The sequence below is a fragment of the Pimephales promelas genome, chromosome 10 (genome assembly GCF_988280905.1).
Source record: "Pimephales promelas chromosome 10, fPimPro1.hap1.1, whole genome shotgun sequence".
NCBI lineage: Eukaryota > Metazoa > Chordata > Actinopteri > Cypriniformes > Leuciscidae > Pimephales > Pimephales promelas.
The window spans coordinates 6,001,161-6,289,518 of NC_142778.1; the positions used below are offsets into that span (position 1 = coordinate 6,001,161).

The following is a 288,358-nucleotide window of genomic DNA, read 5'->3' on the forward strand; positions in this document are numbered from 1 at the left end:
CTTAAAATAAGTTTGTTTCATCATTTTGTTCAATAATTTTTTGTCCTAAAATAACTTTGATTATTTGTTTTGAACATTTGCCTGATAATTTGTTAGATTATTTTTACAATAACTTTTTCTTATAATATCTTTTTAGTTGATGATTTGTTTGATAACTTACATTTACATTTATTCATTTGGCTGACGCTTTTATCCAAAGCGACTTACAATTGCTATATATGTAAGAGGTCGCACACCTCTGGAGCAACTAGGGGTTATAGGGGTGTCTTGCTCAGGGACACATTGGTGTCTCACAGTGGATTCGAAAAAATAAAAAAATGAAAAATTGTTCTAAAAATAACTGTGTATGATCCTTAACTTTGTATGAAGACAGTGAGGTGGATATGTGTGTACATAAACAAATAAAAAGCTTTACAAATTTCATGGATCTCCAAAGTGGCATTGGAATCAAGTGACTCCGAATACATAAATAAATTATTGTATTACTATATTGACTAAATTATAACTTTTATAAACGTATAACTTTATTGTTTGCTCTGTTGTATTCGTTTATCATTAATACATACAGTACGCACCTGAAAACGGTTTTATCATAAACTGTCAGCTAAACAAACAGTAGAGAGCACAGAGTATGTGTTCACTGTGTACATATTGTAAACCCGGTTAAACTGAAATCATAAAAGTAAAACACATGCATGCTATTTGGATAATCATGAAAATTCAAGCTCTAATTTACACTGCAAAAAATAATCCAGTAAAAAAAAAAATGGTAAACTACTGGCAGCTGTGGTTGCCAGCATCATACCGTAAAAATACGGTGTGTTACTGTTTTTAAAATTAACAGCTAAAAACCGTATTGTCAGCTACAGTATAAAACTTTAATTTAACAGCTATATGCTCTAACACAAAAACAGTAACACACCGTATACACTGTAAAAAATAACCGTGATTTTAACGGTAAAATACTGTAAAAATGCTACAGTGCAAAACTGTTAATTGGTAAACAGAAAGTTTCCGTACTATACACGGTAAATAACTGTGATATAATTTTACAGTAAAATACCGTTAAATTTACAGTTTTTGAAAGTGAAAAAGAACAAATCATTGTATAATTTACAGTGAAAAAAGTAAATTTTAACTTTAATTTACAGTAAATTTAAATTTAAATTAATTTAACTTTAATTTACAGTAAAAAAGTAAATGTCAACATTCCCACAATTCCCTGTGTGACACTTCACATTTTATGTATTTTTGTTGAAATAACTGGTTCCTGGTTAACTATGGTTCCTCATAGTTTTATTTTTTATTTTTTCTAATCAGTTATGTACATTAGGGTTATATGTTACATTTAATGTTGTTAAATTAATGTTTATTGCATTTTTTTAATTTCATGTGTGTTAGATGGTGCTTAATGTTTGTGTGAATGACATTGTGCAGCTTCTTTAATTAAGTATTGCTTTATACAAGTATTCACTTGTGTTGAGCTGTGATTGCTCATGTAACTCTCATCACTGCTGTGATGATTCTTGGTTGTCAGTGTATTAAAATGGTCTAAAACAGATATCAATACATCAATAAGTTGGTAAATCCACATTTTATCAGATTTTTACTGTAACTGTTTTACTGTAAATTTTAAGTTAAATCTGTAAAACCATTAACGTTCCTACCGTATTTTTAAAGGTAAAGTTCTGGCAACCACAGCTGCCGTTTTTTTACCGTAAAATTTACGGTTTATTTTTTTTACAGTGTGGCAACCACAACTGGCAGTAATTTACCTTTTTTTTTTTACAGGATTTATTTTTATTTTTTTTATTATTACATTATTATATTTAGTATGCTAACTATGATGTGCAGAGAATAACAGCTTACATTTTGGTCTGAAAAAAAAAAAAAAAACAACAACTTTGAAATGACATGAGGGTGGGTAAATTTTTTCTGGATGACCTGTTCCAAATTCCCAGTCTTACTATGACCCTGGCTGTGCCGTTCATGGGAGAGTTTTCATGTAGCCAAATTCTCTTTCCCTGCACTGCTGAGTGACAACATGGACGCTCGCTCTGGAGGGAATGAGGCTGATTCCGTATCATTTAGGCTTATCACGAGTGAATATGCTTTCAAAGGCCCGTGGGGCTACAAAGAGAGCTTTGAGGAGACGGACAGGGACAGCTGCTCTCCAGGAACCCTGGCAAGCAAGTCTGCACTCTCCCGTTCCCATCTGCGAATGCTCTTTCAGGGGTGGCTCAACTGATCAAGGGCTGAATTTAAAAGCACTAGATGATGGAAAAGTAATCGCCCTCGCTGTGAAAATAGACCATGCATGTTGTATCACTTATTCACAGTGAATATGTTTCTTTTTTTTCCTTTTTTTTCTGTGATTTCTAAGTGAAAAAAAGTGAATAATTTGCTTTGCTCAATAGAACTATCGTTTTGCGCGGTAGGGAGTCCTCGTCCAACTGTTTGCTACTATTGGGTTTTGGAGCTTACAGCTGCATTTCTATTGAACCCAGATCATTTTTTTTTTGTATTTATATTATACATTTTACAGACAAAAGCTTTTAAAAGCTGTGTCAAATGCAAGATGCCATTTATGAAAGATAATGCGAGACTAATTTAACTCTCTGTGATCTAATGCACACTCATCAGTATTCATAAGGTAGACAAGAAAATCTAAAAAAAAAAAAAAAAACAAATAACTGAATCATTTCAGCAGGGATTTTTAATCACAATCGTATTTGCAATAAACAAATAATTCTTTATTCTGCTTATTATTCACTGTTTATTTAGAATGTTTGTATTTTTAAAGGTACACTATGTAACTTTTGTCCCTCTAGCGATTAAAAAACAAAAATGCATTTTGCGGCAGAACATTGTTTTGGTTGTGCTTAAAGGGACACTATGAATTTTTTAGCTTAACTGAACAGCTTCAGAGTTATTGAAATGGCTATATGAATTCTTTCGTGTTGAATGGTGGGTGATTCGCTCAGACGCATCACGTGGTGTACTCTGCCAATGTTAATTCATTGAGTTACTGCAGCTGTAGGCCTGTTATGCCTGCCGCGTTATTAAATAATCAGTGAAATCATGAGCTTGAAATATTAAATATTATTATTATTACTAAGGGCCTGAGCATTTATTCTGTTTTTGAGCATTTTTGTTTCCAATAGAAATGTATTAAATTCCCTACTTTTTTCTCAAAATTTGATTTTTGTCATTCTCCAGTACAAACATCTCAGCCTTTGTAGCACTTAGACCAAACTTACGCTTAGCAGTATTCTGAAGATGTTTTCAGAGGGATTTGTTAATAAATCATTCCTGGCGTGATTTATGTGTCATTTTATTTAAAAAAAAAATTATGGCGAAAATCAATTTTTTAAGGGTATGGACAGTATATTTTAATGAACGCATAAATCCTGAAATCCCTCTGAACTTTTTTTTTCATCTTCTGTGTAAACAAAATGAAAAAAAAAATGATAATAATTTTGCACCTGGCTTTATCATAGATCTATCTACCAAAAATATATGCAAAATCCTGAATATTTAATATTTTCGTTTAAAACGGGTGATTCCCTGGAGGTTGGAGATTTAGCTGCTTCATATTAATCATTTTTACACGTTGTGATAACTAACCCATGCCACTCCAACACCATGTACAGTACGTGTGGAAGTAGCAAGAGCAACGTTTCTCTATTTACTACGACGAGACACGCACAGGTGAGTGACGTATGGACGCAATGTTCCACGTAAAACATCCAGCTAGGTTTAAAATATAAACACTAATAGGCTTACCATTGTAAATCAGGGAAAGGATTGATGATGTTGATTCATTATGTACATTTTGTTCATTCTGAACAAGAAAAAGTTACATAGTGTACCTTTAACACGCAGCATCTCAGGGCTTTATAATCAATATTTTACATGAGTAGATTATCTCATGTACAGTTATTATTGTTGCAGTTTTAGTAGCCTACATATATTGTTATTTTTCACATGCCACTTTGTAATTAAGCCAATTAAACTAGCCCTGATCCATAATCCCTATTGTTTCAGTATTCACTCTTTGTTTATTCTCTATATGCGTAATGTTTACAGTGCTCACATACTGTGAGTTACATTGCAGACGTATATCGACTGGAATGACAATAAACCTCGCTTTGTTTTGACTTGTCTAAAAATACTGATGAGTTCATGTTAGATTATGAATTAAGTTAACAGAGAAAAAATGTTTATATAAAGTCCACACACACACACACACACACACACATATATATATATATATATACATATATATATATACTGTATGTAGGTATAAACAAAATAATATTATTGTAAAAATACAACACATGAAGTAAAACATTAAAAAAAACAATTAAGTAAGTTAAAATGACACAATTAAAGTGTTTACAATTACAACAATATTTTGAGCATGCTCTGTAGGCCTTTGTTGTAACATTATTAAATATGACAATATATTAAAAAAATGATTTAAATGAATTAAAATGACATTTCTAGATTCAATATAATGACTATATCTATATAATGTGACAATAAAACACAGTTGCATACTGTAATTGTGAAGTGAAAAGAGAAGATAACAAATAAAAGCATCTTTGAACATTGAAATCATTTAATGTTTTAAAGCAAATACAGTTTACTTCACTGGGTCAACACATGTGAACAATATATATATTTTTTTCATATCATTACCGACCTCAGCAGACATACATTCACACGGCTGCATGAAGACAAGATCTTTCTTTATGCTTTTTTTTTTGTTTGTTTGTATGTTTGTTTGTTGCAGTTATGTACAAATTCATTGTAATGCATCAGCCCCACATCTCTATACACACCCCATTAACATATCAAAACCTATCTACCCAAGTCAATGTCAAAGTAGATTTATGGCAATAAGCTATACATCTCCAGCCGCCAGAGCGGTTTAATTTGTTTTCTAGTTCAGTTTCCGCTCAACGTCCAGACTTGAAACTCCGCCATTTCTGTTCCCCCTACACACAGTAAACCCAGCTATAGTTCCCAAGGTACATTATTTACAGTGGAATGTCAGGCTTTGAAGTGGGCAGTTAGAAAGACATGAGAATCTGGAATGAAAAATCTAAAATCCGTATATCTAAAGAAAACGAGGAACATAAAAAAGCAGTATTTTTTTTAAAAAAGTGTGTTTTTCTTTGTGCGCCCACGCAATTTAATGTTGCCAGAAGCCTCAACATCAACTGATACTCCAGATAAAAGAAAAGTAAACAATAAAGCAAAATGCAGGTAAAATGAAAATGAATTGTAGTCAATTGAAATGTCTTATTTTAGATTTAAAGCCTAAATAGCCATTTGGTGGATGGGTAAATTGTGCTTCGCTTTAGAAATAAAAAAGACAAAACCCTGGGAGCATGTTATCAATGAAAGAATGAAAGACAAATGAAAGTGATATGAACATAACTAAATCTTGTGCTTTAGCTAAAGTGATGCCAGTCTCTTTAACGACGGCCATGATTACGCAGCAGGTTTCCAGTTGTGAGCTGGTTAACAAAGTGCTGACGCACCAGCGATGTGCTGCTTTTTGTATTTTGTCATGTCACATGAAGCAGAGAGAATATTTCTATTCATGAGGGTTTAAAAAACCTGGTAAAAATACATCTTCTATAATAATACTCGAAGTCCAGGCGTTGCGCTTTCCACCACGCTGGCCGACTTGTGTAGATTCATATCTTTATCGTGTCAATGTCGTAAAAAATGTACAGTGAGGGGAGACGAGACACAATAACTCTAAAAAATAAAACAATATGTACAGGATTCAGATCTAAATAAAGACAAAACCTTACATCTCACACGTCATAGGCACTGCAATTTGTATAACGCTGCACATTGAACTTACTAAGCTAAAACACAAGGTTTGTACAGTTATTCATCATGTGGTCCGTTTTAGGTCAAATTAAGATGTGCACGGGTCTTTATCTATGATGTAAGCATTTTTCGGCTTTCCTCACGGTTTGGACCATAACTAGTCCATTCTTTTGATAATGGCTTCATCCACCAAACGGAGTGTGGTGCTCTGAGCTTTAATGCAGAAAAACAAAAAGCCCATCAGATTCTGTGCCGACCTGCTCATGGACAATAATTCTTAAGTAAGTGGCGTTCATCTGGAGTTTCCACCATTTACAGGTCCTCCTGGATTGTCTATGTGATTACAACGGTTCAGCATCCTAATCTCTCATCTTGTACAGCGTCCCGTTTAAGGCAGGCAAGAGAATTAAATATTTCATGGGGAAGCCATGATAAATTCCACTAACTGGTTTTTATCTGTTGGGTGATATGGATGCAGTTCTCTAGGAAATACAATCCTTTAGTGGAAAACTACCACTGAACACCAAACCCTGATTTAAAAAAGTGAGACAAAAGGCTGGACCAAACAAAGAGAGACAAAAAAACACACATGCATTAAAAATGCTTGTACATTTTGCAGCCAAAACAAGGTCAGTATCCTGATGAACAGCCATGTTATTCATTTAAATCCATACTAATTTGTAGCCAACAGGTCTGCTCCTTATAGAGGCTTTCAAAGATCCAGTGGTACATACATTTTTTGATTTCACTTTGGCTTGAGACATTTCCGCAATGTCATTCCCATGACCCATGCCTTTACCGTTACCTGCTCTCGAAAAAAAAAAAAAAAAGTTCTTCCATCAAGAGGTTCTAAATGGTGGTTGACACAAAAATCCCCTGTGGAGCTAAACATTACCGTTGAACCTGTTCATATTTACAAGATCTTGAATTCTTGAATTGGACATTTTGACCACTCCACATCACCAACTCTATATACTGTAACAAACACCCTGTCTTTATAACAACACCACATTCTACAGGATTATCCTTTTGCGTCTTAAGAGTTTCAGAGGAAATGGATTTTGGAAAGCGTCACTATGGGATGGCACATCCGAGGTGGATCTATGGATGGAGACTGACTAAGACTGGCATGGAGATTGGGTGGGTGTAGTATACAGTATCTGTCTAGGCCCCGTTCTGCATGAGCATATGACTAACGCTGCAGATGTGTTCCTCAGCTCTCAGCATAGCCAGGTCTTAAAATAAATACTGTTTTTGGAGAGCAGTCAGAACCCACATGCTTTTTTTCCCCCCCATTGGATTGTACGGACCTTTTCAGACCTCGTTCGTTAGTTCTGGACCTACATTAAGGGTCCTTTAAGATCTGATGTTTCCATTGAACACAATGGCGTTGATGTGAGCTTTGACCTTGTATTGACAAGTTTGGGCAAGAATAATTCTTCTACTGTTTAGTTCCACATTTTTAGGTAACCAACATTCCATATAAAAAGCAAGACGATATATAAAAATGAACAAAACTATTCGTGTAAAAGCAATGGTAATATGATAATGAGATTTGAAAAAAGACAAACAGATAAAAAAATAATCGTACATCCAGTGTAAGACTTTCACAACATGATCAGCAATATACCCCTTTCCAAAACAGTTACAGTCTCTTTTTATACATTTAATACATTTATAATAACAACAAAATGAGACAAAAAAAGGATAATACACTGTAATATTTTCAAGCGACCTGCCTGTCCAGCCATACTGGATGTCGACTGGTATCGGTCAGTGAGAAAACTTCTTGTTGTCGTAGCAGGTTCATCTAAAAGCATGTGGATGTGCAATGGATGATGGCGTGTTGCTATTTTTCTACAGCTGTTTCCGATGGACTCTGATGGGGGCGGAGGTTACTGGGTCAGGGGTGGGATGTGCAGATAAGGATAAACACATTGAGGGAGGGTTCTAGTGATGGAGGTGGGTGGGTGTGGTCGGATGCAGGAGAGGGCAAAAGGTCGTTGACCTTTTTTTTTTTCCGTCGCATGCCGCTCTACACGTACCACTCTTTCTTTGAAATAACAGAGCCGTCGGTTTGGGACACCATGTCGTCGGCGATCTCGGGCTCGGGGTCGTACTGGAAGGCGAGGGTCCGTTCGTCGTAATCACGACTTTCGCCTTCGTCTACGGTGAAATAGGGTCTCTTCAAATCCTCAGAGTTGCCGTCGAAATCCCGATCGCCGCCCTCGAAACCGCCGGGCCCGCTGATTTGAGCCGGCTTCTTTTCATCGTCCGAGTCGTCGGGGTACTGCAGGTTCTTGGGCATCGGGGGATGGGCAGGCACGCCACCGGCTTTGCTGTATCCATTCCCGAACACGTGTTTTTTGGTGCTGTAGTCACCCTTAAAGGTGCGCTGGCGACGCCGCAGGAAGAAGACGAGCAGCGCGATGGCGGCCGCCAGCAGGGCCACCCCACCAACCGCGCCGCCAATGGCAATGCCGGAACTGTGCTGCTCCAATGGGATCTCACGGCCATCGTGAGTCGGGAAGATAGGGAATTCTGGGTAGGAAAACACAGATGGAAGGGGAGAGTGTGTCAGTGCTCAGGTGGGAAGGAAGTGCATTTGTGCAGGTGCTCATTTTTGATGAGGAAAGGAATAAAGGGGAGGAGAAACAAAAGGGAAGACAGGAAGGAGCCCCCGCCCCATAACCCCCAACCCACCCACTCCTACAAAACCATCGCATTAGGATGGCTTCAGATAGAAAAGCAAGAACTGAATGTTCACTAAAAGCATGCATTTTATGGAAAGGACACAAGAACAAACACCCAAACCATTTCGAGTCTTGAATCTTTGGAGAACTAGAGCAGGGGTTTCCATTTAGCATGATTTTAAGACTAGTTTCTGTTCTTGTTTATTGGTTTCACCACATGACACACTCAATTAGATTGGCTACATTTAAATATCTTACAACCAATTCTATCTCCCAAGGTGACAAAAACTGAAGCATACTCTAAAGGTACCCATTGGCATCATTTAATCAATTGCTTTCATTTAATTTCTTTGCATGAATTTATAAAAATAGAAATCATAATTGTGTTTAAATTGAAAATAAAATTCATATATAATTATAAAATATATAATTTCATGACAATAAATGTTCCATGCCTTTCACGTATGTGTATTAATATCAACGGTTTCTAATTGAAAGCAATGGAGTTCCAGATTTGTCAATATAGCAACCACTTGGGTTACCTTTAACATATTAATAATGACGCTAAAGGCACATAACCATGATTTGATTCCTTGGGAGTGAGAATGAATTGGAAATGGACCCGCCATTCAAGTCTCAATGATGTTACAGTAAATGTTAAGCTTTTCCTCAACTTTAGGTTGCTTTAGACTAGCAAAATCTTGTTCCCCCCTCTATCTCTGACATAGCGTAAAGTTTAGTACATAGGTGTCCTTGATCTTTTAGGTTATTCACTGTACCACTTTAATCCATCTGGAAGTAAAACTTGCGTTAAAAGTAACAATCAGCACCAATTACAATAGAATAGAAAGCTCTTTAAAATCTGATTGACCCTCAAAAATTATGATTCAACATAAGCAGAATGTTGCGAGCATTTGAAGCTCTTGACCTTGCTGGCTTACATTGAATAAATGTTTTATAGCATACTTCGTTATTCTCTTAAACCATTCCATTGAAATACATTTATTTCCTTTTTGCTAAATGATTTAAAGCACAGATGAGAAGTCCTAATGCTGCAGGTGAAAGGCAAACCAAGCACTACTGCTCTCAAATGTCCATAGCGTCATTTTAATCAGTGATGTGGTTTTTATAGTCATGCTGGAACATAAATCCCCTGCAAGGCTACTGTACATAGTTACAGCTGACATACTGCTTGTGGTTTTGTTTTCAAAGCACATAAAAGACATGCATCCAACAGAAAGCAAGTGACACAGCATGTAATAAGCCCATGCAAAAAGTCAGTAAGCCATTTCTTAAAAGTTCCCAAAGCACTGCGATTTGCAAACAGCAATTAGAGTTGGAGAAGAAATTCAAACACGCTCACACACATACACGAAACTGAGACGCACAACTTTTTCAGCATCGGATCATTCACAATTGCTGGATTAACAGCTTATACGCTTACATGCGGTTTGTGAAGACTTTTCTTTGTGCGGGACTCCTTGTAAACATAACCAAACCGCTCCAAGTGTTACAACAGGTCAGTGCAAAAATCTACCAAACCTCAAATATACCATTACATAACCAAACCGCTCCAAGTGTTACAACAGGTCAGTGCAATAATCTACCAACACTCAAATATACCAAAACATAACCAAACCGCTCCAAGTGTTACAACAGGTCAGTGGAAAAATCTACAGTACCAACCCTCAAATATACCATTACATAACCAAACCGCTCCAAGTGTTACAACTTGCGACAAAACAAGAAGCTAGTTATATATCTCCCATGCTAAGCTTATTGAAACTACAGTATCAATACATTATGTTTAGCCATTTCATTTCTATTTGCGTCACATGCAAAAAACCAAATTGGAAATCAGTAGGGCTGGGTATTGAGAGAAATTTCACAATTCGATTCGATTTCAATTACGTTTCGATTCGATTCAATATCGATTATTTTGGATATCAGTTACAATAAATGGCAATTTTTCTCAAGGGAATCGAATCTCTTAAATGCTGTAAACTATGGGAGTCTAGTTGTAGCCTACTAGGCTTCATTAGCCTAATATGAAGGTAATAATGAACTGTTTTGTAGCTATACAAACACTTAAATTACACTTTTATTTATTTTTATAATAAGAAGATTATATGAAATATAAACATTTAAATGGTGGCTGTCATAAAAACTTGCCAGATTTATTCAAATATGCATTAAATATTGAAGAACATTAAGATTATAATGCATATAGCAAAATGGTCCTCTGGAGTTATTTTTTTTCTAGCTGACTAACGAGTTTGTGAGTTTTCTGAGGTAAATATGACGATACATTGATTACAAGCTGTTTAACTGACGTCTTTCCACGGTTGAAACGCTGATTGAGCGAATCAATGTGACATGATACGGATTTCGATAAGTTGTACTCTATCTTTTAACACACATTCAGATGTTCATTCATGTTTATTTCGCGCTGTAACTGGTATTATTAACCCGGAAGAGAGATAGCACTGCTGTTTCTCTTGAGCTGCGTCTCACGCCACAGCGCCAAAACGTTATTTATGTTTTTGAATTTCTAAAGAAAATGGACGTAATTTGAAAATTGAGACTTTGTTTCATATCAATAGTAACAAAGGACAAAGATTATTGCGATTTTTTTGGATGCGCGCAGCCGTGATACAATGTCCCATTCATTCAAACGAAACAGGATGACTAATCGATTCTTGAGATTTAAGAATCGATATCGGTTCGTAAAAATGAGAATTGATTAACATCGAGAAATCGATATTTATTACCCAGCCCTAGAAATCAGTATATTTGATTGGCAGTGATTGTCAATCTAACTAACAATGTAAGAAACTAAAACATCCAACAACATCGTATCAGCCTCACAAAACGACCTTCAAATGCCCTTCACAGGTTGTTAACACAACAGTTGTGCATAGTTAGCAGCGGAATACAACATCTGACAACAACAAAACAGTAGAAGCTAGACAGTCTGCGTCATATTTTCAGTTTGAAGTCTATGCCATTTACATGCGCTAATAGAATATGCCGGTTAAAAAGGTCAGCGGTTGCATTGTGATAGTTTCCGACTGCCTTATGCGACAGTGACTTATTGAATATAGGCAGTAATAAGGCGGTCAGGGTGAGCTGCATTTGACATATTCCAGCTCCTTAATGAGCTTCCATTCGAGACCTGGCAGAGCACCGTCTGGTACCCACCACACATGCGGTGATGGTCAGATATTTCTCATTGACACACTCAGACAGCTTGTGAAGGATTACGGTCATAAAAGGCAAAAAACCTCTAGGGATTCAATCCATCTCGTGCTTTAATCTGAGAATATAAAGTTAAATGCTAATAGGGAGAGGAAAAGGCATAGCACACTTTCAGAAGATACAAAAAGTGCACAAACGCAAACTTTTCGAGCTCAATTGAATGAATTGTTGCACTTTGAAATATGTGCAATTCATAACACAATGATATGCTCATATTTGATTCAAATGACACTATAGCTTTAGCATTCATTCTCTACTTCTTTGGTAAGTTGTCTTTTTCAAGTTATGACAGCAACAGTTTGAAGATAACCCTCGTAAGCAAGCTAGTCAAAGTTATTGAAATTGTAAACTTGTAAATTGTAAACTGTTGACGTTTATAGCAAGCTGTATAATGTCCGACTCCGAAACCATAGTGGATGTTATCTAGTGCACTCATTTAATCCCACAATGCACCGTAATTAAGGCTAGCAAATACCCATAATGTACTGTGAGAGTCGCGCGAGAGTGAACAGAAGATGGCGCCCACAGCAGAATCATCCATTCGTTTCCCAAACTGCTGGTCCAATGTGGCTACAGTGTAATATCATGCAGGTATACATTCATTTTTAATTGATTATTAAATAGTTTGATTAATGTTTATACATAATTGCCAATTGCCATGACAGCGCAGTCTCATCCCAAGACGTCATATAACTGACGTCTTTAGACGTATTTTGACTATACGTCAACATCCGCCTTTTTAGGGTATCCTTAAACGTCGGTTAGATGATGTTATCGGATCCTATCCCTACCCCAGACCTAAACCTACCCCGTCACCTAACCGACGTTAAAGGTAAAGCGTCAGTTGTACGACGGCCCGGGATTGTCATATAACCGACGTTTAAGGGTACCCTAAAAAGGCGGATGTTGACGTATGGTCGAAAGATGGTCAATAACTGACGTCTTGGGATGAGACTGTGTTAGCCATGACAGAGTTCAAGATAAATCTTTTCAATACCACTAGACCGGCAAAGTTTCGAACAATCGTTAAATAGCAAGCAAAAGCGGCAGCCCATTCGACACACTCAGTGTCCGAATTCGCTTTCTCGTTTTCGTTCACTCACTCAAGTTAGCTATATTGGTGGACAATTGTAGGGAATAGTGAATGAGGGTTTAGGAGGCAATTTAGGACACAGCCACAGTCCTTTTTTAGCTAACTATGTCGCCCCCTAGACTGTGGAGGATTGTTACCACTGCAATATGTTCCTGGCCATACAATGACTTTACTACTTTTTTAATTCACTATTAGAACACAAACTATTAGGACACCCTTGCTGAAACAAACCCCTGGTATAAGCTGGTATAAACTGGTTTTGCTGGTTTCCCATCTTAATCAATCTAGCATTCACATCGTTTAACTGGCCAGGCCAAGACGGCAGCTGGCAGGTTCCCCCAAACCCCTTTAAAACCAGCAAACAGACCAGTCTATCCAGACTAGGAGACCAGTTAACCGCCATAGGCAGGTTTAAACTGTTTCAGCATGGTCTTCAAGTATTTATTGCTGTTATTTTACTTTTTAACTTTTGCGTGTAGCATAATTAGCTGCCTATCTTGGCCAGGCCACTCCAGCAATAAAAACAAAACAGTTTTAATCTCAAGGTTTCCTGGTTAAATAAAGGTCTAATAATATAATGGGCTTACAAATGATTCCATTTCCTGCTTTAACAATATTAAACCATTATTTTAAATTCTCAAACACCCCTCATTAATGTTAATGACAAATGCTAACGCTAACAGGCTGCTGTTTCTAATATTGTGGGGTCACAGGAACAATTTAACTTCTGAAGTCTTTCTCTCGAATTTAATTCTACTGTGACACTCCACGGCTAAAGCCATTCAACCACTGGGACCCATTTACGTATACTCTACCTCTCTCTCTGTCTCCATCTCTCCTTCCTCGGCTCTTTCTATTCTAAGTTTAGTCAGAGAGTGTCCACACTGTGTTTTGGCCGCTGGTGGTGCGACCATTCTCTCAGCTATCAGCTCTGAAGTATTAATCTGGCCTTTAATGGGATTAGATGAACTGGGGGCTTCATTATACAGAGAGAGAGAGAGAAATCCACAAGACTGGAAGAGTTGAAAGAACCAGTCTTATTTCTCTAATTCGTTCCTCTTTCCTTCAGTGCACCTTTCTGTCAGTATCTCCTCAGCTCTCTCTCCATCACTCTAATTGGTAAACTCGTTTGTGCCCCTCATTTTTTTTCCTGCTGAAGGCGTCAGTTTATACTGCTTCTATATTTATGCCACACCATAACTAGCTCCAACCCAGACAGAAGCATTAAAACTGCAAAATGACCCCCATGAAAAATTATAGCAGATTATTTCAAACCGGAGACCCCTTATGAAGCCTATAAACATTTGCCACCCAAGAGTTTTTTTTTTTTTTTTTTTGGTTTTGTTTTATTTTGAATACATAAAAAAGCCTCACCCATGCAAAATCTTATGAAAATGAATGGCATATAGTTTTAGTGTATTAATTATGTGCTGTATATTTGTAGAGTTTTCATACATATTTATTTCAGTTTTAGTTATTTTAGTACATTAGGTTAAATTAAATGAACATAAGTAGCTGACATGAAATAACATCAAGTTTTTAATATTGTATTTTATTTCAGTTATCATTTATTATATTTCACAAATATGCAATGTTTTTAAAATGTTTTCGTATTCATATTTGCATGGAAAATGAGATTTGTTTCAATTAACAAATATATTTTGAGACAAAGGTCTTGTTAATTATTTTCTTGTTTTGTTCATTTCAAAGTAATTATAATCACATTTATAATTAAAACATATAAAAAAGTTATATTAATAATATAAAATATACTTTGAAAGCATATTGAAATATGTCATATCCTTTATCCTTAAAGCACTGTAAGATTTTATTTTATTAATTTTAATGGCAATGAAAAAAAGAGCCAATTCAATAATTTATTAAACTAAACTGGATATATATATATATATATATATATATATATATATATATATTGTTTAATACATCCAGGGATTATCCCACTTATACTATGGTCATTTGCCAGTATTGACAAATTGAAGCTGTTATAAATGTTTGCACCGCAAAATTTGACCTGAGGGGTAAAATTGATGGTTATTTTCATCAGTTACGGTCAATTAGATCTAACATTATGCCCACTTTAAATCAGTCACAGAGATGCAGAAGTATACATATACTTCACAATATAGGAGCAATGAAAGCAGATTTTCCTTAAGGCCTGCTTTAGCTCTTTTGTCCCTTATAGATCCTTTAAAGATCCTTCAAATGACTCCATCAGGCACACGACCTCACATATAATCAAAGGTATGGAGAAGAGAGACTAAGCCCTTGAAGACTTGATTTGCAAAAGGGATCAATGAGAGTATTTGCCTTATAGACAAAGTACTGAGGAATAAAAAGACAATATGATCCCACACTGCTCTTCACAACTCTGATTCTCCATATCCATCCTATCGCACATCCTTGAAAACGTATTTTAGCTCAATGTAGTAGCTCGATGCTAGCTTGGTTGATAAAGTTATTACAGGGAACATCTTAAAGTAATGGCTGTGTTCACACCATGTCGTGATAACCGTAATTTCAAAATGTTCTAGTCTGAGCTGGTCTGGTCAACTCGAAGCTCTCAGAACTTTCAGAGTTTACAAGTTGTAAATGCAAGTTGCATTTACAAGTTCAATGAATGCATTTTACAAGTTGGAATCTCAGAATTATGGTAACTGCGACATGGTGTGAAGGCAACACTTTTTCGTGACAGTTTAAAAATGAAATATCCAGTGAGAGGCGCTAAAAGCTCAATAACAGACCTAGTGTTAACAAAAGCAAACGTGACATAAAATGCAATCAGAACCACGGCATGTTAGCTTGACTTTGAGCTCTTTTACTCTACGGGATTCCTACGTATAAGTACAATACGAAACAAGCTTAATACGTCAGTCAAACCGATTATATGGAGCTGCAGTTAAGCGATGAAAAGTCCAAAATATATTCGTTTGCAAATCAGACACTATGTTAAAAAGTGTTATGAGGAATTGTGCAATTGTACGATTAAAAGCGCTAGAGTTCATTTCTGTTGGAAACTACGTATTGTACTTATTTTGCAAAAATGTTGCCACAGGTACGTTTTTCCAAAAAGCCTGTATTGTTTTCTCACAACTGGACGTTTTGAACAACCCGGTCTCATCCCAAGACGTCATATAACTGACGTTTTGGGACGTCTTTTGACCATACGTCAATATTCGCCTTTTTAGGGCCCCCTTAAACGTCGGTAGATGAGGTTATGGGATCCTAACTCTACCCCAGACCTAAACTTAACCCTAAACCTAACCCGTCACCTAACTGACGTTAAAGGTAAAGCGTCAGTTGTATGACGGCCCGGGATCGCCATCTACCGACGTTTAAGGGGGCCCTAAAAAGGCGGATATTGACGTATGGTCAAAAAACGTCCCAAGACGTCAGTTATATGACTTTTTGGGATGAGACTCTGTTATTTTGAACGTTCAAAAATAACGTTTTCACAAAATGAGAACGTTAGCGAGGGAGCTAACAGTGTTGTAGTCGAGACCACCTCACTCGAGTCCGAGTCGACACCGAGACCAGAGAGAGTCGAGTCCGAGTCGACACCGAGACCAGAGAGAGTCGAGTCCGAGTCAAGACCGAGTCCATAGAGAGTCGAGTCCAAGTCGAGTCCGAGACCAGAGACGGTCGAGTCCGAGTCGAGACCGAGACCAGTGAGGGTTGATTACCTAATTTACTTTTATTTACTTAGAGAAATCTTTTTTTTTTTTTTTTACTGAATTTACTTAGAGTTTAAAAAATATGATCAGTTTAGGGTAAAAAGGCCACATAGTAGGTGGTGTTAAAAGTAATTTTATTTTTATATATTTTATTAACATACATTAATAATCATGAAAAATATTTTGAATTGAACTCGAGTGGACTCGGGAATAATTCCGAGTCCTAAAAAAAAAATGTTCGAGTACGAGTCAATTCCGAGTCCAAATGGACACGAGTCCATGACGAGACCAAGACCATTAAAATATGGTCTCGAGACCGAGTCCGAGACGAGTCCGAGTCTCGAGTACTACAACACTGGGAGCTAACAAGCATTGAGCTTAAAACAAAAACCGCTATGCTACCTAAGTGCCGTTCATTACCTCAGGAACTGAATCTTTTTTTGGTAGAAAAGTCCACATACATTGTGTGTGGGCCTGTTGTTAATCACGCTGGTAATCATATTACCACAACACTAATAATTCAGCAGTCTCTGGCTGCTTTTCTTCATCAGATGGCAGGGAAGCGGAGCGAGGTGACAGACACGTAGCGTGTTTGCGTGAGAGGCGGTGGGGGATCTCAGACTTCAATGCCATGTCGCCAAAGGCTACACCTGCCAGAAGATAGATAAAACCTCGCTCGCAGTGCGTCTCCAACTGCCCTGATACTATTAAAGCTGACAAAAGAAACCGCCTATTAACACGCCTCTGGGAATATGCAGATATTGCCGTAACCTTGAGTGGCGATGGACAACCAGAACCCTGGTGAGATTAACTAAAAGAACCATGAAAAAAAAACGTAATTCAATCAAAGCGCGTTGATTTATAACGTGTGACATGCGGCATCACAGTCTTCCTGTTTGACTAATCATTAACCGGCTTTAATATGCTGTGACCATATTTTTATTCATCTCTAGCAAGTGTTTACATTTATTTACATTCATTTTCTTCCATACCAGTGTAATCTGCTGTGGCAATTACTAGCGAGTGAACACCGTCCAGCATATGTTCTCTGAGAACCACGGAGGTACGTAATAAACACTGAGCTTGCAACAGCTATTTTATAATGATCGCGTATTTACAGAAAAGCATCTATAAATACACCGAATAAAAATGAAATAAAATAAAAGTCTCAGTCAGATAGGGATCAGGAGGCTGCCGTCACTGTCATAAATCTAAATGAGCTGATGAGCTGCTCTTCTCGTCTCATGTGAGACTGACGACATTTCTGAATTTAGCTCTAACCAGATAGTGTGGAAGATGTGTGTGAAGTAAACAGCCCTGTGCGAATGGGCGGGTGTTTATGTTGTAATATGTGTGTGAGAGAAAGGACTCAAGGGGAGTTCATGGGGTATGAAATACTGTTGCTGTTTCCTAACTAGGGACTATTTTCTCACTCGTACACTCCCAGTTATTATGCTTTCAATCATGATTTAAGTGATTCTAAAATTATTATTAATTATCAACCATCCAGCACACCATAGCAATTATAGATTATCAGAACACCTTAAAAATATAACTATATCGGTCTGAGTTTTCACAGATAACTCCACGTATAATTTGTACAGAACTAAAAACATTCTATAAATGATCACAATTATTTAGTCAGAGCCATCAAAGCATGGGGCGGGGCCCAGTGTGTGTAGCGAAAGAATATTTCTGGAATATTACTTGTATTGATGGATTTAAATAATTAAGATAGTTTATTTAAAGTTTATTTAAAAATGTTCCTCTTTGTCACCATCTCTGTTCGAAATATGTAATTGCAGTCATTCGCGGAATCATCAACTTTACGCGAGTTGTACTTCGGCATGGCACAGCGTGGATGAACACAATGTTTTTTGAGGAGAGTGTGCAGCTGGCAGTTGCCACACTGGTGTGGATTCTGGGATTCATAATCACAGATTATTATTATTTATTTATTTTTTTAAAGTATGACCAAGCAGAGAGTTTTAAACACTGGCCGGTTAAGTCTACGGACTGCAGCTTTAATTATAAAATGTTACTATATATATATATATATATATATATATATATTTTAATGTAATATTTTATAATTAAACTTACTATGTTAATTATTTATATGTGCTCATTTTTCATGAATTAATGCATTTATATAATATTTAATATTATTATGCTTACTCTCTCTCTCTCTCTCTCTCTCTCTCTCGCTCTCTCTCTCTCTCTCTCTATATATATATATATATATATATATATATATATATATGTGTGTGTGTGTGTGTGTGTGTGTGTGTGTGTGTGTGTGTGTGTGCATACATCTTTTTAAATAGATAAAGCCGGTTACTAGGTGATACATGATCTAGGTTTGCTGCTTTATGTGCATGAGCGTGTCTATACAAGCAGCATCACAGTGAGGGAGGCCATTCACATTCCTAACCTCTATCACCATCATGCTCTGATACAGAAAACTGTCCAACAGAGGCAAGGAGACTAGATAAAAGTCGATATAAAGATAGGGAAATTGAGCAGCGAGGGATGTGAGCAGAATATAGTGAATGGGCCAAAAAAAAAAAAAAAAAAAATAGAGGGAGAATAGGAAAAAGAGAGTGACATAAAGAGAGAGTTAGGGAGGGCCAGTAATGGAGGAGGATGTGTTTACTCAGTAATTCAAGTGAGAGACCGTCAGAGCGTAAGCGAGAGAGAGAGAGAGAGAGAGAGAGAGAGAGAGAGAGAGAGAGAGAGAGAGAGAGAGAGAGAGAGAGAGAGAGAGAGAGAGAGAGAGATTGCTTGTTACTCTTCTGACTGGATTTGCCCACGGTTGTGAAGTCATGGAAATGTAATGCTGCCACAAAGGATAAATCCTCATCAGCGAGCTAAACTCAACAAGCAAACTTTCTCTCCAGAACACCACACAAAAGGCTCCTTCTCTCCCACTTTTCCTCCATCCGCTTAGAGCATGCCATCATTCCTTTCCTTGCTTCCACACAAGGCTTTGCGCTTTAGTCAAATATGGGCTAATATTCCGGGTTCGGAGATGAGCTCATTTCAATTGACAATATTTGCGGTGTGCTGCTAATTACCTCAGAAAATCGTTTAGACTCGTCCGTCAATTTGTAAAGACCCTCCATGATTAAAAAAATGTATTTTTGAGTGCCAATACATTTTTATATTTTTTATTCAATTTCATTTTATTATTTCGTTTCATTTTAGTTGACTTATTTTTAGTTTTAGTTAAGTTTTATCTTAAAACATCAAGACTAAAATAATATAAGAAATGTTGGCTTGGTAACTGGAATTAAATTAAATGAAATATTTTATTTTATTTCATTACTTAATTTCATTGATTTTATTACATTATTTTGTTTCATTTTAGTTCTCTTTTTCATTTTTGTTAAGTTTTATCTTAAAACATCAAGACTAAAAGAAAATAAGAAATGTTGGCTTGGTAAATGTAATTAAACAAAATGAAACATTTTATTTCATTATTTCATTTCATTCATTTTATTACATTATTTCATTTCATTTTAGTTAACTTTATTGTTTTAGAAACTTTTTCGTTTTAGTTTTTATCTTAAACATCAAGACTAAAAGAAAATAAGAAATGTTGGCTTGGTAACTGGAATTAAGTGAAATTAAAAATTGTATTTTATTTCATTTCATTATTTCATTTCATTACTTTGTTTCATTTTAGTTCACTTTTTTATTTGAGAAACTTTTTCATTTTTGTTAAGTTTTATCTTAAAACATCAAGACTAAAAGAAAATAAGAAATGTTGGCTTGGTAAATGGAATTAAATGAAATTAAACAATTTATTTCATTTCAGTTCATTGTTTCGTTTAATTTTAGTTCACTTTTTTATTTTAGAAACTTTTTGTTTTAGATAAGTTTTATCTTAAAACATCAAGACTAAAAGAAAATAAGAAATGTTGGCTTGGTAACAGGAATTAAATGAAATTAAACATTTTATTTTATTTCATTTCATTATTTAGTTTCATTTTATTTTACTTTTTTTATTTTAGAATTTTTTTTTTTTTTTTTTTAAGTCTGGTTTGGAATGACATGAAGTGAGTGAAAGATGACAGATGAACTCTCCCTTTAACTGTCAGTTCTAAAAATGTCAACCTTTGAACGTGAGCCTGCACTGAGAGTGATAACATGACGGAAATCTGTTGACACCGAGAGATGGTGACACATTTTACGCTCTGACCTGGACTCATGCTGGCATCCGCAGCTCATGAGAGATTTTCCCCAAAGAGCCGGATGGATTTTTAGACATAAGCGCTGGTCTAATCTCATTTAGTTGCGGCATCCTCGTATCAAACGATTTCTCTGCCTGATAGGTAATCGGAACGACTGCGCATCATAACGCCACATGCGTGTGCGTCTCTTGCACAACATGGTAAAGGCTAGGCTTGCCGTTTCTGATAAGCTGATATGCATGAGATCTTGACCCAAACAAGACCGAATTAATAATCATTATAGCAGATGAGCTGTGCCGTTTGTCAAAAGTAAACATGCCCTCCTCATCTGTCCGTCAGGAGCAGCTGGCGTCAGAAGAGAAGAGAGAAAGAGGAAAGATTATGTGAGGAGAGCATCACTACTGATATAACTCAAGGTTAGAGGATTAGAACAAACCGCAATAACCCTACGTGAAATAAAACTTAAACACAGTGTATGTAGATTATTGAAATGTGTAACTATTTTGTTATTCAACTTCAAAATGTCCTTTTAAATTAAATGTGTTTTGTAATTATTTGAAATGTAGCCTTTTCCAAGTAAAAAATTTGCAATGTAAATCCTATACCAATTTTTTTTTTCATTATTCATTAAATCAGCAATTAAAAAGTAGTTTAACATTCATTTCATTATTCATTTTCTTTTGAACGTATCATTATTTTGAAAAAAAAGTACTTTGCATTACTGAATTAATTATGAATTCATACTTTTTTTTTTCTTTTTTTGGAGGGTGACGTTGCTGTGCTATAAGTTAAAATGATCTGATATTGGCACTCTCCTAACTAAGTTATTTAAAATATAGTACGTTGTGTGGAGTACATACGTCACAATTAACTGTATGCTAGCTTTGCCCAGTGTTGTTTTTGGCTCTGGTTTTTTTTTATTTCTGGATAATTTTGGTACGCTCTGTCTAATGAGTGACTCACTGCTGATGCTTTGACCCAGGGTTACTGCCTGACCCACTTACACACCCTCACAACAGTAACAGACAGCGTGATGACAGGATGAGGGGAAGGGAAGACGACAGAGAAAGCTCTTCTAGCTGTGTGTCCTGCAGTGTGAATACTCCATCACACACAGCACATCTCCTCCCAGAGAGAGCAGAAAATGGCCTCCGTGGAAGGAGAGGACCGGGGCGTCATAAATCGCATATATGAATCGTGCTTCTCCCTTCGGGAACATGCACATCTGCCTGTGACGGAGCAGAGACGGGAGGAGGAAACAGACTTGTATTGAAATTAATGGGAGATATTTAAAAAAAAAAAATGTGCAGAATTTACTTTGAAAAAAATTCACTTAGAAATCGCCAAGAAATGGCAAATTATATTGAATTCAACTTATTTTTTTAAAGTCAAAAGACTTTACACCAATAATTGTTTTTACTTTTCATATATATATATATATATATATATATATATATATATTTGGGGTGTAACGATACACGTATTCGTATTGAACCGTTCGGTTAGGTTTTCGGTACGCGTTTTTTCATGTTTTGTCAGAGTATAATTAGTTTGAATGGAATATTAGGACTGTTAATAGATACATTGAATAATTACTATTAACGCCATACTATTTTTTTGTAGTTAACATTTGACAGTTTTGAATTTGCTGAAATTTGACTATATAAATAACATAATCAATATACAGTATAATACATTATATATTTGCATGTATATATGAATATATTGAGCGGGATGTACTTTTCTTAAGTCTTTATGGTAAACCAGGTTAATTAGGAAGATTGCTGTCATTTTGCGCTCCATGTTGTAGTCCCAGCGCAAGGTTTTTAATGATCCCGTTCCCTTTTCTACTCTCTCAATGCTTTCTGTCTCTCCTCAAACCGTCCTGCTTCACTAGCAAAATTCAGCTTGTTAAAATGGCAGTCGTTTCCTCTTAAGAAGTACAATTTATTATGGCATTTTTTTTCTGACTTAAATATATAATTGAATTGTAAGCTTAGAGAACAGTTTTGAAGATCTCAGACTTTGATCATTTAAGTAAAGATGAGTTACTTGAAGTAGTGGAAGGCCTATTACTTGCATAAAACCACAGCCAGTGAGTTGCTTGCCTTAAAAGATCCAATGAAAAAAAGATTTTGTACTTTTAGCCATGTGCATTAGCTTTAAGGTCATGTATATGCTTGCACTGGTAAAAGTTTGCATTTAAAATGTACAGTCTTTCTATTCTGGGGGAAAGAATTGCGCAGAAATACTCGCAGAATTGCGAGTAATGAAGTCAGATTATATAATTGCGTGATATAAAGTCGCAAATGCATGTTATATAGTCAGAATAGTGTCTTATAAACACAATTGTGAGATATAAACTTGCAATTGCATGTTATACATTCACCTTTGCGTGTTATAAACAATTGTTAGAAATAATCTCGCAATTGCATGTTATTTGAGTTATATACCCACAATTGCGTGTTATAAATTCACAATTGCGTTCTAAACACAATTGTGAGATATAAACTCGTAATTGCGTGTTATAAATTCACAATTGCGTTCTAAACACAATTGTGAAATATAAACTCGTAATTGCGTGTTATACATTCAGAATTGCGTGTTATATACACACAATTGTTACATATAAACTTGTAATTGCGTGTTATAAATTCACAATTGCGTTATAAACACAATTGTGAGATATAAACTCGTAATTGCGTGTTATACATTCACAATTGCGTGTTATACACACAATTGTGAGAAATAATCTTACAATTGCATGTTATAAATTCAGAATTGCATGTTATAAACACAATTGTGAGATATAAACTCGTAATTGCGTGTTATACATTCACAATTGCGTGTTATAAACAAAATTGTGAGAAATAAACTCGCAAATCTGGCTTTTTTTCTCGCAATTGCGAGTTTATATCTCGCAATTCTGAATTTATAACACGCAATTGTGTTTATATCTCGCAATTCTGACATCTTTTCTCAGAATTGTGAGATATAAACTCGCAATTGCGAGTTCTATGAAAAAAAAAAAGTTTTTTTCCTCAGAATTGCGAGTTTATATCTCACAATTCTCTGTCCGACTTTATAACATACAATTCAGAATGTATGTTTCCCAATTGCGTCTTATAAAGTCAGCATTGCGAGATATAAAGTCGCAATTCTGAGGAAAAAGGTCAGAAGTGCGAACTTGTTTATCATAATTGAAAGTTTATATCTAACAATTGTGTCTTTATAACGCGCAATTGCGACTTTAAATCGCCGTACATATTACATATTGAGATGCAACCTCGCAATTGTGAGAAGAAAAGTCAGAATTGTGGCTGTAGCTGTTTCTCCCTAAAAAGGTCTCGCACACACCCAGTTGAGAAAGAGGTTGAAAAAAAAAAGAAAAAAAAGAAAAAAAAAATACATGGAGAGGACGATGTGCACATGCTAATATCTTATTTGGATAATGAGGCAGAAGCTTAGTGGGAGCTGAAAGTGGAAGTCACTTCCCGCAGAGAGCAGAACAGTCCTGACTTCACACTCCATCAGTCCAGCACACTCCAAACTCGCCCAGGTGCTCGTGGGACGTGCCAGCGCTTGCCCACGGCTGGGAGGCACAGACCCCCCGACACGCAGCTTTGAGCTTGCTCTTCAATTGCCTTGACAGCCATGTTGTCCTTGTGGTGAGAGTTTAATGATACACAAAATCCACATGTACGTCCTGCGGAGGGATGAATTATGCAACAGGCAGCGTGTGGGAGCTCACAGTGTCATATCAGTCCGATTGAGACCCATTCCGCAATGACAAGCAAGACAAACAAATTTCACATCGCTGGAGGGATGTCACACCAAGCAAGGCATTTAAAATGCCTCATCAGGGTAATACTCAGAGAGAAGAAGGGGATGAAAGAGTGGGATGAGACGAATGTGAAAATAGTGGAAGTGAGAAGAAATGAAGCTAATTTCAGGTTGAGTAACCGCAAGTCGACGTGAAATGAAAACTGATCAGTGTATGGTTTTCCACATATTATATTTGAACACATACTGTAAAAAAATATTGTTGGTTTAACTCAAAAAATTAAGTAGCCTGCAGGGTTGCCTTAAAATTAAGTTGATTGAACTGGAAAAAGTGTTATTTTTGAATTTGGAACTTTCTAGACTGAGAAAAGCCAGAAAATGTATTTTTGGCTTATGTGGATGAAAGACAACAACTCCCAGAATGCACTTGCTTCACTGCCCTAGGAGGCCACGCCTACCTCTAACAGACCGCAGTAGTTAAACAACAAGTCTTGGCTACTGATGAGTCTGCCCTGGAAATGTGTTTCGAGATCACCGACTTTTGCGTTCTACAGTCGATTGTGACGATTTTTTGGGTCATCGGAGGATTTTTTCCAGACAAAAAAATATACAAATCTCTCGTCTCAGGGGAATATGAGGGTGGAAAGCACTGTAATTTGAAAATATAACAGGTTTTATACTAACACAAAGCATAATGCTATATCGTGTAGTATCCCTTTAAGAGCATCCATCCTGTCTTTAAGATGATTGACTGACAGCCGACGTGTGTGATGGTCCATTTCTCCCTCTGTCCTCCTCAGAGGCCATAAGAACAGCAGGAATCATAATTCTCGAATGTGTGACCAGCTCTACACTCACTGGGATTTGTATAATTGGAGTTTTGTATGGCGAATCAGCCCTTTGCTCCGAATCGTGGCGTGAACGAATTTCAAATGAAGCCTGTGTGATGTGAGCAGAGGCTATCAATATATTAAAAGCCCTGACGTTTCCATGCAAATGAAACGCTCCTCCGATGACTTCTTATCAATTCATATCCCAAGCTATCTCTCGCCTTCTCTTCGTGTCGTGTTTCACTTTCTTTCTCTTTTTTTTTTGGTGCCGTTTTGCTGCCTGGCGCTCTCTTCCTCTCCATCCTTCACATTTTGCTCCCTTGTCAAGCCTGGGAGGACAGAATATGTGACAAGAGCAAAAGAATAGGAAGGCTTGACTCAACCACTTACATAAAAGCCAGTAAACACCCCCGTCCCATCATCCGTACATTCACCCTCCTGCCTCAAGGGCTCGTTTACGTTTCCACTTTCAAACGAATCCCAATATCGGGTCCACTCAGGCGTTACTTCCCGCAACAAGTATTCCTTTATTTATTTATACTTCGGTTGGTGTGGCTATGTTTTATTCATCTCATTTTCACCTTGTGGTAGGCATTTTTTAACCTTCCCTCTGCTTTTATTCCTCTACCCTTCTGATTCTTCCTCTCATTTTGAACTTCATTTTCTCACCGTGGTGTGAGGGATTGCTTGCTCAGGCGAGCGTGAACAGTTGTCAGCGGTATGTAGCGGCGTTAAGCTAAGCGGTCTTGGCTCTCTAAACGAAGGGGAGCGAAGTCTCCTATGCCATATTAACCCATGTTGAGCAGCACTGCTACAAACCGGTGACATCATGGGCCTTCCTGATCAGTCCGAGAGTGTCAGTATCTTATCTTAAAGGTGTAGCCAAATGAAAATTGTCATAATTTACTTACTCATGTCATTCTAAACTAGGGCCCTATGATTTCCCCCAATGTGGAAAATGCAGGTGGAATAACAGAGTCCAGTCATAAAAATGGATTTCAAAACGGTGTGGTTTTATCTACTACACACACTGGTGTGCTGTCATGATGCTACTCCACATGAACTTCATTTCAAGAGTAACTTCACCAGCATTTCACCATTTAAATTAATAAAACTATCGTCATATTATATGTACACAAACTCAAAGTGACTTCATGACAGCTCTTAAAAATGCAACTTTTGTGACATAAATATATTACCATTGTAAAGTAGTAAGTACTTATACAAGTCAAAATATTAATAATAATATTTTTTTAACATTCAATTTGTATTAAATCATTAATCCAGAAAAGAATAGAACAGATAACAAAATGTATAGATTTTTTATTGAATATAGGACTATTATTGTATATATATATATATATATATATATATATATATATATATACAAATCGTGATTAATCGCATGCAAAATAAAAGTTTGTGTTTACATAATATATATGTGTGTTTAGTGTGTATAATTATTTTGTATATATAAATACACACATATGCATGTATATATTTTAAAAAATGTGTTATTAATATATCAAATATTTATATTTATATCTAATATTAATTATGTATAAATATATATTAAGTATATACATACAAATATTTCTTAAATAAATAAATATATATATATATATATATATATATATATACACACACACACATGCATGTGTGTGTGTATTTATGTATACAAAATAATTGTACACACTACACACATATATTATGTAAACACAAACTTTTATTTTGGATCCGTTTAATCATGATTAATCGTTGCCCAGCCCTATACATACATAGGGCTGGGCAACGATTAATCGCGATTAATCACATCCAAAATCTGTATTCATTTTTTTTAATCAACAATTAATATATATATATATATATATATATATATATATATATATATATATATATATATATTTGTTTAAGTTGTATGAATTTAACTTATTAGACAAGCTTTCTGCCTACTACATTAAAAAATGAATTAAACTGAATTTAAAAAAAATAAATAGATTTTTTTTGAAAAAAAAAATGGATTTGTATTAATTTAACAGGCTACTGTTTTTAGTTGTATACGTTCCATGATTTTGATTGCTTTCCAATTGCAAAGACATGTTGTTTCTTTATTACTAAAATATAATTTAAGCATTAAAATTTGCCATTGTATATTCTTTTTTTCACAACACTTCTCATTTATTTTAACTTACGTTTTAAAATTCTGTTGCTCTGTATTTTGTGCCCTGACCTTTTGCATCTCTCCGAATAACTCAGTGGATCAAGTTCGGCTGGCATCACATCTGATGCGAGTACATAAATGAGTAAATAAATAAACAACATAACATCATCAAGTCTGATGATGGACAGCTCGGCCACTACAGCAGTTGCATCAGATATTCCAGATATCCTATGCTAATAATCGTAACTCGATGAGAAAAGACACGGTCAAAACAGTCATACTCTTTATTGAGTAGGAAGAGATCAACAAAAGAGATAAAGGGAAAGACAGAAAGAGAAGAGATAAAGCAGATGGAAAGAACCACGTGCTTGCCCTCTTCTCTTTCTCAGGCACGATAATGAGATAATTCCGGGACCATCTTACACCACTCATTCTTACTCACTGTTCCCATAAAGATGAGACCAGCAGTCTTTAACACTTCCCACACACAAACTCAACACACAGTTTGAAAAGACATAAATCTCTGTATTCATTTCTTTAATTACAGATCCCCATGGTTCCTCCGTTGAAGGAATCTCTCGAAGGCTAACCGCTTCCTCAAAAACCCTAGACCTCGAGCAATTTCAAAAGACAAACCTGAATGAAAATCAGGAATGTCAAAGGAAATATTGAAAAAATAGATCATGCATTCAAGCCTGCTCTTGAGAAATACAATAACTCGTTAGGAGCTCGCGAATGCCCTCCCTTGACCGGGCATGTTCACAAAAAGGTCAACATGTGTTCAATTAACTGTATCTTGTTTTTTCCTGACCAATAACGATGGAAATCTTCAATAATGCAATACACTTTCAAGTTTACTGAGAAACATTCATTAGCGGAAAAAAAAAAAAAATGTAATGCTAACTATCCTAACTGCAGTATTGCTAGCCTGCTAGCATGACTTTTCTCTTACGTTCCCATTGTGTGTTTACATTGCAATTTACATTCCACTGCTGGTCATTCTCAGAATAAAAGAACAGTGAAAGATCCATTTCTTTTGTTTGTACCATTGTTGTGACATTAGAGAAACCACTAGCACAGTTAGACGGCCTGCAAATGAACCTAGCGTTAAATTGTTTAACACTCCTCGTGCGTTCAACTTCAGCTATAAAGCATTCACTCCTCTTATCTTCAAATCTCCAGAGAACACGAGACGGAGAGGTAGTTAGCAAGAGAGATAAGATGAAAGATTCAGTTCTGAAGAGCTTTGGCAAAGCACTACTGTTAATCTACAGCGCATGAGACAAGCGATCAAACTACTTGACAAATTACGGGTCCTCAGAGCTTTTTTTTTTTAAAAGGGGAATTTTTAATCAAGATGTACTAGAGTGGGTCGGGGTACTTGATATTCAACCCTGTATATATACGCGGTAACCTGCATCCTACGCCGGTTTGTAGATTTCCATTCGAATTGTGTGCTGAATAACCATCTTAGACGAGGTGAATTTCAATGGAGCCAGATGTTTATTACTCCATGTCTGGGCACCGAATGCGGTGGTTCCATGCATGCAGAGCACGGGTCATATGGAATGCATTAGTGGCCACAGGGTTTGGGTAAATTTCCACCAGTATGAAAGACAGCTACTGCATAGTCGCTTGTTTTTTTTTTTATTTTTTTATTTGGAGGACACTTCATTTCAAATTCTTTCCTGCTGAATGTTAAGTATAATCCAGTCAGAAGCAGAGCAAAAAAAATCTGCCTGACCTCAGCAAGGCCTGTCCATAGCTGTTCGGGAGAAGAGAGATTGCGTTTGAACTTTATGAAGCATCAGCACACGCTTTAACTGAGCCTTCCAGTGCTAATGCCAATGCAATCCAGCAGAGAGAGAGAGAGAGAGAGAGAGAGAGAGAGAGAGAGAGAGAGAGAGAGAGAGAGAGAGAGAGAGAGAGAGAGAGAGAGAGAGAGAGAAAATGCAGTAGCACCTCATTGCAGTACACAAGATCCAGGGGGTGGAGTTGGATCCAAATCTAAGGGTCTAAGATGGGTAGGATTAGGGGTGGGGTTAGGGATCAGGGGGTGGAGATGGGTAGGATTAGGGGTGGGGTTAGGGATCAGGGGGGGCGGAGATGGGTAGGATTAGGGGTGGGGTTAGAGATCAGGGGCGGAAACGGGTAGGATTAGGGGTGGGGTTAGGGATCAGGGGGTGGATACGGGTAGGATTAGGGGTGGGGTTAGGGATCAGGGGGTGGAGATGGGTAGGATTAGGGTTAGGGGGTGGAGATAGGTGGGGTTAGGGATCAGGGGGTGGATATGGGTAGGTTTAGGGGCGGGGTTATTAATCAGGGGCGGAGATGGGTAGGTTTAGGGGCGGGGTTATGGATCAGGGGGCGGATATGGGTAGGATTAGGGGTGGGGTTAGGATCATGGGGCGGAGATGGGTAGGATTAGGGGTGGGGTTAGGGATCAGGGGGCGGAGATGGGTAGGATTAGGGGTGGGGTTAGAGATCAGGGGCAGATATGGGTAGGATTAGGGGTGGGGTTAGGGATCAGGGGGTGGATGTGGGTAGGATTAGGGGTGGGGTTAGGGATCAGAGTGTGGAGATGGGTAGGATTAGGGTTAGGGGGTGGAGATAGGTGGGGTTAGGGATCAGGGGGTGGATATGGGTAGGTTTAGGGGCGGGGTTATTAATCAGGGGCGGAGATGGGTAGGTTTAGGGGCGGGGTTATGGATCAGGGGGCGGATATGGGTAGGATTAGGGGTGGGGTTAGGATCATGGGGCGGAGATGGGTAGGATTAGGGGTGGGGTTAGGGATCAGGGGGCGGAGATGGGTAGGATTAGGGGTGGGGTTAGAGATCAGGGGCAGATATGGGTAGGATTAGGGGTGGGGTTAGGGATCAGGGGGTGGATGTGGGTAGGATTAGGGGTGGGGTTAGGGATCAGAGTGTGGAGATGGGTAGGATTAGGGTTAGGGGGTGGAGATAGGTGGGGTTAGGGATCAGGGGGTGGATATGGGTAGGTTTAGGGGCGGGGTTATGGATCAGGGGGCGGATATGGGTAGGATTAGGGGTGGGGTTAGGATCATGGGGCGGAGATGGGTAGGATTAGGGGTGGGGTTAGGGATCAGGGGGCGGAGATGGGTAGGATTAGGGGTGGGGTTAGAGATCAGGGGCAGATATGGGTAGGATTAGGGGTGGGGTTAGGGATCAGGGGGTGGATGTGGGTAGGATTAGGGGTGGGGTTAGGGATCAGAGTGTGGAGATGGGTAGGATTAGGGTTAGGGGGTGGAGATAGGTGGGGTTAGGGATCAGGGGGTGGATATGGGTAGGTTTAGGGAAGGTGGGAGGAGTTGGATCTGAATCCAACTCCTCCCCCTGGATTTCGTGTCCTGCAGTGAGGACCATCTCGGAAAATGGGCAGAGAGGGAGAGAGAAGGGGAGTATAAGAAAGCACTCTTCATTTTAACACAGTTTAGGTCTTCAATTTTGCTTTTTGCTGAAAAGACATCTTGAGTGTAGTCAATATTTTGTCATTTAGAATTCATACATTTTAGTTCATTTCACTGACATGGCATATCAATACAGTCAACAACGCAACATTTCCAGTTGAAATTAATGTTCAAAAATGGTTGAAATGTGTAAGCCACTGTGGCTTCTCCAGTGGATAATTTTTCGTTCAAATTCGCACAGATTTCCCTATAAGTTAAGATTTTTTTTTTTCTTTGCAAATAGTATTGAAACTACAGGTCAAAATTTCTGTGGTTTTAATATTTTTGCGTTGATTTAACCAAAAATACAGTATAAACAATAATATTGTGAAATATAATTACAACACATTTTTTTTATATATTTCAAAATGTTATTTATTCCTTGATGATAACTGAGTTTTCAGCATCTTTACTCCAGTTTTCAGTGATAAATCAGAAATTATCTTAATATGCTGATTCTGTGCTCAAAGATTATTTCTGATTATAATCAATGTTGAAAACTGTTTGACTATTTTTGTTGAAACCGTCTTTTTAACATCCTATCCATCAAAAAAAACGATTCCCACAACTATTAGGCAGCAAAAAGAGTTTTCAAGATTGATAAATGATAATAATAAAGTCCATTATTAAAATCACCGGACCAAATCATCATATTATAATCATTTTGAAGTCTATAGTAATGGATGCTAATAATTTAGCTTTGCCATCACAAGAATAATTTCCGCCTATAATCATATTTCACAATATTACTGTTTTTACTGTATTTTCCATCAAATAAATGCCACTTTAGTGAGCAGAAGAGACTTTTAACAATATCAAACAATCTTGATTATTCCAAAGGTTTGGCTCGAAGTGTAGATATTGTTTATAAAATCTTCTTATTGATATGAAAAATTAATGAATCATTTGAATTATTTATATCTACATGTATCTTTGTTTAAAATAATTTTTGCTGAAACAGAAAAGACAACAAAACTTTTTTTGACAGCAATTTTGCTGACAGGATTAACACTGGTAGAAAGAATAAAAAAAAAACGTGTTGGTCACAAGCGAGAAAAGCAGACAGAAAGAATGATAAAGAAAGCGCAGCTGTTGAGGAGTTGAGAATCTCTCTTTTTGAGATCTCCACAGCTTCTTCTTCTTCACAATGTTATCATCACTTCCACAGTCATGCAGCTGTTGCAAGTTCCTGCAAACGCGTGCCAGCCTTGCCACGTTCTCCACACAAATAAACCCTCCCTCTCCCAGGTGCAGGCGGGCGAACAATGGACAGCCGCTTATGGGGTTCACAAGAAGCCAGGGTAGAGACGTGTTGCTCGGCATAAGCTGCGTCCCTCTGGCACAGACGCCACAGTTGCCATCACGTGGAGGCCTCGGTTCTCACGCGGACCTTTTAAGGGGTGATGTGTGTGGAACAGAATGAGCACAGAACACTGGTTTTACAGTGTTTGAGTGCGCTGCTTTTGCCAGAGGTATCATTTCTACTCCTGCCATGAGAATGAGGCTGTAATAGCCCATATGTGCTCTTCCGTGGAGAGGTTTCCCTCTAGCCATGATAAGGACAGATGGGAAACCCTTATTAGCATCTCGTTTTTTTGGCCTTGCAGGCGGCGGTACAAAACTACAGGGACCGCAAAGCTGTGTAGATGAATATTTACAGAAAATCAATAAGATTCTGCATGGAATCTGGACCGAATGTGATTAGATGCAATTGCACTTTACGGTAAGACACCCCAGGTGAGTAAGGTAAAACAGTAACTAATAGATATCACCATATTGATTGCAAGTGATCCCAGTATATCCTAGTTGATTGATTACATTAAGAATTAAAAAAAAGAAAATCTGAAACATTATGTTAAATATGCAAATGAGACATTATTTAATAAAATACTTGATGTGGGAGCCAGTCGCTTCGGTTCTCTGCATACATTTCCAGAACAGAAATCTGTATACTGGAAAAAGACGGGTTATTATTATTTTTCATTTTGGTTGAGTCAAAGGTTTTTTTTACAGATGGGATTTTGGGTTTCTCTTTTTTATCACTCCATGAATGGGAAAATACTGTAAAAAAAAAAAAAAAAAAAAAAAAAAATCACATTTAGGTTTTGTTTGTTCAGGCAAATGCTATTTAAGCACACCGCTCTGTGAAAATATTGATATGAATAAAACTGTAAAGACTACTGTATCTAAGCGATTATTTCTGGCTCTAAAAATATGCATTTAAAAAAAAAAAAGTATTTAAAATGTTTTCTTTTAACTTCAATCTAAAAAAAAGAAATTCTAACCTCCCAACTCAAAATTTTCAATTGACCGGTCACATCTAAATTTTTCAATTGGCGTATGTGAAATTCTGCAAATTGATCAAAATTTTGAGTTAGGCGGTTAGAAATGTTTTACAGAGTAAAGTTTGTGTAAAGTCAAGACCAGATCATGAAAACTTCCCTTAAAGTTACCATGAGCCATTTACAACCAATTTAACTTCTGCAACCTGGTGCATTTTTGAGTCAAGATACTAATCCATAAAAATAAGTAGAGCGGGACTTGATTTTATCCATCGGGCATTGATTGGAGTAGCCGTTACACACCAGAACGGAACCAGATGGTTGTAGGGTTAAAAAGTAAGAGCGATTTCAGATGTCAGACAAAAATTAAAGTCATTTCCGAGGCAGCGCAAGTAAAACAAAAAGGTTACAAACATTTTTGGAGAGATGAATCATCAATAAGACCAGGAATGGGCATTGCGGAAGTAAATAGGTCCATTTTGATTTCATGTTGACTTTAAAAAACAAATGATTCTGCTGCAAGCTCACAGCGACTACAGTTCTCCATGCGCTGTGCGTAGGCCGAATATCTCAGTCATGGTTATTAATGAAATACTCACAGGAATGTGAATGAGATTAATATGGAGTCATAAAGAGAGAACAGCTGCTGCCATGGAAGTTGTGACTACAAATAAAAGTATAATGAACTCATAAAAAAGGCATGATGGAATTGAAAGATTAAGCACTGCAGACAAGCATGGCGTATAGAATATTTAAAGCTGCAGTGTGTCATTTCTGCACCACTGTTGGCACTGGACAAAAACTGCAAAACTTATGACTATTTCCCAGAAATAGTCCCCAAAAAATCCCCAAAAAATACCTATCGTTTTGATCCGTCAATATCAGTGAGGTCTTCTACAAACAGATAGAGGTTCAACGACCTCTGGATGGAATGATCCATCAAAGGATAGACTTTGCCGTAGAGGAGGGATCTATCATCAAATGGGCACATGCAATGCGGAAACAATCCCCAGGCATTGCCAAACAGGTCGGAAAGAACAAATTAGGCTTTCGGTGCATGTTCTGCTAGTGACCTTTGGCGAGCGAGAAGGAGAGAAGAGGAGACGTGCAACTTTATGAGATTTGCGTTTTCTGAACCCATAGGAAAAGGTGGTTAACACTTACATTTGTTCAAGTTTCCTGCTTCTAATATTTGTTTCCTAAGAAAATGACTGGCATGCATGTGTCTTTTCAGTTTCAGAAGAGATCTCAGTGATGTCTCAAACTCAGATTTCCCAATCAAGTTGTCGATATAAATTCTATCAGCAAACTCAAAGACCACATTGTCTTAGATTTAACATTCATTTCATAACTCTATTTTAGTAATCCCAAATCAAAGACCTAGGCGAGTATCATATTTGATAAATCAGGATGTTATGGCTCATATATGGAGCACCTCAGTTGTATTCAAAGGTCCAAACGGAGCAAAAATATGCTGATATGATATTTATATGGTCCAAAAGTAAGATGAAATTCTGTAAATCAAAGCTATCTTTATAACGGTCAAGCAGACTACTTACATAAAATGCATATAACTATCATAAATATGTCTCTCTTTATATAACAATCTTATTAAGATGATATTTAAATGCTGAGTTTTATGATCTCAGCAGGGCACGGGGGATTTTACTCGCTAGAAGGCATGTAGTAGATTTCAGGTTTTTCAAGAAAAACGTTTTGATGATTCTTTTGGGACTTTTGCATGTCCAACATGATCAATGAAAGTAGGCTTTTAAGGTTGATGTCAGCAATTGTCTCAATTCATTTTAGACAAAGTTGAGACTTAAAGGAGTAGTTCACTTTAAAAAAAAAAAAAAAAAAAAACTTTTGCTGATAATTCCCCACCCCCATGTCATCCAAGATGCCCATGTCTTTCTTTCTTCAGTCGAAAAGAAATTAAGGTTTTTGATGAAAACATTCCAGGATTTTCTCCATATAATGGACTTCAGTGGGAACCAAACAGTTCAAGGTCCAAATGAGAGTTTCAGTGCAGATTCAGGGCATTAAACGACACCAGACGATGAATAAGGGTCTTATCTAGCGAAACGATCGGTCATTTCAAAAATAAATAAAAAAGTTGAAGTTTTATAAGCACAAATCCTCGCCTTGCTCTGTTCTCCTGTTCAAACTCGTTCATCAAAATGAACAAATCTTTTTTCGATTCATCGTCTGGTGTCGTTTAAAGCCCTTTGAACAGTTTGCACTGAAACTCTCATTTGGACCTTGAACCATTTGGTTCCCAATGAAGTCCATTATATGGAGAAAATCCTGGAATGTTTTCATCAAAAACATTAATTTCTTTTCAACTGATGAAAGAAAGACGTGAACATCTTGGATGACATGGGGGTGAGTAAATTATCAGCAAAAGTTTATTTTTTTTTTATTTTTTTTTTTTTTAAGTGAACTACTCCTTTAAGTGGAATATAACAGATAACTCCCCCTAAGCAATAAAAAGAGCAATCAAATGTTTCACTGCAAAGTACCAAAGTTCCGTCAACTCGCATCTTGACCTTCTGCTGAACCCTCACCAGTCGCTGCATTGCAATTTTGAAAACGATCAACAGAATCTCTTCCAAAGCAGAGATGCTCTATACATATCAGCGGCAGACATTTCCTGCCTGCAGAATATTTTCCTTCACCACTCCCCATTCAATATCAGCCATTCAGACTTCCATTAACGTTTCGCCCGTGCCTGCGGAGCGTATCATCAAAGCCTGTCACGGAACGAGATGACATCACCGCATCCCCAACACATCACCAGAAACGCCAGCTGAGACGCCGCGGGACGAGGAAGGTCTGAAAGTTTACACTCAAACACACCCACGCACACAAATAAAATGCAACGACAGAGAAAAGCTGAGCCGTTGACTCCAGCATGCGAAGCGATGCACGTTAGAAGCTCTCAAATGAAGCAAAGAGAGAGGCGTACAAGCTATTATCAGAACAAAACTGCAGATGCCTAAGCTCTCTTCAAATATTGGGCCAATTTTGAGGTTCTGCTCGGCAATCTAGAGCACCGTCACCTCCTTTCATTATCGTCTTTTGTTCTTAATGTATTGCAAAGCTTGCAGAGTGAACTGCAGGTGTTTGATATGACAATTAGACTGAAGGCAGAGGAACGGCTCCAGTTTTGCTCTGTTTTCATTTGTAGTTCTTGTTTTCACCCAAGAAAAAGGCGGAGAACACAGAGAATATGTGGGAGACGAAAGAAGCTTGGAGAAATGTGAGTTTGTTGCAAAGTGCCTGTGATCGATACTAAAGAGGCAACAAAACTGTGATGTTATTTTGGGGAGAAAATGACAGGGCGCTTTATTCTTTATCTCGGCATCTGTCTCTGTATGTGTGTGTGAGGGAATATTGTGGGTGCTAGCAGCTTGATGTATGATGTGACTCTGAGAAATTAAAGAAAAGGAAATGACAGCATTGTCTTCCTCTTTGCTGTCAGGTTGTACCAATAGACCAATGTATCTACAGGTAGGAGGCCACAGGAGCAGCACAGTGCAAATATATATATATATATATATATATATATATAAGCATGTAGGTCTTTATACATAGCTGGCTTTATATTTTAGGAATGGGATCCCTTTCAAGGTGAAGGCTCCGAAAATCTCTTAGCTTTAGTGTTCAAATACTTTTTGTGGTCACCGTATCTGTGTGTTTGATGAAGAGTTTGTGTAATAAAGGATTTTATGAACATTGAAAGAATGTTCACCTCTAACAAAACTCACATTTCTGGAGCTACAATCGCCTGGGCCCATGGTTAAAGCTCTCCTAGCCCCAACACACTCACGCACACACACAGAATCTCAGATAAGCAAGCAACTTACCCGTCACGTTGACCTCTACCAATCCAGAGCGTGTGCCGATGCTATTGGTGGCGTCACAGACATACGTTCCTCCGAGCTCGTAGGTCACCGGGCCTTTGAAGAACAAGGTGTTGTTCTTGATTTCAATATTATTGGGAAGTGATCCATTCAACCTGAGGAAAACAAACAGACATTTTTAGTTCACCTGTATGGAAAACAATAGTTTGATGGGAGATAATACCAACTCATGTTGGGTACGATTGGGAATTTTGACGATATCTGTAGATCAGCCGTCATTACGAGGACAGATTCAATCTGCTTTGTTGTAACAAACCAAACATACCAGGCATACTTCAAGAAATACACATCTCAACCCGGCAGACATGAAGGGTGGTACTAAAAAAACGACTGAACGGGCCCTTACAGGCCTGAATGCTGCCCCAGGACAGAGGGTGTGATTTGAAATGGAGAAAACAAACAAAGACAAAAAGCAGAGATGTCATATGTGGAAAAAAAAGTGTTATTTTGCTGCCACTCTTTCAGTTCTAGGCTGCTGCACCTGAAGTTGGCTCCCATGAGACTAAGGCAAACCGATGAAAAAAAAAAATGTGGAGTCTGACTCTCGGTGGCTACCCTGAGACTTTAACTGTAGTGTCCTACCTGATTGTGGCCTAATTGTGAATTCTTGAAGGTCCAGCTGCCCTGCGGGTTTAAACATGTCCCGTTCTTCCTCTAAAGCTAGACAGAGGTCACAATCTTTGGCGTGCTGGTGGTAGATACTTCTTATCAGAGATCAGTATAACGAGGCCTCCCCAGGCACCAGACACCTTCAGATCATCTTGTTCCCACTTAACAAGTTCCTTCCTTCCATCTAAATGACACCCAATCAACCATGTCTTTCAGGGTCTGGACAACTGGTGGTGTCATTTATAAGGACCTTTCAACTAGGAACCTTCACGGCAAACATTGGTCCGATGGCAACGTCGCGTCCCTGGTCAAAAATAATGGCGGTAGAATGGCATAAATTGGTCAAAATGTGTAACACAGAACAGATAACGTCAAAGACGTTTGGCACCCTTTATCGTTAATATTCACGCGAACCCACATGGCACCCTTTATCGTTAATATTCACGCGAACCCAAGGCGTCATAAATCCTTTAGTGTAAAATGAGACTACCCTACCCCACACCTAAACCTAACCATTATTAACGATGTTATATTAACGATAACGGGTGCCATGTGCGTAGTATAGCGCCGTTTTGTCATATAGCGTTCTATATGACGCTAAAGGATGAGAATGCGTTGGAAAATCACAATAGAGAAATTCAAACGTTCAATCGAAAAAGCAGTAATAGCAGCGTTCTCAAGTCTCACGCATTGGCCGCGAGACACGCAATTCAACCGGATCACACGCTCACACGCCACATCGTGCATTTCTCACGCTGAAAAGGCAACGCCAACCAAGTTGTCCAACACAGTGAAGTTTCCTGCCGCCAGCACGTATCTCTCGGCCAGATTGCGTTCGTTAGACGCCCGAACACACGAAGTTGACGGAACATTGTCGTCGTTACTAGGTAACCAACAACATCGCGCGAACAAACGTGATGGAGAAAAGCTCGTCTAACATTTTTAGGCTAGAACATTTGATATATAGCCCATCGTATACATTATTCATACATTATTGGGGGGCGGGGCTTCATTGGGGCTCCTCCCCTAACCACATGTGATCTCCAAACTTTTGATAAAACTTGAGAAGCCTGAATATTTATTTAGTATAATTGTAGTATACTTGTGGGATCCATCGTTAATTGTGCTCATTAGTATTAACACAAACTAGAACATTTGTGTCTTTTATCGTATTGCTGCTGTTGGTTTCACAACAGCGAGTTTACCATGGTTAAGCTGTGTTGTCAGAAATGACGCAAAGCAGAGCAATGACTAAAGTATAATTACAAAACATACAACCCTAAACAACACACACACACACCACTGGCTCGATCCTCAGACAATTTCACGCAAAACCTAACTTGAGCTTGGGTTGTATTGTTTTTCAAATGCTTTTATTCTTGAAGCAGAGGTTGTCTGCCTCCTTTCTAAACTGTTGTTATAATATTCATAACCTGGTTCAGGACAGGGCCTGTGAGACAGCTTTCAGCCCCCAAAAATGCAGAAGGTATAATGTGTTGCTCTAAATGCTGACTGCTGCAAAGCAATCTGATAAGATCCTGCAGACTAAAGACGGGAGGGGAGATAGATAAGGAAATTTGTCACAATGAGCTGTCTGAAGATAAACTCTGAGCGTGAGTGTTTATGACTGTTCAGCTCACTTTATGATATATTTATGGTAAGAATCTCTCGGGCGTGTTTTGATAGCTGGGAAATTAACGCAAGTCTGAAACTGAAAGTGTGTGCGAGATGGAGAGTACTTGTATCATAATTCAATGTGAAATCTGAAATTAAGTTAAGTTATATTTCATATAGTCGTGCTTAGCCAGACTTTTGAATATCGGCATAAAGTCTGGCCCAAATGCTTGCTTTTTAGCCAAGAATCATTTACTTGGACAGGAAAAACTAAAATGTAAGTGACCAATCACAGTTTTAAGGTAAGTTTATCTGAAATTGTTGAATATTAGTTGTGTCAAGCCAGGCAATTAGATAAGAGCTTGCCAGACCAAGAAAGCACATTACATTTTTGTACAAAATACATCAAGTGGTTGCCAAACTGATTGTGACTCCTTTAATAAGGCTGAGACTATATTTCTTAAAGTCTGTGTGAGTACACTCTTAGAAAAAAAGGTACAAAAGCTGTCACTGGGGCTGAAGCTTTTGTAACCAAAGGCTGCATATTGGTACCTTAGTGGTACATATTAGCACCTAAAATGGACATATTACCACCTAAAAAGGACATATTAGCTCATGAAATTTACATATTAGCATCTAAAATGTACATATTAACACTTAAAATGTACATATTAGTACCTAAAATGTATATTACCACCTAAAATGGACATATTATCTCATAAAATTGACATATCCTGAAATGGACATATAAACCACCTATAATGTACATATTAGCACCTAAAATGGACATACTACTACCTAAAAAGGACATATTAGCTCATGAAATTTACATATTAGCATCTAAAATGTACATATTAGCAACTAAAATGTACATATTAACACTTAAAATGTACATATTAGTACCTAAAATGTACATATTACCACCTAAAATGGACATATTAGCTCATGAAATTGACATATCTTGAAATGGACATATTACCACCTAAAATGTACATATGAGCACCTAAAATGGACATACTACCACCTAAAAAGGACATATTAGCTCGTGAAATTGACATATTAGCATCTAAAATGTACATATTAGCAACTAAAATGTACATATTAACACTTAAATTGTACATATTAATACCTAAAATGTACATATTACCACCTAAAATGGACATATTAGCTCATGAAATTGACATATCCTGAAATGGACAAATTAGCACCTAAAATGTACATATTAACACTTAAAGCACCCAAAATGTACATATTAACACCTAAAATGTACTTATTAGCTCATAAAATAGACAAAAGTTTACCTTTTGAAAAGGTACAGCCCCAGTGACAACTTTTGTACCTTTTTTTTTTTTTCTGAGAGTGTACGGTAATGTATTTCTAGATGAAACTGGGATAAAATGGCGGAGAGGATTGATTTTAGCGTACCTCATCATCTCTAGCTTACAGCACACTGACTGACGGTTAAATAGAAGTGGTTAAGGACGTTAACCCAATCGGAGATAGAAATCCATTTGACTAAAGATTATGCGATTGCCTCGAGCGGATTGATTGTTCAAAACAAGATTCACAATGTGCGCCCGAAGAGCAAATAGGTTTCAATTTATTTAATTCAGACTTTAATGCTGAAGTGTCTTTTCTTCTCTTCTCTGTGTTCAAATACTTTCTTGTAACCTTGTAGGCAGAGACTATTTGTGGGTTGACTGAAAAGAGTAAACAGTGGCATTTATCCGTTTATTTAAGAATCCGACCAGCCTGACATAGCAACAGCGGCTCAACCAATAGCGTGTTCATCAACCAAGTGATTTTTTAAATTCCATCTGGTGGTGCTGAAATTACACATTTCACACTGCCAATGTTTGTCTCTGTTCCCTTTCAGAACAGCATGTGTGTAATGTTTAAGCATAACTTAAAATATGCAGCGTTTATACGACGTAACAGACTTTTGTAATTGAACTTCTAGTGCTTGTGTGTGTTCCTCCGTTGTTCTGGATTGAAATGTTCTGCAACAGCGCGGTGATGACCTCCAGTGTAGCGCCCAGGGGACCCTTCGGAACACATTTGGTGTCCGACCCGCACTGCTGCTGTGGCCGTCCCCTCTTATCTGTCACGCCGGAGCCCGCGTCTCAACCCATCACTGTCTTCTCCTCCGCCTCGCTCTGTGATCACACCATTCTCTTCTATCTTACCTTTTTCTCCCATTGTTTATCTTCCCGCTTTTATATCAACACCCACAGTTTGAATGAGACAAGTATTCTATCTCTTTTTAGAGCCGTTTGATAATTACGCAGCGCTTTTAGTGAGTTGAGTCAGTGAGTGTTAGTGTGCATGTTTGTGTTCACAATCTATTGATTCACACCATGACACTACTTTGATTTGGACCAGCAATAAGCAAACCACATCAGAATTTCATTCAGAGAATTTTATCAATGGCATAGCAACCGAAAACAAAACCCTACAACTTCTGCACTAATAAGGAACTAACTTTTTTTCCCCCAAAATGTTGAACTGTCTCCCCATTCCCATTGTCCCCATTTTTTTCCCCTTATCTCATCTCATCCCTTCCTTTTCTTCTCTTTTATGATACTTCCAGTCTCAGCATACCAATTACTAATAAAAAATGCCTCGAGAAGACCTTAGCACCATCCGTGAGTCCCTCTTCACAGAGTTGGCTGTTGTATATGTGTCCTTTGATACCCTGAATAGCCCAGAATGCTCAGCTCTTTCCCCTCTCTCTCTTGTCCTCTCTCATTAAAACTCACCCCGGTCCACACAGGCAGTGTACCCTGGGCATTGCCAGCTATTAATCCACCACAGCTGAAGACATGTTTTCCTTTCCCAGCTTTCACTGCCTAATTACAGAACAAATTGCCACATTTATCTCTCAGTTTTTGCTGCATAATTCCTCCATTTTTAATCGTAACACATGACTAGCTCGTCCAATGTTTTCCAACGTTGTTGGTGGTGTTCGGTATTGTTCGCGTTCATGGGAATCAGCCGGGTGATGAATGACGGGGCCTTTTGCCGTGCTAATTGGCATATAAGTGTGGCGCATACGGCGTGGCACTGAATAAAAATGACCAAGCAGAAGGTTATATTGGTCATATTACAAAGTTGACCTGACCCAGGGGCGCAGGAACAACACATCAGAGGCCTTATCAGCTTGTCTCATGAATATTAATAACAAGATGTAACTAGTGATAGGCTGATAGGTCAGGCCAATTAATCGCCATCAGCTTGCCAAGTCCATTTGGCCAAAGTGTGTAAGTTCTAAAATCTGCCAACAGCCTTTTAAATGGATAACTACTGTAACAATTGCACTGCTTCCGAGATAAAATGTGCTGTTTCTTAAAGGGTTAGTTCACCCAAAAATGAAAATTCTGTCAGCATTTACTCACCCTCATGTTGCTCCAAACCTCCATGTGTTTATTTGTTCTGCTAAACACAAAGGAAGATATTTGGAAGTAGGGGTGGGCGATATGGAGAAAATATCATATCACGATTTTTTTAAGGAAAATCACGATCACGATTTTTTATCACGATTCTTTTTCAAGTTGGTTTTAATATTTTGCAAGTGGCTGTTCATTACAGCCAAACTAATGTCCCTATGTTAAAAACAAAGCCTTAGGTAACAAAAGAAAAAAGAAAGGCATACATTTAGGCCAGTGGCGAAGATAAAAATCTTTGTCATTATTTTCTTTGTTATTAAAAAAATAAGACAAGATAAACATTACACAAATTAATATTCATATTAAATAAATAGTGCTTTATTTTTTCAGATGCAGTAGGTGTATTTAGCAGTAGCATTGAAGTAATTAAATGAACAAATATGAAATTAAAACACTACATAGACTTCACTGAATAAATTGATTCTTATTAAAGCTATATTAAAGTTCTCAGTCAGTGAGTGATTTTCTCCTTGTGTTTTTTGTTTTGTTTTTTGTTTTATTAACACTAAAGGGATAGTTCCCTCAAAAATGAAAATTGTCTTAATTTAGTCTCTCAAGATGTTTTAAACCCAAATAATTTTCTTTCTTCTGTTGAAAATAAAAGTTAATTTGAATAATGTGGGTAACCGAACAGTTGCTGGTCCCCTTATAGTTTTTTATAGGTTCTCTCCTGGAAGTTAATGGGGACCAGCAACTGCTTGGTTACCCACATTAAAAAAAAAAAATGTCTTTTGTGTTCAGCACAAGAAAGAAATTAATACAGGTTTGGAACAACATTAGAGTGAGTAAATAATGACGGATTTTTTTTTTTTTTTTTTGTGAACTATCCCTTTAAGGACAAGCGGCAGTACTATTTATTCCTGTCGCTTTTAGACCAGCACGCGACGCGTTTAATATAGACGCATATTACACCAGATATTCTCTCAAATGTTTGCTTTTACTTTAGACATAGCCTGTTTATGCAAACATTGTGTGTATTTAACAGTATTAGCATAATAAGACTCGAAAGATAACTTAGTCCAGTATTCAGGCGCTGTTTGACAGGCTTCTAGTGCCTGTGAGCGCCGTGGATATGCGGTCAGGAAAGCGCACGTTAGAACAGCGCATCAGTGCGTGAATTAAATGTTTAACCGGCAAGGCTTATGCAAATAATGAACTTTTGTGAATTGCAGTGTCCCGTACCTATTCATTAACGTGTGATCATGTGTAGGCTACGTCGCGTTGTACAGTTGAGAGACGGAGGCGCCAGAACTGAACTGATAGAATGCACTGTAACACGATACTACGATATTTCTTCAAAAGCAGATCGTGGAGACATTTTAATCGTCCACGATTAAAAATCGTCATATCGCACACCCCTATTTGGAAGAATGTTTTAATCAAACAGATCTCATTCCCCATTGACTACCACAGTAGGAAAAAATACATACTACAGTATGGTAGTCAATGGGGAATGAGATCTGTTTGATTAAAACATTCTTCCAAATATCTTCCTTTGTGTTCAGCAGAACAAATAAACACATAGAGGTTTGAAACAACATGAGGGTGAGTAAATGCAGAATGCTGAATTTTCAATTAAATATTTTGATGTGCTGAATTCAAATTTGACAATTAAAACAACTTGGCGGCAAGCAGGACAGGTGGTGCGAGTACTAATGAGTGTAACCTTCCAGCCACACCGGTCTCGAGTCTCATACCGTGTCCTAACCGAGCCCAATCTCATGAAAGTTTGTATCTCTAGCACGAATGTCATTTCTCGTGCCATTTATACGCCAAAACTAGTTTTTGCGTGTATGGTACGTGTTTTCCGCGTGCATATGATACGCACTTTTTGGCGTATAATAAGTACGAACTCCCCACCCCCCTTCCCCCTAAACCTACCCAGGGGGTTTTCAGTGCGTAGCATATGCACGCAAAAAAACATTTTTGGCGTATAAATGCCACGAGAAATGACAATCGTGGTAGAGATACGCACTTTCATGAGACTGCGTTGCCTAACCAGACGTGATGCGATAAGATTCCAGTGACAAATAATTTGTGACTACTAGGCTTCCCGCGATAGACGGTGTTGACGGTGTTACCGGTTTTAAGCCCCATCACCGGTGACATCACTTTCCCACCGTGACACCGCGATGTCTTGACTTTTTTTTTTAAAAGTATTCGTTTTTGCTAAAATATTTATTTGAATTAATTAAAAATAATAATTTTCAATTATTTAGTTCTGAAGAGAGCATTATAATTAAAAATGAACTGCGCAACGCGTGCCGTCACGTCACAGATCAGCAAGCATCAGGATTCCATTTAGCACGTGTGGAGACGAGAACGAGTCAAATTACAGAAAAGCAAGATAATGGCGGAAGATTTGGTGTCAAAACGCAATGCAAAAGCGCCTGTTTGGCAATATTTTGGCCAATATATATTAATGTTAATAAATGCCAATTTATAGTGTTTTACTTTTTTTTAGAGTGCTGTCATTTATGTAGGCTAAGGTCCTTTTTAAAGTTTTTATTTTATATTCGTCTCTTTTTATTTGGTTTTATCTTATTTAAACTTTGTTTAATTTATTTAGGCCTATTTTGTTTTCTTATTCGTTAATAAACGTTTTATTTTTTTTGGGCCCACAGTTTGCCGATCTTCACTTTTTTCAGCCTATGCATGGGGTTATTTTTATTCGTTCGTTATGCTAATAAAAGTTCTGTCTATATTTTATTCGTTTATTATTCTAATAAAAGTGCTGTCTAAATAAAAGTTTATTGTCAGCGAGTTGTTTTTTTTTTTTTTTTGTCCATTCCAGCAATTGACACTGAATTGCAATTGACGCTTATTTCGAAAGTGAAAGTATGTCATTTATGTAGGCTAAGGTAATAAAGTTTTTATTTTATATTCGTCTCTTTTTAATTGGTTTTATCTCATTTAAACTTTGTGTAATTTATTTAGGCCTATTTTATTTTCTTATTCGTTAATAAACGTTTTATGGTTCTTATTTGTTTGGGCCCACATTTTGCCGATTTTCACTTTTTTCAGCCTATGCATGGGGTTATTTTTATTCGTTCGTTATGCTAATAAAAGTCTATAAATAAAAGTTTTATTATCAGTGAGTTGTTTTTTTTGTCCATTCAAGCAATTGACGCTTATTTCGAAAGTGAAAGTATAACGCGCACACATTTAAAAGCTATTTAACCCCCCCGCCCTGCCCTCCACGGTGACACCGGGATTACCGGTGTTGTCACACGTCGATTAACCGGTGGGAAATTTTCCTCACCGCGGCAACCCTAGTGACTACGCGACACGACTATGGGACACGATACAAATCAGTTTGAATGTTCTTGTTCCCTTAAAGCTATTTTGAAGATCTGAAGTGAGATGCTTTCTGTACGACTACAAAAAAAAAAAAAAAAAAACACACACACACATAAAATGATATTCAAACTCACACAGATGCTTAATGCATTTCATAAAGCAAATAACCAGTACCTGAGATTATTATTTTCTGTTGTTTTTTCCAACCGCAACATCGCAGAAATAGAAACCGTTTCTAAAATAGAATCATCGCGTGTCGCGTCTATATATATTGTGTAGACAGTACATGTCCTGTTTGTGTAACACTTTAAAAACATCTGCAAAAGGGATACATAAATCAGATTTATAATTAAACAAAAGGCACAAAAACTAATATGCGCATAGTGCATCAGTAATAGTCTTATTACTGCAATAGTCCAGCAATAGTCTGCAAGCATTGCCTCCATTTTAAGTTATCTGCACTGCTCACACAAGTACGAGGCATCTCTGCTCCCTTCGGCTAAAGAGAAATGTGTCCATTTGCAAAATCAAACACTGACAAAAAAGAGAGCACGACACTGTATGACAGGGGTGCAAAATTCAGTTCCTGGAGGGCCACAGCCCTGAAGAGTTTTGCTTCAACCCTAATCAAATAGGGGAAAGCGTGACACAACCTAACGCTTTTTGACTTTCTCAGTTTGTGTAAACCTGCTTAGGGTTCAGAGTATTTTTTTCTTCCTGCATTCATTTCACACATGTCTAGATGAATGTGTATTTAAAATGGGTCATTTATGTGGAAAAAAATGTGAAATTATTTTTGAATTTGGAGCTTTCTAGACTGAGAAAAGCCAGAAAATGTATTTTTGGCTTATGTGGATGAAAGACAACAACTCCCAGAATGCACTTGCTTCGCTGCCCTAGGAGGCCACGGTTATGGTGCATTCATGTGCTATGGTATTTATGGTAAATACCAAAAGCCAACGTGGAAAATGCACATGAACTCCCCCTCATGTGGTATTTTCCACTGGGCAACTCGTAGAATATTTTGATTGCCCAGATGAGATAAACTTTGAGCTTTTCAAAATGGCGGAGAGTTTAGAGCAGATGTGCAATGAAATTAAATGTATTCTTATTGTCATAGTGCTATTGTCACTACTGTCGTAGATTGCTATAGCCTATATTACTATTATTGTCATGAATATTATCATTATAAATACTATCATTGATACTACCACCACTAATACAAATACATATATATTTATTGTCGATAACTGTGTGGGGCTGTTGTGAGTTTTTCTGTTCTCTGTTGTTTTTTTTTTTTTTTTTTTTTTTTTTGTTTCCCCTTTTCTACTTCTGTATTGTAGATGTGTCTCACTGAATCTTACCTGGTATGTGTTACTGTTTTGTTAACCTGCAATAAAAAAAAAAAAAAAAATAAAAAAAAATGGCGGAGAGCAACGCGAGAGTCGTGAATGGTAAAAATATATATGATCTAGAAAATACACAGCATATTATTTACCTTTTGAGTTTTGATAAATCATTTTCTTGCTGTTGCAGATGACTTAAGCAATCTAAAATAATTTTAGCTAAATGACAGGTCTGGATCTCCATTTTTTTAACCACATTACGACAAAAAAAGCACATGAACGCAACACACTGGTAAATACCAGTTCACAAGTGGAAAATATCCTATTTTCCATAGCACGTGAACGCAGCATTAAACAACAAGTCTAGGCTACTAGTGAGTCTTCATGAGTCTGGCCGAAAATGTGTTTCGAGATTGGCCAAAATGTCCGGGATTCGGCTTTTGCGTTCAACAGTCGCCATTCATTATGTTTACTGTGGCGAGCGGGACGAGTGAGGGCCGCGGGAGAACGGCGCGAGGCCGGTGGCGTGATTACCGACGAGCGACACCTGTGAGACGCACCGGTCTCGTATCTCTCATGGAGGACCGCAAATTTTGTTATCAATGTTGAAACGCACATCAACCGATCACTTGTTTAGCGTTCATGTAAACACTACATTCAGATTCACCAATCGGAATGAATTCAGTTAGATTGAAACAAAACGTGTGCATGTAAACAACGAATGGCGACTGCAGAAAGCAAAAGCTGAAGGCCGGACATGTCCGGAAAAAAAGAGGACGGTAACCCCTACTACTCAGCTTTCTCCACAGAACAAGAGCCTGCTAGCTTAGCTTCCAAAAAAAAAAAGATGGCTGACACTATGTGTACCTTCTGTGAGTGAGATCACACCCTCTATGGGTGGGTTGAGAACATGCGGGACAGGCTGACAGCCCCTACTACTGACTAGTCTTTAGCCTCTGGCCAAAAAAAATCCTCTGGAAAATGATTTTTTCCAGACAAAAAAAAGGATAAATCTCTTGTCTCAAGGGGATATGAGGGTGGAAAGCATGGTAACTCAAAAATACTACATGTTTTCTACTAATACAAAGCTTAATGCTAAATCCTGAAGTTTCCCTTTAATACAGTGTATACTTTTTTCTTGATATAGCCCGAAAGAATGGAAGTGAAATGTGACAACATGCCCCATAGGTGGGGCATATTGTAACGGCAATATGACAGCTTAAAATGTTATCTGATTTAATAAAAAAAATGATCCTATAGACAAACTCAAATATTTTGTCAATAAATTACATTTAATAACTTTTTCGTATAAAATAATGTATTTTTTTAAATAATTAAAAACACAATTGTTTGACAAACACACTGCAAAACACAGCATAGTTCAAAACAAAATAATAACTTATAATTTCTGAACATTGACTCATTCAATTCACCTTGACTCAACATTCACCTTTTTCGAACGGTTTCTAAATAGAATTCATAAAAAAGTATCGAACAGGGGTGCGTTTCCCGAAAGCATCGTTAGCCAACTATGGTCGCAAGTTCCGTCGTTTTCCAATAGAGTTAAATGGAAATTGCGACCAAATTGCGACCATAGTTGGCTAACGATGCTTTCGGGAAACGCACCCCAGAATAGCATAGTTCTAAACGAAGTATTACAACATAACCCATCCGTGCACTAGTAACTGAGTTAAATAACAGATATAAGAGTTAAATAATATCAGATTTGTCTCACTTTAAATAAACACAAAAACAGAGATGAAAAATGAACATGGTAAGAAATTTACTTTTGCAATGGTTAAATGCACGTTTGTTGATATCCTTCAAAGATTTCTTAATTTTGACACATTTTTGACACATGGTGATATGGTAACTAATAAAAACACTAAGTTTCATCATGCTGGCATGTGTTGAAGTATTTAAAACAAGTGTGTTACAACTAGTTAGATTGTGCCCCGCTCACCCCTACACCTGATCCAGCACATCAAGCCCTTCAGGCTTATTTCCAAACTACAGGTGCGTGTGTTGGAGCAGGGTTTGAACTACTAAACTATACCTTATATTAATGTATAATGATTAATAAAAGTTGAAATGATTGATAAATGGTTACCACAGCTTTGACCTCACATAAACACCAGCATTGTCCACAGAAAGGTTATCAAAACAGAGCTGAGACTGTGCAGTCATCATATTCATTTGGTAGGCAAAGCAATGATGTCATAGTTTGCATCCAAACCCGTAGCACCAGAAACTCGACAACAATCACCATCACAAGACTCATAATGACAAACAAGACTCAATCTCGCTGTATATCTCTTTCACTGTTCTTTCAAACCAGTATATTGGTAAGGTAAACATGCAGAAGTACAAAGGGTAGCTTATTTTCTCATGTTTGATCTTGTTTGAGGGGTTATCAATGGCTACGTGAATTCTGAATAGAGCCATTGTAAGCGTCTTTATTTATCTTGATCGAGTGCTAACCACCAATGAATGAAGTCGTAGTTTACTGAAGGAAATGATTCTGTTATCACTCATAACACATCTAAGCTGTCATGTAGCATTACAGTAAACTGAATATTTCAGAGGAGCGCTCTTCAAACATTACTCATCATTCATTTAGTTTAATGATGCCGACATACACAAGAAGTCAAACGTTTGGACACACTGATCGTCATGAAAACTTTTCATGTAAATGCTTGACATTAAGTGTTGTACGGCCAATATATATGATGCGCTTCAACTTATTTTTTTAAATGGACGGATTAGAAGTGAAGGACAATCACGCAAAAAGGGTTCAAAGGAGTAGTTCACATTAAAAAAAAAAGTTTGCTGATAATTTACTCATCCCCATGTCATCCAAGATGTCCATGTCATTCTTTCTTCAGTCGAAAAGAAATTAAGGTTTTTGATGAAAACAATCCAGGATTTTTCTCCATTTAATGGGCTTCAATGGGAACCAAACGGTTCAAGGTCAAAGACAGTTTCAGTGCAAACTGCAAACTGTTCAAAGGGCTTTAAACGATTTGAAACGACGAATAAGGGTCTTATCAAGCAAAACGATTGCTCATTTAAAAAAAAATAACAACAAAGTTTAGGTTTTATAAGCTCAGAGCCTTGCTCTGTTATGTGATGCACATTCGTGACTCTCCTGTTCAAACTCGTTTGAATCTTTTCCAGAGTCAACTCGTTCATTGAATGAACCAAATGACACGGAAAAAGATTAATTCATTTTGATAAACGACTTCGAACCGGAGAGTCACGAACGCGCATCACAGAACAGAGCAAGGCGACCATTTGAGCTTATAAAACTTAAACTGTTTTTAAATGAGTGATCGTTTCACTTGATAATACCCTTATTCATAGTCTGGAATCGTTTAAAGCCCTTTGAACAAGTTTGCAGTTTGCACTGAAACGGTCCCATTTGTGAACCATTTGGTTCCCATTGAAGTCCATTATATTGGAGAACAATCCTGGAATGTTTTCATCAAAAACCTTAATTTCTTTTCGACTGAAGAAAAAAATGACATTATATAAGAAAGAATGATATCTTGGATAACATGGGGGTGAGTAAATAATCAGCAATTTTTTTTTTTTAAAGTGAACTACTCCTTTAACATACATGTCAACTCTTATCACAGTTAAAAAGTCTGTATTCATGTAACTTTTATCCGTTTGTGTTATTTAATAATTGAAAAATTCACATTACAGTCAAACTCTGGAGAAAAGACTGTAATGTCTATTTGAAAAGATTAAATACATAAAAAGACAGGCTTCAAATCTCACTATGCTTTTCACTCAATAAACATTACTCATCCATCCCAATTCTATTAATAAGCTGACACTACAAGGTGATTGCTCGCAATGTGGATTAGTAGGTCAGAAGAGTATAACTCACAGTTTCCACTGGTAGACGGTGACGGGTGGGTTGGCGTCTGCGTTGCACGTGAGCTGCACGTTTTGGCGATTCAGGTACCAGTTCCCGTCAAAGCCCTCGATTTTAACCTCCGGCTCATCTGCAACAAAAAAAAAAGCAAAAGAGCGTCTTCAGGCAGCGGCTCAGGTTGTTCAGGGTCACATGACTTGACGATGGGTGCATGTCATGATACTGATTAAGGATCTGGGCTCATAGCTGAAAGGTCAAGAGTTTATTTCTTAAGCGATTGGGAGGAGAGCCAACACATGAATGGTTACTGAGACTACAACCACCACCGTGCCCTTTAGCTACCCACTTAGCCGCAAGCTACTCCAGGGCAACTATTCCAGAAATTGTCCTAATTGGATAAGAACCTCAGCTAAATGCCAAATTTCAATTCATTACAGCACTTTTTTTCCCCTTCCTATTAATGACGGTATTCAAATGCACTGCATACTTGATGTTACCGGTCTATGTCTCTTCAGATTCATTCTTAATTGCTTTTATGAGCATGTATAAGGCTGAGGAAATTCAATTTGGGGATGTTATACCAAAGGGTAACTAGATTAACAAAACACTCGAAGTAAATCAAGAATCAGGACGAGTGATTCTCTGTGAACTTACCGTCACTCTAAACATGGCCTTTCACACAGGCGCACCACAAGAACAATGTATTCGCGTAGTGTGGGAGAATGGGTGGATTTCCTCTATCAGTGGGCTTTATGGGGGCTGAAATACTGTTCTAAACGGCCCTAAACAATAGCTGATAACAACAGCGGCTGAGACAGGCCAGTGACATCTCTTCCTGATCCGAACCTCCTCCGCAGAACTTGCGCAACAGTGCAGCATCAACACTAACTTAACCGTACATTTTTAGACATTCCAGTGGGGTTTTATATAAGTGTGCAATGTTTCCTCATTGTTTTAGGGGGGCGGCCCCCTAAAATGCTGATGAAATCTAGCCACTGTATAAGACGGAAATTGTACATTTTTTGAGGAAAAAATAGAAAGCATTTCAGTACACTTGAAATCAAATCGCGATGTAGACTAGTGTGTGTGAATATTAAACCATAAAGACTATTTAAATACGAATCCTGCATGTTCTGTGTGATTGAATGGTGCAGCCGATGCACAGTTTCACTTACCACACACTGAAGTTTTTTTTTTTTTTTTTTTTTTTGCTTATATATGAAGACACAAATGCATGAACTTCCTCTCAAGGGTCTAGATCCACTCTGAAAGTCACTTTGTGATCATTTAACCGCTGTATTTGAGGAAAAACTATCATTATGACAAACACAGAAATTCAAAAGGTCTTGATGGCAACCCTTCAAAATAAAAGTTCGGTTTAAGTTGACCGAAATATACTGTTCTACTGTATAACTTAGAAATTTCCCAATGTAATAATACACTAACCCAAATAATTTATGATTTTTTTTTAAACAAAACTGAATTTAAGGAATAATCCATGTTTTAATTTTAACAGTAAAGCTCATTGTGCAGTATGTAGTTTGACAAAAAGTTTATTTAATTTCATATGATTAAAATGTATGATAAATGATAAAATTTGTGTTTTATGCCTTCATTTTATTACCAGAAAAAACACAACACAGAATTAGTGTGGCCTTTTTTTAAAAAAAATGTTAAGTTATATGATTAATTAATTAAACATGCTTTTTGATTGCTAAAAAATTACATACATTTATGTCAATTTGTGATGTATAATATATGTAAAACCAGTCCAATGTTGTAATAATTAAGACTTTTTTTGTCATATTTGTAAAGAATTCTCGTATTGTGCAATTTTCTGTTTTAATATGTTGTAGTTTATTTCAGCAATGTATTTTCAGCATCAGAACTCCAGTCTTCAGTGTCACATGGTCAGAAATCATTTGCTGAATTCAATATGTTGATTTGGTGCTCAGTTATTATTAGAGCTTATTGGTTTAAAAAAAATAAAATAAATGTTTTTTTTTTTCTGCTTAATGGAAACTGTGATACTTTTTGTTACTTTTGATCAAATAATTGTGCCTTTTCTGAATAAAAGTTTAAAATAATCTGTTTTCCCCCAATCTTTTGAATTATTTTCATATATCACTGTTTCCACAAAAATATTAAGCAGTAGAAACATTTTCAACATTGATAATAAATATTTGTAGAGCGAAAAATCAGCATATTGGAATGATTTCTGAAGGATAATGTGACTGGAGTAATGATGCGAAAAATTCAGCTTTGATCACAGGAATAAAATTAGTTTTAAAATATATTAAAATAGAAAACAGTTCTTCAAATTGTAACAATATTACTTGGTTATAAATAAATAAATGCATCCATGGTGAGCAAAAGAGACTTGAAAAAATATCAATTGTTCCAAACTACAGTATGTGTGTATCATTGTAAATCTGTCAATGATGCATCATTTCTCCTGGAGTTTGAAAGATATGAAAAAAAAAAAATTGTTCTTACACTGAACGTTGAGTATGACGCTGTCGGTGAAGCGGTCTGCGCGGTAAGATACGATGCAGGTCAGCTTTTGTCGGTGGGTCTCGCGGCTGGGCAACACGATGTAGTTGCTGCGCACGGTCACAGTGCCATTCGGATTGCGCGTTTCCTGAAACGTGGCCTCTCCCTTCAGAGTGGTGTCCCATTTGATGACGCTGGGAGGCTTGCCGTTAGCCGACATGCAGGTGGCCACGGGCATCTTGCGTTTCGGAGTCCTCGCCACGATGGTGGGCGAAGTCAACGACATCTTGGTCACTGGCCGTGCTGGATAAAAAAAAAAAAGAAGAAGAAGCAAACGGTAAATAAAACAGGGAAAGGAACATTGTAGAAGATACTAAAATACTGTGTGAACAAGAGCAACAAAGGTGCCCTTGAGAGTTCCAGTCCCTTTACCACTAATCTTGATGTTCAGAAAAGTCGTTTTCTTCCCGTCGGTACGAATCAAGCAGTTGACTAATTTCTTTTCCCCCTGTACCCCGTGTTCAAAGCTAAAACATCAGTCAAGCACTCAAACAGATGTAGAAACCACTCCTTTCTCACGGTGCCCAAAGTCATCCAATCTCGATCCTTTATGAGCTGCCAATTAGCAATTAAAGAGGCCTGCATCAAACGGGAAGATGTGTGTTTATGTGAGCGCGTGTCAAAGAGTGCTGAGGTTTGTGGCGAGGGTTGATATGACATGAAGAGGCTCTTTGAAAAGCACTGAGCTTGGTTATCTCCATTCAGGTTGCTTGCTCTTACTGCAACGCCAGCATCCTCAGAGGACGCATGTGAACGTGATATACAAAATGGGCTTGGGAGTTAACAAGCCACATCAGTGAAAAAAAAAAGGAAAAAAAAAACACCCTGTACTTGAGCCAAGCAGCTCCCTTTGCTGGTTTAATGGAAAACATATCAACACTTCATTTCTAATTAGATCTGCAATCAGTGGGAGCATAACCCACCTCTCTAACGAGATGCTCCTATCTTGCACTCCAACACACACACACACGTTTTTTTTTCCAGTTTTTTTTTCTAACCTGTGCAGCTTCCTAATGCCTCCTACAGACTGTGATATTTCTGCAATCCTATCGGATTTAAAAGGGATCTACAAACCTGGGAACGACGTGTGTAGATGACACCTATTGAATCCTAGGCTACGACGCAAGTTAGTATAAACCTCATCAGCATACGCTAGTGATAAACAATTTTGGCAATTGTGTTTGTTATGTTTGCTGAAAAAAAGAGGAGGAAGCAAAAGAGGTCTCAATGGAAATTTTATGTATGACTAATGTTATACAACTTGTAACGCTAAAGACAGTTGCTAGCATGCCACTTGAGGCCAGGGGAGTGAGGTTTAAACGCACAGCACTTTCATTTCCTATGTCTGTTTTTCCCATGTCTGTCCTGCGATTTGTATTATAATATGTCTGTGATGTTCTGTAATACCTGTATAGTATTTCTATCGTTTATCCCAAAATACAATAGTATTCCTATAGGATTACTATAATATTTTATCGTAAAATACCAAGAGATCCCAATGGTTGTTTTTCATAAGAGATGTCTCATTCACATTAGCGTTATCAGCTGAAGATTGGCTTGATAGGCCAATCGCTACGTAATAATGCCAATGACGACCTGTCAGCACAGTCCTTCGGCAACTTCGTACTACTGATCACCGTTTTACCAAAGCATTAATGGTTTGGAGTGAAGCATATGTACAATTGGTAAGTAAATATAATATATGTAACATATGATTGAGTTATAGTCTAATTTTACTGGTAGCTACCGCAATTTCTTACCTGGAGATTAAAAAATGGACAACAGAATATCTGGAAAATGACACCTCCAGCCATTTGGTTGGTCATTGAACCAGTTTTTTAATTAAATAAGGGAAATCGTACCCTATTGCAGTTAATTTTGCAATGTATCATTGCCGGTCGCGATAAGACATTTTTGTCATTCAAATACACACAATGTTCGCTGTGTTTTCCCCCACGCCGACTTCGCCCTCACTACGCCCCCAACTATGACTAGTTGCCGATTGTATGTTATATTCAAAATCCTCAGGAGTCATATGATGTATGGATTGATATGATTCCTGGGATTACATTTTTTTATTTATTTTTTTTTGCCATTTGACCTAAAGTATTTATTTGAAGTACTTCCAGAGATTTCATTTCATTTTAATAATTTAACAACAGATTTGCATGTTCAAGGTTCTCAGATGTTGATGATTTGTATGATTTACATACTTATTTCCCCGGTTTCACAGACTAGGTTTAAAGCAACTGGCATTGACATTTCACACCAGCAACCTTTGGGTTAGCAGCCCGACTCGCTAACCATTAGCCCCTAAAAAGCTACTTAAATGCTCTAATTGAACTAATCCTGGCTTAATCTAAACCCTGTCTGTGAAACCAGACTATTAGCTTTTCATCAACTCACAAACCCCAGGGGTCTGCAAACAGTCGTATGAACTATTTTTAGGGTGCTTTCGGTCTTTCATCTCAGACTGATAGCCTGAAATGATAGCCTATCTTTACCTGTGTGTGTGGAGCTATTCGCGAAACCATGTATGAATACATTATATCTGCAGGTCGACTAATACAGCAGAGTTGGACACAGCTCTTTCGGTTGTGGTGAACACTGATTGTTACATCCCTACCCCTATTTTTCTTAATTTTTTATTTCTGTTGAGAATCCTAGGATTGACTCCGCCCTGGAGGGTGTGTTTGCCCAATGAATATCAGCTGCACCTGTGGCAACCTATTTAAGGAGCTTCTGGATTTTCCACACTCTCTCTCTCATTTTTGTTTTGTAACCTTGTTTGAAGAGTGGGTTCTTGAGTTTGTGTTCTCATTTGATTTCCACCACTCCACAAACCTCATTTCCAACCATTTATTGATTTGATGTTGTGTTGATGTTTATTATAATTATCTTATATTTTGACCCTAGACACTATTTATTTAACTTTAAATAAAATTATATTTTCTATTTTGAAACACAGTTTGTGTTTTGTCCTCTTTATGTTATGACTTTGAGCCGGGTTGTAACACTGATCAATACATTTCAAGTGTATGGAAGGTTCAAGCACATTACACACAAGACCTGAAGCAGTCAAGGACAAAGAACATATTTTTCTCAAGGACTTATAGGGTTATGAATAAAATATTGCTGAAACAACATCTATTCACAGTTTACTACCTGCTAACCCACACCTTAATCAGGGCTGAGACTGAGTGCTAAAAATATTCAAGAAAATGACACCTATTTCTAGCCTGCCCATCCATGGTGTTATATGTGTGTAAAGAACTTGCTGCTCAGTGCAAAAGCTTCCTCTTCAGCTGCAGAGTAAACTTGTTCTTACTTAGAGTTGATTAACTATAAGAATTCATTCAATTGGATGGAAAATTGACTGAATTATAAGTTCTTACATGAAACTCATTCATGAAACATGAGCAGAATGACTTTGTGTAAACCGTTTGTAATATTTTTGAGTAAAATGTTACTTTTGATTTGAAAAAAAAATAAAAAAATCAAACAAAAATACTTACAATTTGCAAAGAATCCACACTTTATGTATGACTAATCTTATACAACTTGTAGCATTCAATACCAAAAGTGTTTACAAACACATTTCATGCTAATTTGCTCGTTTTGGAACCATTCATAAAATCATTCTTGACTAAAAAAAAGTTTTTTTTCGATGCGGATTTCTGTGTAAATAGTATGTACCATTATTTGCATACAAACTGCAGCATTGTATACAAAATAAATGGTTATGCACAGTAAACTGTTTGGTAAATTTGGTAACACTTTACAATATGTGTGCACTAATAAGCTTTAATTCAATTAAAGCTTAACTAATGCACAGATAATACTGAATTATTCTGTACAGACTAATAGTCTGTAAGGTTAATGTATTAGTTCATACATGAATTGTTATCAATTAAATATGTAATTGTGGATTAATTCCATAATAACTCAATTTTAAACTAATATTGTTAACTAATATGTTAATTACCAGAATGAGCCAAAGCCTTGTATTTCAACTTCCAGAGGTACACTAATATGCATTAATACATCATTAATTACTTCATTGTTAGTGCAAATTCATGTGCAAATTACTACAATTACTAAATGACTAGTTAATAATGATGTGCCCCAACGAGTAAAGTCATAACATAATGATACATTTGCAAATCATTAGCTAATGATTAATTAAAGCAGACAACTGGAAGTTGAAGTGCATAGCTTTGACTAATTGTGGTAATTAACACATTAATTTACACTATTAGTTAATAAAATATGTTATTGAGGAATTAATGCACAACGACACATTGAGTTAGCCATTCATGTATTACTTAATCTATTAATAATATTGACTTTTTATTTGTTGCTGATGCAGTAATCATGAATTAATGGTTTAGTTCTTCATGAGTTATGCATTAACTCATAATTATCTGTGCATTAGTTAAGGATGAATTAATGCACATTAGTGCACCCGTATTGTAAAGTGTTACCGACATTTCAAACAAATTTCAGTCACATTCAATGAGATTTTTTGTGTAAATTCATAAAACCATTCATTTTTTTGCATTCATTGCAAATTTTTGTGAAAATTATTCTTGAACATTATTCTTACATAAATTGTCCCATTCAATGTGTAAACTGTACGTATAACTATTCTTACACAAATCTTTGCGTTGAATAGAACTGTTTTAATAAATAACAAATTACACGCATGTTATTTTGTGAATGAGGCCCATTGTCACAAGAATGTGACAATTTACAAAATGATTTTATGAACGACAGAAATTTGTTCTGCTCATGCTTGAAGAATGAGGCCCATTGATCATCTGTTTGTGAATGAGTTCTTTTAGAACAGAACTATATGTGTGTGTGTGTGTGTGTGTGGTCTCAACTGCCAGTGTGGTGGTCTTACCAAAGACGGAGAGGTTGACCATATTCTCCCTGTTGCCTGCTGGGAATGTGGTGTACTCGCAGATGTAGGCCGCTTCATCAGACAGCCGTAGGTTGGTAAACACAATGGTGGTATCCTCAAGAGAAGAAGGGGTCCTCTGGCGCACAGCGGGGTGCTTGAAGCTCACACGATCTTTGAAAGGGGGCAGCACAGATACTCCCAAGGCTGGGTTGGCGGTGGCCACGTTTTGTTTGCTGCCATTTATCAGCTTTTGCCAGGTGACCTGAGAGATCTTCACTGGTGGCTTGCCGTTGATGAAGAGACATCGCAGCTCGACCGTGTCACCCACAAATCCAGACTTGCTGGGGTCCGTCTGCACCGACTGCCCGTTCCCTGCTGCAGAAAGACAGGAAGAAGGACGTTAAAAACAAGTCCAATCAAAGCTGAGAACGATGATTGATTAATTCCAACCAGATCTCACGGGAATTCGTACGAATTTTACGAGGTGGCTAATTCGTACGACCTCACTCGTACGAATTAGTACGATTTTGCTAAATCGTACATATTTGACGAATTAGCCAATTCGTATGAATTCGTACGAATGACCTACACCTGACCCCGCCCCTAAACATAACCGTCACATGGGTTTAGACAAATCGTACGAGTGAGGTCGTATGAATTAGTACAAATTAGCCACTTTTGAATCACTCGTACGAATTCGTACGAATTGGTCGTGAGATAGGGTAGATTAATTCATTATACTCACTAAGTGGCATAATTTGAGTTTAAAGTCAAAATGAGTGTAGGAAATGTTTTATGATCAAGTTTGTATTGGGGATAGAGTCATATTTTCTCTATGAACATTATAATGGTAAATTAAATTCATTACAAAACCCAGAATTGGCCTTAGGTAGCAGGGAGAAAAGAAAAAAAGCAAGGAAGTTTGTACAATGAACTTGAACTTAGACTCCTTTTTTTTAATATAAGTTTTCATAAACTATCTTGAAATTAAATGTATACTTAATAAATGAAAACACCGCAGACTAATAATGTATTATTTAATTAAAATATAGTAAAAACATGGACTACACTCACATGCTATCTAGTCTTCCATATGTGTCGATTAATTGATAAAATGACCATTAAAGGAGTAAGATTGTGGCCAAAATGGGTACTGCAATCACCTTCAAATTACTGTAGAGCAGTGTATTCCCTCCCCCTCCCCCCTGACTCGAGGTTGCCAGATAGGCTGCAGGATCCAACATTTTTTATTTATTTATTTTTTTTTTTTATCCAACACGTTCGTATCTGCAGCTGTGGTAACTAGAGCAAAGCTGGCAACCCGGATCCTGCAACACTACTGACTCCGTGATTGGTGGATGGGTTGAGGGTGGAGCGTCAGACCAAAACATAACATGACAACATCAACATCTGTTGAGGGCTGCAACTTCACTTTTTAAATGACAATATCCTGGCTGCACTACTGTTATCTGCAATATACGTATTTTAAATGAACATGATTTCTTAAAGAGTAACTAAACACTAAACCAACTTGTTTTAGTTAATGATCTGTAAGAATGGATCTTTATTAATACCAGTCATTGATTCAAGTAACTTTTTTGACATTTGTTTATAAAGTGTTCTATTTCTACAATATATGGCGTAAAAGCGTCTTAGTGCTGCCCTCTTCAGGTTGAACGGTGGCTACTGCAGTTTAATTTTCCTATTGGATGTTCCGCACTTCGTGACGTACGCAGGTTTCAGCTCACCACGCGAGCTACGCCCTTGGCAATATAAAAACCATCTTGTGTCATCAAAACCACAGTAGGGAGTCAGGAGTTGGAATTGCAAGTATTGAAAACGATCAGGATAGAGTGTTTTAGCATCTATTTCGTCCCCTATATCTCCACTGGGGTCTTCCCAATTTTCAGCATTTTCAAATATTGCCAGTGGGTGGAGTCAGGCTCTGACCAGGGGTTTAGTTACCCTTTAATGTCTAGTGACATATCAGGGCCATTTTATGATTATGTAAATACAGCTCCTTTAACTTGTACACCAATGTGAAAATTGACAACCCGAGCTGAAGGAACAACTCCTCATTGACTCGACTCTGGCTTTCACGCTACGTGAGTGCGCCCAAATAGCTAGCATGCCCATTACTTCAAACACTGCCTTCGTCGACAAACAGAACTAATTACAAGCACAGCAGCGGAGTTTACAGACAGCATTAGGTCTTCACGAGCTCCGGATGTAGACTTTCCCTGCATTTGTAATGATAGTAGAACCCCCCACCCTCCCCGACACTGATCCTGACTGCCAACCCTCCCACACCACTCCATCCTAATTATTTCTCATTGGTAAACATCTCGGTGACAGCCTCAAGCACCTATAAATGGAAACAATGTGGGATCCAGTCTGAGTGAGCCCACAATGATGGCACTTGAATTAAGCTACAATAAACCAGGCAGGCAATTAGTAGTAAACGAATGAGTTTTCTATTTTTTTTCCCCCAGCAATGGCTTTCAGGAGTTTGAAGGTATCTGTAGAGGATGCAACCATTGCCCCTAGTTAAAACAATAGTGGTTTTGTCTCTCTAGATAACCCAAAATACGGCTTGTCTCGCGGTCAAATGTCTTGTTTTGGCAGGGCCCTTGTCTTTTGTCTCCCTGGTGACCTTCTCGTACCCCCTCCAGCTGAGAATGATGCGTCAACACTCAAACCCCTCCTTCTTGCCCTTCCTTTTCTCTATGTCTCGCTTTCTTGCACGTGGCATTACTCATACTTTTGTTTAACTTCCCCCTCTACCTCACTCCTTGCTTTTCATTCATATTTTCTTTGTCTTCACTTCCTCAACACCTGACCAGATAACCGGCTTTTCTTACATTTCCAGCCTCTTATGCTTCCTCAGAAGGGCCATGCATCCATGAACACTTTCAATTCCTGTTTAGCCATTCATAACAGAAGCTTTCCTGACCCGTTAATAACTCTGAGGTAAATGTGTCTCTGGAGGGTCCATGACTTCTGTTGTCTTTAACAAACCTGTCGTAAAACACCAAGAGTAGATATATTTCTCCTCGCCGTCAGGTGCTGTTTTGTCCTGTTGGCCTCGCTTCCTGCACAAACACGCAGCTTCACCTCCCTCTTCCCCTTCTCCCTCTCTTATTTATGACTGGCAAAAGAGGTAATTACCTCCTACAGAGAGACCTTAGCAAAGAGGAAGTAACTCTGAACTACTGTGCTTAATCACGCCACCATAAAAGTTGGGAATTATGCAGGAGGGGGAAAAAAGTACAGGTTATTTGATCAAATGGGCGTTATGTATAAAATCAACAATTTCATTTGAAGAATTTAACTGTCAAGGACAATTTTAGTATTTCATCTTACGTTTTGTTGTTTGTCAGCTGAAAATGTCAACCCTGTTACCATAAGTTTGTGTAGTAAACAAGTGATAATTAAAAAGTGCATGTTTGCAGTAATATCAGTATTAAATTATCTAAGAAGAACGTTGTAGTGTCATGACCTTGAGTACTTTTGAGATTGGTACTTACAAAGTATCAATTTAGATTGATTTACACTTAAACACATTGTTTGTTTGATAGATTTTTCATTTTTAAATCATATAAAGTGCATAAAAAGGAGTCCGTTTAAGGTAAATTACTGATCAGGCATCAGTTTCATACTTATAAGGGTATTTGTTAGCCATTTTAAGAAAAGTTGAAAAACTGGTTTGAGCACAGGCCTGTTGGTAACATCAGTCATGAATGTTTAACAAGTATGGACAAGTGTTTAAATGCTAAGTTCGAGACTTTGAAAGCTAATCTGGGAAAAGTTAAACTTGAGACGAAACTTATAGTACAAATCTAAAACGGATCTCATGGCCAGCGGGGTTAAAACTAGCCACACATTTAAAGAGAAAAAGAGAAAAGTATGCAGAATGTGCACTCTTCCCACAGTGTATAGAACTATGTCTTTTTCTTGTGTACATCTGTAAGCTGAGAATTGGAAATGAAAAGATATTTCAAGGTCGCCACAGCACACACGCTTCACAGAAAGATATAGTTATTGAGAATGCAATAGAACTGACCTCAAATAGAAAGAAAAAAACAACTCTTATTGCTGATGTAGGCTTCTCTTTCTCATAAAGTGTTACAGGTTTGAGTTTAACAAGAACATGAAAGTACTTTTATTTATTTGTTTGGCCATGACTGTAGACACCCAGCATCTGCAGACGGTTTAAACTACTGTAGATATTTATATTTATGATATTTACACCCATGTTATAGGTGGTTATTTACTGATCCAAGTCATAAGATAACCCTCATTGTGATCCTAGCCTTATCTAACACCACTTATAAAAAAAGGGGATCCATCTGGTGATGTGTCAGTTTTTAACCGATGCACACCAAACCCTTCATTTCTCATTTACTCAGGTCTGTACGGATGAGATATTTTTGACCACAGTGTATAGACCCATCAGCAGGCACTGCGAAACGACAGATTGATTGACTAATCGAGTTTGACAGAAAGACGGCTGGCAACCTCTGCACAGCTACCTTGGGGAACACCTGTGTCCTTGTACCCCTTGGTTTGACCCCGCTTCCGCCTGCATTTGCTACCGTGACAGGGTCTAAACAATAACGAGGAAATGCCTTGTGATGTACCAATATGACTTACAGCTTGCCAACAAAAGCCGAGGCAGGTCTAGATGGAGAGCGACTGAAATATAGGCCTAGTTAACTTTAGCTACATAAAGGCATTGCTATTGAGGAATAGTAGAAGCAGCAGGGTGACTATATCCTGCTAACTACCTTCTCTGAGTCATCCACTTAGACCACCACAGATAAATACCATCCTTCCTTTTTGGGGGAGTTGTGAGAGAGGGGTAATTTTACGGCTCCAGAACCTAAATCCTCACAATGAGAATTGAAGCCTTTGGGGCCCCCTGACCCCATTTCCACCTCCACTTCCTCCACCTCAGGTCTGAAGGGGTCTTCCAAAGAAAGTAGGAGATGAAGAATAATTATAGCCTGCACACTGGATTTGAACAATGGAGGGCAATCAGAGAGAAAACTTGAGTTGAGAATATAAGCACTTCTGTAAACAAAAAAAAAAAGACGTTGCTATGAAACGGAAGCAAGGGCAAACAGACTGCAAGAGAAAGTTGGAGTTGGCACAATGATGCCTTCGAAAGCATAACAAAAAAAGTTGAGTAAGATGATCACTTGCAGACATCTGAGTAACGATGAAAGTGAATTAACACACGGCAGAGCAGATCCTTAGGTCTTAAAGTACACCACCAAGGGCGGTGTTTCAGACAACATTGACTCTACTTCCATTTCAAGGTCTCTTAGCTGGACTACATTCGGAAATTCGTGATGTGGAGGGAGTAATCTCATAGAAATAACTAAGACATATGAAGTCTTCCCCATTGCTCAAGCCTCAAGGTATGTTAAACAATATCAGGTAATCACGTTGCGTCAATGCACGTTTCATCCACCCATAATGCCATTGAGAAAGGGCTTTAAACAAGTCCAACATGTGTGCGATCATTCCCTCAAAACTGACACTTGAAGTACAGAATCTGGCAAGACTGTGAGCATGTAGGTGGAAGTCAAGGATGGATGTGGTTTACCTACCGGAGGGTCCACTCCTAGGCTGCATTTGTTTTGCTAGTCTAAACACTGACCAGGGACCTCCAGGAAAATGAAATACATAAAATAAATGTAGTGCACACTGAAGCATAATTCGTCCTGAGAAAATCCATAAAGTTTTGTTTGCGAATTAGCAATAGTGTAAACCATCCTAGGCGACACACACCCCTCAGATTCACTGCTGGAAAAAGTAGCAATAGGTAGCTTGCTGAACTTTAAAAGTACCTACCTAAGTCAAAAAAATAAATAAATAAATAAATAAATTATATATATATACTGTATATATATATATATATATATATATACTGTATATATATATATATATATATATATATATATATACTGTATATATATATATATATATATATATATATATATATACTGTATATATATATATATATATATATATATATATATATATATATATATCACTGCTAGTTTTGTTATTGACATTATTTTTTTATTATTATTATTTTCTACATATACATCATTATATATATATATATATATATATATATATATATATATATATATATATATCAAACAGTAAAAATAGCCAATATTTTAATAACATTATTAATCTTCCAATAAACGAGGATTGTTGCCCACCGCAACAATAGTCGACGCAGGATGACTTAAAAGTATTACAAATTGATACATTATTATGCATTTATTAAAACAATTGAATAATAACTAGGGCTGTCAAACGATTAATCGCGATTAATCGCATCCAAAATAAAAGTTTGTGTTTACATAATATAAGTGGGTGCACTGTGTATAATTATTTTGTATATATATATATATATAAAAAACACACACATGCATATGTATATTTAAGAAAAATAAAGTATTATTTATATAATAATATAAATTAAATATACTGTACATCTATATACTGGAAACTATTTCTTAAATATATACTTATATACACAGTGCACCCACATATATTATGTGTACACATAAACATTTATTTTGGATGTGATTGATCGCGATTAATCATTTGACAGCCCTAATAATAACTAAAATCTAAATTGACCCTTCGCAGGGAGTTTGAGTTCAGGCGATCTGACCAATCATAATCAGCAGTAACTAAAGGGGGAGGGTCTTTGAAAACAGTCAATTAAAATGTAAAAAAAAAAAAAAAAAAAAAAAAAAAAACCGGTTACAGCAGAAATATTATAGCCTATGTGGGTGGAGGGGGCCTTTGAATATTGTGTTGAACAAAGTGGGACCTTCAGGTCAAAAACTGTTTTATTATTTGATTCCAGCTCTACCTCTCACGATGGAATCACAGAATCGTCCTTATTCAACAACACACGTGGACCATGCGACTGGGGTGGGGGTGTAAGTAGGACTGCAACTAGGACACCTCCTGCATCAGTGCAGAGGCAAACTCTGAACAGAGCTACCATTCTCCGGGACGGCAGCCTGACCGGATCTGCATCTCTCCCCGGGCACGAGGCACAACACTGGACCTGCTTCAGGACTCTGAAAAAAAACCCGATGGCATTCAGCCCATCTCATTAAGAAAACCGCAGAAAGGCTTGTTTAGAGAGCCTACAAAATACGCCCCATTGTGTGTGGCTAATCTAATAGCAATCTAGGTCCTTCAGTGGGGAAAAAAGAAAAGCTCAGCTTCGGTGAGGAGACTAATATGTTTATGTGCTAGAGAGTGATGATACGGTGCCTGCCAGCACATCCCGCTCACGCTGTGGGCGCATTACAACGCTGTATCAAGTTAGCAGCTAAAAACAGAGAAGAGACCGTGATGGGGGAGTTCAAGAGTAACTCGTAAGTCGATGAGGAGAATGTAATGAATCCCACAGCCGGCTGTGCGTGTACAATTAGTTCTAGCGTGTTTGTTTCTGGAGACATGCTGAAATGTCGAGTGCTGCTTCTATATAGCCTACATGGCTTTTTGATTCCTGTTTTTCCAGCTTCCTTCATCCACTGTGTCAACCTTAGCTAATATTTACCTTCAGCAGAAACCTGCTGCAACAGATGGTCAGCTCTTCGACATTCGCTCGTGCTCTCGCACCTTTCTCCATTAACGCACACAACTTTACACACAATTCCCCTGAATATCCCTTTTCCTGATAGACCATCTACCATCTGCTTGACTGAGCCTGTGTACTTGCCTGAACCAGAGCACTAACAGGAAGTGATTCTGCATTTTATCTTTGTCAAGCAGTTTGTCAACACCCTTAATCCCTGAAACACCCACAGTTCACAGCAAACTATGTTTGTATTTCGTTTAGGGTGAAAAATGAAGATCGAAATACCTTTGCAGTGGATCAATCGTAATTCGAAAAATCCAGTTGGAGCTTTTCTGGAAAGTTCGCAATGGAAATCTCTTTCAAACTCCCGAAAAAAAAGCTCCAAACAAACTGAAATGACATCACGCCAGTGAAGTATATTGGGGTCCAGGCCACTCAACACAAGCAGTTTAAAGAGGAAACATGACATTTGTTTAAAAATAAATGGATGGGAATCTTGAAACACTCAATATTCAATATTTAAATATAAAGAACGTTTAGGCATGCACAGAAGCCAATAATTGTCATGTTATGGCCAATAACTGATTAAATGCAGATTCATGTTAATTTATGTAATCATAAGATGCCAGGTTTTGTAGCTTAATTTGAGCCAAAGAATATGACATTTTGGTCGAATTTTAGTTTTGATGTGCCATATGTTTCTTTCTAAGCGTAGGCTCAGCAAACAGCCTTTTGAGATTTTGGCCTTTCCTCATTCAAGCTAATAGGAGCTGTGCTTGCATAACTTGAAAATAACTGGCCGAGGGCATTATCAAGATGGCCGCCAAGTCGAATGTCTTTCTTTAAGAGGACATTGCCCTCATCTAAAGAAAGGCTCTGATTATACAACCATAAGTTGCTTTCTTCCATGTTTGAATATGGATCCAACCCCACATGGCACAAGTCCAATGTGATGTAGGAAGGAGCGTACAGGCCCACGCTGCTTCCCCCCTGAGAGTGGTTTGAAGGCGTTGTGAAAATGTCAAGGGGATGTATCAGCATACCTGTGTTCTGCTCTCTTTCTTCTCCATCACTCTTTTTTACACACTGATACATCTTTCCCAGCTCGGCTTGCTAGCTCTTCCACTACATTTTTATATCCACAATTCAGGAGCAAGGATAGATGATGTAATACACATGCATACAGGCTTTGAATCTTGAATTTGGCAGGCATATTGCACTCTTTATCCACAAGTTTCCGAGGGGCGCTCCTGTAAAAAATAAAGTGGGTGAAACTTCCGGTGACGCGGCGGAAGTAGCATTCCAATGGTATTTTGTGTGTTAGTTAGCGAAGAGGCTAGCTGTTTTTCGGAGAATTATTTTACTATTTAAAGACGCAAATCTTTATGAGAGATGTCGTTACGGAGCTCAGGGACAATATGTGGTGTTCGCGGTTGTATGTATAACCGGACTAAACTAGTTCAGTGGCTTAAACGTGATTGTTTTGAACATAAGCTGAAAACGAGTGATCCTGCCAGAGCCCGTCTCTGATCCTGCCAACGACTGTAACGTTAGTTTCCATCACCTCCCAAAAGACGACGAATCTTCCTGTGTACATTTTTTTTTAATTCTTTATATTTTATAAACTCTATCAGCATGTGATTGGCTGTTCGCTACTGATGTTACACCTAAACTCAGGATCAAAGCCTGTGTTGACAGAATACCAAATGTGCCAGTTAATGTATTCAAGCAGCACATTCATTTATAATTTTGAATAAACTCCAAAGCACAATGACTAAGTGTGTATTTTTTTTTACTTGAATTGTTTGTCAGCTCGCACATCTGTCTGTCACCATGCCTTGATGAGTATTGATTATTAATTATGTTATTATAATACTCCCAATCAACTACTGCGGAGGGTAAAGGTACTGTTATTTCACCCTTTTTAATTTCGTTGAGGTTGTGTTCCCACATCGTTAGCTAGTTTGGATCGCTATAACTTGAATGACTGTCAACTGTTGAATGAACGAGTGTCAAGCATGTCAAGTCGCGCTTTGTTTACTTCCAACCGGAAGTCGCGCCCACTTTTGACGCAAGGCCTCATGGGGCGTAGGAAACTTGTGGATAAAGGTCAACGGATAAAGCACAAACTTTAAATGTTTGTTTCATCTTGCAATACTAGGTTTGTATCTATGGGTACAATGGTTAATTTCAGACAAATTATTTTCAAGACATTCCCAGTTATCACGGGATTAGATTGTTGGATTTTTTAAATAATGTAGCCTAAAGAGATTAGACCCTAAAAAAGCAATAATATAATTTTCGGCATCATTACTTCAGTCTTCAGTGACCCCTCAGAAAGCGTTATAATATGCTGATTTGTTGTTCAAGAAATAGTTATTATTATTAATATTAAAGGTGCATTGCGCAAGTCTGAGTTTTTGCAGAACTATGCCCCCTCTGGCGACAAGTGAAACTGCAACCAGAGGTGTGCACGCTTGCACAAGCTGTTCATAACCAAAAGAGCATCAGCCACACATATCTTTTGTTAAATGTCTTCAGAGGTAATAACGTTATAAATCTGCAAGACATTTTAAATATATGAAAGGAAAGGCATTTGAGTAAACTTGGAAAATGGGGGTAGTAGAAAATATCGTTTTTTGTTTCCATCTATCTCCATGTTGAATTGTTTTACATGCTTACTGTATCCACTTATAATTGTAATATTATGGAAACACGTTCATGAACAATATAAGTTCTTTGTAAAAGCTAAACTACATGTAGCGCTGATTTATTTAGTAGATATTTTGACAGGGAAAACACACTGACGAACATTTAGGTGAAATGTGTCAATACATTTCAATTGCTGTCCCTGGGCTAGGTCACAATAGTTCATACATTCAGTAGACAAAAAAGGGTAACTATACACAAATTGTAAATAGTTATAAAGAAAAAAAGCCAACTGAGAATCCTGTTTGAGCCCTAGAGCAGACCGGAGATCTCTCCATTTGTTGAAAGCCTTCCCGATGTTGACTCTCGTCTTATTCCGACGCCTGTCTGACTCAAATTTGGCCCTTTTAATGGCACTAGACAAAAGTTGTATTTTCTTTGTCTTACGTGGAGTTTGCGTTGGGGGTTGGAATGGACTACAAGCAGGTCTCTTTGAATCCATCTTCTACTTTCGTCGCCCGAATTGTCTTGAGAATGGCGTCGAATACAAAAAACCTGCCAGACGTCACGCCCAGTCTCAAAGTCCGTCCCGAATCCCTCTTATTTATTTTACTGTACAGGATTATAGAGACAACCGCAGCGATCAGAGAAGGGCTCATTCAGCCCATCAGGCAAGTGTTTAAGCATGAATGGGTTAGAAAAACGGGTATTTTTAACACGTAATGTTGCACAATGCACCTTTAACATGGTTATATACTGTATATATATATATATATATATATATATATATATATACATTTTTTGTGGAAAATATATATATATATTTTTTTAAGGATCTTTTTTTAGAAAACATTTTTAAATATACTTCAATAGAAAACAGTTATTTTAAATTGCAAAAATATTTCACAATATAACTGCTCTCACTATATATGTATATATATATTTTTTTTTTCAAATAAATGCAACCTTGAAGAGCATAAGAGACATCTTTCAAAAACATCTTGATGACTCCAAACTTTTGACCATTAGCGTAAATAATATATTTTGTTTTGTCTCGCTCGAGGCTCAAAAGAGGTCAACAGAAACTAAAAAGTAAACAAGCCGATACAAGACTTGGAGACAAGGTCGTGATCAGTAACGTTTTGTCTCTGTCCCTCTTGCGACGTAAACAAGGACACTGTCATGGTTTCGGTTGGGCTGAGAAAAAAAAAAAAAAAAGAACAAACACAATATCTGTCCGTACTTGCCCTAACAGCTGATGACATCATCCTGATACGAGATACCAGGCCACCTGTCAGAGTCAGAGGAAGCGCGGGGCTGTTAGGGTCAACCAAACTCACGTGGTTAATAATTACAAAGGCCAACAAAATGACTACACAGAAACGGTCCTGCTTATTTGGAAAAGAGAGACAGAAACTAGACACAAAGATAAGGAAAAAAGGCTCAGCTGGCACCATTACATAAATGCATGCATAAATGCATAAAGGAGTTTTACACAGAACGATATTCAGCTAAATTATTGATGTCCCCATTCAGTAAAAAGCTTTTTCTGTGGTACACAGGAAAGAGTGACAGCTTCATTTACTTACGCTGTGTTTGGAGTATGTATATGTTTTTTTTTTGCCAGTGGATTTGAATGTGTTTAATATGCTGATGTTTACGCAAGGACAGGTTTGTGGACAAAAGGGCGACAGCAGGCTACCTTCCAACTATGTAAACGTCTATAAAATGACTTTAACAAAGTGAGATATTTTAACGAACCACAGTCTCCTGTGGATATCAACATTAAAGTGACCTGCGTTTCCCAGCAGGTGATTTACAACCAACGTAAGCAAACAACATGACCACTATACGCACAAGCCCGTGAGTCATTTCAAATGCGAAGTAGTTTGGAAATAATGAACAAAAACATAATTAATCTTTTATTGCACAGATTGCCAGATAAATACGCCCATGAGCGTTAAATGATCAGTGATGGCAATTTTTCAATAATGCAGTGATATTCTCCAGCATAAAATCAATAACAGCTGTTAGATGTCTTCATGTGAAAAAATATCTAATCAATAAATAATGTGGCCATGGCCATTACTGGTGGGCCATAAGTAATGTATAACACCTGAGACAGCCTTTGTCTGGGGGTTACAGTTGGTGGGTGATTCTAAAGAGGGTTGGAGTCAAATTAAAGTGAATCCAAGGATAGAGAGAAAGACAAAGGGAAAATAAGCATTGTATACAGTTTAGCTAACTCAATTGCAGATTACTGAATTATGTCGTTATAATCAACCTTAAAGGGTTAGTTCGCCAAAAATGAAAATGTCCACCATTTAGTCACTCTCAGGCGTAAAAAAAAAAAATGTTTGTTTCCGGTTTCCGACCGACCCTGTCAATTTATGTGCGACCCAAAATTATTTTATGAGCTTGGGGAAGAAATAATAAAAATTAAATAAATACACAAATAAAAAACTCTGAGGCGAACTATTAATTTACGTTTTTGTACAGCTCCGTCTTTTTATAGCACGCGATGTAAGATGCATCTTGTCCTAAGATGCATCTTGTCATCTATTAACAAACGAGGCAGATATCGTTCGTCAAACTGAACTATAATACATATTATACAAGTCTTTTTTTGTAATTTAGGATATTTTTATTCATATTCGCACACATACAAATACATGCATTCATAGGCATGCACACACCGCATACTAATACCTCCATCCGCCTAGTTTTATTAAAAAATTATCGTATCATGATCCAATCATGATCCCAATCCCATCTTCTGCTGTCTAGCACTTCTTTCGCCATGTATTTGTTCGTTTCTTTCATTATTTTATGCAATCCAAAACACTCTAACCTGCCGCGGTTCGTATCTCTAGAGCCCTTCTAACTTGTCCGCTTTTCCGGGACAAATGGAAAGTAAAAAGAGAATTTTACTCGCCCCAACGGACAAGTAGCCTGAATAGAACATCAATAACAAACAAAAAAAATAACTAGGGAATCACTAAACCGAGAGAATGATTCTTATTTTATTACATTTATTGCAAGTTGCGATCGATTGTGGATAATAAATGTAGCAGGCCTACTGTATTACTGATGGTAAGGTTGCGCTGTTGACGCTCGCGCAGAGAAATCTACACACATGAGCGGAGCACACACACACAGTTAACAACATATTCTGCCTATAAAAAATCTAAATGTGGAGTTTTTTTATTTTAACATATGTTAAGCACTAAGCAGCCTCAATTATTTTTCCTGAATACCATCACGATTGAAAAAGTGACATTGATTTCCTACAACAGTTCAATAAACAGTTAAGATTATAAGTCACTTACTGTTTATAAGCAATATTGGGTGTTTTTGTTCCATTTCAGCAGCGAAAATAGTTCCAAAGAAAAGTCACAGCAGAACCACGACGCATCTCACAGGAACTCATCCTGTTTTCATTACTGAATGATTCAGCATTTTGAACGAATCGGTTGAGTCAAGGATTCAATGACCCATTCATAAACATCAACATCCGTCTCAATCTTGAATGAATCAACCGTTTGAACGAATCGTTTGAATTAATGAATCAATAACTCACTCATTTATACGGCCGCCTGCCGCCACCTATTGGCAGTTTAGTGTTATGTTTATAAGTAGCCTAGTATAATTCTTTCCAATATTTCTTATTTGCACATTTAAATCAATTTCATAACATTATTTAATGAAATTGTAATTTTTCAGTGTAAATGATTTAATTTCATCAGCCCTACCTAGGGTAACAGTATGCTTCATCTTTCATTTTAAATTCCTAAATTTGATCAATAAATTCAATTATTTAGAACATGGGTCACCAAACTAAGGCCCGCGGGCCGAATCAGGCCCGCCACACCCCTTTGACTGGCCCCCCAACCCCTCTGCCCCCCACTACTTGAACCGGCAATCCCCAAAAGTCGTCATGGCCTATTTTTTTAAATTGCTTTTTGGAAAATAATAACATGTCTGCATTTGGTATTTTGTTGTTTATTGAGCATGCTCACCTGGATAGGCATAAGAGCTGACTAGTTCTATTACTCATGTTGTTGTTATAATTTCAATGTTTATTTATTTATTTTATAGGCCTATTTATTTGACCTTTATTAAGTGCTGTACACAATTATTATAAATAGTAACAGGCCTACCTATAATTTATAATTTTTCATTCATCCTTACCAGTGCCACTCACCTCAACTAGGCAGATGTTTCTTACTTTGACAGGTTTGATGTTATTTGTATTCGAAAATAAATAAATGGAAAATCTGTGGTATTTCAAATTAAAACAAAGTGTAAAGACTCGATTACTACTTTTGCAAACAACTATTAATGATAAACAAATATGGCTGTGCCAGGCTAGTAATCTCTACTATGAGGCCTGCTGGTGGTCAGTTTGGTCTTGGTCACACAATTCTATTTTATATAGCCCGGCCCCCCATCACAGTCAGGAACAATAATGTGGCCCCCAGAGAAAAAAGTTTGGTGACCCCTGATTTAGAATAATAAGACACTATAGGGCATTTAATAATATTGGTGGAGGGGATGCCCTTAAAGGTGCAGATATTACAATTTGCCTTTTAAAATATCAAAGCTGATTGAACACTGATGAGAATATTGCTTCAGAATAAAAAATAAATAAATTTTAAAAATCCGGACAAGCAACTTTTTTACTCGGACAAGTGATTGACAGATTTACTTACTTGTCCGGAGGACAAGCACGTGAAAATGCTTAAGGGGATAGTTCACTTTGAAATTAATTTTTGATATGTTTTAGCTTAACTCAAGATGTAGGTGTCTTTGTTTCCACAGTAGTTTCAATTTTGATATTTTTAGGTTTGACTATCCCTTTAATGTCGAGCCCTGAATAATTTCCTACCCATCCCTTGCTGCCACTGAAAAAAAAAAAAAAAAAAAAAAAAAAAAAAAAAATCCCTACCGACCCATGACCTCAACTGACAACCAACCGGAACCAAACTTTTTTTTTTTTTAGGCCTCATGTCGAAGAATAACCAAACTTGTATGCGTACTTGTATACTGACCTGTGCGTTTATACCTCACCCCCTTGGCGTCAAGAGGCGCGTCTTTAGTGTCTTTAGTTAGTGCGCATGCATCCCACATCAATTTTACCAAACCCACTCAACATGACTAAAACCCATAACTGAAGCATATGTCAGAGTAAAGCGTCATGCAACAGCATGCAATGCAACACAAACACACAGACTCAATAAAATCATGTCTGATGCAACTTCACGTCTGTCTCTGTATATTGAGTGTGGGTTTTGGGTGTGTTTTGTGTCCACTGCTGAGCAGATGGCCCCAGTGCACCTTGGGCTATATTGTCTACTCTGCACATCCGGCAGAAAAAAGTATTTCAAGTTCAGCCAAAAGCGGCACTGGGAAATATGCTAAGACAGCCATGCATGGCAAATCCTCTACCTGTCCATCATCATCAATGGGCGAATTTCAGTCTGGAAAACTTCAAATCCAAAGTATTCGCAAGGAAAATCGGATTGGAGGGAAGTATAATTATTAAATGGATTACATGGATGAGCGATTCAAATGCTATGCATGCACTAGCATGACACAGGATTCCAGCTTGGGTATGTATGTAAAAAAATACAAATTAAAAAAACTACTTGAAAATATCGTCTATATTAATTTATTAATTTGTGGTACTAACCACACAATAAAATGATGATAATAATAATGATGAGTGACAATGTCTCAGGTATTACATATGACATATTGGTGCTTACTTGGTATATTTTACACCTTGTAACAAATATTTCATACTCAGAATTTGTCCTCACCCGGAGCAGTGGGCAGCCATTATGTTGTGGCGCCTGGGGAACGATTAGGGGTTGCCGGTACTGGAATCAAACCAGCCAACTGTGGGTTACCAGTTAGACTCGCTAACCACGACTGCCTTTAGAACACCTTTTTTTCAGTGCAAAAATCATTTTATTTATTTGTTTGTTTGACATGACACCATAGTAATAATATGTTTTCTGGGTATGTATAACTAAAAATTATTTGAAGTACCTTGTAAATATCATCATAGATGTATTTAATGAAAGTTAAAGGAGTGGTTCACTTTTAAAAAAATGTGTCATCCAATATATCCATGTCATTCTTTCTTCAGTCGAAAAGAAATTAAGGTTTTTGATGAAAACATTCCAAGATTTTTCTCCATATAGTACATTTTACTGGTAACCAAATGGTTCAAAGTCCAAAAGACAGTTTCAGTGAAAACTCCAATTTGTTCAAAGGACGATTCCAGACGATGAATCAAGCGAAACGATCGCTCATTTAAAATATATATATATATATATATATATTAATAACAAAGTTTAAGTTTTGGTCTATTCTGTGATGCGCGGTCCTGACTCTCCTGTTCGAATTCTTTCATCAAAATGAACAAATCATTTTGCGTGTCATTTGGACCCGGAAAAAGATTCGTTCATTTTGATGAACGAGTTCGAACAGGAGAGTCAGGAACGCGCATCACAGAACAAAGCAAGACGACCATTTGAGCTTATAAAATGTAAACTTTTTTTTAAAAAAAATGAGCGATTGTTTCACTTGATAAGACCCTTATTCATTGTCTGGAATTATTTAAAGCCCTTTGGACAGTTTGCAGTTTGCACTGAAACTTGACAAACTTTTTTGGACCTTGAACCATTTGGTTACCAGTAAAGTGCATTATATGGAGAAAAATCCAGGAATGTTTTCATCAAAAACCTTAATTTCTTTTCAACTGAAGAAAGAAAGACATAGACATATTGGATGACATGGGGGTGAGTAAATTATCAGCAAAAGCAAAATAACTACTTTTTTTTTACAATAATGGTCGACAGATATTCACCTTTGTGTACTAAACACGTTATCTTTAAATGTATATAATGTATATAGGATTTATAATCTGTAGATACTGGTATTGGCATTGGCCACTTGTCATTAAGGCTACATGGTGACTTAATCTGTGATTAGCTTTCCAAACTCCAAAGGTTTCTGTGACTAACAGTAGCAAAGCCCCCAAATGGGAGGGCAAATATAAAAACAAAAAGAGAACAGAAAATCAATATTTGATGTGAGGTGCTTCTGAAATCCTCAGGCCCCCTCCTGTGTCTCTCTGATGAAAGAGTTTTATGAAGATTTTTTAGAGGGAAGTCATGTTGAGAGATTCATCCATTTTTAAAGCTTTGTAGAAAAAAAAATAGGAGATGTCCATCTGACATAAAAGAGCATGGTTGATTATCAGGGTTTAAACAGGCCAGTATTGTGGAAACACTACAGCTGGGCCGATGGGCAGATTTGGTCTCTACCCCAGATTGATCCATTAACATGTCCAGTTGGGAATTCACGCTCCCACTGGAGGGGGTAGTGAAAGAGTCTGGACCACTCACAATTAACACATACATTTAGTATGCGACCGGGCGGTGCCATCATCTGTTATCTGGCGCTAGATAAGATCACAGAGATTTAGAACTTGAAGAGCATTGAGTTAAAGATGGAAAATAAAAATGGCAAAACCATGATGGTTTCTTGCTTGGACTCGTTACATAAGGGTTTATCACTTTTTTTCTTTCAGTCAAGACAACATAACGCTAGCAAAGTTGTTAGCAATCATTAACACTTTTGCAGGCACTCATAATTTACATGAATGTTTGGCATGATGCAAATGTTATATTTAAAGTGGCATTCAGCTACTATCTCCTCTTTTTGAAAAGTTAGCCCTATAAAAGCGGCGTTTTGGGAGCAAAGAAGGGTAGAAAAGTAAAGAGGGTGATGTATAAACTGTTCAGTGTTTTTGGGGATAGCTCCAAGAGTACGGGGCTGTACTATTTCCGTGACCAAGACCGCAATGGATCTTTCCAATGGCTCTTTGGGAGCGTTCCATTCTCCACACACAGCCCATGGAATGCTCACCACATCTCTAGTCTCCAGTGCATGTGCTGCCCAGCTGGGTAGAGGGACGTCAAGTCCCCCTCCTCCAACACTTCACCACACACCACAATTCAGAGCTTTTTCCCATATCCACACACACACCATGTATAGGTCCAAGATCCAGTTTTCACTTTCTCTACAATAGTTCTATAAACGTTCAATGTGACTTTTGTTCTAATCACGGGAACTTTCCAGAATTCTGTCAGATTATCTCAGCGAGTCTGGAGGTTGTTATTCCAGGTCTCACTTCAAAGAGCAGAGGAAACCCAATCCAAATGACACATCATCTATCATAATGTCATAATGCATGTCCTTCAGTCAATAACCTTCTTTGCCAAAAAAACCCAGCAGTCTGTGGCGCGAAAGATGGAAAGTGATATTCCGATGACATTTTTCTTCATTTTGAAGAGATTTACGGTCATCAAGGCGAATGACTGTACAGCAACGTGGAGCTATTGTAGCATCCTGATAGCCTCCAAGCAAAAACACGAAAGAACATTCATTAACAGACCAAGAGATTTCTCAGAAGTGAAGTGCTGATTGCACATTTGAAGAGTTAAACATTGAGGCGCTTTTGGCTTTCAATTAAATGAAAAGTATCTGGCTACGAGATGAAGACGAGAACCACAAAACCACAGGTTGAGGAGAGGGGGAACGTATGAAAAAGTCGAGGGGTGGAATGAGTTACAGAGTTCCCCACAAGACCTCAGAAGTCCAATGCTGTATGTTGACATTAAGACCATGAGATGGAGGAACTCGCCAGTGGAGTCTTCTACAAAGAAGGTTAGCATATGTGTGTTAGCATATAGCACAAGTCATTGTGGTTGAGGAAACGGGGAAAAAGCGAGGCTAGCTCCTTACTTCACTGTAAATTCAGGCCTGAGGTAATTGCCCTGGTTTGTCTGAAATCAACAGGGTGGGTGGGCTCACAAAGGAGGGTCTCAGCTGGGGGGAAAAAAAAGGAAATGGACTTTTTGAGTCTGAAAATCAAAGCATTTTGAGAATTAGATTATTCTCTTTTCCACAAATCAAGTAGTTTACAACCAGGACGATATTAAGATGAATCAGACGGCATGCTATTTATGAAGTTCGGCTTTAGGATGCGTGGATGTCAGTCGGGTAAGGCAAGGGGTGTAAGATGATTAAAATGATTGAACAAAGGCTACGGATAATTGTGGAGTTCAAGACTCTTTCAACGTAAATGCACTTTTAATGGCCATGAAAGGTACAGTATAATTACCTGCTTTTTCAAAGAACGTGCCATTCTGCACGACACATTCAAAAAATCCCAGGGTCAGACATTCCCCTGTGAAAAGCATCTGCTTTTCGCCTGATACCCTTTGTTAAAGAAAGAATTGGGTAAACATATAAATAGGTCTAGCTGACATATCACAATACTGTATTACTATTGATCAGAGACCCTGAAGCGAGCAAGAAAAGAGACTCAAAGGGAGATTGAACAACTCAATTAGCTTGGATTGAAATTACTGTCACTCACTGAACCTTAAAAGTGGAGGAGCACCGCTCGAAAGAACTCAAAATCGGAGGTCTTGGCAAATCTGCAGCTTAAGGAAGCAACACAAATTTGCTAGCAGCAAAGGATTACACTCATCATCATTCCCTCTCATAAAACAAACCATAATGTAGAAAAGGACTCGCATGCCCCAGATGCTTCCACAGATAGCTCTTTTTTAAACACCACAAGTTTTGCATATAATAGCAATTCAATTTTAACCACTGCTGACACTCGGCACCCACCTGGAAAATGCTAGAAGCCTGTTTATGCCAGTGCAATCAACACATATTTGCAATTCAGAGAGGAGAAAATGGAAAATGTATTATTTTGTTTCATTTTTTGATTGAGCTGTGAAGTAAAATTTGGAATAGTGTGGCCAGCAACCTGTTTGTTTTGAACAATGTTGGTTCCAGAACAATATGCAACCCATTTGACTTTCATAGTATGAACTAAAACACAAAATATCATCTTTTGTGTTCCACAGAAGAAATAAAGTCATACAGTATTTGAACTTTATCCGAATAAATAAGTTATTTATTTCATACTAAAAATCCTCATATGTAACATACAACACAATTTACGAAAAAAGTTCAATGCATGTATATCTACACATTAACATAGCATATATATCATAATTGCATTGCCAGTTAAAATTAAGTTTAGATGATTTACACGTATAGGTGTTTTTTAAAGGGGTCATGAACTGGCTTTTTAAATTTTTTTTATATTGTTGTCTGTGGTAAACTTATGACGTCCGCTTTGTTTTTACATAAAGTAAGTAGTAATAGGCTATTTTCCACCCTAGTTTTGAGCCCAGCTCAAAAACGCTCGGTTTTTATGGGCGTCTCGCATTGAAGACTTGGAAGTAAACGCCCACTGCTGTGAGTGGATAACAGTTTTGCATATTATAATGAGCTTCACTCTCGATCCGGTTTGTCATCACGAGGTAGGCATCTGTGTTATTTAGCTATGCATGTAATGCGCAAATAGGTGGGCGGGTCTAAACCGGCCGTGTTTTTTTATCCTCTTTGACGTCATAGTTACCCACTTAGAAAAACGAGTCGTTTGCTGAGCCTGGTGTCAATAAAAGCTTATATTGGACTAACAAGGATGTTTTCAGTTCTGAAACTTACAGGACATTCTTATAATATGATAACCTCTTAGATGCCAAAAGCTCAAGGAAAATTTGATTTCTCAGTTCATCACCCCTTTAATGAGCGAGCACTAAGGGATCATCCCTTCAGAAACACATCTGGAAGACATAACCCAAAATTAGCGTAATTATACACGGTTAATACTACAAGACCCACTAGTCGGTTAGCTATTAAGAGAGCCCACCGAGTAAATTTTGAATATAGTTTTGTATAATTAATGTATAGCTTTTACCCTTACAAAGGTTCATTCTTGGAAACAGACCAACCCTATATTGCTACTCCTTTCACCTCGCTCGATCCCTCCACCACTGTCATGCTTTGAAAGGATTGACGGGCTCTCAAACAGAGCTGATTAAAAGCTTTAAGGTCAGAGAAGTGGGACAGCTATTGAGTGAACACCTGTCTGGCCATACACACACTGCCAAGCCAATGCATTGCTATGTGTGATCTTCATCACAGCATGATCAAAGACTCCAAATAAAACAGCCCTGCCGCCCCCTTTACACTGCACACACGCACACACATGGGTAACTGCCCTACCTGTCTTGGCCAAAACACCATCATTAAATGCCAAACAAGTTTTTAAAGGTTCTGGAAGCACCAAAGCATCCTTTTTTCTAAAACCCAAGCCTCAACTGACATGTCAGAAAACCCAATGGCAGCAAACCCAAAAGTGGAAATACCCAGATGGAGAATCTTTCAGATTGTGACTCTTGTTCGGTATTAATATTAGCTAACCAATACTTTTAAAATAACTCAGTGTGGTAAAAAAAAAAAAAAAAAAAAAAAAAGAGAGAGAGAGAGAGAGGTTTTCTATAAAAGCAATGGAAATAAAGGATGAGCATGCTCAGTTTGAGAAAGAATTTGACAGTTAAAGAACATCCACTTCCTGGCATAAGATTCCTCTGCAGTCAGCCAAAATGTAAGCTGTCCCGAAGTGCACTTTTAAATCAATTCTAAGACTATGACAGTTTGAGACTAGTTTGAATTTTGTATTTTTCTGCATGTGCTATCTCTACGAATGCAGTTTCTCAGCCGTTCAAGACAAACCCCAATACCTGAATTGAACAAGATACAGCTTGTCTGTCCTGTTTTTGTTCATAGAAGTTGAGCAAAACTTGTTTAGCCTTGAAGCCATTTCTGACATCAGTAGCTATCATTTGAGCAGACACATTTACTGCATATGGATGTGTGACATGACATCGCAAGTGGTGACAGCAGTGTCCTGAACTTTACATGCAATTCTGTAGTTCAAACCGTAATACCACGATCATGGGGTTGCATGCAATGTAAGTTGCATTGGATACAAGTTTTCCCGTTCCAAATTCATACTAATATTTTTAAATGTGGTTCAAACTGCTGAAATGCAATTGAAAATTGTGGAAAATTATACATTTTGTATACATTTTAAATCCAACTTATTAAAAAAATGTGGTATTTTTTTGTCTCTTTCTTCTGTTTTGAGAAAGTAAAGAGGATCTTGAGGATAAGCAATCTATTAACCCATGGCCCTCAATATTTATTTTAGATGACTGCACTTTAGCCCAAGTGCATTAGGTTTGCAATTGCAAATGTGTTGGTGGGATTTTTATGTCTATGTTTTCTGCTTATGCCAAATAATGACTGAACATTATTTTGAGGCTTTCTTTCCAATATGTTACAGGCATTAGTTAACTCGGCACAAATGTTCTTTCATAATATCTAACACAATACTTTTACATTTCCTGAAGAAAATGTGAGTTGTGTTTTGCTAGGGCAAAATTGCTGTGTGGAACCTCAGAGTTTCTATAATATTGTGGTCTTGAGATCACTGTAAGTTTGGGATTTTCCCCCCACCCTTTCCACTTGTCAAAAAAGTAAGTCTGATCACTCAAAAAGCAATAGTGCATATTTCTTCAACAATGCACAAGTCTCAGGTTTCATCCACGCAGCACAAACATGGAGTTCAATGCTTGGTATTACGGTTATTTTCAATTTTCTAGCCTTAAGTATGAGCAATTGTGATAGTGATGTTTGCCTTAGCAATATATTTCAGAAAGAAACTCCCAAGCATAGAGAATCCTACTTTAACCTCCCCGGAACCTTCCTGCAAACTCATTTTCTTCCTTCAAAGCCATTATGTGCCTTCATCTTACTTTGAAAACGTAATACTCCTCTGCACAATGAAAGTGGTGTAGTGTGACCTCAACGATATTCTCAGAACTGATATAGATTTTGTGGATCCTCTATCAGGCTTGGCGTACTTCGCTTTACTGCCAGGTGCAGGAGTATCTCCTGTTTTGCAAGTTCGGAAATCGTCTCTCATCCAGTGCAGTGGCTTAACCCGTCTAGCCTGATACGGCTCATGAAAAAACACAGAGAACCGTTGATTGCTTGACCTTGCTTTAGTTTCCCACAATGATGAAAGCAAGCATTTGAAAGATAAAAAGGCACTCAATGTTCATTTGCAAAAACGGTGTAGAGAAATGTGGGTCACGTTAAATGTCAGATTCCAAAAGATTGAAAAATAAAGAGCGAGTGCACTTTTAATATTTCTATTAACATCAAAAGACAGGCTAATTTAGGACAATACGTTTTTCATTTAAAGCTACACTGTGTAACTCTTTTGGTTTATTCTTAGCTAAAAACACTTAGTTCTTTCAAAAATAGATGTGCTCATTAATGTATTATTACTTCGTTCAAGTAATAAAGTATTCTCGTGAGTGTATAATATGTCATTGAAAATACATACGGGTAAGGGGTTCTAATGTCGGTCGCCATGTTGCCCCTCCATCTTGAATGTACATTAGCCAAAGAGGGACATACCCGTTAATTCAAGCTTCGCCTTTCGTGTTTACGTTTGAGTTAACACTCATGGACGAGGTCGAACTGGAAGCCATGTTAATCTTGGACTACATTGGCCACCGTAGGAGTTAAAATGAAATCGGAATTGAGAGGAACAGAAACTAATATTCACTGGATGGTCATATACCTTTTCACTGCTAGATGGAGGTAAAAATCACACAGTGCAGCTTTAAGAAGTATTTATTAATTATGACTTTCACAATTTTTTCATTGGCATTCCAATGTTAACCAATTAAAACTCAATATATATTAGTAGAGTGCACTAGAATATGACCTTAAATGAACTAACAAATAAAAAAAAGATTCCATTATGTCTTAAGGCGAGACACTGCAGGTGAATAGGATAAAAATTTTAAATTACAGATGTCACCATGAAACTTTACCAGTTGATTACTTGCATAAATTGGAGAGAAAAAAAATGTATCGCAATTTTTCTGTAATTTTATGTTTAAATATGCTAATCAGGCTACATCTAATTAAATATGCGCTAATTTTCATATATTTTGAAGTGACGAATCTGACCATTTAAAAAAAAAACGAGGTTCAAAATTATGTTTGGATTTTGTTGATATATTCAATGAATATCTCCATTTGTTACCCTGTAAATCAGGAAATACTGCCAATAGCCTTAAAAAATAGATTTCCGCCCTATTTTTAGACATAAAATGTCATATAAATCAAGCCAAGAATGCTATATCAACAAATCTTTCTGAACAAACAGTCAGGAATATGGCTGTAAAGTTTGGTATGTGTAGCGCTACAGAAGTGGAAAATCGTCACTAGAAGTGTGAGAAAAAACTCGTTTTGAGAAAACGTCCTTTAAAGACTTTTACGAGATTGGGCATTTCGAGTTAAATGGCCCGTTTTACTTTCATGATTGGTTGCTGAATCTGATAAACAGGAAATGACCATATTTGGATCCGAAAGCATTGAAGAGGAGGGAGAGAGCTTTCTAACGGTGTGGATCGCGATCATGATTGATTTTGAATGCCGACTTTTGAGGAATTTAGGCGAAATCTACACACGCAAACAGACAAAGTGTAGTAAAATAAAGACCTAAATGTGTATTTTGGACTTTTTTTCCGCACAAGTCTGAAAGACGACATGTTATTGTTTACAAATAGTCCAAAATCTCAAAATTGACCAGTGTTTTCGCCTGCCGTGTCTCGCCTTAAAAAAAAAATAGAATAGAATCAAATAAAATTATAGAAAGTAAACCTTGAAGAAAGTAAAACTTGAAAGAAAGAACATTTTATGTATTTATTTATGTATTCTACAAATCCACAGTTATGAACTACTGTCTCCAACCAGACAGCAGGGCGCATGTTTCAATTTTACCCTACCTGAGGTTTTGCTTTAATATTTATTTATCGACCCGTTTGGCACCTTTGTGGGAAACCATTCTCAAGAAGGTGTGACCCGTTCTTCTTGGTGTTTGTTTATTCTCTAACACATACTGGTCCACACAGCAAGGGGTTCTAATGATTTTGCACCACAACACGTTCATTTTATAAAAGTGTTTACATTGCTGTCCACTTTCATTTTATGGAAAAGAGCAGCTCAAACACTTTTCAAAACATCTATTTTTGTACCCGAACGCAGAAATACATATGGATAAGCATTTGGATTTTTTTTTTCATTTTTGTAATTTTTCACTTTAATGGAGCACCCACAAAAAACATGTTTTTTTTTTTTCTGATACGGCTGTTGTTGTTGTAATTAAGTCAGGCAAAAGCTGTTCAGTTGGCTCCTTTAGCACCATGTTGCTATGACACTGTGTATATCAGATTAAGATGACACGTCTATGGACCCTCTTCTGAACGCATTTGCATGGGAAACAAGTTTATGAATGTAATGAACTGCTTCTAGCGCCACTGCATCTGTTAATGGAGGCAAACATCATCTTAGTTTTGCAAGCCAAAAACATATAAAAAAAAAAAAAGGAAAGGGTAAACCCATCCTCATACAATCCCTGCCTTTCAATGGTGGTCATTAGAAAGTTTCATATTCAACAAATCTGACCTTTGGTTTTCCGTACATCATATTATCTACAGCCGCAAAGGTATGTGTTTGTACTTGGCGGAGTGTAAATGTAAGAATGTTTGTTTTAGTTTTGAAAGGATTCAACTCTTGGGTATGACACTCGTGCACAATCTGTTCCCCAAAACTGTCACCTTTGTTTAGTCATGTTTATTCTAGTGTAATATGGCATAAATGTTCACAGGAACTTGACGGGTGAGAGGCTCTTTGTGTTTATTTTATCAGACCTTTTAGAAGGTATACACCCTCAATGTAGCTTCAAGAAAAAAAAAATGTAAGCAGTTGGCAGATTTTTTTTTATCCAAACCGACGGTATGCCTTTTATAAATGCATGGCCTCGGAATCGAACCCATGACCTTGTCGTTACTAGCACCACTCTCTACTTCCAAACATAGGAGGGCCACAGCCCTGCAGAGTTTAGGCTACATCCACATTAATCCGGATACACTTGAAAACGTCGTTTTCGTTTAAAAACGCTCTCCGTCCACACGAGCGTTTTCCAGATATTTCCGACGTTTCAGTGTGGATTACAAATCTCTAAATTCACCTTACTGCACATGCATGTGCCTCACAAAAGCTCACCAAGATGATTCAGACGGAAAAATAAATGATAACGTTATCACGCAGTTCTTCAAACATGATAATTTGATTTTGCTAAATATCTCACCATCACTGATAAGTGTCGCACTCAGTCACCATATGTTGTGACTGAGTGCGACACTTATCAGTTATGGTGAGATATTCAAAGAGCAAATGGTACAATTGGTACAACATGGATCACATGACTAAACTTACGTCATCGCTTTCAAATACCTCCGACTCCACAGTCCACACTCCAACGCTAAAATGGTGTTTCCAAATGTATTTGCTTTGGAGAGCGTTTTCCAAAAGCTACGTTTTCGTTGACTTAATATACTAAAAATATACGTTTCCAAAAGAAAACGTATTAGTGTGGACATGGCCTTAGCTTCAACCCTAATAAAACGAGCTCGTTCTCATCCTTTGGCGTCATATAGGTGACACCATATGACATTTCGTCGAAATACTACGCACATGGCACCATTTAGCGTCAATATAACACTCAGAACCTAAGGCGTTATAAAGGTGAGTGGCATCCTTTTGCGTCAATATGAGACGCAGATCCCCATAACAGTGTGTGTTATATTGACGCTAAAGGGTGCCATGCGTCTAGTATTTCGATAAAATGTCATATGGCGTCACCTATTTGACGCCAAAGGATGAGAATGTGTTGAAAAAAAAAAACAGAAATGATCCAGCTCATCAAGCCCTTCAGGATTACTTGAAAACTACAGGAGTGTTGGAGCAGGTTTGGAACTAAACTCTGCAGGACTGTGGCCCTCGAGGAGCAAAGTTTGGCCATTCAACAACAAATTCTACCCAGAATTCTTCCAAATGTACACATACTGCACAGACTCAAGTCTACGATGATAATTAAGACGTGTTTTCTTATGTATCCATAATTCATGCGTTTAGTTCCACAATGATCAAAGGTAACTATGTACGCCGCTGTGGGGAAACTTGTATCGAGTTCCAGTTAATACCATGGTTGTAATCCCCAAAGAAGCAGAAACTCTTTCAGTAATCAACAACGAAATTAATAATTTTCCTATTTAGCAAAAGCGTCCACACAAATTACTTGATTTGCTATTGTAATACTACGGCTTTAAAGATTAAATATGCAGGCAACACAACAAAAACAGCACTGATGAATATGTATGAGCGCTTCCGAGCCGTGCACCCGATTCGCTCAGACGAAATCAAGTGAACCTTATAGTGACCTACTTAAAGAATGCCAGATGACAAGGCCATCTCATGCTTTTTCGTCTCGCAGTCTAGCGAGGCAGAAAGCCCCACGCTGCACCGTATTTTAAACAGGCCTCCTTATCAACGCAGTCCTCGGGCAGCACAGGGTTTGGTTGATTAGCCCTGTGAAGGGCAGACTGGACCCTCCCACACTGGACTGTACCGCTGCCACCGCTTCTGTTGTTAATGGTGTGTCCCACCCGTACAGCGTGAGACTTCTTCTGCTTCCCACCATGCGGCTTGCAGCACTCCGCTTGGCCGGTGGACTGTGACAAGTCCGGGGCTCCAAGGTTATTTGTGCCACATCCCAGCCAAGTCAACAAGGCAAAGGTGACACTTAAAACAGCCATCCAGCCCGACCAGATGGCAGCTGTTTCTTTAATCAACAAAGGTGTCTATAGATGACACCTGGCATATGCACCTGAGAAAAAAAACTGTTTAGCATTCAGCTGTAACGCAATGCAGGTGTGCCAGGAAGTCAGTGTGAGTAAAGTCAAAGTGAAGCCTTACGACAAGCAGGAACATGAATTTTCTATGACGCCCAAAGGCTCGCAAATGGCGGCCTCCTCTGATCGCACACTATTCATTAATTGTCTTACAAATGATGCATACGTTTCTCAAGAAGTGGGTGCAGCAGTTTAACCGCAGGGAGGCTGGCCACTGCAAAATCTCATGAGGTAGTGGTGACATGGCTTTAACCCACAATGGCTGAGTGAGTCAAGACACACTCATCTGTTGAATAGTGCTGATGAAATGATATGCTGGAGCAGTTTGTGTCAGTTTGAGCAATCATTTATCAGCGTATGACTTAAAGACCCGATCCCACAACCTCTAAGCCATCGAGGGAAATGAGACCTACAAAGGTCCTGCTCCTCAACAGGGTCACTCAATACCCACTGAAAATGGTGGATCGATCAACTCATTGTAAAATTATTTTACAGGCATTGGGAATCCTCAGAGGAGTGCATGGTGACCACTGCACTGGGGTCTACATCAGTCAAGACAAAAGGAAAAACCTTCCTTTTACAGTACAGTACTTACAGTGTACTTACATAGAAAATACTGGCTAATATAAGGTAAGTACATGGAACAGGGGTAGGTTTAGGGGTAGGTTACTAGTTATTACCCAGTAATTGTAGTTACTAAAATAAGTAGGCCTACATAGTTTTTACATGAGTAACTGGACTGTAAAAGGAAGCGTTACCCACCTACTTAAGACGTGCCGTTCAATATGAACAATGATTCAGCAATAGTTTCTTACCACTACATAATAGTTGGGAAATAACTGGTGAATAATGTAAAAATGTGGTTACTTTTAGCGTCCACAAACCAAACCACCAGAAGGCAAACAGGATCAGAGAAAAGGTCATTTGCAACTGAAATTGTTCTTCAGCATTCACTTTTTAAAGTCAACATGGAATCAAAACAAACCCTTTTAATTACGGATTCGATTTTTGTTCTATTCAGGTATTAAACTTCCTTTGTTCACAATGCAATGGATACTCTACATTTTTGTCTTGCTGATTCCTATTTTCCTCAGAAAAACTAAAGAATGTATTATACTCAAAAAATTGATAATACTCATTATCTGAAATTGCATGTTTTATAGATAAATTTGGAGACAAAACAACCTGGGATTATGACGTTGTGAGTTATTCTAATATCAGAATGACCTTTCAATAAAACAGTGGACACAAATGCACGGTTGAGCTGTTTTGCTCTGTTTTGTTCAAGGAGAATTGCCTTCCGATCTCTTTCCGAGATGTTTTAATGCCAGTTGACTCACCAAAGGCCAGAGAACATCTGCATTAATATGAACATAAGGCCTGAAACCCTGTATTTGAGGATGGTTTTTACACTCCCTCACTGTCTGACAACACTCTCACTCGATGACCTTCAAGTTGCGTTTGCTGAGGAGAAAAGAAATGGAGGGAGAAAGAGAGGGGAAGGAGCTCAACATGCTGCACTGAGATCTCTCACCTGTCCTGGTTGTGGCCTTGTTGAGGGTATATATATATATATATATATATGAACTAATATGTTTTCATTTTAATCATTGGGTTTAATTTAGACTTCTGAATTAATCTTAGCAATACTAGTTTTATATTTGGTGAGTTTATTTCAGTGATTAATTGCACACTGTTCGTTTCAATAAATTAGTTCAAAATACATTCCTCAACAACAACAAAAAAAAAAAAATGGATATAGCTAAATGGCAATTTTCATATGCTGAAAGGGTTAAACAATATGTAGCTAAATAGTGTCATTTATTGCTATATTTTGTAATCCATTGCATATAAATGACAATGACTCAACATTGTTCTTAAAAATGTTAATTTACTTAAAAACAACATGGGTCCTTGATTATTTCCGACTAGATTTATTCATCTTGCATTAAACATTTTGAATCTTCTTGATAATAGTGCCTGTTTTGGATTAAACCAACCAGTGTGTGATTTAAAACATTTCAACAAATACTTAAAAGTGTCTTAGAGTGTTAAAAGTACTTTTCTGAGGAAAAAAAGAAGATATATAGCTCAGCCCTAACATATAACAGAATGACAAATGACCAAAGAGTAAAGAGTAGGCATTTAAACAAAGGAATGCATGAAATTAGAAAAAAAATAATAATAAAATAAAAACCTTGCTTTCATATCACAAAAACTGAATGGTGTGCAAATTCCATTGGATAATAATCACTAGAGGATCACTTGCATTCAGTTGCATTTGACTGCACTAGTATAAATAAGCTGCAGTAATATAACACCATTTCAGAGACTCTGTCTGTGCAAAAACAAAACGGCTTCAAAAACTAAACCACACTTCAGCGTCCACTGGGGTTTGGTAGACTGAAGTATCATATTGTGCAAATGTGGCTCTCTGAAAATTGATCCATGAAAAAACAAAGCCAGATCTTGACTATCCTCACCCATTTCAAGTATGCATAAAAAAAAAAAATTAAAAAAAAAAAATTAAAAGCACACTGCGCTCACGTGTGCACTTATATGTGTGTGGCCCAATGATGCTTGGTTTGTTGACTATTCCTTGTGTGCGTGTCACATGACATGCTGCCTTTGCCTGCACAATATTGACTTGACAGGACAGGAATAAGACGAAAGAGAGAGAGAAAGCAACTGCACAACCCCGTCAAAAAGAGAAGAGGATGTGCTGAGCTTGTTATGCCAAATGGCGTAATGGGAGAGACTGGAGCGTGCAGAGCATCAAATTTTCATCCGAGCAGCAGCGTGCAGTTTAGAAGAGCTTTATGGATGCAAAACAGCAGAAAAATATCCTCAAGGAAAGGCACTATTTTTAGATCATGATGGGCACTGTCTAGAATAATTTAATTAGTTTAATTAGGAACTGCGGTGCGTGACCGTGCCAATGTGTTTTTTCTCACTATTTGTTCACAGAATTGATTCCGAAATCGCTCCTTCCGCCCTGATGTTTAAAGTTAAATTAGCCATTCATTTGAGACAATCACACAATGATGGCACACCGGCTTGACTCGAGTACAATATTTATGTTTTCCATAAAATAAAGGCTGAAAATGGAGCCTTATTCATTGCTGCAATTCAATAACCCTTAGTCCTTCCTTTCCAGGCCATGAGGACAAATCCAGGCATCCATAATCCCACTGTTCACATTCAATGGGCCTACCTGGCATTCAAGAAACAAGCTGGGACAGGAAAAAGAAATAAAAGTGTCGACCAGCTTCCCTGCAGAATGGTAATATAACCCAAAATGCAATCGCACAAGCAAGGGGCGAGCCATGGGAATCAACAACGTACCTCTGCACAACCACCAGGGAAAGGTCTTTTTAGGCTTGGAATGGACAATGTCCAACACTTGTTGTGCTCTGAAACAACTTGTTATTTCTCTCCCATGCCTATTAACGTGAAAAAAAACAGGGTGTCGAGTGTCCATCTATATTGGGAACAAATATACTTCCCAAGACTGTCGTGCTAATATATGCAACCCGTTACCAGAGACACCTGCATCCAGACTCTGCATTCCAGTCACCCAGATGCAAGCGCCAGATGTACCCCAAGCTGAGCCAGCTTGCTGGGGAAAAGAGATGGTTAAAAAGGAGGTGCAAATAGCTGGGAGAATAACAACATAATTATAAAAAAACCCAGCACTGCAGACACAATGAGAAAACCTGCTAAGACGTCCCTAAAGAGCCAAGGATATAGACGGGAGCGCTTAGAGGAATCGAACAGGGATTTGACTGCCCAATGCATTTGGTTCATAATGAATGCACTTCCCATCGCTGGAAGTAAATGGAACGATTCACTGAGGACTTGTAGACACAGGATGCAGTAATATTAATAGGCCTACACTGAAAAGACAGGCGTGTTTTTTCAATCGTGTTGGATTCAGGGACCTTGTCAAAGTTTTGTAGGAGTTTGGCAAGGGGAAGGTCTGGGCGGAAAACAGGCAGGTGGGGGATACAATTGAATGCATTGCCAGCTACTCTCAGACCTGAGGACAAGGAAACAACGAGGGAAAATGATGAAGAGTAGGAAGAGTGTAAGAGGAAACCGCACTCGACTGCCCTCAGGGGTGAGGTTAACCGGAGAGTAAGATGACAATACAGTCAACAAGTTTCGAAATGTGCTTCCTTTGCAAGGATACAAGACACAAATCCAGTCTTGCAAAATTCGCCCACGCCAGCAAAATCTCACCTGCGGACCAGTTAAACCGCTTCCTCGACTTTAACGTCCTCAGCTGGAGACAACCGTAACGACGCAACCTAACGGGTACTGTGTGTTGAAAGATCTCTCTTTTTTCCCACACTCACCCACTCTTAGGAAGATGGGAGTGGCCGTTTTGCCACAGAGTTGGTCTTCCCTGTAATTGTCTACACATTGGCGAGACCGCAACATTGCCAATATGAGAAGGTTACTAACCCAGCGAAACCGAGGCCAGAAAAAAAAGACCTCTCTGATTCACACTAAGTGTGTCACTCATGCTCTGTGGCCGATAGCTGTCCTCTATATTAAGATGTTGTGTATTTTGGGCAAGAGAATGCAGCTAACCTAAGGGGAGAACTGCATCAAGGGCATTCACAACTGAGGAAGGAGGCAAGTGTGATGTCCTGGGTGTGTTTGATACAGATCTTTATACAAATACTGTGGCAATATGTTACAGAGTGGTATCAGAAAGGTCTGGGGCATGGGCTGGACACATTGACAATATTTAAATGGTATTTAGTACTTTAAACAATACTATGGTATTCAAGGTACTTCTATGGTACAAATTGGTAGGTAATACATATTTCAACCTGTTGCAAGATGGCACTTGTACATACAGTACAATGATGACTCCAGGTTTTTAGACATGTACAATTATGTTACCATTGTTGGGACATTTACCGTGATGATTCCAAGTTTTTTTGAACATGTTCCATAATGATACTGTTTTGTTTTTTTTTCAGAAATGTAACATGCTTGTTGAAGATGTTCCATGTACAATGATGAGACTTTTTTTTTTTTTTGGATATACCTTGGTGATTTCATGTCCAAAACCTGGCATTACCATAGTACTTTTTATAAATGGGGTGAGCTTACTACAAATAATGCTTTAAGAAAAAAATGGTTCATTTCCTGCTCCCTCATTTTATTTCCATGCTTGTTATTATCCTTTGCACACACCAGTGTTGTAGCTGTTGGCCGTAGGCCAGTTAAATGCAGGGTGCCTCTGTCAAAATGCCTCTCTATCTCTGAACCGGGTTTGCACTCCGCTGATCAGGAAACGGTGCTGAGGTCTCTACGATTCCCACAGAATACAAACAATCACGCATGAATCACAGCCTCTAAAGACTGCAGGATGAGAATGTGACTGTCATCAAACAATAACTTGATTTAGGCTGCACAACTGGAAATATGGGTGTTTTTGGTTCGTTTTGGTACTATAGCCGTAGGGGAGTTTCAATTAGGCTGAAGCAACAAGAAGAGACTTGTTCCTCCTGTCACAATATATTTCTTTTTCTCAAATGAAGCAAAGAGTGATCACACAATAAATGCCTGTTCTCTCCAATGACATTTACTCAAAACAGAACTTGAGAGGGTAAGGCAGAACATGCCGTCTGAGCGCACACCAATTTCCTCCAAATTCCTTTGTACTCAGACAACTACCATGCTCATGAGCAAACAGGAGATTGTGTAGCTATTTTAATATAATTTTCTCTTGATTCAGCCTTTGCTTCATAAAAATAATCATCAGGGAGTTTATTGACAATAAATATGGAAAAATGGGACAACAGGGTGTGCTGATGGGTTCTTGCGTTAACCGTAATCACTCATCGGAATCCCTGTGTGAAAAGACAGAGCAATGACACTTATCGTTGATTGTTCTCCCTCAGAAGTGGAGTTTTAAGAACTACATGCCTGGATCCATCATTCCCAATTAGGCAGTTTTACAGTGAGGCCACGCATAAATGCAAATTAACCATTTTCTTATTATCAGCCACTCTGTAAATCACACCAAAATTACCGCCCTTGACAATTTGCTGGATCCAAACAGCAAAGGTGGGATGGTGATTTTTTTAAAATACAGCCCTTTATATCAAGCCAAGCTTGGGTTATATAAAAGCAATTGCGTAAGGTCCTTTTTTTCTGCCATTAGTTGCAATAGCCTTCATGGTTAATTTCACTGCAGTTCAGTAACCTCCATTATTTTAAAAAGAGGCCTCTTTTGTGCCTTAAACCCTGCGACAAAGTTCGTATTAGACCCTTTGTGTGGTGTCTTTGAGGACAAATGAATGCTCAAAGTCATTGTGTTTCATCAAGCACGGAAGAGTCCACATCTAAAGCGGAACTACATGCATGCACAAAAAAGACATTTACAAAGCATCATCCATATTACATTATTTTTTTTTTCCCCATCATAATAATATGTCATTGTCTGCTCTCTCATGTCTGCTACTTTGCATTAACAACAACTTTGCAAGCTTTTACGCAGTGTACTGTATTGTGATCTGAACAGATGCAAATTTTGAGCTAGACCTAACTGTTAAGATACAAATGTTATGCATTACTTGCTTGAAAAATAAATGAGTCTGAAAAAAACATGATTGAAAACTGAATCAAACCGATTATCATTTATCTAATTCTAGTAACCACCATCAAACTTTATTGTGCCACACTGTGACCTCGTCAAGTTATAATAAGTCTATATAACAGCATTTTAAAAATAATAATGTCGTTTGTTGATACATAATAATTAGTGCTGTCAAACGATTAAAATATTTAATTTAAATGTCATAGTTAACTCGCACATTTCAATCGGTTCTAAATGTCTCTTGATTTCTTTTTCTTTTCTATTTTTTCTCAATTTACTGCTCTTATCAACATGGAAAAGTGGATTGGCTTGCATTTTTTTTTTTTTTTTTTTTTTTTTTAAACAACATTGGCATATACTGTGTTAAATTTCACACTAACATTCTCACTTGGAGCAAATAATCTCTCACACAATGTAACACTATCCATTAATAAAAGGGTGAAAGAAATACTGATGAGGTCCTGATATTGACGAGAGGGCCGAGAAGTCACATCAGCTGTGTGTGTGTTTGTGTGTTTGGCTATCATCAAGTGGTATTTCAGACTGGACTAGCTCAGTTCACAACGACAAAACACACAGATCACTTTGGTCTTGTCAATGGAATTTGCCAAATTTTAAAAGCAAAATTTCCATTCAGAATCTTATTGGCATCCATTTCGGCATCTCGAGCTCCCCATCCACTCAAAACGTAACGTCAACCAACTATTTGGCGGCTCGCAAGCCCAAACGAGTGTGTGCGGCGTGTTTCCGGTCTAGCTAGATCCTGAAAAACTACAAAGTTTGCTAGGACAAAAAGACCCTTAATCGCGCAATAAAAAAATGACGCCGTTAATAACGTGTTTAACTGACAGCCCTAATAATAATAATACATTAGTAATGGGATATAATAATATAATACATATTGTGAGGGTATTGTAAATATATTGTGAGAGTAAACAGCACTGATGAACTAACACAACCCTTTGGATCCACAAAGTAATACAAGCAGAAACCCATCCATTCATAACTCGCAATTATGAAAAGAAAAGTGGGGCCGGGGTGAGGTCACACCTTCCGTTTGTTCCAATGAGGATCTCATCAGCATTGTAACCCACTCTCTGGGAAAACACATCAACGGCATCTCTCTGCCGTCAACCCAAATTAGAGTTTAATGACCACAGTGTTGCCCATTCACTATTGTTTCCCCCCACAGAGCCATCCCCTACCCGCAACCATCTGCAGCACCTTCATAATGTTTATCATCCTTCTCTAAACAGCCCATTTTCCCATAATCACCCTCTCTCGCTTATGCAACCCCTCGTGATTGCCCCCATTCTCGCATATGTTTCCCCCCCCCCTCCACTGATATCGCATTGTTACTCGGCTTGGACCTCCATGCCCCAGAAGCCTTTGCGATTGGTCTTGGCCTTATTCACACACTGGGCTCACCCTCCTTTGGTGGGCTGGACCGTGTGGCATTATAGCCTGGCATTCTTCAACTAATTGCCCTGAGCTGGATTTCTCAACAAGCCTTGCACCCAATCAGCAGCGCAGATTGCATGCCCGGGGGAGGATGGACGCGGCTCTCGACTGGGAATCAGACACCATGGAGGGGAGACGGAAACATGGGATAGGCGGACGGACCGTAGGGTTTGTTTATTGTTATTCACAAGAGGACAGCCAGCAGCAGGTGAAGGGGACAAGGATGAGATGAGATGGAGGTTAGCCTACAGAGCCAATTATTTTTACCTCTTTGTTTGTCCTCTGCAAGCAAACATGTAATCTTAAATGCTCTTTCTGATCCCAGGGCAACTCATGGAAAGAAAGAGCGAGAGACCTAATAGATATCAGCTAGGAAGCGCTTATGCAAGAGTCTTTCCCGCCGCTATCTGTCCTCCATAATGCCACCTCTATACTCTAGTAGCCTATTAAAGTGCACATACATTACTGAGCTTCTCAACCGTCCACTAACTTAACATGCTGTAGGTGAAATATGGAGTGGGATATGAAGATGTTAGAGAGGTATTATCCATGTTACTGCTTTTACCTCGTATCTCTCTCTCTCTATCTCTATCGCTATCTTGAATTCCTGCTTTGCTTCTCATGGTTCTCACATCATTGAATTTCCATGACTTTCTATGCGCCTATGATTCATGTATTAGTATTTTGTATAGAAACAGAGATTGTTAAATTGCAAATCAATGGAATATTTTACAATGGCAACAAAATAATGCCATGGTACTTGATATATGCAACCGTACTAAATGATTATCGTATCCACATACAACAGTGTTTACATACGACTTCAAAGAATACCATAGTATTACATTGTATTACAAAAAAAGTAAAATCACGCACATGTATTAGAGTATGTGTTTTACAGTATACGCAACATGACATCATGACTTTTGCGTAAATATACACGCCACTTTCGAGTCAAGTGGCGTGTTATCTCTACGCATTTGGAGCTATCCGCGTGTATCCTCATGCGTGTATGTCTACGCCATTAACGTCCACGTCATTCCGCGTGTCTGTACACGCCGCCAAATATCTGCGCGAAACTAAGCAAAATGTACATCTACATCTGGGGAGCGATCTTTTTTTTTTCCTAGGATGGTAAGGGAACAGTCATAAATGCCATTAACCTCAGTGACGGTTTGGTTTAGGGACGGGGTTGAGGTAAGTCATATATTTATATATACAGTAATAACGTTAAGTCAACGGCGTTCATAAACACGCTGAAAAGCGATTATGCGTCTTGATAGCACGCCAAAAATGGGAATACGTATTGGCGTGTCATACACACGCTAATTCATGAGATCAGTCTGGTATACAAATGTTAGCTGAACAAATTGTAAGTTAACTAACCAAGTAATATCTATGAATTACTATATAATTTACAGGAGGTAATTATTGTATTTAGGACTGGGCAACGATTAATCGCATCCAAAATAAAAGTTTGTGTTTACATAATATATGTATGCGTAGTGTGTATAATTATTTTGTATATATAAATACACACACACACATGCATGTATATATATATTTAACAAAAATGTGTTATTAATATCAAATATTTATATTTATATATAATATTACTTATATATAAATATATATAAAGTATATTTCTTAAATATATACATGCATGTGTGTGTATTTATATATACACAATAATTATATATTATGTATTTTGGATGCGATTAATCGCGATTAATCGTTGCCCAGGCCTAATTTTAATACAGTATACATATTGTATAATTTAAATCCCCAGAAATCTGTGCATGCCATCACATGATTTTCTTTTTTTTTATGATCCGTAATGTACATTAGGGTGCTCTGTGTGACACGTTCTGTTATTTAGTAAATGTTTATTGCATTATTTATACACAAGTATTTTGGATGGACAGGCGGATGGCTGGACAGATGGATAGATACTTTGGAAAATATACTTTGTTGTTTACAAAAGAACTGAGAGCAGAAGATAAGCCATCTTAAAGCCACAGGTAAGTGCTGGGAGGTGTTTATGTGTCCCAGTCATCCCCGGTGAACTCAAAGGGGAGTCTGACTGTGATGAGCCGAGATGGTGTATGCTGAGGTGATAAAAAAAAAAAAAAACTGCCAGAAAGTATGTGCTCTTGTGGTGTGTTGTGTGTTTGTGTGTTCTCTGTAGTCAGGGAGGAAAATCATATCTGCAATAGTAGAACAACGCTGTGTTCCTGCTTAGACCTTGAGCAACTTCTTAACAGTCCCACTCCATTAAGAAAGGCCAACCTCAATGCAAGTTCGATGTCCTTTCATGATAGTGCAGTGCATTAAAAAGAATGGCTACATGGATAAGACGTGACGCATAGCAGTCAACCTCGCTCTATAGAGCCAGGAAGAGGGGTCTTTGAAGTCGGCCCTCTTGTTGAGGACCTGAGATAGCAAAATAGAGCCTTACTACTTTTATGAATTCTGGAAAATGGCTTGTAAACAGGACTTAAGATACATCCACTAGCCCGAGCTAATGCACTTTACTGCACAATAATAAAAAGAGAATGACATTGCATGAAACATAAGTGCTTTGCTCTTTCATTTACTGTGGAAATTCTATGGATAGGTCTTATTATTATTATCCACGTTGTTTGAGTGCCCACAAGATCCTGAGAGCAAAATACATTGATCTATGAAAGCAAATATGAGAGCGAGAGTTTGAGAAATAAAGATAACATGAGAATGTGAGACAAAGTTTGAAGGAGAATTCTCAGCACCTTCCAAAACCGATCTTACTTGAACTCTTTCCTTACTTGAACTCTTTACTGGCGTATATTTAAGAAATGAGCTGAGCGACATCAAGTCATGCTCCTTTGTTTGCTGTCCTTGGTGTCTTGAATCACAGAAGTCCAGGTTCCCTAGTGACTGTCTCACCCACGCGCCACGCCGGCCTTCCTTTCCCATGGTGCTTGTACATTGTGTGGTAGCTTGTCTTTGTTCAAACACTCAGCACCACTCCTTTAAAGTGCTAATGCAAACCCAAACGTTCACAGGGAGCAGCAAAAGTCATTAGCTTCCACGCTGAAAAGAGTCATGTGCTGTGGAATTAAGGTTAAAAAGGTTTTTCATGTAAATGAGTTGACAATGCCCCAGAGAGGTGTTTATTAAACCCCAGCTTTAAAACCCTAATTCCCCAAACACATTAGCATTTGCTCCATAGCGACACGAGGCTAAACTTAGAAACCTTGAAAATAAAAGATACACCCTTATTGATACAGGCCCTTTGACAAGACTATGCTTTCTATTCCAACGCATTCTCACCCCAAGGCGTCACCTTTGACCATGCTTCAATATTTGACGTTTTAGGCGCCCTTTAGCGTCACTTACATGACGCGATCCTACGGCGTCATCTTACTGACGCTAAAGGAAAGCGTCTGTTAGAGGACGCGGTTAGGTTTAGGTGTGGGGTGGGGGTAGGGTATACGCGATCCTAGGGCGGCATCTAACTGACGCTAAAGGGCGCCTAAAGCGTCAGATATTGAAGCATGTCCAAATGCTTCCCAAGGCGTCAGTTAAGTGACCCCTTGGGGTTGAGAGTGGGCTGTCTATTCCCAACGATTAGATAACAAATTGGTGAAATTAAACAGACTGACAAGAATGTGAAAAATAAACTGAGAATGGCTAGCATAGAATAGCTAGCATTTTTCTTTGCTAGTCAACATAGACACCCCTAATTAAGGCTTGAACCCCAAAAAGGAAAGTCAAAACAAAAGGTTTCAGGGGTCTTGAAAAGCACATTTTCAACCTTTTATATCTACACAATTCATACGGACGGTTTAAAATAGTATTTCAGAAACAAGTTCTCAGATGGATTATAAGGTACTCAGTGTATTTTACCTGCCACTAAATAAACGCTTCTGAACAGAATGATATGGTAACCATAGTACCTGTACATTCCTGAAAAGCAAAACTACTGTGATTATCACTTTATTGTCGATGTAGAAAACTTTCCTGTCTTGCTTAAAAATACTCTGCTGTTTGGTTGACAGTGCTATAGGCCAAATGATCATTTACGCAGTGTGAAACGTTCCTTTTTTTTTTGTAAATATTAAACAGCTAAGTAAAAAAAATATTTTCAAGATTTGTTATTTGTTATTTCTTTTGTCAAATCAACTTTATAATAATTTATTTAGTTGAGATAACTTATTATTTTGAGTTTCTGATGATTAAATTAAACTCCTTCATTGTATTAACTCACTTTTTCCAGTTCAATCAACTTAAAATTTTAAGGCAACCAGGTTACTTACTTTTTTAAGTTAAACCAACAATATTTTTTTTTACAGTGTAGTAATCACAACATTTTTTCTTTTGTCAAATCAACTTAAATAATTTATTTAGCACAGATAACATATAATTTTGAGTTTCTGATGATTAAATCATTATCCTTTATTGTATTAACTCACTTTTTCCAGTTCAATGAACTTAAAATTGCAAGGCAACCAGGTTACTTACTTTAAGTTAAACCAACAATATTTTTTCCCAACGTGTTAAATATGGAGGCTCGTTCATTTAGGCAGTTAAATAATCTAATTTATAGAGGTACATTAAAACATTGACATTGTGGCATATAGTTTCTGCCTGTTAGCGTGTACTTCTTAATGCAGATATAGTTAACCTCCAGTAGACATACATTTAATGTTTACAATTTAAAGTTGTCCAATCAAATGCTATCTCGAATGAGAATGTACCACTTGCCTTCGACACGCAAGTTCCTAATCAAGTTTAAACCCCAGTCTTTTTTTAACATCCCTTCAATATGTCCTTCTTCATACTTGGAAAATACTTGGATGCTGGAATGAAAACTGCACTATTCAAGACATTTCACGAGGACACTGAAAAGCATAAAATTGTGTAAGCAGCACCTGTGAAGCTGAAGGCATGCATGTGGAAGACCACAAGTCCCAGAGCTAAAAATGACAGTTTTATTGGAGCATTAAATTGTTTTGTTCTGGAAAATGAGAACTGCAACCTGAAAAAAAGCCTAAAATTTCCATGGAGCAAAGTAAACCAGACTCGTATGTGTAAATCCCATTGTTTCATGCAGTCTAAGAGGAACATTTTTCTAGGCATAATAATAGAAGGATAAAAGGGAAAGTACAAAATGAAAAATATGCTCTTAAATTCCTGAATCTAAGCCTTTGCCCTCTAATATAAGCTAGTAAAAAGACAAACACCAGAGCAGCCATTTTGGCACACACACTTTCGTATTACCAAACCAAAAAAGACGCCAGAAGAAACAAAGAAAGACAAATGAACCAAGTGACCTTTTCCAAGACGTCTGCTGTTTCGGATGGTGTCTGTCGCAATGCCCATTTAAAGAGCAAACATTTAAAATCCTGACATTACCACTGCGGTGTTAACTTTAAAGCACACCTGCCTGTATGTTTGATGAACACAGAAGATCCTTTGTTGTGTTACTCCCTTTTTCATGTCCTAACCTTAACCACTGGCTTACTGTCATATCCAGCGGCATGAGTCAGCGAGTGCTAAAACAAAATGTCCACCCCCACTTCCTCTCACCCTATCCATAGTGGAGGCTGCCTGTGGAAACACTGTCAGGCCCTGTGAGTCTTCCAGCCCTGCTGCGTCACACTCACTTAACATCTGATGCTCCCTATCGGGCTGAATATCTCTCTTGAACGTGCCACAGCACACGCAGCTCCCATACGAAGACGTCCTATAAGATAGATTGTGCCATACACGTGAGGCTGAGTTGGCTCGCGCAAAAGAAAACGCTGTGATTGATCGGATTCTATATATGTACCATTCATGCATGCAGAATAAAAACGTTGCAGAGCGAAGGAATTCTGGGTGGTGCACTGAGAGCTATAGCTTACTGACTTATTAAGAAACCGTAACGTTCTGTGTAATCGCAGCTTCATATGTAGACCACGTAGTGTAGTTATGTAATTAGTCATACGCAAATACACCAAATAATCTTGATTATGGAAATTAAATCATGTAATGACACGTATAAATCACGTAAGTGTACATTCAGTGAATTACGAACCATATGAACACTGATCAGGCTTGACATTAAGTACACTTCTTTACACATGTTTGGTAATAGATATATCACTAAATGGTTGCGCCACTTTTCTGAACCGTATTTCAGTGCAAACATAACATCTGAATCTAGTTAAATTCATAACTCTCGTTATTTCCAGAGTAAAGTTAGTTAATTATAGACTGTTTATTCACAAAAATAGTGATATTTTGAAGGTGTCATCATCTACTTTTCACTATAAATGTCATTTTGTTGAAAAGACACATTTCATGGAGATCATGGCATCATTAAATCAAGGAGAAAAACAATAAATGGAAACATCCAATTTAAAGCAACAGAAATCAGATTTTTTTTGGTAATTAATTTAGTGAAGCAGGTACAAGCACACAAAATCATCTTAAATTAGAAATTATGTTGCATTCTTAAAAGTTACGTTTTCAAAAAGGACATTTTTTGGGTTGCATTAAAAAAATTCTATAAAAATTTAATTAAAAAGAACCTTTTGTTTACTATAAACTATACCTTTTGTGCAATGGTAATGTTCAATTGATGTTAAAGCATTATAAATGCAAAATAAATAACCCACCTTTCTTAGTGTTGGATAGTTTAATTCTTGGAAATGTATTATGAATAAGTCGTTTGTATTATTATTTATGGAAAAAAATAACAGTCTCCTCCAAAGACGTCATATAACTGACGTCTTGGGACGTCATTTGACCATACGTCAATATCCGCCTTTTTAGGGTACCCTTAAACGTTGGTTATATGACGATCCTGGGACGTCATACAACTGACGCTTTACCTTTAACGTCGGTTAGGTGACGGTGTAGGTTTAGGTCTGGGGTAGAGTTAGGATCCGATAACGTCATTTAACCGACGTTTAAGGGTACCCTAAAAAGGCGGATATTGACGTATGGTCAAAAGACGTCCCAAGACGTCAGTTATATGACATCTAGGGATGAGACTGCGCTGGAAAAAAAGGCTTTGACATACTATCATGGGATTGCCTTGTGTAATACAGATTCTGAACGTTAATATTGGTTTAAAAAAAATAAGAAAAAACGAAAGTTCCCTTGCGTTGCCTGGCATCTCATCTTGTGGAACTTCATGTTGAGGTTTTTATGCACCCATGGGGCATGTGTGAGGTACAACGGAGGGTGACATGTCAGCTTCAAGGTTTCTAAAACGAATGGCATCACGCCATTCTGAACGAAACAGAGCCTGAAGCAGCTCAGCATCACTATCCTCATCACCATCACCATCATTGTCACTTCAAAAACAACATCCTTCTCAAAAAGGCCCCTACCATGGATCGCAATGGCCTTCCAGTGCATTATAGACAGCAGGGTTCACCCACATGAGGTGGAAGATTACAGCAATAGATGAAAGTAATGAACTATGACTGCTCCGCTCGGCTGAGCTGTCGGATTAGAGGTACGATGAGAATCATTTTCTGGGTATTGCCGTAATGCCAGCACAGTGTGAAACACATTCCATTTTATATGTATATTTATATATATATATAAAATGCTGCATTGCAGCACACAAGACTGATTGATGTATTTATTTGTTTTTAATGCATTTCCTTGCACATTCATCATTGTAAATTCAATTTTGGCTTTCGTTAAATGAACTAAATGGACCACACTCAGAAACTCTCTGATGGGGTTTGAGCAAAGTTGCATCTCAAGTGCAACTTTGACCTTGGCAAAATGCATCATGTAATATCTTATCACATATTTGCCACCAAATACAGTCCATTCCTTTCCCTTACGCAGGAAGCAGCGGCGATGAAATGAAAACACTATCTCCAGAGATGCTGCATCATTTTAATCCGTTCCCACTGACTCACAGCTTCGCAAAAAGAAGGAAAACTCAATTTAGGGAAGAATCACATAAAAAATATATATATATATATTTTGAGAGCTCTTTGAGAAGCATCGAGGAGGTTGAATCTGTGAAAGGCTCTCATTTAATAACCTTGACCGCAAAAAAGCTTTCATACGATGTTGTGGAGAACAAACAACAATTCAAATACAATTCCGACCAAAAATAAGTCAAGATTTGAAAGCTCCTATTAGGGATGGGACGGTATGAAAATTTCATATCACGATTATAGTGTCCAAAATAATCGTGATTATCAATATTATCACGTTTTTTGTTAAAAATTTATGAAAGTGCTCAAAAAGAACTGATGCTCACACTGAAAACATTTCATTTCAATGTATAATTGAAAATAAACAAACAACAAATAAAACAAGTCTCTCTATGCAGCTTTTTAAGCAAGATTATATTCTATGGCATTTGCTTCTTTATAATGCCCGTCGTCAATAGCAACACATTATTACACAGCGCACATCCATAACATTCACAACGGACGCGCGCTCTTGTTTCATTCAAACACAACTTGCCGTCTTGCGTCTCCGGTTTTTGATTGTATTGCAAAAATGAAATCAGAGTTGATTTATTTTTTACATAGTTTGATAATATTGGTGTGATATATCTTGTCTGGACGATTGTTTTACAAAATGAATTCATAAACAGGTAAGATTTAAAACATTAGCTAATCTCATTATCAATTCAATATGTCCCCGTAATTATGTGGTAAAAATAAAATCGGTTTAATACGTCATGTATCTATACTTTACTATCCCTTAAAATATCACTCTTAATAATAGTCTTGTTTGAAGTTGTTCGTTCGTCTTTGGCTCAAAGCCACTTGCTACGAACTTTTCTTTGCGGAAGCTTCACGTCTATTTCAAGTAAGTGACATAAAATGTTTCAACTCAAAACAACATTTCGTGCCCAATTGTTTCCCAGACGTAGTTTTGGTATTGAGGTCAAAGTTAACTTGCCTTGCGTTCGGGTGATGATCACACAAGACGACTCGGCAGATTTGAAGTGTTTCTATTGCAGTGACTTTTTGCTCGGCAGACAAGGTGACCATCCTCGATCAAGTTTCCCTCAGGACTTTTGTAAAACCCAAAATATGACCACACCTCAGATTTGGTCCTCATAAAAGGCTGAAAAACCTCCTGAGCACGGTCACTGCCTTCCGCCATTCCTTCTCGAATAGTAATTTAAAAAAGTATTGCGTGCTGCGCGGCTGCGTCAGACTGGCCGACAGGATTCAGTGAGTTATTAAAATCGCGATAATCAAACACGGTTTTAATGATAATTAAATTTTAAACGATAATACTAACCGTCAGTACATTTTATCACGGTTTATAGTGAAACCGGTTATCGTCCCATCCCTAGCTCCTATGTTTAGTTCACCTCTAGAAGCGAAGTGAGAAAGTGTCAAATGCCCCCTAATTGCCAAGTGGTCTTCCTCACACCTCCCAGTGCTAAGAAAGGACCCTTGAGTGGAAGACCCAGTGGCTGGCTTTTACTTGATCAAGTCGACCGACAAGGGCTGGTTCAGTTAATGCAACACTCAGGGGCTGTGAACAAACTGGAAATCCTACTGAAGCGGAGGTGAAGTCAAGAAAGTGTATTCACCGTATGGTCAAGACCCACCTTTGACCAAATGTAGGGGATCGTACTCAAACGAAGGGGTCATCACTGGCTTGTCTAAACACATGGACAACAGCTTGCAGTGGGGTGCAAAACCCATTAAACGTCGTGTTGACTTAGGAGCAATGTGTTTTAGTCATTACCACTGCTCATGTGCTCTACTCTTGCTGCGTCTTGCCATATTGAAGCACCCTGAGTGCAGAGCGGTGCAGGGGGGGGAAACAAGCGGGGGTTTGGGCAATGAAGTATAGTAATGAATTGTGACAGTCCCTTCCCAGGGATGAAAATATTAAACTCTTCCTTTTTTAATGCAGTCTCTCGCTCTCAATCTCACCCTCCATTTTTCTCCCATCCTCTCCATGGCTCAGAGCAGGGATGGGTACATCTCCGTATAGGATATTCAAGCAAATCAATCAATTAGCTGTATGTGCTGAGTTCAGTCTGAGCATGGCAGCTGGGGGGAGTGGCCTGAATCCGAGGCAGCGAGGGGTTGGGTGATGTGCAGCGAGCGTGCTTCTGTCGAGCACTTACTCGTGCGCACAATGGGGTCAACACGTGACCCCCTACAGCACGCAGAGCATCCCTTCTGCGACGCTTGGGGGCCGGGCACACAGCACCATCTGAGTTTGCTCTACGCCATTCAGTATTCCGACGCACCGAGGACAAAGCGCAGCCCGAGTAGCTAAATATACATCATGTGCTGTCATACTCTGGAGATCTGAGCAGAAACAAACCAAGGCAGGGTAAACCGGATCAGAGGGCTCGTTCATGTGAAATGCAGGAGCGTGGGTACGATAACTTGTTCGAATTCAGTCCAACGGATAGACCAATGTCCTCTGCAATGATTAGGGCATAAAATGACATAGCTGTGAAATCATGCTGCATTTCATTACTAAGCGGTTGGGCAAGGGAAAGAAAGAGCAGCAAGAGCGATCTTTCAACTTCACCTTGAGCGGAAGCATTTCCCTGTGTCCTACGCAACCTTTCACCCACTCACGGTTTAATCAGAGGCCCTCTTTCCCAGGATCCTTCAATCAGTTGCAAGTAATCAGGCTTTGCAAGTTGCAGTGGCACTGATAAACGGCCAGGGGACTCTCGATGCACCATTTCCCTATAAATAAACCGTAAATCTGCTTTTTCATGTCAGGTGTGGAAGACAAAATGGCAATTGCAGACACCTATAATAAATACAATAAAGCAATAAGTCAAGAGATGGCAGCCAGCTCTGGAAGCACAGCATCTCAGCAGACAAGTGGAGCGACCAGACTTTTGTCAAAGCGAACCCAAATGAGGACCAAGATTATGTCTCAATGAGAATATCTACACGAGAAGATGTATATTGTCATAGAGGGTTACAGCACCATTATGGATTTAGACCAAAATGGCTTTGATCCTGATTTTTCAAGTTTATGCAGAGTTACGATTCTCAAATCCATCTGAATAGGCCTTTCTGTAGTCATTATGTCCAATTTGCAAACACAAAGAAACTAAGAGGTAACAAAAGCATCTGAGGGCAGTATCATACCCCAAACAGAGCTCGAAATGCCTTTAATTCAAACATAAAGTAGCATTTAATGACAGTTTATCTGTTTTCCTCACAGCCGGGCCGGCTTTTCATTGCGAAAGGGAATTGCTATCTGTTGGAGAAAGCCGACTCCAACTCTGGAAAAGGATGGCAAAACCCTCTTTGTAATGGTAGATAAACAGTGCAGCCGGAATATACTCAATGTGGCTTTTCTCACTCTCTCTTTCCAGACGATTTTTTTTATGCGGCATTAGTCGATAAACTCGGCTAAGAAAAGGGGTGGGTGGTAAATCTTACATCATGGCATTATCATACATAAGAAATTACATTGTGGTAAATGTATATAACGATGCAATTCAAGTGATTTAACAATTGTAAAAACAACCTCACTGCCAAATCCACTCATAACATTTTATTCCACCAGCTGTAAGGTCACACAGTGAGTTGTCCTTCACAGAAAGAGTTTAAAATTGCATTTATCCGCTTTTCAATTCACTATTTAATAAGCTTCTAACATCAAATTTGAAATGTTTCAGGATGTCTTCAGCCATCCTGAAGAATATAGAAGTTGTAACAGACACTCGCAAAGATAAATGCCAAACGTTGTATTATATTGACGCTGCACTGAAAGCAAACCCAATAAGGCTCTTCATTTAGGTGACATAAAAGCCCCAAGGGACAGTTTAAACTCCTGTGATGAGTAGTGTAATTGCAGCTCAGCAATTCCTCATGATTTTTAACACCTCTAGTGCTTCCGTTAGTTTGCACTTTTGCATATGCAAAGAACAGCAACACACCTGTGGTAGTGTTATTCTCCAGTACTTATCAAGCTCTCGGTTTATAATACGTACACGTTCACGTCATAGTGTGGGCGATGATCTGTCATTTATCTGGCAAATCTGGCAAACACAGTGTTTTGTCAAGAAAACACTCTATCATAAAGAGCTGACCATGTAACCTGGTATCCACCGCTGATATCTGATTAATCTGTGTGGTAAGTGTGGGCTGTCAGGGCTGGCGTGGGGCTTCTTGAATGATGGATTTTCCAGCCTGGATGCGTGAAAAGCAGTTGTGGATGTCAAGACTCCCCTGACACACATTCAGTGCTGATCAATCTCCCATTCTGCCGCCCTGGGCCTGCCCCCGCCCATCAGTATCAATCCAGCACAAGTAAATACAGTGAGTGGCTTAATGCATCTCCATTCTGTTCCCAAAGGACCTCACAGGCCAGAGAAAGTGAGAGAAAGAGGCCGTTCTCATACATAACAAAATCGGAAAAATCTCATAGTGGACAGGTACACTAGATTTATTTTTGTGAGGGATATCTACAGGCTTCCCACATTTTAGGAGAGGACACAACCATGGAAGTGACATAATCATATCAGCCAGAATTATTATTTGGCCATTGTGAGAGTAATGGCATTGGACAATTAACATATCCCGCATCCCCTCAGCATGTGTGTATATATATATATATATATATATATATATATATATATATATATATTGGATATTTAAATTTAAAAAGGAACCAAAAATCAAAAATGAGATCTTATTCGAGTCTCAAATCTACCATTAAACAAAGAGCAATTTATTGCTTAGAAAATGCAGTTTCATGGCAAAAAATAAATAAAATAATAATAATAATAATAATAATAATAAAATATATATCTATAATTAGAGCCAGATGAATTAGTACTTAACTATAAGAATACAGATTAAATAAATTAATCTGGAGAGGTCACATTGAGATCCCTGACTTGCACACTTAGGTACCTGGGCAAATCGAAGCAGTTTGAGACATTGTTGATATTGTAGAGACAGAGAACATTTATCTACTTTAATAAACAATTTAGATATTAAAGAAATTGCATTTGTGATTTTTCTTTCCTATAGGAAAACATTTCTAATAAGTTAAGCAATGCCCACTTAGAACTAGCCAAGTTGATTGTACTTAAATTTAAGGCAGTGAATATGAACTAGGAACTAATATTTCTAATCACATTATTCAAAGATCAAATGAGCTGAGCTGGTAGTTTTAAAATGCTATATAACATTCCTAAGAAATTTAAGGATACACCTCTGAAACAAAATTGATATCTAAATGAACACTTAACTGAGAACTACATAAAGTCTCTTGAACTATGTCTAAGTAAACATTGAGCATTTTTTTTTCTTTCCCTGAGATTTTTCTCTTATGCGGTAAAGGAGAATGAATTAAACAAATCACAGCCTGTGTACACCCACACTTTCTTACTCATCTAGTCACACAGACACTTACAAAAACACATATCAAATCAGCATCACACAACCGCAAAGTCAGCAAATACTCCAGAGTATCACATAAATTACAGCAATGTTTCAACATGGCCCCAAATCAACACACAATCAAGTCCTGGGCAACGGGCCGGCGGTCTCAATCTCTGCTTCATCTCTGAAATCATTACACATAGACGGCTCAGCGAAACACTGTACAACAAGAAGTTTAATTCCAATGAGTCCAAACAGAAATGTGCACACACATACCCTAACACTTTAAGTGACAAAGACAAAAAGGGCAAACTTGAAGCCGTGGAGAGGTGCAGTGTTAATTATGATCCACAGTAACCGTGGTGACACCAGCTTGGAAGGGCTACGTGCACTTCTCTCTACACTGTGTCTAGACACTGGCTTGATTAATCCCAGAGAGAGAACTTTAATCCTGATCCCTGCACCTATGGCCCACCAGAGCCTCCCCCCACACCGATACCCTGTGGTGAAAACATCTGGATTTGCCGTGTTACGCAGGTGGAATAAAAACACAACTGGTTCTGAAAATGAAAGGACTCATTTAAAACCTATCATAGTCTAAAAAAAAAGGTACAAAAGCTGTCACTGGGGCTGTACCTTTTCAAAAGGTACACTTTTGTACCCAAAAGCTGCATATTGGTACCTTAGTGGTACATATTAGCACCTAAAATGGACATATTACCACCTAAAAAGGACATATTAGCTCATAAAATTGACATATTAGCACCTAAAATGTACATATTAGCACCTAAAATATACATATTAACACTTAAAATGTACACATTAGTAGCTCAAATGCACATATTACCACCTAAAATGGACATATTAGCTCATGAAATTTACATGTTAGCTCCTGAAATGGACATATTAGGACCTAAAATGTACATACTAACACTTAAATGTACATATTAACACTTAAAATGTTCATATTAACAATTAAAATGTACATTTTAGCACCCAAAATGTACATATTAACACCTAAAATGTACTTATTAGCTCATGAAATTGACAAAAGTTTACCTTTTGAAAAGGTACAGCCCCAGTGACAACTTTTGTACCTTTTTTTTCTGAGAGTGCAGGTCTAATGAACATGAAAAACACAGGGGCACATTCCTGCATATTCGCTGAATTTATATGGATATAAACATTAAAAAAGTGCCATAGAGACAGTCCTCATCACCAGGATCAAATACTTGTACCTTACTGAAACTGACAAAACCGTCTTGTTTCCTCTGACAGACTCGGTTCATATCTGCTCTCTAAGTGAACAACTAGAGCGAAGGGTTATATGGTGCCAAACAATCTTTGGCTGATATATGTTGACTGACGTTAAAAACAGGGGGCTTTGACAGGCCCTGTAGGTAGTAGGAAGGAAGAATTAGGAAGGTTGTGTAACCTAATAGTATATACACATAGCAATCGTGAACATATGACGACAGATCTGTCATAAAAAAGGTAGAAGTCCTCTAGAAGCTTGTACGATAGTTAGCAAGTCTACATACAAAGTGAACAATCAATAACGAGATATATTGTCAATGATATAGCTATAAAGCTACACCAACTCCCAGACTACAGGAAGAAAGGAGACATGGAGTAACTAAATGCCATAAAAATAGAACACACGCACATACACATACTGATTCCTTCGCAATTCAAATCCATCATCTGAAGCTCAGTATTTCATTTCATGCATCCAAGATTTCGCAAGGAAGACGTGCTTCCAGGAAGACAGCCATCATTAATTGCAGGGGATTCGCATGAACACGAGCCATGTGCACAACCGAGTACATGCCATTGTTGAGCCTGCAAATGGCATAGATCAAAACGCAGCAGAAAGCGAGAAAAGCAAGCAACGGGATAGTCACTGGAGAATGTTCAGAATGGTTGAATATTTCACGGCAGCAGGGAGCAAGGGGCTAATACTTTCCTGCTGCTTGGCACATCACCGTGCAGGTGTGGTGACTTGCAGGGAAAACTAAACTGCAGGAGACTATTAACTGAGAGTGTTGTATTTAACACCTTTCTCCAGTGATGCGTGTCATTGAGAGGCAATTAAAGAAAAAGAAAAAAGCAATACAAAAAGTCACAGGCCTCTTCGTACAAGGAACCGACTTAATCCACATGCACCGATATCATGCCATCTCATTAAACCTCAACCAAAACTACAAACAAACGATATCTGTGACCCTCAATAAACTCATCACATGGTTGAGAAATCACTCCTTTTCAATCAGAATTGTCCATGAAATGAAGAATTATTCATGCTGTGGTTGGTAAAAGTATAACCTGCCTCGGTGAGGCTGACAAATATATTTCTCTGTGTGGTCGGTCAGCCTCACATCTACCATTATAAAGGAATTACATCTTTTGCAATGACTGTGGTTAAGAAAAGTAGACCCTGGTGTTTGAACCCTGTGGTAAAAGGTCTTGGGCAAAAAAGATAAACATGTTTAGTTCTGCAATAATACAATTACAATAGTGGAACAATAAGACATGGCAGCACGTCTAATAATTCTTGTAATCAGGTTTGGCCTCATCACACCTTATCTTGATATTTCTCATTCTTTCACCACAAAAAGCCCAGCGAAAAAGCAGACACTGGAAAACATAAAAAACATGTAGTCTCTTGGAATGTAGCAACTAAATGTGTGGCTACTAGCTTAACTGCATTACTACATATTGCAGCGACCGAGGCTGTGTTTATTAATGCGGATACTAATGTGCTAATGGCTAACAGCAGGAGAGAATGGGTATGTACGTCTGTTGGCCAATCCCATGCTGGAAAAACAGGCATGGCACTGTCATGGCACAGTTCTATTGCCCCGATGACTTCCGCATACTCCACACCCCTGACCCCTATTTCCCTGTTGGTCAGTGCCGTCACAAATCCGAAAAGCCTCCCAGCATCTCCATGGTGACTGGCCCTGGCTGAACAGATGGCCTCAGTGTGCTGAGCAGCAATTAAAGAGGGGGAGAGTGCAGAGTAGAGAGAGAGAGAGAGATGGAGAAAGTGGGTCAGGATCAAGGGGACTGCGTCCTACTCTACTCCACAACACGTTCATAGTATAAACACATACACATGCACTCTTACGTACTCATAAACAGACTGACGTGTAATGTCTGTGCACACATATACTCATGCATCACTACATCCCTCATTCCCTGAGCCCTCCCTTCCCTTAACAAAAACAAATGCCCGATCCAACCGCCTCACTTCACAAAGGCACATCCCAATGCACAGGGCTTAAAACCTTTGGATCCTACTGGATAAAAGCACTGAGAAATCATTCCCCCCAAAAATAGAGAGGATCTATCGATAACGTCCAAAGTCAGGAACCTTAGTCAAGAGAATATGCTACCAAATCCCAGCCAATTGGCATAACCCTTTCCACTTCCTTCCCATCTCCTACATCTTAACTCCACTTGATTACTTCCCCAAGAACAGCATCCTGGCACATTTGTTTTCCTTCTTCCAGTGGTCATTACTTCACAAACAGTGGGGACATAAGCTCTTCCTTAACACCATGGGCCTATATCAAGAAGTCATCCATGTCCCGAGTTTCCCAGTTGGGTTCCATCAGAACCTTCTCATATCTACATGCTTAATGGTAATATTATTTTATTAATCGATAAATTCATAGTCATAGTCAAGTGTCAAGGGGTTTTGGGGTCCACACAACCCAGAGAACGAGAACCAAGGAAAGACAGAAAAAAGTAGTGAAAGAGAAAAAAGATTAATGTCAGTGGAAAAAAGGAACGGACATATATTTTCTTTAACAGGGAAAAGGTTATATTTTCATAACAGTTCATCTAGCCAGAAGTCCCTTGCTGGTCAGGAGCATGGCTTCGGCCAGGAAGACATCTAAGAGTGAACTGCGGTCAACTCTGAACAGGGGAGTCATTAAGAGGTATAACGCTCCCCTAGATCCCCTAGTACATCCTCAACAGATCTGACATGTAAATCACCCGTCCCCCCCAATCCATTTTCCACGAATTAACAAAAGAAACGTTTAGTTTTAAGCCATTTTACAGTACACCTCAGAACTTGCCAGCATGTATCCAAGACCTTGGTGTGTTTCTTGCAGTAATAGGAACAGTACAGGGCACTGTAAGGAGTTCCTTTTTTGTTTTATTTTCATCGTGAGATTTGAATTGCCCCTTCCTGAGTGCTAGGCTCTTAGCAGAAAAACAGAGAACAAATAACAGTTCGGTCCATCAACGGTGGGTAGACAAACAGAATCAGTGAGAGAGCAAATTAATTGTTTGCATCTGGAGAGTTGTGAACAGTGTCAGCACCACTGCTTTTCATGGCAGGAGAAACTTTGCATCTAATTCTTCATAACCTCCACAGAGCCTGATGGGAGAATAGAAGCCACACTTCAGAAGGCATCACAGGGTGCTACTTTGTCTCTGGCTATGTGCATGTTGTTGGGAGGTGGATTAGTTAGCTTGTATGAGTAAATGCCCCTCCTTCTCCCTAGTCAGATATAACTCTTGGCACTGACTGAAGCACAACAATGACTTGGCTCCCCACGTTAACTGGCTCCACAGATTTGTGTGGCTCCCTTACTGGCTGATGCCACAGCTAAACCAACCGCACTACGCCTCAAAAAAACGAGCCAGAGATTATCCTACCATTCAGCTCTCCTGGCACATAGGCTCCCAGAAGGTGCGCAGGGAGGGGTAAGGGTGGTTCCACTGTGAGAATGAGGTGAAAGGGTTCTGGATGAGGGAGGGGATTGTGTCTTTGGCTTATCCTCAGGGAAATGTACCATACCTGCCAGCTCTAGGATAGTCAATCCTCCACCTGTTTAGATACAAGCATGAATGTGGAGTTCCTGTCATCACAAATTCTGAGTTTGCTTCACAATGATGCTTGCACCTGGACTCAGTCAATGAACAATCATCACACAGCAAAGGAGTTAAGTGCCTTGTTCATGGGTACAAGGTTGATTGTGCATGGTCTTTCTTGTGAGGAGACTTATCCAGCAACTTGCTGGGTAACCTTTGTAACAACCAGATTTACAAGACATACCCCACCACTGATGCATGTAAACGTACAATTTGCCTCACATTCACCCATTCATACACTCATTCACAAACCGACGGCAGTATCAGCCGTACAAGGCGCCATCCAGCTCGTCGGTTTGTGAATGAGTGTATGAATGGGGCCGTACAAGGCGCCATCCAGCAGTTGGGGTTAGGTGTCTTGCTCATGGACACCTCAACACTTGGTCAGGTGGAACCGGGGATTGAACCACCAACCTTTCAGTTTGTAGACAACCTACATGAACCACTGAGCCACTGCCACCCAACACACATTCACGATGTCGATTACAAATTTTCGACATGAACGTGAGTTCATGTGACTCGAGCAATAAGATGACTGCACCTTACTTTATTTCGGGCATTTAGCTCCACACATTCACCTTGCAATAAAAAGATCTACAAGATCAGATTCCATGGCTTTTAATGTCAATGCACACTGCAGTCTGAGACACCAGGGGACATGCACTATTATTGTGAGAGAAAGGAACCACACCCTGTCGCAGGTGGCACTCAGGTGATTTAATCACAGGTGAGTTGGCAGGTTTTATAATGCACTCGGGGACAAAGATCCCCCCTGGGCCAGGACTAAGAACTGCCTAGGGCAGGTCAGGGTTAAATTACTGTTTGGGGGCAAAGATTTGTGTTGTGGAACCTGTCTGTAGTCTATTCCAAGAGTGTGGCTATCATAATGCCTGAACAGAATATTCTTCCCTTCACTTTTTTATCCCACTCTTCATTCTCACAGTCTGTCTTTTATTTCTCTAGCACAGGTAAGGGTGATATTTACAAGCTCTGTTTAAGTTCCGTTTCGAAATCTGATTAGCTACCTACGTAGGCAGCATTTTGAGGTATCAAACATATACTAAAAATTATTGACAGCTCTGTGTAAATACAGGTTATTTTAGCCAATAATGTATGTTATTTATTTGAATTCACATTAGACCTGTATAGCTTTGCAACGTGCTAATGGCAAATTCTATCCAAATCAACTGTCTGAATCTGATCTCCCTTACATAAAGAGCAATACGTGTATGAAATAAGAAGTAAAGTACCAAACAAGTATCTCATCACCTTTCACTTCCAATGGGAAGTTACCTTAGAGGGAAGCAAGGCAATACACTTTTTTTTGTTTTGTTTTTTTACAGAGCTACAATGATACCTGTACTAAACACAGTAAGGTGAACCCACTACCCACAGACACGTGAAACACAAAGTGCTAGAATGGTGACAGATGTGTGGGTGCATTTGGGCCAAATTTTTCCCTCTTTAAATGAAGAAGTGACATGGAGCTGTGCAGCCATGCCTGAAACTGGCGAATCAATATCAGACTACATTAGTTACTCTGGCATCAGAGCCTGCCAGGCCAGCACAGGATCAATGCCAAAACAGCAAGCCATCTCTTGATTTATCTTTCAATCTGCAACTCTGTCTATATCTCTACCTGTCCAGCCAATGAGAACAATTTAAGCATGAATGGAAAGTTTACTTCATCTCAGAGAAAGTAATGCAAAAAGACAGCCTTTCAATAAACACGGATCTGGATCTTTGGTCATAGTGAATATAGAAAAGAAAATGCTCTCGCCTTCAAATTTTACACCTCAATCAGCAGCTACTTTGGGGTTTCAGAGCCGCTGTTGATAGCTAAGAAGATATTGATTTTAGGTATGTCATAGGGTTGGGCGATGTCTACCAATTTGGCATCAGAAGATGTCTACAGTGAATCATTGTGATGGACGATGACATCAGACCCATTCCCCATCCCTTACCTACTACAACTATAGTGTTGATTTGAAGTATGGCCTGCACTCCTAACAAGTCCACAGTTGGGGCTGAAACAATAGTCGTCATTATCGACAACAAAAAAATTGTCAACAAATATTTTTGTGATGATGTAATATTATGACCTATTTGAAGGGCCTGCACTAACATGGTTTGACCAGTGGGGTGCTGTATCTAATAATGCAACGCAGCCGTCCCGGAACCAATCCAATAGAAGAAGACACAGCGCTTCGGAGAGCAAATGAAGCTGAACCCGTTAAATGTGGGAAAATTTAACATGACTTAAAAAAATTCGGTCATATGCAGGGAAACAAACTCACGCAATCGACACTGTTCTCAAGCCACACGTCCATTTTCTCATGCAGTGAAAGATACAACGCAGAGCAAAGAGGACACAGACAAAGCACGGACAGATAAAGCAAAGCAGGTTAATTTTGATATAAAACAAAGCCTCAGCTTTTAAATCCTGTCAATTTTACTACAGAATTCATACAATCCATGTGGTTTTAGTGCTCTTTAATGTGGCATGACAGATCGCTGTAGCGCCTCAGGTCAAGCAGCATGTAACCGATCATCTCTTTTCTTCTTTTCTACTATTACAGCACGGAATAAACATGAATGAATTTCATTCAACAAACATCAAAAAAGCATCTTGAAAGACACAGTACAACATACAGAAATAAATCATCTTTAATGTAATCACTTAATCAGAGTTTCAACACCAGAAAGACGTCAATAAATCAGCTTGAAAGCAATGTCACAAAACCGTACTTTTACATCAGGAAATACATTCAATGACCATAAACTCGGTAGTTAGATAAAAAATAGAACTCTGGAAAGAGGCCTTTTTCCAAAAAAAAAAAAAAAAACCATGCAAAATATTATATATTCATAGTTTTACTCTTATTAAAAAATATATTGTTACAATTCCTAAACTTAATAAATGCACACTACCAGTACCCCTCATTGTAACAGCTCTGAGGTGGAACGAATCTGGAGGATTTATTAAAAATACATTTTCAAAAGCTAAAGTGATTTCCTTGTTTTATTTATAAGTTAAAATGGGTATAAACTCAATGTTTTACCTAATTGCAAAATTTGGATAACGATCAAAGCCCACTGATTAATCAGCAGAATAATCGATTAATCGTTCTAATAACTGTTAGATTAATCGATTATCAAAATAACCGTTTGTTGCAGCCCTAGTCCACGGTCTAAAATATAAAACAACTACCTATAACTAGAAACAAGTATATATTTTTTCCTATGGTCATGATGTCTGCCAATCAGTGCAGTTCTTAACATGAATTTAGTTTCTTTCAATAAATTGCGACTAAAAAAACAACAGTCCTTGCCTTTTCTTTACCCAAACTTATATTTCCAGATAACTCACACAAAAATACACACTCACACATTCTTCCAATACAGAATCTGTAGATTTGTTGTCCCCTTAGAGACAAAAAAGGCAGCCATATTCATAGAATTCCTTCTCTCTATTCCCCTGACTGGTGCTTTTGCAGAGGCCAGTAATCGCCAGCGCATGTCTCTTTTAATGGAGGCACATCAGCCCAGCTGCCTGTAGTAAATTGACTTGTTCAGTTTGAGGGCCGGTGTGTGTGTGTGTACATGTGTGAGAATCTGATATATTTTATTTCAGAGGCATACACAGGATTTTAACGGAAGGCCTGGAATTATCCAATCGCTCAATCCCAGATCAGTGCTCTGACTAACCGCCCCACTTCTCTAGCGTGACACCATTACCCCTGCTGGATGCCTCTCGGCATGAGCCCTCACTGGTTTATCTCAAATAGAGCCTGTGAAGTGGAAGACTTGATAAAGACTCAACATAAACCATTATATAGGCTTTGAAATGACAGCTACAGTAAAAATATATTTACTATAGGAAAGCACTGATACAAAACTATGTTATAATTATGAATAATATATTATAATACTTAATCATTTGGAGTATATTACGATTTAAGTATTTCATGAAACGTCAAATACATGTTTATCATTATGTTAAACAGTATTCTAAAGAGTTCAGTAAAATTAAAACATTATAAGCTATGTTATAAAATGGATTAATGTTCAGTCCTTTTGAAACCTGGCATTGAAAGTGTATAATGTTTGAAAGTGCTTCCAATTGTGGCCCAATCAGACAGATGATATTTAAAAAACGACATATGTTTCAGTATGTGCTATAGGCATATTTAACAAAATAATTTAAAACCTGGTGTGGTTTAAGTTAACATGAACTTTCAATAATATGTGACCAATTGTTGACACATGAAATGAAATAAATAAAAAAAATCTGAGAATATGATTTTATGTTTCATATTTTTTTTCAAGAAGTTAAAAATAATGAATGCAGTAGCCTAGATTTAATAGTCATTTATTAGCCACCCCATACTGTCAAAACTTGGGAAGTCCATGAATTTGAGCAAAGTTCAGACGTTCATGCAGAAAGAGAGATGACAGCGACAGACATTACAGAGAGAAATGGAGGGATTATTAACACTGACCTCTGAGAGGATTTCATTTAAATGACGAATCCTAATGAGCTGATCCATGGATGACACACCAGGATTGTCAACGATTCAGAACTGAATCGAGAATCTATTGATAATTCAAGTTGAATTCCTTCCTAGCAAGGATGCTAAACTGAAAATCTGATTAAAACCTGGAAATAATCAAAAAGTTTCAATTTAAAAAAAAAAAAAATATTTACAATTCTCCATTTTGTGATAGTAATATGATTTGTAAAAGATATTTAATTTCACTAGTGGTCTACTATACATATCAGGGAATAATTAGTCAGAGTTAACTCCGGACTAATGAAATTCTTCCATTGTGACTATTAAAATTGTAATAGATTTTTTTTCTGTAATTCTAATCATCTCATCATCCTATGCCCTATTCAATTCAAATTCCTACACACAATTTGAACGGGAGCCAATTCTTGAAATCCTGCAAGAGAAAACAAAAGAAGCCAAGCGAGGGAGGAGGGGGAAACACTGCAGTAATACAGCTGAAGTATCCGTTCAGTGAGTGGAAAACCAAGGGTGGGAGGATGGGTGGGCTTAACTATTTAATCTCTAAATCGAGATGAGAATCGCTAAATCAGATTAATACCAAATCAGAACGACACGAGCAAGATCGGCTCCCGTTTATTGATTTCCTTTTTCTTTAGTCGGCTGATTCAGGCATTTCGACTCGAAACAGAACAGGATTTTCAGGGGTTTGAAGCAGAAAATTGCACCTGCGCTTTACAGATAAAACAAGAACTCCATTTGGATGGATGGGAGGGAGAGGTTCCTGTGATCAGGGACCTGGAAAACAAGTGTGTGTACCTGCGCCGCATGCATACGCAAAGAGACGGTCGCAGGTGCACCCAGACAAATATGTTCTGCAATCTGCGCTGAGACATCATCCACCCTCATCCTAAGGATGCCGAGGCTAAAAGTTCCCGGCGCGGAGTCACTTTCAGGTCAACCTGATGCTAAAACCATACTCCCATTAACACACTTCACGCAGGCCAACCTAAAGACCCTCCACAAACAAAAAGAAAGAGGAGGAGGGAGAGCGTACGTGTGTGCGCGCATGTGTGTGTTAATTTAGCACTTACTCTGTTTTTAGTGTTATTTGTGCAGTCAGCTGTGCAGTGGAGAAACACTCCGCGCTTGTCACATCCACTCCATTATTTAGATCAGGAGCTCTCACTCATGTTTAATTCACCAGCGAGAGGCTACGCCGCATCCAGACAGCACCACATAAATGTGCACTACAGACTCTGCCAAAAAAAACACAGTGGTGGAAGTCCTGCGAATGTGACATATTAAGCATCTGCATTACAAAGGGAAAACAGTTTAAGTAAAACCCTTTATGCATCACCAAGCAACTTAGGGAGAATTCTGGGTAGACGAAAAAGTCAGTGGTGTATATTTGCAAAGGCAATGCATGCAAATCACATACTATGCTGCTGGGCGGTTTGACGATATATATCATTAGCACGGTATTGCGGGAAGTAAATGTCATGCTATGTAAATATATGGCACTATTGACACTTCAGAGTGCTGAAATGCATGAATGAAAATATAAAGAGCAGGGCGTGCTTAATGTTAAAGAGTTATAATTACAATCTCCTGAAAAGGAAAACTGCCACATTGTTAAAGTGTGCGCACAGAAAGCTGCCTCTCGCAGAATGCGATTGTGAATTTGGGACGTGCTCAATGTTAGAAAGGGTTATTAAAGGGATACTTAAGGATTTAGCATTAAGCTTTGTATTAGTAGAAAACGTTGTATTTTCAAATTACCATTTTCATTTCCCCCTGAGACGAGAGATTTATGTATTTTTTGCCTGGAAAAAATCCTCAGATGACGCAAAAATCGTCATTTTGCGTAATCGGAGGATTTTTTTGGTCAGTAGTAGGGTCTGTCCCGCATTTTCTCAACCCACCCATAGAGGGTGTGATCTCACTCACAGAATGAACACATAGTGTGAGCCATCTTTTTTTTTTTGGAAGCTAAGCTAGCAGGCTCTTGTTCTGTGGAGAAAGCTGAGTAGTAGGGGTTCCCATCCTCTTTTTCCTGGACATGTCCGGCCGTCGATGTCCGGGATTCAGCTTTTGCTTCTGCAGTCGCCATTCATTGTTTACATGCACACCTTTTGTTTCAATCTAACTGAATTCATTCTGATTGGTGAATCTGAATGTAGTGTTTACATGAACGCTAAGCAAGTGATCGGTTAATGTGCGTTTCAACATTGCTAAGAAAATTCCCGCTCCTCCGTGAGAGATACGAGACCGGTGCGTCTCACAGGTGTCGCTCATCGGTAATCACGCGCCGTTCTCCCGCGGCCCTCACTCGTCCTGCTCGCCACAGTAAACATAATGAATGGCGACTGTAGAACGCAAACGCCGAATCCCAGACATTTCGGGCGATCTCGAAACACATTTTCGGGCAGGCTCATCACGAGATTCACTAGTAGCCTAGACTGTTAGTCTGTTACCGGTAGGCATGGCCTCCAAGGGTAGCGAAGCAAGTGCATTCTGGGAGTTGTTGTCTTTCATCCACATAAGCCAAAAATACGTTTCGTGCTTTTCTCAGTCTAGAAAGCTCCAAATTCAAACATAATTTCAACATAAAGGACCCATTTTAAATACACATTCATCTTTCCAGAGGTGAAGTATCCCTTTAAGCACAATGTTGTGGTGCACAGAAAGCCGCATCTCTCAGCATGTGATCACAATTTCAGATCTCTTTCACGTCTTATTGCGCTTGAATGGTCGAATACACATTCAATTATGCCAAAATGCCCATTGTGTGGAGTATTCATGTAAACACAGCCAGTTATGTCTTGCGGAAGAAATTGTATCCTTAAGATGTGTGTGTGACCATCATATGACAGTAAAAGACTTATTATAATATGGAATTGTATTGGAATGGTAAAGAGTGTTGGCACGTGATGGGAGGGCCTCCACTCAAGGATAAAATATTATGAACAAGTCTAAGAATGTTCCATGTATGGTTGAAAATACAATCATTGGCCTAGAAAGATAACATTCTGGGAGTCAAGACTATAAAGAGGAAGGATGCCCTCCTTCACTGTCACACTCTGCAAGCACTCTATGTGACTGTACGACTGATGGCCTTTCCTTGCAAGAAAATAAACCTCAAAGACAATTGGAAATCGTTGTCTCTTATCCAGTGATATAATCTTGTTTGCCACCACAGTCTCAAAGGTAAAAAGTAGGGTGTAAAACAGATATAATGAATCCATGGATTTGGTCTTAAAGTGACAGTAGCCTAATATATCTGCTGCTCTGTGTCACTATATATATACATTTTCATTTTAAAAAGGTAAGGGAATAAGATGCAGGTTTTTGTGAAAAAAAAAAAAAAAAACTACCCATATTAGGGTTGTGCCGATAGACGATAGTATCGTGTATCGACGATAGTCTGACATATCGCCGATGGCAGATGCCTTTGACGATATCAATACGATAATTGGCTCGTTTTACCATAATGTATTAAATTATTATTATTAGGCCTATTATTATTATTATAAAGCTAGTATTGTTATTAAATGAATATTAGGAACTACAATCAATTTGCCTTGCCTAAATTTACAACAACATCACCTCATAACAATTGCATCAACACACTAATGAGGACTCCTCTAAGAGAATGTTTTTAAAACAGACTAAAAAACATTCCACATCAAAATTTAATTGCAAGGTGATCCATTCACAAATTATCAAGTGTGCTCGTTTTAACAGACGCAAAATTCAATTTCCTACAGATCCAAGATGAAAACGGCATCGTTGTTCGTCAGTATTTGTTTCCGTAACACATTAACAAAACGTTTAATGACACTAACACTAAAAACAATACAATTACTAAATAGTATTAATAATAATATCACTAAAATAGTATTATAGTTACCGTTATCATCGTCGTCTCTGAGGGAACGCGGCGTTAATGCAGATGCCGAAAGCAGTCCGTTTTTACTTTCACTTTCAGAGATTGAGCGCGTTTACATGCGACGACTTTCTTAACCTGATTATGTTGAATAAACTTGACAATGCATGTGGTCATGTAAACGTTTCCTTTATCTGAGTCAAGTCATAAGTATAAGTATAAACCGATCGACTCAGCTAGACGTTTGGCCCTTGCTCTTGTTTCTCCCGGCATTTAAAACACATTAACCCGCGTACTTCGTGCTTACTGAAGTGCGCATGTGAAGTGCGCAAAGAGCGCACTGCTAGGGCTTTTTCTGACCCAAGAAATTATTAAAACGTGTTTTCATCTCGTGCAGAAATAGGCCCTAGTCAAAATGCTTCATGTAACGGCATGAGGATAGGCTAATGTGTCCGTAAATTTCCCGTTGACAAACAAAAGGATTAGGATCTCTTTTTTTTTTTACCTCACTATACCAGGAAATAACCTGATCCTATTAATAAACACTCCACCTTTGCTAGCAAAATAGAAAAAATATTCTCGTATATAAAACGAAGTAGGCTAATAAAACAAGCAAATTAATGAGTAGGCTAAATAATCAAGTTAATAATCAAATGTTAGCCCCGCCCCCTCACGATACTATCGTGTATCGCCGATCTCACATGCTGACGATAGGACGATATGAAAATGGAGCATATCGCCCAACACTAACCCATATTAATAAGGTACACAAATTAATAGCGCTTGCATCAAAAATCCCCACTGCGCACAACACTGGATATCCAAGCAATGCTGCTTTAGCAGTCTGCAGAGGTTGCTAGCAGTCTCCATGAGGTAAATTCACCATAGTAATATACTGTGGCTGTCATTCTCACTGTTCTTTCTTAGCTCGGGGCAGCTTTCCACGCATCACCCCAGTACAAAATAGACCTCCAAGGGAATTGGATGGAGCTCTCATCTGCATGCTAATGTTTAACCATCCAACCCAAATGTCTGTATAATCACTTTCACAGCAGAACTCCATCCGGTGAGCATCCCCCGCCAAACGCTGTGCCATGCGTCACTGTCAGACAGTTACGACTATTTCTCTCTAAGGAGGACAGACAAACAGACTGAAAGACACGCAATAAAAAAACTTCTCATGGCCTACATGTGACCTCTTGGGGTTAAGCAACACTTATTGAGGTTTGGCTGATGAGTTCTACAGGTTTTTCACCCATACAACCTCCATTATCCTTTGGGAAACACCTGCTTCTGATCAATGTCCACTTTTATGACCCTGCCTGCTTCATCTGGCTTTTGGCTTTTAAAAGATCCACTTCAAATGAGAACACACCCCTGTCTTCAATTATGGCACATGCAAAAAGGCAAACAGCACACATACATTACTTCAGGTCGATTTCACCGTGAACAAGCCAATTGCAAACAACTGAATATAGCCAACAATCAAGAAAAGTATTTTACATTTTTATTCAATAAATATTACAAAACCGAAAAGGAGGCCAACTACTCAAAGTAAATCCCTCCTGTAGTGGATACTAGAATGTCCACAGCAAGTCTTTCACACAGTAAGCGCACCAATAAACAACAAGCCTCCTGGGTAAAGAGAACCGAAAGCGTCTGAAAGCAAAATTATTCAAATTTCGCAGAATCAACTTTGCATGGTGCCAAGTTATTACTTGGATTACATTTCAGAGCAATAGACAAATTCACATTGAGAATAATTGCATTTCTGTGGTTGATGCTCATCCATCATTGGAAGTGTTCATTCCCCCAAAATGTTTAATCCAACTAAGATGGGGATTTGGAGTTGAGAAAATCGCTTTAACCAGCCTGAAAGGCAATGATCTATATGAGTGAACAACATACTACACAGACCTGCCCCAGCATCCCGCATCCCCAGAACGCACAATACAGCGAAGACAATTAAAGAGCAATGAGAAAAGAGATAAGTGAGGCAAGGGTGGGCCGACTTATAAATTAAATTAAATTATCATGATGCCACAACAGGCAACTGTGCTTCAAGGTCCGTCAGACAAGCAGCGTTTAGTGATCAATATAAGAATTTAATTAGACTTAAGAAATGCTAACTTTAAACATTAAAAATAAATGTTTTTATTTTCATATCCTTTGCAAAGGCCCTAAATGTGATAATGATGACCAGGGTGCATGAACAAAGTTATAATTTTTCCAAATCCTGGCCCGGATCTATCAATAATGACAGAAATCTAGTGTATGATAACTAGGGCTGTCAAACGATTAATCGCGATTAATCGCATCCAAAATAAAAGTTTGTGTTTAGATAATATATGTGGGTGCACTGTGTATAATTATTTTACATATATAAATACACATACATGCTCGTATATATTTAAGAAATATTTTCATGTATATACTGAGTATAGATTTATATATAATTTATATTATATATAAATATAAATATTTTATGTATAAATCATATTTTTGTTTCTTAAATATACATGCATGAGTGTGTATTTATATACAGTATATATAAAATAATTATGCACAGTGCACCCACATATATTATGTAAACACAAACTTATTTTGGATGTGATTAATCGTGATTAATCGCGATTAATCTAGTTAGAACCTCACGCCCAGCAATTATTGATAATTTCCAGCTCAATTTGAACGAAGCTAATTTAAAATAGCTCTTTTTCAATGCACCTGAAGAACCTGAAAGTGTCACCACCAATACTTTTCATTAATACTCCCATAAAATCTCAACTTTGCGTACTCATCGACGCAACTATAACACAGCCAACTAATGTGACGTATTTTGAGTGAAGTGTTTATTGCGAAACATTTGTGCATTGAGCGGATTGAGTATGCTGCTGCTGTTTTGGCACAGTCCATTACATCTTAAGCACCACTGTGGATGGTTCATGGTAATAGCTTTCAACGCTGTTAATTTCAGGAATGACTGGGCAGACCCCATAGATCACCTCTGCTTGATGATTAGCGGTACACGGTAACCTCTCCCGCTCTCTTACCTGTAAATCTCACCTTACTTTGTTTTACACTACAGTAATTAAAAGCTATATTACACAGATAACAATAAAAATGTCTCGGTTCCAAAACCTAGTGAGCTGCCTTGCTGTCTACATAGGAAGCTGCTTTCTCAGGTGACATACTTAAGACCGCTCTAAATAGTCAACTTCTTTTCGTCATAAATTGTAGCAAAGTGCACAGGAGACTCAATTCACAATTGATTTCAACTGAGTTTGGCGTTAATTAATTGCCATCAAGAAACATGCTGGTCGGTTGCCGATTATGTGTTTAGAGCAAAAATCAGCCGGTTTTACATTTTATGTTGGTCAATCTCTATTATGGACTTGATGGTTTTTGTGTTTTTTAACACATTTGTGTTCTATCAGTATAATGCCTCTTTATAAGAGGTAACCACATTTTTAAAGAGATGTTTCAATGTTTTTTAAGTACCATATTGGATTTTTATTTTTATTGAGCTGGTCAAAATGCATTATGGGATTGCTGCATTTTAACTATAAAAAAAACAGCAACATAATTACATTTTGGAACAGGCTTCATGTTAGGAGCTCACCTATGATACCTTAAAATCGCGCCCATAAAGCTTTTGGAACAGAGCCAGTGTCTTTGCCAAGTCTGCAGCATCTGAATAGAGCAAACTGGTGCATTTGATAACTAGATTTCAGTACAGGATTGCGAAAAACGATGTTTAATACGGAACAAGGCCATAATAAATTAAATACAAAAACACTTTGCATATGAAATTAAGTTCAGTGGGAGAAACAGCACAATCCTTCTTTGGAAAAATAAATAAATAAAACAGAACACAAACTAACATCTTAACTCATTTAAAATGCATGACTAAACTCCAGTTCAATGAATGTGCACACTGACAGATGAAATCAATAAACAGAAACTGGCTTTTTAATGCAATGCATGGTTAAACAGCGTCAAAGAAAAGCAGTTAAAAGTGTGAAACGGCATCAAAGCATGACTGCAACTGCTAAAATCAGGTCCCTTCAACACCAAAGCGGTTTCAGTTCATTCGGATGTGAATTGAAAATGGTTTCAAATGGTACTATGGCACTCGTGTCAAGGCGAGTAACCTAATGCAAAAGTAATGAACACTTTATTTGGGAATAAAACAGATTTCCAACACATTTGGAAACACAATTGAGGAGTGTTAACCATCTGTCTGACTTTACCCTAGTTTCTCATGGGTGGAATGGAACAAGTGATGGTTTTACACCCACACACACTTGTTTGCGGGCGAAGCCATCTATAGTGGGGGTCACAACAGCTTGTATATCACTTAGACCTTGAAAGAAGGGCTGACATTAATAGGCTCACCTTTTGACCTCAAAGTGAATGACCAAAATTCCTGTCATTGCACATAAAGAAAAGAGGAAAGCCATTTGAAGCGAAAGGGAGCCAGCAAACAACGTATATTTCCACCTCGCTGAACTAGAGCATTTGTAATCTTTCTAGTGCACATCCGTGAAAGACCCTGGGCGATCTGATATTGCTCATCATAGCAATTTAGAGAGTGTTGGCAAAACTCACAAATTAAAAACGCCACTCAAACATGGCTTTTACAGTCAATGGGATAATCAAAAACCACAGTTGGGGAGGGGGGATATCACAAGATGTTCTTCTTCCCTCTCTTGATTGAACCACTTCAAACACGATTCCTCCAGCCAGGAAAATAATCCCGATCTTTTACATGAACCACAGGATCATCTCTACACAAATCAGGCAAGACTTTGTGATCAAAGAGCAGAACGCACAGAATCAGCTGTCGTTCTCTCTGTGAAAAGAGGACTCATGGGTAACAAGGCCAACTGGGTATTTGTTCCATTCTGTGACATGCTGGTTAGTAAAATATTAAGCCGACCTAAAAATCTGAATTGACCCTATTCATGGTTTGTCTAACTGTGAACATTTCATCTGCACACATTATTTCAAAGATAAGAAAAAGCAATAAATAAATGACTTGATTGACTGATATCACTAATCATTCTTAGTTTTGAAGAAAAACAAGCTAACACACTAGAAAAAAAAAATGATGATTGGATCAGTTAATCAACATCTCAGCACTCCAACTGATCTAAAATATAAATATTTGACATATTTTTTGTAAAGTAGCACTTTGTTTTACAGTCTTGTTCCCCAAGATGTACACAATAACTGGGTAATAATTAGGTACTAACCTTGAACCTACTCCTAAACCCAAAATTAACCCCTGTAGTTAGTTCCACTGTGATATATATATATATATATATATATATATATATATATATTGTTCGTTTAACTTAAATTTAAGGCAACCAGGTTACTTCATTTTGAACCTACTCCTAAACCCAAAATTAACCACTGTAGTTGCCCAGTTCCACTGTGATATATATATATATATATATATATATATATATATTGTTCGTTTAACTTAAATTTAAGGCAACCAGGTTACTTCATTTTTTAAGTTCATTGAAATGTAAAAATTGATGTTAATACAATGAAGGTGATTGATTTAATCATCAGAAACTCAAAATATTATGTTATCTGAACTATATAAATAATTTAAGATGATTTGACAAAAGAAATAATGTTGTGATTACAAATCACAGTTAATCAACATTTAAGCACTCCAACTATTCTCCAACGGATCTAAAATATAAATATTTGACAAATTTTACATAACATAGCACTTTATTTTACAGTCTTGTTCCCCAATTACATAAGATGTACACTAATTACAATAACTGGGTAATAACTAGGTACTAACCTTGAACCTACTCCTAAACCCAAAATTAACCCCTGTAGTTAGCCAGTTCACTGTAAAAAGATATTGTTGGTTTAACTTAAAAAAATGAAGTAACCTGGTTGCCTTAAAAAATGTAAGTTCATTGAAATGGAAAAATTGAGTTAATATAATGAAGGTGATTGATTTAATCATCAGAAACTCAAAATATTATGTTATCTGAACTACATAAATTAAGTTGATTTGACAAAAGAAATAATGTTGTGCTTACAAATCATGAAAATACCACACACACTGTAAAATAACATGAAACCCAAATTTCACTGATAGAGCACCTTTCATATTGTTCTAAGAAACAGGTGAAAAAGCATTTTGGGCATTCAGCCATTTTCTACCCCAGATTAACTCGACTTACTCCGACACGTACACGCAAACCACTTTCCTAGGTAGTTCACCTTGAAACAGCCCTCTTAGTAAAATTGATGTTTGTGGTGGGCTCAGATAATTAAGGTATGGATTAGAGCTCCTCCATGAAATACTCCTTAAATCGAGCAAAACTATGATGAATGCTTTTAAAAGTTTTCCATTCTGTTAATGGAAAAAAAGTATCACTAAAAAAAAAGTTATCAAAGGAGGAAATGCCGATTTACGGGTCAGTGATGGTTTGCCAAACACTGGAGGTTAGGAGAAATTATCCATCTAGCATCTGTTTTACTCTATAGGGAGAGCTATAAGTCATGTAATCACTATCAAACAGCACAGCCCGTTCCTTTACTCTTCTTTCATCCTGGATGAATTGTAGCCACAAAGAAGAGTTATCCATCCGTTGTGTTTTTATATGAACAAGGAAAATTAACATCACAGATATGTTGCATCACACCCCAGCAGTGTTGTTAAAATTCAGGAATTGTATGTGTTCCTTAAGGAAAACCATCCCGGTAAAATGGAAGAGTCGAATGAATGAAACAAGGGATAGTTCATGCGAAAATGATCATTATGACATCATTTACTCACCCTTATGTCATTTCACACCTGTATAAAATCATACAGGTTTGGAACGACGATTTGTACTTTTTTCATTGTGATCTTTCTGCGGAACACAAAAAAATAGGGCTGTCAAACAATTAATCGCGATTAATCGCATCCATAATAAAGGTTTTTGTTTACATAATATATGTGGGTATAATTATTTTGTATATATATATAGAAATACACACATGAGCATGTTTGTGTTTTTATATATAGGCTATAAAATAATTATACACAGTGCACCCACATATATTATGTAAACACAAACTTTTATTTTGGATGCGATTAATCGCGAATAATCGTTAGACAGCCCTACAAAAGAAACATATTTTTGAAGAATGTCGGTACCCAAACCCGGTTGACCACTGACAACTTCACAAAAAGAAAGCAATTCATAAAAACCTAGAAAAGAAAGCACCAATCTATCGATTCATCTAGCCTAGCGTCGAGCCATTTCAGACATTACCAATAGATCAGAACACCCGAGAGATTACAACTTACAGGCTGCAAATTGCCCTATTAATAGATTACCCCGGCGGGTTCCAACTTGGCAAAAAAAAGGGGGCGTGAATCTCAGAGCAGATAACGTTGTAAATTACGACACTTCAGTCCATGCTTTTCAATGGAAGAGCCATGGGCGTCAACTAACAGAAAGCAGAACCGCATCCATATAATTCATTACGCTTCATTATTGTGCTCGGCTTCACGGGAATCACGGCACCGCTAAGTATTCAGCTGTACGTGTAGCTGCACGTGAAGTAACCGGCTCTGACATGAACATGTTCATGTAGATGCTGATTTATTGCTTTGCTTCAGAAAGAGAAACAATAGCCAGATGTCTTCTAAGACCCCCCATTCCAGCTGTTAATTGCATGGCAAGTGTCTAGTAAATACAAAACAGAGGTGAACAAAGAGGGATGTGTTCACTACTCCCGTGTTGTGTATATCATTAGATTTCCAAGGTGTCTTGTCAACAGAGCATTCTTGTCTGGACGGATCTTTGCGACTTTTCTATAACCTCTCCCACCATTTGTATCTTTTGACTTTGAAGTCTTAAATTATACCCTGGAAAAAAAAAGTGTAATAGTTCTATGCATATCATTACTGTCAAGAAAGTTAAATATTTTGCTCCATTAAGTTACCAGTCCTTGCTAATGGTGAGAAACGCAAGCTAATTCTTTGGTCATCCCTTACCCACAGGAACAAATGCTCAAAATGCTGACTCTTATTACAGTGCGCCACCATCAAAAATGTTGGTTCCTGCATCATCTTGCCACACGAGTCAGTTGGTTTTATTACATCCCATGACGAAATAGAATTCTACAGGAACTGGATCTGAAAGCAGCCTTACAGGCACACAAACATTTGGTCACCGTGTGATTCAAACAAGACTGTTCCGTTTCTGGAGTCACGCCAAAAGCAACATGTTCAAGCTATTTGCAACTGTACAAGGTGCCATATATTACATGAAGCTTAGCGATACAATCAACTCCGTATGGTAAGATCTAGGCATTCTTTGAGTCTTGCAAAACTATTAGTGAAGCATTGTATCACTACAAAGAGCAGCAGAATCTTCTTGAAATAAGTTTCGATCAAGGATGCATGGATGTCTTCATCGCTTAAGAGTGGAAAAGCGAGATGATAAATGGAAGAATCGCTCAATGAAAGGAGGTGAAAGGGTTATTATCACATAAGCCTTTCACTCAGTTGACCCTGAACAGCTGTTTTGACTGGCTAGGCTTCTTCTACAGAGCCACTAGGGGCAGACCGGAAAAGCGCTTTGAGACCAACCAATATATCAGACAGTTTGTTTACAACATTAGAGGTCAGCAGTGCAGTATTGATTTGAAAATATACTCTCAAGAGCAGTTTATTAAAAGACACCTAATGCTGGGCCAATAGAGTGTCTGGGGAACGCAAATGAATTGAATACTCTTGTTGATAAGGGAAAGGGATGCTTTTAAAGGGAAGCTGTGTGTTTGAATTAAATGTTATTATGTCATTTCATGTGATTCATTTTAGAGGAAGGAGGTTCAGGTACAGAGGATGAAGGAGGACTATGATCTTCACAGACGGGTCACACCCATATATCACTCACAGACAAAGCAAGTGCTTTAATCTGACAGCCAAAGGAAAGTTAACTATTCCAACTCATAATTGACAAGAATGGAAGCCGTCGCACCTTAGAACATTATGAAGCATTTTAATTGCCAGAACTAACTGCAAAAATCATTGTCATAACTACTCAATTTTAAAAGTTCACTTGAGATTGATGCTTTTTTTAAGTGTAGGCTACATAATGGATCAATTATGACAAAAAAAGAATGCATGCATAAGTCAAAAATTGGTTGATACAAATTATGTTTTACTCCCAAGGAACTATTTAGAAAAAAACAATGTTTTATTTATAACAAAAAATAATAATAAAACATCTTATTTTTTACTGTCTGACGAATGTTTCACCAAGAGGTGCGTATATTCATCATTAAATTGTACTGTGAATGATTCATCGCTATGGGTTACTTGATCCATCTCCATCCATGCCACTCATTTGACATGGCGTCAAACGATATTTGAACAAAGACTAGGCTACTAAATAAATTATCGCTTAATGTGTAAACATGAATATGCTTTATCTCCTTTATCTCTTAAAATAATTTGAAAACTAACATTTGTGTGTTCCCTTCTATGTCTGCAGCTCTTTAAAAACTCACAATTAACAAGCAGAACACATATTCCAGCGCAGCATCAATATCGCCATCTGCCTGTATCTCATGTTTTCATGCGTTTGAGTCCATTTGTCTTAATTATGGCAACAATGTATCACCAGAGAGGCTTAGTCTAACTTTAAACAGTTATAAACCGCATATGTTTGAAAGATTCCGGATGGCGCTCTCACTAAATGGCAATAGCGCACATTTGACTGACAAACATCCTTCAGTGGACTTACCTGGAGCGTTTAACGCGACCAACAGGACAATCCAAAAAGTCGCCAACATTGCCATCGCGCCTTACGCCAAATATCCGATCTGATTTTGCGATCTGCAAAGAGCGATCCGTTGATTCATGCAACTTCAACACAATCCACTTCTGTCCACCCCTTCACTACACGACAGAAAGTCAGCTGTTAGTAAAACTGCATTCGATGAATAGTTTAGCACTGCCAGGAATCTAGATCGCATCCAAAACGCCCGTGGAAGATGCTGATCGAATCGGATTCTGCAGATGAAAAGTCCGCTCGACGAGGCGGATAAGAAGCAGACAAGTTCAGGGATCCCGCATCCCAAGCGTTGAATCCAGTGCGGCTGCTCAACCCCCCTCAAAACAGAAGCGCAATAACAGTGGACCCTGAATAACGGGGCGTTTAATGCATCCGTTCCCTTTGCTCCACAATACAAGTATGTATAACAAGATTATGTACTTTGTTTTGCGCCGTGGTAAACAGAATATGTCCTATAAGTCCCAACGGTCCCGGTCTGTTCCCTCAGTTTGGGAGTGTGAGGATTATCAGATTATTTTTGTTGGGTGCTGAAGATGTTTCAACGGACCAGAAATCCGTTCCGAACAATTTTTTTTTCTTTTTTCCCGAGAAAACGGACTGATTCTCCAGAATATGGCAACAATTCCGTGGTTTGGCGCACTTCAGGCACTGCTGCCACAACCTGAACTGTTCTAGTGTAGCTGATACAAGCGCGAGGAGCGATCCGAATCAGGGTGACGTCAGAAAGGGGCGTGGCTTACACTATAGTAGGGGGATTTAGTTCATTGTTGCCATGTCCGCTTATAATAAGCGTGGTCTACAGTTTTTTTAGGGTCTTATTTTCAGATTACAGTTACATTTTGGGGAACATGATAAAATGTTTAACATATTTATTAATCAGTTAATTAATAAATAACCTTCATAACCATGACATTACATAGGCTATGTCTTGAATATGAAATAGCTAGGGTTTATGCATGTTTATGACAACTGTCATTAAGTGTCTTTCGCTCAATTGACATTTTGAATGCAAATATGACATTGTTTAAGATGTCTTTGTTATGTCTTTGTAACTTGACATGAAATTAAGTTAATGTGGTTGACTTTGACATTGGCTGTCATGAGGCCATTGTGTCATGAATATTTTTCGTGACCTCAACTATAGTGGTAATTGAATTTTTCATTAAAAAGTTATAATGATTTCTTAACAGGCAATGTCAAAACCAACAAACCTGATAGTTTAATGTAATGTTAACCAATAAAGCTAGGTGGTTTCTTAAGTTTGATAATTAATCTGCTGTCATGTTTATGTCATATTCTTAGTAATGTCAAGTTGTCATGACAAAGACACTGACAGGTTATGATGTATTGGTTTATGTCAAGGTGTCATAACAAAAACATCTCAAACAATGTCATATTTGCATTAAAAATGTCATAACTGAGCGAATGACACTTAATGACAGTTGTCACAAACATGCATAAAACTTCCTTCATATTTATAACATGGTATGTCATGATTATGAAGGTGTCATGTTAGTCTTATGCACACCCCTTCAAGATAAGTGTTACTTTAGTTAGTTTGTTTTCCATGTTGTTCCATATTTAGGGGCGACAAACTGACAGTGACTTGCAGAGATAAAGCAATTTACTGGATATCAGTTATTTTCAGTGAGACTTGGAGATTTTCAGTGGCGTGAGCGAAGGGACCATGTTCCACTTTTCACATTTCTGGGATTCTCAGAAGCGGAAGTCATCATAGTTAATGATTTTTGCGTTCCCACTTGATCCAATAACAGAAGATAAAATCCACAATAGCCTTTCTATGAGTTTCCAAACGAGGAAAAAAATAATAAGTTAATATATTGACAGATCTGTAACCATGGAAATGCGACATTGTGAAAATGATTCAACAAGTAGAGCACAAGCGATGCAACAAGTAGAGCACAAATTTATGTAAAAAAAAGCAGGTAGGCTAATGTGTTCTCAGACCAATTTGCCCGTTTTCCCGAGTGAGATCTGGCAACACTGCTTTAGTCGCCATTGCGCAAAGTTAACTCTGAGGGGAGGTTTAAATTCACAGAAACGATAATAAAATATATACTTAAAGAGATATTCTACGTGATAAACCGGAAGATATCGACGTGATATTACCATATGTGAGATAAAAGGTTGTCGGGAACAACTTATTTCACCACCAAATAACTATTTTGTGTCTACTACGACCAGCTTTCCTTAACAAGCCAACACTCAATACTTTGAGGGAATTTGTGGTCGTAACGCTGAGGTGTGCTGTCAGTGCTTTGCTTCATTTGATGCAGCGATTAATATGACTTTATCATGATTTATTAACAGTTGTAGGCTACCTGTTGCCATTTCATAAATTGATTCCAGGTAAGACAGTCTGTGTGTGTGTGTGTGTGTCAGAATGTGAGGTGATTGAGTGGAAGCAGTAGAATACTTCCCTCTGCTGGTCACCTTCTTATGACTCGGTGAGTTCCTCCGGCTTAAATATGGGGAATTAGACATCAGTGTGGAGTTTACCCTTACTGAAATCATGTCTTTACAGACCATCTGCGTCAATTTACTTCACTTGAGGGCGAATCACTTTGAAATGTATCAGCAACAAGAAAACAAGCAACCTGGTATGAACCAAAAAACAACACAACATCCATAAAGGCCTATTGCATGCAGCTGTTTATTGATAATGGAAGTAAGAGAATAGCTTAACCTTTAAAGGGCCATACTTATCTCAGTACTTTATTTATTTAATCATTCCCCAGCATTACTACATAACTATTTCATTCATCTTTATTTAAAATATATTAACATATACCTCAAGGTCAGTGGGCCTTCTCATAGCCAAGCTATTTAGTCAATGCCTGGCAGAGTTTTTATATCAATAATATTTGCATGAATCCTCTCTTCCAATATTTTCCCTGATTTTTTATTTTACCCACTCACTCACTCACTGTCCCTTTCTGCCCTTTCTGTATCCCCACATACAAAAATCATCAAAGTCTTTTTTTCTTTTCTTTTTTTTTTCTGATCTGATGTATTGTAGCATACAAATTCATAAAACACTAAACTGGGGCATTTAAACAGTGAGATGCAAGGCAGAAATATGTGAGGAAAAGAAAAACAGACTTAACAGTTTAATAATAACAAAATAGGCGTGGTTTGCACTGCAAGTGAGGAAATTTGACAGAAAGATGTATGGTGGCCAAGATCCCCCCGCCCAACAAAAAAAAAAGGACTTTTCAATGGAAGCACGCACCCAAAGTCGCTTATAAAAAGCAGACACTGAACACTGAAATCTATCCAAACCCCAAAGGGACTGGCAAAGAAATGACTAAAATCTTGGTTGCCTACAGGTTCCAAATAAAAAGAGAAAATAATCAAATGAAACACAGGTGCATTTTATTTGTAAAAAAATTTATATATTGGAACATCTACAATCTAGCCAAACCACACGGCTGGCAAATACATAACCAAAATTGTGGTTGCCTCCATCAAGTTCCAAGAGAAAATAAAATTCATCTGTTTCATTTTATTATTTGTAAAATATTTAATTTAATGGATCATCCAAAATCCATCTAAAACAACATCGGGGCTGGCAAATAAATGACCAAAATTGTGGTTGCCTCCAAGTTCCAAATAAAAAGAGTAAGTTATCAACTGAAACAGGTGAATTTCGATTGTAAAATATTTAATTTATTGGATCATCCAAAATAGTATGCATCCATTATAATGTGCATACATTTCTTAGTCAGAAAGGATCAAAATATTTGAAATTATAAAGATTCTGACACTAAAATATGAGTGAATATTCCCTTCACATTTGAAGCCGTTGTATAATAGCCAATATATGCGCATGCATTGAATTATTAATGAATATACGGCAAGTGGTGACAGTATAAACAACAAACTTTATTTTGTCCTTGTGCCTGACACCTTTCAATAACAAGTTATCTGTCAACTTAGCCTGATTGAGACACATCAAGCTCTGTATTTGTGCACTATTCATTGTTACTATCATGCATCTGTACATATTGTAAAGCAGTCTTGCACACTGATAGCTGAACAAATATATCTACAGCAGTATAAGTGATGCAGCAAAATATATACCGGCTGACTCAATTCTACAATCGCATAGTATATATCAATACACCACCCAGCCCTATTGCCACATTGTCACAATAATCTTGAAATGAAAAAGTGCTAGTAACAGATGCAGTTTTCATGTGATGAATGGAAGCAAATTCTTTTTTTAAAAAATGCATAAAATATGGTGGAAATATTGAAATCCTTGATTAATTTAAATGCACGCACAAGATACAGTTTCCCATGCGCCGTGGGTGGGAGTTTCTCTCAACAATTTACAAATTGGGATGACTGATTTTATTCATCAAAACATTCAGTCTGAAGTGTTGATGGAACAACACTGTTTAGTTTGTAAGATCTGGTGTTTGATGCATAGAGGTGTTTTGACTCATAGAGGAACATGTGGAGCCTCCAAAACACAGAAAGCTTGATTTTCATGCTCGGTTCTCTGTATAAATGACCAGGGACATAGTAAAAAAAAAAAAAAGGAAGAAATGGGATGTTCATCTGCATTGAATATGAACCATCACATACATTCCTTCCATTGCACCATTCTTTCACATTTACAAATGAACTATGAAACCCACACATGACCTAAAAGTTTACTCAGTGCATGAGTTCAACCCTTTACTGTTAGTTTCTACAATAAACAAACACTCCTTTCTCCTCCCATTTTTTCTGCCACGAATACAAATGCGAAAGTTTATACACACAAACACGCAGTTTGGCCATCCATTGTGAGGCTTCATGAAGTTGTATGTACACGCATCTATAAATATCATGCCCAATGGAGACAAAAACTATCACAAATACACAATATTTATTACGGTTTGTTCCACCCCAATATCAACACAGCTGAGCATCGATAGATTTTCAGCAGCAGAATGGGATCATATGCATATTTGAGTCTCAACATGACATTTTGCGTAAACATATACGCCACTTTCGAGTCAGGTGGCGTGTTACGCATTTTGAGCTATTCGCGTGTATCCGCGAGTATGCGTATATGTCGCCATTAACGTCCGCGTCATTCCGCGTGTCTGTACACGCAGTCAAATCTCCAGTCATAAATGCCATTAACCCCAGTGATGGTTAAGTTTAGGGATGGGGTTGAGGTAAGTCATATCTTTTTTTTACCTAGGATGGTAAGGGAACAGTCATAAATGCCATTAACCCCCAACGCATTCTCACCCCAAGGCGTCACCTTTGACCATGCTTCAATATTTGACGTTTTAGGCGCCCTTTAGCGTCACTTACATGACGCGATCCTACGGCATCCTCTAACCGACGCTAAAGGAAAGCGTCAGTTAGGGGACGCGCTTAGGTTTAGGTGTGGGGTGGGGGTAGGGTACACGCGATCCTAGGGCGTCATCTAACTGACGCTAAAGGGCGCCTAAAGCGTCAGATATTGAAGCATGTCCAAATGCTTCCCAAGGCGTCAGTTAAGTGACGCCTTGGGGGTGAGAATGGGCTGTAACCCCAGTGACGGTTAGGTTTAGGGACGGGGTTGAAGTAAGTCATATATTTATATAACGTTAAGTCAACGGCGTTCATAAACACGCTGAAAGGCGATTATGCGTCTTGATGGCACGCCAAAAATGGAAATACGAATTGGCGTGTCATACACACGCTACTTCATGAGATCAGTCTGTGAGTCTCCTAAATGATGTAATGGTTACTGAACGGGCCACCTTGTCAATATTGTGCATCACAGAATTACAGAAGCTTTACACCCCGATGAACCTCATTTATAAGAATCAACACTAAGGACCATGCTATTGGATCTTACTTCACTCAAGAGTGATTTAATGATTATGGAGACAGGCTGCAACCAAATATGCATACTTTCATACTATATAGTTGGCGAGAAAAGTATATCCGAAATCAGATTATTCATAAAACAGTGGGCAACAAGAGAGTGTGTTCACCAAAGTGTTTTTTTCCCTAAGGCCAGCATTTTGTCCCCCTAATTGTTTTCAATAGGAGCACCAAATATAACATCGGCAGCAGCGTGAGGAGGAGCTGAGGAGCTGTCTTGGTTGCAGAGTTTAAGGTAAAATGTAGGCGCTGACTCACTTTTTACCCAGCAGTCCAATCACAGTAGAGTAGGGGCGGGACAAATATCACACTGACCAACCATCACTCATCACAATCTCATGAACCCACATAGGTGGATGATGGGTCTCTTCATCCAAAACAAGGACCAGAAAAAGAACCTTACCAGCCCGTTCTCATCCTTTAACGTCATATAGAACGCTATATGCAAAACCGGCGCTATACTACGCACATGGCACCCTTTAGCGTTAATATAACACGCGAACCCAAGACGTCATAAATCCTTTAGCGTGAATATGACACGCACACCTAAACTTCGCCCTCACAGCGCGTGTTATATTAAAGCAGAACTAAGTAACTTTTTTTACCTTAACTGAACAGCTTTGGAGTCATTGTAATGTTAATATTACTGATTTCGTGTTGAATGGTGATCATCTCGCACCCCCCTGGTGCCTGTGAGCCGCAAAACCACCCTTGCAACTTTGGGCCGGCGGCTCGCCGGCCTCAGTGTTAGGAAGTATCGTGAGATTTCAGGTCTCGCGAGGTAACGAATTGCTTTACGGCACTATACGCGCACACGCATGCGTACACGCCCCCGGCCATCCAGGAGCCGGCTAGCTATAAGAAAAAGGTAACGCTAGATATTGAATTCTTCAAGTTTTCGTGATGGCTGATGTAAAAGAAGAAGAAGACAGCTCGGAAGTGTTTATCAGAGAAACAAAGAAGAGAAACGGACCGGCTTTTTCAGAATAGAGAGAACTGAAAGAAAGCGAAGCCTGCAAAACCGATGCTGACCTGGCCTTCTTGCTGTTGCACTTGTAAGTATCTTTATAATAAACTGTGTTTAATGTTTGTATTTCTTGTAATTGTGACCTCGGGAGTCGGGATGTTTGCTATTGTCTGTTTTTTTTTTATTATTATATTATGCTCGCTGTCTGTTACCGGCTTACTAGTACGTTAGATACTGTAACTTAGATGTTAGCATTTTCATTAGCAAACAAACTTGCTTGTTTTCTGTAAGTAAATGTTTTGTCCGTTCCTCTATCAGGGTTTATTTGTGTTTCTCAGATCGCCTATAAATCGATATGAAATTCTACAAATTATGCATTAGTTTAGCTTGTCGTCAGCCTCAGAATTAGTAACGTTATACTGTGCTGCTGACTTGATAATGCATAAACCGACACGAGAGCTGCTAGCTAATAATGCAACTTTTTTATATTTATTTACCCACATTTACACAAACAGAACTATAAGTAAACGAGAAATTGCATTGCAACTTCACACATGCAACTCCATCTGTGCTATTTTGACCTTGTCTATAAATGATATGTTGATAAAAGATTGATACATTTTCTTTTTCCTTTTTAGCTACAAGCGTTGGCAAGTGTTATCAACTCCGAGGCACCCCAGACCACCAGTACCACCGGTCTCAAGCTTCAATAATAAAATAAACAAACTTGTAATAAACAAATTAAACGTGTTTGACTTTCTTTGGTCAATCGTTACGATAGACAACTCGGATCACCAGAAAAATTATGAATGTAACGTAACATGTATTTTGATAATGCATAATCAAAGTAGCTATAGCTGTAGGCTAAACTAAAAATAAATAAATAGCGGAAATATTTCTTATAGTATTATTGATTTTTAACCATAATGTTACTGATAACGTTTGGTAACACAATAAAAATATACACTATCTCAACATTTGAATAATATTGTTCTGAGAATCATACCGCAGTGGATATGGCTCGGGCGTCAGTTTGGTTTGAAATGTGCTGGGGACAGAGACGCATTCGGAGGGCATTTTCAAAAGTGCTGGGTAACGCATTCATTCTTTTTTCTCTTTCGAGTAGGTAATATTTTGAACGACGATGTCCATAGCTTCCTGATGCACATAAATAAAAATGAGCACAATACAGTGATGGTCCGGCCAGAGGTTCCGCACTCGAATAGTTTTTATTTCCCCCTCATCAAAACCAATAATGTTTATCAGTGATATAATGTTTATCAGTGGTTTTATATGTTTTGATGAGTGGGGGAAAATATACGAGAGAGGAATTAGAAACCATGAGAAAAAGGGACACGTTTGTGTGCATTTTTATTTGTGATTTCACCGGAAAGAATCTCCGCAACGGATTGAAGCGCGTTTCTGAGAGAAGCCAACACATTTCAGTGCTAGATCGCCTGTTATTTAACAAACAAATGAAACGAATGCTGTTAACTGGAGATGTTTTATTTGCATTGGTACATCTGTGCCGCGAGATGTTTCAAAAGTGGTGGGGACAAAATCCGTTTGTTCGCCGGCTTCTCTGAAAACAAATTCACATGGCCTGCCTGAACGAGATGGGAGGGGGAGTTGACAACGAGTTTACGACAGTTTTCTCATGTATATATACTCCGAAACTGTAGGGGGAGCTCGAGAGAGAAACCTGCGAGAAAACAGCAAAGAAGTTTCCAGTCTTACTGAGCGCTGCTTTAACGATAACGGGTGCCATGTGCGTAGTATAGCGCCGTTTTTGCATATAGCGTTCTATATGACGTTAAAGGATAAGAATGCATTGACCTTACATTGTGTCAACATTTTTATATGCAGAGCTATGCATTTTCAGAAGAACACCTGCTGTTTTCAGCGTTCTAAAAATGATTTGGTGGACACACGGCCTAATGCTACGTTCACACCGGACGCGAATAGCCCGTCAAATTCGCATCTACCGCGTCTAGTTTGACGCTTGACCACTTTGTGTTAATTCGCGCGTCAAGAGCGAAACTGACGTGGGTAAAATTAAAAGTTTGAAGCGAAATTTACGCGCGTCTCGAGCATCAAAACCGAAACCCGTTGACGGCCATCTTTGTTTATGTTGATCGAGCATTCATCGAGAGATTCACCGCACTGTATTTGAGCTAGTACAGCGGCGTGGGGATCATCGCCGCCGTATTTGTGTCCACCGGACCCTTCAGAGGCGAACCGTTTGGCTAGTTTCACCATTCGCTCACACCATGAGCTGCGCCTTTTAAGTGATAAAATGTTTGCTTTGTTGTGCATTAGAACCACACCAGGCATTTAGTCATATTACAAAATAATTTATTGAAGCATCCAGACACTTTACCATGTGAGCAAGCAGCTAGGCTCCTGATTTGTTAACGCGGCGCGAATTCACGCCAAAGTTCAGATTTTTCAACAAGGGCGGCAGACGCGAATTCGCATCAATTTGAATTACTTCTGGTGACATTCTGAAGTGTGCATCAAATGAACACTTTATCCCATGAGGCCACTGGAGAGAATTAGAGAATTGCAATGAACTGACACAGTAGGTCACGTGCCAATCCCAACATGGCTAATATAGTATGTCCAGATTACATTCATATACTACACACATTCATGTTATACAGGACTTTTAAAACGGTCAAGGACGAGGTTCAAAAGGAATACCTTCTCAAAATATGCAATTTGATTTCGAAGAAAAAAAAACCTTGCTGGCGGAGGGCTAATACAATGAGCGATTAACAATTCAAGACACATTTATATTTAGAATGCAAGGATAATGTTTCATCCAATAAGGAACCTATAAGCACTGCGAGCATAACGTTGCAGACTTCGCACGCAGTGCTTTGAATCATTTTGGTGTCCCAAGAGCAGAATGATGTATGGTGTATCTGGACTGTGTCAGGATCTGAGCGATTTCCAGGAAGTTCGAGAATAAAAAAATGTGTTTCCACTTCAGATGTCATTGTTAAATTGATTTCTCTGGGACATAGCATTATCATGACCAACAATACTGTGTTGTAGACCTGTGGCTTGGTCAACATTTGAAACTCAATCCATACAGCTGAATTTGTAATTGACATCCAATATATGCAATATGATACTCAGGATAAGAGGTCCAAACAGACAAAACATGCCTGTCATTGAGTAGAGCTATGTTACATTCTTGTTTCTACATCTATCATAATTCAAATTGGACAACACAAAATTAACAATAAAGGGATAGTTCACCTCTAGAAAGATGAATGTGCATGTTACAAACCATTTTTTTTTTAATCTAGGGAAAGTAAGGCGTGCAACATTAAAATACTGAGCCTGCACTGGAAAACATCTCACACAAGCCAGAAACTAAGAAAAGCCAGACAATGTATTTTTGGCTTATGTGTATGAGGGACAACAACTCCCAGAATGCACTTGCTTCGCTGCCCTAGGAGGCCACGCCTACCGGTAACAGAGCGCAGTAGTTAAACAACATGTCTAGGCTACTAGTGAGTCTCCGTGATGAGTCTGCCCGAAAATGTGTTTCGAGATCACCCAAATTGTCCGGGATTCGGCTTTTGCGTTCTACAGTCGCCATTCATTATGTTTACTGTGGTGAGCAGGACGAGTGAGGGCCGCGGGAGAACGGCGCGATGCGTGATTACGATGAGCAACACCTGTGAGACGCACCTGTCTCTTATCTCTCACGGAGGACCGTGAATTTTATTAGCAATGTTAAAACGCACATTAAACGATCACTTGTATAGCGTTCATGTAAACACTACATTCAGATTCACCAATAAAGAATGAATTCAGTTAGATTGAAACAAAAGCTGTATGTAAACAATGCATGGCGACTGCTGAAAGCAAAAGCTGAATCCCGGACATCGACGGCCGGACATGTCCAGGAAAAAGAGCACGGTAACTTCTACTACTCCGCTTTCTCCACAGAACAAGAGCCTGCTAGCTTAGCTACCAAAAAAAAGATGGCTGACACTATGTGTTCATTCTGTGAGTGAGATCACACCCTCTATGGGCGGGTTGAGAAAATGCGGGACAGCCCCTACTACTGACTGAGGATTTTTTGGCCAGAGGCTAAAGACTACAGATGATGCAGATGCAAAATAACGATTTTTGCATCATCAGAGGTTTTTTTCCAGACAAAAAAATACATAAATCTCTCATCTCAGGGGATATGAGGGTGGAAAGCACGGTAATTTGAAAATACTACAGGATTTCTACTAATACAAAGCTTAATGCTAAATCCTGAAGTATCCATTTAAATAAAATTTTAAAATCAGTATGACATGGCAATATTTTTCTTTTTCTTTTTTGACCTTTGAAATTAAACAAGTTGCTTCCCCTTTAAGGCTTTTAAGACAATGTAAGCAAAGCCTATCCTTCAAGAGACTTTGCATCTGCATCACAACATAACAGGTTCACAAGTGCTGACATGTGCTGCACAAACTGTCAATAATATATTTCTCTGCTTCTTATGGTGTTTAGGAATAATAATGTATCTAACATACTTTATTATTTCACTGAAACAGTCCAGGCCAAGCTCCTGTGGGAAGAAAACGCAACCAAAATACGACACAGATGTTCCATGTAAATCTCATGTATTATTGTTTCTCATGTTAGAAAGCTGCAGAATATCAGAATGAGCTGATTTTGTATTTTTCACTCATTTGCATACTTCTTCATGTGTACCACCACCACTGCAAGATGTTTTTTTGTTAGTTCACCCAAAAATGAAATTCTTTCATTGTTCACCCAAAGATCTTCAGAAGATGAACGAAAGTCTTACGGGTTTGGAACAACATGAGGGTGAGTAATTTTGGGGTGAGCTATCCCTTTAAAGCCTAAAAGTATAAGTTCTCAAATTCAATGAACACGATTATTGGTGGATACAACTTGCATTTGCAAAGCGCAAGATATGCTTCACAGTCCGATTCACATACCAAAGCCCTATGTGATCTTTTATTGATTGGTAAGAATGTCTTTTTGAACAAGTTTAAATCAGTCTGATTGATCCTTCACTTATTTTCAATTACAAATAGCCTATTATTAATGCGATGAAATTGATAAGTGTGCCTACCCAATGAAATAATATGATAGGAGAGATGTTATCTAAAAGAGAGCAAAAGAAAATGTTTTTGGTTAGTCTAAATTATAAATCTCTATGGGTAGAATTGGCATTCTCTTTGTTTTTCTACTGTCAGAATAATCACATCTAACATTATGCATTATGCATTTTTGATTCCTTCCCTCTGTGGAACAGCATTATTTTATGTTTTAAAAAAGGCAGGCAAGACATGCATGCAGATGACATATTCAGTTGTTATGCGTCTGACGATCACTGTAATTTTCTTCAACGATTACTAGGTTTTTTTTTTCTCTTAGACTTACTCTATTTTTTTAAGTAAAAACAGGCTTCTGAATAGAGACATCACATTGAAGATGTAAACACATGCTGTCCATTGACCAATTCTCACTGGATCGCATTGTAGCTTACCCACATTAAGACAACAGTGTTAAGGAAACATGCCAACTGCTTATTAATTAAACTTGAATGTGTCTGCAAGTACACAGAAACCATATTCCATGTTGGTCTGACTATTTAGCCATTTCTGTAAGGCAAAGTCAGCGCCATCTGCCCGCTCAACCACCCACCATCTGGGATGCATTTACCTAAGCATCCCTGATATCACTTTATTAAGTGTTTATCAGTGCTGGAGCTTTCCACCGTTGGTTCTTTGTTTGACTGTCGGGTCAACTCTTTGACAATCTCCTTTGATTGCAGGCGAGACAACAGACAGCACATCAGACCTGGTTTGTCAGCTAAGACAGATCCACTTACTGCAACTTTGTGTGCTCAGTTAAAATTATAATGATATTTGACAAGTAACTACATTCAAAATAAATAAATATCCTTTCAACAAAGGCCAGAAGGTGCTGAGACTGTTTATCGATGTTCTTGTATTTGGCCAAGACGTCATATAACTGACGTCTTGGGACGTCTTTTGACCATACCATACGTCAACATCCGCCTTTTTAGGGTACCCTTAAACATCGGTTAGATGACGTTATCGGATCCTAACCCTACCCCGTCACCAAAACGACATTAAAAGTAAAGCGTCAGTTGTATGACGGCCCGGGATCGTCATGTAACCGATGTTTAAGGGTACCCTAAAAAGGCAGATGTTGAGGTATGGTCAAAATATGTATATGACTTCTTGGGATGAGAATGTGTTAAGTTGGCCTTATATCTTTTGTTTTTCTGTTGTTGTGGAAATTAAAGTGGGCATTGTGACTTCAAGGTTTGTGCTATACATCCAAGAAATACAAATACCAGCACAACCATAGGGTAATCTTATCTATCAGAACAACACAACAGTTAAAACAGTGCTGTAATAAAAGCAATGGGTTCTTCAACCAAGTTATGCAGTTATTTAGCCTATTCCACGTTTTTTTTTTTCGTTTTTTTTTCTTCTCTGAAACTAGTTTTTTTTCAAGTGGCATTGCAGGTTGTACTTTTTACACTAAACGTGAAAAATATCTGATATTACTTATTTTTGTTTCATTTTTAACATCACAAATATCTCTTACTGTAGTGAAATGCTTGATACGAAGCTCTTTAGCGGTTAAACTAATCAAGAGCACAATAAAAATAAAAATGAAAACTGTGTATATTAAATATTGTATTAAAGGTAGGGCTGCAAGATTAAAGGGACACTTCACCCATTTGTGTTAAGCTTTGTATCTTTACAAACCCAGTCATAGTTTTGAATGGTCATGGTTTATTCCTTTATTTTCCCATGAGATGGGAGAAATAAGGATTTAAAGGAGTAGTTCACTTTAAAAAAAAAAAATGTTCGCTGATAATTTACTCACCCCCATGTCATCCAAGATGTCCATGTCTTTCTTTCTTCAGTTTAAAAGAAATTAAGGTTTTTGATGAAAATATTCCAGGATTTTCTCCATATAATGGACTTCATTGGGAACCAAACGGTTCAAGGTCCAAATTAGAGTTTCAGTGCAGCTTCAATGGGCTTTAAACGACACCAGACGATGAATAAGAGTCTTATCTAGGACCCTTTGAGTCATGACTTGAAAAAAGATTTGTTCTTTTTTATAAACGAGTTCGAACAGGAGAGTCACGAACGCTCATCACAGAACAGAGCAAGGCGAGCATTCGTGCTTATAAAACGTAAACTTTTTTATTTATTTTTGAAATGACCGACCGTTTCGCTAGATAAGACCCTTATTTGATCCATCTTTTGTATCTAATCCAATTTCAGATTCCTTTTTTTCTTTTGAACCACACATTTTCAAGATTTGATCCGATCCAATAGCTGAAATCCGATCAGATTACTTTTGAACAACCGGGCCCAGAATATGAAATCTAACCATCAGATCAGAATTCACAGTATACATGCAGAAAATATAAATCCTTTTGACTATTGTTTGCAAAATAGTTTCAATAGTTAAATAATGAACATTATGATATTTTTTAGTAAATATGCTGTTCCTTTCAACATCTTCACCATTTTACACTAATAACAGACGTGGGATATGATATGGTCATGCGGATAGAGAAACTAATTTCTCTGCTTTTCTTTAATATGAACTTGGCCAGTGCTCTGAGCTTTGGAGACTGTCAAAGAAAGCAGAGCACCATGACACCTTCAGTCATATAGTGCAAAAAGCATTAGAGCCCTCTAGCACATGCTGGGTTAGGGCATCCTGACCCAGCAGCGCGTACTTAAAATGAGGTCCCGAGTGTAAAAGGTGAGCAAAATAAAGGAAGATCTAATATCACATCATTTCAAACAAAATCAGGTCAAAGCGAACTTCGTTTGGAGATAGTTTTTAATTAAACTTTAAATAGAGTGGATGTCTCTTTATCATGGCAGCAGCAGAGCTAACACTGCATTTTCAAGCATTTTGGATGTGGAACAATGAAGGGAGGGGTGTGTTTGTTTGGGTTGGTTTTAAGTATCAACAGTGTTCAACAATGATTCTCAGAAATCGCTTACTGAACCTTTAAAACAAAATTCGAAAACAGACTAAAAATGTCATTTCGAACATAACCAGGCATAAATTAAATTCGTTTGGAGTTCAAAACTGCTCGACAAAGCAAACTTTCCGCAAAAGTTGACCGATCAACACCCCGAATAACAACTACAATTGGTCTGTTGCGATTACATGCGACTCTGAGGCTCCACCTTCTTTCATGTGGAAATTTTCTCTGGTTCATTTATTTTGTTCAGTCCGTCGAAGTCAGACGCATGTAAAAACATGAACACTACTTTAACAGTTTTTTTTTCATGTTTAACACTAAAAATGCTTGCTTTAATGTAATATAGTGCTATATAAATAAACAGCCCGTTCTCATCCTTTAGCATCATATGTGACGCTATATGACAAAACGGCGAAATACTACGCACATGGCACCCTTTATCGTTAATATAACACGCAAACCCAAGGCGTCATGAATCCTAAAGCGTAATATGAGACTACCCTACCCCACCCCACACCTAAACCTACCCATCACAACGATAACGGGTGCCATGTGCAGGGGCGTCGCAACCGTGGGGGATGTGGGTGTTTTAACACCCACACTTTTCTCGGTGAGAGTGTTCAACACCCGCACTTTTTCTGCCGTTTTTCCGCAGTTTTACACAAACGCCTTCCTACAGTCGCTCCTCCGTTTCTCTGGCGCTCAGTGTGTGTGTGTGTGTGTGTGTGTGCGCTCGCTGCGGCTGTCTCCTCTCAAACATGACACCTGCTTTGAGTGCGTCCGGCTGATGATTGGCTGTTCTGCCTTAGGTCCCGCCTCTTTTGATGTGTTAGATCGGTCAGCTCGTGCTGAGGAGGCGGGAACTTATGGTTGTTTACATCTCCCTTTTCCAGGTACTTTGAATGAGTGTTTATGCTTTCGAGGTTTTTAAATAAGCTTGATATGTGTTTGGGAAGATGTTATGTTTGTTTTATCGACATGTCCAGTGTTTTCATTATTATATTTCGTATTTTTGGATAAACAGTACAAGACTTGCTTTAGGCATTCTGTTTGTAATGCTGCGTGATATGAGAAAAAAAACAAAAAAACGCGCTCTTTGCTCACACGATCAGCATGGTGTTCTGTTTTCTCCTAAATAAAAGCTCAAGGGTTTATTTCTTACAAGTGAAGAAATTAGGACAAAAGTATTGTAATTTTGATAGCGTAATATAGAATATAATGACATACTCTATATATCATAACTATAAAGATGTTTGAGCCCTCTTTAGGTAAGCTACAAGTCAATGCTTTTTCGTTGTTCAATGTGCACAGGCCTGGGTCGAATCCAGTTGAAGCTCTTAATTTTGAGCTCTTAATGTGCTCCAGATTGATGCATTTAACCTTAAAATGTACCAAATTTTCTTGCGGGGGAGCATGCCCCCGAACCCCCCTAGAGGGACAGGGGTCTACGTAACATGCCCAAATTCAAATAACACATCCATCCCCCACACTTTTCAAAAGCTTGCTACGCCTCTGGCCATGTGCGTAGTATTTGGCCGTTTTGTCATATAGCGTCACATATGATGCTAAAGGATGAGAATGCGTTGAAATAAACGTGTTTTCACTTGACTTGTTGGGTTGTGGGATGCAACCATTTTCGGGATGTTTGCCAACAGTATACCATTGCTCAGGTATTTCCAACTTTTTTATACCCCAAACTTTAGCCTATCGGGGCCTTTAGTCCAGAGATCATGGTTCCTTACGGCCCCTGGAGAGACGTCTTGAATGCTCACCATGAAGGCATTCAACGTGAGCAATAGGACCAGCCCTCTTCTATCAAAATTTAAATACTGTATTTGAAAACAAAGCATGGTACATGTTTTCTGTTTGGTCTGGATTTTAGATTTTGTTCAGTTCAAAACTAGTGCCCATGATTAATTAATTTTTGCTTTGTTGTGAAGCCCAATCTGTCTCTGCAGCTTACAAATACACTGACTTCCTGTTATACACATGAATATTAATGAAAATGCTTAAAAAACCCTGGAATCCCTGATTGAGAACCAAACGCCCTTGTACAAGGTCAGCGGTTTTGCATGAAACCTGATTGCTTAGACATCTTTATTAGACTAGAATGGTCAAACCCCAGAATGACCAATTTAAAATCCAACCCTGACTTTCCCTTAGGCTGAACTTTCATTTCCTTATTTCAAAAGGATGCAGCGTTAAAATTCTTTGCATGTTCTATTGCCATCCATTGGCTTCTACTTATATTTCATAATTTATTCATCAGCAGTGTGATCTATAACAATTATGTTATTTTAGAGATTGGGAAAAATTCTGCACCTGAGAATGAGAGGATGGCATGCCAGATAACATCCCTGAAAGCCTATTTCTACTTAGAGTAAAATAAATAAAAAGGTAATTGTAACTGTCCTAATCGCAAATGATTTTCTTTGTATTGAAACGTTAAATCGCACAATGTCATCTAAAAAAAAACCTTTATATTTTTTGCTCTGAGGATGTAATGGGTTTCCATATAGATAACAAAGCTCAATGATCAGGAGAGATAGGCTTTTCCAGCATGCTCTCGCTAGTATTTATACAATTTCAAGCTTTTATTACATGATTAATGTCTGGTCACCAACCTCCACTATATGTTCATCAGCATCTACTGTATGTCTTCTAATGACACCATCTCCCATAAAATCACATTTCGGCAAAATATATCATTTCATCCCAGTCAACACTGAATAGCTATCTAGCTTATGCTAAATCTGCAGACAAACAGCATTCCAGTTTTTAGATTTATTGCTTGAAAATGTATTACCTCCTCCTGACCTTGCTTGTCCATTAAAGCAGCACTATCAAAGATGAATACCCAGATAATCTGATGAGTACGACTGCAGAGGAGAGAGCTCTACCAGGAGCACATTACAGTAGTGCTGATAACCATGCATTACATGGGATTCAGTCATTTAGATTAAGGAAGGCTGATGTGTTAATGCTCGAAAAGTCCCTGGAGACCCGTGTTGTGTTAACACTAATCACAGTTGTTGGTGTGTATATGTTTAACAGGAACTCATGATGTCAGCATGAAAATGTACATATGTGTGATACAGGGTCTGCTGTAGATTTGACATTATAGGGTTTCATTTCAACATTAGTGTAGAGAAAACAGCAATGAGACTGAAAACTCCCACAGTCTTGCAAATCCCTATTTTCACCAGACATCCTCATCATGTACCTTATATTTTCTGCTGGCATTTACATTATGAATAGATTATTATGTAATATATATATATATATATATATATATTTTGTTTGCTGTTGCTTTTATAAGAACATACACTTTTCTTGGTATTTTTTGTCTTGTTCAGTACAAATATGTAAATGTTCTTGAATTAATGTTTACTTGACAAGTATAATTACTGATATATAATTTTTTAATGAAAAGAAAATATTAAAAAAAGAAAGAAATCACTTTAAAATTGAATCAAGAAAAGCAAATTACCAATGCAGTCAGAAAAAAATATATTTTCCTTTAAATGCAGTTTATTTTTCTTACCCTAGTGGCAGATTGTTTTCTCATTATTATTCTAAGCATTAAACTTAATTTCGATGCAAAACAAGCCTTACTTTTACAAAACAAAACTAATATTTAGTTTATATAAAATATAAAATATTTAAATTTAATGTTTAGATTTTTGTTCTGAAAAGAAAAGGACAAAATACTGAGGAAGAAAATATTTTCTTTTTGTTGTTACTCGCCGTTTCGCAATTAAACGTGAAATTTATAGCAATTTGTTTTGCAGCCTGTTCTCACGTAAAATTTGTCTAAACCCACGTGATGGTTAGGTTTAGGGGCGAGGTAAGGGGTAGGTCATTCGTACGAATTGGCGAATTCGTAAAATATGTACGATTTAGTAAAATCGTACAAATTCGTACGAGTGAGGTCGTACGAATTAGACACTTTTTAATCATGCGTCGAATTCGTACGATTTGGTCGTGAGATCGGGTTGGATAGCCTGGACACCATGAAAGTCAATAATACTCACCTACAATACATACAAGCAAAAGTTCAACAGTAACATCAGCTCATACAGTGTGTGGACAGCCAAACACATCTCCCCAGATCACCTCATCCTCTCTTTCTCGCTGTAAGTGACTGTATAATTCAGAGTGCATCATTCAGTCCTAGCAGACCATCACTCCTGTCATCTTCCATTCTTTTCACATATACAGAAGATAGGAGAAGCTATGTGTCGCTGGCCACCCGGTTAGCCACTTTACACATTCCTCGCTGTGAGTCCTTTGAAGCTTGAGCCTTAAATTAAAGATTTACAGATACGCCACACGCCCCGTTGTTCCCCGGCCATTCTCTTCAGCCCATAACAGTCCTTCAACTTCACAGACCTCTCCAAGTAAAAGCTTTCTGAGAGCGAGGGGAGGAAAAGAAACTGAAAATTACCAAAAGAGCCCCATTGAGTTGAACTATGCATCAGTGCACATTGTCCACACCGTTCTTACAGACCATGTGTCGGTCATCGTGATTTTAGGAGAGGGTCCTGCTGTGAAACGAAACACATACCCTACACAAAGCTCAAGTGTCGCAAACATACTCAAATGAGAATTTGCTCACAATGAACAATGTGAGATAATGCTACATGTCAATTGTGTACGTATAATAGAACATCAATTTGTTCCACTTTCCATCTAGAGCTAAAGATATGTAATAGTTGTTTTTTATCATATTGGCGTTTCGTTCACACGGATCCGGCGTTTTGGGAGAGTGAAACCGCTACTTTTTGAAAACGACACCCTTGCGTTTTCGTGTGTAAAGCCAATCCGTATATTTTGTGAAACGATGATGTCATCACCCAACGTGTCGACTAGTCAGACAGTCATGTAACAACAACAGAAACAACAACTGCCGAACTGCTTGTATAATAATATAATTCGGCAGAAACTAATGGGCCTCTAGTGTTCCTTTATTATTTACTTGAATGTTTTTTTATTTTTATTTTTTTTAGGCCTATACTTTCTTTCGTATGCTATGGTGCTGGTCTGTTGTCTGATAAAGTCTAATGTCTGACATTTTGTATTTTGCAGGGATGGAGATTTAAAGCAAAAAGAATATTTGACGATCGATGGGAATTATTTGATTATTTTGGCTATTCAAAAAACGCACGCCCTGTATTGTTCCCCTCCCACATTACATTTCTCTGTAAGTTAAACGTACGTGTTAGATCCATTAAAGAAATGTATTTAGTTTAATATTTATGTTTAAATATTTTTTTTATTGAAAATATGACTACGCTTCCATGCAGCCAATAATCCATTCAAAAACGGGATATTAGCAATAACCCGGTCACGAATGGCCATGTAAACACCGGCAAAAACCCGAATATGCTCATATTCCGGATTTTAAAAACCGGGATATTATACCCCTTTCTAACCCGAATTTTTGGTCATGTAAACACGTATCGGCATATCCCCATAGTGATTTGTGTTCTGCGCATGTTTTATTTGCAAGGAATCTTGATCTTTTGAGTAGAGAAACTTCTCGGCGCATACAAAAATCCGTGTGCAGTATACCAGAAGTAAACATGGCGAGACCAGGCGAGACACAGCACGGCATACTTTTGGAGCGAGCTCAGTAACGTTACCAGCATCAAAGCGCAAACAAAGGCGATCGCTATCTGCCCTGAACTATTCATTATCCACGGGTTGCTGTTGTTGTCTTTGGATACAGGAAGAAGAATTGGAAATGACGCATATTGCGTCTTAAGGTTGTCCGTACGTCTAGACGCTAACCGCGTGTCGCCGCTTACATCGGGATATTGCAATTCCATGTATACAGGAGAAACTCTCTCTACTCATGCATGTAAACGGGTTAAGAAAAACCCGACCCGAGACAGACCCGATAAAAGTAGGCCCGAGTCTGACCCGACCTGACATCATTTCCTTTAGAACCCAACTGGACCCGAACGTAAACGGCATTTACTTTGTGCACAGCCTGCACTGCAGCCCTGCATTTTAAAAATATGCTCTTAACATAGACGCACAAGTATGCTAAAATGTCAATCACACTTCACTGTAACCCATTACGTCCTATAAAATTTGGCATAATGCTATTTACCGGACCATACGATGATTAGAACCACCACAGGGTAAAATGTATTTCAAATGTAGCCTAACAGATTTTCAATAAAATTCTCCCTCACCTTTTTCGCAATGTCTCTTATCGCCTCCATGCTTGTCTGACAGTGTTGTGTATTTCAGTGTTGCCAACTATTTATTATTAACTATTTTATAAGTAGCTAACGTGTTCCCTAAAATGCGCTAAATGTCGCTAGATGACGTCATACGGTAATTAGCATATTCGTGACGTCATCGAGTACTACTTGCACGATAATTTCCCTTGGGGCTCTTGTGCGAGGACTGGGCCACCTGTGAGTGATTTTGGGCTGCTGCTCATTGAGAAGAGTAAAAACTATATGTGCTTTTACGTCAGAGAGTCTCCAAAAGTCTCTGATAACACCAGAAAAAGTCGTTAGATTTGTCGCTAGTCGCTTTTTTGGCATATTTTGAAAATTGATTGACAGGTCTGGCTTAACGACAATTCAAATACTTGCATGTAGTCAAACATCCATCCACATGATGGCGCACTAGTTTTTCTTGGCAAACGGAGGGGTTGGTTTATGTGGAGCTTGCAACCGAGTAAATAAATGCGGAGGCAACCGTGCTTATGCTTATAGCCTATTTGCACGTAAAAGCCCGGATTTGTTCTCTCACTTAAAAAAAAAGTCAGAGAGCTGTTTTAAATACTGCAATTTTGTTAAATGCCCAACATAGTTTAAACTAATTCGGGTTTTCTCGGGTCCATTTGGAAAAGGCATATTTATTTTAAATTACCCGAGGCCACTAATACCGAACCCAACCCGTGTCCGAGACACTCAACGGAGTTTTGGATCCGAACCCGCTCGGGTCTTGGGTCGGACCTCGGGTTGTCGGATCCAAGTGGATCCGTGAAGACCTCTATTAACAACTAACTTGCTATTATTAAGCAGTAATTATGAGTTTACTCAGGGCAAAAGTCGTAGTTAATAATTTGTTAAACACTTAACCAACTTTTTTTAGTTAATGATCTGTAAGAATGGATCTTTATTAATACCAGTCATTGATTCGAGTAACTTTTATGGCATTTGTTTATAAAGTGTTCTATTTCTACAATATATGGTGTAAAAACGTCTTAGTGCTGCCCTCTTCAGGTTGAACGGTGGCTACTGCAGTTGAGTTTTCCTATTGGATGTTTGCGGTGGTACGTGACACAGCGGTTGTTGGTGACGTAGGCAAGTTCCATACAAAGAGATGCGTCTCAGGTGCACGCCCCCCTCCGCTGGGCTCTGCCCACTTTTCCAGCATTTTTCAAATATTGCCAGTGGGTGGAGTCAGGCTCTGACCAGGCGTTTAGTTACCCTTTAATGGTGAGAATTGGACCCTGATCTAAAATTTAAGCTGCAACTGAAGCAAGCTTTTGCCTTTTGAGTTAAAACCAATCATCTAGCATTTATACACAGCTAGCTAGCAAAGATTCAGAGTTATCTTTGGAGTTTGTCTCTCTGCTGTTTCAAATATCATGAGAAGGATATTAGATGTCACAGAGTTTGTGTTCTTGGCATGAAAGTGCGTGGGGCAAAATTGCTTCTGCAGTGAGCAAATAGATAGACTCTCAGTTCAATGACAGTTCAACAGACTTGGTGCAAATGGAGAGAGAGAACGTGACCACGAGGGTGTCATATGCCTCCTAGCCATGCTGAGTGGACAGTCTGGGCTCTATGATGAGCCCATGCACTCCGTTCACAAACAGGCAAATTGAGTCGTACAGATGTTAATCACTTGTGATGTGCTTGCAGCCAGTAGTCCGTCAAAGCTGTTCGCAAACAGAATTTTTTAATCATTTCTTTTGTAAATCAGTGGACACGAGTACAAAATAATTGACAGCTGAGTGCTTGTTTCTTTTTCTTTTTGCAATCCAGCGGGCCAATCGAGAAACTATTTAGTAACACAGTTTGAAATTGCCAGCAGGCAATACTTTGTACAACAGCTAAGTGAGAAATCGAGAGCTTTGATGGCAATGAAGTAAATTCATTACCTAACTGCACCAACACTGTCTCGATCACAGAGCTGAGTCTGTCAGAAGCCTGAGGTGTTAATTGTTTTCATCACAGGTTTTGATAGTGGTAATCTGTTTCAGTTCCAGCCCCGTTCCTGAGGACACTGCAGTGGTTTGAGAGAGTTGACATGATTTATGTGGCGCTCTTATCTTTCTGCTTTTGTTCCTCTATTAGGCAAGAGCCTCCAGCAGGGAAAGAGTATCTGTTAGAATACTGTGGGCATGTCACGTCACTGTCACCATTCTCTCCTGGACACCCATCATTGATCTTTAGAGCCTTTGTAAGGTAAATGACTGATATCCTGCACTGAAGAATTAACGGCCAAGTGATTGCCCTGATCATGACTGAGGTTTGTAATTAATATTGATGCATGCCCTCTGCCTGCCCGTTCTCATGTTTCAGTCACACTTATTCACGGAAAATGTGTGAACAAAGAAATGGCCGCACTCTTTCAAGTTAAACAGTCTACAAAAAGAAGGGTCTTTAACCTTTTTTCACAAAATACATTCAATATAAGGTCACAATTGCAAGAAAATAAGATGTTATTACGATAGATAATGTCGAAACTGAGAGATGAAGTCAGTCATGTAGTTTGATATGTAGGCATATTGAGATATTTTCACAATTATGTGAAACAAAGTCACAGCAAAGTGAATGTTATTTCACCAAATACAAAATGCAACATTTCCATCAACCAATCAGATTTCAGGGTTTACAATTTATGTCACAACCAGGGTTAGGTGCTTCTAAAATAGTGTTATTCACCGATCATTTCCCTTGGATCTTATTTGATATTAGTTCCAAAAGTTTAGGGTAGGGTTAGGACTTAATTTTCAGACAGGAATGTTGTTCCAGGATCAAAATATGTTGAACTAGGAACATGTCTTACTTGGCAAAATCACAGTGGCCATCATGGCAAATACCATAGGATGATATAAAGGCGCAATTATGAGAAAATACCGCAATTACAAGAAACAAGGGATAGTATGAAATATAAAAGTCATAAATAAAATATAAGAAGTTAGAATTGTGAGATATAAAGTCACATGAGATAGAAAGTAGTTCCATTCTAAAAACTTTGAGAAACAAAGTCACAATATATTGCGTAAAATAAAGTTGCAATAATGAGAAATAACCACAATTCCAAGAAATAAAATCACACTGCAAGATATGAAGGCACGATAAGTCACAATTATGCATTGTATTGCATTTGCAAAACAAAAGTTTTGAAAATTCAAGATATAAAGCTAGGATTGTGAGATATAACATTGTTGGATACAAAATGGCATTCTGAGAAGTAGTCTCCATTTAAGAAACAAAGTAGCAATAACAAGATTGAAAGTGTCACTGAGAGAAATAATTACAAGAAAGTTGAATTGAAGGTCGGACCGAGGGGCAGGGTTGCCAGGTCTGCACAACAAAACCCACACAATTGGTAATCAAAAGAAGCAGAATTAGCGCCAAAACTAGCCCAAATGTGGGAGGATGGGGAAATATAGCTGAAGTAAAGACAACAACTATACCAACAACCCACAGCAACAGTGTAAAAGTAGCTCAATTCCAGATATAGCAACACTGAGCCAAGTGTATTTTATACAGCTGACGCTTGTGAGGGGATTTTAAAAATAGAAATTGATGGACAACAATTATGTTTTATTTTTTAGTTGCTTTTAATGAGTTTTTATTAGATTTTGATCATTAACAACTATTAGTTATCCTAGTTTATTTCTTATGTTAAACATATCTGTGACCATATATGTTGACATTTAAACATTAACTCCCTATTTAAGTATAATTGTATTAGATTTTTATAAAACTTTCAGAGGGAAATATTGTACTTTTTATGAATAACTGACATTTTAGACACCATGGATATTATGTTTTGATTTAGATATTGCATATGTTACATATTACATATGTATGGGTAGCTGCTTACTGGTAGAGAAGAGGATCATTGGGGAACAGGAGACACAAGATGCAGGAGATCGCTGGAGAATCATAAGAGAAATGTTGGAGATATTGGGGGTAAGTATTAAGGTGAGTAGTCCTTATCATAGATCAGACAATTACTGAATGCAAAGTGTGTTGCTGTTCTTGGCAGGTAGTGATTTGTATCAGGTGTGGGTGATGGCTGAATGAGTGCAGGTGAGAACCAGGGGGGTGATGGGAAATGTAGTCTAGAGTGCACATGTGATAATTGCAAGATATATTGTCAAAATTACTTTTTTTTTATCAGCAAAAAACAGTCCATAGGTTTTAGGGGTGGTGAATGATTATGTGATCAAAATAAACTTTTAATTTTATTCCATTTTAAATAAACTAAAAACTGAAATGGTACATCTATGTTAGGAACATTCTTGTGATAATCTCTGATGAATTACAACGTGGAAATGTTGCTATTTTATAACTAATGGCAGGTAAAGTTGTAGGACATTTTGCCCGATGTCTCAAGAGTGAAATGATTTATCATTGAATGCGAATGTAAGGCAAGTATCTGAATTTCAATGAGCTCTTCTACATATCTTACAGCAGGGGTCTGTCTCAGAGCAGCAGCGTCACTGGGATCTAATGACACTTTACTCCTTATTAACCCTTAAATGCATACCTCGGGTTTATAGTGACCTGAGACGTCATTCACTACCCTCCTCCTGTGTCTTTTTTTATTTCGACCTTCTTAGTATTCTTCAATCAATTCATAGACAATACAACAAGAAAAAACAATACAATTATATATTTTTTTAAGTACCAAATATTCAAGCAATACTTTTTTAGTAAAAAATGGTTGCTAACCAACTAAGGTGTGTAACATAATCTTTAATTAAACCTTTATCACCTTTATTCCACAAAGTGTCAATGTCTGATACACAATGATGAAGTGACATTTCACTCATAGTTACTGCAGGCAGAAAACAAAAGAATAGGAAGTATCATCAGCAAACCTTGAAATGGCTCAGCGATTTACAGCAGAGCAAGTACTAGATGCAATCAAATATTACTGTCTTTTGTCACTGTCACTTGATGGTGGATATGGTGGGAAAAAAGCTGTTAACGATCATATTGAAGATATTGAAGATGATAGTTTTGAGAATATTGAGATCGTGAATATAAGTCATATTCTGAATGTAGTGGGAAATGAGTGACAGTTTCGATTAAAGTGGTAATATATAAATATATATATATATATATTAATAAAAAAAAAAAAAAAAAAACATCTGCTCAAACTGAACCCTCCCAAGCTCCAAAAGGTAACAACACATACTTTGTTGTATTCTTCTGTAATTGTTACTCTTATATCAGAATAGTTTTATATTATCGAGAAAGGTAGAGATCCATCTGTGTTAGATACAGACCCAGGTCGCTAAAGACTATGTAATAATGATTGATATATAATTCATGCATTTAGAGGTTAATAAGCATTCCATCCACCTCAGTATCCTAGATTTCCCCAACAACGTCTGTTTCCACTGATAACAGCATTTCAGACATCAGATTACAGGAGAAGATGAACTATGACACTTGTTGGAAAATCCCAGTCCACAATTTCGCTGATTTTGTAGATCATCATCCTTATACATGCAGAGTAAGCAAGTTGCTTCTAGTTTCTTGCCATGCCACTTGATGTAGCTTTGAACAATGGCTTCGAGACACAGTGGGAGGTTATCAATTCTCGACCCTGGCTTTAAAACCCGCCTTGTGTAGTTATTAAGCAATAAGATATTTCTTCCTTGCCCACAACAGCTGAATTTGAACACTAATGTGACAAGAAGGAAGCAAATCTATAAATAACAGGAGAGACATCTGGTTTTGCAGATAAGCCAGCCATTCCATGATATTGATTAAGGTCTGCCTCTCCTCAGCATTACGGATTTGCTGATTTAACCACTACAGATGAGGAAATTCCATGATATCTTCTGGCATGTTCATGTGTTATCCTCTTACCCAAGATGAATTAAACTGTACTATCCCACTCTGTGTATCTGGAGATTGTAAAGCCCCAAGTTATCCAGTCTAAACATAATGCTTGATGTTTGGGTGCAAAGTCATGGCGCATTGGTCATGAACGAATTGGTGTTTATGAACAAATCATTCTACTGAAAGAATATTTTCTCAAAGAGAGAAAGATGCAGAAGACTGGCGTAATAATGTATGATGGCCATAAGAAAGTTATTCAGACAAAATTAATTTATGAAGGTGGTTTCCATATCTTGAAAAAGGACCAGAAATTCTACTTAAAAATAAAATCTGATAAATGCATCTCAGAATATTGACAGTGGTGCTTAAAGAGGCCATATACTTCTATTTCCAAAGATCATTATTTTTATTTGTGTGTGTGTATGTGTGTGTGTGTGTGTGTATTGAGTGTACTAGAATATGTTAAAATGCTTTAATTTAAAAAAAGAGAAAATTCCCCACACTGTACATTATTGTAGCTCCTCCATGCCCATTCTTTCTAAAACGCATCAATTTCTACAGAGTCCCTCCTTTCGAAAAGTGCAGTGCGCTCTGATTGGCCAGCTGAACCAGTGCGTTTTGTGGTTGGTCAAATAATGCAGTGAATGTGCGAATAACGTTTTTAGCAACGTACGTTTTATATCTTTGAAAATAATGTATTAATACCTACGTATTAACATTGAGACATATTAGGTTAAGGACCAACGTAATAGCACTGCTTATATGTTGGCATTTAACGTAATTACGATTTGCAAAATAGTTTCCTCAGAACGTATATCGTGTGATACAGGGTTGGCCAAAAGGGAACTTTTTTGTCATTATTGAACCTTTTTTAGCATAAAAGGTTCTTTGGAGTTGAATAAAGAACCCTATAACACAGTCTCAACCCAAGAAGTCATATGACTGACGTCTTTTGACCATACATCAACATCCGCCTTTTTAGGGTACCCTTAAATGTCGATTACATGACGATCCCGGGCCGTCATACAACTGACACTTTACCTTTAACGTCGGTCAGGTGACGGGGTAGGTTTAGGTCTGGGGTAGGGTTAGGATCCGATAACGACATCTAACCGACGTTTAAGGATACCCTAAAAAGGCGGATGTTGACGTATGGTCAAAAGACGTCCCAAGACGTCAGTTATATGACGTCTTGGGATATGCTTCATATATATAGAACCCCAATGAAGAGTGTAACTTTGCAGATCTTACACATGCACAAACATTAACACGCTGAAGAAAAAGTAAAACATGAAAACATTATATGACCAATTTAAGAGATAATCTTGCATTAAAATCTGTTTTATACGATCAGTGAAGCCTTTAGGTTGTTTAATTTAACGGGTTCATAAGTCCATTCAGTGCTCTCACAAATATACTTACCAATTACATTAGGTTTTCTCGACTAGCAAATCAATGAAGAAATAGTTAGCCATTTTTATGTAGTTTTTAAAGTATAATTTTATTGATATTTATAGCTAACACAAATATTAACTACATAAACAGATATACAGATAAATCATTAACAAACAGTTAATTAATAAATTGATTAATGTTTCCTTCATTTTGCCAATTATAGTTCTGCAGACATGCTAAGCAGTTGATTAAAATGGAGGAAAACAAATCAAAACAGATTTGTTTTGGAAGGATTAATTGGCCAATTTCAGAGACAGTCCCTGAAAATACAGCTAAACCGTAACTGGACCAGACCGACAGAGTCATCTTTGCTCAAGCCAGAGGACATGGCAAAAAGAATAGTTGTGCTGTGACCGAGGTTAACTCACTTACTTTTTTGTGCCAAAGGAGAATAAATCTGTTCAGTTTTGCCCGATATTTTAGGCAATGCTCTTTCACCATAGGTTTAAAGGAAAAACCCTCAACCCGTTTTAACTTTGGTTCCCCGCCGATCTTGGGGACCTGGCATGGCAGCGGGACGGTATCCACTGTTCTCAGGGTCAGGGCAGCACATAGTCCTCACAGGCTGCCAGAACAGATGACATTTTGATGCTCTTGTCTTCAAAAGAGAAAGAGCGAGAGTGAGACAGAAACAAGAAAATGGAAATCTTGGCTCTATCAAACAAGCTTTCAAAAGCTATTCCAGGCGAGAACATTGTCATTTTTGTAGCGCAGGTCTCAATAAACACTGGCAGGTGCTTGCTGGCATGGGTGAAGAGTTAATCATAGCCAAACACTCGCCAGATGAACACTGTCAATACGGACGACTGTGATGGAAATAGATTGCACTTGTGATTGCGGAAGGCCTCAACTGTTTATGCAAGTTTTACATTTGTCTGTATATGCATTCATTTTGAAAATATTTCTACATTTATTTAACCCCCCCCCCCATCTCTTTTTATACAGTAAAACCAATTTATAGTCATAATCTAGTTTTACATACTAAATTTTCTCTATTTACAATTTTACAGCTTAAAATAGTTAACCCCAAAATGTCCTGATTATTAACTCGCAAGCCCATCAAAGATGTATAAATTACCTCAGCCGACGATAAATCAAGATTTTGGGGAAAAGACATTTCAGGACTTTTCTCCATCTAATGCCGACTACAACTGTCAGGATCACACACTGGATGACAGTAAATCCAATTGCAGGTAAGTTTAATGGGGAAATCCAAAATGTAGTCAGCCAGGCAGGGGTCAAATCCAAATAATCAAAGCAGTCCAAAACAAGAAACAAAACATGAACAGACAAGAAACCAACAAGAAGTGTGAGGACATCTAACGACACTCCATAACAAACACTGACACAGACAGGGAATATATACACACAGATCTAACAATGTGATGGGAATAGGGTTGGGTATCGTTTGAATTTAAACGATTCTGATTCCGATTCCGATTCCTTGTTTCGATTCCGGTTCCTAACGATTCTCGATTTCGATTCTTTTAAGAGGCAGGGTCAAAAAAGTTTAGCTAACCTTGCTAACCAACGGTCTTTCTGAAGGAAATAATCCTTTCTGAAGGAAATACTTGTCACAAATTTTGCATTTTGCCGAGATTTCGTTAATTTTTAGAAAAGTGAAGCCACACTTTGGACCGCCGACGTAAGCTACTCATGTTCGACTCGCGCGGTTATGCCAACACTTCCGGTAGACGCTTCTTCGTTGGTGTTGTCCAGCGGTTTCTTCTTCAGCTCGGCGGACTGTGAATATCGAAACTAGGAATTGAAATTTTAACATTTGAACGATTCCGGGAAAAACGAAAAGTTAGTCCCGGTTCCAATCGATACTCGATTCTCGATACCCAACCCTAGATGGGAAACAGCTAAGTGCAATGAACTGATGAGTGACAGACAGAATGTAGGGAAATGAAGTCAAATGTGAAAGGCACCGTGAGAACGAGGAACCCCCCGCGGAGCTTCTACCACGGCAACAACTCCAACAACTACAACAACTCTACCACGAAAACAACTACAACACAACAGAGTTCAGGAGGGAGGTGGAATGGTGGAGGATCAGGGGGAGGGATGGTGGGTCAGGTCCATGAAGGGACACAGGAACAGGGGGTGATGGTTTAGCAGGGGATCAGGGCGAAACAGAGAGTCCATTGGGTGGCCAGGGCAAAGCAGACGACAGTCCTTCATGCAGCCAGGGTGGTGAAGACCCTTCGGGCAGCCAGGGCAGTGAAAAACCTTAGGGCGCCCAGGGGGTGAAGACCCCTCGGGTCCAAATATTCGCTCAGTATACTCCCGGCTACGAGAATGGGTATCTCCTGATTCGTCTCTGACTGGGCAGACGGGACGTGAACAGTCTCTGGCTGAGCAGACGTGACGTGAACAGTCTTTGGCTTGGCAGACGGGACGTGAACAGTCTCTGGCTGGGCATTCTCATAACCACTTCATAGAATCAGGATGTAAACCGGTTGTTCAAATGGCAGAGGAGAAAGCGGCCTACAATAAAGGTGAAATTGATGAAAAAAAATAAGACTTTTAAAAAAAGAAAAACCACGAATACATGTTATTTATCACCCAAAAAACACAATCATTCATAAAAAAGCAGTAAACCACCCCTTTAATAATAAATCCTAAAATCGTATAGGTCAAACATCACATACACACATATATACACACGTACACACCAACCACTTCAGAACCTGGAGAATTTTTTTCTGGTCTATCAGATGGACATAACAATCACTCGTGCTCTCTCACAACACTCCACCCATTGTGAACACTGCAGACTGTCAATCAGACCACCACCACACCCAGAAGACTTCAGGAACCACGGGGACCCCAGATTCTGAAGGGAAAAGACAACAGTCCAACTGAAACTTTGTCAATAAATCACACACGGCCAAAAGGCCAGTCTTTCTCTCAATAGTGACAACAGCTAACCTGCTGATGCTTGTGTACAGTGATCAGCACAATAGCAGGCGATAATGGTCATTCCCCTACTTCTTGACGACACAAAAAGAACAGAAAATGCAAAACCCAAACCAGGGCTGGATTAACAATTTAATTTCCTATGCCCTGGGCAACAAGACTCAAGGGGCTATTTTTTTTATAAAATCTGCATATAATTGGGAAAGTGAGGACAGGGGTTTATAACATGATCTAACATAATATCTGACGGTGCCCAGGGCCCCTTAGATGTCCTGTGCCCCTGGGAAAGTGACCAGTTACCCTAATGGTTAATCCGGCACTGACCCAAACCAAACCAAACACTTCTAATAACATACAAGTATCAGGGTGAAACACATACTATACGATGATACTTGACGGTGGAAAAAGCAAAGAAAACGCGGTCGGAAGAGACTAGGAAAAGGAAAAGATAATCTAAACGTATGAGAAACCAGACAAGAGACCCACTCGGTCAGGCTTTTCCATAGATGGGGCTTTTCACTCGTTGGCACAAGCTAAAAAGCAGCACTGGATGCAACAGTGATGCTGACCTGGCGATCTTGTTGATGGACTAGTAAGTGAAATTTTCTAAGTTTGTGTGAATTTTATTTTGTGATTTCACCGGAATGAATAGAGAGAGTACGCAACGGCGATAGATTGAAGAGTGCATCCGAGTGGAGACCACATAGGGTGACCAGACGTCCTGAAATCTAAGCTGTTGTCCTGAATCTGGCCCTAATTTCCTTAAAATATATACTAAAGCAAAGTCTTGAGTAGTTATCGAGGAGAATATGGACCAGCATATGGTCATGGCTAGGGAAAAGAGGTTATCTTGGCATCCTAATTTCGCAAATGGAGCTTGAGGTAATTAGTTTTAAGTTTTAGTGCCACGTCACGTTGATCAATATGCCATGTCATGTCACATTTTTATTGCCTAGTCAGTAGACGTAGGTCGTAGCAGCAAACAACACTGTGAAATGTTCATGAGAAATTTCTAACACTGTCAGAAAATGATCGCATGCTACCTTTGGTCCCAAGACTGTGACAATGGCCATCTTTGAATCTCTCTCACTGTCTGATGTAGGACCACCCTTTTAAGAGTCACAACCACAGAAATCACCACAATTGGACATCTTAGGTTGGGACAGCTCAAAATCGGATGCAAGTAAATTTGGATGGAGACCATTTTTGATGGTCCAAAATCCAAATTTTGGCAGCTTCAACTTAGGTTTGAAAGGTTAAACTGAAACAATAGAACAATGACCATTTGTTTTGGACAATGCTCTTTCTCCACATTCTTTTTAACAGTTCTTGGTGTCTACTGAGTTCACGTTGGACCTTTCCAATGTGAACTCAGACATCTTGTGAACGTGCTTCTCGGAGCTGGACCATGGTGAACAGCATTTTTAGTTAAAAAAATGCTTGATCATGTAGTTAGCAAGGCCCCTTTGAAGCTGCCTAACATGAATTTTGGACCATTAAAAATGGGCTATGTTGAGGGTTTTGGAGGAAACATCCTGGAAAACCTTAATGTTTCCTAAGAAAGATGAAAGAAACTAAAATACCTAGAGTGAGTACATAATCAAAACAACAACAACAAAAAATCTATTTTGAACAATTTCTTTAATTTAATGACTCTCTGGTATTTTCAGGTTTGTAGGACATTTTGCGTTCTAATTTCTGAAGATAAAGGGACATTTTATTTCTTGTGATTTTATTCCTTTAATAACTTTTTTAGGCCTTGATGTGTCAATCAAGTTTGAACGTGCACATTCTTACCACTGGCAGAGCAACATGTGAGGTACTACAAGATTTTAGCTGCATAAAACAGGCTTAACCTCAGAACCAGACCTTTAATCAGCCTAACATGCACACGGAGCAAAGACTGCAAACGGAAGCTCCGAAACACTGGTCCGATTATCAGACTTACATTTGGGAGAAAAAGGAAAGAGGATGGTGAATTTTCTTAATCCGCTTAAAGAAAAAAGTAAAGCTCATTTTCCTTATCTCAGCTCAGAAAGGCAGAGAATCGATACTCTGAATATTTTTCTTTTCTTTTTATCTACTCTATTTTCTTAACATTCATTCTAAATGTATTACATTTTGCACAAATTCAGTTCATCCTTTTCACTGATTCCATATGCTTTAGTGCACTATTTCAATATTGGGTCGTTCTCTGTTTCTCTATCCATATGCAGAAGAGCTTCCATTTAATTACACAGTTGACTGGTAGTGGCACGTGTCTTGGTGTCTTGATTCAGTATGAATCTATTTCCAGTGGATTCTGGATTCATTCACTCTAAAGCTCAAAATGCGACATTGCTCGTGTTCTGCTGGTTAAAAAGACATAAAGGGAAGGCTAGAAACATTGTAACATGGGCTATAACTCAACAACTAAGGCTTTGAACCAAATGTGAAATGTTGTGTAAGATAATCTTAAAAAAAAGAAAAAGAAAAAAAGAAAAGAAAAAAAAACAAACCAAACCAAAAAACAAAAACTAAAACCAATAGAGAACCACTAGACTACTATGATAGTATTTTTTTTTTTTTTTTTTTTTTTTGCCAAAAGGTGTATAATCTTTAGTAAATACTGCGTATGTATGTAATATTAGTAATTTTCCAACCACTTCACAGAACATTTTACTTAAAAGTTCCATTTGTGATAACTTGCTCCACACACTTCTTTAACGTCTTTAAAACCTCTCTCTCTCCCTTAATAAGGTTGAACACTTGCCTCGGTCTCCTCAATTCTTTGCCTAAGACTAAATTCATCTAAGTGGAAGCAACTTACACGAATCACTGCATTCAAGTATCACAGGCCCTCTGGGTTTATTAGGCAGATGTTAACATAAAAAGAGATAGGTCACTATAAAGTCTAATTGATCCAATGAAAAATTAATTTACAGGGATTTCTGCAGATGGGTTTGTAAGATGTGCAAGCAATCAAAGCATAACAGAAACATGTTAGATGTAGATTGACGGCATTCACCCAGCTAAAACCTCAACTTTAATGTCTTTAAGCAACATCAACACAAGTTTTACTGTGGTAGGGAAAATAGCTTAAAGAGGAATTGTCTATCGCTTTTTTTATTGATCCAAAGTCAGGTACATGAATCTGCTGAAAGTGTGTACAATGAGCTTTAGATCATGTTCTGATCACACTATAAGTGCCATTTGTCTGTATTTATTACTGTGTTGCACCAGGGTAATGCTCTTTTTACACAATTTATGTCCAGCAATTTGTGATTGCAATTCAAATGACTATAAACATGGTGTTAGGGGTTTAGTGACTTCTTATAGCTGTTTCTTATGGTACAGACGTTTTTTTTGTTTGTTTTTTTTTCAATCACATTATATTGACTAATGCAGAAATACAGAGCCGCCTTCTTGCTCTTAACAAGACCACTTAAATGCAGTCTATACAAGTGGTGAGCTAATGCAAAACCTCCACGCTGCTACACTTCCAGGTTGCAATTTAAAGTTCTGAATGACAACAGTCTGTTTTATGGCTTGTTCTCATTTGTCATTCAGGGTAGGGAACCATAATTTACATGATGATGGATATGCAGTTGCTAGTTTATTAGATGAGCTGTACAAGTAGCTAACAGCATTGCGTAATATACACATGTATCACGCATACTAACCCAAACATCACCCAATAGGTGTTCACAGTGACAGTAATTTGCAGCAACAAAGCAACGGTAACATGGTGAGACATTCAGGCTGTGCTATCAAACGTAATATGATCTGAACCGTGAGTTTTATTTATTTATCATTTGGTGGAATATTTTGCCTGAAAGTGTGCCATTTTACTTAAAAATAAATGCCAATCCCTTCATGATGATATTTCCTTTATACATTTTAAGCCTGAGTCAAAATACTTTTTGGGCCACGTTAATAGATGAATTTGTTGCCCCTTGAAACATCTGTGTTTTGACAGGGAGATGATTAATATGCCAGTAAATTCATTTCGAAAGAACAATCAAGTGTCTTTGGATATTCAGAGTCACAATGTAGTGGATAATAATAACTTCTTTTTTTTTTTTTTTTCTGAAGGCATCTCATACCATTCTGTTGAGCATCAGTGAGGCAATGGCAGTACTATGAATAGGAGATGAGCATTCATGTTATTCTGCCAGTTTATGAGAAGCACATACTTCATTAAAATTAGAAAATAATGCTTTAGTGAGACTTTCATTAAATTATCAGTTCTCTGTTTCTGACGTCATAAACAATTGCATTGTTTTGTAAGTCAATAGCTTTACTTGAGCTGTGCCAGCTTGTGACTAACTAATATTCCCCTTTAAAACACCATAAGAGAATAATTATGGATGGTGCAAAACAAAATATTTAATTAAAGAGCTGACAGACATTCAAATAGTGTTGTGTTCCTTTTAACCCCGCTGGCTGGGAACATTTTGAAATCACAGCTATTATTTTTCATCCCACTCGACGTGACACATTAATAGTCAAGGACAGCTGTGGTCTCAGTGAGTCAAGCCTCACCCATTAAACCAAATTGCAAAGTTAAAGGCCAGAATGACTTGAACCGGCTGATGTTTAATTGGTTTAATATTGTTGATTTGGCCATTATATTGTTGTTGTGGTCAAGTTGGCTGTGTCATATTTAAATTCACTTTAGCACAGTGGCATGTTTCATGTAATCAAATGTAGGTTCATAGTATATGAATTCATTAGTAGGTAGATTTGCATGGCTGGATTTATAGTACTGTGAATGTTATAATCGAGTAAAACCAAATATTATATTATTATAATAAAATGATACAATAAAATAAGTGTTTTTAACGATGCAATCCAAATTCTAAAATTGGCTTAAAACATATCTTTGCATCATTAAAACAATTATTTAAAAACATATATTAAACTAATATAATATAACTGTAAAATTAAATATTCTAAATGTTGCAAAGTAAGTGCAAGCACAATAAACAAATACATTTTTATATTAGCAAGCACTACTTAAAAGGGAAAAAAAGCTCATTTGAAAAAATGTAATCTTCAGCTGCTGCATTTGTGGCATTAATAGTAGCAAGGAACTAGAAAAAAAAGACCCTTTATTCATAAATAATACCCCTGTTATCATAATATGTGTGAAAAGGAATTAAAGTTGTTGGTGTTTTACTGTCACTAGAGCTTTGTTTTGAGCTTTGCAAAATAGAGGCCAATTTTCCCGACGCGCCTATGAAGCTAAACAGACAGATTCATGCATACATGCATTAATAAATAATCAGCATGCCGGACATTTTATCTGCTCATGTCTACTCGTTCCTTTAATTGATGAGTTCCACTTACTGTCTGTCAAATGATTTCTTACCTGACAAGCAGATGTTTTGCTAAATGAGTTTTTTTTTTCCAGCACTGTTTGAGTCATCTATACACCTCATTTACTGAAGGACAAGAGTGGATGCGCAATTGATAGGCCATCAACTGACAGAGCACCTCTGGGAATTAGACAGCGATTTCCCAAATTCCCTCGCACCTTGCCATTCATTGCGTCTGAGATGGAGAGCTAATTGATTCCTGACAGGCTTTCCTAACAACAGGTTTCTCTCTCTATTCAAATCCTTAAGTTTTGCAGCCTCCTCAGCATATGCCTTGATACACACTATCTGCTACGAATTCTCTCGACATTTACAGCCACGTAGCTGCGGATTGCTAAAGTGTTTAGATGTGTTAGCACTTATATTAGATTAGTGCCATACCTGGAACTCTATAGTATACATGAGTGTTTTTATTGTTCCGATGCATGCTTTGTTAAAGCACCATTAACTGCTTGGCAGCTGCCATAATTATATACACACATTGAACATCCATGACCCATGTAATGCATTTGAAATGCTTGACTGATGCACATGAATGCTAACACAGCACAATAGTTTAAAACAGAAGTTTTTACTGAACTACCTTGGCAGAGGTGCTTGCTGCTTGATCTACCAGATAATGGATGCCTTTCTACAACACAAACAACCACGACTCCAGTTTAGTTCATCAGTATTGGTGTTTCAAACGTGCTTTTCTTTGTTTACATATTCAATATTTGTAAAGCACGTTTCGTAAGATGGCAAGCTGTGGTTGAAGAAAATCAGGGACTGAATGTATTATATATTGATAGTTAAATCCTCCATCAAAGTTTTTGATTGTCACCAATGGATTTTCCACTCTTCCACATTTTAGACTCGGTCAATATGGTCATATGAGGCTTTGTACGGAAGAAAGATCAGAGATTATTTCACACAAATGGACTATGAAATGACAGTCACATCCTGCAGGTCATTAAGACTTTAACAACATCTATAAATGTCCGCTCTTGTAACACAATGAATTGTGACGATAAGCCCTTGTGCAATTTAATATGAACAATGACAAAGTAAAATAGTCCAATATTCCAAACACAATGGCGTGACTTACAAAGCAAAGACAAAAACCACAGAACAGTCTCCCCACAGTCCATTGACTGACAGGTGTTATGCTTGGTTTGCCCAAGTCAAAGTCTCTGTGATAGTCTCTAGATATGCCTCAAGTCCATTCTGTAAGTTTTAGTATTAAAGGGATAGTTCACTTTGAGATTAATTTTTGATATGTTTTAGCTTACCTCAAGGGCATCCAAGATGTAGGTGTCTTTGTTTCCACAGTATTTTCAATTTTGACATTTTTCAGTCAAACAGTTGTTGTCTATCAGTCATACACTGGAGGCTAAGGGGGTCCACCAAAAAGCATGCACAGAGAAGTCAAAATTAAACATGATTTAATGACTCGTACATGATGGCCTAAGACACAAAACGAGTGTTTTTTGTGAGTAAACGAACAGTATTTATATCGTTTTTACCTCGTGTAATCACAGTGACGTCCAAGTGATCTGAATCAGTTGTGCAATGTCCAACTGAACCGAACTGAATCAGTTCAATGTTATGCCGGAAGTGATCGCTTGCGTGTGACGTCACTCAATATTTACACGAAGATTTCGGAAGTTTTACCTTTTACTAAACATATTTAAATATACCGAAATCGTCTTCCATTGCGGTTTCCCGTATGTTTAGTGAAAGGTAAAACTTCCGAAATCTCTGTATAAACAAAGAGTGACGTAGGCGCGCAAGCGATCACTTCCGGCGCATGCGCAGACCGAAGCGCCCGTGCCGTCAGATCATTTTGTCATGGCTATGATTTCTTTTTCGCGTTTTGTTATGCACTAAAAACCCCTTGGGTAGGTTTAGGGGGAAGGGGGGTGGGGAGTTCGTACTTACTATACACCATAAAGTGTGTATCATATGCACGCGAAAAGCGCGTATCATATACACGCAAAAAAAACTATTTTTGGCATATAAATGGCATGAGAAATGACATTCGTGATATAGATATGAACTTTCATGAGATCGGGTTCCGCAGATATATATGGGACAGAAGGCGCCTCCTAGTGGTATAATCCTAACCCTACCCCATACCTAAACCTACCATAACCGAAGCATCTCATTTGACGCTAAAGGGTGCCATGTGCGTTGGATGTCTACGCTTCGGCAAAAGTGTCGTATATGACGCCTTGGGATGAGAATGCGTTGCTATGTCAAAGAGACACTATTTTTTGCCCACAACATTTGACCTTCCTAAGGCTGGCGTAGTTTGAATGGTTAAAATTAATTTTAAACACTGTTCCTGAACATTAACATCCAAGCGTTTGTCTGTGCGCTGCACATTTTATGGGGGTCGGCTTGTTTTTTGTTGCTTTTGTAAGCTCTCACTTTTGTAAGATGGTTTAGCGCTCCTTAGCTCCTTTATTTTTCCACTTCCAGTTTACGGCTCCTTTAAATAGCTCCGTAGAAAATTAGCCATGATTTTATGATCGTTGTGTATCTATAATGTATGAGAAAATGACAAACGTCCAGTGAAATCCGTCTAGCAAAGTCTGTGCATGAAATCCGCTTTGCACTCTCCTCTTGTTCATTAACATTGTCAGGGTCTGAATTGGGGTCAAATTGATTTGAAATTGACGGCATCCTTATTCATATTTACACTTGAATGAAGAACTCGCAGTATGGAAGAGTGCAACATTTCCACGTACCCGATTAAAGTTGTTGACACTTTAGTCATTGAATTATTATTATTATTTTTTTTTTAACTTGTGAAGTAAGCTCAAACAATTTCCAATGCAAATAACAACTTCAACATCAATGTTAAACTACTTGTGTTTTTCTAATTGAAACGATTGGCTATGTGCTACGTACAGGAGCATTTGATAGAAATTCTTAGCACCCAATAATACGGGAGACTTGGGTCTGGCGTTAGCCAGGCTAAAACTACTCATAAAATCAAACAAATTTTGGTTAGTTGGTCGTTATTAACATTGATAAAATACATTTACTTTTTTTTTTGTCAAATATTGTCACACTCACTTTTCATGTTTTATTTGTCCCAATGTCATTTTCATGGACTTTCAGTTTGTTGTCATCCATCACATGTGCTCATTTGTTTGATTTTCCCGCCACTCATCAGTAACCATGGACACTAATCATCATAGCTGTTCATCATTTAGGTTCCCAGATAGCAAACTGACATTGAATCAACGTGGAAACAACGTCTCTCATGACATCGAAACAACGTTGATTTTGCTCATCGAATTAACGTTGAACCAACGTCAGACGCGGCATTTTTCAAAGCTAAATGAAAATCGAAAATTGGTTTGCTTTCATAACATTGAAACAATGCGTTGATTTCAAGTTGATTTTCCGTAAGTTTTGAAAGAATGACGCGCCTGACGTTGGTTCAACGTTAATTCGATGAGCAAAACAATGTCAGATCAACGTTGTTTCGATGTCATATTTCCACGTTGATTCAATGTCAGTTTGCTATCTGGGTTATCACCACGTGTATACTTTTTTTTTCTCGTAATTGTGTTTATATCATGCAATTCTGACTTTATATCTCCCAATTGTGTGTTTTAAAGTCAGAATTGCGATGTAAACATGCATTTCTGAGTAAAAAAAGTCAGAATTGCGAGTTTATATCTCATGATTCTGACTTTTAATGCACAATTGTGAGTTTATTTCACACAATTCTGACTCGTAAACACAACTGTAACAATTTGGTTTTTGATTCAGTTGCGGAAACAAATTTCAATACATTATTTCTTCTTGGCCAGTATAAAATTCTATGTAAACCAGACTTTTATGCCACAATTTAAAATCCTGGCGACACAATACTGACTTAGATTAGACAGGACAAAAACACCAAGGTAGTCAGGGCAAAATTACCCAAAAGTCAAGGACTTCAAAATAAAAGACCTCCTCCTGAGAATCCTCAATTTTATTTAGTCTGTTTTCAGTCATCCTCAACTCGTTTTCGCTTTGAAAACGATGAAGGAAGTGCCATTCTTTGCTCTCAATTCGATGCGCATCTCCTCATATAGACCACACAGTGTTTCCATCATGACTCAAAGAGGAGGATCATGGGAGGGCACGCAGCCCACTGCTGACATCACAAATTGCTAGTTGTCTGCAATGCTGTTTTTTCTAATAGATCACAGCCATTTTTTCTAACAACTGCTTTCAACAGATGACAGTAAGGGTGCCCTACAAAGCTATCCATGCATAGACATGAATGTGATCTCAACCTTTCGCTTTGTAGTTCAAACAACCTTTTATCGAGGAGCTTGCAGAGCACGAGAGCACGCAGTGACAGAGGCAGGTCTGACCCGTCAACTGAACGGAAGATTAGAGGCCAAGAGAAGGCAGGAGACGACACACGAGGAGTTACAAGATAGAGCTCAATGCAAAATGTCACACTGGTAAATGAACAATGGGTGGTTTAATGATTTAAGTTATTGATATTTATTTTGTTGTTGGTCTCTTTTGAATTGAAATGTCATTGCAATAATTAAAAAAGCAGGGATGTGTTAATAGGATTCATGTTTAGTCGCCAGTATCTCTTTAGTGTCACTTATCCAGTGCTCCTGTTGGTCTACTGGAAGTTAGCATGGAAATATCTGCTATCTTTCTTTTCACACAGGAGCAACTGCAGTGATGCAGCATTGATTATCTCCAAAGCCATGGTCCTGTGAGTACAAATACAAAACTTTTTTTTAAAATAAATAAATAAATAAATAAATACTCAATCATTCTTCCTGTGACACACAAACTTTTCTGGGTCTAGTTGTCGTTACATTGTGTGGTGGTCCGTATCTCGACTGCAGTCTATTTCCAGTATACCAAAGGTGATAATTACTTCAATTACTAGTTAGAAAGTAATATCTAACATTACAGTGAATTTGCGAGAATTGCATGGCTCAGAATGCCTACTCTGCCATTGTTATAAGTAATGTTTAAAATCCCAGTGGATTTCATAGCTCAGGATATTTAATGGAGTTCTCAGTGGTTTCACTGGAGTATAACATTATCTCAGATGTTTCTCCTAAAATACCTGGGGAGAAACACAATAAAAAACAGACAAATTACACAAATGTTGACCAAAAGTAAGTCTACAGTGCTATACAATTAATGGAGATAGCAACTCAGATTATTGGATCTTGGTCTTGGAGATATAATATATATCCATTATATTAAAGGGTTAGTTTACCCAAAAATGAAAATCCTGTCAGTATTTACTCACCCTCATGTTGTTCCAACCCCCTTAGACTTTTGTTCATCTTCGGAACACAAATTAAGATATTTTTGATGAAATCTGAGAGCTGGATCACTCCTTCATACTAGTCCATAGGCTTCTTGAGGAATTGAAACTTGCCGGCCTCAAAAAGTTATTAAAGACATCGTTAAAATAGTCCAAGTGACTACAGTGGCTCAATATTAACTTTATCAAGCGATGAGAATACTTTTTGTGCGCAAAAACAAACAAAAATAACGACTTTATTTCAACTATTCACTTAGAACTACTGTACATCACATGTAGGCTCAATAATTGGCCAACGCTGGTCATGCTTACACTATTAAACTAGTAACCTGACTCGAGGCAGAGAGAGAAGTAAATGAATAGTTGAAATAAAGTCGTTATTTTTGTTGTTTTTTTTGCGCACAAAAAGTGTTCTTGTTGTTTGATAAACTTAACATTGAGCCACTGTAGTCACTTGGACTATTTTAACGATGTCTTTAATAACTTTTCGAGGCCAGCAAGTTTCAATTCCTCAAGAAGCCTATGGACTAGTGTGCAGGAGTGATCCAGCTCTCAGATTTCATCAAAAATATCTTAATTTGTGTTCTGAAGATGAACGAAGGTCTTACAGGGTTGGAACAACATGAGGGTGAGAATTTTCAGAATTTTCATTTTTGGGTGAACTAACCGTTTAAGATTTTCTGTTCAGTTGGCAATGACATACATTTTGTGTTTCGCAAAGTTTGTTGCTTTAGTATTTGTAGATAATGTTTCTAAAGTATATTGGAAAACAATGATAAGCATGTTTAAAAGCTTTTACTGGCAAACACATTCAATATGCAAAGATTCAATGTGTACTTTGTTGACCCTTCTTCATAACCTTTGCACTCAGGCATGATGGATATCAGATTCTGAGCCAAATCCTGACTGATGGCGCCCCATTCTTGACTTATTAGTGCTTTGAATTGATCAAAAATTGTGGGCTTGTGCTTGTCTACTCGCCTTTTGAGGATTGACTACAGGTTCTTTATGGGATTAAACTTGCCTGGCCGTGGATCCAATATTTTAATGTAATGATCTCTGAACCACTTCATTATCACTCTTGTTATGTGACATGGTGTTCCATCATGCTGGAAAATGCACAGATCATCACCAAATTGCTCCTTGGTCATTGAGAAGTTGCTCTTGCAGGACATTTCGATACCATTCTTTATTCATGAGTCGTAGCTGACTCTTCAAGAGGAGACGGTTGTGGTGCTCTCATTCTTTGCAACAATTTCCTTGCACATGAGGCCATTTTGATGCAAAAACAATGATGGCTGCTCTTATTTCTTTGGAGTTAACCATTGCTAACAAAAGAACACAATGATTGGAAGCACTTCTTCCCTAATTTTATAGCAATCATTCTGATCTTAAAGGAGTAGTTCACTTTAAAAAACAAACAAAAAACAAACAAAAAAAAAAAAAATTAATCACCCAAGATGTCCATGTCTTTATTTCTTCAGTCGAAAAGAAATTAAGGTTTTTGATGAAAACATTCCAGGATTTTTCTCCATATAATGGACTTCAATGGTAACCAAACAGTTCAAGGTCCAAAAGGCAGATTCAGTGCAAACTGCAAACTGTTGAAAGGGCTTTAAATGATTCCAGACAATGAATAAGGGTCTTATCAAGCGAAACAATCGCTCATTTAAAAATAAATATAACAAAGTTTAAGTTTTATAAGCTCAAATGGTCGCCTTACTCTGTTCTGTGATGTGCGTTTGTGACTCTCCTGTTCGAACTCGTTCATCAAAATGAACAAATCTTTTTCCAAGTCAATTTGTTCATTTTGTTCGTTGAATCAACCAAATGATACGAAAAAAGATTCGTTCGAACAGGAGAGTCAGGAACGCACATCACAGAACAGAGCAAGGTGACCATTTGAGCTTATAAAACTTAAACTTTTTTTTAATGAGCAATCGCTTTGCTTGATAAGACCCTTATTCATCGTCTTGAAATGTTTAAAGCCCTTTAAACAGTTTGCAGATTTCACAGAAACTGTCTTTTGGACCTTGAACCATTTGATTCCAATTGAAGTCCATTATATGGAGAACAATCCTGGAATGTTTTCATCAAAAACCTTAATTTATTTCCGACTGAAGAAAGAATGACATGGACATCTTGGATGACATCGGGGTGAGTAAATTATCAGCAAAACTTTTTTTAAAAGTGAACTACTCCTTTAAAATGAAAAATGCGAAACACAAAATGAATGAGCGAAACACAAAAATACTTTTATTTGGCCACGACTGTATGGCTTGTGATTTCAAGCTTTGGTAAATCCGAGTAGAGATTTACTGTTGATTTATTGAAGAGAGTCTTTTTTTCTCAGGAGGTATATGAGAGACTCAAGGAGAGAGGATTTTTATTTCCAACAAAATGAATTATGTAAAACATTTTCATCATTTCAGGTCATTAAAATGGTCAGCCTTGTTTTTGGACTGTCTTGGACTGGATCTCAGCCTCTGGGTCTTGGAGGATCTGATATTCGCTCTAATTCTCCTTGCTTTATTATTATTATTATTATTATTTCAATTACAATGTATTTCATTAATCACATGATCAGGATTCACACACAATTATGTTTAAGCAGTTTTTAGTATATAATGGCAAACTCATAGACATGCTGTGGTCTTCATGTGACTAGAGAGTAAAATTTTGCCTCCGGCTCTGTTGTGCTGCAATTCCCTGTTGTTCTACATTACCAAGGAGCAAACTCCATACACCAAACAGTCTGAGGATTCACTTTGAAACTGCTGGCTTCGAGCAGTGATCACACTTTGCTATAGCTGCCTGACACTGGCTTCAGACTGAGCATATGACATCCAGTCTTATAGGAGCAGAACTTACTGACTTAGTTCCCGGAGTTGGTAACACTTTAGAATATTCCCTCATTAATTAATGAATAACTCAAAAGCTTACAGTGACTTTAGTCAATATTAGGTAGTTATCATGTTTATAACACTGATCCAAATAATTTAGAAGGATGTACTAACACTTGAGTCATTACTAATGGATTACCGTTACCTTTTAATATAACTGATGAATTATTTATGTTCATTTTGAACTTGTATATAGTAAAAATAGCAGTAGTTACTGATTAGCTAACTACCGGTGCTATTACTTACTAATTTGTAAGTTAATAGTAGCTACTAGAATGTTTTTGGTGTGTTACTCATTTGTTCCTGAGTAATTATTCATTATAATGAAGGAACAGTATTCTAAAGTGTTACCTGAGAGTTTAAAACCGTCTTCTATAATTAAACATTTAATTTATTCATATGATGCTACTGTGGTTTTCATTACATGATGGCACTGCTGTGAAATTATCTATGTTTTACTAATATTCAGTGCATGTTCAAGATGGTTTGTATGTTGTGTTCCAAGCAAACTCATGTGAGAGCCTGAACTCGTTCAACCTGATCACTCTAATTGCGTCTTTATAGCACACACGTTTATTTTCATGTAATTTATAGTGAGTTTTTACGTGCATATGATACGCATTGGTTGGTTAGGGTAGGTTTAGGTGTGGCCTGGGGTGCGTTTGGGTAGAATTAGTGGTGTGGCGTGCGTGTGTAATACACGCAAATGAACTGCATATCAAATGCACGTGAAAAACTGTGTCTCATATGCCAGCCCGATCTCATGAAAGTTCGTGTCTATGGCACGAATGTCATTTCTCGTGGCATTTATACTCCAAAAACAGTTTTTGCGTGTATTTGGCACGCGATTTTCGCGTACATATGATACGCACTTTTTTGCGTATAATACGCACGAACTCCCCACCCCCCTCCCCCCTAAACCTAACCCAGGGTTTTTTAGTGCGTACCATATACACGAAAAAAACACTTTTGGCGTATAAATGCCACGAGAAATGACACTCGTGGTATAGATACGCATCTTCATGAGACTGTGTTGCATATGCACGTAAAAACTCATTTTCGCGTATAAATTACACGATGCCTGTTATAGAGACGCATTTACATGAGAACAGGCTGACTCATTGGTGGCATTCCTCATTCAGAGCATCTGAAGACACACATTAATAAGCTCTTATCTTATTTTCATTCAATACTGGATGATCCTCTGGACACACCTGCAGTTGTTTTGCTCATTTCTCTGTTTTGTATTTTCCTTGCCCTCTCTCTTTCCTGTTCTCCCTCATCTTCTACTTGAATATAAGCACTGAATTTTCTTGGGAACAGATTGGTCCCTGCCTTAGTCGGTACATCATGTCCAAATCATAGCAATCTGCCAAGGAAAAAAAAAAAACGTGGAATAGATATGAAGTCATCCAAGAGCCTGAGGCGTTTCAAAGCAGTTTGCAAGAAAGACGTTTCCGAGTATTCACTTACCCTCGTGCTTTCGGAAAAAGCACAACTCATTTGAGTAGCTCTGATTCTTTGAGTACAGTCTAGAAGTGTTTACCAACCAAGGAATTTTTCTAGATTCATCTGTTAAAGGTTTAAAAGTGTCATTTTTGCACTACTATTTAAATGGCAAAAAATAAAGATTGTTATCTGTTCACCTACTTCATTTTAAAATGCTTCAGATAACCTTTTAAGATACAGAGCGAGAAGGATGAATCAGTGTTCATCTAAGGGCATCCCTTCGCCTTGGCGTGCAACATTAGCGAATTACATGTATGCGATTCATTGCCTCTAGGCAACTTGTCAAGTTTCGCATCATAGCACAAGGTCCGGGGAAGTGTGCCATATATGGAGAGATGCATTCGGGTCCAGCAGTGGATAACAGAAAAGGGAGGACTGTCAGAGTGATTTATTCAGATACAGAGAGATAGAGAGAGAGAGAGAGAGAGGGAGCAAGAGAGAGATAAACCTGCAGATTAGGGAGAGAGAAAAAAACTGTCAGCTACACCTCCGGGTCGCATCAAGGCAGTGAGGTAGAAAGCGGCGAGACAGTTGTTTACAAATGCATCCGTCTGTTTGCTCCTCACCACGGATGGGAATTAAAAGGCAAATCAGGGCCGATGCGGTGACGGTAAGTGTAAGGATGCAGATGGAGAAGGAAAGATGTCATCGGGGAATCAACAACTATCAATCGAGCAACATCAATTTAGCTACATTTAAGCATTCTTGTCATGAATGTTGGACAATTAATGTAGAAAATTACCTGAAAAATTATATAAAGGCCAGACAGCGATGCCAAGAAACCTGTGTACAGTTAGATGATCCCAGATCATCTGAAATAACTGTCAATCAGGACAGCATTGGAAAACACAGCAGTAATTATAAAATGGATAGTTCAGACCCTGAAATCTGATTGGATGATTCATGATCAAAGCCATTGTAAAATGTTCTCTCTCACACACACACACACACACAGTGAAATGCACATTAGTTGATAAACAGTAACCTATCACCTGGCAGAAGAATTTGTTCTGATTAATAATAATATATCAATTTTATAATATTATTAATACAAACATACCATTCATTTAATGTAACTTTTTTTTATAATTTTTTTTATAATTAATAAAAAAAAAATATTATTCAATATCACTACAGTAAAGTATCAACAGTAGGATACTAAAGGGGATAATTACTTAAATTTTTAACATTACAGAGAATCCAACCCGATCTCACAGGTATTCGTACGAATTTTACGAGGTGGCTAATTCGTAACAATTCGTACGACCTCACTCGTACGAATTAGTACGATTTTGCTAAATCGTACATATTTTACGAATTAGCCAATTCGTATGAATTCGTACGAATGACCTTCGTACGAAACATACCATTCATTTAATGTAACTTTTTATTAATTTTTATAATTAATTAAAATAAAACATTTATTATTCAATATCACTACAGTAAAGTATCAACAGTAGGATACTAAAGGGGATAATTACTTAAATTTTTAACATTACAGAGAATCCAACCCGATCTCACGGGAATTCGTACGAATTTTACGAGGTGGCTAATTCGTAACAATTCGTACGACCTCACTCGTACGAATTAGTACGATTTTGCTAAATCGTACATATTTTACGAATTAGCCAATTCGTATGAATTCGTACGAATGACCTTCGTACGAAACATACCGTTCATTTAATGTAACTTTTTATTAATTTTTATAATTAATTAAAAAAAACATTTATTATTCAATATCACTACAGTAAAGTATCAACAGTAGGATACTAAAGGGGATAATTACTTAACTTTTTAACATTACAGAGAATCCAACCCGATCTCACGGGAATTCGTACGAATTTTACGAGGTGGCTAATTCGTAGCAATTCGCACGACCTCACTCGTACGAATTAGTACGATTTTGCTAAATCGTACATATTTTACGAATTAGCCAATTCGTATGAATTCGTACGAATGACCTACCCCTGACTCCGCCCCTAAAAATAACTGTCACGTGGGTTTAGACAAATCGTACGAATTCGTACGTATGAATTAGTACGTATTAACCACTTTTGAATCACTCGTACGAATTGGTCGTGAGATAGCGTAGGAGAATCTGCACAAATCGCATGGCTCTGAATGCCTCTGTCATTTTAACAAGGAGCTCTGTGTTTGAAATCCCACTGCACTTTATTACATTTTTTTTTTGGTTTCACTTTATTTTGATGGTCCCTTTAACACATTCTGTTGGCTATAAGTAACGTTAAACATACTTTTTTTTTGTATTTGGACATAATAATCTGTTAATGTACTGTTTTTCACATACTATTGTCAGGCGTTGTGGAGGATGCAGAAGACGAGGAGAAAAGGAACTCAAAGTAGATGCTTTAAATACAAATTTAACTTTACAATGATGAAGGGAAACAATCTAGGACTTCAGACACACAACTATACATAGACGATCGACCCAGACAAACTGAACTGAAGCAAACTAAATACAGAGACTGATGAACAATAACGAGGTGAAGACAGGTGACAGAGATGATCATGGAGAGAAACAGGCTGGTAAGTGAGGGAGTGAGTACAGGTGTGGAGACGAGGAGGATTCTGGGTAGTGTAGTGAAGACAAAGACAGACTGGTGCAGACGATGACTGTGACAACTATATGGTAGGGCAGTATTATATTTTAAAAGCAAATGTGACATTAAATAACATTACATTGACATTAAAATGACATTAAATAGTATTTGAGCTCTTTTATTATTACTCATATTTCACAGGACTTCACATTGCAAGTGTAGCTAATGCTGCTTGCGTCTAGTGTAGACAAGGTGTATTTATTTCTTATTTCTTTTTTTTAAAGATGTTTAACCGTTTAACATTGCTGTCATAGACTGATGATTCATATCAACTATCCACATGGCCCTTTAGTTTATTTAGTGCATGAAATATCCATGTAAACATACAACAAGAACTATTTGCAAAGGTGAGAATAGGTTAAAACATTGTACAGCAATCTAAAAAACAACAACAACATAAATATTTAAAACAAACCACTAAAATGAAAAGTACATTCAAATATTACTACATAAAAAATAGAAAAAAGTTTTTAGTTTGAAAACTTAAGTCATGATGCCACAAAACTGTTAATGCCATATGCTTTCAGTGTTAAATGGAAAATGAAAAAATCCTTGTATGTTAAGTTATGATCTGCTTATTCACAATAGCTGCAAAGTAAAGGCCAACTGCCAATTATAACGTCCGTTGTTTGAAATTAAAATTTCAATATGAATGTGTAAGTGTTGGAGTGTCCATATACTTTTGGCTACTTAATGCATTTCATTTTACAAAACGAAGAAGAGGAGAGGGAGTCACCCAACTGAAGCATATGCCAGACTATGGTTATTATGCTAATTTTATTTATGACTGCACAGGGTACATTACCTTCCAATACAGATAAAAAAATGACCAGAAAATGGGCCCAATTGCTTCTCCATAAAAGTGAAAATTTAGAAGGGTTCTTTTGTTAACACAGTGTGAAAAAGACTATCAACAGAACGCTGCATAACATTGTGTATGTTTTCATTTTCAGTACTAGGATAATGGCTTCGTAAAGGTTGAATCTCTGATTATAGCACAAATATTAAAACAGGGTAGAACCAGCATGTTATTTTCTCGCAGGATGAAAAGAATAATAGTTTCCCAAGAGATTTGGCATCGCTGCCCAGTTATCACCTGCCTTTGAGCTGTTTATAGAAATGTTTTATAAGTCTGAAGACAGTTAGGTACACACTAATTCACAGTAAAGCTCCTCACAGCAATATACTCTCAGAAACGTCACACTCAGAGCGCAAGCCACTCGTGATTTATTGAATTTGACATGGCATCTGCAGTAGTCGTGCATATGTAATGGAAAATCAGTTGTTGTTAAGCAAAATTTGAAATATTTACAATGCAAAAGTATGAAGGGACTCAAAAAATATACTTTTGTATTTTATTTTTTATCATAAGTGTTATCAATAAGGCTAATAATATGTAATTCTATGTAATGTATATATATATATATATATTAGCCAAATGCCAGCTAGATGAGTTACTGCAGCCAAAGCAACAGGAATGAAGCTTCTACTCCCCAGGAGCAATAGTGTCAGCATGACTTACACTCTTCCAGAAATAGACTACTAATATGAGGTGAGGATGTCAGCTTGACTTGGGTCAAAGAGAAAAGGAGACTTGGGAGATTGTACCTGTTGTGTAAACCTGTGTTTTTGATCTGTGGTGGCAACGTAGGGCGCTTTTGCACATTTATATTTTGGAATCTGCTTTGGGCGACTTTCAAACGTGGTTATACATATAACCTGATGCTCGTATTCAGTTCTCCTTTTAATTTGGAATTTTTTTTAACTTTAAGATATATTGCTATAGTCAAGTATTTGCATATGTGACAATGTATGCTTTATTATTGCCACTATATATACGTTAAAATGGTAAGACTTTACAATACGTGTGCACTAATAAGCATTAATTCATGCTTAACTAATGCACAGATAATACTGAATTAATGTGTAACTAATGATTATTTAAGCTATTCATTAATGATTACAACATTAGGAACTAATTAAGAGTCTGTAAGGTTAATGTATTAGTTCATACATGAACTGTTATTAATTAAATATGTAATTGTGGATTAATTCGATAATAACTCATTTTTAACTAATAGTGTTAATTAATATGTTAATTACCAGAATGAGCCAAAGCCTTGTATTTCAACTTCTGATACACTGATATGCATTAATACATGATTAACCACTTCATTGTTAGAGCAAATTCATGTGCAAATTACTACAATTACTAAATGATACCTTTGCAAATCATTAGCTAATGATTAATTAAAGCAGACAACTGGAAGTTTGAAGTGCATAGCTTTGACTAATTGTGGTAATTAACACATTAATTTACACTATTAATAAAATATGTTATTACGGAATTCATACACAATGACACATTGAATTAGCAATTCATGTATTACTTAATCTATTAATCATATTGACTCTTTATTAGTTGCTGATGCAGTAATCATTAATTAATGGTTTAGTTCTTCACGAGTTATACATTGACTCAAGCTTATCTGTGCATTAGTTAAGGATGAATTAATGCATATTAGTGCAGCCGTATTGTAAAGTGTAACCGTAAAAATTGTCCAAAAACCTGATCTCAATAAGCTTCATCAGTTAACCTTAATTGCTTACATAACAGTTATTTAATGGTGTTAGCCTTCTATTATTGCAATACATTCTGATTTTTATAAATCAAAAGGTTGCTCAGATACCAAAGAATATTTGTTCAAAAGGTTGGGATCAAAATTACAAAGCCATTCACAGAGGTTTGCTGATTGTTAGGATGAACACTAGGTAGTAATTTACTATCAATGTGCAGAAAAGAAAAGGTAGAGATCAACTGTAACCCTTAATAAACTTCTGTTTGGGGTTATTCTCATAAGTCATGGAACCAAATCTCCAACTCATAAAAATGCCCCAAATATTCACCACACCTCATCAATCCTCATCTAACCAAGAAAAAATCAGAGAGGCGAATACGAGTCAAAGGCTGATTATACTAAATTACTATGGTAATTCCATGCTGGGGAAAAGGAGCAAGGATGTCGATCCAAGTGTTAAAGAGGTGTTGTAAATTTAAAAATTTGACCAATTTAAATGCAAGAATGTTCAGGACACCTAAAAATCTCAAGAATTTTCTCCTCATTTTTCATTAAAGGTTCACCCAAAAGGTTTGTCCTCAATTACTCACCAAACTGTTTCAAACCTATAAACACAGAGCACATCACACATGGTAAACACAGAGCCTCTCAGGTTACATTAAACATATCTTAATTTGTATTTCTGAAGATTAACCAACGTTTATTGGTTTGGAAAGAGATTAGGATTTTTCATTTTCGGTTAAACTTCCCCTTTAAATGCTAAAGTCAGATGTTGTGATTACATGTAATTAATTATTTTGATTTTCACTTGAACTCTCATCCTAAATAAGGTTGCAATCAATCATCAATTCATAAGTCGTCAATGCCCATAGAAAATTAATACACTGTCATATTCATAATTCAACACAATGGCTCTTAATTGCTCTTTGTACATTAAATGAATGCTGTTCATTCCCAGTTCACTTAAGATAACTTCCTGCACAGCTGGTCCTACAAGACAAAAGCAGAATAAGTGTTGAGGAAAGCCATTATTTTTCCTTGGTTCTGGGAGAAACAGCTGCATTAATTTGCCTCTAAATAGATATTATCAGTTATAAAGAGAACGACAGGACTGTGTTCATGGAAAGGTTACCAGGCTTGTGTGAGCATAAATTGGTTATTTATGTTATCCCATACTTTTTGAATCTGTTTTGCAGTGGCTTTTTATAAAGAGTAAATGTGCCTGTGTAATTTAAGGACATATTTTTTGTGTATGTGTAGTTAACACAGTCTCATCCCAAAAAGTCATATAACTGACGTTTTGGGACATATTTTGACCATACGTCAATATCCGCCTTTTTAGGGCCCCCTTAAACGTCGGTAGATGACGATCCCGGGCCGTCATACAACTGACGCTTTACCTTTAACGGTTTAGGGTTAGGTTTAGGGTTAGATTTAGGTATGGGGTAGAGTTAGGATCCCATAACCTCATCTACCGACGTTTAAGGGGGCCCTAAAAAGGCGAATATTGACGTATGGTCAAAAGACGTCCCAAAACGTCAGTTATATGATGTCTTGGGATGAGACCGGGTTAGTAGCCTTTTTCAGAAATATGGCATGGTCAAACTCAGACACTTAAATGTTATTGAATATTACTTGACTATTATATCAATAAGAAAGAAAGAAATAAAGAGTTAAAGAACAATGTTATTGCTTGAAATGTTTAGTCCACAGAAATTTTAATATCTTACTAATTTTTGTGCTTTTTATGAAATATGATGGATATATATATATATATATATATATATATAATGTTATATTATATTATATTCCATCTGCAATAGCAATGTAGACTTGTATAAAGTGTTGAGATAAAATTAGTTTTTTTGCTAGTAGTAGGTAGTAGTGATGGACATTTTGGATCATTTTACAGACTCTTTTATTCGATCTCGTTCGTTAAAATGAACAAATCTTTTTTCGAGTCATTTAAAAGCCAAATTCCCTGAACACAACCACCTATGCAAGTCCAAGAAATGTCCAAGTTCTTGGACATTTCTGTTCTTAGACATTTCTGGGGGGGAATGGTCCTAGCCCTCACCCTGGGATCCAACAGGTCCCAAACGTGCTCAATGGGATTGAGATCCGGGCTCTTCGCTGGCCATGCCAGAACACTGACATTGGTGTCATGCAGAAACTCACGCACAGAACGAGCAGTATGGCTGGTGGCATTTTCCTCTATATAAAAGATACCACATTAAGGAGGAGGATGTCTTCCCTCTACCGCAAGGCAATGAGATTGCCTGCAATGACAACAAGCTCAGTCCATATGGTGATGTGATATACTGCCCCAGACCATGACGGACCCCCCACCTCCTAATCGAGCCCGCTCCAGGGTAGAGGCCTTCCTGTAACGCTCATTCCATTGACGATAAACACAAATCCATGCATCAACCCTGGTGAGACAAAACTGTGACTCATCAGTGAAGAGCACTTTTTGCCACTCCTGTCTGGTCCAGGCAGCGAATGTGGGTTTGTGCCCATAGGCAGCGTTGTTGCTGGTGATGTCTGGTAAGGACCTGCCTTACAAGCCCTCAGTCCAGCCTCTCTCAGCCAATTGCGGACACTCTGAGCACTGAAGGAGGGATTGTGTGTTCCTGGTGTGACTCGGGCAGTTGTTGTGGCCATCCTGTACCTGTCACGCAGATGTGATATTCGAATGCACCAATGTTGTTACACGTGGTCTTCCACTGCGAGGATGATCAGCTGCCCTGTCTCCCTGTAGCACTGTTTTAGGAGTCTCACAGTGCGGACATGGCAATTTATTGCCCTGGCCACATCAGCAGTCCTCATGCCTCCCTTCAGCATGCACGTTCACGCAGATGAGCAGGGACTCTGGGCATCTTTCTTTGGGTGTTTTTCACAGTCGGTAGACAAGTGTCCTGTGTTTTTTTAGAACTGTGACCTTAAAGGCCTACTCTAAGCTGTTAAGGTCTTAACGACCTTTCCACAGGTGCATGTAAAATAATTGATTATGGTTAATTGAACATGCATGGAAAACATTGTTTAAACCCTTTACAATGAAGATCTGTAAAGTTATTTGGATTTTTACAAAGTTATTGTTGAAATACACAGTCCTGAAAAGGGACGTTCTTATTAGTTTTCTCTTTATCCCTAACTTTAGTTCTCCTCTTTATTATCTCACTTCTTTAGTTGTATTTCTTTTCTAACAACTGATTAGCGTCTAGTTGTCTTGTCCCGTGTTTGTTGTGTCTCTTATTTGTGTTGTAGTCCTGCTTGCCTCTGCCGCTTACTAACCAGTGCAGTGCCTGAGATACCCGAGTGTATAATCTATTGTGCTTTGACTTCATGCCTGGCCATCACTGCTCACCAGCCTATTGTCATCTTGGGCTAGTCTCAGCGGCCACTCTCTCTGCCTGCCTGTTATTGTGCATTGTTCCCGGCCTACTGTTTGGACTGTTACCACCTCCTCGCCTACCATCTATTTGTTTAGTCTGCTGTCTTGTCAATAACCCTGCAAAACTCATTCTGCTTGAGTCCTCTTTCACAGATCCAAGACAGAAAAAGGTCCATTGTCAATATTAGCAACTTATGAAGTCCCTTTAAAAGCTTTCGCTTTGAATTTGCGTGACCAAATTCATCATGAGCCAAATCTAAGTAGCTGAACTTTTTCCCCCTCACGCAAATCTCTGCATGGAATCCTTTCGAAATGACTGGATTTTGCTTGAGTTTTCCAGAGCAACTACTGTATATAAATGAGCACTCAACAGGAATGACACTATAGTGGTGTATTTGAAGGCTGAAGAGACTGCATTTGGACTCAGTCTGTGTGGGGAGCTGAACAAACGCCGGGAAGGACTGTGTCCAACGAGTGCCACATCTAATCAGCCTCCATGTGTCCTTCACAGGGCGCTCAACTGGAAAACCTGAAAATTGAGTGGAGCCATTTCTCTCTGGACGTCTCGCTCTTGCAGAGCTAATGTAAGATATATAATTTCACAAGTGGATTACATAAGTGGATACAAATAATCTGATCTTTAATTCATATGGAATTTGCCTACACCAACGTAAACACAGCATCACTCCATAATGCAGAGTTTCTACATCTTTCGGCAAACTGCCAGTTTAAAATTCCAGTTTTTCAATGGAATCTTATTTGACTCATGGAATCCTATTGGGGTATACGTAGCATTTCACGGATCCCTACTTGGGTAAAATGGGAACAATGAGTAATATTTTTACTGGACATTTCAGCGAAATCCCATGTGGAGCTATATGTACATTGAAATCCTGAAAGATTTTAATTAAATTTCTTCTCATGTCATATCCAAACGTGTTTAACTCAAATCTAAGACCCTATTCCAAAACTTGCAGGATCTTAACTGAAATGGCAACCCGATCTCACGGGAATTCGTACGAATTTTACGAGGTGGGTAATTCGTAACAATTTGTACGACCTCACTCGTACGAATTAGTACAATTTAGCTAAATCGTACATATTTTACGAATTAGCCAATTCGTATGAATTCGTACGAATGACCTACCCCTGGCCCCACCCCTAAACATAACCGTCACGTGGGTTTAGACAAATCGTACAAATTTGTACGAGTGAGGTCGTATGAATTAGTACGAATTAGCCACTTTTGAATCACTCGTACGAATTCATACGAATTGGTCGTGAGATAGGGTAGGAAATGGAGCCTATCTGGAACATACCAGATGAGGGCCAGATCTGGGCCTACACTATGTTGCTTTCTAGTTACTGTAAGTTTCTGATTTATAACATGTTATGCAGAAAGCAGCATAACAACAGCAGAATGCACAGGAGACTCGTATCACAAATGATTTCAATAGAGGTTTCCATTGTTGCTAAGCTAACAACGTGATTCTCTAAAAATGCTGTCTTGCATCTTCTACAGGCAGACACCCAATAAAACTATCCAAAACAGACACTGTGTAAAATAACTAGTGAATAAATATGTATATGTATGTATATAACTGAATGCAATTTAAAAACACAAGTAAGAGGGGCGAAAGTCACAAGGTAAATGAGATGGTTGGGAATTTAGCGCCACAACTCGTGTACACTCTGCTTATTAAACACACAGGGATGCACAAAACATGGCAAATAATACAAATAAAAGGATTAGAAATGCAAAAGATTGTTATAGTGTACATACTACAGCCCGACCGATAAAGGAATTTGAAGGCCGATACCGCTACAAATATTTTTTGGTATATCGATATATATCGGCCGATATTTTTTTTTTTCGAAACGCGCAACAAAACATTAACAGATTTCCTTAACATTAGTTATTTGTAGTTATTTATGAGTTTTAACTAAAATATGATGATCGTGCATTTTAAAAAGAAACTTTTTTTCTTTTATTGTCACTGTCACAACAGAACAGACTGATGATAGTGGCATTAGCTAGCTTTGTGATTAGCTAGTCTATGATGAGCCATAATTTAGCAATGGATGGCCTCATACTACAAAGTGTAAAACATACATTTTCAATATAACAGGCCAAGGAGAGATGACACGTCTCATTGCTATAACTGTCACGCGCTATTAAAGAAATACTTCAGTCACATTGTCAAAAGTTAAAAGGACAGTCAGTCAACTACACTGTAACAACGTAACATAAATATTACTAACTAATTCCGCTTCACTCTCGGCCTATTTAACAGCAGCAAAACTGGACATGATAGTCACAAATTCTGTCATGCTTATTTGAGTTAAGAGAACTGATGGGGGTGTGCTTTTAATTGTTATTCAAGCAATGTATGTCTCGTGACCAACTCAACGAGTGTTGCTAACAGGGACGGTGTAGACAAACTATACAACTCCAACACTCATGACATGGTTCAAGCGTGTTTCGTCCGTTTTAATTTTTTTATTTTTGAAATATTCATTTATCGGCCATTATAGCTGCCGATACCGATAGTTTGGAAAATGCCTAATATCGGCCGATAATATCGGCATGCCGATATATCGGTCTGGCTCTAGTACATACAGATATGGTGGAATCTGGCTTGTCCCGTAGATGATCTGCTTGCGCTTTAACCTCGCGCACGAGCAGATCGGTTTCCTCTTTGGAGAAGCGTTCAGTCTTTCCACATGCAAATTACGTCATGTAAATAGCGAATCCACCATGGAGCGAGCGCAACTGATTGGTTTATTGCCCAAAACACACCCATTACTCATTAAGAGAATAGGGTTGTGCGACCATTTTTCCCGTCATTAAACTAGCAAAAGTGGAATCAGACACGCCCTAAGTGCACTTGCGCCGTGCGCTTTAGACCATGTGCTTAGATCGTTAAAATTAACACAGTCTCATCCCAAAAAGTCATATAACTGACGTTTTGGGACGTATTTTGACCATACGTCAATATCCGCCTTTTTAGGGCCCCCTTAAACGTCGGTAGATGGCGATCCCGGGCCGTCATACAACTGACGCTTTACCTTTAACGTCAGTTAGGTTTAGGGTTAGGTTTAAGTATGGGGTAGAGTTAGGATCCCATAACCTCATCTACTGACGTTTAAGGGGGCCCTAAAAAGGCGAATATTGACGTATGGTCAAAAGACGCCCCAAAACGTCAGTTATATGACGTCTTGGGATGAGACCGGGTTGTTAAAATAGGGCACATGGCCTTCAGGAAACGGCCAAATAATAATGGAAATGGACAGGTAATTAAAAAAAAAGTGTAATCATTATAAATACATGGTGAATATTGATATATGATGTTTGCTTCTTAGCCTTGAATTGTTAACCTTCCTTTTGCTGCATTTCTATGGTTCATAAATCAACCACATATTCGAATCATGCTGCAGTCACCTAAATGTGTGCAGAGAGGTGTTTGGTGTAAAGAGAGTGGACAGTTTATTTTACATTATTTATTAACATTGTATATTTCCACGGTCTTGTAATTGAGCCACTTTGCCGACCAATCACCTTGTACCGTGTACAGGATCTGTCATTAGAGCAAGAAGCGCCGGAACAGTTATAAAAATGCAAATGAGACACTCCGTGGAAGAATTCAGCCTATATGCTTGCTACAGTGCTGACACATGGACACAATATTAGTTATGAGCTTACTGGAGTGATTCTGTTATGGCATATTGTTGTGACATATTGCTTTACAACTTTCTGCAAAGAACCTGCCCTGTTCATTGAGCATTCTGTCCATGTCTGATGAGGAGGTAGGTTTTGCTAACACAGTCTCATCCCAAGTCGTCATACAGTATAACATATAACCATACGTCAACATACGCCTTTAGGGTACCCTTAAACGACGCTTTACCTTTAACGTCAGTTGGGTGACGGGGTAGGTTTAGGTTTGGGGTAGGGTTAGGATCCGATAACGCCATCTAATCGACGTTTAAGGGTACCCTAAAAAGGCGGATGTTGATGTATGGTCAAAAGACGTCCCAAGATGTCAGTTATATGACGTCTTGGGATGGTTTTGTAGGATATGAAATATAGAAAAGCACCGCGGTTTGATAACATTTCACTATAGATCTCTCATTAAAGCCTGTTGAAAAGGACAATGCTGTGTCAAGTTTTATTTTAATCATTTAAAAATCTCATTATGTGATTTTGTGAACCACTTACTATGCTAACATGTTGAATGGTCGACCTAAATGTCAAGTTTGAGAATGTATTAGTAAACCATATAATTACTGAGATAATGGCTTTTGGATGTGAATGCAAGCCATCAAACACACACAGACACATACACACAGACTGCAACTGTTGAAATCTGACTTTTCAGCTATTCTTGAACAATCAGTAATTACCTCCCATTTATGTCAAGTATGGACAAGAGAGAAAAAAAGAGTTATTGTTTAATGAAAACATTATTATCAAATCAGTGAATAACTTTCTAAAGCATAATTGTGCCTGTCAGCGCAGAAAGTACTGCTAATGCCATTTGCCATAAAATATCATTAAAAAATATCATTTTACGATGTGGAACACCATTGAAATCAGCTCTATTGAGTAATACCTATAATGAAGACACTATTGAAAAGAACATTCAGTGGTAAATTCATATGCTAATTGTAATATAATAATACAATATAATACAAATTCTTAATGTACAGTTAGCTGAGGTGTAGCAGCTACTGTTGACAGATTTGAAGCTCGGTTGGAAATTCATGAAATAGTAGAAAGGTAGAGGTTTAAGTGGCAGCTTTTACTGCTGGTTTTCACAGTCAGCATGGGAGACTTTTAGTGCTGAATTAACAGTCCTGCTGAGATAAAGGTTTTTTTTTTTTTTCTGTTAGAGTGAAATGTTTTTTGGCTGTGCAGAGAAGTCAGGAGGTCACCTAACATTTCCTGCAGGTATGGACAGTGTGACAAGTTTGAAGTGATTCTAACTTCATTCTTTATGCTTTTTGAAGTCATTTTATTGATTTTATGAGATTAGTAGCCCCATTTTATACTATATATAACACTCATTCTCTGCTGGCATGCTGCTGATTTCTGCAGAAATATTGCAAGAGCTGTTGCAATACGTGTATATGTATATACACAGTATGAAGAGTTCAGATGCAAAAGCCTCTGCCATTTGAAATTTTCTTCTAAAATGATCATTTTTATCAAGCTTGTATATTTAAGTTCAGTAATTTCACTTAAATGGCAATGAAGATTACCTATTAATTGTCATTTAAGTTAAATTACTGAACTTAAATATACAAGCTTGATAAAAAATGGTCATTTTAGAAGAAAATTTCAAATGGCATATATATATATATATATATATATCACCATATATGCATAATGTTTACACAATTTATAAAAGTACTTTTTTATTTGGCCATTTCCTGAAGACATAATTTCACTTAATCTAGATTATTATTACTATTATTACAATTATGGGTTACATTTTATTTTTTATGTGCCCCTGTTACAGTGTAATTAAGTATTGAGTAATATTAATTGTGTACATCCTTTCTATGGTCAGGGTAGGATTAGGTTTAGGGTTAGTTGCTTGTAATTATGCCTAATCTATAGTTATTAATATAGCAATACACGTAAAGTGTAACAGGAACACATTAAAATAAAACCTTTGAATAAAATAGGTCTGGGGGTCAGTAAGAAAATAACTTTTTTTTTTTTAAAGTTGATTAATACTTTTATTCAGTGAGGACACATTAAATTAACCAAAAATGATGGCAAAGACTTTTACATGACAAAAGACACCAAGAGTTTTATTTCTTTATTTTGAATTTACATCAACTATATTAGTTTAAATCCGCATTTTCAAAACTCGGCTGTATGGTTTCCAGGGAATTATGGGTAGTGTATGCATAGTCTATTAGCCAGTGTGAGCAGGGGGTAATTATTTTATTGTGTTTATTTTGATATGTAGAAATGTATTGTTTATTACTTGCATTTCTTTCCTTGTAAAATTGATGTTACAAGTATTTTGAATATTATATTAATTTAAGTTTATTTATGTATTATGTATGTACTTTATACATATTTTTTAAATTCCCTATTAAAGGCATCCCTATTAAATGACTGAAGGATTTAGTTCACCCAAAAATGAAAATTCTGTCATTATTTACTCACCCTCATGTTGTTCCAAACCTCTATGTGTTTATTTGTTCTGCTAGATATTTGGAAGAATGTTTTAATCAAACAGATCTCATTTTCCATTGACTACCATAGTATGGTAATTTCCTCCCTTTTTGTGTGTCTACTCTCGTCACATCTATACTCTCATCTTGTCATCTAATATAATCTTTATTAGTAGATGAGTTTCCATGTTGCACCTAAAGCATAATGCAAATGGAATGAATAAAACTCTGTGCAACCTATTGAATCCACAATAAAACTCTACATTTGTCTTTCCTTTCTTTTCTTTTCCTACTGTGCCACTACCAGGCCTCGTGGGAATGGTGACTTTAATAACACAATTGGCCTGGATATTAAGTATCTGCAAAATGTGTAGCCTATACTATTTTTAACCATTGCTGAGTTAAAACCTAATACTAAATAACTTAATTTATATCTTGCAAAAAATAAATAAATCACCTTTTATGATATTTTCTGTTTGGTGTGTGCATTACTTTGTTGCAGTGATGCATAAGGTCATTTGTAAAGTGACAAGGCTAAAATGAGGGTGATTCCTCTTTTGGGGATGTTGACCCTGAGGAGACATGCAGAAGGGAAGAGCTCGGTTTATTTTGCTGCTTTTAGATTTGTGAGATGATGAAAACAAGGTTACTTGTGTTCCCTCAATAAGCATTGTACACAAAGAAACAAATCATTATTTAACCAGGCAGGTTAACACTAAAGGAAATCTATGCTCGGTGATTATGGATCGCTTGCATTATGGGGAGAAAACATGTGTTCACCAGTTACAGTTTGACACTTCAAATGCTCAAGAACTATCTCTGTTATGGTTTACATGTCTGGGATTACATGTATACATATACATATACATACATATATAAATTTCAAATGCCGTGTTATATATACATATATATATATAGGCTACCACTTTAAATTCCAAATGCTGTGTTTGCCCCCCTTGAAGGGCACGTAATTTGTAGGGGCGTTCACAACTCTATCCCTTCTTGCAAGGCCCTTCCAAAAGTCTGTTGGCAAAGGGAACATAGGAATGCCACTTTAAGGAAGCAATTGAATAGTTTATGGTCACGTGACCCATGGTGACGAATCCTCACGAATCATAAAGCTATATATGGCGGGAGAGTTTGAGTTAACGAATAAACAGAATAATTCAAGTTGCTTATTTTGTTGTGATAAATTATGACATCTTGGGATGAGACTGTGTTATTTTTTTATTCTTTATTAAAGGGATACTCCACTTTTTTTTAGGAAATAGGCTCATTTTACCACCCCCCCCCCCCCCAGAGTTAAACAGTTGAGTTTTACCGTTTTCCAATGTATTCAGCCGATTTTCTGATATTTAGAAGAAAATCAGTATCCAGACAGTTTCTGGTCTCATTGACTTCCATAGTATATATGAAGAGTTCAGATGCAAAAGCCTCTAAATGCCATTTGAAATTTTCTTCTTTAATGATGATTTTTATCAAACTTGTATATTTAAGTTCAGTAATTTCACTTAAATGGCAATGATAATTACCTATTAATTGTTATTCAAGTGAAATTACTGAACTTAAATATACAGGTTTCATAAAAATCATCATTAAAGAAGAAAATTTCAAATGGCATTTAGAGGCTTTTGCATCTGAACTCTTCATATTTTTTCCTATTATGGAAGTCAATGAGACCAGAAACTAAATATCAGAAAATCAGCTGAATGGATTCAAAAACGGTAAAACTCAACTGTTTAACTTTGGAGGAGTTGTAAAATGAACCTATTTCTAAAAAAAAGTGGAGTATCCCTTTAACTCAACTGTAACAGACAGGATTGTGGGATATCAAAGGCAGCGAATGACACATATATACTGCCTTAACAAATAGTCATCCGACGCCAGCATTTTTAAGCTTTCGGAGCAGCCAGTCGGAATTCAAGGAGACCGAAACTGAAAAATTCAGGGAAACAGGAGCCAGCGGAAATAAAACAGAATATAAAAAAAACAAGAGTCCCTAACACGGAATCCTTCCTGGCTCCTACCTGCACACACTCCATCATCATCATCATCATCATCTGCACCTGCACCTGCAAACTATCCTCCTCATCAGCTCCACACCATACAAGCCTGCACAATACTCTTAGTTGTCAGGTCTGGTTTTGAGCTAGGACTCACTTGATGACTCGAGATACCTGAAGTATTGTTCCCTGTCTTCAGCATTTCTCCATCGCCTTCCTATTCCACATTTTCTCCAGTGTCTCCTGTTCTGTGTTGTGTTCTAACCTCTATCTGCAATTCAGAGTCTGTTAGTAGCCCATCTTTCCAATTTCAGCCTCAAACTACAATCACTGTCTGCCAATTCTCATTGCTCATCTGTGTTCAATAAAGTTTGTCACATTCAGAATTAATTGAATCATGTAAATGGTACAATATTTTCAATTCAAAACAGTTACATTTTGATAAAACAGTTGACTCGTAAAACGATTCAGATATGAAATGTTTAGCTATTTACATCTTACAACACACTGTTTGACGATCAAAACTTACACGTTGGAATTTGCACTCGTCTTCTGTGAAGAGTTAGACTCGCCTTATGGGGGTTTCGCGCAAATAAATTTTCTTTACATTTTCTGTAAAACAGGTTGCATCGCTTCAGGTTTTCATTTGTTCTTCATTAAATAAAGAGCTATTTTACTCAAGATATCGTCAAAGGGGCAGAAAGATGAACATAACCAATGAAAATGAGACCTGAAAATTTGGCTGAGTAATATTGTTCAACAAATTAAAAGGCTGTATGCTTCTAGCAAAGCACAGATAGGAACAAACTTGTCACTGTCCTGCCACTAGCAAAGTTATTACAACGTTCTTCATAATATTAGTACGTACAGTCCTTCACAACATAACTGTCAGCTCTACTCGTCTGCACAATGGAAACAATCAAAATTCAACATTACAGAAACTCTTTTTTAAAATGTCAAACATAACTGAACATTATACATTAACAGATGTTTCCCTTCACTCAAAAACACATAAAACAACACTTCAAAATTAAATTAAATCAAAATTACTAAATTAAATGGCATAATTTAACTAATTCTCTTAACCCCTTAACTGTCACCGTCCCGGTACCGGGACACCTAACTTTACTTCACTATATTTCTATTAAATCCTAATCTAATTATGACAAATTATCGTTGGAAAGGTCTAAGACTTGTAAATAGATATTCTACCCCTGTTTTGTGTTAAAAATTATGTAGGAGGAGTAATTGATGAATTTATGACAAGAGTGCACCTCAAAAAAATCTGCATCATAACAGGAGTTTTGACCTTTGTCACAAAAAGTCGATGCACCCACTTTTAATCATCGAAACTTCTGTTTTTATGCTAAAAGTTCATAGTAAAACATATAATCTAGTATTTTTCAATAAAAAATACAAAATTATAGCGTAATATTATCCTCTAAAAATGATAATATGTATATTTATTATCCTCTAAAATATAATATAATTTTTTTATCGCCTTTTTTATTATTTCACATATTTTAGTAGTTATCATAAATTAGGTATCATTTGAAAGCTTTCATCATGTGAAAACTGTTTTATAATTGAACGTTGCGTTACCATAGAAACGGTACTTGTTTTATCAGGCTCCTCCCCTTTTGGGCGTCATTATATTTCAGAATTTATGATCAAAACCTTTTCTAATCTTGACAAAATTGATATTGTCAGAAAGGTCTGAGTCTCAAGGTTCCAAATTTTGTGACAGAATTGATATTTGGACAGAAATGGCAGAATGTATACAACTAAATCCAATGGAATTCAATGGCACCCGGTGGCTATTTTTGGTACTACGCCTAAACAAAATCTCATGGGAACTTCAATTTTCGTGATATCAACTTCAAATTTGGAACATAACTTGATACGATTTATGGCTTTGATTTTATAGAAATTTTAGAGTAAAAAATATTTTGTAAAATATATATTTTATATAAAATAAAAAATATATAGTACAGTATACAGTATTTGATTTACTGTAAATTTAAACTTCCATAACTTTTTCATACTTTCATTTTTTGAAGTGTTTTCATTTCAGCAATATTCTGCTGAGTGTTTTCTTTAAAACAAGAAACAAACTTGGGTGTATATTACAAAGCATTCTTAAATTACAACCATTTAAGTTTGAATAGTGCATTGTAACCCCCATTCTCAAAGGGGGGGGGGGGGGTGACAGCTAAGGGGTTAAAATAGATAGGTAGCCTTTTTTCCTTCATTTTAATGCAGCTTAATCGGTTCCTCAAATCAAGCCTCAAAACTAAAACTAAAAACTAAAATAAAATGATTATCTCAGTTTTATTAGTTACAGTTTCTTAATATTTTCTACACAACACAGAGTCACACATTTCTTTAAAAAAAAATCCACACTTTTTTATGACAATTACAAGACCCAAGACTTATTTTGTACAGTGTACCAATAAAAAGAACTAGCAGGGTTAGCAGAGTACCTTAAACGTCCAATGATATTGGGGGATCAAATATTTGGCCATTTCTAAATATTGGGGGGAGGACTTGCCCCCTCTCAGTGTCTATTGTGGCCCCGTGTTCAGTCCTGGCCATTAAAACATCCAAAAACATCCATACAAAAAAAGAAAAAAAAAGAGGCCAATGGACAACTCTTTGAGTTTGAGTTCTGCCTCCACTGCTCTGTGCCCCGAGTAAGAGAATTACCATTCTAGCTGTAGTTCTCATAAAAATGGAACACATTAATATTTAATAGATAGCCATATGCTTGTTTGAAAATAATACCTGGCACACCATTCATCATTCCATTAACCACACACATCAGCCCGCAAATCCTGCACAGCTGGGTTAACAAAGCCTTGCTGTTCTGAAATTACTTTTAAGATTTAGTATTTTATGAATTGTTTCCTACTTTCCTGTTTTTTTTTCCTTGTGAGTGAGCAAGTGGTGACTGCAATGACATTACAGGCTAAAAGCTCTTTAAAGGTTTGTCACAGGTTACTGAGGAAGAAATCATCAGCGGTGAGCAAGAAGAGAGGGAGAAAAAAAAAAAAAACATCCGGTATTCCAATCCTCACATGTGTTTGACTGAAGATAACTTTATGATGCTGCCGTTGGGGTTTAGAGCTTTTTCTGCGCGTGGGCGTTTGAACGCCGAGATAGCGTTTAAGACGAGTTAGGTGCATATTTGGTATGTGTCCATACGCTAGCATTTTCGTCTGGAAAAAATCACTTTAGCACAAAGCAAGAGACAGGTTTGGGTACAAAATGTCAAAAAATTACCCTGATGTTTTCTCCCTTCTTCTTACTTTCGCTGAGGGAAGGAAAGTAAAAATTTTCATTTCACTCTGTCATTGTTATCAGGTAGCATGTCACATTGTGCCCTCATCCCTGCCTAATCGTAAAGCTCTTGTGACAGGTTTCTGCAAAAGGATTCTTGTTTACTTATTTATTTCATATCACAGAAAGGAGACAGTGAGGGGATAAGAAAGCAGTTGTATCCTAATTCACTCTGGATTGGCTTTTTTATCAAGCCAGAGTTTGTTTGTGTTTATCTCAGGAGTTTCTGGTGCACATTTTTCCCACCCACCCCTCAGGCTGTGCCTTTACCTGCAATTTTCAATCAACGTGACAGAACAACAAAACATTCTTTCATTTCGTTTCAAATCCTTATCTAAAAAATACCCATTATCATGAAGGGTTATATTCAAGAGAGTTGCTTTAACTTAATTCTAAAATTATTGATAACAGATGTATAATATCTGTCTTGGTCATATTCGATTACTTTCTTATATGGAAAATTTGATAATGCGTGTATGACTTTAAAATTTAACCCCTTAACTGTCACTGTCCTGGTACCGGGACACCTAACTTTACTTCATTATATTTTTATTAAATCCTAATCTAATTATGACAAATTATCGTTGGAAAGGTCTAAGACTTCTAAATAGATATTCTACCCCTGTTTTGTGTTAAAAAATTATGTAGGAGGAGTAATTGATGAATTTATGACAAGAGTGCACCTCAAAAAAATCTGCATCATAACAGGAGTTTTGACCTTTGTCACAAAAAGTCGATGCACCCACTTTTAATCATTGAAACTTCTGTTTTTTATGCTAAAAGTTCATAGTAAAACATATAATCTAGTATTTTTCAATAATAAAAAAAAATATAGCATAATATTATCCTCTAAAAATGATAATATTTATATTTATTATCCTCTAAAATATAATATAATTTTTTATCGCCTTTTTTATTATATCACATATTTTAGTAGTTATCATAAATTAGGTATCATTTGAAAGCTTATAAACTCAATTCATCGTGTGAAAACTGTTTTATAATTGAACGTTGCGTTACCATAGAAACGCTACTTGTTTTATCAGGCTCCTCCCCTTTTGGTCATCATTATATTTCAGAATTTATGATCAAAATCTTTTCTAATCTTGACAAAATTGATATTGTCAGAAAGGTCAGAGTCTCAAGGTTCCAAATTTTGTGACAGAATTGATATTTGGACAGAAATGGCAGAATGTATACAACTAAATCCAATGGAATTCAATGGCACCCGGTGGCTATTTTTGGTACTACGCCTAAACAAAATCTCATGGGAACTTCAATTTTTCTGATATCAACTTTAAATTTGGAACATAACTTGATAAGATTTATGGCTTTGATTTTATAGAAATTTTAGAGTAATGTATATTTTATATAAAATAAAAAATATATAGTACAGTATATTTGATTTACTGTAAATTTAAACTTCCATAACTTTTTCATACTTTCATTTTTTGAAGTGTTTTCACTTCAGCAATATTCTGCTGAGTGTTTTCTTTAAAACAAGAAACAACAAACTTGGGTATATATTATTACAACCATTTAAGTTTGAATAGTGCATTTTAACCCCCATTCTCAAAGGGGGGGGGGGGGGTGACAGCTAAGGGGTTAAGTGATTCACTCATGAAAAAGAAAAAAAAAAGAGGATAATTTGATGTTTTTAATGATCATAATTGTCTTTACTGATGGCTGCCAGTTTAACATAACAAACGTGTAAACTACTCATTTATTCTGGTTGTATTATAAAAACCTGAGACGAATACAAATTTCCTTTGCAGTAAATGTATAAGATTTTATTTATCTAGAAGAAATGTGACATTATTTTTGAATTTGGAGCTTTCTACTGAGAAAAGCCAGAAAATGTATTTTTGGCAGATGTGGATGAGAGACAACAACTCCCAGAATGCACTTTCTTCGCTGCCCCTAGGAGGCCACGCCAACCAGTAACAAATCGCAGTAGTTAAAAAAACAGTCTAGACGACTAGTGAGTCTCCGTGATAAATGTGTTTCAAGATCGCCCAAAATGTCCGGGATTCGGCTTTTGCGTTCTACAGTTCATTCATTATGTTTACTGTGGTGAGCAGGACGAGTAAGGGCCGTGGGAGTACGGTGGCGTGATTACCGATGAGCGTGTGTGTGTAAAAGGGCTAACAGTTTAACCATAGAAATATGTTTGTAGGAGATTTATTTTAGCTTAAAAGCATTTGAGATTTCTTTTGAAACATTATGGATCTAATGTTTAATAATGTTATTAAAGTCCAGATAACTTTGAGGAAAGGGTTAATGAACATTACTGGAAGAAAATTTTAAGAGAACCCTGAGAACATACTGTTATCGCAACGCATTCTCACCCCAAGGCGTCACCTTTGACCATGCTTCAATATTTGACGTTTTAGGCGCCCTTTAGCGTCACTTACATGACGCGATCCTACGGCGTCATCTAACTGACGCTAAAGGAAAGCGTCAGTTAGAGGACGCGGTTAGGTTTAGGTATGTGGTGGGGGTAGGGTACACGCGATCCTAGGGCGTCATCTAACTGACGCTAAAGGGCGCCTAAAGCGTCAGGTATTGAAGCATGTCCAAATGCTTCCCTAGGCGTCAGTTAAGTGACGCCTTGGGGGTGAGAATGGGCTGGTTATCGACACTGATCTGAGAAATGTTTGAAAAAAAAAAAAAAAAAAAAAAAAAAAAAAAGGTACAATACCTAAAAGTACATGCCACAAAATATGTATTTAAAATGTAGTATGGGCCTTTTATTGGATTTTCGGCAACAAAACACTGCAAAATCATTCAGGAAACTAAAAAATTAAAACGTTTGGCTTTACTTTTGACCAAGAGACTGTTAAATAAATAACTTGTTATTAAAATCTTACTTGGGAGATAGCATTCACAAAATTAACTGAAGACGTTTTAAAGTACGTAGACGTACGTTTGAAACCAACACATGTTTGTCTAAAAACTAGTTATAGGCACAGTCTCAGAAAAGAAAAGAAGTGTTGCGATTCTTAGTACTGGACATACATTTCTCACATTTATCAAAAATTGACATTAAGATTTCCTCTTCTGCCCAGAGTCTCAAATTAGTCATGTGTCAAGCCACAAGAGAACAGCCAACACAGCATTTCCTCCGCAGTCAGAGAAGATGGGTTCTCTCACTGAAGACACAGACATGAAATATAACCATGTTAGATTTGCAGAGGGACACAGGATCCTGATGCAGCTCTAATGGATTCTGTGCCCCTAGTTGCTCCTGGATTGTTTTATTCCAAGCGAGCAGACAGAAGGCAACAATCTTTAGGTGCACTTGTGATCCATCAGTGAGATGGACTGTGGAAATCTAACAACATAGATGTGGGGTGGTATTATCAGCTTGACAAAAGTACTGGGCTGACCATAAATCATCTACTAGAAATCTGCCCTACAGGGAACCAAACCATCATCAAGATGTCACTGCTGTAGGAAATGTCTGCATCCTCGGATCTGCTATGTTCCTCAATTTCTTGTTTTTATTTAACACTTATTCATGCTCTGAAACTTCTGAACAGTTTCCTTTGATTTAAAGTTCCACTTCTCAAAAGGGCCGTGAAGAATTAGGGGCCCCCTGGCTAAATATTGCTTTCCCCCTAAAAAAAAGATCACATCCTCTTTTTTCACTTATTCTTTTCAACATTACAACGTTTGTAGAGTTTTACATAACACAGCCTCATCCCAAGTCGTCATATAACTGACGTCTTGGGACGTCTTTTGACCATACAGTACGTCAACATCCGCCTTTTTAGGATACCCTTAAACGTCGGTTAGTTGACAATCCCGGGCCGTCATACAACTGACGCTTTACCTTTAACGTCAGTTAGGTGACGGGGTAGGGTTAGGTCTGGGGTAGGGTTAGGATCCGATAACGTCATCTAACCGACGTTAAATGGTACCCTAAAAAGGTGGATGTTGACGTATGGTCAAAAGACAGTTATATGTACATACAGCCAAATTGTCCTATTACCGTTAGTTCTAACACAGTCTCATCCCAAAAAGTCATATAACTGACGTCTTGGGACGTCTTTTGACCATACGTCAATATCCGCCTTTTTAGGGCCCCCTTAAACGTCGGTAGATGGCGATCCCGGGCCGTCATACAACTGACGCTTTATCTTTAACGTCAGTTAGGTGACGGGTTAGGTTTAGGGTTAGGTTTAGGTCTGGGGTAGAGTTAGGATCCCATAACCTCATTTACCGACGTTTAAGGGGGCCCTAAGGCGAATATTGACGTATGGTCAAAAGACGTCCCAAAACGTCAGTTATATGACGTCTTGGGATGAGACCGGGTTGTTAGTTCCTCTAGAAGTATTAAGTTCTCATACTTTCTCTATATTATCGCACTGATATCCAGTTTTAAATGTACTAATGCGTTTCATTTGTTAATGTGTCAATGTTATAAGATATTTAGACACTAAGACCCCGTTTACACCTGGTATTAAAATGCGATCTGTATCCAGATAAGTTATCCGGATAATAAGTACTGATTCCATTTACACCTGGCCACATAAATGTGTTTTTGCAAAACGGATATAAATCCGATCTTTGAATCCGTTATATGCAGATTTATTGGATTGCACGCCACCAAAAGCAACAGATCTGAGCGGCATTTTATTGATCATCAGCTAATTTCCAAATCAGAGACATCAATAAGAGAGAGTGGCAACAGGCCTGGTAAGATAATTTCGTTTCTTTACTTGAAGATGTGTTAACTACGTCTGTGACTTACTTTCACTTTTATTTGCGATGTTTGCACGTTGAACAGACGCTCAGCTGCTCATCTGCGGTGATGCGTGTCGCGTGTTGCATCTGACTAGGCTATAACATGACATATAGCCTATATAACACGCTCTCACTCGTTTATTTTTTAGCATTTTTGGGAGGAGTAAAATATCCATATGTGGTTTCAACAACCAGATTGCGTTTACACCTAGTAAAGATCCGGACACAATGCGAGCCAGACTACCTCCAGATGTGGTCAGGCAGATCCGATCACGATCCGTTCACAACGCGTTTACACCTTGCATTAACATGCGTTTTTTATTATCCGGATAACTTATCTGGATACAGATCGCATTTTAATACCAGGTGTAAACGGGGTCTAAGGGCCCTAAAGTGTGCCAAGAAAACCCCACACCATTACACCATCACCACCAGCCTGCACAGTGGTAACAAGGCATGATGGATCCATGTTCTCATTCTGTTAAGGCCAAATTCTGACTCTACCATCTGAATGTCTCAACAGAAATCGAGACTCATCAGACCATGCAACATTTTTCCAGTCTTCAACGGTCCAATTTTGGTGAGCTCTTGCAAATTGTAGCCTCTTTTCCCTATTTGTAGTGGAGATGAGTGGTACCCGGTGGGGTCTTCTGCTTTTGTAGCCTATCCGCCTCAAGGTTGTGCGTGTTGTGGCTTCACAAATGCTTTGCTACATCCCTCGGTTGTGACGAGTGGTTATTTCAGGCAAAGTTGCTCGTCTATCTGCTTTAAACAAACGGCCCATTCTCCTCTGACCTCTAGCATCAACAAGGCATTTTCGCCCACAGGACTACCGCGTACCTGCCGCGGTTGATTAGATAATTGCATTAATGAGAAATTGAACAGGTGTTCCTAATAATCCTTTAGGTGAGTGCATGTTGTCATACGTCTGTTCTTTAATTAGTTCTCTTATTTCTGTTTTTCAGTGTTTTTACTTTTCTCTGATTAATTGATCTAACTTTTTATGGCTTAGTTCCCCCTAGCACAAAATTTGTTATATTAGGTATAATTCACCTTTCACGGAATTAACCACAGTCTTGCTTCCCTCATTAATTACTAAGACTATATGAAATTCAAGTAGACCATATAATATCTTCATTACATTGGGATATTTTAACCCAAATGCTGAGTAGAGACGGTGGGGCCATTTTGGTTTGATAATCAGTCATAATCAGTAACCCAACGGTGTTGCTTTGTGGATGAGAAAGAGTATGTCCAACTATACTCTAAGTGTTGACACCACTTCGCCTACCCATTTGCGGCACTGACAGGAATATGTGAGGAAAATAGAAGTAAACTAACTGAAGTGGAGAGAGAGCACTTGGAAATGCCTGTAAGCGAGGAATGTGTTCTTTTAAAATTGGAGGGTTTTGTTAGAGTTTTTTCTCACACATCACTCGTGTGGCAACTAATGACTGGTGAGCAGGAATTGGAAATTCCTCAATGGCGTTTGAGAGGAGTAATTAAAAGCACTACACGGTTTATTTATTGTTTATAACAGGCTTTCTGTCTGTTTTTCTTGGTGGCACTCAAAGGTGGAGTGGCCATAGTGGATGTATTTTCGTGGGCAGAAGAAAAAATAAACAAAATAACTATTCAAATTTGGTCTTACATACAAGTTAATCATTCATTATTCACATAAAACGTGTACATAGGTTTACTTTTGCTTATATTTTTTTGTCCATTTATAGGTATTCTTGCTTACCAAAAAAGAAAAATCACCTGTTTCCCATAATTTTACTGTAGTCATTTAACCCAATGTGTAACCTAACATTTAAGTTAACCAAACCTTGGGTTAATTTTGGCAACCCAGCATTGGGTCAAACATGGACAAACCGAGCACTGGGTAACTGATGGGTTACCAAATTAACCCAAGTTGGGTTGTTTTCAACCCAGCCTTTTTAAATGGTACAATATTTCAAGTCTTCTAAATCCACATGATAGCTTTGTGTGAAGAGCAGACCAAAACTGAAGTTATTTACCAAAAATAATCCTCTTTTCTGCAGTTCCTCTTTCCCCAATTCACAACCGACTCCGACACATGGGAACCAATGCAAATTTGGCGCCAATGACATCAAACCAGCACACTAAAAGTGTCAGTGTCACTGATTGGACAAACGCCACATGCAATATGCCTACGCTATCTCACGACCAATTCGTACGAATTCGTACGAGACTAGTGATTCAAAAGTGGCTAATTCGTACTAATTCATACGACCTCTCTCGTACGAATTTGTACGATTTGTCTAAACCCACGTGACGGTTATGTTTAGGGGCGGGGTCAGGGGTAGGTCATTCATACGAATTGGCTAATTCGTAAAATATGTACGATTTAGCAAAATCGTACTAATTCGTACGAGTGAGGTCGTACGAATTGTTACGAATTAGCCACCTCGTAAAATTTGAACGAATTCCTGTGAGATCGGGTTGAATGTGCTTACATAAAAGGATCTAGCATTGTACATCCTCATATTATATATTGCAGAATTTGCCAGCTGTACTATCAAGTTTATCCTCATTTAATAAAGATAAGAATTATCATTATTTTTCCATTGCAATTTTCACATTTTCTGTCGAAACTAGTGTGAAACTACTGTTTATACAATGCACCGTGTTTTCGTGACTGTCCAAATCTTGTGAATATGAGGCAGGCCATTGGTTGTTGTAACATTCAAACACCACACAAGTTTGTCACTCCAGAACAGGGTTTCATAACCCCAGGTAAAAAATGGTGCTAACCCCGGTACTAAATTACAAGTGTGAACAGTTCCTTCAACTGGGGTTAAAAGAGTGCTTAGAATGAGGATAACCCGGGGTTAAGAGTAGTGTGAAATGCCCTTTTGCTTCTAAAACTACGATTTAGAGGCAAGTATTGAATTCCCTGGACTGAAGAATAAAATAGTTTTGAAAAATGTTCACATTACACACACAAATGACAAAAGATCAGTGGGCTCCTATTCCCCTGGATATAACCAGGAGATATAAACCCATGGTGAAATGTTTGATCCTGGAGGCTTGCAGAGTAGCAGACGTGAAAGACACTGAGAAGAAAAGTAATAGAACGGAACGCTGAGCCCTGGAGCTTGCTGCAGGAAAGAGCAGAAGGAGAATTAGACAGCATTATTCAGAATCACCATGCTGCCAGACAAGTGTGACATATAGAACTGGAGAAGAAATGAGAGAGAAAAATAGCAGGGAAAGAGATCAGAGTCTCACTAATGCTGATTTCATGGGGGTTTCAAAAAGTATTCGCATTCATAAAAGAGGTTGCAAGTAGCTACGGTTCAAATATTTATGAGGGTAAATGACAGCAAATGTATTCTACACCCGCTCTTTTTCTTTTAAGGGAACAGTTCACTTTAAAAAAAAAAAAAAAAGAAACTAACATCAAATTGTTGGTTTGTGATACATTTAGTTCTGGTTTTCACCCAAAACTGTCATGTAGTACGGAGCCCCCCTAGTCCCACTTTGGCAAAAAAATTAATTGATACTATCTCATGGCCTCAATATACTAACTCGTGGCCTCAATATACTAACTCGTGGCCTCAAGATACTAAATCGTGGCCTTAAGATAGTAACTCGTGGCCTCAAGATACTAAATCGTGGCCTTAAGATACTAACTCGTGGCCTCAAGATAGTAACTCATGGCCTGAAGATACTACCTCTATCTTGAGGCCACGAGTTACTATCTTGAGGCCACGAAATAGTATCTTGAGGCCACGAGTTAGTATCTTGAGGCCACGAGTTACTATCTTGAGGCCACGAGTTACTATCTTGAGGCCACGAGTTACTATCTTGAGGCCACGAGTTAGTCACAAGATATTATATTATAATATTTTTTTTTTTTTTGCCAGTGGGACTGGGGGGCTCCGTACTATGTGTCTTCAGAAGATTTGAAATATAATGCACAAGTTATATGGACTAGTTGCAGTATTTCTATTGTGCATCTGCATTCTTTTTGATAAAAAAAAAAAAAATGAATGACAATAAATGAATGACACACAATTTTGACTTACAAAATGACTTCCCACTTACAAAGCATGCAGAAGTCTGTAATTTGTATCATAGGTACTCTTCAACTTTGAGTGACGGAATCTAAAACAAAAACTTGTTTTGCTGAGAGAGGGGAAGTGAGCCAAACTCCTTTCAGGTAAGACCATGTGGGGTTGGAAATGACTTGCACTGCCTAATGCACCATTCTCGTTACTCATGTCCTGAAGTCAAGCTCATTGTATGATGAAATGATCCATTATGTCCTTCAGAGTTGAAGGGACATGCTTCTGTTCCGCTTGCAAGGAGGCTTATCTTTAGTGGGCAGTTGGGCCTCAAATAGACCAAGAAAGGCCTGCATAACAAACTCTAGGACATTTTGTTCATCTATTGTATATTTTATTTATCTATTTATTTGGCAGGTCTGTAGCCATGTAATGTGGCAGTGGCTAAGTGGTTCATGTAGGTTGTCTATAAACCGGAAGGTTGGTGGTAAAGCGCTTTGGTGGCCATTGGGTCTGTGAAAGCGCTATATACTGTAAATGCAGTCAATTTACCATGATGTCAAGGCTCAGACACATTGCCCTTTACTAACAAAAAAATAATATATTATGCAAATGCACTATGTGAAGTCTTGGGAACAGTAAAATGTTGATACATTGATATTATAGTCATAGTTCCACCTGCTCTTTTCTGTGGTACCAAGGGAGTGATTGGGTGTTAGCCGCCTTGGTCAAGGGCACCTCAGTCATTTCCAGAAATGCAACCCGCAAAGTCAGGTGACTCTTTACTCATTATGCCATGACTTAAAATAATGTAGGTCTAAACCTAACCAATAGAATTAACAAAAGCAAACATGTAAAACTGTAAAAACAATATTGTTGGTTTAACTTAAAAAAGTAAGTAACCTGGTTGCCTTAAAATTTTAAGTTCATTGAACTGGAAAAAGTGAGTTAATACAATGAAGGAGAATGATTTAATTGTTAGAAACTCAAAATTATATGTTATCTGAACTAAATAAATTATTTAAGTTGATTTGACAAAAGAAAAAATGTTGTAATTACCACACTGTAAACAAATATTGTTGGTTTAACTTAAAAAAAGTAAGTAACCTGGGTTGCCTTAAAATTTTAAGTTCATTGAACTGGAAAAAGTGAGTTAATGCAACAAAGGAGATTAGTCTAATAATCAGAAACTCAAAATAATAAGTTCTCTCAACTAAATAAATTATTATAAAGTTGATTTGACAAAAGAAAATATGTTGTGATAACAAATCTTGAAAATAATTTTTTTACAGTGTAAGTGCTCTCATAATAAATTATTATTATAAAGCATTGTACACTAATATACACTACTATCATAATGTTGCTGTGGGACAATGTGAGAGACACCAATAAAATGCAATATATTATTTTAAGTATTATCATTATAGTAGAACAATAAAACATTTTTTAGGTTTAGGTTTAGAACTTTTAATATTTAATATTGCACAGACCACAACTGGCCAACAAATAAGCCGAAAAATAAATTATACTTAAATGTACAAAAAATAAATAAATAAATAAATAATAATAATAAAAATATACATACACTCTTTGTAGTGAACATTAAAATGATAAACGTTCCCTGCAGGTTATTTTTTTAGATTTTATTTGTATAACCAATTAATTAAAACGTTGCAGATGATACCAATAGGCTACAGAGATTATTCTAATGCTGAAATTTGTAATTTATTTATAAACAAACAACTATATAATGCTCAGACACACTCAGTCTTGGCGCTAAAAATCAATCTCGCCTAGGGCAACCAAAGGGCTATAGCCGGCCCTGAGTAGAAGAGACTTCAAAAATTATTACCAAGTTTTGACCAGTAGTGTATATAAGATGTAGTCTTCATCTCTGTGTAAGTATAAGAAAAAAAAAATAAAAATCACAATGTGTGGCACATTATCATTCATTTACTTTATTTATGTGTGTTGGCTTAATGCAATCCAAATTTGACGTATTGCATGAAGTTAACATTTGACGTATCGCTGGAGACTAAAATAAAAAGCATCTTACTGTCAATGATCATACTGCAAATGCACGTCATTTACTCTTCAGAACCAATTTTTACTTGCATTTGGTACTTGCTGTGTGTCATTTTTGGAACCTTACAGAAGCTTAACCTAATAGAGGATGTTGAATGAACATTTTTGGACCATGTTGGATTGCCCACCAGGTTCCCAAGGAAGCAGATGAAACATCTGATTAGTATTCCCGCTCAATGAGGCTTATATCTTCAATGCTTTGTAACAAAGACTGAAAAATCGATATTGGTAGTGACATGAAAGAGATGCTGTGTCTGACATAGTCAGCAAAGGCAGTTCACCAGAAAATGCTGCTCTGTACAATCCGCACAAATGCGAAGGGAGATACTTCAAACTATGAAAACAGGATGGCTTACAGTTCACAATACTGCCATCACACAAATACTAGCAGTTTGAGCTCTTGGCTCCGACATTCAGTTTTCACACCTCCAATACATATTTTGTGAATATCTGTACACAGTTGTGGTAAACTGAGATTGAGATCATATTGGCGGTAGACAGAATGACAAAGTTTCAGAGTTGAAATTCAATATGATAAATGAGAAGCATGAGCAATGCATATGCCTTCCAAAAACAAATCTTGGAATATTTGGAGAATCTAGTCATTGTATGCTTTCATGTTATGGGAAACAACAGCATGTTGTATGGCTTTTGGGACATTTATAAATGAAATGTTCTAAACTGGTCTGCCTTTGCCAAGTGTAGCAAAAGGTTAATATTAAACTATGTTTAAAATATTTCAGTAATCAGTGTATAATATATGTGCATATAAAACGTAGCTTCAGAAGAGTTGTTTTGATTATGTTGGGTGTGTAATCAAGCATGCAAGATTGAATTTTCCTTTCATTTGAGTGACACACTTAAATCAAGTTGTTTTATTATTATTATTATTATTATATTTATGTTTTTGCTTTTCTATTTTTCTATGCTTTTTGTTTAAATTACCTTGCAGACAGTTCAGCAGTGCATTATAGGCTAAAGCACAGCTATGCAAGAAGCTTTCTGCATTTTATACCCAAGCATCACTGGTAGCTATTTGATAAGCACCGCCCAAATGGTGGGTGATGACCAAATAAATAAATAAAAATGTTGCAGATTTATTCTGATTGGGTCACACGGCCAGCATGGGGATAATAAATACAGCAATAGGTCAGTATTCCATATGCCTTTTTTCCCTTCGCCCCATGACGCCCCAAAACAGTGTACAATGGGGTGACAATATTCTTCTCACCCCTTAACCATCGAACGTCAAAACTTAAGAGTAAAAGTGTCAACAAATACTTTTATCAGAACATGAATAACTCCAACAGCTCAGATATGGATGTGATCAATATTAGTAATGTTTACATATATGTCTATAAACGTAATGTAAAATGTGTTTTGTTAATCAAAATATGTTCATTAACTGGAATATGCATGGATATTAAAAACTTTATTTTTAAATGTGTATATTTTCTTACAAAAACCCATCACTTTGCTTCAGAAGGCATTTATTAATGCACCTTTTGGAGCTTCAAGTATTACAAAACTGGTATATCTTTAATATAAATCCAATTTTGTTCAGCTGAAAGAAGTCTTTTTACACCAGAATGACTTGAGGGTCAGTATATTATGGGATCATTTTCATGTTTGGGTGAGCTATTCCTTTAACATAAAAAAAATTATTTCCCTGCTTTAGAAACATTACAGTCACCACTTCCAATATGAAAAAGAACAGAATATTATTTTTTAAAGTGCCCATGTGAAAACAAACCAGGAAAGAGATGTGAGGATTTGGGGAGAAAAATTAGACGTTCTTAGTGCATTCCATTGAATTATTCATATGTGTCACTTATTAAATGGGAGAGCAGACCACAAATGTGCAGTGTCTGTTGTTCATACAGTTACATCAAAAGAAAATATTCAGGAGGAACAGAACATAGCTGACTGAAAAGAGCTCGTGCCATTACTATTTTTATGATAGCAATGTCATATTAAAATACTACTGAGTGTTCTATTATTTCCAGACGGATAAAATATAAAATTAATGCATATTTACAAGTGAAAGATAAGGATTGTTTGAAGCACAACCTTATTATTTTAAATAATTTGTTTTAGTTTTTTTTTTTTTTTTTTTTTTTGAATTTCTCCTAAAGATAAGTGTCAGTCATACTTTAAAACGCAGGTTTGTTTGGAACATGGTGATAGGCTTATCAACGTTAAAACAAAAGGTAACACTTTCCAACTTTTGTTGGTGTTAAAGACTGCGTTCGTTAAAATAATAATAAAAAATTTGCACAGAATGTATAACACTACACATAGGCAGCATAAATGTATGTACATTTGCAATCATAAATAATTGGGTAAAGGCCATTGCACACTGAGTTCGAAATTTTCGTATGCGTTTTTTCGGATTCGTGATTCGGTGGCTCTGAATCGTCAAAACACCATTCAAACTGCTTTCTACGGATGCGAAAAACGCAGAAAATCAAACCCGATTCAATTTTGTTTATGACAGATGAACATTTCGGAGGCAGTGTGCAAGCGTGATTGACACAACGTGAGGTCGTATTTTTTTTTTTTTTTTTTTTTTTTTGCGAAAATTTCGGACGCGGATTTCGGACTCAGGGTCTTTACACTTTATTTCAATAGTCCACTTTAGATATCCTACTAACTAGAAGTAACTTTGCAACTACAGTACATTTCAACCAACTCTCATTAGTGTTTAGTAGACTGTTAGGGTTAGTATACTGTATATGTTGACATGTATTTGCACTAACCCTAACCAGTACTGTCTGTTGGGGAGCATCACAATAAAGAGTTAGTGGATTTTAAACAGACATTCTATATTCTAATGACTGGTTGACATAGTTGCAAAGTTACTAAGTAGAATGTTTAATATGTTAAATATAGTGAACTAAAATTACATTATTGTTAATATTCAGTCTCCAAAACATCCAATAAAATTGTGATACTTAGAAAGCATCACATCAGCATGACGGAAATAAAACTAAAAACATCTAAACTTTATTTAGACTATTTCAACCCCCCTGAGCTTGACCAGCATTTCCTGTAGGTTAAACATCCTCGCATTGGCGGGAAAATGTCCCTTAGTTATTCATGAAAGAGCATACATCATGAAACATCGGCCATGCTTAAACAACAAGACGATTTACGCAGAACCAAAGCCACCATTTGATGGGTCACTGACATATTTTGGTAAACCTTTCTGCATTGCGTCTATCCACAAGATTTGGCGACACTGAGTCTGTTCAGATCAGCTTTAACTCAACTTTTATTACCTGTTTATCCATCACAGGTGATTGGCTCCAGTGAGTCAGTCGCAGTGTGACAGCGCTGGATGATTCACTGTGAGAGTACGGATGGTCGGACTGAAGCCAAGCAAGATACAGCCAGCTTCACTGCAGATCTAAAAGCTCTGTCCAAACAGAGGAGACATTAGAAGAGCCTCCAGCTATTTATAGAGGAAAACAGAGAAAAACAGAGGGTTGTATCACCATTTGCATACCAATTCTCTCACAACTATAAAAAGCCACTCTTTGTTCTTTTTATGCAATGTTCATTCACAAACAAAAACAACTTGAACTGCGATGCATTTCTTAGAACTGACAGGACGACATTTTTGATGCGACAACAAAGACTTAAAATCTGTGCAGTGGTTTACAGCAAAATATTAGCTTCAAGGTGGTCTTTTTGACAAATAACATGGATGCTCAGCATATTTGAGTACACAAGGCTGAATAATGCTTTGAGCGTGTTTGTGAAATAAAACCTTGAATGCGGAGATATTCTGCATATTCTGTAAAAGTGGTGAAAACTAGCCTTTAGTTAGCATGCACTGGAAGTCTTATTTAGCCTAATGTGATTATATTGGAATAAACTGATTTGGGAAATTGAGATGCAGTCAAGCTGTGGGGGAAATGTGATAAACATTTGAGAAATGTCCTGTTAAAGGAGAATGATGAGATAATTAAGGGCATTAATCACAGGGCACTTTTTTTTTTTTTTTTTTTGCAATGGTCACAATAACAGAGCTGACCTCATAAAAGATGTCCAGTGCTGCATGGAACTCCACTTTTAGACACACTCGCATCTTCCCCTCGGGGGAATCCCCACCGCCATTTTTAATTGCATTCAACTTTGTCAATGAGGGAAGTTTATTTGGATAGACCCTTGACTTTGACCAAATCAGGCAGACCCAGACCACAATGCAAAATGATTGTGACGTCACGGCAGATAACGTTAAATTTACCCTCGATCCACACAACTCTAGTGTACTCTGTAAAAAATAATCATAATTTTAACGGTAAAAGATGCTACAGTGCAAAACCTATTAACTGGTTAACAGAAAGTTCCCGTACTACAGTATATACGGTAAATAACTGTGAAAGATCTCATGGTACCTAATTGTATTTACAGTTTTTGAAAATGAAAAAGAACAACTCATTTTATAATTTACAGTGAAAACCACAATTCTCTGTGTGACTTCACATTTTATGAATTTTTGTTGAAATAAATATGGTTCCTCATATTTTTTTTTCTGATTCCAAGTCAACATCGTCAGCTTCATCTTAGCCGACAAAGAAAAAACTTGTTTATGAATGAACAATTAAAATATCTCCTTGATATATTTTACATATTCATCATCATTACTTTCGCCGGTTCTTTGTGACAGCTTTATTGGCAGCACCACCCTTACATATTACATGAGTTGGCCTGTATACAAAATTATATATATATATATATATATATATAGATGGGGAAATATAAAACATAAAATATCCAGTAAAATATAAAACAAAAAAAATTACAATATCCAATTCTGTCTCCATAGCGGTTTACTCAACTTTATTAAATGAATGATCAGGATGGCATCTAGGGCTGGGTAAAAAAATATCAATTTCTCGATATTAATCGATTCTCATTTTTACGAACCGATATCGATTCTTAAATCTCAATAATCGATTAGTCATCCTGTTTCCAAAAAAAATCCTGTTTCGCGCATCCATAAAAAAAAATCGCAATAATCTTTGTCCTTTGTTACTATTGATATGAAACAAAGTCCCAATTTTCAAATTACGTCCATTTTCTTTAGAAATTCAAAAACATAAATAACGTTTTGGCGCTGTGGCGTGAGATCGCTCTGTCGCCGCTCAAGAGAAACAGCAGCGCTGATCTCTCTTCCGGGTTAATAATACCAGTTACAGCACGAAATAAACATGAATGAGCATCTGAATGTGTGTTAAAAGATAGAGTAAAACTTATCGAAATCCGTATCATGTCACATTGATTCGCTCAATCAGCGTTTCAATCGTGGAAAGACGTCAGTTAAACAGCTTGTAATCAATGTCATGTCGTCATATTTACATCAGAAAACCCACATAAACTCATTAGTCAGCCAGAAAAAAATAACTCCAGAGAGGAGCATTTTGCTACATATATATACACCATACTACATATGCATTGTAATCTTAATGTTCTTCAATATTTAAGGCATATTTGAATAAATCTGGCAAGTTTTTTATGACAGCCACCATTTAAATGTTTATATTTCATATAATCTTCTTATTATAAAAATAAATAAAAGTGTAATTTAAGTGTTTGTATAGCTACAAAACAGTTCATTATTACCTTCATATTAAGCTAAGGAAGCCTGGTAGGCTACAACTAGTCTCCCATAGTTTACAGCATTTAAGAGATTTGATTCCCTAGAGAAAAATTGCCATTTATTGTAACTGATATCCAAAATAATCGATATTAAATCGAATCGAATTGGAAATCAAATCGAATTGCAAGCTTGTGAATCAAAATTGTATCGAATTGTGAAATTTGTCTCAATACCCAGCTCTAATGGCATCTGTAGCCTAATCTCACACCGCGTCTTGGCGCCAGGAGCGGTAATCAGGAACACCTGGTTGCGCAATTAGGAAATCCCATGAAGGCTATGGTGCGTCCTTCAAAGGAGTCGGACTAATAGGCTGCATCCTTCGAAGTCCGCAGCCTTTCGAAGAATGCAGCCTTCACGGGGACACAGCTTATTTATGATGAGTGATGATGGATCATGTGACTCATCATTGCTGTGATGATTGTTGGTAGTCAGTGTATTACAATGGTACAAAACAGATATCAATACTTCAATGGGTTGGTAAATTAACATTATATTTAGGTAATGAAAGACAGTTTATTACTATTCATTTTAAGTTAAGTCTGTAAAACCAATAACGCTGCTATCGTATTTTTGACGGTAATGTTCTGGCAACCACTGCTGCCATTTTTTACCGTAAAAATTCCGGTTTTATTTTTTACATTGTGTGATATTTGAGCCATTTTTACATTTACAGCATAATAGATACTTTAAGATGACTATTATAATGTACAGTATTGTTCTCATTTTCGCTTGTGCCATTTATTTCTCCAACAGCCCATGAATACATTGTAAAATTCTCCATTAAGCTCCATTGTGGATTCCAAGTGATCAAGGGCTTAGTGTGTTCCATGTAAACACATCGCAAGGGTTCTGCCTGTATGGAATATTTTGAGCTTCATTGTTTCTATGGCATTTCTCTATGCTGGTTTATTATACAAGACTAGAATAATAATGAAAGTGTTTATGGCTGTCAATTGTTCACCTAATTTAAGGTTGTTGTTTTTTTGTTTTGTTTTTTTGACAGTGACAGTACACCTGGTCATTGCCTCAATTCCTTGCCACTGTTTAGATGTGGTAACATCCCTCTCAAGTGATGCGAGACAAATTGCCATTCACACTTGGTAATGGTATTACAGTTTGAATGGTTCTCGAACACAGCATAATCAGTTATGGTGTGTTCGAGAACCATTCATTTAGTTGACAAAACAAAGACACATTTCACTTGTATTCACACACATTCAAATTTTCTAAATGGTTTCTGCAATACTACACAAATGCTCTCCACAGGTTTAAGCATGGTCTCATTCAGAAAACAAGCACATTGTAATTAACTCAAGGATCACAATGTGTACTCAAATAGTACATGTTTATCCTTGCTAAACATTAAGTAGCAAAACTGGTGATCCGAATCTCAGGATAATATAAATAGGAGCACAGTGAGTGTGCTTTAGAAAATGCTTCCTGGAGACTTCTGGAGTGTTACAGCTTAAAAATTAAAACATCCAATAAAAATCGTATCGGGCCGATAACATTACGTATATCAGCCGATACAGGGTGATAAATTGTGCATCCCTAACTATTTTGAGTGTACAAATTACAGTTAAACCACTGTAATTCAATTCACAACCAAATCTCTCTTTTCAACCATTTTAGTGACTCATAATGAGTCAGAGCAGTTGCTAGATTAATCTCTGAATGGCAATAAATTAATTTTGTCTGATTGAAAATGTTATCATTTGGGCTAGTGAGCTTATCAAAGTTCTGACTGCTATTCATATCAAAGCGTAGATAAACAGAAAGTCTATAACTTTTGTACTCGGAGGTATTTATACTTTAGTTTATACCCATTAAAATAACACATTACAACAAGCATGGCATAAAACAAAATTAATTTAATTTAATGGAACTTTATATAATATGTTTACTGTACAAAACCAGAAATTACCAACATGTTTTCAGAGATTAAAATCATTATCTTTGCTAATTTAATCAACTAGTATTTCAACATCCAGGGTTATCTTTAGCAAACACAAAGTGCTGCAGCAATGGAAACCAGCAAACCGTTTAGAAAAAGTTACATTTACATTTACAAACTGCTACTTACTTTTCTAAGACTTGTGTTGAAGATTCAAACGCAGCTTTGAGTGTAATATATTCATATTATATAATAATATTTATGATCCATAATCAATATCCATAAAACAGGCATACGGTCAGGTCAAAACCATAGAATTAGCACTCAGAAATGAAGCGTAACACCAACAAGACTTCACAAAATACAGATACTGGGATTAAATAGGCAAATAAAAACAAGCTAATGACAAACAGGTGGCAGTAATCAGAACATGATGAGTCCAGGCAATGGGTAATGGGAAATGTAGTTAATAAATCAGGAAATGAGACGGAATGAGTGCCCTGTGGTGGTTATCATGGGCAGATCCAGCTGGCAGGTGGAAAACAAACGATGAAAACAATGCAAATTTAGGGGAGCGCAGGGCACAACCTAATGCGAGGTTAACACAGTGTAACACAGACCTTTTACATAGTTAGTCGGGATCAAGCAGGTTGTGTTTTCGATCGTATAACGTGATATTATTGAGCGTGATATGGTTGTTGGTGCCAGACAGGCCGGTCTGAGTATTTCACAATCTGCTCAGTTACTGGGATTTTCGCACAACCATTTCCAGGGTTTACAAAGAATGGTGTGAAAAAGGTAAAAAGATCCAGTATAACCACTGAAATAACCAATCGTTACAACCAAGGTATGCAGGACAGCATTTGTGAAGCCACAACACGCACAACCTTGAGGCGGATGGGCTACAACAGCAGAAGACCCCACCGGGTACCACTCATCTCCACTACAAATAGGAAGAAGAGGCTGCAATTTTTAAGAGCTCACCAAAATTGGACAGTTGAAGATTGGAAAAATGTTGCCTGGTCTGATGAGTCTTGATTTCTGTTGAGACATTCAGATGGTAGAGTCAGAATTTGGCGTAAAAGGAATGATAATATGGATCCATCATGCCTTGTTACCACTGTGCAGGCTGGTGGTGGTCGTGTAATGGTGTGGGGGATGTTTTCTTGGCACACTTTAGGCCCCTTAGTGCCAATTGGGCATCTGCCATACCCATTTCAACTACTTCACTGTAAAAAAAAAATATATATATATATATTTTTGGTTTAACTTAAAAAATGAAGTAACCTGGTTGCCGTAAAAATTTAAGTTCATTGAAATGGAAAAATTGAGTTAATACAATGAAGCTGATTGATTTAATCAACAGAAACTCAAAATATTATGTTATCTGATCTACATAAATTATTTAAGCTGATTTGAAAAAAATAAATAATGTGATTACAAATCATGAAAATACATTTTTTACAGTGTTGCTGTATCGCAGGCATTGTCAGTCAATAGTGAAGTGAAACAGCTTGGGAATTATAATGCTTTCCTCTTACTCTTTCCACCCAGAAAAGCTTTCAAATATTCCCTCTGAAGCCCCTGTAATTCAGATCGTATTGATTACTGGACTGTGACCACAGGCCAGCAGACAGCCCTTGATATTTGTGGAATTAGCAGTCGGTTATATGAAGTCATTTTATTCTATAATGAATCCATTGAGTTTGATTCCAGTGAATAATGTTAAAGTTTGGCCAAACTTAATATGAACAAATAAACAAATGCAGAGATTTTGACTATTGAAAAGTAAAAGCAATTATTTTTTTACATCTAAGGTGCACTTTCCTGTATCAAAATACGATGTTTGTCGAGAACAAAAGGAAACTTATTCACAATGTTCCTTTTCATACGATTTCTGAGAAGAAAAACTAAATAGGACAGCAGCCAGGCTTTCATTGAAGATCTTCAAAATCAAAAAGAATCAGTCAGTCAGTGTTAAATCTTAATTCAACATCTACCTGCGGGGAGGAAATGTGAAAATATTATGTGTCATTCAATACGGAATACAAGAACAGCTGTGCTTCTATTCTACTCGTATTGTCAGGCTTTACACATATAGACTAATTTGATGAACTGTCACTGTTATCCCATTGTACCAGATTTACCATCTCCGTCCTTTCATTGCACGCTTACACCAAGCAGTAATGATAATGGACAACTTAGACAGAAAGCACTGAAGATCCCAGCCACCCTTCTTTGTGAAGGTCACAATAGTTTCGTTGGTTCATTCCAGACTGGCTTTGTAGCTTGAAAATACCTCTCAGTTTATATGAATAATACTAATAAAAAAAAAAAAAACATATCTACGACCCTCCATATAAGTCGACTCCTGTGCTGACAACATGAATTGGTGGTGTAACAACAATGATGAGAGACAACACTGAGATGGCTTCCATTTCTGAAAACCCTGGAAATGTGAAAAGGGTTCAAAGAAATTATTTAAATAAATATGTTGCAGATGGTAAAAAAATTCTAGAATATATGATGTTTAATGGCAAACACATAACACTGAAGTAAATTTGATCCTGCTAAGGTTGACAAAACTGCTCTAAGTCTCAGAGGGCAAAAAGTATCTGTCCGCGGCTGCATTATGATGCCCCGAGTTCGACATGCCCTCAAGTGCTTTATTCCAAATTGGTTGGCCTGCCCTGACTTGCAAGCATTAGTTGGACCTGTTGGCCTCAGAAATGCACTAAACCAGATACTTTGGACACTATCTATTGTTTGCTATGGATTATTTTCATTTTATTTTCTTTATTTCTCATTTTTTGCATGAGAAAGGTAACATGACAAGCCTGCTTACCACTATATAAAAAAATGATAATATCAAATGTTGATTGTATTTTAATGATACACAATTCTAAGAGTAGGGCTCCATCTCCATATTACTGAGATTGTTGATGTAATGCTCATCTCTCACTCACAATCAGTCCACAAACCCATCGGAATGGGTCAAACTGGTGGAAAGGCACTGGCTAATTACAAAGTAAACAACTCCGACAACATCACTTTCAGCCACAACTGAATGGGAATGGACTTGAAATGATCGCTTTGAGCTGTGATCAGCATTACACTTGCAGTGTTAAAAGGATTTATGAAGCTGTGTCCAAAAAAGAAACTCATTATTGATGATAAATTAGTAGTGATAGTAACTTTGCCTCCTCATTTCTGAAGCCCACAGCATCAGCATACTGATGGCTGAGAGTTGTTGCGGATTTAGTTTTCAATTGCAGAATGTGTTAATCTGGGTATTAACACATTCTGGTAAATACTGATCGAGTGAATGATAATTTGAATGCTGTGTGTTGCACATTGTCAACCATGAACACCTCCAACTCTGTACTGTTTTTTTTTCTGCCAATATTGTTTATTTATTCTGGACAGATTTCTGACATTACCCCTTTGGGGAAGGATAACAGGTATGCCTGGCACCCCCATATGTTATAATAATAAAATTCAAATTCAACTGCTAGCGATTCCTAACTGGATACATGAAACCATATGTGAATTAGTCTTGCTCTTGTATTATATTGTGGAAGTAGCCACCCAACAAAATCAAATCAGATCCAAAGATGTTATTTTCGACAACAAAGCACTTGGATGCGACAAGTTCATAATCACGACTTCAGAAGTGGTAAGTAGGAAATTTCTGATAGAGATCTGTTTGAGTTTGGTACAGATTGATAGATACAATGTGCTTGAGTAGAATTATTGCTATTTATTTTCCATTAGTGTTGGTTAGTTTCTTGCCATGGTATTCTTATTGCATTTATCACATTAGAATCCCCAACATGAGTTGTGTGCTGGTCTGTATGGCTTGTTTATATCTTGTTTCTAAGTATAACAATACAATCTAATACAAAAAGTAAACTATTCAAACTATCCAGAATGCATTGTAAATTAAAAATGAAAATCCCAAACTTTATGAACGTAACACAATGATCAAAACAAAAAGTCTCTCTCCCGTGCTAGCAGTAGCTTGTCCCTTAAGTAGCGTTTCCCCAGGTGTCGAATATCGGGATGATGAGGATCACCTACCCTATCTCACGATCAATTCGTACAAATTCGTACGAGTGATTAAAAAGTGGCTAATTCGTACTAATTCATACAACCTCATCGTACGAATTCTTACGATTTGTCTAAACCCACGTGATGGTTAAGTTTAGGGGTGGGGTCAGGGGTAGGTCATTCGTACGAATTCATACGAATTGGCCAATTCATAAAATATGTACGATTTAGCAAAATCGTAATTTGTACGAGTGAGGTCGTATGAATTTTTACGAATTAGCCACCTCGTAAAATTCGTACGAATTCCTGTGAGATCGGGTTGGGATCACGCCATCACAGGGCACAGCCAATAAACTAATCACGGATGATTGACAGGAAAAACAACCAATCAGTGACGGCCTTTTAAAGAGAAAGTCAGAGAGAGACAAAAGGAACAGAAACGCAGAAACGCGCTGCAGTTTTCACAACACCACCAAATACAGAAACGCGCTGCAAATAACACGGTCCACAACGGAAATGTTTCCGGGGAACCAAATAAGTGACGGACCCGACTGGGACTTTCTCTGATAATGATTAACATAACGGTTGCAAATAAATTATTCATTTTTTATTTATACTTTATAAAAATCTGTTAAAATATCCGTTTTATATATCTGTATGTCAGTGCCATACATTATCTAACATTTTTAGGAAACTTTAACTTTAAACATAAAATTAAACTATTTGTATAGTGTAACTGATGTGTAGATTAATATCTTGCCTTCATGTTCTTCTAGATCTTTTTTTATTTATTTAGTTTAGTTTTCAGATCATTGTTCTTTTCTCATTTGTATTGTGATGACATTGAACATTGTTAACACATGTTGTATATTGTACACAAGTTGTATGTCATAATAATTTGAATCTCGGTGTTTTGCGGGGGAAAAGAAATTAAATAAAGTAGAATTTTGAGTAAGCAAGGACTCCAAGGAGTATAAACAAACTAAAAAAAATATATAATATTAAAATATATTATTTATATATACAATATTACTTTAATAGTATAGTTTATTTGTATAGTTTATTTATAAAAAAATATATATATGCTTTGACTTCTTGTCAATAAAGGTTTTTTTGCTCTATGTTCTAGTCGGGTCCGTCACTTATTTGGTTCCCCGGAAACATTTTCGTTGTGGACCGTGTTATTTGCAGCGCGTTTCTGTATTTGGTGGTGTTGTGAACGTTTGCAGCGCGTTTCTGTATTTGGTTGTGTTGTGAGTACTTGGAGCACAGGTGTGTTGTGGAACTGATGAAGATGTTTTTCTTAATTTGCAGATGTATTTTTGTATTTGAATGCGTTTTTATAGTTGCACACGTTTTTTTGAATTTGCAATCGTCTTCATCAGGTTGCAGCGCGGTGAGCTCTCTCGGCCACCGTACATTTTGCTTCGTTTCGCACGGACATTTGATGGCGTGTACAGACACGCGGAAGAACTCGGACGTTAATGGCGTAGACATACACGCATACACGTGGATACACGCGGATAGCTCAAAATACGTAGAGATAACACAACACTTGACTCGAAAGTGGAGTGTATGTTTACGCAAAAGTCATGATGTCATGTTGACAGATAAAACAGACACCCCTCGTTGTGTTCATGCTTCTTTTTAAAATTATATTAAATAAACATAACTATATATAAATTATATCTAAACATATGTACGTTTCTTTTCAAAGACGGGAGGACAGTAAATTTTGAAGACTCTGCCATAATCCCGTTTTCCTCGGTTTTCCTCCGCTTTAACTCCACAACCGGAAATGGACGAGCATCCTTGCGTCAAATGCGGAATTTGTGCGTGCATATAGCCCATTTAGCTCTCTTATTATAGTGCTGAAGCGCACAGGGAAAATGGCCGCAGGACAGCAAGCAGAGAAAAGTGCAGCCTGCAGTGTGCTAAAATCTTTTCTAGGGCTATTATGAACAGCAGGAAATGCTCTTTGGAGATCACGACCACCGCTGCAGGGCAGTCACACCAACACCGGATAGGCCTCCTCCCGAAGAGCACTCGCAGACACTTTTAGAACACTTTGTGATGGTGGAACAGAATAACCGCTGAATCTGAACCAAACCAAAAACCTGAATGTGCATTGAATCTGCTTCCATATTTATACCCGTGTCGTGTGAGATGCAAATCTCGCAGGACAATTTGCAATGGCTTATTTAGTTTACACTCAAAGGCGATTGGGCTCTTAGGCAAGATCCCAATTCATCAGTTTAGCTCTGATGTAAAAATACACTACACATCCAACGTAACTTCAGTATGACACAAAAAAATTGAGGGGAACTAAGTGCATAAATACACAGGGAGACCTAATGATTCACAGGTGAACATAATCAGTAATCAATGGATTAATCAAGAAAAAAACAAGAGGAAATATGAATAAAGTGGCAACTAAGCTATAATCCTGACACGTGCCAATATTTTTTCCTCACTGATCTGTACTTTTCATAGTGTGTTTAGGTGATATTTCGTATTTATATTATTATTTTTTTTACAATATTGATTAGGAGCACAAGTGGGAGTTCATGCAGAGGTCCAGCTTGTTTTGATTATATTCAAATGTAATAAATCAATGAATGTTCAAAACAGAGAACATTAAATAAATCAACTTTATTATGAATATACTGAGATAATAATATCATGTTTTCAGAATAATTTCATTTCGATCTTTTTTCTCAAATCATCCTGTGTTCATTATTTGACATGCCTGTTGTGCATTATTTCCAAAGAGTTTCATTCCAATGCAGCAGTACTGAATCACACACATTGCTTTGGCATAGTTCAGAAATCCATAAAAAATAAATAATTAAACCACTTTCACAGATGAGATCTTTAACCTTCGGTCAATGATGAAACCTTATTGTTTGAAGGTTTTAAAATGCTTTTGAGATCTATGTCAAAACATCCATAGTGTAGCATAAACTCAAGGCTAAAGGTGTCTGGAGTATTGAGAGCGTGTTTATGGAAAGGATACGTAGGCAGAGCGCTTCCAGCGGGAGGCGATACTCTTAATGAGTGTAGACAGTCTATACAAGGTTATCTCCCTGGAGAGCGAGAGTGTAAAATGGTTTTCTATCCCTGCAGATGAGTCCCTCGGTTTTCCGTTAGCTTCTCAGATGAGACTGTACGGTGTGTTTGTGTGTTCATATGTCGGATTCCGTGATGCCTTATTGGTTTCGGAGAAACGTTTGTTTACGTTTGTGGTTTGTGGTCCAATTTAAAGGCAGCTGACTTACACAGTGTGCCGTTTCAGAGAGGTCAAATAGAACGCAACCAAATGTGATGAAACTTGTTAAAGGGATAGTTCACCCAGAAAGGAACATTCTTTCATCATTGACTCACCTTAATGTCTTTCCAAACCCATAAGACATGTGTTCATCTTCAGAACACAAATAAATATATGTTTAATGAAATCTGAGAGATTTCTGTTCCTCCATTGACAGTCTACACAACTACAACTTTGAAACTCTTAAAAAGTTCATAAAGAGTTCTTAAAAGTGATCCATATGAATAGAGAGGTTTAGTCCAAATTTTCTAAAAAAAAAAAATAAGAAACACAATTGCTTCATATAGTCAACAGATTAAATTTAGGCTTTCATTCACATATAAACATTGATAAGATATTCAATTTTGCTTAATGCGTGAGAACAAACCTTGTTGGAAATTGTGGAAGCTCAAATGCGCTGTGAATGTTTTAGCATTTTTAAAAATATCATTAATTGTTAATTCATAATATCATTGTTTTTGGTGAGTCGCACCAAATGACATTTTACAAATCTCTGTTTCATTTATTTATTGTGCATATTGGTTACACTACAGTGCATATTGTTGGTTTGGTGGAAAAAAGGTTTAAATATGATTAAGAAGTCTAGCAGTTTTATAAATATTATTTTTATTTTATTATTTGTGACTTCATAATAATATCAGGACAACTGTATCAGCCTGATTGCCACACAAGGTCTGTTTACACCTGGTATTAAGATGTGTTTTGGTCGATTGGATCACAAGTGAACGACGCTCAATAAATGTGTATGGAAACCAGATTGCTTTCATAGTGTAGACACGCATGTGGTCAAATGTGTTCGAAACAGCTGCAAAAGACCACCTACTGACCTAACGTGTAAACATTATGGGAAGCGTACTAGCCAGACAGGATTTAAGTGTTGTCTAGAGACCCAATTTTGGTCTGAAGACGAAAACATACTAAGCACAACGTTCTCTCAACATTTCAGATTTCTAACACTCAATCATTAGGTTAGGCATAGTCTTGGGGCCACTAAAGCAGAAACTAAACTAAATGTTTTTTCGTTGTTTCCTTTTATGTACATATGTAAATTGGGCAGGCTCATTTCTTCCGTTAGATCAAAAGATCTGAAAAAGCCCATACATTTACCCACCAATTTGCCCTCCCTTTGTAGAAAGCAGGATAGAAGTGGTTGAAAGTGGACAAAATAGACAGATTAAAATGCCAGGTTTAACCCTTTAGAACAGGATGTGCCGTTGACGACACAGCCGACCAAGCTGTATTTATGTTACTGTAACTCTTCAACCGTGTACACTATCAAAACCATTCAAATTGCCCCTGACAGTAGACAACATGCACTTTTCCATCAGCAAATGACAGCCGCTTTCTGTCAGAGCGGGAAGGAAGGATTTTTTGCACAGATACAAAGCGCGGCAGGTTAGAGTGTTTTGGATTGCATTAAAATAATAAAAGAAACGAACAAATACATGGCGAAAGAAGTGGTAGACAGCAGACGAGGAGATTGGGATGATTTTTAATGAAACTTGGGAGGCGGATGGCCATTATACTCTTTCACGGATCTTAGCATGTGGTGTGTGCAGCATGCGTATGTGTGCGTACCTATGAATACATGCGTTTGTATGTGTGCGTGTATGAAAAAAAGTGTCCTAAATGAAAACTGTGCAACCCCATGTCACAAAAAAAGACTTGAATATATGTATTATAGTTCATTTTTCAACTTAAAAGTGTTAGTTTCTTTCGTTTGTGATTTTTTTCTCCTTTTTAAAATCAAAAATATTTTTTTTTGGCCTATTTAAATTCTATTTATAAACTCACCACACACAAAAATGGTCAATAACTGTAATTTGTTGAAAGCTAATCTTTTTTTTTTTTTTTTTTCTGAAAAAGATGACACCTTGTACATGAAGATGTTTTGGAATTTTACAGTCAAAAAATAAAAATGTGGGAAAAAAAACCCCACCTATTTTAGCTTCAGGTTCTAAAGGGTTAAACAAGGATCTGTTTCTCTTCTCTACTTGTCATCCGATCGTCCAAAACGCACGCATTTTAATTCCAGGTGTAAACAGGGCTACAGTAGTACATATAAAGAGGATGAGACTCAAACAGAGCTTTATTGAAGGAATCCACAGGAGAGATCCAAAACAGAAACGTAAGGCAATAAAAGTAATTGAGCACTTAACTTGAACTAAAGTCTCTTCCAGGGACTCAGAACAGAAGATGATGAAGAAGGATCTGGGTTTCAGGAACTACAGGTAAGTACAGTAGAAGTCAAAACACTTGTGAGACACTGACGAGACCAGACAACATGGCACGAGAGAAGTAGTGATTAAATAGTGTCCTTGATTACATGTTGAAAGGGAGTTAGAACTCTGGTGATTGTGATCAGAGGGGAGGAGCTGAGGAATCTGGCGTGTTCTTAAAGGGATACTCCATTACTTTTTCATTTCATTTTCTTTTTTTTTTTTTTTTTTTTTTGGAAATAGGCTCATTTTACCACTCCCCCAGAGTTAAACGGTTGGGTTTTACAGTTTTCGAATGTATTCAGCCGATTTTTTGATATGTAGAAGAATATCAGTAACCAGACAGTTTATGGTCTCATTGACTTCCATAGTATTTTTTTCCTACTATGGAAGTCAATGAGACCAAAAACTGTCTGGTTACTGCTATTCTTCTAAATATCAGAAAATCGGCTGAATGGATTTGAAAACAGTAAAACTCAAAAGTTTAACTCCGAGGGAGCGGTAAAATGAGCCTATTTCAAAAAAAAAAAAAAAAAGTGGAGTATCCCTTTAACATTGATATTGTTACACTTTTTAATCCTGAGTCTATCCATTACAATTCAAGCTCTGAAAAATCACTGAAAAACTTTTGTGGTGAAAACCACAAGCAAATCCTTGGTGAAATGCTGGAGAAAATTTTGCAAAGAATTTGATAAGAGACGCTCCCTTATCAAATCAAAAATCCATCCATTTCTGGTCACATTTGATGAATCATCTAATCCTCTTCGACGAGTCTGCTTTGGGTACAGAGTTGGGTGAGATGGTTCCAGATATCTTCCCTTTCCAGCTTGCACATTCATCACTTCGTCCAGCCTTCTCAGCAGCCTGTCCGTTCCCCCAACGGACTTGCAACCTGGACCTGAACCTGGCCACGGTGATTTACAGCGTCTGCGTGCCGCCACTATCTGCCTGTGTTATGATCCGCTCCGCCATGCTCTGGTGGCCACGACACACTCAGTCTCGCTTGTAATTCTGTCTAAACAGCACCTGTGAGGTTCTGCATCTAAAAACATTGGTCTTGGCACCGCTGCGAAGGACCGATACTCAGACACACGCAATCTCACACCGACAGAGGGAAAGCCAGAGCTGCGGATGAGCTTGATGAGGCAGAACAGGCAGAAAATACATTGTAGATACGGCATAAAATACATTGTGATCTGATAGGACTTTTCCAATTACCTACCATGGGAAGTAAAGCTTTGATTGAGGACGCTTGCTGGGTTTTCTCATCCCCGACACATCCGGACCTGATGAAATCAGGAGATTGCTTTGTTTTATTGATAACTGACCTTATCACCGTTCTCTGGACGGACAATTTACATTAGTTGAAAGTATGAGAAATGGAGGTCTGCGAAGGATGTGTATTGGCAATGCCATGACAATATTTATAGCTTCAATGTGGTAGGTTACAGCTATGTATCTTTGATTAAATCTATGTCCGGTTTTCACTGCACACGACCTGTCCGTCACATCCCTGCTTTAGAAAGGCCATGAATTCTGTTTGTATCAGTGATTCTGGTGGGTCGCAACCAAAAAAAAAAAAACCCAAAATGTGTCATGGGTATTTGTAGATAGTGTCGTAAATGAGAAAGGCAAAGCTAAATCCAAACAATCAAATGCAACTATATAACTGTGCATACAGGATACCACAATAAATACACTAAATAAACCTTCTAATCAACAGAAAATAATTATCAGCTTTAAAGGAAAAATAAGTGAACACCTTTTGCTGTTGACACGTTAACGGAACTTTAAAGTGTTTATTTTATTGTCCATGAAAGTTGTCTTGAACTGAAGAAAGAGGAGTATTGTTTCTGATCAATATATTTAAAAAATAGGGATGTCAATTTTCACAAATTCCCATGATCGATTGTCGTTTAAATTAACGATCAATGAATTGATTAATTGTTAGCATTAATGACAAGCAGGATTACAGGGTCTGCAATTGCTGCTCTAAAAGCTATGTTCCTCACCAAATTAATAGGAATGGTTTTTAATCTAAATAAAGGGTTAGTAGGATTGTAAAATGTTTTGATGTGATTGATAAATTACATTAATTATTTAATATATAAATATAACGAGAAATATAATGTGTCACCAACGCCACCTCAAATGCTTGCTTGTCAGAATGTGTGAGTGTTGTGGACGTGCTGGAACAACGCACTAAAAACGGCAACTAAACCCAATGACCAGACTTGAATGGTTTTATTTAGTTATCAACTTTATCTCAGATGTTTCTACTAAAGAAAGAAATTCTTTAAAAAAAAAAAAAAACATGATTGTTGACATTTGGCAACAACATTTTACTAAGATCCCAAAAGCACACCAATTCAAATCCCAAATAAAGAATAATAATTTGCTTGCATGTGGCAAATATACCAAATCAAATAAATTCAATTAAAATAATTAACTTTTAAATTAAATTTTAAAATAGCACACAAATCTAGTTTAAATTATTTTGTTAGACTTAGTCTCCATTTGCTTTCCATTTAATCTCACTGCTGTCTTGAATAAACAACAAAGATATTAAATGGTGTTTTTTTTTTCCACTAGGTGGTAAATAAAAATAATAACACACAAATTGCTGTCATTAGGCTGCTGATTTTGTTGTCTATTACCTTAGCTCTCAGTTCCCTAATTAATAATTCATCTGGAATAGAATGCACAGACTTGCATAATTTAAAACACTTTATTCCTTTTCACAAAATTAAGATTTTTTTTTTCTCAAGTCACAGACTACATCTTAATTTCAACAAATGAACTGTACGTCACGTAAGGTGATTTTGCTTAGCACCGTTTGATTAGAGTTTTTAAATTAAATTGCCTCCCTTGAGACGAACAGTTAAGACAAACATCTGACACAAAGTTGAAGCTTAAATGAAGCATAACTGAGAGTTACATTATTTCTCCAGAGCTATGATAAAGCAAAACATTTCTGGGTGTGGATATTTCCGGCACCTTTGTCTGTTTCGTCAGTTTCTGGAGCCATCAACTGCATGTAACATGCCTGTGGAGTGACTTAAAGTAAGTTTCATATCATCACTCTCACATCAAAAATATCTTCTTCTCTGCACAGTAGGCCATTAATGGGTAAATTCTGAGCATAAGCGACTGAACATGAGCTAACACGTTATTTTTAAAAGATAAATGTTCCTATTACAGCGATGAAATATTGAGACGCTTCCCGAAAACTTCACTTGGACAAAAAGCATTTTAAATGTGATTTTTAACAAGATTGACGACAGGGAATCTATCTTGTCTCCCTCTGATAAAGACGTAATTGATGTGTGAGGGATTATGCTGATGCCTGGAAGGGAATTCATTTTGTGATGAATAAGGATTTTGGCTGTTATCGCGTCTTTTCCCGTCTAATTTCCCTTGTAACTAAAGCAGAGTGGACGTGTCATCATTAATTTCTCATTATAAGTAAGATGCAGTGAACCTTAAAGTATGTTGTAAAAACAAGATTTGTAGATCAACTAAAAAATGATTCATATTATTTGGTTTACTTACTATTCTGAAATTCCAGCCTGTTCTCATCCTTTAACGTCATATAGAACGCTATATGCAAAAACGGCGCTATACTACGCACATGGCACCCTTTATCGTTAATATAACACGCGAACCCAAGACGTTATAAATCCTTTAGCGTGAATATGACACGCACACCCTACCCCACACCTAAACTTAGCCCTCACAGCACGTGTTATATTAACGATAACGGGTGCCATGTGCGTAGTATAGCGCCGTTTTGTCATATAGCGTTCTATATGACGTTAAAGGATGAGAATGCGTTAGAAATTCTGCTGGTTAAGTTAGACTGATTATTTGTGTATCCGATTGAAATCGCATCTAAAATGATTGAGTTCAGGAGATTGTCTTGACCAGGTCCACACCCCTAAATGCACTGAAGCAACTGCCATGTGTTTGGTCAGCACAGTCTCATCCCAAGACGTCATATAACTGACGTCTTGGGACGTCTTTTGACCATACGTCAACATCCGCCTTCTTAGGGTACCCTTAAGGCGGATGTTGACGTATGGTCAAAAGACGTCCCAAGACGTCAGTTATAGGACGTCTTTGGGATGAGACAGTGTTAGTTTCACTTTATGATTAAGGCCTTTGCTATTGCTATAGCCTAATTATAGGCTGTATTTTGACTTATTTAAAAGACAGTTTTAAGAGTTCCTCTCTTTTTCATTTAAAAGATACATTTTTTGTAAGAGCTACACTTAAGTTGGCAGTTTGATAAATGCAAGTTAATTTCAATCTTTGTGTGCTAACAATACACATAAGTTCCTGTAGAGATAGTGATACACATTCTTTTTATGCCAAATAAACAAAAAGCATTTGTTTGTTCATTACCCATTTGACATTGAGTCTTCTCACTTGCTGTATCAAAATCTAACCTAGCTTTCATCGGAGATGGTCCCAATAATGTGCTTAAAGTCAAGAGTTCAGTTTGTGCATGCTTGCATGATATAACATTTTTTTTTTTATATACTGGATCTTAAATTTTGGAAAATTAAGCTATATATCATATGCTGAAGTACATTTCTGGAGTTTTAAAGATTAAAAGAAAAAATAACAACAAGAACGGCACAGAACCGAAAACCGTGACCCTAAAACCGTGATACAAACCGAACCGTGGGTTTTGTGAACCGTACCACCCCTAGATTGAAAAGAATTTCTTGTAATTTTTTTGTCATTCTTTTTGTCACACTTGCTAAATCTGATCATATTTCAATTGAAAAAATCGGATTTGGAAGCATCTGCTCCTTGAAACACAGCAACAGTGCACATTTTGGATGTCTTCCTTATCTGACCCATATACTTTTGGTTTTGGAGTCTCTACTAACAAGCTGATGAGTTGAATTAGGCGTGTTTGATTAGAAAGAGTTTGAAAATATGTAGTGTGCTTTTCAATAAAAAACACTATTAAAACTTAATTTCAAAAAATACTTTGTATTACAAATCTTTATATTAACTGGCTTTCTATTCATGCAATACACTAAATGACAGCCGTCTGTGGTCTCCCAGTGGCTTACATTATTGAAAGTTTACAGCAAAACAAAAAAAAATGTTATTTTATGAGGTGCCTAATATGTAAGATTTCTGCTAAATTGTACATATTTTATGGATTGCCCAATTCGTATGAATTTGTACATCTTCCAAATGCATACATGTTGATACAAAAACATATATGCTGATATACGTTTTATTTTAGTGTAGGTCTTTTCTGGAAGATGTCATTCTTACAACATTTCTTTATGTAAATGTATGTTAATTGTTTCCAATGTGATCTTAAAACAGGGCTGGGGGGGGGGGGATCTCTGATGTATTGTGTTATCTCTTCAATAGTTCTGAATCAATTATGAATGTGACCTCAGATTCCATTGATGTTTTTTTTGTTTTTTTTTGTATGTGTGATGGAATTGTGTGCACTAGAAACAGACGTATTCTGCTTGCAGCCAGTTACACACGCACAAACAAAAACATCTATACACAAAACTGACTGAGTTTTTTCTATTGCTCAAGTGGAAAAAAAAAAATTAAAAAATCTGATATGTTAAACAGATCTGTGTATTAGTGTGAATGCAGCCTACAGAGGGTGTGACATTACCATTGTGACAAAATGGAGTGACTACAGTTATGCCAACTGAGTGGCAAAAAGATGAGTGGCAACATTGGTTTTCATATACCGTGAAAAACACACAAAACACATCTAAATGGGAAAGCCCTTTGAGATTGACTGTACAAATGGATTTGACAAGAAACCTAAGGTATATTTTTACAGACTGCCAAAAGCTACAGAACGGAGAAGCAAATGGATTGCTGCGATTCACAGGAAAAAAAAAAAGAAAAAAAAAACTGACTCCAGGCGAATGTTTAACATTGTTGAATGTTGAGATGTGCCCCTCCCTGGCTACATGTAGCTCCGCCCCTGGCTGTATTTAACAGGGTTGGGTTTCCCGAAAGCATTGTTAGCCAACTATGGTCGTAAGTTCCGTCGTTACCAATAGAGTTCAATGGACATCGAAAACGATGCTTTCGGGGAAACGCACCCCAGAGTAGCATGGTGGTTTCTCCAGCGATGCCATTTGACGGCTTAAAGGTCACGCATATTCAATCTCCTACCTTCACCTACACAGGCCGAGATTTCTCTTGATTCCCTGAATCTTTTCACAATATTATATGATAGATGGTGAAATACATACATTCTTTGCAATCTTTCACTGGGAAATGTGATTTTTGAATTGTTTGACAATTCTCTCATGATATTTGGCACAAAGTCATGAGCCATGACCCTTGCTTGCAAAGACTGAGAAGCTCTTTTACACCCAAACACGGTTACCCTCAACTTCCAATTCACCTGCTCATTGTGGACTGTTTCAAAAGACCTAACTTGGATCATTTTTCACTTTTATTTTTCCTCGGTCCCAACTTTTTTTTTGTAGTGTGTTACAGCCATCAATATCAAAATTTGTTTAGATTTATAAAATACAGTTGTGTTGAGGTTCAAGAGAAAATCCCAACTTTTCTGAAAAATGGGGTTGTAATAAGAGTATAATGTAAACTGTATAAAAGAAGGTACACAGAAAGTTTAATCATTCTGGTTAGGGCCTTTAGGCTAAGAATGAGCAATAATAGTGGTATGCTTGCTAATAATAGTGATGCTTACAACCCAGCAATAAATCCAATCTCATTGATGATGACGTTAGGCTTGTGGGAGAAATAGCAAATAGCTTCAGACGATCAACTAGGTTGAATTTGATGAAAAATCTATCCAAGTCTATAATTGCCCAGGAATAGCTTTGGGAGGATGCATGCCGTTTGAATCCTAGTCATTTCTGAACTTTAGCCTTGAATACATTTACAAAAGATTAGGCTTCTTTTTACCGTGCCATTGCTAAACATGAAAATGAAAGCAGTCCCCAGTCAATTGGGTATAGGTCAGCAGATCCTCCCCTGGGCCAGCTGGTTCGAAAGAGGAGAGAGGGGAAACAATCATAATAGCATGAATGCTCCTTTGGCTCATCTCTGTCAGACATTTTAAGTTATGCCAGAAGGCATGACAAGGGTAGAAAGGGAAAGAAATCTCGGAATGAACGTCTGCAAATGATACGAGGCTTTAGGCACAGTGTGATGTTCACACTGCCCAGGGAACCGATACAGGCCAGGGTAATGGAGCTGGCATCTCTAATGCCAGAGGCTACGGACTGATAAGGTCCTAAATTCTGGATCTCCTGGGATTGCATCATTCACATTTAGCATTTCACAGCACTCCCGTTCCATATGCAGATGTACGTAAGGTCAACAAGAACCCATATCATGCCACAGGCCAACCCCCGTGCCTCTGCTATTTCATATTTTTGTGTTTAAGAGTTGTGTCATGCATGACTGCAGGAGGAAACAGATCTGGTACAAAATGCTCTTAAAGTATGCTCCAAGATGGATTACAACGAGATGTTTATATTTGTTAAAAATGATTTATTCTTAAGGGGATACTTCAGGATTTAGAATTAAGCTTTGTATTAGTAGAAAACCTGTAGTATTTTCGAATTACATGCTTTCCACCCTCATATCCCCCTGAGACGAGAGATTTATGGATATTTTGTCTGGAAAAAAATCCACCGATGACACAAAAATCGTGATTTTGAGTATTTACTCTTTTTTTTTTTTTTTTTTTTTTTTACTTTTTTTTTACTTAGATAATTTTTTTAAAGCAAAGACAGTAAAGACATTTATAATGTTACAACATATTTCTTTTTCAAATAAATTGATTGAATTTTCTATTCGTTAAAGAAGCCTGAAAAAAAGAATTTTTTTAATTGATTTTATTTTCAGAAATTATCAATATGATAAAAAATAGTTCACAGGTTACTTATTATAGCTGCCCAATAAGGTCCCATGTACACGCTATTTTTCTTTTCCAATTCATAAAAAAAAAAAAAGTTAGTGGATTAAACTCCCTCACACATCAATAATAAGAACACCAACATTTGCTCCAAGAGTAACACCATTAAATATACATACGGTTTCAGGTCATGTAGTGTCAATAACAACTCATTTGCATAGTAAACTTAAAAACAGTTATCATGGCTTGCACTTATGTTATAATTTATAATCACTTTCAAATGAGGCTTTTCTATTTATGAGGAACCATGCAAATAGTTTGTAGATGTTATACCCTGAGAAACAATTATCATTCTCGCTGTATTAGCTCTCCAAAGAGTGCTTAAGCACATTTTCTGTGAATTCCCCAATGAAAACATTCTAATGTGCACTTGAAATCTACCAAATGTGCTTGTTAACTGACTCGGTATTGGCATAAATGTTCATCACTTCTGTCTTAAAGTATTTAAGCATCAATACACATATCCTGTCTGTCTAATAAACGGTGGTGCAGAAAATGAAAGCACACCATTAATCTGAAGACAACAATGTTTCACAAACTCTGAAAAATTAGGTTTTTAAATTAGGTTATATCAAAATAAGCAAATAGATGTGATCATGTGTCCAAAAACAGCACATGAAGCTTTGGTTTTGTTTAAGTAAATATAAAGCTATGAATATGGAAAAAACACATCCGTAAACAATGGTGCGTTATTGTTAGATTTCACCTATCACAAGACATTAAAATGGTTCTGTCATTTGTAGACGCCAAACTGTGTCACCCTCCAAGACATCAGTTTGGAGGATAAAATGCATTAAAAGCAGTCTTGCTCTTCTGGTATAATGCATTTTCCATGAATGTAATCTCATGCTGTAGTAGTGAAACCTAAGGTAGATAAACTATTGTGATAATATTAATATACGAATAATAGATATTTTCAGTAGATAGATCTGAACATATGACAAAGCCAGGTGCAACATTTTGTTCATTTCATTTTGTTTACACACAAGATGAAAGGAAAAAAAAAAAGTTGAGAGGGATTATTCCTTCCAAGTTTTTGGCCTTTTCTACCTGGAACTGGACCTTTTTGATATATTCAAAAGTTAAAATCATTCAACCTCATAATTTTAACACTGTTGAATATATTCAATTCATAGAATTCAAACAAACAAACAAAAAAATATTTTAACAATTGTATAATAGTATAATTTGAATTACTATTAACCAAAACCCATTACCAAAGTTATCAATAACTATAAACCAACATTTGATCCCAATCTATGTAGCCTTTAATGATTGACAGCATAATATAGGATATATATATATATATATATATATATATATATATATATATATATACACACACATACATATTAATAACAATGTTAAAGGGGTGATGAACTGAGAAATCAAATTTTCTTTGAACCTTTGACATCTAAGAGGGCATCATATTATAAAAATAGCCTGTAAGTTTCAGAAATGAAAACGTCCTTGTAGTCCAATAAAAGCTTTTATTAACACTAGGCTCAGCAAACGACTCGTTTTTCAAAGTGGGGAACTTTGACGACAAAGAGGATAAAACACCACACATGTCCCGCCCCTCCCGCTGGACAGCCAATCGTCTACTTTTAACAGTCAAGCCGGGAAACATTTAAGCCTATCATCTTGGTTCCACCGACGCATGCACACAGTTGAGGTTTGCGACAGTATAAAATAAGTTACTGTTTGATATGCAGTGTATGTGTGCGTTGTGTAAATATCAGACATCCCAAGTCTCCCAGAAGTTCCGAGTGTCTCCCGCAGATTGATAGCGGCTCGCTGATGCCCGCAAATTAGGTCAAATCTCCCGGAATCTAGAGCGAGCGAGCGAGCAAGAACGCACACATACTGTGTTTCAAACTGTGCAGCGCGCAACTGTGCAAGGACTCTGGGTCGAACATGTATAGGCGAATCATTCCGTTTCCATTTTACAACATTGGAGATTTTCAAAACAATTTCCCCCACGTGCACCGATGAGTGAGTTGAAACTCATTATAATATACGAAACTGTTATCCACTCACAGCAGCGGGCGTTTACTTCCAAGTCTTCAATGCGAGAGGCCCATAAAAACCGAGCGTTTTTGAGCTAGGCTAAGGTAGAAAATAGCCTATCATTTATTCATTTTAATGTAAACAAAGCAAACGTCATAAGTTGACCTCAGACAACAATATAAAACAATTTAAAAAGCCAGTTCATGATCCCTTTAAGGGCTCAGGGAAAGAAGGAGGTGGGAAGTGGCTAACGATCAACATAATTTAATATAAAAATAAACAGACACAAAATGTAAGTCTCCCCTAGCAGACAACTCCTGCAAAAGCAAACAAAACAGAACCTAAAGTATTCCAGACCTGGTCCTCTCTTGTCCTTCACTGTCATAACTCCTCCTTTTATCCCTCCGGAGCTCCTCCGTGAGACAATGGAGTCAGGGGACGCATTTATTAGCAATCACGCCACCACCTCGCTCCGTTCCCACAGCTCTCAGCCCCGCCCTGCTTTCCAAACAAGGTTGCTACAATAAATCCTATAATATTTAGTTTGATAACATATTCTGAAAGTTAATAATTTCCTTTATACTAACTATTTGCTGAACAAGAAAATACACATTTCAGGCCTTATTCTGCACTCTCTTCATGGAAAGTGAATGCATGCTCTGAAATTCTATTGGGTATTTTTGGCACACTTAAGTGCATATTACCCTGTTTCCACCTAGTATTACCATCTATCAAGCAGTCAGCACATTGCCGTCACATCCAACTTGTACTTAAATACAACTCCTGTGACCACTTGAAATTGGATTTTAAGGTGAGGTTCTCTAAATTCATGACTTTATACACTCTCAGAAAAAAACAAAAGCACACTGATACACTCTCAGAGGTACAAAAGCTGTCATGGTACCTTTTAAAAAGGTTCTAATATTTAGCATTTAGGTACTAATAAGTACACTTTTCTTACCAATATGTACTTTCAAGTTACTAACATGTACTCTTTAAGTACAAAGGTGTACATTTTCGGAAGGGTACCTCCCGAGTGACAGCTGTGTTACCTTTTTCTTTTTTTTTCTATGTACATCATGAAGTCAGAATTGCTCATTGCTATTTCAGTTAGCATCTGTATTACTTGAACTTCAGATGTGTGCTTGCTTTACATAATTTACATTTATTCATGAAGCAGACACTTTCATCCAAAGCAAATTATCTATGTCTCCGTGTGTGACAGCCAATTCCAATATCCAATATATCCAATCAGATCACCCGAGATGGATGTTAAAACAAAGTGTAAATGTGTCCTTATGCAAAAGCACAACCATTTTCCAAACTGCTAGAGTTCAGTAGCATGAACATGAAAGTTCAATGCATAGAAGACTTGTGTAATGAGCCATACCAGGCCACATTAAAAAGAGACTTTCAGCTCCAAACCCACAGTCTGATTGCATTAAATTGTGGGAATTTAATGTCTGTCGAGTCATCAGAGACAGACACTCATCATAGGTGATCAACCTTTTTTTTATCTGCAAGTCTTTGCATGATCAGTTACTGACAGCACAATACGGTCTGAAGGCCCCAAATGAGCATTTCCTACCCTCACAAAAGTGGCGGACCAAAGCTTTCTTCTCCCCTCAGGGACGTCGTATTTTCATCCTCTTTGTTTTTGTTTTTTATTTTAGGTTTCTTTGTCTGTGTCGGGTTTTGAAGAGGCTGCGACGGCCCCTTATCCAATTTCTCCAGAGAGCCACGATGTTTTCAATATGCTGATGTACTGCATTCCCTTTCACTTTTATAAATGGGCTGCGATATTAAAATGAGCACCCCTATCCTGAAATCCATTTACTCTCTTGCTGGTTTAACCATCACTGAATTGAAATAAATTTGTTTCCTCCACCTTCAGGTAATATTCATTAAAATAACTTTAATGAAAGCAGCTGCAATCCTTGCCCATGTTTTCTCATATGTTCGGTCTGTTCAAATCTCCATTTATACAGATTCCTCTTCTAGCTGAAAAAGACTCTCATCAACCTGTAAAAGAGAGATTGTTTTACTTTAGAATTAATGCAATTCAGGTTGTTTCTGTGGTTTATTGTACAGCAGAGTCTACTGTAAAATAATACCCATATTATGCTGGACTGTGGGATACGGGAACGTGCATACAAAAAAAATACCATGAAATACCAGATTTCTTTAATAATTTCTTCCAATTGTTCATATTCCAACATAGTTAGATTCACATTACGAGTTTTGTCAATAGTATTTTGCAAAAAGGATAATAATTAATTAAATATGTTTTGTATTTTGTGTTTAATAGGTTACTTATTAATTACCGGAATGTATTTATACTCTTGGTTAAATGTCAAGAGGTCAAATACACAAGATAATGAAAGCTTTTAATAGCCAGATATAAATAAGCAGCCAATAGAAATGTGATAATTATATCATTATAAAGCAGAGACTGTGTATCTGGATCAGAGTGCCTCAAAATTACGGTGATTCATTTTCTATTTACTGTTCCGGTCGGGGGTTGTGGCGCGCCTTTATGACCCTGAGTAGCTATCGAGGATGTGAATGATTTCACTTATCTTGGCAGCGTCATTAGCACCGATAATGAATCCCCAAAAATACATCAAGGCCCAAATAAATAAAGCGAGAGGAGCTTTTAGCTGGCTCAGAACCCTCTGGAAATCTAAACAGCTAAGCCTCAGAACAAAGACCAAGCTTTACAAGAGCAGAAGTTAAATCAGTGCTTCTGAATGGCTATGAATGTTAGAGAATAGTGAAAGCATACATGAGCAAGGTAGATGCCTTCCATATACATTGCCTGAGGAAGATATGCAACATCTACTTGGCCACCCTAGTGAAAAATAAATATATGTATACATAGCCTATTTAAATACATGTATTTTATGCTAAGTACACTACAAATAAATTGACATATTTATGTACTTAATATAAATAGATACCCTGCAATTAAATAGCAAAGATATACATTTGAAAAGAAGTGCATTTGATTGTGCTAAAATGAAACTATTGCAAACTTTAGGAACACTTTAAATATCTTGCATTTAAATTAGAGTGATTATTAATTTATAGTGATCATACTATCTTTACTAATGGTGATATTAAACATATAGGCTTAATATTAAGAAATATGCATTGTGCAATAAAGAAGAAATCCAAATGAAGTTGAATTATAATATTGTCTCAAGCAATATGTCAGTAAATCTATTAATATGTTTGATAGTGTAGTAGTAGGCCTGTTTTAAATGCATTTAGCGAAGTTGTTTTTCACTAGGCCAATGCCATCTCTACTGTCAATCGTTACAAAAAGACAAGATCCAAGAGCATATCTCAGGGGATCATGATGCACAGATTAAGATGGCTCAGACAATTAGGATGTCTTAGGAAAGGATACCCAAAGTGGGTTTGTGTTGGACACAAACGAAGCAGGACAAGAACAACATGGACCAAGGAATAAATTGGGAATCTCATGGGGAGAAGCACAGTTTCACAGCTCAGGACAGACCTAGACGGAAGGAGCTGGTCCTGTTTTGTACTATTGTAAAATTTAAAGAGGAAGTATAGCAAGAAGTACTTAGGAAAATACTGTAAAGTCACAATGTTTTTACAGTAAAGACAAAATAATGGCTATTGTACAATATATGCACTTTGCAAAAACTCAATAGGCAAATTCAATTTTTTTTTTTCTGCTCAAGATGATATAATGATTTCTTGCAGAATGAATGGGGTGTTTTATTCAATGGCAATATTTGGTTAAGGATCATTCCTATAACATCTGAAAAAAAAAAAAAAAAAAAAAAAACATGCCTGTTCATGTTCCTTAATAAGGTCTATTCAACAAATGTCTTGTACAAAACAAAAGTCAAACACTGTTATCCCAGTGGGTGTATAGAATCAATACTTCTTACCAGACACGCTATTCCCACTCATGAACATTGATTGAAGTCAAGAGGTCAAAATTATTGCAACATAATAAGAGAGACTAATAGCCAGATAGAAATAAGCATCGAATTTTAGAGTAAAAACACTAGTTTTTCTGTAATTACATAACCTCAGCTGTTGGACACTAATTAGCTCTGGTTTGCTCATCATAATGAGGTCCACTCTTGAGTCTCTGACCTCACTGGGTTCTTTAGCTTTACTGCAGAGGTAATGAGGTCTTTGGTGTCAAAGCCTTAGGGCCCCATCATACGCAATGCGGCGCCAGGCAAGACTCAAGTGTTTTTTGCTAGTTTCAGCCTGACGCAGTTATCATTTTCACGTCCAGTGCCACGTTGTTTAAATAGCAAATCCATTTGTGCCAATTTGTGCACCAATGGGCAGCTGGTTTGAAAACAAGGTGTGTTCAGGTGCATTGTTGGCACGCTCATGGGCATCAGTTTGGTTTGAAATGTGCTAGGGACAGAGACGTATTCGAAAGGGCATTTTCAAAAGTGCTGGGTACAATGACATATTCATTAGTTTTTTTTTTTTCTCTTTCGAGTAGGTCATGTTTTGAAAGACGATGTCATGTAGCTTCCTGATGTACATAAATAAAAATGAGCACAAGTGGTTGAATTGATATAATGTTTATCAGTGGTTGTATATGTTTTGATGAGGGAAAAAAAAATATACGAGAGCGGATCAGAACCCATGAGAAACAGGGACACGTTTGATTCATACAGGGACACGCAGCAGCACACAAACTGTTTTCCTAGGTAGACTAAAAACACATATATTTGACCTAGCTACATAACCCATTATAGACTTCTATCAATGTTAGGCTGCATAGATTAGGTCGGGCAGAACTGGGAACATTTCCCATAAAACCTGATGTACTCGTTACATTATGGGAAGAATGGCATCTACTCTAATGTTGGTCTCTTTGTTTATCCCAAGGTTTGCCGCAGTCCGCCGGATCTGGGCCGTGTCCGGGTCTGGTGGGGGACATGCGTTTAGATGCGACAACGGCGCAGTCCTGAAGTGTCAACTAGTCCCTCCCCTGTTAGGGCCTCCTTGCCTTAACCTTTGTACAGATAATCTTTGTCAGGATAATTCCAGTTCACATGGCTACAACAAAGCAATACAAATCTGTATTATTAAGGCCAGACAAGTAGTTTGTTGAGGGTTGTTTTTGTTTAGTCAAGGACTATATGCCTGCCCTGCACCCGCATACCTATAGAATGAACTCTTAATGTGAATGTGCACGCTATCAGCATTCACACAGGTTCGCGTTTCTACTGTGCGTTCACACCAGACGCAAATAGCGCGTCAAATTCCCGCCTGACGCGCCTAGTTTGACGTTTGACCACTTTGTGTTAATTCGTGTGCCAAGAGTGAAACTGACATGCGTAAAAACAAAAGTTTGAAGCGAAATTTACGCGCATCACTATCGAAATCCGTTGGCGGCCATTTTTTTTATGTCGACCGAGCATTCATCGAGAGAGTCACCGCTCTGTATTTACTCTGGAGAGCAGAACAGCGATGTGGGGGATCATCGTCGCCATATATTTCTGTCCACCGGACGCTTCAGAGGCGAACCGTGTGGCGAGTTTCACCATTTGCTTGCTCCAGGAGCTGCGCTGGATGACGGCCAGTTTCTTCCGCCTGTCCCACGCCCAGTTTGATGACCTGTTGTTGTCCCGCATCGGAGCGAGGATCACCCTCGCCCTCATCCATCTAATCTAGCTGTCATTTATTTTTGTTTTGATGAATAGAGCCAGCCTTCAAAAGTTATTAACCTGTCCTGTGATTTTTTTTCTCTCTTTCATGTCCAGACACGGACTTATGACCAACAGAGCAATCTGTATTGTTAAAAGTGTAAATGAAGATGACTTGCCAAATATAAAAAAAAATAAATAAAAGTATTACAATGTAAAGAGTGTGGGAGATGAGACTCTAATTCGTTTATTGCATGTTACGCCCAAAACACACCCATTATTCATTAAGAGAATAGGGACAACCATTTTAGACCATGTGCCGGGCACCGACCATTTTTACTGTCGTTAAATTAGCAAAAGTGGATTTGGACACGTCCTAAGTGCACGTGCGTTTTAGACCATGCGCTTAGATTAACACAGTCTCATCCCAAGAAGTCATATAACTGACGTCTTGGGACGTCTTTTGACCATACGTCAATATCCGCCTTTTTAGGGTACCCGACGTTCGGTTATATGACGATCCTGGGACGTCATACAACTGACGCTTTACCTTTAACGTCAGGTTTAGGGGTAGGTTTAGGTCTGGGGTAGAGTTAGGATCCGATAACGTCATCTAACCGACGTTTAAGGGTACCTAAATACGCCTTGATTTCCTGTCTGTTTACCTCTAAACCTCTACTTGCAGTTCACCATGTCTACATTTGTTCTTCATGTCAAAAGTATTGCAAGCACTTGGAGTGTGTCAAAAAAAAACAAAACAAGTCGCACTGTGCACCGCCATTTCCAGTATGGATAAATGATTTGAATATAATGTTGGCTTTTGTTGCACGTTGGTTGTTGCTTTGTTGGTGATGAATGGATGGAAATATTAAAAAGCTATTTTTAAAATCCTCTACCCTTAAACTTAACCCTAATCATTACTTGATAAACATACATAACATAGGCGGATGCATGTATGCACCATTGACCATTCACTTTCAATAGTGAATTTTCATTTTTGGGTGAACTATTCCTTTAACATCACCTCACACTTCGAAGTGAGTTACAGGGTGATATTTTATCCCTAAACAATAACCTTTTTTTAATTTTTTTTTATTTTTTTACAGTATCGAAACAATTTATCCAATAAGAAGTCAGTGAAGTAGATCATGGCAAACAGAAAATAAAGGCATGATTTCCCAACGATCTTGCAAATAAGGATTATAGATGTCAAACAAGGCCGGATTTGGAGTATGTTTATTAGGTCATATAATTGAGCAAACAGAGTTGAGGTGTGTAAGTTTGTTTTGAGAGGTGGATTTCTGTTTGAATTGGTGTGATAACTTCAGCTAGCTGCTAATCGATTATTGCACCTAAGAATAAGAAATGTAACAGAAGATGTGTCAGTCACACACATTTGTGTTTCATATAAAAACATTGCAGTATTAGACTTTGTACTGACTACCCTTACACAAAACGAGTATACTTCAAGTAAATTGTATTAATTAAACAATATTTTCAATTATACTTCATGTAGTAAGTATACTAATATCAATGTAGTAGAAGTACACTTGTAAGTGTACTTTTTCAATACTACGTGGGACACAATTGGCCCATGTTTAGTGTATAAAAGTTTACTTTTAAGAGAAATATATATTTATCACTGGAGTGAAGTATATTAATATAAGTTGATATGAAATGGTGAACAACAAAAGTCCCTTAAAACTTGATGCACACACACACAAAAAAATTGTGTTTCCTGATATGAGAGTGTTGCTTAATTTAGAACAATTCAGGTGGTGCATTGCTATATTCTGATTGTCATAGTGTACTCCCTACCTTTTTTGTTAAAGTCCATTCATCTATGCAATTTATGTGACCCTTGATGGTCTTCATGGGGTTATACACAAGAATAGCTCACACACTGCATTAACAAATTCCAGGTGAGAGCTTGATTTACATCATAATTAGACCACATGAAATACAATCCTGGCTAAAACAGAACAACACCACAGCAAACTGCTCAGAGTAGTGCATAATTAATAGCCCATTGTGTACTAGCTCCTTTACTGAAGGTCAAAACTCAACACAAGCAACAGTTTTCTCAAGGGTACTAATGAATCCACCATTTTAGATCCATAATGCACAGCAGTAAGATGCAGTGTGCATGTCATATTGGCCCTTAAAGATGAAACGGAAGTTGCAATAGTCTTTTAATCCCCATTGTGACGTAAATTCGTGTGAAACGGTTTCTCAAACAACAACATGTTTTAGGGCGGGACTGTTTTTGTCCATCGGGAAATTTGATCATTGGATCATTGTGGTTACCGTCAGTCTAATTTGAGTGACAGGTTTTCCCGCCTTTGCGCCAGTAAACCTCATCAGAGACAAAAAGAGATGTTGCTTCAATAGCAATCAATAATAATAACAGATTATGAGGGCACATTAATAATAATGACGGGCCTTAAAAATTCCTCGGGTCTGAAAACAGCTGGCCAGTCAACGAACAGAGGGCGGGCTGAGAGTCGTGACATAGACGCTAAGCACAGAGTTTAAGATTGTATTTTAGGTTAGGGAAATCAAAAACAACCGCAGATATGGAGAAACGGGATGCAATTCGCTCTTTTGTGGAGAATATTACCGGCATTTCCAAACTGAAACCCGTACAAGAAGAGTGTTTGTTAACATTTGTATGTTAACACTTTGGTATATTTTGAATAGAGGCCATGTAGTGGCCCTACTCCCAACAGGTTTTGGGAAAAGTTTAATTTATCAACTATTACGGACCGTCAGCAAGAAACTGGGCAGACCAAAGGCCGGCAAGGTGACAGTTGTGATTGTGTCCCCCTTGGTTGCATCATACATACATACACACTCGTTTACTCATCATACATGCGTTTACAGTGGAAGTTCGATGCGGCTGAGCTGGCGAATAACACACGTCATATCCAAACATTATGTGATTGGCTTATAATTTTATACTTAAGACAAGCGCTCCCCCACGAGAAAGAAAACAATTTTCAATTATGCCGTTCCAGACTCTGTCTACGAAGCAAAGCAAAGTAGCAGAGTTTGGTATTACCAGGCTAGCAATATTCTATATAAAATAAAAATTATTTCACGGTGACTTTAATGTAATTTATAATTGCTCTCTAGTGACCTCACTGATCTAAAATTGTGATCAATAGACCGATTTTGCGCCGACGTCACAGTTACGTCACGGAGGCAAAACAAAGTGAAAACTGGAGGCGGCCAACACAAACCAGCACAGATTCGGCTACATAATAAGGAGTTTAAATTATTGTTGCTATTATTAAATGTCATCTTCTTGTGTTGTTTGGTGCAAGAATTGATGAAAAATGAATATGCAGAATCTGGAATTTTTATTTCTAGAAAATATTCACATCATTAAAATCGCACCGTAATGTCACTCTTTACATTGTCGTCGTCGTCTTCGGCGCTGGCTCGGCAGAACTGCGGATCGTACACACAAGTCTTGTACAGGTCCATTTAGGCATCTAAAGATTTATATACCCTCAGTTTCTCTTTACGATTAGTTTCTCTATAAGATAGGTGTAGAAATCAGGCCACTCAACCGAGGTAACGTACGTTAATCCCGTCAGATCGTCCATGCATTGAGTGAGTGTGTAGGCGGCTACGGGTCGGCCAATCTGGTTTCGTCCATTAAAGATAACTTTTGGAAATAACAATCGCGGTCCTGGACACTGAGTTACCTTGCACATTAAGATAAAATCGGATTTTCTCCAGTCATTGTTAAAAAACAAGCTAACAATACTTGCTAACAAGCACCAGAGGGATCGTTCAGCCTCCACCTAAGCTCCGCCCACAAAAAACAAAAACATCACCATGTTTACCAACTGAAAAGGGGTCTATAGTAAAAGATGGTGGAAAGATAGAAACAGAACAAATGGTTATGCCTTCCCTTCTTATGCTGGGCACCTTATTTTTCATGATGGAGGTCTCTCTTTATGCATGTTTTTGCAAGTCTGCATGTTCTTTTTTTTTTTTGGTTGTTTTTTTTTACCAGTGCCTCCAGCCCTGCGCTCTTATCTTTTGAAGGTATTCATTTCAGGAAATAGAAATGTGAAATACAAAAATGCTCTGGTAAAATGATTAAAGGACTCTCTAGATCAAACGCAGAATGACTAAAAGGATTCAGTCATTTTCAAAAGCAATAAACAAATCCGTCTACCAAAATGAACCTTGCCTGTCAACATGGTTAGGTGATAAATGGTTCCACATTGACATTTCAAACTTTGTGCACCAAGAGTAAAAGGACTTCAAACGGTGGTGTAAATGAACTGTTTTTTTTTTTTTATTGTGGGATGGGAGTATATTGCAGATTTTCATATCTGTAATGACTCTGGTTTATGATCCATACGGAGTGTATTTTAATCCTTACAGATGACAGAAGTAAAAGCAGAATCATGTGGGCAGGGTAGTCAAAAAAAAAAAAAAAAAAAAAAACAGGGTCAAAATGCAAGAAGCATTTTAGAATAATAGAAACAAAATTCAAGAGCAAACAAACTGACCGTAACATCTTTGCAAACAAAAAACAATACTGGACAATGAGTAGAACTAAAATGAGGGCTTAAATACACAGGAGAAAACAAACTGAAATACAATGAATTTAAACATTTATTTGGATCATTTACCTTTATTTTACAAGGGAATTTTATCTCAAGGGAGTCCTAGCCAAGACAGCATTATAGTATATGTATGTATATATATATATATATATATATATATATATATATATATATATATGGTAACACTTTACAATAAGGTTCATTAGTTAACATTAGTAAATGCATTAACTAACATGAACTAACGATGAGCAATGCATTAGTTATAGTGTTTATTAATCTTTGTTAATGTTAGTTAATACAAATACAGCTGTTCATTGTGCGTTCAGGTTAGTTCACAGTCCATTAACTAATGTTAACTAATACAACCTTTGATTTTAATAACGTATTAGTAAATGTGTTACCTTTATATATATATATATATATATATATATATATATATACATACAGTACATACACACACACACACACACACACACACGCACACACACACACGCACACACACACACAAACATTTGACAGAAAAATACATTTGGCAATTTAGTCCTTTATCTTAACTTTAAACTGATTCGTTGTCTGTAAATAGTTCAATTTTATCTGAATCAGAATTTATCTGAAAAAGTTTAAAGGCACTTTCACCAAAGACAGTTCGTGTTTGTGGGATATCATACATGATTTGCCCATATGATCAAAGATTACATTTCCTGGTGACTTTAGGTGTCAGAAGCGAACATAAGTAAGAAGGCAGTTTACAAAGTATGGCCTTAAAAAGGAAAAAAATATCTATATATATATATATACTAGTGCTCCAGCCTGCGATTGTGCAAAGATGACCAACCAACACTCTCATAAAAGCTACAATGATGAGTATGAAAATGAGAATTAGTTACAAATCTTAGTGCTGCATGATATACTGAATCCAGCATTTTCAAAGAAGATTGATTTGCATGCATGTAAAAAATATCACCAAAATCCAGTATTGACATAAAAGTTGTTTGAAGAGCATTTTTTTTTCTAAAATGGAAACCCAACTTTATTCTGCTACGTGTTTTTGTTCAACACTATATATGCTATTTGAAGGACACATTTTTTCCTAAGAGGAAACCAAGATATTTATAGACTCATACTCGCTCAATTCCTTTGTAATCTAGTGTAACAATTTGACAAGCATAATCTGTTTTCCTTGATTTAGAAAAGCATGTAATTTTCGTCTCAATTTATGAAGATGCTTCTGAATAATTTTAAAAGCATATTGCAGATCTTCTATGGCACTTGTCAAAGATGGGGCAGAACAATATAAAACGGCATCATTCGCATAAAAATTACACTTTGCTTTTATTACATTCTGACACATTTCATTTACATAAAAAGTAAATGAAATGGGATCCAAAATGGACCCCTGGGGGAGTTTGAGGACACACCATCAACCTGAACACTTTGTGTTCTGCCACTCAAATAGTTGCTAAACCATTTGGCAGCTTTTGGAGACATTCCAATATCCACCAATCTCTGAGACAGGACATAGTGGCCAACTGTTAAAATACTCTTGGATCAACTATAAAACTACACTGGTGTTCAGGGACATGCATTAAGCTGGTTTAGATCGTACTTATCAGACCGTTATCATTTTGTCTGTTTAAATGGGTAAAAATCAAAGATAACATCAGTAGACTTTGGAGTACCGCATGGATCGGTGTTAGGCCCTCTGCTATTCTCAATATATATATATATTGAGTTATATATATATGCTGCCACTTGGTATTTTATAAGAAAACGTAGAATTAATTTCCACTGTTACAGTATGCTGATGACACTCAATTATATATTTCACCACGACCAGATGAAAACACTAACTAATCAAAATAGACAGAGTGTTGGATGACGTGTAATTGTCTGTAATAAAGAAATAATGTAATACATGTAATAAAACGGCTTTCTTAGCTGCTGGTCCTGATGTGTCCAACATTTAGAGGGGATTAGCTGAATACGAAACTAAATACGAAATAAAAATCTGATTTTTTTATGTATTTGAGAGACACATTTGTTTCTCATGTGCCAAAAAATGTTGCCAGTCTGAGCTATTTTGGGATTTCTTTGCCATTGACCAAGAAAGATCACGATCATGAATTAGATCAGACAATTTCTATGAAAACCACAGATTATCACACCCTTTAATCTTATATATCCTAAGCATGCTTGTTTATAATGTCCAAAAATAGTGACATAAAGTATTGCAATGCTATTTCGGGTCTGGTATCAAATTCACCCTGGTCCAGTAACAAAGATTAAGATCAATAAAAAAAAGCTTGTTCACAGAACGACTTGAGATTTTATAATACAATACACGGGATAATATAATATGTGCTTTACATTTAGATATAGACATATACTTTCTTGGCTTTTCATGGCACCCTCACATTTACTAACTTTTATTTTTTTTATTGGACCCCATCACAAAGTTTCTTGTGTCAAGAAATGTGTATCTTTGTCGACTACTTAAATACCTCTTTAAAAAGCATGATTTAAGTGTACTACTTTCACCTTCAACAAGGGTTGAGGGTATATAATACTCCTCTAAGCTACTAACATTTACCTGTTAGGGTAGATACTGCACCATGACAAGCTGTTGTGTCCTTATAGAGTAAAAATGTATGTTACAATTCATAGTCCTTTTGCAGTAGTAAGAAACATTTGTGGATTCAGAGATTCATATTTATATACGCTTCATCCAAAAATCACATAATAGGCTTTATAGTAGTTACTTTACTGCATTTAGTTTAACATTTACAACATTTCTGTATAGTATGGATGTGTGTTATGAATGAAATTACATACTACATCCACTATGTTGCTACTATAATTAGGGTTGGGTATCGAGAATCGAGTATCGATTGGAACCGGGACCAACTTTTTGTTTTTCCCGGAATCGTTCAAAAGTTAAAATTTCGATTCCTAGTTTCGATATTCACAGTCCGCCGAGCGGAAGAATAAACCGCTGAACAACACCAACGAAGAAGCGTCGACCGGAAGTGTTGGCATAACTGCGCGAGTCGAACATGAGTAGCTTACGTCGGCGGTCCCAAGTGTGGCTTCACTTTTCTAAAAATAACGAAATCTCGGCAAATGCAAAATTTGTGACAAAAGGAGTATTTGTGACAGAAGGAGTATTTCCTTCGGAAAGGATTATTTCCTTCCGAAAGACCGTTGGTTAGCAAGGTTAGCTAAACCTTTTTGACCCTGCCTCTTAAAAGAATCGGAATTGAGAATTGTTAGGAACCGGAATCGAAACAAGGAATCCGAATCGGATTCAGAATCGTTCAAATTCAAACGATACCCAACCCTAACTATAATGTAACCTACACGTTTCACTGCCATTCACAACTCTTTTCCCGTGGCCTCGTGACAGTAAAGTGCATTTCAGAGTCTCGGCGGTAGAAGTAGGTCATCCGAATGCTTTTTGCCTACTGTCTTTCGAATACTATACGTATTCGGACATACAACTGTTGTCGCTCTGTTTTTTCGCCTACTACATAGTAGGGATGTTTATGATTTCACATGCTGCAATAGTGTTTGAGGTTATATAGTAATGGAGGGTGATATATGATAATATTCACAGTGATATTTACATTGGCGTAATGCTGTTTATACTGTACAAACTGTATATTCTATCCCCTTACACTAAACTTAACCATGACAGAAAATTGTTTAAGCCATTTGTTTACGAGGACACAGAAAGTATGTTGTAATACACGTCACACACGTTACTATAAACTACACACACCAATACAGCTCTAGCCTTAAACTGTATGTTTAATTAGACTGAATGTGTTGTTATATATATGTAATTGACGGAAATGTGCATGACTAGGTCGGATATCTACACACTGTATTGATTTATTCCTTGCAGCGTCAAATGCTGTGACCTAAGAGATATTTTTGTGCTACGGTCAGAAACATTTCTGTGACATTTGATATTTCCTTGAAAACCACGTTGCGCTCCAACCAGTCTTATCTACAAAATTCCCTCTGTCCCTCAGATCTGTGAGGCAGCGCACACAACATTTTAGCCGGGGCTCCCCTTTGGCAGATCATGGAGTTGATAAACCGATGAAGGCCCCAAATACTCTGCGCAATCCAAATCTCAGACCACTTTCAATGAGTACTGTAGCTCAAAAAGCCGAGGGCATTTCTGCTGTAGAAGAAACAAATCTGCAGGGGAGCTAGAAGCAAAGTATTTTAATCACTAAACTACATTTACTGTATATAGATACTTTTCCCTCACCTGAACCCAATAAACATCACAGAAAATAGACATTTTAGAGTCATTTCATACAAGTATCGTTCTGTATGTATTTGAATGTGCACACATACTTTCATATTAATAAAGGGTGCAATATTTCCATTAGCAAGGCAATTTAGTGTCCACTCCTCAGCACAGAAAAAAAGTATCAATTATTCAAAATGCAGCATTTAACGGTTCACTCCGAGGAGCATTCCAGGCAATTTTTGGGATAGATTTCATTCTCTTCTCCTTTTTCTCCCTCTCTCTCTCTCCTATCGCATAAATGCCCACCGAACCTTGCTGTGCTGCATTTTCAAAATCATTTATCTTTCATGCACACTTTCAACTTCTGTCAATCTTCACGAAAGCAACATTTTCCTTCCAGTGTAAACTAAATACACTCCTTCTCCAACTAGTTTGTGTCTACTCCATCCTTAAGCTTTCAATTTTCTCCTTGACTGCAGTAAAGTTATTTCTTTCTTGTGATCTTTTGGCTTGTGCTCATATTGCTATCAGCTTTTCTTGGGATCCTTCTGAAATCTTCATTAGGACTACATTTCACATGTAGTGGAATAACACAGTCTCATTCCAAGCCATATAACTGACGTCTTTTTAGGGTACCCTTAAACGTCGGTTAGTTGACGATCCCAGGCCGTCATACAACTGACGCTTTACCTTTAACGGCAGTTGGGTGACGGGGTAGGTTTAGGTCTGGGGTAGGGTTAGGATCCGATAACGTCATCTAACCGACGTTTAAGGGTACCCTAAAAAGGCGGATGTTAACCTATGGTCAAAAGATATAACTGACGTCTTGGGATGAGACATGAAATCTTGAAGGAGGTGATAAACTTTGATTGAATGCTGGAAACACTGTTGAAGTAAAAAGTGAGTCCTAATAAGGGGTTTTCTCATTGGTCAAATCTTGGTGACGACATCAGTGCTGAAAAAATAAATAAATCAAGATTTCTAAGGCATTCTCCAAGGCATTGTTTTTGACTAAGTTGTGAAAAGGCTCCATTAAAATGTCGAGATTTTGCACAGAATTATAACAGGTCAATGGTAAGCCATTTACAATAATCAGCACAGCCGCTATTTAAACTAATACCTTCAATTACAGTGCTGTCAAGATCGAAAATGAAAGAGAAAGTGCTTTGAAAGCTCTTTTCTATGCAATTCCCGTTATCGGCAACCTTAAATAGAATCCCATTTGAACATTTGAGCTAAAAAGCACCTGTCTGTTTCTTGTGGGTAATGCTCTTTCTTTGCACAAACTGTAATTTGTTCTCTTCAACGACACTGTAAAAAAGGTCTCAAACGGCGGATACTTGAGCGATGTGAGTACAAGGACGAGAAACAAGCCATTACTGGTCTGGCTCTGCACTCGGCAGGTCAGCATATAAAACGTGAACGCTATCCGTACTATGGCAGAGTCGAGTAGAGCCACGTGAATGCAAGCGTGTGGAATTAATGTGGAAAAATATATAAAATTTTCAAAAATGTGTGAGTGCATGAGTGAGAGAGACACTTTGATGGAGGGAAAGAGAGATATGGGAGTGTGTTTTGGTTGTCCATTCATGCTTCAGTAAACAGCAAGACATTTTCTGTCTCACTGGCTGCCAGTGTGTTTGTATTACGTAACCCACCACAATGGCAGGGGACTGAAGTGGCACTACTAATCTCTGAATCTAACATCCAACAAGAAAATGTACCATTCATGGCTCCTCACTAGATCTTATAACCTGTTTCACAACTAATGTAGCATATTTAACATTGTTTTTAGCATACTCAGAATTCTGACACTGTCAAACACAATGTTCTTGATTCAATACAAGTCAACTTCAATTGGCAACATTTACTTGATTGAAAGCAATTTCAAGTCAGTTCTTTAGAAAAAAAAATTGAAGATCATCATATCAGGACTCACATTACTTCTTCAGTAAAAAATATATTCTATTTAATGTGTGAATGTGATATTTTTCTGGAATTCACACACCTATTGTCTGGTGAAGCCATCACAGTCAGCATTGTTTAAACTCTTCCGGGCTGGTTTTCGTTGACAGACACCATGAACCTAAGCAGACCACAGTGCAGAGATGAGTTTGTGATTCAAGATAACGGTCTGACAGACTATCTGCTCAGCTCCGTGTAAACAACGAAGTAACTGAATCTGATACTCTTGCTCTGTGTAAAAACCTAGTGAGCTGACTCATTGTCTCCTGTCTACATTAGCAGCTGCCTTCTAATGCAGTAACCATCATAAATCATTTGGAAGAAAAGAGTTATTTGCACACAAGAAACTCAGATTGTTTCAATAGCAGAACATTTAGCAGTTTCAGTCATGTTTAAAACATACTCTGTGGAAAGATGCAGATGTTTTGTGGGTGTAATTTTTTTTTGTTGGCTGTGATACTTGCTTTGGGGGAAGAAACATCCACAACATAAACAGGTGCAGTAATCAGATTTATTCACGCAGATTAATACATATTCAAATTTAGCTATACAGATTCAATATTATGTGTGTTAATAATGTTCCCTACTTGTTTTTTTTTTGTTTTTTTACCTACAACTTAAAATTCTGTTTTCCAGTGGCGTTCTGAAATGAGGCAGTCCTCACAGATTTCGTTTTTTTATAAATCAAATGTAAATTTAAGTCCCAGTAATACTTAATTTTGTCATATTTTCCTGATTAAAAATGACTTTACATTACATAAATAATATAGATATTTTGTATTTTTACATTAGCAATGTATAGTAATTTATCCATTTATTAAAACCAAGAAAAAAATCTCATCGAGTTAGTTTTTTAAGCATTAGTACATTTATTCCAAAATAATAATTAAATGCAGAAAACATTTAAACATATTTTATTTGTGAACTGATGTTACTCAGATCATCAATTATGGTTGGTAAACACGAAGATGCAATTTTAATTTCACCAAGCTGATTATTAACTAAAACCCCCCAAAGTCATCATGTTTTCAGGCCATTTCAAGTTTGATTTTGACTTGACATAAAGCGGTGAAATCTAAGTAGCAGAGCTTTTTACTTACTTTAATACATCTTTCCATTAACCTCTTAGGAGTAGTTTACTTAAAAAAAAAAAAAAAAAATATCCCCATGTCATCGAAGATGTCTTTCTTTCTTCAGTCGAAAAAAAAAATACGATTTTTGATGAAAACATTCCACGATTTTCTCCATATAATGGACTTCACTGGGAACCAAACGGTTCAAGGTCCAAATGAGAGTTTCAGTGCAGCTTCAAGGGGCTTTAAACGATTCCAGACGATAAATACGATCGAAACGATCGGTCATTTCAGAAATAAATAAAAAACTTTAAGTTTTATAAGCACAAATGCTCGCCTTGCTCTGTTCTGTGATGCGCGTTCGTGACTCTCCTGTTCGAACTCGTTCATCAAAACAAATTTTTTTTCGAGTCATTTCGAAACTTTTATATAAAAACTGAACTAAAGTGAACTAATCCTTTAAAGCCATGATTTTGTTCATTCAGACCTACCCTATCTCACAACCAATTCGTACGAGTGATTCAAAAGTGGCTAATTCGTACTAATTCATACGACCTCACTCGTACGATTTGTCTAAACCCACGTGACAGTTATGTTAAGGGTAGGTCATTCGTACGAATTCATACGAATTGGCTAATTCGTAAAATATGTACGATTTAGCAAAATCGCACTAATTCGTACGAGTGAGGTCGTGCGAATTGTTACGAATTAGCCACCTCGTAAAATTCGTACGAATTCCTGTGAGATCGGGTTGTTTAGACTGATTCGTGAACACATAAAAACATTGTTATTGCGAGATTTATTGTGTGAACCATTCATAACAATTCGCCATGGAGGCATTGCGTCCTCTCTCGTGACTTTCCCCCATTCATTCTCAAGTACTCCCCCACCAAACCCACTACACACTTTAGGGGGTCTATTAAAACTCAATGGGCTCAAAGTTTTATTTTTGAATCATGGATTATTTTCTCACCCACATTTTTTTTTTGAGGAGGAAATGCCCCTGATCCCCTTGTTAAGATATAACATATGCATACTTGAGGAGAGGGCTCCAAGCTCAGAAATTTGGCCCGAACCCAGCGTGGAATAATTAAGAGTGAGGAGTTGGGGTGGGAAGTCGGCTCTATACGTATACTAATTCGGTAGATTTGTCATATTAAAATGGTCTCAGTCCTCAGTCACTTTCATTATATGGAAAAGCCTTTTAATCAGAGTCCAGGATCTTGTTAAAAATTCCCCTTGTACACAGCATAAAGTCAAACAGGTTTGGAATGACATGAGGGCGAGTGATTATTTTTTAACTTTTTGAGTGGACTGAAGATAAAGCGCATATCTCACAAGAACTTCCGGATAGTTCCCACAATTTGATAGAAAAATCGAATTTCCTGCACTCAGTGTCTGATCTGGTGTGCTAGTTAGGTCTGATTGATTTCATCATGTTGTTAAGGGAATGAGAGAAGACTGGAAGGGCTGAAGGCAATGTTCTCTTTAGCTGGATTAATTCTGCAGTTAATACGTGTTGCCTTGGCTTTATGTATCACTGCATGTAGGGCCACCTACAATTAGCCTGGCTTCAGGAAAAAGGAATGTTGCATTATTCATGGGGTTTTATTTCAGACAGCTTCACATTCAGAGTCCATCTTACACTGACATGCCCATGCAGTGACAAGGGAAGTTCACGCATTAATCTTGCGTCGGCCTCGCAATGAGGTTTAATGGCTGTAGGGAATACAGCTGTTCGGCGATAGATGCAAAGTCTGTCGTCCCCGACGGGAAGCTGTTAGAATCCCAATGAAGACCACCGAGCTTTTTAAATGTAACGTAGCAGTCTATCACCTCAGCACTTCTTTCCAATTCAATAACATAGCTAAGACTGTGTCGATTGCTTAAGTCATGTTGCAAATGAGGATTTGATTGCCTAATTAAAAGCGACGGCTTGTTTAGGAGACGCAGAGCCGTTTTGGCAAACTGTGAATGGTGTTATTTTTATAGCCTTCTTGAAAACTAAAATTGGTCTTCACGCCACAAAACAAGATTTCTCTTCTGCATTTGATACTCTGTAAATATTTTCTCTGCTGACCAGTTTACATCAGATTTTCCTCGAATTTCAACATAACCTTCTCTTAATGGTGTGCGATTCCATTACAGGCCATTGAGTGCTGATAAAGAGGGTCTTATCTGCTCTTTTTGCACACAAAGACTTGGGTTGCATCCTCCCACTCAGAGACGAAAACCGTGGTGAAAATGGAGGCATGTTTGCAGCACTCATGTTACAATGGCAAAGCAGAAAATAAAGTCAGTCCAAGTCAGCACAGTTTCTTGGAGGAGATTCAGGACAATTGATGTTATGCAGAAAGACATCTAACCACTAGCAGAGGAAGCAAGGCAATGACTATACTTATAAATACTTCATACTTCAATGTCAGTCTGTATTAAATCTGTTTATGCAATTTTATCGTATGCATATGTAAACAGGGTCATACCAAGGAGGTCTATAATACCTGGAAAAGCTATCCGTTACATCATCATTCGTTGTTATGCATAACACAGCCTCATCCCAAGTCGTCATATAACTGACGTCTTGGGACGTCTTTTGACCATACGTCAACATCCGCCTTTTTAGGGTACCCTTAAACGTCGGTTAAACTGACGCTTTACCTTTAACGTCGGTTAGGTGACGGGGTAGGTTTAGGTCTGGGGTAGGGTTAGGATCCGATAATGTCATCTAACCGACGTTTAAGGGTACCCTGAAAATACGGATGTTGACGTATGGTAAAAAGACGTCCCAAGACGTCAGTTATATGACGTCTTGATGTTATGCAGCAGTTGACACTGGTGTACTTTTTTACTTTAAATTCACACGTCATACAGTATGTATCAGCATCAATTGCAAAGTACACTATAGCATACTTCTAAATATATATATATTAAAATAATATAAGTTAAAGCTGAATGAAATGCAATTCAATTAGTTGGACTTAAAGGGACAGTTCACCCAATAATCATTTACTCACTCAAGTTTGTCCAAAACTGTATGAAATTCTTTCTTCTGTTGAACACCAATAAAATCACAAGTTATGAAGACTGCTAATTTCTGATGTTGTACACTATCTGTTAAGCCTTTGTTTAAGCAATACAATTGGCCAGAACAGAATATATATAATATATCAAGAGCCAGGTTGGTTTTACTGAATCCTCACTTTGACTCTTCAGTGTTCCTCTGAAGAATCTGCAGTCTGCTTTAAAGTGGGCAAATTCCAAATGAATAGACGAGTCATGTATAAAATCAGATTCTTCTCTTCATTGCTCTTTTTTTCATTGAGTGCTGATGTAGAGTTAATCAGTGTTTCCAGGACATACTGTCTGCCCCTCACTGCTTATTTTATCGACTGGAGTGTAGTGTGGCATACTGGGTCAATGACCCTCCACACGGCTTGTTTTTAGACACCTGAGAGGAAGGAGGACAGTTTTCCCTTGTGAATATCATGTACATTTTAGCATGCATTTAAAAATAGTACTTATTACAGAAAAAAATATACTCAGACACTTAGCTGCATGTTAATTGCAATTAAATAAAACTGTACAGTTTTAGATTAAATTCATATTAAATGCAATTAGGTTAACTTAAATTAAATTAAAGAAAACAAGCAAACTCAGAATGAGTTTTAAGGTCTTTCTGGGCTTTATGCTGTCTCCAAACATATCTTCAATATTTATCTGCATTTTAATATGCCTCTGGTAGAGCTTTTTAGATAAATGCCGGGGCTTAAATGTCCAATCTCTAACCACAATTCATTTCCTTGGCTGCAATAATATGCGATTACTATACTATGCGTTGAAAGTACTATTGGTTAAATTGGCAGTGGGCGGGTTCACACATACCAAAACAAAAACAGACATTCCGACCCAGAATGCACATTTCAAAGTAGAATAAATTGCTGTAGCATTACTTTTTGGGGAAACAAGTATTTGAACTCAGCAGGCAAATTTTTTTCATGTCCTGTGCCATGTTGTTTAAATAGCAAATGCATTTGCACCAATTTGTGTGCAAATGAGCATGTTGGTCTGAAAACGAGGTGTGTTCAGGTGCATTGTTGGTGTGTTGCTATTTTGAGGCACTTGAAATAGACTGCGCCATTGACCAACTGAAACCTGGTCTAAAGTCAATGGCGTAGTATATTTTTTTCTTGTTATTTAAAGAGCACGTTAGTAATATGTCCCTATGGAAGGGTCCACAATGCACATACACTTTGTCCCATAGGTGGTCAGCTTGCATGCTTTAACCTCACACACAGGCAGCTCCGTTTTCTCGCTAGGGCTGCAACAAACGATTATTTTGATAATCGATTAATCTAACGATTATTAGAACGATTAATCGACTAATCGTCGATTATTTCGCCGGCTAATCAGTAAGTTTGGAACGATTATTCAGCTTTTTCAATCAGTTAAAACATTGAGTTATACATAATCTGACTATAGTACAAAAAAGAAAATCAGTTCAGCTCGTGAAACAGTTGTTTTAATGAACTTTGAGCCAACTAAACAGGTCATTATCTTTAAGTTTTCAGATTTCGGTCCAACTCAAATCACACACAAACGCTCCAGCATTGTTTAATAGGACCATTGGTTTTCTTAGAACTGAAACGGAAAAAGGGACATTTACTTCAGGACACAAAGAATGGTAAAATATTAATCTGCAAACCATTATTATAAGTATAAAATTACAATCTTTTTTTTACATGACAATTGAGCTGACAGAGACGTTCTCATTCACATTTTACTTTACAGTATGAAAAAGTAACCGCCATGATATTCTTCCTAACATCTCCTTTTGTAAGTCGCCATGATTATTGAACAAAATACAGGTGAGTGATCAAGCTTTATTCTATGCAAAGTAAATCATAGAATTATTTTATTGATAGTATTATTACTATAATTAGTATTGCATTCTCTAATAAAGAGATTTACGGCTAGTTAGTTAGCTCAACACTCACCGGCTCCTCTTGTGTCGGGATGTTTCCTCGTTAAGTGCTTCAACATGCATGTTGCGCTCCCGTGAAAAGCAAATTCAGCCTTGCATGTATTGCACACGACAGCATTGTTAGTTTTAAGTTTCGTGAAACTTTCCCAAACCTTGTTAGTTCAGATTCCTTTGCAATCCGTCATAATTTGCGCTGTTTTTTTTCTTTTACCGCAATAGCATTTGTTGTTAAGGGCCGCATTACACTCTAGCGCTACAGTACCGTAGCGGTCAAATCGCGATATTGCGCGCCCTTACATTAGGTCAAGTGAGACCAAACGACTACTCGACAACAACGATTTGTCGACATTTTTTTATTGTCGACAATGTCGACTAATCGTTTCAGCCCTAACTGTTCAGTTTTTCCACTTGCAAATTCCGACATGTAAATAGCGAATCCGCCATGGCGTAAGGGCAACTGGCTTTTGAAGGGAATGGGAGATGAGACTGATTTTTTTTTTATTGCACATTGTGGCCAAAACAAACACATTACTCATTAAGAGAATAGGGACAACCCTTTTAAACCATGTGTCGGGTGTGCCGACCATTTTTAATGTTGTTAAACTATCAAAAGGGAATTCAGACATATCCTAATTGCACTTGAGCCATGCACTTTAGATTGATGTGCTTAGATTGCTAAAATAGGGCCCAGCATGTTTCCTAAATCTCTGAAAACATAATAATGTATTTTTATGCTTTAGTGCAAAAAAATAAAATAAAATAAAAATGCATCCAGCACCTTTAAGATGAAGTATACTAACAAGTACAAATTAAGTTATATACATCTATTGTTTTTTTTACGTTCCTTCATGGTCTGAGGAATGAACGTATAAAGTGGTACTGATGTTGGTCTAAACACAGACCAACATTGCAATGTTGCTTGCAAATTTATGTTAATGCAATGTATGCTATTATCATACTGATGGGAATTAGCCATTCAGACAGTAACTATTGGCAACATGAGGTCATTCACACCAATGACCATGTTCACAACCTAAGTCAAATAACCAAGATGTAAGAATAGAGGGGTAAATGTAGCAGATGACAGCCATGAAACATCTGTCCACGTTGAGGTGCTAGGACACTGAGGGAGGCTAGCACCATGCACATTCCCCGTCAACATCACCTTCCTGTTGACACCCATTATACTGGTGTTAATGAGAAACTGGTGACTCTGGGATCTCTTGACCCTGTCACCACTCCTGACAATGATATGGAGTATAACCACCCCATCGCTTGCCCGCCGCAGTTTCTCACTGGATGCCTGTTTTCCCAAGGGAAATTCACGATACACAGTTACTGTTGAACTTTTTCTTTCTCTCTTTCTTGCTGTTTTTGTTATCAACCATCTCTGATTTTGCCCATTATGAGTGAGTTTGAAAGAAGGTTTGTCTTTAGACATTTCAATCTGCGATGTACCTCTCCAACCTCCAAGAAACCAACATCAAAAGTATAATGGGATGATCTGATGGAAATCGATAAAAACAAAAAAACAAGACATTTTCTTTTCCAGAATGCAGGAAAACAAATGACTCACAAGTAAGAGAAAAACAGGGGCTGATGAAAACATGACTGAATTACTCTGAAATGCAATCAATTACTCATAATTGAACTTTGTTTCACTTATTGACAGACGAGTACGACTGAAATGAACTAATCATCACTAAAAATATTATTGCATTACTGTAGATAAAATGCATCAAACCAAGACGCAAATAGAAAGATACTGATGCTATTTTTCTCAGAACTAACATTTCTTTTGAACAATGATTTGTTAGTGGATGTCTGTTCTCCTCAAGTTCACACAAATGGCCCACCGTGTGTGTGGTTTCCTCTTTTTTTCATGAGGAAAAGAGCTAATAAAAATACTGAAAATGTAATTAAAATCTCTAAATAAACAATCTCTAAATAAAAAAAAAAGTTTCTGTGATGGGTAGGTTTAGGGTTTGCAGCTAGACAATGTCATTAGTTCAGAATAAAAACTATCCACAAGTTTCCTACGGCCCATGAGGCCTTGCGTCAAAAGTGGGCGCGACTTCCGGTTGGAAATAAACAAAGCACGATTTGACATGCGTTCATTCAACAGTTGACAGTCATTCAAGTTATAGCGATCCAAACTAGCTAACGATGTGGGAACACAACCTCAACGAAATTCAAACGGGTGAAATAACAGTACCTTTACCCTACGCAGTAGTTGATTGGGAGTATTATAATAACATTATTAATAATCAATACTCATCAAGGCATGGTGACAGACAGTTGTGCGAGCTGACAAACAATTAAAATAAAAAAATACACACTTATTCATTGTGCTTTGGAGTTTATTCAAAATTATAAATGAATGTGCTACTTGAATAGATTAACTGGCACATTTGGTATTCTGTCAACACAGGCTTTGATCCTGAGTTTAGGTGTAACATCAGTAGCGAACAGCCAATCACATGCTGATAGAGTTTAGAGAATATTACGAATTTCAAACAAATATACACAGGAAGATTCGTCGTCTTTTGGGAGGTGATGGAAACTACAGTCGTTGGCAGGATCAGAGACGGGCTCTGTCAGGATCACTCTGATTTCGTTTTCAACTTATGTTCAAAACAATCACGTTTAAGCCACTGAATTAGTTTAGTCCGGTTATACATACAACCGCGAACAGCACATGTTGTCCCTGAGCTCCGTAACGACATCTCTCAGAAAGATTTGCGTCTTTAAATAGTAAAATAATTCTCCGAAAAACAGCTAGCCTCTTCGCTAGCTAACACACAAAATACCATTGGAATGCTACTTCCGCCGCCTCACCGGAAGTTTCACCCACTTTATTTTTTACAGGAGCGCCCCTCGGAAACTTGTGGATTACGTCTATGGAATCATAATGATAGGTGTAACACCGTGTGTGTGTGTGTGTTCAGATTTGAATTGTAACAACTTTGACTGTAAATTTCACAAAGACCAGATTATGACGTGCAGTCAATTTAAGACAAGAGTTATAATAAATTAAAGAAAAGTTTTACTAAAGATAGTTTGCAATTTCATCAGCAGAAGTCAGCTTCAAGACTCACAAGGAGTTCCTATGCCACCCCGTTACAGTTTCAAAGATCACATCAATTATACCCTACACCAAGGTCTACTGTATAAGCAACGTCCTTCCTTCAGGTTGAATGATTCTCTTTGGCTAATAAATAGATAAACATAATCATTTTCCACACATACAGAAAGACTGAAGCATATCTCCATTGATTATCCAGTTGACACTCTGACCCATGGAGTTAGGCACGTTGTGACCTTCCATGTCGCATGTTTGGGTTGCTGGGTGCCAGCCTGTCCAGAACAACAACAGTCAATGTCCAATAATGACAGTGGTTCCTCAACCTGTAACCAAGAAGACTAACGCACACACCGACACACAGATTCTTCGAGGTTGGATTTGGCCAGGCTCTAACTATAAACAGGAGAGTCTTCTCAAAACATCAAGATAATATGTTCTAACTCTCAAGGAGAGTACACTTTTAATCTAACTGGAAAGAAAGGCATTAACAAAGAAATGGTCCCTTAAACTATAGACTTCAATGTCACCTGTGACTTATAGTCGTCAAGGTACATGGCAAAGGTTGAAGACGTTCCTCAAACAAAACGAGTCCACATTTAATTTCTGGAAGCCGGGCTAAATAAACAAGTATTGTTCCTGCATTCCTGACATTGGGCAGTCCCTCCAGGATTTCACAAATTTTTTTTTTGTGATTTTTGCGATCAAAATGACTGATTTTGTGGTGGTAATTTCCAAAAATTTGTGAAAAAATTTGCGATTTATATATAAAATTTACCATAATAGTATTCAGTCCTTCCAGAAAAACGCGGAGTTTTTTTGTGATTGTTGCGGGCAAAAATCCTTGATTACGTGGCCCGTTTTCTTTAAAAATGTGATGGAAAGAATATGCGGGATATTTATGCAATTTTATGGGATGAAATTGCAGGAATTTGCAAAAATTGAAGGAACTTGCAAAAATTGCGGTTTGATGAAAAAGAGAAAAAAAGTGATTCCCCCAACATCCTGTTCTCACTAGGCTAATGTAAGAGTCATTTCTTATTACTTCCTTTGATAAGCAAGCATACTACATCATAGAAAGTGCTGGGAATATTTAATTTCTCATCTTGTTTTATTTCAGACTGTAACGAGTGTAAATAAGGTGTGGCCCCTTTAAGAGCTCTCTGCAGTGTTATATGTGCGCCTCAAACACCCCATGTGTGCGTGTAATTTCTGTTTGATGCTACGTCTTTTATCTTATGTTGTTTATTAAGTAATGATGTGACGGTAGAACGTGTGACGGACAGTTATACGAGTTCGATTTGTGAGATGTCGATCGCCTCCGTGAGTCTGTCTGGCGTTGCGTAATTGCGTCACTTCATAACGTTCCCATGGAAACAGGGGGAAATGGCTGCTCTTGTGTGAAGCAAACGCACATTTTTCAACTTTCTGCTAAGATACATGTGACTTTTTTTTGCAACGACAATGCGAGGATTATGAAATTATGCAAACCCCACATATTTTGCACGGAAATCGGCAATTTATGCGGCGAAAGTGCGGCGTATTTGAAAAAATGCGGCCCCCGCATAAATATGCGGACTTTGGCTGATTTTGCATTGAATTCAGCGATCGCATAATCGCGTTTTTCTGGAGGGACTGATTGGGCCAGACCCTCAGTCACCACTCAGATATTTAATACAGACATTTCAGTAATCATTCTATAACAACGTGAAATAAGTCAACTTCAGAAGGAAAACTATTAATTAATCCCTTTACATCTACATTGAAGCAGCAGTGCCACCAATAAATCACCAATTTTAAATTCATGTTTTGTCAAGATCAATGCATGTGAATGTGTCTTTATCTTGAGTTTATCTGCATTACAAACAAACAGATTCTGTATGCAACTGATGAAGTAGGAAAGTTAAATCTAATGTAACTCACTGGCTACATATTCCATGGCACTTCTGCAGGATATATAACACACACACACACACACACACAATAATTCAGAGAAATGTTTCTGTCTTCAGCTAGTCTAAGAAATTGTTCTAAATAATGTAAAGAAGTTCCAAACGTGGCATTAGTGCTGAGGCAGCGTAAAAGTTAGGAAGGTAACAGTTTGTCAAATGTTTCTGCAAAAGCATTCAGCTGTATAACACTGTTTCCAGACAGAAGGGGACAAGGTAAAGAGAAAACAACGTATGATTTATTTGTTTATTACCTCTGTTTTTTTTTTACAATTTGGTATAGTATAAACTATAAAACTGTTGTTCTGATCCTCGAGCTAACTCATGGGTAAAAATAAAGAGTAGAGCCCTTTTCATTTCACAGGTGAAGGCAACAGGATCCATTTATTTATATATTTTGCCCTGAGTTTCCCCAAAGCACAATTGTTCAGAGAGCATCACTACTCATAAGGACATGTTTCTTTAGATCATATTTTATCTTCCTGTTAAACAGAGGTCATGGCCATCATTGGTGATTTCTTCAGTTTTAGTTATCAGTTATTGTGAATGGTATGGAAAATATGCCTTTCTGTATCTGTATCAAACCTGATATCCATATAACAAATATGTCATAAAAAACTATTTCCGTCATGATTACTCTCAGGATAGATTCAACGAACATGGCAATGAAAATGTACCTGTTCTGGACATTATTTATTACTTATCAGAGCACAGATATGTTGAAACCGGAGATTCCCAATGAAATCAATTGGGCATGATTATGTTTTTTCCGCATAAAACCAAGTAATCCGATCCACACATGAAGTCGACAGATGCATGGGTGTCTTGGATGAAGTCCATTTGCATTTATATGCAGTCACTCTAATGGCAGAATGAGATTTACTGAGGAAATGAACCGAATATCCTCCTAAAAAATTTTGACAACGAAGCATACTGATAAATTCACCGAAATTGGATGTAGTGATATTGAAAACTGCTCAAACGCACTCGCTTTATTCGGACAGTCTTTTTATTTAATGGGGAAATGTCACAGAATCATGGAAGTATAAAATGAATGAAGGTCAATGTCAATGAATGATAAACGCTTGTGTTTTTTTCAGGACCAAACGAATGAAACTCCATTACCTAGCCACTCTTGACACCAATCTGAACTATATTTGCCATAACTTTTTTTTATATATAGTTATAATTTGCTTTTGACACATCTGACAAAATGCAACTCTGCTGGATGCTTTCAATGAATTTCTCTGATGAACTATATTCAGAGAAAACAGCTCAGAATATTTATAGAAAATAGTTACGAATAGTCATTTCATATCAGCTCTGGGTTTCATTTTTTTTTTTTTTTTTTTTAAATATTATGACACCATAGCTTTAGTTTTATTAAAACAGCTCTGGGCTGATGAGAATGACCTCTGCTAAGGCTGTCCTTGGCTGATTTTCACATCTCAGTCAAGAGATTTGAAAAGATATTTAAATCTAGATAATGTGAAGCTAACCTTGCCCCTTAAATCTGCCTTCATTTGTAAAATAAAAACTCTGTGACCTTATAATAAAAAAATCTCCCAATAGACCAGTTAATTCCAAAGTGTTTAGTATGGATATTTCTGATCTTTTCAAAGATGCACATGAAGGAGAAAAAAAAAAAAAACATCCTGTCAATTTATCTAAAATATACATGTGTTCAGAGCTACAAGGTTACTTGCACTATACCAACAACTTTTACATGTTTCATAAAAGCCTGCCAATTTATCAAGAAATAAAAATAAATAAATAAATAACTGTATTGATTGGCAACACCTGACCTGGGGTGTGTTTCCCGAAAGCATAGCCTACTATGGTCGCAAGTTCCATCGTTATCAGCATAGTTCAACGACTTGGTGTTTCCCGAAACTATCGTTCCAACGAACATTCGCAAAACAGCTTCGCAAAGTTGTGTGGTTTGAACGACAGCTCTCGAAATGTGGTTAGAGGCATAGTTTCTATTTTGCAAGACATTTGGATACGGCTGTGAATCTTTGGGTAGACAGCGAATCGATTCGATTTACGATTCATAGGTTTTCGATTCGATTCAAGAACGATTTGTGCAAATTCAGAACGATCCAATTCAATGTGATTCACATCCATTAATTCGATTCGATTCTTGACAAAAAACAACAACATTTTGTCCATTGTTAATATTAGTTCATGTTTTTTTTTGTTTTTTTTAATTTTAATAAATCTATTATTATTATAAAAAAAATATATATATATTTCAATGGCCTATAAATTAGCATTTGTAGAAACCTATATAGCCAATATTTTAAAAGTATTGCATTAACGGTAATAGCGTTGTAACGGGGGAAACAGTCGTTACGGAGAAAGATAACGCTGTTAGTAACGCCGTTTATTTATAACGCTGTTATTCCCATCACTGATGTGTTATGAAAAAAAAAAATCCATTGACCTCAACATTTTTATTTATTACATCAAAAACGTTTTGCCTATATTCAATGATTTACTCATCTGCAATGGCTTTTCTTAAAGGGGTGGATGATTATGATTTTAGACTTTTCTACCTTTAGTTAGTGTGTGATGTTACTATTTGAACATAAACAACATCTGCAAAGTTACAACGCTCAAAGTTCAAAGCAAAGGAAGATATTTTCTTTTAAAGAAATCGTTTTTTAAGGACTACAATAAACAGCTGGTAGGGACTACACAACATTCCTCCCAGGTTAGTGACATCATGAACCCGAAAAATTATATAAACCCCGCCCCCGGGAATGTCCATTCTACATGTTGTCACTTCTTGAGTCTCTCCTTCTGACTCTGGTTTGAACATAAAAGGCTAAAAGTTTTTGAAATTTTCAGTGCATGTCTGTGTAAAGGACACAAGCTGTTGAAGCTCCGCCCCCTGTGCCGGGAGCAGCAGCTCATTTGCATTTAACGGAACGGACATAAAAACGGTGCGTTTTTGCTCACCCTCAAAAAGTGACAATATTAACATATAAAAATATATGTGGGATATTTTGAGCTAAAAATTCACATATACACTCTGCAGACATCAAATACTTATTTTACATCTTGTGAAATGGGCATTATATGAAACATAAATCAAAATAATCCATAACAGTCAATAATGATAATATTTTTTTAATCAATTGACAGTCTTAGCTTCAGATGAAAAGCCACACATGAATTATTTAATGATAGAGTCTGACAGATGGTATAGTACATACAATTAATGTGATGGGTCAACTTCTCTTCAGGGTGTGTGAGAGGAAAGTGCTGTAATAATAGCTTTTCTGTAGAGAAACATGTCTACAGTGTAAAGTCTCTAGATGGTGATTCATTGCATGAGACATGTCATTATCTTTCCAGATGTTCAACACCCTCACTCATGCAGAAAACCTACGTGGTGTGACAAATGATGTCAGCTTACAAGATTAATAAGTATGAGATAAAAAAAAGATGTGATGACAAAGAAAGAAAAGAATTATACTCTGAATGTGAACAAAACTAACACTTGTATTGTTCATGTACTTTTTTATAGCTCAAGGGACTTTATGAACTCATTCAGTCTCAGATGTTTCTCTTTAAAATATTTAGATGAAATAAAAGGGGTAAAATAAAATGTAGCTGCAAACAACAATTAAGAGGCCAAGCACACCGATAAAAAGAATTACTAGTAAAATAGTACAATTACATATGATTTTAACATATAGGTGGAGCTGTTGCCAAACTGCTCAAGTGCCTTTACACTTTTCTATAGGCCAAAGTGATATAAAAAGCGCAACCGCAAACCGCATTTTCTTTTTTTTTTCTGTATTGCTCGGTAGCTCTATCTGGTTGGTCATCACGAGGTAGGCTTATGTTATTTAGCTGTGCGAGTAATGCACAAATCGGTGGGCGGGGCTAAACTGGGCGTGTTGAAGAAGGAGTTGATCTTCTTCTGCGGGGTTGGTGTTTTATCCTCTTTGACGTCATAGTTCCCCACTTTTAAAAATGATTCTTTGCTGAGGCTGGTGTCAATAAAAGCTTATATTGGACTAACAAGGACGTTTTTAGTTCTGAAACTTACAGGATATTCTTATAATTTGATGCCCTCTTAGATGTCAAAAGCTCAAAGAAAAGTTGATTTCTCAGTTCATTCTTTTAGTGAGAATTGGACCATAATCTAAAGTGTGACCAAAGCCTCATATCCATGTGTACACCAGTGCCTTGAACCACAATCATCCATGCAGAGGAGCAGGGGCCTGATGTATAAACTTTGCAATTTTCCACGTATTTATCGGGATTTATAAAAATTACCTTAGCGTAAATATGTGCACATTGTACGGACTCTCTAAACCATGTGTACGCACTCTTTTACAGAGTGATGAAGTTAATAGAAAGATTTTAAACTCTGTTTTCCATTTCAACATTTCTGCATTTAGATTAAATATGCACTGAAGCACTGAAATGATATGAAATTATTATCCAGAAGTAACAAAATGTTTCTATGAATTTAAATAGAAATATCTGTTGTGGATGTGCTGCTTTTGAACAATTTCCCAGTGGCATGCAGTGTTTTAATATTTCAACCAGCGAGGATTGCTTGGCGCATGATAATTCAGCTTTAAATTGTGTTCTAAACAAGTGTGCCACACAAGTCCTAAAAACTGAAGCCAAAGCATCTCGATCGCACCCTGGTGGTTGGTCCCAGTATAGGTCATAAACCCCGCCTCCCCATGAAGTCTAATGGACGTGATGGAAACTAAATCAAATTGCACTTTACATTTTTATTTTTTTTTCTCTAAAGATGTTTTCTGTCATTTTATTAGTCATCATCACACTTATGTAAGTTTAAGTTTTCTTAAAAAAAAAAAAAGTTTGGTCTTAGCAAGTTATTCGTTGCTATAAAACCGGGAATGTGATATCATGATTGACAGCTGTCACTCGCATACATTTTGGGGGATTTTCGGGAGGAGATTGGAACTTTAGCTTTAATTTGTACATGTCCATAAACTGTTTATTTCACACTGACATAATGAGTTGTTCTGCAGTAAACTGTACTAGCTGTTTCTGCAAGAGTGAGAGGACGATGTATTTCAACCAGCTTTGTTCTGAAAGCAGAGGCCAAACAGGATTGCAAAGAGCCCTAATGCTGCCTGCTGAGTTTTATAAATCAGAAAACATTTGTGCGTATGCAAAATCGATTTTTTTGTGTGTGTGTGTCTGTCTGCACACTTTTAGGATGAAAACTATAGAAAGTTTGATACATGAGGCCCCAGAGCTGAAGCACAACCAAAACAACAGCTCTCATCCACAAGCTTGCATACACATGAAATTGTGCATGCAATCTGCTTACTAAACTTTTCACAAACAAATCATGATTATTACTTTCGTACTAAAATGTATTTGAAATATGTGATACTGGACCACAAAACATGGGTCAATTTTCTGATCAGCTGAAATCTGGATAAACAAGCCTTTAAAGTTGTCCATTAATGTTTGTGATTTTGCTACATTCACAAAATAAATGTTTTATATGTAGGACATTTACAAAATATCTTCATATGATCTTTAATATCCTTATTTTTACTTAATATACTGAAAAAATGTAGGAAGAACTGAAATCATACATATGCAAAATCACAAAGATGACTGTATATTTCTGTTAAGATGAAATGGTATAATAGAATAGAACATAGATACTCGGACATTTAATATATTTCATTATATACAGTAAAACTGTGAAAGAGTAAGAGAAGCAAAGCTGCATTTAGCTAGTTACATAATGTAGCTTTAATATCTTTTAACCAGTATGATCTTAAGATGATTTGACCCAGATTTGGTGCAGCAACAGGGATTGAGATAAAACAAAAATGTCACAAAATGTTCATATTTCACAGCATTGAATTGAGATATTAAAGAGGTCTCATTTGTGATTATGGCTTCCAGTGCATTTACACAAAATAACTTCACAGAAGTATATATATATATATATATATATATATATATATATATATATATATATATATATATATATAGTAAATTATATGCAGGTCCATTGAATTATTAGTTGTGTTACATACACAATTCACATTGTAATTACAGCAAACAAAACTAAAACACACTTTCTGACTCCTACAATACAGCATCATTGTTTTTCTAAAATAAAATATTTTTTTAGTGTGCTGAACATTTGACTTGATTGAAAATCAATGCGTCTACCCTACAAGAAAGAAAAGACCCATAAAATGTAAAAATGAGTTTAAAGCCAAAATAATCAATTGTGCAAATTTGGAATTACCTTCCTATTGATTTCCATCAGTGTATTGTACGGTGTGTTCACAGCAGGAGTCCAATAGGAGAGAGAAACTACTAGATGCTGTAATTGAAAAACTCTCATGTGAGGACTACCACTGTACAGTACAGGGACCAGGGACACTTTATAATTGAGAAACAGATTTTGTGTAGTCACCAAATGAGACCAGCAGACATGTTGTCCAACTTTTGAAATGTACATATAAAGTATACATACAAGTAAATAAGGGAGAAAATGTCACACTAATGAACGTGAAAATGCGCGAACAATCAAAACGCTATGCGGGTGACTCGCATCGCACTGTACAGCTGTATAGTTTAAAGAGCACTATACACATACCTTATATTTATTATTAGCTTATATGTTTTGATGTCAAATATGGATCCGAAAAAACATTTTCATTCTAGGAATCCTCCAAATGACCAGCTACTGATCTGAACCAATTGTATATGTGGTCTCAGCCTGCCGATCACATAAACCAATCCCGTTGTGGGGATATTTGAAAAGATCAGTGATGGCGTAGCCTGACTTTGTCATACTCATATTCTAGTCAGAATGTGAGTCTGAAACTGCTCCATAGGGCTTTGATTATGAGGCGTGTCTTAACCGAACCAGGAAAAACAACAATTCTGCACTTAATTGGATAGTCGGTAGACCTACAACCAATCAGAGCAACGCAGTAAGTCAAATACTTTGCATGTCACAGTTGTCAACTACAGAACTTATTTAAAAGTAAAATAACGAGTGTTGCTTCTTTTACTTGGTCATACATGAATGCGACCAAAGGAGAAACCACAACGACCACAGGCTTTTCATTACGTCCCATCTTCTTAGCGACCATCAGAGCCAGCTGATAAGTTACTCTTTTGCCGAATCATGTAGGAAGGACGGCAAAAATATCTTTCCGATCGACAAATGCCTTGATTGCAGTTTTCTGTTCATCTGTTAAAATTAATGCGCTGTCGATTTATTTTACAACAGACGCGACAGTGGAATCTATACATGTCAATTCTCCAGCTGCAGTCATCTTTGAGGGAAACCAGTTAAGCGCTCTTTGATAACGTGATGATTACGTCCCTGCAGATCATCGGTCCATCATCGTTTAAAGCCCGCCCTGGCAATTTGATTGGCCCGAACATGTTTTGCCAGATCATAATTACTCCTCAATGGATCGAGTCCAGACCGAACTTCCCGACCAAAAAATGTTGTTCGGGCTGGCATCCAGGCTAGTGATGGCGGTCTAGAGTACAATAATAACGCATTGAAAAGGTGTGTATAATCAACACATTGTCATCCTAGGGTGTAAAATAGTGACACTTTTGACATTTCGTTTAAATCCAATGCACATGGCACCCTTTAGTGTCAATATAACACGCACAGAGCTTTGTTTGGTTATGGGTAGGTTTAGTTCTGGGGTTACACCACTAGGAGGTCTTCTGGCCCATATATATCTGCATCTCATATTGACGCTAAAGGGTGCCATGTGCATTGGATATAGACGAAATTTCAAAAGCATCAGTATATGGCACCTTGGATGAAAATGGGCTGGTATAATTCACTTTATTAAACTGTCATTAATTAGCTACTGTACATTTGCCTAGACATATTGCTCTTCTCCCACTCTCTTCTGAACTCTTTCCCTCACATGAAAGTGTGTTCACCTCATTAGAGCTCCAGGTGAAGGGTTGCCAGGAGTAGAGATGCACAGATCTACAGACCATCAATCAGAACCGACCCGTTCTGTTTTTGTTTTATTTTTTGTTTAATCTCTGTGTGGAAATAATACAAAGTCTGGAAGTCTCAGGTTTTCTTATATGTAAGAAGGAAATCAAGGACAAAGCTTGAAAGTTCCAGAATACAGTAGTGTTTTAGAGGTGACTATAGTTCACTGCCTGTGGCTGTGGACAACTTTAAACGGATGGCCTGTCAGAGGGATTGCCCGTTGGTATGAGTAAATAGAGAATTTCACATTCGAGTCACTCAAGCAGAGGAGCTCCCACAGTCAACCATACTAAATGATTTAAAGAATTTCCTGCAATACCTTCTCAGTAAGGTACCAATTTCTGAGATTTCATAATCCCACTCCTTGCGAATGAAACTGACAGACTAAGGAATTACATTCCCATTATTTCTATTCTCTTGAAGCTTCGCTCTTGCAAAAAATGATGTTTTATAATGAGAAATATATCGCCTACAAAAGGTCGTGGCACATATTCACTGAGCCAGACATATTCAGGTGAAAAGTTTTATTTTGGGGAGGTGCTGAACTTTGAAATGATGTCATACAAACTTCCAACATGGATCATATTTGCTATTTTCCTTCCCAGTTTTACTGATTTGCAGCATGTATAAGACAAAGATGAAGGTTTAACACATTTGTGTTTCCTTTTGTTTTGTTTTTTTATAAATAGGGCTGTCAGTAAAACACGTTATTAACGGCGTTAACACAAACCCATTTTAACGGCGTCATTTTTTTTAATCGCGCGATTAACTGTCTTTCTGGCCTAGCAAACAGTAGTTTTCTTTCACATGCTTTTGTAACAAGATGATTCTTTCACCCTTTTTATTGATGGACAGTGTTACATTGTGTGAGAGATTATTTGCTTCAAGTGAGAATTTTAGTGTGAATTTGAACACAATATATGTCAATGTTGTTTTCAATAATAATAAAAAAACAAAACAAAAAAAAAACATTTGCACAAAGCAAGCTGATCCACTTTTCCATGTTGATTAGAGCATTAAAATGAGAAAAAAAAATATGTGATAAAAATAAATCAAGAGACATTTAGAATAGATAAAAATGTGTGATTAATTGCAATTAATCGCGAGTTAACTATGACATTAATGCGATTAATCGTGATAAAATAGTTTAATCGTTTGACAGCACTAGTTATAAATAAACTGCACAGACAGTTGCCATGCAATGTATTGCATTCTAACACAGTCTCATCCCAAGTCGTCATATAACTGTCGTCTTGGGACGTCTTTTGACCATACGTCAACGTCCGCTTTTTTAGGGTACCCTTAAACCTCGGTTAGATGACGATCCCGGGCGCTTTACCTTTAACGTCAGTTAGGTGACGGGGTAGGTTTAGTTTAGTTCTGGGGTAGGGTTAGGATCCGATAACGTCATCTAACCGACGTTTAAGGGTACCCTAAAAAGGTGGATGTTGACTTATGGTCAAAGGACATCAGTTACATGACATCTTGGGATGAGACTGCGCTGTGCATTCATAGAAATTCAATTAATATAATGATTTTTAAAAATAAATATTTTCAAAATGCATATTTTAGCCATGATTGCAGCCTCACTCAGATGCCGACTTCTATTTGAGAAGCACCCTCTGTTTTTATGAGTGAGTCACTGAATCATTCACTCAAATGATTCAATCAAGAACTGATTAATTCAGAAACACTGATCCGATCCCAATATTTGTTGATCCGAGAATAGTGGTTGATGCTGCTTTGTTTTAGTTTGGAACTATGTGTTGATGGTCCTAAAACAGTAACAATTAGGCTAACATTGATATGTCTAAAAAATGTCTAAAAACTGTTTGTCTGAACTGGTAAAAGCAATTTCACACTCACAATCGTAATGTTTATAATTTTATCAAAGCGCACGCTGTGATATGTTCCAACAATGAGGCTGCAGTTAATCCAAATCAGATTTTTTGGAACAACATTCTTGCTCATGTGAGATTTTTTGCATATGCATGAGTAATGGTTGGTGAAATGGATCATTGCCTTCAGGGTGATGTGTTTAATTCTCAGCATTGACTGTTCTGTCCATAGTCATTGGACCCTAAAGAATCACAGTTAATCTCTTGACCTGAAGCTTTGCAAGTACAGCTGAACCTCTTGTTTCCATTTTTAATATATTATTGTTGGAAGGGGAAATTACTGTCCTGCAATGCTATTTTGTCACAAAGCTGAATCAATACTCACATGATTAAGTTTATTGTTTTAGCAGGTTGTGGTGCCTGAAACAAAATGTCAACATTTCAAATAAAAAACTGGTCTTAAAAATGCAATCTATACCAAACATTTTCAGTAGCTACTGTATATTTGTAAGAGTATTACTAGCTTATTTGTAATATGTCTATTTTTTTCTCGCACATCTTAGTTCTGCGCTAGCTTCACTTACAACAAAAAAAGCATCCCAATGCGTCATATACTGACACTTTTGACATTTCGTCAACATCCAACGCACCCTTTAGCATCAAATATGAGACGCAGATATATATGGGCAAGAAGGCGCCTCTTAGTGGTGTAACCCTAACCCAGACCTAAACCTACCCATAACCGAACAAAGCTCTGTGCGTGTTATATTGACGCTAAAGGGTGCCATGTGTGTTGGATTTAGACGGAATTTCAAAAGCGTCACTATATGACGCCCTAGGATGAGAACGCGTTGGAGTACAATGTAAATACCATTATATAGTAAATGAATGTTGTAATAATTCAGTTCTGTGGGAAACACCATGGTATTACCATCAGAATGAGCCCACCCACATTTAAATACATTGGTCTTAGTTCCTGAAATACATGACTGTTCATTACAATTAAAATATTTTAGATTGGCTAGGATCGTGTCATATCATGCCACATTTTCGAGTTCAGTGTGGTAGACAAATTACTTGCTGGAAACGCATCACATTGCTCCTGTAAGGTTTGTGTTAAAGAAGGAAGCTAGTCATTAACTGATGAGCATGTTTCTCTTTTCTCATGCATAATTCAACCTGAGAATTAGCATTTGTAATTATTATCACTTTGTTCTTCTTGTTGTTACTATTGAACAGCATGGTAAACAAATAAGAATATCTCACCAAATGTTAATGAAAGATGAAGTGCATTGTTTTGTGGCAAATTATAAGAATATTTAACAATGAATAGCCTAGATTCATTATTAAACTGTTGATCTGAGTCGGTAATGTCATACCCTAATGGGTTGTCAATCAAAATTATACATATTTTACAAATGGCATCTCATGGAAATGTATTATAAACTGTTAATGAAAATTAAAGAGGGATCCTCTGATTATGCATTAACTTGCTGCAACACAACAACAACAACAACAACAACATATCGTCAGTATCAGTATTTTTGAATAGAGAAGCAAAATTCCATCAGATTATAAGAATTAACCCATTTATACAGTTTTGTTAGATATACAAGAAAAAAAAAAGTTTGGCTTAAAGGCCCGTTCAAGAATAACTATGTCTATAAAGTTTTAATAATCATAATTCTGTGCGAATATTTTCACACCACAGCTTTACGATAATGACACAGAGAAACAATATCGTTAGAATCAGTTTTCAATTCAATTAAGATATAGTTGTAGCACTTTTCACAATTATAATTTCGGAGGAGCTTTACAGACAAATAGCTATTGTCTTTATAGTTATCAATAGTTATCTCCATATATTATTGGTGTGGATGGGCCTTAAGGGGTTTAAACTTAATTCAAGATATATGAAATTAAATATATAAATATATGAAATCCAGTCGTAAAATCAGAATTGAAAAGCAAATAAAAATTAGTTTAGACTACTAGAGTATGAAAAAAGCATTTGTTTCTTATGCAATGTGTTGTTCTTGTTTCAATATTACAAGGAAACAAACGATTCCTGCAATGACATTTTTAAAGTCCTAACCAAATCCATAATGTCTCGACAGGACAATTTTGTGTAGTTTGGAAGAGTGCCAGTCGTTCAGCTGTCCGTGAAACATCCGTTAGTCAAGTGACAAAACATAATCCGAATGCATAAATGGCACCTGACATGCTGTTTAAGGACTTTTAAAAGCAAAGTCTTGGCTGACAGGGAAGTCATTTGCTCTCAGTCTCATAGACTGCCTATTTAATCAGGCCTCAATCCCTTAGAGACATAATAAATGGTGCTGCCAAGTTTCATAAATTAAGGATCAATTGTAATTGATTTCATAGTCCAATACATTTATTAAAGTGACACCCATTTATGCATTTGCTTACTTGTTTTCTCAATCAGGCACTGGTTACAGTTCTCCAGAGATGAGGCCCCAAGTGCTGACTAACCACACACTCCATTAGCAAAGTCAGGCAAAGAATTTCATTACAATAAAATAATTGTAGCAAACTGACAAGGCAAGGTTGAAGCAACGATGGGAGAGGGGGGAGGCAGTTAATTTTTCACGTCAGTTTTCCTGAATCCTTGGCTACATAATTTGCTAACTGTGTGTTAGTGTGTGTTCGACAGACAGTTAAGGGATGGGATTTCCTTTAAGAGCTGAATAAATTAGTTCCAGGTTGTCGGCGGCTGTCACATGCACGCTGATCCCCCTCGCAGATGAACCCTGTCACTCACGGACGATTGGGAAAGCCGCTGGTGATTATTTCATCCTAGCGTCGCTCCTGCCTGTCCACTTAAATCATGGTGGAAGCACACATTATGCGCAGAGACGGACACGATGAGAAAGAGGAGGGGGGCTTGGTAAAAAAAGAGATGTCTAATATCAATATGGTGTTTTCCAATGTCTAACAGCACTGACAGATAATTGAACTGGACCCACTAAAGCCGATTTATCTTAACACCACTACTACCTCAAGACTAAAAAGTAGTCTGGGTTGTTTCCAATGGACTGCTTTTGTGGCATGCTGTCAGTTATGAGTTAGACGCATTCCTACACTGTAAAAAGTCGTTCAGTGCTATTGTTCTTATAACTTAATTTTAAAAACTATATTTATTCAAATAAATTAACTTATTTTTCTTTCTTTGTTTTTTGAGTTTTCAAAAAGTAAAAAAGTGTGAATATTTTCGTAACCTAATATTTTCTATAATAAAATTAATTTAATTGGACTTCACAAAAAAATTGATTTTACAAAACTCATTTTAAAAGTTTATATCAGACGTATCAGACGTGAAAAGACACGACCCGCCCACTACCTGCAGCAACAGAAGAACAAGCCCGGGCAAATTCTTCATTCTCGTCTGTTCCAGAAGTTTATTTGAACGAGGTTTTCTACGGAGCCGGATAATACTTCACGTACCTCATGTAAGTAACTCTTTGTATTGTTAAAATTGAGATTTTGCCCTAATTAATGTCTTTCTGCTGCACAATCGCTCTGTCGAATAGCGCCAATTTTGAATGTGCTCTAACGTTAACGTTAGCAGCTACCTCAAACAGTTTGTTAACTTGAGCCACACAACTTACTGTATTAATCTACGTGTGTGTGTGCGCGTTGTATAAGTAATGTTATTTGAGTGATAGTTTAATGTTTCAGAGGTGTTTGTAACTTCTTCATAAACATTGAGTCCACTGCTAACGCTGTCGAAGTTACGACAGACGCACGTAGCCACAGCTAAATTTTAGCTAAGTTAAGTGATTACTGATTATCGTCGGTTGGAGATGAATGTAAATGTGCCAGTGCAGCAGTTACTTTAACGAGTACACAATCTAACCAAAAACACATCGATGAGGGAGTACCCATTTGCAACTATGAGTGTGGGCACTGTTAGCTAATGTGGATCAGCACATAGCCTGAAATACACCCACACCGCCCGCGGTTAACACACCTCAACGGTGGTGCTCAAGGTGCAGGCCAATTTCTCCTCATCCAGCGTGCTTTACACGTGTTTGTCTTAACAGGAAAACTTTGTATTTGACTGTGGCACATTCACACATCTCACACCAACACACTTTGCAGTCATTCCAGTTGTTCCACTAATATTTTGGCAAGAGAGGTTAACTTACAAGTATTTTAGGCTATCTAACCATATTAGTCAAAAGCTGTTTTATCATGGTAAAGCATAGTTAAGGCAATTATCCGGCATAGTTCCTCTTTCACAAAATTGTATTTTATGCATTTGTATTTTACTCATAACCCAAATTTCATATTTATATTGCTCTGTAATTATTTGGTACAGATGTCTAACTTGATATATTTATATTAATTTTGTGGATGCATTTAAAAAATATTTAAGAGAGAACAGTAGTAGACATTATGTTTCAGATTATTTTCAAAAATTCTGTGATGAACTAAAGTTAACCATTCTTGTCTTGTCCAGCAGGATAATCTTCATTTGTATTATAAGTGCATTTTTTTATGGATTTTATCAGGCTTGTATTCAAAAGGCTAGATGTAAACTAACTTTATTTATTTTTATTGACAGATGGGATGGCCCTGTAAATTGTGCAACACTGTGGTACCAGGAAAGAGGGCCATTTTAAAGCATTATAGACTGCATCTATGTCTGCATGATGCAACATGAGCATCTATGTCTGCCGTGAGCCAGATGCAGTAGGAATCATCATTGAGGGAATACCAGTCCTTACCAATCTTGGAAACCTGGCCAAAGCATGCTGCTTCCTGCTTGGGTTGACATATGCACTTAATCTTGAGTATCCATCCAAGCTTTCCAAAACATTTGAGGTGTTTCAAACGCTTTTTGTGGGACTTGACACACTGCGCCCAAAACCAAGCCCCAAGTTCATGACCCTGAAAAACTGTCACTGCACTTGTGAACAGCTGTTTTCTTTGTCTGTTCAACATCATTGCAGATTGGACATAATGAGTGTTATGTCCAATATAACATTGGTCCAATATAACTGAATGGGACATTCAGGGTGTTGTAATGGTTTATCCTTGTCATGTTTTATCTGCACAGGTCATACTTCCTAGTGTAAAAAAGTAATTATATTTTATACATACAAAATAGACCTGCTGTTAAGCTGCTCTTTAAAAACTGGTCAGTAGGTGAGATCAATGAGATGTTTGACTAAAGATGTTTCAAAATATTCACACACGCTGTGAAGGTATTATGCCAAGTTGAGGTCAGATGGTCATGCTTGTGACCTGTAATGTTAGTGTTAAAATGTTTCAATGTTGTGCTCACACAGTTCACTTCAAAATAAATTCTGTCATTTACTCACCCTCAAGTGGTTTTAAACCTGAATGAATTTCTTTCCTCTACAGGACACAAGGAAGATGTTTGAAGAACGTCAGTAACCAAACAGTTAACTGGACCCATTGACTTCCATATTAGAAAAAATGGGGTCCATTGACTTAACTGTTTAATTACTGACATTCTTCAAACATCATCCTTGTGTTCAGTAGAAGAAAGAAATTCACACAGCTTTAAAAAAACTTGAGGGTGAGTAAATGAAGAGTTCAGATGCAAAAGCCTCTAAGTGCCATTAGAAATTTTCTTCTAGAATGATCATTTTTATCAAGCTTGTATATTTAAGTTCAGTGATTTCACTTAAATGGCAATGATAATTACCTATTAATTGTTATTTAAGTGAAATTACTGAACTTAAATATACAAGTTTGATAAAAATCATCATTAAAGAAGAAAATTTCAAATGGCATTTAGAGGTTTTTGCATCTGAACTCTTCAAATGATAACAGAATTTTCATTTTGAAGTGAACTATCCTTTTGAAGTGTTTTACTAACCTACTATTTACAAGCAGCTTGAAGCTGAGGTCATGTTTTGTTTAATACATGAATACAGAAGTTCTTGATTGGTTATACTATCCAGCTCATTCCCACTATTTGGATATGGCATGTGAATTGTTAGAAAAATAGCAAGTGCCTGTTAACTTGATATTAAAATGTTTTAATATTATGTATGTACACACAGTAAATACTGTGAAGGTGTTCTTCTAACCTGCACTTTATAAGTTGAGGTCATGCTTTTTTTTAATGCATGAATAGATGTTATTGATTAACACCATCCTGCTCATTTTGAATTGTTACTTAATTTTTAAAATTTTGTAACATTATGAACACCGAACTGTACCGTGAAGGTGTTCCACTAACCTGCACTTTATTTGCTGAGGGCATGTTTTCTTGAATGCATGAATACCAATGTTTACTGTCCAGCTCATTGCTACTGTTTTGGATATGGCAATGATTTAATAAATGTTGGAAATTGACACAGAAGCATCTATTTATTTGAAGCTATTTACACTTTCAAAACAAAGAAAGGGCAAATTGATCAAAATTAATTAATCAGAACATTATCTACTTATTTTTTTCATTTAAAAGTTACCTATTTTAATTAAGTCTAATGTGTATAAAATGACATTTTCTACATTGATAGTACTCAATTTATTGGCTTTTTCTGAAAATGCTACTTAATATTTTTGCATACATTGAAATTCACATTATTAAGTTGAATTTACTCAAAATATCAGTTAGTTCACTAAACTTGAAAAAAATAGTTGGAAAATGTTGTCTTAATTTTATTGAGTTAGATCCAAGTAACAGTTTTAACAGTGTAGGTCAACATATTTTGTTAATCCTTGAACAACATTCTTGTCCGAAAAATGTTGTCCATACCATACCCCTAAACCTAACCCAACTAATACATTATCCCTAAAATCAGAAGAAAATGTTGGTGAATAACAATGAGGATAGATTATAATAAGCCTAAAGTTGACGTAAACTTTATACACTCAAAAAAATGAATTTTGCTGCTCGTTCAAATTGCTTGATTAAAATGAGCTTACGCAACACAATTGCAATACATTTTGTCCAAACTTAATTTGATTGTGTGCAATCTGCTTAAATATATGTAAAATTTAAGCTTACATAGTCTGTTTATTTTGGATTACATGAATGATTTGTTTTGCATTAACTGAAACAGGGCAGTGCTTGTTAGTTCCCAGCATGGTTGAATTAAGAGAGAATACATGTTAAAACGAAGTGTTATTTTATGTGTTTTTAAGAAAATGGCTAAAGGGGAAGACTTGGTAGTGCGTTATTGTATTTAATGTCCAATTACATTGCAATTATTGAACCATTTAAATTAAAGTGGGTTACCACCATTGTGGAGAAGAGTGGAGTATTTGATAAATGCTTCATCAACCCTTTAGTTGATGAAGCATGTACTGTATATCTTATTTAATATACTAAAAAGTGCTATTGGTAGCTAATAGATGGCTATGGTCTAGAAATGTATTAATGTGATACTAAACTAAATAATATAGCATTGGATGAATGAATATATCAATTTGAATACCTCAGTCATATCAGGGAGCCTTTTTAAATTCACAGACACTATTAAATTAGGCTGTGCCCAACCATAGTAAATAAGTTGAATCAACCTTATTGAATAAAGTTGACCCAACGTAAGTACATTAAATTGGAATAACATAATTGCATAATGCTGAAATAAAGTAAGTTAATCATCCTTTCCATGATTTTTTATTTTTATTTTTATGTTCATTTAAAGAGTTATTTTTTTAGTGTTCTTGTCCCTCAAATCTGATTAGTTGATTGGAATGTTGATTCAGGAAAATGCTGATATTGGTGAAATCAGGTCATAGACAACATTTTAGATTTTCAGACAATAATACGTTAAAATCTAAAATAAATAAATAAATAAAAATAGGTTTAAAGTATTGTAACGTGTCCTTTTTTTGGTGTGGAACTGCTTGACTATGAGGATGAACTTCTAGCTAAGTGTTATCAACATGATCTCACAGGAGAGCATAACTATTTTACAAGGGGGATATTTTGTGTAAATTTGGCCGAATTAGATCGTATGAAACTGTACAAATGAGATTGCATGAATACATGGGAATTATAGCCACCAAATAGTGAAAATGTAAAATAGTTACACATTGCATTGAGATTGCATTGATGTTGCTTATGTAATTTGGTGGGTGGAGTTAGAGCAAAAAACAACTTTCACTGACTTTCTTTTCTCTGTGGGACATACAAAAGGGCTTTTTAAAGAAATGTGTAAACTACTTTCTGTTCAATGTATGGACACACACACACGTTTACTTGGTTATCTAAATGGGGACATTCCATAGACGTAATGGTTTTTATACTGTACAAATAGTATATGCTATCCCCTTACACAAACCCTACCCATCTGAATTTTTACATTAAAAAAAATAAATAAATTACAAATTAGGACGTTCCTAAAGGCAGGGTTTTTTTTTTAAAGATTTTGGTCACTTCTGGGTACAAATTTGTCCCAAATTTCTTAATTTATTCTTTCTTTCTCTTTATTTTTTCACCCATGCAGGGTGCTTTGAGTACACAGCTGTCCTTCAAAATCAGTCTAGGATTTTATTGAGCAAAAATCAAGAATGATGTGATGAGGATTGGCAAAATCGATCCTCATGAAAATTCAGCAAATTAGTCAAGTGAAAGTGTCAGCTGTAATATCCAGAGTTACCCTCTGGTGAGATTTGATTGAATCATTTATACTGTATGGTACTGGCTAAAAATGGTTGAGAGTCTGGCAAGATTAGTTTTATGTTTCTAACATCATATGAGAAGAAAAACGATTGATGAAACCAAAGCCAATCAGTGGCAAGATGGCTCACAGATTAGAATCCATGCATAATGGCAGCGGGCATGAATATATGAATACGCTATGCACTGTTTTCTTCCTTCATCCCACACTAAATATATTCCGTTACAACATTCACCCTGAATAATAGCCAATCATTATGGCTTCGAGCACTGCTTTTGTGTGTGCTGTGTTTAGAAGAGCTCTATTTTTATCCCGATGCAAAAGCTTCATCATATTTGATTTTTATTTTCTGCATGTGTAGACTGCTAAGGACAATCAAAGGCAGAGGAATGCAAAAAAAATAATAAAACAAGTAGCTGATCAAGTGAAAGCAGGAAGAGAGAGATATTTAAAATTACAATGTAAATGCTTTTCTAAAATCACCGCCCCATTTCTCTCCTTTAGAGCCCATGTAATTAATGAACTCCTCAACGGCAGGGGCTTAATGATGGCAGACGCAGTGTCGCTCGTGTGATTAATTGCTGCCGAGGTGAGGTCACTGGTTTCCAACTTTCGTTTACAACTGTGGCCATTACAAACACATTTGTGCATTGTGTGTATGTGTGTGCCAGTGTAACTCAAAGTGAATAAGGTATTGCTTCATGTCTCTCGTAATGCAGTTTAATCAGCCTCTCAGTGCGCTGCTATAGCACTGTTGCATGCAGATGAAAATAATAATTCACTTAAAAAATTTGTATTCACTTTCAATGTGGTTTCAAAACTTTAATGCCATTTTTCTCTTTGGAATGTTTAAATATTCTTTATAAAAGGGATAATTCCGGATTCCTCATTACATCAGTATTACTGTGCCACTGTGCCTCTGTGTTGCTGTGGTTTCATGTGTTATGTATTAAAGCAATAACTTTTTATTATTCATGTAATGAAGTATGAGTGACCCCTATTGGCTTTATGTTGCGTCATTCACCTTTAGTTTTGAGACCATGCCCTTCCCCGTTAAAGAAAGTATTGTCTGTCCTTGTCCAGAAAGAAAATAAAGACAATCAAAGTAGTCCATGTGACATCAGTGGGTTAGTTAGAATGTTTTGAAGCATCAAAAATACATTTTAGTCCAAAAATAACAAAAACTACAACTTCATTCAGCATTGTATTGTCTTCCAGCAGTTTAATTTCATTAAAATATGCCAGATTGTGGTAGTCTGTTGCAGCTTTAACAACAACCTACAGTAGCATTCAGATCTGGCTTGTAACATGGATAAGTGTTGAATAAGAATGGCATTTAACACTAATTTCCTGTTCGCATTTACATTATTACCTTATGTACATACATATTTTAGTGAATTGAAAGCAAAATTAACAGAGGTGGCATATGCAAATAGCATTAGACTTCAATTCTTTCCTAAATTCCATTTTTGAGATGAAAGCAAAGACACTGTTGGACACATAAAAGAGAGTTAAGATTCTCGCTGATTCCTATAGTTTGAAGTCAAACTTCTGCCTAAGCAGTACCAAAATTCATTAGTGCTCTGATTGTGCAGTAAATGACGTTTGATAACGGATAACACTAAATTCAGACAAGTCTTATCTGCATCTATTGCTCTAATCGGAGCCCATCCAGGAATTTGCTACATGCAGGTAATCCGGGCCGTGTCACTGATAACGCTAAAGCTCAGAGTCAGTGTAATACATGTTCTTATCAACATGCACATTAAAGCTGCGGAGAGCAGACTCTTTTCATAGCGTGGCACGGTCTAACCCAATTTTGAGTTACTGCTCATGTGTGCTAACACAGAGGGATAAATCCTTGAGATTGGCATTGAAATCAAGATTTGATAGGTTTATAATTGGGTATCAAAGCTTTTAACTCATAGGTTGTGTTGCATCTCAAATATAGTCTCAGACATGGTGTTGCTGTTTAGCATGACTCAGTTTTCTCCTGGTAGATGTACAGAACATTTTTGTCATCTGACAGCAAAAAGCACCCACGATAGCAAATTTCTGGGATCCTACACCAGTCGAGTAACTGCTACTGAGATTAATGGGAATGTTGATGGTTAGGCTGAATCCCAATTCTCTGTCTTACCCCTTCGTCTTAGTTTTGCGCGTTCACGTGAGAGGAAGGGCTATCCCAATTCTCATTTTGATCTAGGGGTAGGGGTAAGGTGAAGGGGTATATACCCCTTAAGACCAAGAATTTTCACGAGCTTACTTGAAACCAAGGGGTAAGAAATGCACAAGTTTTTTTTGCTTAAATGATTGATAAAAAAATAAGACCGTCTTTTTTTGTGCTCTACACAATTATGTACATATATATTTGCAACTATATTGTTTATTGAAAAGTTTTTAAAAATCGCTACTTTGCTACGCTAGGCTATGCTAACGTTACATTGCTGATTTGCACAATCAGTCCCACATTTCAAGATCACTCAAAATGTCCGGGATTCAGCTTTTGCTTTCTACAATCGCCATTCATTATGTGCACATTATTTGAAACTGACAGCTTCAGCTACGTGATCAACTTCTCAGATGATGCATTCAGCTTCAAACGGATCCTGACTGAGATGAAAACACGGGAATATTAGATCAACAATACATTCAGATTCACCGATTTAAATGAATGAATTCAGTCCGATTGAAACAACACCTTGTGCATGTAAACATAATGAATAGTGAAGACGGAAAGCAAAAGCCCAATCCCAGACATTTTGACGGCATCTTGAAAGTTTCGAGAAGTTTGTGATCAACACTTGTTGCCCAGGGTGACACAGACGCCAGTTAAGCACGATGCAAGATGACGTAACCGAGTGGTGTCTCATTTCATAGGGGTATGTTTGCACTAGCGCTTATCACTCGGTTTCGAGGGACAAGGGCTAGGGGTAAGACGAAGGGTAAGGGGTAAGGAGAAGGGGTAAGACAGAGAATTGGGATTCAGGCTTAATGTCCAGGTAAGTAGATTGTATTGGACATCCCCACAGTCCATTTACTGATCATCTGATGCATTTTGCACACAGAGCAGGAAAGTTCTTTCAAGTTCCAATTAGAGTGCCAAAGTCAGGGTAGATAAAAATGTGTTCAAAAGATATCAGATTGATGATGGCTGATGGGGAATAATTACTGGATTAATATGGCTTCAAATTTGGATAAGGGTGTTCAGAGTTTTGTTTGGGCAACTTTGTAGAGAGCAAACCAGATCAGAAATAGCTTAGTTCTGTATATCATAACTTATTTTTTGAACATTTATATCTACACAATCTTAACCTCATAACTGAATCAACATTGAACACATCCGAGCTGAAAAATAACACTTCTGTAGAGCTCCTTATAGCTGATTTGAACTTGTTTTATAATAATTGAACCACCACTGAACTGACTTGAGCCTGAATAATGACAATTTTGTCTTTTTAGAGCTGCTTCAATGGCAGAATTTGAATTTGTCTCATATTTAATCAAGTTTGCATAATTTATGTTATGTTTATTGCTATGAACCTGCATCGAAACAATCAGCATTATGTAAAGCGCTACATAAATAAAAGGTGACTTGACTTAAGTTTTTTTTTTTTCGTACAAACATTTGCTGAGATTGCCATCCCAAATTTTGAGTACTCTTCTATGTATACAATTCGATTATTTCTGATCCACCCAAACCTAATCACCTTTTAAAAAACAAACTATGGTTGGTTGATGACTTTGCAATTGTGATATTTTCTTTTCCTGTCTAAGTAGGTGGTTCTTCACCAGAATAAACTGAAAAGTGGACCATACTGTATGCTAATTGTCAAAATGCCAGCCACGTAGAGAGAGAGAGAGAGAGAGAGAGAGAGAGAGAGAGAGAGAGAGAGAGAGAGAGAGAGAGAGATTCCCGTGGGAAGAAGTGGTGCTTAGATGGCAGCACAGGTGTGATAGACTAAACTTCATCATGCTCACCATCTAATAATTTTAAAAAGACTTGTCTACTTTCACTAATCACTGTAAAGCTGTTGTTGCATTTCAAAACATACTATTTAATTCTCACTAATGTGCGAGTTGATATAATTATAGGGTTTTGTTGTTGGTGTAAGTGGTTTGCTTTGAGCTGTCCCAACAATTAAAATGCCACAATAATCTAGCTCTCAGCCTTGATCATGCGGTGAACGTGTGGAGTGTCTGGTGAGTCAAGGGCTGCGTCCGAAACCGCATACTTCCCTACTATATAGTATGGAAAAAGCAGTAGGCGAGCGAATAAGTATGTCCAAATCCTTAGTATCCATAAAAGAGTAGGCGAGAATTACCAGAGTGACGTACTAATTATCGCGAGATTCGGGCATACGTATACTTATAGTACGTCCGAATATTCCTACTTTCGTACTATATAGTAGGGGGAAACAGTATTTGAAAGGAGTAGTATGTCCGAAACCTCAGTACTCATAAAAGAGTAGGCGAGAAGTTCCCGGATGATCTCCTGCTTTCGCCCCGATTTTTGAGTGTTCATCCGATGGATACTCTTCTATCCCAGAAGGCCACGGGAGAGCATACGTAATTATCAACATCGGAGATCAGCAGGGGTTTTCAAATGTGAGTAAACACGGTTTCTTGTGTTTAAATCGTATGTGTTAAACTACTATAGAGTAAACGTTTTAACTGTTGATGGTCTAAAGGACTTAGACAGTATAGTATAGTAGTGATTTTGCTGTAAACACATGTTTTATTAGTTAGTTAAACTGGGGAGCTCCGTAGTACGCTACACGTAAGTTTCTAAAATGGATTTACATAACCATATAACGTTACATCTTAAATACGCTTATTTAAAATGTCTATTTACATCTGAAATGAAAATATTGTTTAAGTATTGCAGATGAGCACATCCCAACATGAAAAATACATCTGAGTGATGTAACGTTATGTGTGCTATTAATATGAAGGATAATTCACTGTTGTCAACACTACTTACATTACACAAATGTAGGCCTACTGTAAATAAGGTAAATAAACAAATCTATAAAGTAACTAAATATGTTATATTTAATTTGTCCCTTATTAGTGTTGATATATTGAGGAACATTTAAGTTGGATTAAAAGTGAGTTAACACATCAACCTCAGCATGTAAATTCAGTGTTGAGCTCGTAATGTGAATCTTGACTGTATGTTACAGGGACAGAAGAACACGCGTGTGTTTATCTGCTGGAGAGAGGCTCATGATGCTGAATGCTGTCATGAAAGGCTCTGAGTGAGTATACTACAGAAATGGATAACAAAATCTATTCAATCTTAAATTGTAGTTTATTTGAATTATTGTACAAATTTCAAGTAGAGAAATTACAACACTTTTCTGATTCTTGATTTCTGTGCATTTGCTGCATAGCTTTTGTGGTGGAGCAAGACCTGCAAGGAAAGATGATGGCAGCATTTGTTTTAGGGATTTTACTCAAATATAAAGTAAGGTTATTTTTAATACATAAATCAAATGACATTGTGTTAAAATGACTGCTTTTGTATAATGTTTGTGCATTTTTGTAGGATCTGAAATGTCTGCAGACTGGTGTGAGCACTGAGGATGAGGAGCCTAGAGCTGCATCCTGGAAGTGGTGCCTTGGATGAGACCCTCCAACTCTCCACCTGCCTTTACGAGACCCTCGATCTATCTCTCCATCTGCCCTTATTGCCTCAGATTGTGAAGCGCAGCGCAGCAACAAGCTCTGGGAAGAAGGCACAGTCCCCTCTGGTGAATTCATCAGAATAAAGCCGCAGAATGGGAACCGCTGTGTTGAGACGGCATTAGGATGTGGTGTTCAGCCCTGTAAATACATGTTTGTAGTTTGAATAAAGCTTTGTTTCATGTGTTGTTGACTTGTATAATGCATTTGTTTATTGTGATGGTTACTTTTATTTGTTCTTTTACTCATTTATTCATTTTTATTATTGTTGTCAGTATATAAAATTGAATTATTTAATTAATGTATCCATTAATTCATCGATTGACTGATAATTGAGATGTTTCACTGCATTTATGAATATAAATTTATTCATGCATAACTGTCATATGACAAAACAAATTACATTTTGCTTGTTATATTAAATTATATTTTTATATATAAAAAAGTTATATGATTAAGTATTGGTCAGCATTTAATATCATTATTTTGTTTAAGTTTTGGGGTGGGCTAACAATGCAATTCATTCTGAGGTAATATTAATTTTTAAGGAGTGATACTTACATTTTTCGAGTATAAAATCAACAGT

At 37.3% G+C, this 288,358-nt stretch overlaps 1 protein-coding gene, 1 long non-coding RNA gene and 1 pseudogene across 3 annotated transcripts; 1 reads left to right on the forward strand and 2 right to left on the reverse strand.

Annotated features, from left to right (window-relative positions):
- Positions 1-4,606: 4,606 nt before the first annotated feature.
- nectin1b (nectin cell adhesion molecule 1b) lies at positions 4,607-156,618 on the reverse strand. 2 transcript variants are annotated; one of them, XM_089135346.1, is made up of 6 exons: positions 156,500-156,618; positions 58,891-59,265; positions 53,928-54,227; positions 51,444-51,561; positions 37,177-37,328; positions 4,607-8,394 (listed from the first exon to the last, which is right to left on the reverse strand). In XM_089135346.1, the coding sequence occupies exons 1-6, from the start codon at positions 156,561-156,563 to the stop codon at positions 7,889-7,891; spliced, it is 1,515 nt and encodes a 504-aa protein (XP_088991472.1). In that variant the 5' UTR covers positions 156,564-156,618; the 3' UTR covers positions 4,607-7,888. The 2 variants fall into 2 exon arrangements, with proteins under 2 accessions (XP_088991472.1, XP_039503293.1); XM_039647359.2 differs by lacking the exon at positions 156,500-156,618 and adding an exon at positions 131,454-132,191.
- Positions 156,619-183,716: 27,098 nt separating this feature from the next.
- LOC148977296 (uncharacterized) lies at positions 183,717-185,996 on the reverse strand (annotated as a pseudogene).
- A 100,302-nt stretch (positions 185,997-286,298) lies between these two features.
- Positions 286,299-287,974, forward strand: LOC120464515 (uncharacterized). The gene is made up of 4 exons (XR_005618700.2): positions 286,299-286,692; positions 287,271-287,345; positions 287,481-287,554; positions 287,636-287,974. It is a non-coding gene; the product is annotated as an uncharacterized LOC120464515 (long non-coding RNA).
- Positions 287,975-288,358: the final 384 nt, after the last annotated feature.

Excerpts from the sequence above, each read along its gene's own strand:
- nectin1b (XM_089135346.1), bottom strand. The coding sequence starts at position 156,563 with ATGATTCTCCAGCGATCTCCTGCATCTTGTGTCTCCTGTTCCCCAATG. Across the intron at positions 51,562-53,927 it reads CGTCATACTCAACGTTCAGT|ATGAGCCGGAGGTTAAAATC; the intron begins GTAAGAACAATT and ends TTTTTGTTGCAG. Across the intron at positions 8,395-37,176 it reads GGTAGAGGTCAACGTGACGG|AATTCCCTATCTTCCCGACT; the intron begins GTAAGTTGCTTG and ends TTTCCTACCCAG.